Here is a 287777-nt window from a genome sequence, read left to right on the forward strand (position 1 = left end):
CTTTTGCAGATTTCACCTCCAAGTCATCATTTATACATATCATCTCTGAGGCATCTCTGTCACATCTCTTGTAGATTTCACTTCTACATAATGTCTTATAGATTTCACCTCCGCAGCATCTCTTATAGATGTCCTATCTGCAGCATCTCTTGTAGATTTCACCTCTGAGGAATCTCTGTGGCACTTCTTGTAGATGTCACCTCCAAGGCATCTCTTATAGATGTCACCTCTGAGATAACTCATAAATTTCACCTTTGATCAATCTCTGTGGCATCTCTTGCAGATTTTACCTCTGATTCATCATTTATACATGTCATCTGTGAGGCATCTCTTGTCGATGTCTCATCTGAGGCATCTCCTGTAGATGTCACCTTTGAGGCATCTCTTGTAATGTTACCTCTATGGCATCTCTTGTAGATGTCACCTCTGAGGCATCTCTGTGACTTCACTTGTAGATTTCACCTCTATATCATCTCTTGTAGATGTCACCTCTGAGGCATCTCTGTGGCATCTCTTGTAGATGTCATCTATGAGGCATCTTTTGTAGATGTCACCTCTGAGGAATCTTTGTGGCATCTCTTATAGATTTCATCTCTGAGGCATCTCTATGGCATCTCTTGTAGATGTCACCTCCGAGGCATCTCATAGATTTCACCTCCAAGGCATCTTTTGTAGATGTCACCTCTGAGGAATCTTTGTGGCATCTCTTGTAGATTTCTCCTCAGCAGCATCTCTTATAGATTTCTCCTCAGTACATCTCTTGTAGATTTCTTCTCAGCAGCATCTCTTGTAGATGTAACTTTGAAGCATCTCTATAACATGCTTCTTCCCACCTCTGACTCTGTCATCCCCTAGTGAAGGCCTTCATCATCTAATGCCTGAACTAGTGACATAGCTGTTGGCACAGTACTTTTGTAACTCCTCGCTCCAATCCATTCTCCATCTAGGCACCAAAGAGATTTTTCTAAAGTACAAGTCTGATCAAGTTACCCCCCCCCAAAACCCAATAAACTCCAGTGACTCCCTATTACCTCCATGATCAAAATCCTCAGTTTGGCCTTCAAAGCACCTCATAATCTGGCCTCTTCCTACCATTCTTCTTCCACCTTCTTCACCAACACATACTCTTCAATGCAGGGCTATTGACTACAGGCTGTTCCATTAAACCAGAGCATCCATCTCTCAGTTCTGGATATTATCTTTGGTTATCTCCCATGTATGGAATGCTCTGCCTTCTCTGCTATTAATCTTCTTGATTTTCCAATCAAGATTCCAGTACTAATGAAAGCCTTGTCTCTTGATTCCAGTGCCTCTCTCTGTTAATTATTTCTTATTTCCTGTATATAGCCTGCTTTTCCTTTGTGTGTTTGCATGCTGTCTCTTCCATTAGATTGTAAACTTTTTGAGGATAGAAGCTGTCTTTTGCTTCTTTTTGTATCTCAATACTTAACATAGTTCTTGGCATATAATTGTTGCTTAATAAATATATCTTCAATTGAATATATGTAACCATGATTATTCTGGTCATCACTGCCTAAAGGCCAGAGTTGTTATATTTCAACTGTTCCCTAGGGTTCTCTGGTACCTTTTAGGGGAGTTTCAGGTTTCTAGGTTCCACCACTGATATTTTTCCAATTAGAGAAGTTCCACTGCACCTCATTTTTTTTTTGCTTCCCCCAGTAGTATATTCCTCTTCCCCTTTCTTTCCATTGTCCTTTTAAGATTATCAAGAAGATAGATTATCACTTTTAGACCTTCTAATTAGACTTCCTCTATGATCCCTGGTAATAATAATAAATGTCTTCTCCCCATATTAGAATGTAAACAATTTATCCTTGTTTAGACTGTTAAGAATTTTTATTCTTCTTTACTTTTTACTATTTCTTTTAGCCTCTGTGTTTGTACTTTAAAGTTTCTTTACAATTCATTTTTTTCTTCAGGAATATTTGTAAGTACTCTATTTCATTACTCATTTTTTTCTTCTGTATGATTACATTCAGTTTTCCTGGGTAAGTTATTCTTGGCTCTGAGACTTTTATCTTTTGCCTTCTAGTACAACGTACTGCAAGCTTTCTGCTCCTGTTTTTACAGGGTCTTGCTAAATTCATTAAGATGGAGGACTTTTAGTAACCAGGTAATGGAATGAGGAAGAAACCCTCTAAAGCCCTCCAAAATTCCTCTTCAAACAACTAAAAAACCACCTCAGAATTTGGGAACTAGGAAGACGCTAATCAGCCCAGAAGGAAAGATCTGTTTCACTGCGATGGGAGGGGAGTGAGGTCCAAGAGCAATGGCAGCCAAAACCTCACAACAGAGGGCCTTCAGTAGAGGTCCCAGCCTGGGACAATCTAACTGGGAGGATCCACCCTCCAACAAAACATCAGTCCCCTAGGCAAAGGAGCAGTCTGTTCACTGCAGGAAGGTTCCACCCCAAGGGTCCCACCTCAGTGACCCTACCCATAGCACAAGCCATCAGGGAGGACTTAACCTCATTGCTGATCCAGGGGCTGGCCAACAGTGAGACCCCACCCCTGGGGCCTACCTATTTCCATAGCAACCCAGGAGTAGGGCCCCATCCTTGAGGCAGACCAGCAACAAGATCTCTCCTTTTGGGTCAGCCGCCAGGAACTCTGTTACCATGACAACCCAGTAGCAAGGCCCCACCCCTGGAGTAGGCCAACAGCTAAATTCCACACCCTAGGGAGGCAAACAGGGAGGCCCCACCCTCCAATACAAGTCAGAAGGGAAATCTGCCCTCCAGACACAACAAGTATATAAATCCGGATACCTAGTGGAAGCCAGCAGAAAGAGCCAGAGACCAACTTTGACATTAAAAAACCAAGTCACAACAGGAAAAATAATGATTAAAAAGCAAAACACAAAAAAAGCTTGATTATGGAAAGTTACTATGGTGATAGAAGGATCAAGGCACACACTTACAAAAACACAATAGTGTCAAAATGTTTACATGTGAACTGTCAAAGAATTTGGTCTCAGGACCAAAAGAATTCCTGGAAGAGCTTTAAAATAATGTTAAAAAGCAATTTAGAAAAGTAGAAGAAAAATCAGGAAATGAAATCATGAGAATCATGAAAAAGAGTCAATATCATGGGAAAAGATAAAAAATTTACTGAGGAAGATAACTCCCTAAAAAATAGAATTGGACAAATGGAAAAGGAAGTACAAAAGCTCACTGAAGAAAATAATTCCTTAAAAATTAGAATTGAGTAAATGGAAGCTAATGACTCTATAAGACATCAAGATATGATCAAATAAAATGAAAAGAGTAGAAAAATAGAAGAAAATGTGAAATTTCTCTTTGGAAAAACAACTGACATAGTAAATAAACCAAGAGAGATAATAAAAAATGTATGGGACTACCTGAAAGCCATGATTTAAAAAAAAAAATGCTGGGTAGCATCTTTCAAGGAATTATTAAAGAAAATTGACCTGATGCATTAGAACCAGAGGTCAAAATGGAAACTAGAAGGATCCTCCAATCACCACCACCTGAAAGAGATCCCCAAATGAAAACTTCTCATAGCCAAATTCCAGAACTCACTGATCAGGCAGTAAGTATTGCGAGTAACTAAAAAGAAACTATTCAAATATTGTAGAGCAACAGTTGGGATTACACAGGATTTGCTAGCTTCCACATGAAAGAACAGGAAGGCTTTAAAAATGATAAGCTGAAAGGAAAAGGAGTTAAGATTATAACGAAGAATCATCTACCTGTCGAAATTGAATATAATCATTTGGGGGAAATGGAAATTTAATTAGAGGACTTTCAAGCATTTCTAATTAAAGGACCAGAGCTGAATTTTTTTAAATTACCTCTAAATACAAGACTCAAAGGAAAATTAAAAGACAAAAAAAGAAACAATGATAAAACATAAGAAATTCATTTAAGGTTAAACTGTTTATATTTCTACATGGCAAGCAACTATGTATAACTTAACAACTTTATCAGTATCAGAGCAAACAGAAAGAGTATATCTAGACAGAGATTGTGGATATAAAATGACTTTGATAGGATGATAATCCTCCCTCACTCACCGGAAAAAAAGGGGTGAGAAAAAAAATTATATCAGAAGGAGGAGAGGGAAAATTGAATGGCAGAAAGTTTTTTTTTATTATAATAACTTTTTATTGACAGAACCCATGCCAGGGTAATTTTTTTACAACATTATCCCTTACACTCACTTCTGTTCCAATTTTTCCCTCCCACCTTCCACCCCCTCCCCTAGATGGCAAGCAGTCCTATATATGTTGAATATGTCATAATATATCCTAGATACAATGCATATATGCAGAACCAAACAGTTTTCTTGTTGCACAGGGAGAACTGGATTCAGAAGGTAAAAATAACCCCGGAAGAAAAATCAAAATGCAAACAGTTTACATTCATTTCCCAGTGTTCTTTCTTTGGTTGTAGCTGCTTCTGTCCATCATTGATCAATTGAAACTGAATTAGGTCTCTGTCAAAGAAATCCACTTCCATCAGATTACATCTTCATACAGTATCGTTATTGACGTATATAATGATCTCTTGGTTCTGCTCTGAATGGCAGAAAGTTAACCACATAAAAGAGGCATGAAAGCTATTAAAATGGAAGGGAAGATAGGGGAAGGAGTGGAGGGCAAACTTAACTTTTATCAAAATGAATTCAAAGAGGAAATAACATACACACTCAGAGATCAGAAAAAGGGATAGGAATAATAAAAGGGAAGAAGGGACTGATAAAAGGGAGACAGCATAGAGGAAGGAAGAGGGAAATGATGAAGGGTGAGAAAAAGAGAAAATAGCATGGAGATAACTAAAAAATTAATTATCATAATTATAAATATAAATGGGATGGACTTCCATAAAATGGAAGTGGATTAAAAACCAGAATGCTACAATATAACAAGAATCACTGTGATACCCACAGAAGCAGAGAAATACACATAGGACAAAGGTAAAAGGCTGGAGCAGAATCTATTATGCTTTAACTAAAGTAAAGAAAAGAGGGGTAGCAATCATAATTTCGGACAAAGCAAAAGAAAAAATGTATCTAATTTTTTTGAATTCTTTGTGATTCTGATTGTGGCTTCTTGATACTTAAATTCTTTATGACTGCTTACAGCATTTTTTCCCTTTGACCTAGAAGCTCTGGATTCTAACTAGAATTTTCCTAGGTGTTTTTATTTTGGGACTTCTTTCAGGAGGTGACCCTTGGATTCTTTCTATTTCTAGTTCTACTAGAGCTAGGCAGTTTTGTTTTATGATTTTTTGTAATATAATGCCTAGATTCTTCTTCTTTGTCATGACTTTCCAGGTAGTCCAATGATTCTTAATTTTTTCCCTCAATATTATTTTTGCAAGGAGATATTTTACATTTTTTTCTATTTTTTCAATCATTTCACTTTATTGTCTCATGGAAACATTGGCTTCTATTTGACCAATTCCAATTTTCAAGGTATTTGTTCTTTGGCAAGGTTTTGTACCTCTTGTGCCAAGCTGCTAATTCCCTGTAGACTTCTTTCTTCCAAAGCTTTCATTTCTTTTACATTTTTCCCCTCTAGTGACAGGTCAGCAAACTATGGCTCATGAGGCAATCTTTCTTGTGTCAAAATAGGTGGCTGATAGATTTGACCCTTAGACTAAAAAGTCTAGAGGTCTCATTTCACTTATAAAAACATTAAAAAAAATTTTTTTTTCAACTCTTGCTTCATCTCTTTCAGGAATTTTATTTAAATTTTTCTTTCAATCTTTGCTTGTATATGTTTGGGAGTCATTCTCTTCTAGCATTGTGTTTTTTGTGCTCCTGTCACCATAACAGCTTTTCCCCCCGAGGCAATTGGTAAGTGACTTGCCCAAGGTCACATAACTAGGAAGTGTTATTTGTCTGAGAACAGATTTGAACTCAGGTCCTCCTGACTTAAGGGCTGGTGCTCTATCCACTGCTCCACCTAGCTACCCCTACCATAATAATTCTTTATGGTAGATTTTTTTACACCATACTTCCAGCCCATTTTCTGATTTTGAACTTTAGGATAGAATCAGGATCTGTGTGCTTCTAGAGGAATGTCTGCCCTGTCCTGATGTGACATTGAAATATAGAATGCACAAAAAGGGCTGCTGTATTTTGGTATATATGGGGATTTTCTTCCTATCCGCAACATCATTGGGATATAAACTAAACAGTGATTTAAAAAAATTTTTTTAAAGAGGGTATGAATATTTTAGTCACTTTATGAAAATTTAGTCATATTACAGAATTCTAAATCACTTTCCAAAATGACAGCTAAATGACTCAGTAGGTAGAATGCTAGATCTAGAGTCAGGAGGACCTGAATTCAAATCCCTCCCAGAAACACTTGCTAACTTTATAATCTTGGGCAAAACACTTGATCTCTGTCTCCCTCATTTTCCTTAGCTGTAAAATAGAAATAAAAATAGTCCCTGATTCATGCTTCTTATAAAAATAAAATGAAGTATTTGTAAGACACTTTTCAAATCTTAAAGTGCTTTAGAGATATGAACTATTATTATTAAAAATAGTTTACTGGTTCATAGCTACTAGTGTGCCTGTCCTCCAACAAATTTTTCAATATTGGTTATTTTCATATTTTATTCATCTTTGACAATTTGCTAGATGAAATCTCAAGATTGTTTTGCTTTGCATTTATCTTATTATTTATTGTTTGGAAAATTCTTATGGTTATTAACAATTTGAAATTCTTCCTTTAAGAAGTTATTCATATATTTTGACCACTTATCTATTGGGGAATAGCTTTCTACCTTTTATCTATTGGGGAATAGCTTTCTACCTTTTATCTATTGGGGAATAGCTTTTTACCTTTTGTATCTTGTTTATAGAACTGAGACACTCAACTCTGATCTCAGAAAGAGAAAGAACTCTATATCCAAAGATTGACTTCCTTTCCACTAAGAACCAGTTCCACAATGAAATCACATGGCAAATAGCAAACAAAACAATTTATTCAAATTGATAGCGAAACAGAAGGTAAAGAAAATATACATAGCATAACACAGTGTGAAAGAGCTCTTCCATTGGGGAGTGAAGTTATGCAGCTCAACCTAATGAGATCCCAGATTTCCCCCAAAGGGAAATTCCCAGAAGTCTCTGGTTTAGCAAGGTGAAAATAAGGGCATGATGCAAGTTCTACGTGTTTTGACTGTCACAGAGTCTCTTTCTGCCTTCAGTTAGCTGAAGAGAGATTCATATCACTCATCTCTCTTGAATCTATATGTCAGAAAAACTACTGGACACTAAAAGAATCCGGAGAGACAGGAGCGATGTGTTCTCTTCTCTCCTGCTCTCTCAACAACTCTGCCCACCCCTGATGCAGGCACAAGCCATTGATCTCTGCCAGTGAGCTCTGCTGCTCAGGTTTTACGGGGAAACAGCTAAGGTGAAATAATGCATAGAAAGCATAACTTGGAAGTGATCCACCAAGGGAAGGAAGCCACCAGAGAGGTTTCCTGTAAAAGGTGGGATTTTGGCTGGGACTTGAAGGAAGTCATGGAAGGCAGCAGTCAGAGATAAGGGAAGAGATAACTTCAGTCATGGGAAAGCTAGTCAAAATGCCCAGACTGGGGAGACAGAGCATTTTGCAGAAGGAACAGCAAAAAGCCCAGGGTCACTGGGTACTTGGGTAAGGCACAAGGTGTAAGAAGAATGGAAAGGGGGTGGGAAAGAGCAGATTTGGAAGGGCTTTGAGTGTCAACTGGTCTTATAATGGGTCCTGGGATAGGGAGCCACACACAGATGTGTGCCGTAGGAAGAGCAGCTGGACAAGTGAGTGGATGCACTGGAGTGAGAAGCTTGAGCCAGGCAGACCCCGAGGGGAGCTAAAGCAATACTCCAGAGGTGAGGGGATGAGAGCCTGCACCAAGGTGGTGTCCTGGTCAGAGGAAAGAAGGGGACATAAACAGATGTTAGGAAGGTAAAATTGGCAGGACTAGATGAACTAATTTTCTTTGCATAGAAGCTTCTCAGGTTCATGGAATCAAAGTTATCCATTTTATCTTCTGTATTGCCTCTAATCTTTGTTTAGTTAAGAATACATCTACCCTGGGGCAGCTAGATAGAGCAAGGGATAGAGCACCAGCCCTGAAGTCAGGAGGACCTGAGTTCAAATCTGATCCCAGACACTTAACACTTCCTAGCTGTGTGACCCTGTCACTTAACCCCAATTGCCTCAGCAAATATATATATATTCTCATATGATTCACAGCAGATTGTTCCAAAATCAAACTTGGTGCTCTTAAGTCCACCCATGGCTGCCAAACCCAACATTAAGTTTCCCTATTTCCTGCTTCACCTTCTCCTCCACATTTCCAAATTCTCTATAGTTTTTTAAACTGTCTCATGTCTTCATGTCCCTTCCTAGGCTTTTTATCTCCATTTGACATTTCATTAATTGTCTCAATTCTAATCAGCTCTGTCTCATGAGGCACCTGTATTCCCCAATACCAACTATTTTCTTCTTGCAGCTCCTGATATCTTATTTCCACCCTTGGAGATTGATATGTTGGGGTTTTTTTTTTCCCCCATGAAGATATAAATACCTTTAATTGTTATAGAACAAAGAATACCAGATCTGAAGTCAGAACCTGGGGTTATATACTAGGTAAGCTGCTTAAAAGCTATCTGACTGTAGGTAATTTGCTCAGTCTCTCTGAATTTCAGCTTACTCATCTGAAAAATGGGAATAATAATATTAGTATGAATCTACTTCACAGGATTGTTGTAAAGAAAGTACTTTGTAAGCCATGCCAGAAAAATGTGAATTAAAAGTAGTAATAAGATCTATCAGCCATTGATTCTTTAGTATGAATATGTTTCTTAGATACTGAGAATTAGAAGTAAGGCATTAAGCAGGGAGGAGGGAGTGCAATAATTCAGGATCTCAAGGAATTTTCCAGGATAGTGGTTTGGGTAGGGTTTAAAGTAGAGTACATAAATACAACTATCAACTAAAGTAGGGGAATGTGAGAGGAAAGACTGAGCCATTGACTAAAGGTGGGGGAAAAGGTGAGAGGCTGAATAAGGCTAAAAAAGAAAAATCATTTTGTGTAGAGTAGATTCTGTTTTATTCCCAAGTCTACAGGTCTAAATAGCTTCTGAATTAAAGCTTAGCATCTCTAAACTAAAATTTCTCTTTGGGGAGGTGGAGGAGGGAATGGGGCTTTGAATTATTTTTCTTTTTTAATTTCAAACATTTGTTATTTTTATCGCTCCCTACCCTCTAATAACCAATAAATAGAAAATTCTTATAATAAATATTCATAGTCCAACAAAAGAAATGCCCACATTGGCCATCTCCAAAAATGTATGACTTCTTTTGTATTTTCAGTTCATCACTTCTCTGGTAGGAGGAGGGTAGAGTGCTTCATCTTTGTGGACTAAGGTTCGTTAATAAAATGTGGGCAATCTGAGAGACTAGATTACATTTTTCATCAGACGGTATCCCTCACAATACCTAAATATGAAGAATAATCACTTATTTTGAGAAGTCCCCATGACTCCATTTCCCATGAGATATTGCGCCTCTGATACTTGGTGATTGAATTAGGAGGAGAAACCTATTAATGGAGTCAGCAGGAATGATTGCATCAGGAAGGTAATGGGGACTTCTGGGAGGGAGGAGAAAGGTTTCTGCACAAAAGCGGTGGTGATAGAAACACAAGCTGCTGAAAGAAAGCTAAGGAGAAATGATGAGAGAGATCTTTTGCTATGACTTTGCTATAGACTTGGGAGTCTATATTCCAAGGAAATAATAAAAATGGAAAAAGGACCCACATGTGCAAAAAGGTTTTTGTGGTGGCAAAGAATTGGAAAATGAGAAGATGTCATCAATTGGGGAATGGCTGAACAAGTTGTGGTACATGAAGGTAATGGAATATTACTGTTCTATAAAAAATGATGAATAAGCTGATTTTAGAAAGGCCTGGACAGATTTACATGAACTGATGCTTAGCGAAACAAGCAGAAACAGGAATGCATTGTACACAATAACAGCAAGAATGTGTGACGATCAGCTATGAAAGACTTGGTTCTTCTCAGTGGTTCAGTGATCCAAAGCAATCCCAATAGACCTTGGACAGAAAATGCCATCTGCATCTGGAGAGAAAACTGGAGATTGAATGTAAATCAGCATGTGCTATGTTCACTTTTTTCCCCTCTCCAATAGTTTTTCCCTTTTGTTTTGATTTTTCTCTCCCAACATGATGCATTAAAGAAATGTGTATTTAAAAAACTAATATGCATATACAAGCAGAAAAAATAAAAGAATAGAGATTTTAAAAATTATGTCAATCTGATTCCTTAAATATACATGCAACTTCTCTCTCAAAACTAGAAGTCAGAACAACTGCTCTTTCTTCCTCTCTCCAACTTCTCCACTTTCCCTTCTCCATCATGCAGACACACAGCAATGAATAATGCATCTCTAACAATAAGAGAGGCTCATACAATTGGCCTTCTGAGTCAAGGATTATAGACTAATAAACAGAAGCTGGGAAAAGTTAACTGATTTGCTAAGCACCACATAGCTGTCAGGGGGGGATTCAAAGTTCTACCTTTCTGATTCCAATACATTCTGCCTTATACCATATTATCTTTTTAAGTGTTTATATGTCTGAATTTCTGAGTACTGATCTCAGTTCTAGCATTAGCTTATTCCTGAAGGCAAGTCATTTCGCATGGCCTTACCTTGTAGCAAATAAGAATGTTAATAACTAGGAAGATTAACTAGAAAGTAATGGGAGAATCATCTGCTAATGAAAGGTGATGGAAATTCTGGCTAATTAACACTATCAATATAATTGCTGGTCTATAAATAGCTTTGTATCACTTCAGCAAAAGCCCTTGTGCTGTACTTTGGATTTCACTTGTCATTCTGGCTGAGTTTTATTACTTCCCATAACCTGTAATTAGCACAACAGCTTGGAAAAGTAATGTAGTCTGGTAAGTTAAATGAAAAAAACTTCAAAAAAGAGAGATTGGAAACATTCTCGACAACTAATGGCTGAACAAAATGTGGTATATGACTGTGATGGAATATTACTTTTGTATCATAAAAAATGGTGAATATGATGAACACCAAGAAAGACAGGAAGACATATGAAATAATGCAGGAGAAAAGAATTATTGAAGAACAATACAAGCATTGATTATAAGTGTGTAAATAATAGTAATAGCATTATAGATATTCTTGTTAGCAATAATAGTAATTAAAATAATAATAAAACTTGGGGAAATATGTAAAACAAAAACTCAGAATGGGACACAGAGACAAATAGAATGTCTGATCATGAGTAAAAAAGAGATCTTAGAGATCATTTGATTGTATTGCCTTTATTTTAATGATGAGGAAATGGAACATGAGAAGAGAAATGACTTTCCCTGAGTGTAAAGCATAGAAGGGAAGGAGAAAGGAATAAGCAAGTATTAAAGCATCTATTATATATCAGGTCACTGGATGGTTTGGTGGATAGAGTGCTGGATCTGGAATTCGTTTGAACTCAAGTTCAAATCCAGCCTCAGACATTAGTTGTGTGACTCTCAACAAGTCATTTACGCTCTGTTTGGCTTAATCTACTGGAGAAAGAAATGGCAAACCATTTCAGTTTCTTTGCCAAGAAAACCCCATGAACAGTATGGTCCATGAGGTCATCAAGAGTCGGACACAATTGAATATGTGTCAGGCACCGTGTTAAGTGATTTACAAATATTACTTCATTTGATCCTCATGTGATTTGTTCCCCAATCCCCTACTGAATTAATGCAGACACAGATAATGAGGTTTTAATGTGGTAACAAGGTATTGAACAAACAGTAAAATTGCAGCCATATTTTTTTAAATTTAACTTTTTTTAGGTTATGTGTATACATTTTTAAACATATTTCCATATGAGCCACATCAGAGAAAAAAAATCAGAACAAAAGGGAAAAAACACAAGGGGAAAAAAGAAAAGTGAAAATCATGTTTCAATCTGTATTCAGACTCCATAGTTCTCTTTCTGGATGGGGATGGAATGGTCATCCAAAGGTTTTTGTAATTGTCTTGGATCACTGGATTGCTGAGAAGAGCTAACTCTGTTATAGTTGATCATTATGCAATCTTGCTGTTGCTGGATACATTGTTTTCCTGGTTCTGCTTGCTTTATTCAGCGTCAGTTCATTTAAGTCTTTCCAGACTTTTCTGAAATCAGCCTGTTCATCATTTTTATAGAATAATAGAATTTTGTTACATTCGTATATGGTAACTCAATCATTTTTTTTTATCTCTTTAGGATACAGACTCAGTAGTGACACTGCTAAATCAAAGGGTATGCTCAGTTTTTTTAGCCCTTTGGGCACAGTTCCAAATTTCAGTCATATTTTTATGAATTGATTCTTTGAGGGATTCAGAAGGAGCAACATGATTGGCTGACAAGGTCCCAGGCTGCAAAGAACTCATTCCAGCTGCTTGACTGCGCAGGTAGTTTGGATGAATTAAAGGCACCAATTTTTATTCTTCCAAGAAAATGAAGGACCTTATCATCTGCCCGCTATCATGTCTCACTATCTGACTTGTTCCTATTACTTCTAGTCCTCTGACAATAGCCTAACCCAAGAACTCTTAGGCCTCTCTATCTGCTCTGCTATTCCCTTGCATTTTCCAGGATTTTTCTTGTTCCAGCAACTGAACTTTATTTCTGTGTTATCTTATTTCTGTGTTATCTTCTGGAATTAAATTGGGACATCCTAGAGAACAGGAGACTGAATCCGTTTCTTCTTTTTCCATCTGTAGTGCTTCACACAAATTTGGAATAGAGTAAATGCTTTTTCATTCATTTCCTGCCTTTGTTGATGGGTATTGAGTTTATGCAGAATGAGAATGAAATACCCATCAACAAAGAGAGAATGATTGCTGGGCTCTCACCCAATCCCATCTCTATTTGCCTTGGATGGCAGCTCCAGGAATTATATTAGAGCATCTGAGATCTAGAGGTAGAAGAGACCTTTGAGACATCTGAGTACCACACCCTCACTTTACAAGTAAAGAAAAGTCATTTGAATAAATCTACCTACTCTTTGGGACAGGAGGCCCTGAGGAGTCTCTGATAGGATAAATGGGGAGGAAAGTGGGACTCTGGAAGTAAATGGTCCAGGAGAGGAAAGAACACCAGACTAAGGAAATACTGGAAATGGAGAACTCTTAAGAAGTTGCTCAGGATGGGAATGCTGTATTCCTAATCCCTAGGAGAACTGTGGGAAGACAAGAGCTTGTTGGAATTGTAACAAAAGGAAGATTCAGAAAACAGAGCCCTAGTCTTACATCTGCCATAACAAGAACTCCCAAGTGCCCCTTCCTGTTGGGCTGTGAGCTCTTCAACAATGGGGACCTTAGCCCTTAGCACAGTGCCTGGCACATAGCAGGCACTTAATAAGTGTTCATTGATTAATATATCCTTCCCCTATGGAGCTCCCCATAGAAATCTGATTTCCGGAAAAGGGGACAATGGCCTTCATTGTCAGCAGAACTACAGACTGGGTGCCACAGGCAAAGAGGCCAGGAGCAGCAGTCCTGTGGTCTTCTGGGAGCTACAGAAGGTATAGATTGAAGCTCAGATCAGGAACAGAGTGGTCTGGAGGGTTCTCAGAGGCAGCATTGCCAAGAGTAACTTGGAAAATGGCTAGCAACTAGGGTTTCAAAGGCCATTCCTTGGGAGCACTGAGGTTGCGAGCTCTGTCAGGTCTGGAAGATCTTGAGCTCAAATCCCACCTCAGATGCTTGCTTAGCCAAGGATCCTGGGCAAGACACAACCACCCAACTTCTGTTTCTGTCTCTGCAAAATGGGGACACTGAGGATCAAATGTGACAACAGAAGGGCTGCCTTATTGTCCTTAGGTCTCATCTGCTCTGCATAAGCTTCAACTGTTCTCTTTGACTTGTAAGCCTTTATTTTCTTCTAACCTTAGGAATATCTATCAATAATAGAAATTAGAGGCAGTCCTCTGGGTGATGTCAGATAGTGGAATTCTCAAGTTATCTGGGCAGGATCAACATGGCAGAAAAGTGAGAAGTTATGTGAAAACAGGTGATACAAAGGTGTATACATACACACACAGATGATGTAAAGGTGAACACACACAGGTATCATAATATATATATATATATATATATACACACAGATGATATAAAGGTGTATATATATACACACAGGTGATATAAAGGTGTATATATATATATATATATACACACACACACACACACACACACACACACACAGGTAATATAAAGGTGTACACACAAGTGATATAAAGGTGTATATACACACAGGTGATATAAAGGTGCATACACAGATGATATAAAGGTGTATATACATACAGATGATATAAAGATGTATATATACACACACACAGGTGATAAAAGGAGATATAAAGATGTATATGCACACAAGTGATATAAAGGTTTATACACAGGTGATATAAAAATGTATACACACGGCTGATATAAAGGTGTATATACACACAAGTGATATAAACATATATACATATAGATATGCAGTGTTAGAATTAAATTGAATGCCAGAAATTTCAGTCCTAGAAGTTTCATGGAAAGAGTTTGAGAGAAAAAAAAAAAACTTTAAAAACTTCTGTTTCAATTAAAAACAGATTATCTGACTTCTCCCCCCCACCCCCCACCCCCCAGCAACTGAACTGCCACACTGACATGGTAAGGTAATTTCCCATCAATTACAGAGAGGGAAAGAGAATTGCCAGCTATTTCTGCCCTGGGATACACACACATGGGCCTTTAAGGTGGCAGAATGTGTTAGTAATGCATTGAATTAGCCGATTTACCAAGACTTTAGACATTTCATTTGCTTCTCACCACTACCTCATAAAACAGGCAGTATATGAATTATTATCTCCATTTAACAAGTGAGGACGTGAAAGTTTAAGGATCCCCAGGCAATGGCAGAGGGAGTAGTCTGATTGTAAGTACAGTTACCTGGCCATACCAATGTACTTGGAATTCTGATCAGAAATAAATAAGTCTCTTTTTGTAAAATAAATAAATAAACAAACAAAAACCACTTTGTTCTTATGAAATAACTCCGGCTTTCTTTTCCCATCGATGTCTCAAGGATTTACCCATTTGATCTAAAATTATCTGTAAATACATATTAGTTGAGCTGTTGTAACGCTTTTTACAGATTATCATTATTTGTCCAGAACTACTGATTTCTTTTATCTAAACTTGATGTCTTTTGTTACTCTAAGCTTGGAAGGGACCTTGAAAGTCCAAATTCTGCCTTCTAAACAGAATAAACTTGGATTTCACCAAACAGATGTAAAGATTTTAATGCAGGCAGAATATTTTCAAAATCCAAGGCAGAGCTTTCGTTAGTGCTTATCCTAAAGTGGGAAGACATGTAGCAAATAGATTACTCCATTTTTTTTTTTTTTAAAGTGAAACCAAATGAAAGAATTACTTTTCCTAGGAGAAGTCTCAAATTTAATTCTAAACAACTGAAAGGGGAGCCAGTTCTCTTGGTCCAAGTCTAGTAATTTAACTACAAAACTGCAATGCCTCCTTCTAGAGCAGCAGAAACCCCACCTTGTGCTCACTTACTTCACTGTGCATAACATGGAAAAGAGGCAGCTTAGAGATCAACACCCGCATAGAGGCAGAGTAAGCTTGAAATCAGGAAGAATTGGGTTCAGATTCTGTCTCAGACACTAGTGGGGTGACAGTAACATCTCTGCACCTCAGTTTCCCCATCTATAAAAAGTAGAAGAGGTTGGACTAGATAGTCTCCAAGGTCCTTTCCAGCTCTAAATCTAGGATCAGAGAGACTTTGTGGGAAGCATTTACAAATATTGATCCAATTTCTTTGAGCTTTACTTTATCAGCAAAGAAGAGTTCATATTTGCACAAATTCACAGTTATGAAGAAAGTACTTTGTCAATCTTAAGGTATTAATAATAACAACATTGATGGTTCTCATTTATAGAGCCTTTAAGGGTTACTAAGTGTTTTATATGCATGATCTCATTTGATCCTCAGAGCATCCCTGAGCCGTCTGTATTATTAGCCAGTTCCAACATTTCCCACTAGACTCTGTGGTTTTGTTATGTTAAATAGATTCAAGATATTATTATGATTAATCAGTTTTTTACAGCTAACAACCTCCTTCTACAGTCACTCTCCAAATTCCTAGCCCCAGGTTCCATCTAAGAAAAGCATGTTATTACTCAGGTTGTTGAACCAGGAACAAATCTCACTGTGAGTTTGCCCCACGGTCACACAAATAAATAAGTGGTATCCAAATGTGAGGTGGAACATCTTTGTGTAGGTGACACGCGATTCAAGTAAAACCCAGGAGCAGTCTTGAAGGTGAAAAGAAGTGATAAAAGGACAGGCTATAGGGGAGGTGTGCTAGGGGGAGAAGGGGAAGGAGGAGGGAGTCTGACCTTTTCTAGATCCAGCCATCAGAACCCAAACCTTGGAATACTATGAAAACTGTTCACTCTGAGCTTGACCACAGTGTTTAATCATTTACTATTATAATTTCATTAACTCAGTTACCTTTGCTGCCTTTGGATACATTCAGAGAATATCATGGATTGTGTAAAGGACTAACTCTGAATCCATGTGCATAAATACAGCAACGTCCCTGGATAGTTGCCATTTGAATGATAAATGATAAATATTAGTACCCTACCTTTACCCTTTACCCTTCATTGACATAACCACATTGTATGACATTGAAAATGAAAAATGAAAGAGACATTGAAAATCTGAATAATGTGTATATCCCTAAATGATCATAATGTATGTCTCACTAAAGTGATAATCTACTGAGTTGGTTTTCCATGAAATTCTACATAACATAAATCAAACAAAATCATGTTTGTAAAACACTAAGCATAGTGCCTGACATAGAGTAAGCACTACAAAAATGCTTATTCTTATTATCATTAGGACTCCCAACGTATCTCTCCCCTGCTTTTTTCCCTTAGGGTACTTTTTTTTCACTTCTGGAACATGCACAAATTTTGCTTTCTAGTAACCCCTGAACTCTGTCCCCTGAGTTAGGAGGGCATTACATACTGCTGCCATGAGGTGATAAGATCCTGAACTAGGATATTGGAAGAAGGGACTGACAGGAGAAAGGCCATGGAAGACTCTATGGCCTTCCAGGTCCCTTCCACTTAGAATATTTTGTGATTCTACTATTGTCTATATTCTCTGACAGCAGCTCAACTTTCCCTCTAACTCCTGCTACTATCATGCTACCTGATGGATCAACATACTCTTAGCACTGCTCCCTGCCAACCTATCTGCCCTCCTAAATGCACAGTGGTAGCTGACTCTGCAATCAGCTACAAAAGATAGCTGCCGCTTCTCTCTAGGCCCCAGTTTCTTTTTCTTTTCTTAAAAAAATGAAAAAAAATTCTAAAATGAAACTTCATTAGGAGTGTGAACTCAAGCTTTTCTCTTGTTCCTCCCTGCCCCCCATCTCCCCAAGATAACTTGTGTTTTGGGGGGTGGGTCAGCAGCCACATACTTCAGAGATATTTTGAAAGATACTTGGCGGTAGAGATTTGCCACTGGAGATAAAGGTGACTCCTATACACAGAATTCCCAAAGGACAAACTATGGAACATTTAGGTCTATTAAGAGCTACCAGGTTCCTTTGTTGTAAAATCATCTCAAAGACCCTTTAAGCTCCAGGGTCCGGTATTATTTCTATATGATGCATTCCAGTAGGGGGAAAGATGAATTGCTTTGAAAGTACCAGAAGGGCTACTCATCTTAGAGAAGAGAATATGAAGCTATCGGACTTTTCAAAAATATAACAAATACCAAAAAGACAGACGTAGGACCATAGGGTAAAATAAAGGCACGTTTCTGTCCAGTACAAGGGAAAACATCCTTAAAATTAAAATTAGCCCAAAGTGGAGTAGGTGCCCACTTTATGAGGCAACAAGTTTCCTGTCCCTGGAAATATTTAAAGAGAAGCTAGATGCTGTTAATAAAAGGCTGTTATATATGCAGACCTCAAAGAGCTGGCAGACAAAGGTTTTTAAAATGGGGCAGGTGTTGGGTACACAGTTACAGATACTGTAAATCAAGTATGTATTAGGAAGGTAGGAGAGTGATCTGTAGGGTCATAACAAGGATTTGAACTAGATAAAATGGAAGGGAAAAGATGCTGGATGAATGACTCCAAAGGGAACAGTGGGGAGCAGATGGTTCCTCCTGAAACTAGATCCTAAGGGACAAGGGTAAGGCATCAAGCCTTGGGAAGGATGCCAAGAGAGATAATGTCTGTAGGAGAAAAATTGACTTCAATTAACACCAAAAGATAGAAAGTCAGAGGAAGAGATCTAAGATGAAGGGGAGTTTGTTAATAGTAGAAGAGAAATCCAGAGGGTGAAGGTCCTGAAGAAAGCTAGGGCTCAGCTGGATAAAGATAAGAAACTGAGGAAAGATAATGGGAGATAGGGTCTGCAAAGATAAGAAGGCGGATGTTGGTCCTTGGAAAAGACAACTTTGGCAATCTGGGAAGGAGGATAGGACAGCTTATCGCCTCCCTTTCTGGCTTTAACTTTGCTTACTTTTCCCTGGAACTACCCTTTTCTCCCTGGTATCTTCCAACCTTAGCAGGGGGGTGGGGGGGAGAGAATGAGCAATGGTGGGGTGGAGGGTCTAGCAGGAGGCTGCCAAACATCAAGTGTGGGGAGGGTGGTCTTTCTAGATTAGGGCTCCTTAAACTTTTCCCATTCTTGACCCCTTTCCCTTAGAAAAAAATTTTATGTGATGCTGTATATGTAGGTATACAAATCAAACATTTGCTGATAAAACATCACGATTCCAAACCCCCCACATTCAGTTATAAGAGCCCACATGGAATCTCAGAGCACAGTTGGGGTCTAGATCATAATCTATGCGTCAGCTCCTGAAGCCAAGTCCCAGATGTTGTCCTTGGTTGTGGCTCTGCATGTAGATTAGACTAGATGACCAGATGACCAGATTCCTTTCTGACTTTAAGATTCTATGGTTCTGTGAAAGAATGTGATTTTTCTTAGTATCTAGAATAAGAGAGATGTCAATTACCTATAATTTCTTCAATTTTCATAATTTTCTGTAGAGTTCACTAGAATTTTAAAATAGAAATAGAAATTAGGAGTATTGATACTCCCCAAACTCCAGTGTTTTCACCTAGATCCCAATTTATTAGGCTCTGAAATGTTTCTCTGCTTTCTCAAACAAGCACAAAAACCTACTCCCACCCCTTGCATCCTCAAACAAGTGCTTCTGACTCTTTAGTCACTTGAGCGTCCGGTTCAAAAATGGCCTTCCTTGTGTTTTTGCAGTCCCTCCTGGCTTTACTCCAAGCTCTCTCACAGACTACTTTTCTCTGCTCCTTTCTTTTGCTTCCTCTTCTCAGCTGGGCATAGCTTCCTCTCCAATCTTACAAATTCACAACTGTTGAGTCTTCTGGGTTTTCTGAATTGATCTGCTGTACCTCTGCAACAACAACCATCCCAACTCATTTCAAAAGTTGGTTGAAAACACATTAGTACTCCTTTTTTTGTTAACTTATTTCCGTCATTAATTTCTTAATTAACAAACAGTTTGTTAATATCACATAATGCTTGAGGTAATTTCTATGAAAAATACAGTGTAGCATAATACTGAATACAATTATCTTTGTTATAACTTTCTTCTGGGAGGGGTTGTGTAGTAGAAAATTCCTGGAACACAGAGGTAAAATGAGGAAGTTGAAACTCACAGAGGCTGAGTTACTTGGCCACAGCCATGTTGTCAACAGGGTACAGAGTAGCAGAGCTTAGATCTGAAATTCAGATTTCTTGCTGTTCAGGTCCTCAGGTCCTTGCTCCATTCTGCTTAGGTCCTCGCCTCTCATTTTCCTCATAATATAATGGCAGGATTGGATTAGAGATGACCTCTAAGATCCTTTCTAGCCCTAAATCTGTGACCCAATGGTTGATAGATATGGAGTGTCCTCAAATTATACAGCTTCCATTTCGATTTAGAAAAACACTTGCTCCTTTGTTCTCAGAGCTTACAATGATGTATATTCAGTTAAGCACCTTTTCATTGAGAACCCAGAAAGTTGGATGCTTTATATAGCAATGTAAAAAGTGTTACATAACCCCATGTCATTAATTCAGATAGAGCTCAGACAAATCTTTTTGTCACCCCTTGCTGAAGAATATCTGAAAATAGATGAGTGATTTGGGTGTTTGCTTTCCCATAACTAAGTCATAGTATTACTTTTAGTCCAGAGTTTTTGGCCTGATACCATTCTAGCTCCTTTACCTGTACTTACTTCACAGATGACAATCACCTTCATTTGCCTATGTAGGGCAGCCTTGTAGAGTTTTATAGCCCAGTTGGTAAATTAGAAAATAGACATTGATAATATTAGATAGCAGTGACTTGCAAATGAAAGTAGTACATTACTTGGGGCAGATAGGCAGCCCTGGACTTAGAGTCTGGAAGGAATTGAATTCAAATGCTACCTCAGCTGGGCAGCTGGATGACTTTGGACTATCACTTAATGTCCCTCACTCTCATTTTCCTCTTGGGTAAAACAGGGTTATTATGAGGATCAAATGAGAATGTGAAGATGCTATATAAATGCTAGCTATAATGATGACAATAATCAATAACAAGTTGGATTTCTAAAGGGACACTAGGATCCTTGGGCCTGTCAGAAGTAGAAAAAAAAATTGCTGATGGAAGCAAAGACTTCTTAGAGATTGATCAAAATAGGGGCAACAGAAAGACACACAGTAGGTATAAATAGAGTTCAAATAAATAGGTTTAGGAGATGACATGAGTGGACAATAATTTAATGAGCTGAGGATGAGTTAAGATTTGCACTGGGGAAAGTGCAAATGGACACCATTAACCTCTTAAAAGAATGAAGAGAGTTTTAGAATGGTAGCAATAGGAAGCTGATGGAAGACTAGGACTAAGTTTGTGTGTAAGATAAAAAAAAAAGAAGGGAAAACTGACTATATCAAAAGCAGGAATTAATTAATTCATTCTGCAGGAATCTATAACTAGCCAAAAAAAAAAAAAAGTAGAAAAAGAAAGTTCTTTAAAAGTTTGTCCTTAAACTAGTAAAAAATAATTGAGATGAGCAAAAAGGGGGATCTGGCTTTTTTAGAGCCAGATTCAATCAGGACTGGTTGGAGGGAAGGAAAGGATTTCAGATACTGTTTGGAGAATAGTCAGAACTGGAGGATTTTAAGCAAATTGGGTCGGATTTATCTGTGACTGACAATCCTTGAAGTTACTGGTCTTATTTGTCTAGAAGTGAGATTCCTGTTAAACTATTTAGGAACTCACTTTAGAGACAGGGGTGCAGTCCAGACTGCCTTCTTTCTCAGCAAATGCTGTTGCACTCTCTGGCTATTGTATTTCTCTCTCTCATTCTATCATCTATGTACATATTTATTTCTCTTTATCATATTTTTCTGTTTCTATCACCTATGTACATATTCACTTCTCTCTTTATATTTTTGTCTCTATGCATCTATCATTCTGTAACCTTTGTATATATTTATCATATTTTTCTATCATTCTTTTATGTGTATATTTCTCTATTATTTTTTCTATGTATCTATCACCGATGTATATATTTATTTCTATCATTTTTTCTGTCAATGTATCTATCACCCATGTATGTTTATTTCTCTTTATATTTGGTCTCTACAGAGCTAAATTGTATCACTTATGTATATATTTTTCTATCACATTTTGTCTCTATCATTATATCACCGATGTATACATTTATTTCTATCATTTTTTTCTGTCAATGTATCTATCACCCATGTATGTTTATTTCTCTTTATATTTGGTCTCTACAGATCTAAATTGTATCACTTATGTATATATTTTTCTAGCACGTTTTGTCTCTATCATTATATCACCGATGTATACATTTATTTCTACATTTTTCTGTCAATGTATCTATCAATGTATGTTTATTTCTCTTTATATTTGGTCTCTACAGATCTAAATTGTATATTATTATATTTTTTCTATCACATTTGTCTCTATCATTATATACCCGATGTATTTTTATTTCTATATTTTTCTGTCAATGTATCTACCCCATGTATTTTATTTTCTTTATTTTGGCTCTACAGAATAAATTTCCTTATGTATATATTTTCCACTTTTTTTGTCTCTATCATTATATCACCGATGAAATTTATTTCTATCATTTTTTCTGTCAATGTATCTATCACATGTATGTTTATTTCTTATATTTTCCTAAAAATAAATTGTATCACTTATGTATATATTTTTCTATCACACTTTGTCTCTATCATTGTATCACCGATGTATACATTTATTTCTCCATCATATTTTCTTTCTCTCTCACTTGTGCACATGTTTATTTCTACATTTTTCTCTGTATCTATGACCCACGCATATATTTGATTCTCTCTGTCCCACTCTCTGTCACCCACGTATATATTTATTTCCCTGCATTACATTTCTCTTTCTCTCACCTACGTACGCAGTTATTTACCTTTTACCATATTTTCTCTCTCTCACGCAGCATGTCTTTGCACCCTCCCCCCGGGAGCGCCCCGACCCCGAACCCCCGTCGTCTCCGCGAACTGAGCTTCCCGGACCGGCGCGACGCCGGGGGCGCCAGAGGCGCGCCGTAACTGCGGGCCGATTTTTAGGGAGGACCGGCCGGGGGAGGAACCTCGGGGCCGACTCCGCCCCCGGGGGGGGCTTCCCGGAGTGGAGGGCTTCCTTCGCTTTGAGCAAAGTTTAGGCGGCGTGGGGGGAGTCCGTCCAGGCTGGAGCTTTTCCATTTGAGCAGGGACAGGCCATCGGAAGCTCCCCGGGTCTCCGGAGAGCCCCGCCGAGGCCGCGGAGATGCCGAGAATCGCAGCCGACCCGCGAGGCCCCCTTCGCCGCCAGGCCCGCCTCCCGGGTCCGTGGAAGCGCTCTGCGGCGGCTCCCACGTCTCCTCCCCGCCCTCCCCAAGGGCCCTTCCGGGAGCGGCCGGGCGAGGGAAGCCGCCCGCCGCCCCGAGCCCCAGCCCCGGAGCCCGCCGCGCCGGCCCGACCGTCAGCCTCGTTGGCCCGCGGCGGCGGCGGGAGCGTCGGTCGGGCGCGCTCGGGCGCGGGGGCGCGCGGCCCCGGGAGCAGGCGGCGGCGGCTGGAGCCGGCGGCGGCGGCGGGGGCCGGAAGGCGGCCCCGGCCCGGCCCGGCCATGGAGACGGAGGAGGAACAGCACATGACGACGCTGCTGTGCATGGAGCTTCTGGAGCCCAGCGCCATCCGCCGGGCCCTGCACCTGGCCAAGAACGACATTAACGAGGCCGTGGCGCTGCTCACCCACGAGCGCCCGGGCCTCGACTACGGCTCCTACGAGTCCATGGACAGCGGGGCCTGGGGCCCCGGCCGGGGGTCCCGGCGGGGCGGCCCTGGAGGGCTCGGGCCCGGCCGGCGGCGGCCCGCGAGGGGATGGCGGCGGCGACGGCCACGACCCGGCCCGCAGCGGGCCCGCGGGCGGCGGCGGCGGCGGCGGCGGCGGCGGCGGCTTCGACCCTCCGCCCGCTTACCACGAGGTCGTGGAGACGGAGGTGAGGCCGCCAGGACCGGGCACGTGGGGAAGGGGCGGGGGCCGCAGGGGGCGCGAGCTCCGGGCGTGATCGAGGACTCTGGTCCGGGAGACCCGGAGGGGAGCGGAGGGGAGGGGCGCCTGGGGCCGCCGAGGGGACAGGCCTGGGGCTGGTCAAGGACTCTGGTCACCTCCGGAGTGGGGGAGGGGCAGCGAGGGGACTGAGTCCTGGCCCCGGCCCCCGGGCACCCTCAGGAGGGAGGGTCCAAGACGGGTGGGCTCGGGATGCGGAGTTTGGGTGGTCAAGGTTTGTGGCATGAACCTAGAGAAAAGATGGAGGCGGCCGGCCCGCCGGCGGGAGCAAAAACCCCTGGCCTGTGCTTGGTCACTTTTCCCGAGTGATGGAGGGAGCAGGGGCCTGGCTCTGTCCTGCAGAGGGGGTCAGCCTGGCCGTGATCGCGGCGGGAATCGGAAGACCTTTAGTGCCCCCTTTCTTTCTGCTATGTTGGTGACCTTGGGCAGGACACCCAAACTTCTGGACCGGACTGCTCCTCTCCGGGTTCCCCTGGGCGCAGCCCAGCTCGGGGCTGCCAGGCCAACAGATCGGGCCTGGAGGCCCGTTGGGTCTCAGAGGGCCGCTTTGCAGGCCAGCGTCAGTGTCAGAGTCAGAGGTCAGTCAGGGGCCCTGGGTCAGCTCTGAGACAGCCTCCTAGGCCTCCCTGAGGTTGGGCAGCTGGAACCTGTTGGAGCCGCTGTCGGTTCTGTCCAGTCCGGGCAGCTGAATCTGACTCGGGTAAAGAGCACTGGATCAGGTCAGAAAAGTCTTAGTTCAGGGTCCCCCTTACTTTCATTGCCTCTCCTGACCTTGGAGGAATCACTTTGGGGAATGTTGGGGGGACCTGACACCCCACTGATGCCCCACTGACTGATGTTGGACATGGGAGACAAGCTGCTTGGGACATGGCCTTACCATGACCCTCATTTTACAGGGAGGGTCTGGAGGCACAAGTCTTGTGGCTTACCCAGCTAGGAGGGTCTGGACTGAAGCCTTCCAGACTCCAGGCCCCCCACTCCCTGGGGTGCTTCTCTGAGGGTCTCTTCTAGCTTTACATACCATGATCTTCTCTGCTCCCAAGGATTGGGGTCTGCTTAAGAAAGGTCTGAGAATCACCAAGGCCCAGGGGTCTGGGAGTAAGACTGGGACTGGACTGGTCAATAGTTAGAGATTGATGGAGAGTTTGAGTCCAGTTATAGGACTCAAGACCTATAGGACTACAGGTGGGGAAAGGGATGCCTGACAACCAAAAAGCCATAGAAGAGACAGAGTCTGACTTTGAGTTCAGTCAAGAAAGGGGGGAGATCACGTATCATACCCAGCACCTTCTGATTCAGGGGTAAGAGGTCTCTGCTACTGTGGGCAAAATTGGGGTTCTGGGCAAGTCGGACCAGACTGTCTGGGTAGTAGGACAATAAGTTGGGACTTTGCTTCATCACAGAGGAGAGATGGGTAATCTGAAGAGAAAGTTTGGTTCTTATCAATGAATGCTTCAAACTCTCTCCAGACAAGCTTGTTAGGATAGCCCTGACTTCCAGGCTAAGCTCTGGACTTTTTTTTTTGACATGGAGCAGAGAGAGGTAGTGAGAAGTTTAATTTGTAATGATGCTCATTTTGAAGGATTGGGGTCTGTAAAAAACGGAGCTCACCTTAAAGGATTCGTTGTTAGACAGTTAATGCTGTCATAGTTGTTTTTTGGAGAGAGAATCTAGAAGGGTTGTGGCAGTTCAATTAACTGTTCATTATCTTTGGCAAAAAATTTTCTTAATTCCAGATTTTGTGACACCATAGGTAGAGAGCGCTGGGCCTGGAGTCAGGAAGGCCTGAATTCAAAACTAGTTTTGGATTCTTCTTAGAAGTATGACCCTGGACAAATCACTTAATCTCTTTCTCCCTCAGTTTCTTCAGCAATAGTGTGGTTCATGATAGTATTCACTTTAAAAGATTGTAATATTCATAAAGCACTTAGCACAGTGCCTGGCACTTAATAATTGTTTATTTTCTTCCCCTTCCAACATATTGCCCTGTTGTACATTTTTACTTTAGTATAACAACTCTTTGACAAGCATAAGAAATTAATTACATAGATTAATGCCTATGCAGTCAGATTGTTGAGGTTTTTAATTTGGGGATTTTTACGTTTCCACTATACCTTTAACAACTGAAACAGTCGTCAACCTGAATAGTAATTATTCTCTTCTCTGATTTCTTCAGAATTGAAATTTCAAAACCAGGTGGTTTTTTTTTTTCCTTAGGAATGTGCTCATGGAGCTCCAATAAATATGCTAAAATGAGAAATTCTTTTGCCACAGGACCACCTTTCCTTTTTCCACATCCTTTAACTCCCAGCGTTTCAGTACCTCAAGGATCGCTGATTTTTTCATTGTGTAGGTGTTCTTCTAACCATAGACTGCAGGCTTTTCATGGTTTAATTGGTTGCTGTGGTTAAAAAAAATTCACTCCCTGATGCCTGACATGATGCTTACATCAGTTGCTTAGAAGGGCAGTTTGAGAGCTTGTCCCCAGGGTCATCCTTCTGAAGCCTTTAATGTGCTTCACCTCCACTGGTAATTTGGTGGTGTTTTGTTCTTTAATTTTGTTCTTTTTTTTTTTTTTTTCTTTTTAATTATGGACATAAACCTCAACAGAATGTACATTTCAGTATCAGAAAACAGAAAAAGAAGACTATATGTGAATCTGCTAATTTGCATTCATAGTTTGGTTGTTTTTTAAAAGTTGTATATTTAATTTGCCACAATAATAAACAAGCCTATTCTTCCTTGTTTGTATTCCATGTTGAATTTTCTGCTTCTCTTTTCTGTGTATTTGTAATTATTACATTGATGTTTCTTCATTGATATGTTTAAGATTCCAATGCCTTCTCAGTCTGTGGTGGGACATACAAGCAAGGCTTTAATACAGGTTCATTTTTCTTCAATTTTAAAAACTCAGTTACAGTTTTCTGTGATGAACTTGAGCCTGTTGCTCTGAGAGAGAGAGAGAGAGAGAGAGAGAATGCGCACGCGCACATACATGTACAGCCTTGAATGCCAGGCTGATGAGTTTGGACTTGAAACTTGGGGAAGCTGAGTGTTAAGGTGTTGGTATTTGCCTCCCTGTGGGTAGAGAAAAAGGGCTGGGCTAGGACAGTCGCAGTTCTTCCCTGGGAGTAGGAGCTAGAATCTGAGGAACCAGAGAGCCTGACATTCAGTTCAGTTGCTGGCCTGAGGCTAAGTCCAGGTGAATCTCTGGGAAGTAATAGTGACCTCTAGGTCTTAGGAAGGTCATCTTACAGGCTGTGCAGTGTGAAAATGGAGGCAGGTCAGGCCAGTTCCGGTGTAAGGTGCTGAGCTCCTAGAGTTAAAATAGTTCCAGGAGAGAGGGGCTGGATGCTAGAGATGTACACTTCAAGGGGATTGTATATATAGTCACGATTAGCAAGTCACATTTATGACACCCTTCTCACCACACTCCTGTGACAGAGGTAGTTTATTGTCCCGTTTTACAGGTGAGGAAACAGGCCTAGAGACAGACCCACAGCCATTGCTGGTAGTAGGGAATAGAGCTAAGAGTTGATCTTAGTTCTTCTGATGCCAAATCTAATGCTCTTTGCTAAGATGGGATGCCTACCCACCTGCTACCACTTTCTGAGGGACTCCCATATGAAAAAGAGGTTAGGGACATAGCCAAAATGACTGGAAGGAAGGGAAGGAACAAGCATTTAGATAGTTCCTACCATAGTGCCAGGCACTAGACTAAGCACTTTTTAAGTGATGTTCTCTGATCTTCACAATAACCCTGGGAGGTAGGTGCTTTTATTTTCCTCATTTTACAGATGAGGAAACTGAGGCAGATAGATTGTGACTTACCTAAGGATCTGAGGTTAGATTTGAACTCAGATGATTCAGACTCTAGCTTCAGTGTTCTTACTGTGCTTAGGATAGACTTGACAAATGCACAGTATTTTATTTAAAACCACTTATACTGTACACTTCCAAATGTGAACCCTAAGTAAAGAGTGATTACGTAGAAGCAGAATTAATATAATTTTTGGGGGAGAGAGAGTGCAAAGGGATCTTGAGAATGATCAAATCCAACTTCATTTTATAGTTAAGAAGATTGAGGACTAAAGAGGGAAAGTTAAGTCAAGTACAGTTAGTGCTTTATGTGTCAGGAACTGCTACAAATTCAAGCAAATAGAAAGGCAGTTCTGAGCCTTTCGAGGAACATAGCACATGAAAAAGAGCCCAGAAAGAGGGGTTTTGGAGCATATGTGAGAGTATGAGGGAGAGCATCAGCAGTGAAGACATTGCAGGTCATGAGGAGATCCTCTTCTTACTCTCTAAGACCTCAGGCTTCTGATAGCTTCTTATTCCCTCAGTGTCCTTACCACAAAATGCTTCTCTCGTTTCTCCAAGCAGCCAATTAATTAGCTGATTGAGTAAGTCGGTCTGGTTTGATTTGAGACTTTATTTTAAACAACTATCTGAAAATTATTCTTCACTTTATTGAGGCCAGCTGCATACAATTTGGCAGTCACAATTCTGTGTCCTAGGTTGTCATAGCTATGATTTCTCTGATCTGTGCTTTCCAGTGAAGATCTTGTCTCAACTCAATGAGCCTTTGCAAGCTTGTTATATCTAGAATGCCAGGCAAACACTCTTTACCCTTGATGTCATTCTTCCATTTCTTTTTCAAGGTTCTTTATTTGTTACATTGGGCAGCTTACTTTCTCCATTGCTCTCTGTGTGTGATACGAATGTTTAATTCTTTGGAGATGATTGTGTTCCATGTTTTGATACATTGTGTGATAGACTAGACGAATATCCTAAACTTTAGTGATTAAGATGAAGGTTTTGGTGAAAGTGTTGCAAGTTTCAGAAAGGAAATGCTGCAATGAGAATATTGACAAGATACATTTTTGCTACATTTTCCTATATTCTGTTGTGTTTGTAATTTTTATATGTATAATGACAGTAATCATCCACATTCTTAAGTGAGTTACTGGTGATGTGAGCTATATCTTATTTATTAAAATTCTTTGTCACAAGCTATTTTTTTAATTGATGTTTTGTTTTTAAATTACAAACATTTACAATTTACTCCCACTTTGTAAGAGGTTTCCTGTGACTAAGTAAAATAGTTAAACAAAACTATCAAGAGTGAAATTTTCTGAAAGTTTATGTAACATTTCATATCTGGAATACCCTTTCCCATCTCACTGTTTTAGAAAAGTTAACAGAAATCTATTTTTCCCCCACCCAACAGTGAACAACAAAAGGAGAAAAAATTACCAAATACGTATAGTCAAGCAGAACAAAATGTAGCTGCACATGGGCTGTACATGGTAATGGAAATGGCAATAGCTCTTTTCATGACCTGAAGCAATCATGTCTAGGTCATGGGTGGCTTGTGGCACATGCTTAGCTCCCTGGAATTATAAATGATTACTATGTTGACCAAACCTCTTAGAGTTTTCAAAGTGGTTGGTTGGCGGTGGTTGGTTTTTTTAAACAATGTTAATAAATTTATCTGGTTTTGCTCATTTCATTCTTTATGAGTTTATAAAAGTTCTTAAAATTGTTTATTTTCTAATACTGGTGCTTTATTATAAATTGCTCTGTTTCTGCTCATTTCACTCTTGCATCAATCATAGAAGGCTTTCCATTTCTTTTTGAAATCATCTAATTTCCCAGTTCCTATATCATAGTAGTAAGCAAGCACAAAAGTATCCCACACAATTATATACCACAGTTTACTCTGCTGTTCCTTAATTGTTGGATAGCCACACAAGCTTATTTCTTTAACTTCGCCCTTAATACTTTTTTAATTCATTACTTTAAAGTGTTCGTTTGGTATTTTGAGAATTTTTACTTTGGCCTGTTACTTTGCAGTGATTTTCTGATATTTATAACTATATTTTTCCCCAGCTCACACAATTTTGGAAATCAGGGCTTCAATTTCTTTTTTTTTTTATTTGCCCCCATTTACAATTAATTACATGATAAAAGCTTGATATCCATGTAAAGTCAGAAGCAAACTTTAGCACAATATGTTTTAGAGGATAGGGAACAACCACCACTGAGTACTGGGCACTATGCTAAGCTTTTTACTTTGTGTCTTCTTCACAACTTTGGGAGGTATGTACTATTATTCTCTCCTTTTACAATTGAGGAAACTGATACAAGAAGAAGTAGAACAATTTGCTCAGGTCACTCTCTAGGTCTAGTGCTCTGTCCACTGTACCATCAGTCACCTCAAATGAAATGAACTACTTGAAGGTAATGGGGTTCTTGTCAGGGGAAGGATGGGCAGTCATTTAAAAATGTGGAGACTTTTTTGTTATTTGCAGTGTTGTAGAATGAGAATCCCAGAATTGAAGAATTTAAGATGTGGAAGTGCCTGGGGAAACAAAAATGGTCTCCCCACCATAGCTGAGTTTCTCCCTGGGAGACCATGGGCAGATCATTTACTCCCTCCCCTAGAGGGAATGGGACTCCTTGGCTTCCATGTCCCAACCTCAGATCCTGTGAGTCTGCAACCCTCCAGTGTTCTTCCAAGACCTGTTTACTTTTTGCATACTTCTGAAGTCTAATCCTCTTACATGTAACACACCACTATCATATCTTTTGTATCCTCTACCCCATCCATGCAATATGCATTGCAGATATAACTGAAGGAAATTGAACCTTCTCTGTTTGCCCAGGTACTGCAGTGGACAAGAAAACAGCACGCTGTTGGTACTCCTATATTTCAACAATGAGTTTGTGGGGTGTTTCCTTCACTATTGGAACCTTAACACTTCCATGGGCTTGGGCAGTTGCTGCTGCTCTCCAGATTTGGCAGCTAGGCAATAGACATCTTGTTTATAAGACGTAAGAGAGTCTAAACCCCACTGCTCAGTGTTGGAATACCTCAGGGTCTTTTCTCTACCATGGAGAGGACATGAGCAGAGAGTGAGAATGCTTTCTAGGAGAGAGACAGGGACAGAGAGACAGAGAAAGAGGGAGAGGGAGAAAGAGAGGCAGAGAGAGAGAGATGCATGTATATGTGTGCACTTGTGCGCTAAGCTTTATACAGGCAAGTTCCTTTACAAAATGAATGCAAATGAAATTAGTGGTTATATAGCAAGTGTTTTGTTTGCTATGTTGTGATTTTTGCTCATTCTTAAGACATTGTAGATGAGGGTCTCATCTCTCTGCTCCCCAATTTCATTCAACCCAATAAGACTCACTTCTGTGAAGAGTGATTCCCACAGAGATCTTACTGCTTCTCCACTCTAGTGTTTAGTTAGTGCCTTTCATCACTATAATAGCTCTCTTTAGGTCAGTCCCTCTTGTTGCACCTTAAGCCCTTTCATTTCTTAGTATCATCAGAGATGGATTTGAGCTCTTGAAAACCTAGTGGATGTAATAGTTTATAACAATAATAACTGCTGGCATTTATGTAGGTTAAAGATTTGCAAAGCATTTTACATTTATTATCTCATTTGGTCATAGAGTGCTTCATGAAAAGCTTAGAAAGTGACTGTCGAGGGACCTTATTGCAAAGTTCATTTTTTTCTTAGTTTGTTGTAATACAGGTATATCTAGATAGCTTTTAAATAGATTTTGTGAAACAGGGTTTCATATAAACAAAAGAAAAGAAATATTTAATGATCTAGACTTATCAATAGCAAAATTTGTTAGAAAAAGGACTTTAGTATTATGACTTTAGGCTTTTAGGCAAGCTCATAGGCAGTAAAAATTAAGTAGTAAACCCTTCCAATGTGCCAGGCAGTGTACTGAGTATAAGGATACGATGCATGCAGTATGGTTTGGGTCAAATCTCAAGAGGGCTGACCAGAGTCTATATTGAACCCAGAGGCCTCAGAACTATCAGTTGTGGGGATGGAAAAAGAGGGCCGAAGCTAGGCTTCTATGCTGAGGAGGACAGGTTGGTGGGTCAGCTTTGATCCTGGGGACCTGAGAAGGGTAGGTTTGGGATTGAAGAGGCTCTGGGAAATGGGGTGGAGGGGGCATGTATTCTCAGCTTAGGTGGAGAGTGGAAATTCCTTGTGAATAGCAGAGGCTGTTTTTGATTTTCTCTATTTATCCAGTGCCCACACAAGATGGTGCTTAATGAGGACTTGTTGGATTAGATTGGAAGGCTGGGCAAATCTCTTCACCCCTCAAGGTTCTCCCTGATCCAGAAAGTGGCTCCTCCTTCTGTGGCTGTACACCAGAATATTAGCTAACTGGCTGCTTTGAGAAAATAGTGAAAACAAATTTAAGTTACATCTGAAAGAAATGATTTCCTTTGCATGTTTATGTATACTGTAAGGGTTAATTGTTTCTGGATAATGTTTTGTTAGCACAATCCTTCTTTACAGCTCAGTTTCCTTTTTTGTAAAATGAGGGGGTTGGAATGGATGTTTAAAAAGCCCTTCTAGGTATGAACCCTGTGAGCCTTGAACTCAGAGGAAAAGTGAAAGTTTTATACGATAATATACGATAATAGTGCTAATGATTACAACCAAACATTTAAGGGCTTATCAGATACCAGACACTAGGCTAACCCTTTAGAATAGAAAGGCAAGAATGAAAAGTCCCCCTTAAGGAGCTGGCATTGTACATTTATGGTATGTGCAAAATATATGTAAGGGAAAGCCACTGGGATTGGGGGGGGGGGGGGGGGGAGAGTAAGAAAGGAGAGCTTGGGCTGGACTGGAAGAAACTTGAGATTCTAGAAGTCAGGAAAGAGCTGGTTCCATGCCCAGGAACATATGTCAAGGTGTGGAGGCCCCAAACTTGAGCAAGCAGGATCTGATGTGCTTAGAGCAGCTGTGAAGGAAGGGCAAGTGACCTCAGGCTCAGCTGTGTTTAGTGTCTCAGTATTTATTCCTTCTCTGGGGAGTTACCAGGTGCAAAGATTGTGCTACAATGATGTACTGATTGACTGGTCAGATTTCAATTATCTAGCTTGTTGGGCTGAGAACCTGGAAGTAAGAAGGGTTGGGGACAGAACAGGTTTCTAAACAAAGGAATGGTCACAAAATCCAGGCTCAAGCAGAGACTGCCTTTTTTGTGTCCTGGATTTCTTTGGCTACCACCTATTGTGCCCTCATCAGAATAATACTTTAAATAAATAAAATAAAATAGGTTACAAAGAAAACTAGTTATATGGTTATCAAAATATCTAAAAAACAAATTTACAAACTCTAAAAGTTGGACTGCTTTCTTCTCATAGGAAAAAATACTTGTCAACCTTCTTATCTATTTGCCTCACCTATTGTAGATAAGATTCCGCAAACAGACCGAAGGCTGCAGATAATACTTGTGACACGTGTTTAAATTATAGTAACAATTCTTCTAAAACATGAGCAATGTACATTTAGAAAAGTAGGGATTAATAGTCCAGAAAGGGAATTACTACTTGGCAGTCTCAGAAGAGACCAATCACCCCTACCACCCCAACCATGAAAAAGCTTAAGCTGGAGCACAAAGAGCATAGCAGATGCCATCCAGTGATGCTGCTGCAGGCTCTCAACATATAATGCAAGAAAGAGGCTGCCTGGATTAATAAAGTACATAAGCGTTGAAAAGTTACTAAATTCCTCATAACTTATTTTCATTATGTATTTTCTCACAACACAAGTAAGAGCCTTCTACTCAAAGGTTTGGAGCCATAGGTGAATAATAGTGTTTCATGAACTTAAGTTGTACTTAGAGAATAGAAATTCCATGAGATAATTGTGGTGCTAAGATGACTATGAAATTATTTTTTTAAAATGGGAATTAGATAAAATAAGATTAACTTCTTTTCATTCTCATGTTGAAGATTTCTTCTTTATCCTAGGGACATTTCATATCCATACTTCTACTTTTCCTGACCCATGTCTAGCTCCCAAGTAGTGTTTATGGGAGTTCATTGAAAATTCAAAATGTTCCATGACTGAATTTATTTGGGAAAACTTCTTTAGAAGTGAGATCCAAAGCTATCATTGTATGATAAAGCTCAGTACGATAACAAATAGTGGCAAGTATAGCTGGGTCACTAGGAAAAGGTATGCTTTATAAGAAAGCATAATCCTTTCCACAAATAGACCTAATCATAGGGAACACAATCCTGATTTGGTCAGTCCTGAAAATATTTTATCTTCTGTGTTTTGCTTTCCCCATAGCCCCTTCCTTCAGGAGAGGGTCCTCTACAAACTTGTGTGATCATTGCAGTAGTCAAAATGCTTAAGTCTTTCATAGTGTTGTTATTGTAGAAATTATTTTCAAGGTCTGTTCAGTTCACTCTGCATCACTCTGGGCAAGTCTTTCCCAAAGATTTTCTACATTTCAACCATTCTCTTATGGATGGGGTAACCTTATTAGATAATTAGAGAAATAATAATAGTTAATTTACATATTATTTGTGCCAGGCAACTGTGCTAAACACTTTACAGTTATCATCTCATTGGATCTTTACAACAACTTTGGGATGTGGATGCTGCTGTTATCACTATTTTCCAGCTGAGGAAACTGAGACAAAAAGAGATTTAAATGACTTACCCAGAGTTACACAGCTAGGGTATATCTGAGATTGGATTTGAACTCAGGTCTTTGTGCCTGTAGCTGATATTTAATCAACTGTGTGCCCAAGTTTCCAATTCTTAGCATTACTAAAAGAACTTTTTCTTTATTTTAAACATCCTTTTTGATGACAGGCCTTTTAATATTGTTGGATCAAAGGGTATGCACAATGTAATGACTGTTGAGACATATTTCTAAAATGCTTTCCCCAATAGCTGGACCACTTCATCTGTTCCACTGACAATGCACAAATGGCCCTTTTTTTTTTTTAAACAGCCTCCCCAATCTTTGTCATTTTTTGTTAATCTTATGGGTATGAAGAGTTGCATTTACCCAATTATTAATCTCTGGGAGCTTTTTTCCATAAGGCTGTTAATAGCTTAGATTTCTTTCTTTGAAAACTACTTATTCAGGGGCAGCTAGATGGCGCAGTGGATATCGCACCAGTCCTGAAGTCAGGAGGACCTGAGTTCAAATTTGATTTTAGATACTTAACACTTCCTAGCTGTGTGACCCTGGGCAAGTCACTTAATCCCAGTTGCCTCAGCAAAAAAACCAAAACAAAACAAAAATTATTCATATCCTTTGACCATTTGTCATTTTGAAACTTGCTCTTATTCTTGCACATTTGAATCAATTCCTTATTAATCTTGGGAATGAGATGTTTACCAGAGAAACTTGCTGCAAAAATTGCTTTTTCAGTTACCTGTTTCCCTCTAATTTTAGATGCATTTAATACATTTTAGAAATTTGAGTCATCAAGTATTTATTAAGTGCCTACTTTGTACCCATGCTCAGCACTAGGAACACAAAGAAAGGCAAAAGACAGTTCTTGTCATTAAGAGTTGCAAGTCTAAAGAGGAAAATCACACACAGACAAATCTGTACTTTTATTTCCATAATCTTAATGGCTTTAGTTCATACTGTTTTTTCCTGTGGCTTTGTGTGACTGTTTAGAATTGTCATTGAAATTCTAAATAGAATTTGTCACGGACAGATAATATGAAGAAAAAAATTAAGCCTCTTGATGAAGGTGAAAGAGGAGGGAGGAAAAGCTGGCTTATTGTTTAACAAAAAACCCCAAGATCTTGGCAACTGGTCCCATCACTTCTTGAGAAATGAAGAAGAAATGGAAGTAGTGTCAGGTTTTATGTTTTGGGACTCAAAGATCACTGCAAACAGCAACTGTAGCCATAAAATTAAAAAAAAAAAAAAAAAAGTTCCTTGAAAGGAAAACTGTGATAAAACTGGACAACAAACTAAAAAGCAGAGACCATCACCTGATGACAAAGATCTGTATAGCCAAAACCATCAATTGTATAGATATGAAAGGAGGACTTTAAGAAAAGCTAAATATCAGAGAATGGACACTTTTCGATTGTGGTGGTAGAGAAGAATTTTGAGGGTCTCTTGAACAACAGAGAGATCAAATGAGTCAATCAATACATAAAGAAATTGATTCAATCATTTACTAGAAGGCCAGATACTGAATCTGAAGCTTAAATACTTTGGCCAGACAAGGATAAGACAGGACTTATTGGGAAAGGCTTTGATGTTGAGAAGGATTGAAGGCAAAAGGAGAAAGGGATAACAGAGGATGACATGAAAAGATAGTATCATGAAAACTACAAATATGAGCATAGGCAGACTGCAAGAGTGTACTGGGGTTACAAGAGCATGGCATGCTGCGGTTCATGGGATCACAAAATAACAGATAATGAACAAACTGATGGGATGTTCTAAAAAGTTATCAAACTGTACATACCCTTTGATAAGTAATGTTTCTGCTTGGCTTATATCCCAAAGAAATGTACAAAAATATTTGTGATAGCCCTGCTCGTAGTGGCAAGAAACTGGAAACTTGAGTGGATGCCCATCAGTTGGAGAATGGCTAAATAAGTTATGATATATGAATGTGATGGGATATTATTACTCTATAAGAAATGATCAGCAGGATGATTTCAGAGAATCCTGGGGAGACTTACATGAAATGATGCTCTGTGAAGTGAGTAGAACCAGGAGAATGTTATATGTGGCAGCAGCAAGATTATATGATGATCAATTCTGATGGACATGGCTCTCTTCAACAATGAGATGATTCAAACCAGTTCCAATTGTTCAGTAATGAAGAGAGCCATCTACACCCAGAGAGAGAACTGTGGGAATTGAATGTGATTCACAACATAGCATTTTCACTCTTTTTCTTGTCGTTTGTTTGCATTTTATTTTCTTTCTCGTTTTTTTTCTGGTTTGATTTGATTTTTCTTGTGCAGCATGATCATTGTATAAATGTGTATGCATATATTGGATTTAACATATTTCTACCATGTTTAACATGTATTGGACTACTTAGATCTAGGGGAGGGCATCGGGGAGGGCAGGGATTGGAACATAAGATTTTGTAAGGCCTAATGATGAATTGTTCATGCATGTTTTGAAAAATAAAAAAGCTTTACTAAAGGGAAAAAAAGGACAAACTGGGTGTTCTAAGGAAAGCGAGGCTATTTTCTGTAAGGAATGTAAGTTACATTACTGTAAGTAAGGTACATAATTACTGGCCAATGACTTGACCACAGTTTGCTTTAGATCTATAAGCTAACTTCCAAGAAGAAAATACTTTTTCAAGAAGCAAATTTAAGTCATGAAAGATCCATAAAATACTTAGAGGGAGTTGGGCCTACCTTGCTGCTTACTTTTGGGGCTTTGTGGGTCTGGTGAAAGCTTTTATGACCAGAAACTGTTGCCCACATTGCTCAGGTTTCAGAGCCCAAGCTTGAATTGGAACAGGGATGATGCTGGCTGAGAATCCTACAGTTCTCCCACTGCTACCTCTTGTTCAGTTATTGCAACAGGCAGAGAAAACATGCATGATCAGCACAGGGACACTATGATAATTTTGATTCAGATGGCGCTTTCCGTCGGTCTATAATGAAAGTGGTCAGGTGCCTGGTACTCCTTTGCAGCCTTTGTCAAGCTCTTGGCCAAGGTAAAATCCTTGCCTTGAGATTAATAAACTACTGCTAGGAAATGTGTTATTCTTTGGAAAAGTTACTGTAACTTCCTAAATGTTGTTCATTGTAAGAGAACTCTGCAATTAAAAGTCTGTAATTTTTCATGTTACTAAGTTACTATTTTGGAGAGGATAAGATACATTAATTTTCGATGAGTCCATTATTGTAGGCCATCATCTATGTCTGGGAATTGTTTGTAATTCAATGAAAGTCAAATTTTTAAGACAAGCTTTTAGTTCATTCATCTTTTCAGGGAGAAAGTGGGTTACACTAGAGAGAGCATGGCCTTTGGAGTACCTGCCTTGTGCCCCAGGAAAAAGTCACCGAACCTCAGTGCTTCAGGCAGCTCTGAAACTGGACTATGGAGACTGAAGAGCTAGAACACTGGCCTAGAGATTCTTCACTAGAAGTTTCCCATACACATGAAATCAGAGGTCTGGACCAAAAAAACCCTTCAGAAATTGGGCAGTTTTCACTAGTTCTCACGTGTTGAATCTGATATTAGAGGTGGACTGCTGTGTATTATGGCTATTGGTGCAGCTTACTCTTTTAGAGACTCTTTCATAGGGTTTCTTAAACTTCATGAAGTTTTCCCTTTGTTTTCTGAATTCTAGTAGCACAATACCATTCCACTGCATTTGACTCTTTTGTATTTGTTCAGACATTCCCCAATTAATGAGTTGTCATTTGGTTTTTAGTTTCTTGCTATCTCAAAAAGCATTGCTATTTTATTATATAGAGAATTATTCATTCTGTCATTGATGTCTCTCTTTGCCCAGTAGTACTGTTACTTGGATAAAGAGAATGCAGCTTGATGCCTTTTCTTACATGATTGTGAATTGACTTTGGATTGGACCAATTCACAGCTCTACCAGCAGTGTATTAGCGTGCCTGCCTTCCCATCTGTAGAGACCTCCCAACGTTGACTGCATCCATTTTTCATTAGCTTTGTCAGTTTGGTGGGCCTTTTATGTTTTTAGCAATTTGAAACAATCCTTTATGCAATTATTGATCATTTCCATGTCATCTTCTAGGGAAAGAGTATAATTAACTGTTTTTGTGTTGGAGAATGATTGGTTCTTGACCTTATATTTATGTGGATTCTCTATATATTTTAGATGTCAGGGAGAGACAGGCGGTAACATGTGCCAGGCAGATCAAACCACCCCCATCTCTCCTCCAAACAGCTCAGGACTCTCAATCCAAGAGCCATGGCAATAAGCCACGCTTTCCAGCCCCAAGCACCTACTGTGTGTCAGGCTCTGCTAAGAACTGAGGAAAAACAGGCCGGTCACTGTTCTCAGGGAGCTCCCAGTCTAATGTCAGACAGTTTGGCGTCATCAGCATAGTTTTATTAGGGGAAATGACAGCACAGAAGAAGCGTTAGCCCTGCTCAGCCACTGTGTCCACTGTGGCCTTTCTGTCAGTCAGACTTGGTGCTAAATCACTATTCCTTGTCTTTCCCATTAGACTATGAGCTTCAAGAGCAAGAATGGTATCACCTTCCTGTTTGTGTCCCCTGTGCTTTGTATGGATTAGGTGCTGCTTTTTATTCATTCATTCATTCATCCTTTCAACTTAGCAGATATTTAATGTAAGCATTTTTCTTATGTGACAATTTTTTATTTTAGCTGCATGGGACTTTTGTAATTGAAATTTTCTATTTTATGGTTAGCCTTATCTTTTGTTTTGTTGAAAATATTCCCCCTAGTCATATTTGAATATATAATACAGATAACAATGTTATATTTTCTTTTGTTTTCCTGTATTTAAAAAAAATGTATTCAGTTCACATCCATTTTTGAGCTATTTTGGTGTCATGTACAAAATGCTGATTTTTCTGGGAATTCTTTATAGAGGCTGTCCCTCAGTTTGTTTATGTTCTTAGGTTTTTCAAACACTAGGTTGTTGTGTTGTTTACTGCTTGGTTTTGCTTGTCTAATCTGTTCCAATGCTCTTTTTAATTTAACCAGTATTGATAGTTTTGACACATGTTATTGATATCTGATTACGATAGATTTCTTTCATTCCATTCATGCTTTTTTATTCCCCTCAAAGTTGTTGAATTTTTGTTCCTCTTATTGAATCTTCTTTTTTCTTCTATAACGCAGCTCCTTGGTAGTAAAAACCTTCAGTGTTTTAGCACTAAATCTGCAAGTGTATTTAGGTGTGGTATGCTCATTTTCTATTATATTGGTGTAGCCTTCCCATAAATAATGCATCTCTCAGTCAGTAAGCATTTATTAAGTACTTGCTGTATTCCAGGCATTGCCAACATACTTGTAATACAGATAGAGGCAAAAAAAAAAAAAAAAAAAAAAAATCCTTGCCCTTAAGAAGCTCCTGTTTCAAAGAGAGCAATTAGATACATAAAAATCTGTATACAGATTAGGTGGAAGAGAATCTCAGAGAAGGGAGGACTTGAAGCTGTGGCCCCTGAAAAAGTGCATTCTGGGACACAGAGCAAAGGTACAGACTCAACTGGGACTGTGATGGACTATGCAGAAGGAACTGCAAATAGATCTTATTGTAAATTGGGTATTGTAGATTGTGTAGATGGGAGTAAAGTGGGAAACAAAATGTAGCATGGGTCCAGTTTATGAAGAATTTTCTATTTGGTCCTGAGGGATGAGCAATAGGCAGGCCCTCCAGTTGATTCAGTAAGGAGGTGATGAGTTCAGAACTCTACGGAGAAAAAAATTACTCTGCTAGCTGAGTGACATGGAGAGAAGGATTTCTGTATTTGAGATTCTGTGCAGGATGCTGACCTGGGGGGCAGGAAGGCTGGTGGTGCCTCCCAAGTGGTCAGAAAGTGAGAGGGAGGGTTATGTGCTGTGTGAGCTGAGGAAAGAGGTTAGATCTGGGAGTCCTGGGCATAGATGTGCTAATTGGGCTCCCTGGAGCTGATGAGAACCCCAGGTGAGATAGAACAAAAGTATTAAGCCTTTTGGATACCGTGAACCCCCTGTGGCAGTCTGGTGGAAACCCATGGATGCCTTGGAATACAGGATAACAGGAAACCTTTTAAAAAAACTTATTAAAAAAAGTTCAAAGATTGTACAAAGTTAAGGACTCTTGGTGTAGAAGGAAAGGAGAAAGGGTCCTGGGCCGAGGCTTGGAGGTACCCTGGTGATTACTTGGCCTGGGGCAGGGTATCAGAAAGAGAACCAACAAAAAACAGCCTCAAACCCACTGAGCAGACTGTCAGGAGAAAGTATTGCCATATTCAAGGCTGGGGAGAGGTAAGAAGACTGAAGGTTGAGAAAAGGATGGAAAGAAGGGGAGAGAGATCAGCAAGTGGTCCCTTAAAAGTGGCAAATAGCTTGGGCTGGGCCACGAGGGCTGGGCAACGTTCCCTAGTCACCATGGCTCACCTTTCTATAAATAACTCCCACTTGCAGAGTTTTTCCTCTCAGCAGCTCTGGGGGCTAGCCCAGTTGATGAAGGAGGCAATGTTGTGGGGTGGTTTGCCCTCTGTATCTCAGCATTCAGTTTTTGCCTGGTCTAAGGTCATTTATCATAGATGATTTCAGGATTCCTTCCCTGGAGTCTCTTGTGGGTTACCCTCTCCTGTGGCGAAGGCAGTGTCTGTTCTGAGAGGTATTTCCCACCTCCAATGCATGTATTCCTGGCCTCCTGTACACAAGCACACTCTATCACCCCCTCTACCTCTAAGCCTTAGAGTCTAAGGGAATATTTTCTGTTGACACCCAGGAGACCCACCTCCAAGTCATTTTCCTCCCTGCTTTTACCTAAACTTTTCATTTCCTTTTTCCTCTCAAAATTAGAATTAGTTTCTTTATGTCGCTTCCTCCATGACTGTCTTTGGAGGTCTCCTTCTCCTTTCTGATAATTCTCTTAACAGAGTAAACTGAGTTTTATTTTCTGGTATTAATTTTTTTTATTATAGCTTTTTATTTACAAGACATATACATGGTAATTTTACAGCATTGACAATTGCCAAACCTTTTGTTCCAACTTTTCCCCTCCTTCTCTCCCCCTCCCTCAGATGGCAGGTTGACCAATACATGTTAAATATGTTAAAGTATAAATTAAATACAATATATGTATACCTGTCCTAACAGTTATTTTGCTGCACAAAAAGTATCAGACTCTGAAATAGTGTACAATTGGCCTGTGAAGGAAATCCAAAATGCAGGCGGACAAAAATAGAGGGATTGGGAATTCTATGTAGTGGTTCATAGTCATCTCCCAGAGTTCTTTCCTTGGGTGTAGCTGGTTCAGTTCATTCCTGCTCTATTGGAACTGATTTGGTTCATCTCATTGCTGAAGATGGCCACTTCCATCAGAATTGATCATCATATAATATTGTTGTTGAAGTGTATAATGATCTAGCCCTGCTTGTTTCACTCAGCATCAGTTCGTGTAAGTCTCTCCAGACTTTTCTGAAATCATCCTGCTGGTCATTTCTTTTTTTTTTTTTTTTTTTTTTTTTTTTAAATTTAATAGCCTTTTATTTACAGGTTATATGCATGGCTAACTTTACAGCATTAACAATTGCTAAACCTCTTGTTCCAATTTTTTACCTCTTACCCCCCCCCACCCCCCTCCCCTAGATGGCAGGATGACTAGTAGATGTTAAATACATTAAAATATAAATTAGATACACAATAAGTATACATGACCAAAACGTTATTTTGCTGTACAAAAAGAATCAGACTTTGAAATATTGTACAATTAGCTTGTGAAGGAAATCAAAAATGCAGGTGGGCATAAATAGAGGGATTGGGAATTCAATGTAATGGTTTTTAGTCATCTCCCAGAGTTCTTTCTCTGGCCGTAGCCGGTTCAGTTCATTACTGCTCCATTGGAAATGATTTGGTTGATCTCCTTGCTGAGGATGGGCCAGGGCCATCAGAACCGGTCATCATATAGTATTGTTGTTGAAGTATATAATGATCTCCTGGTCCTGCTCATTTCACTCCTGCTGGTCATTTCTTACCAAACAATAATATTCCATAATATTCATCTGGTATTAATTTTTAAAAGAAATAATAACTTTTTATTTTTCCAAATGCATGCAAAGGTAGTTTTCAATATTCAGTTTTGCAAAAACCTAAGCGTTGTCTCAGTTTGATCCTTCCCAACACCTCTGAGAGGTAGGTGCTGTTGTTATTCCCATTTTACAGATGGGAAATTGAGTCAGGCTGAGTTTAAATTATTAACCCAGTATCATACAATGAGTATGGACAGGATTTGAACTCAAAGTCTTTTTGACTCTAAATCCAGCACTTTGTAAACTGTGATGCGCCAGCAGCCAAACTAACATGCAATATTTATTTAAAATTCCCATAAGCTCAAAACTATTATAAATTTCTTTTTATTATTGAGGACAAAATGAGTAAATAAACAGCATATTTGCTCTTTTTCCCCCTTAACTTTTAACTGCTATAATTTTCTCATCTAACTGAAAATAGAAAAAAACATATGTCCAGTGCTTGTTCATCCAAGGAAGGCTTTGAAATTTTTTTTTAACTCGAGAATTCACATTTTCCTGCCCCTTTACTGTGTTAGATGAGGAATACAGATTAACTTAAGACATACTTATAAGCTCATGATTTTCAGACACATTTTTCAATACAAAACTGTCCCTGTGAACTTATGCATCTTCTTTTGTTTGATGCCAAAAATCTTAAAATAATCAAAAGTTTGTGGCATTTTGCTCTCAGCAAATAATTGTAGTTTTAACTGTGTTTTTAGGATTCTTAACATAGAATACACCTTGAGGAAAGTGTTCTGTGAGGATCCTGTGGTAGTTTTGTTTTGTTTTTTAAATCTACATTTTGTATGACTTAAAATTTGGACAGACCCATAGACCAATTGAAAGATTCTTTGAGTCTGTATGTAATACAAAAAAAAAAAAAATCACTTTAATTAATCTTTAAGTGAAAACAATGTCCTAGACATTGATTTTTTTCCCTTAAACAAATGACAAAGGCCTAGTTTCTTACTGAATACATATTCAACACTGTCAAAATTTGTTAAGTTGTCAACATTTATGCTCAACCTAAAAGCATCCTTAACTTCAAATCAAAAATATATTATCATTAATTTGTTAATGCCTTTTATTATTAAATATTTTTAAATGAAAACCAAAAATACAATTTGTCCCTGCCTTGTTAATTTTATAACAAACTTAAAACTAAAGTACTTTGGTTCACATCTCAAATAAACAAAATAAAGTAAGATTCAGTAAAGATTTATGCTATTGTTTGTGTACATTATACGCTGTCACTTCTAAAGGGTCACTGTTCACCATGAGTTTTTTTTTTAACAGTTTATTTAAAACTTTTTCTCAGTAGTATTTTATTTTCTAATTATATGTAAAGATAGTTTGAAACATTAATTTTTGTAAGATTTTGAATTCCAAATTTTTTCTCTATTTTTTCTTAGCTCCTTCCCCCAAAAGCAAGCAGTCTGATATAGGTTATATATGACATACAATCTTAAAGGGGAAAAAACAATACTATTAATGTGGTCTCCACAACAAACCCAAAAGTCTTCAATAAATAGTAATAATTTGCAAATATTTAAGGTTCAGAGGGATAATTTACTTATCATCTTTGGAGGAGGGAGGAATTTCTAACCAAAGAAGCACTAGAGAACATTATGAAAGGCAAAATGGACAATTTTGATTTCATTAAATTAAAAAGGTTTTGCACAAACAAAACCAACAGAAGCAAGATTAAAAGGAAAGTATGAATCTGGGGAAAAAATCTTTACAACCAGTATTTCTGTTAAAGGTCTCATTTCTAAAATATAGAAAGAATTATGTCAAATTTAAAAGAATATATATCATTCCCCAAGTAATAAATGGTCAGAGGATGTGGACAATTTTCAGATGATGAAATTAAAGCTATTTATAGTTATATGAAAAAAATGCTCTAAAACACTATTGATTAGAGAAATACAAATTAAAACAACTCTGAGGTACCACCTCACACCTCTCATATTGGCTAAGATGACAGGAAAGGATAATGATAAATGTTGGAGGTAATGTGGGAAAAGGGAGACACTAATGCATTGATGGTGGAGTTATGAAATGATCCAACTATTCTGAAGAGCAATCTAGAACTATGCCCAAAGGGCTATCAAACTGTGCATACCCTATGATCCATCAGAGCCATTACTGGGTCTGTATCCCAAGGAAATAAAGGAGGGAGAAGGACCCACATGGGCAAAAATGTTTGTAGCAACTCTTTTTGTGGTGGCAAAGAATTGGAAAATGAGAAGATGTCATCAGTTAGGGAAAGACTGAACAAGTTGTGGTACATGAAGGTAATGGAATATTATTGTTTTTTGCAAAATGATGAACAAGCTGGTTATAGAAAGACCTGGAAAGATTTACATAAGCTGATGCTGAGCAAAATAAGCAGAACCAGGAATACATTGTACACAATAACAGCAAGATTGTACCATGATCAGCTGAGAAAGGCTTAGTTCTTAGTGGTTCAGGGATCCAAAGTATCCCAATAGACTCTGGACAGAAAATGATATCTGCAGCCAGAGAGAACTAAAGAAACTGAATGTAAATCAACACAAGCTATGTTCACTTCTCTCTCTTTTTTTTTAAATCTCAACCATGGTTTTTCCTGTTTGCTCTGATTTTTTTCTCCCAACATAAAACATAATAAATACTTAAGGTTCTGTTATACTGTAAGAATTTTTTTTTGAAATCTTTAAAAAACATTTCAGTTAAGACTTTCAGTAGCACTTATTATAGCTTAATAATTTCATTTAACTTGTATGTTTAGTTATATTCCTAAATGTAGGAATAGCAGCAGCTCTTTATCATTAGTTCTTAAGGATTTTTTAACCAGTTGTCTCCTTCAATTTTCATTCTTTCTTGATAGTTTTTAGTAGTTCACTTTATAGTGGTTTTTCTTTCATTTTCTTCATTCTCCATATTTAAGAATTTGAAGTTATCTATCTCCCGACTATCAAATTATGGATTGAACAGAATTAATATATCTATACCAAATGAAAAAAATATACTCCCCCCAGACCTGGAAATCCACTAAAAGCAAAGAAAATAGTGCCCTATGTTTTTCCTTCTGTTTCACCAAGTTCCTCTTCAACTTCCAAAACAAACGAACAAAGAAAAAAAAAAATCCTCAAATGGGCCTTCAAAGAAAACAAATGAAAATGGGTCTCCTCCACCAAAAAATTCCCTTGAAGACATCAACTTAGTTCTAGAATGTGAGTTATTATTCAAATAGATTGTCAAAATGACTTCCAACACCCACCATTTAATCCTTTTTTTTCAATTTGTAGGTTTCCTGAGTTTTTTTGGTGGGGGTGGGGGGGAATATCTGATAACATCTATACCTCAGCTATTTAAGTGAATGTCCTCTTGGCTTCTTTATTTCCAGGATTTTTATCCATATCCCACATAAGTATCAGTTTGTGAAAACAAATAAGTGGCTTCCAATCCCATCCAACAAACATTTGTTAAAGCATCTGTTATTTTTTAAAAAGTACTTATTACTTTATTGTTGGGGACATTCTGTTGTACTTTGTCAAAAAAGAATGTGTGAAAAGAATGTAAAGCCCGCATCATTTTGTAATACTTTAATGAGGCATAATCATTGTCAAAATAAGTTAAGAATTTATGTTTGAGAAAAAGCCGACTAAAGTTTTGGCAATAAACATGTTCATCAGCTTGTATTTTGTATACTGATATGAACAAAGAATTAAGTTGGTTTTCATTACCTGCCACATAATTTAGCTTTAGCTATTTCCATTTGAAGGATAGTGCCTGAGCTAAAAGTATTCCAAGTATGCATAAAAAGAGATCACTGTGTAAATCTTGAATTACAAATGTAACAAAGTTACATTACAGTACATAGGGACTAGAATACCAGAGGTATGTTTAAAATTTCTTTCCTAGGAAAACTTAGTAGGGATTTAAAATTTTATTTTGTATTATTAAAAATATTTTTTCTTTTCTGAGGTAGCAGTATAGTAAATGTTCATAAATAGTTAAAGATACTTCAGGGATTCTATGTAACTAAGTCCTTGAGGAGAGAAAGAAAAAGTAAAAAGTCTTTGTCCTCAAAGAGTTCCCATTCTAAAGGAAAAGACAATAAAAATCAGAACATAGAGTATGTACATGGGGAGGAAGTGCCTCCCTTTGAGAGTCTAGCACTGGGGAGAAGGAAGGTCCTGTGGAAGAGGAAGCCTGGGCCTTCTTAGAATGGGGACTTGGGAGAGAATAGCAGAGGCCACAGACAGAGTGGGATCCAGTGTAGACAATACTGAGAGTGCATAGAGGGGATTAGAATGTAAGAAGATTGAAGAGGGAAGGAAGGGATTGGATTGTAAAGAGCTTTACACGCCAAAAGGCTTCATGTTTGCCTCTGGGCTGTATTCAGGAATTTTTGGAGCTTACTAAGATTGATGAAATATTGGTGTCCGACTTTGACAGCTGTGAGGAGGAAGGCAAAGAGACCCTGTTAGAAAGCTTCGTTCAGAGAGCAAGTAAGTATCTGGACCAGGGGAGTGGCTTGTAGAGACTTGTAGAGAAAGACTTCCACATTGCACCTTTCCCTATAGTCACTTTGATATTTTGCTGACTGGCGTAAGTTATTAAATGGGAATCTTTTAAGAATTCTGCAGTTGCTGCACATGACACACTAAGGCTTGCAGATAACCCAGAGCTTATGACCTAAATTTTATAATATAATACGTAAGAAAAAAAAAATTCAGACTTCTTTGGTATGGAGGGAGGGTCAGAACTTAAACTTCCAAGTTGCGGGGACATCACATCCTACCCCTGCTGATGTAGAAGAGACAGCTGTAAAAGATTTGGAAACAGTGAATCCAATATGACAGCAAACAAATGATGCACATTCTCACTTGCCTTCCACTAACTCCTTTCCTCAGCTGAGATGACAGCAAACAAAATCGGGTGCACACAGGAAAGATGATAATGAAATTCAGAAAAGGGAATGGGTTTGAGGATTAATTTTGTTTTGGATACTTTGATTTTGAAATGCCTATTGGACATCATTTCAGAATGTCTTTACTGACAGTTTGTGATGCAAAGGTATAGCTCAGGAGGGATGCTAGGGTTGGATAAATAGATCTGGGAATCATCTGTGTAGAGATAATTGAACAGATAGGAGTTTTTATACCAAGAGAATGAACAGAAAATAGGGAAGAGAGCCTTGGGGGGGGACAGCAATGGTTAATAGGCCTGATGGGGTTGAAAATCCAGCAAAGGAGGCTGAAGAGTGATCAGAGACGAAGAGAATTGAAATAGATGTAGCAAGGTGATGTAAACTAATGGAGAGAAGAGGACCCAGAAAGAGAAAGTGATCAAAATGGTCAAATGATGCAAAGAGGTCAAGAAAGTTGAGGATTATCAAGTGGCTATTCAATTTGACAGGAGATATCAGTAATTTTGGTGGACTGATAAAGTCGGAAGCCATGGAGAATAAGAGGGCAGGAAGTGTAGATGACTACTTTGCATGTGGCACAAGCTGAGAATAGCATATGGAAGCCAAATCTAGATGAGTTATGGTGGGTATTAGGCAGCAAATAGGGAAACATTGAAAATTACTTGGGGAAGGGGACAGTGTGTTAGAGAAGATGGGATTACAGTTGGCTTTGGCTACCTGGTCCTCAAGCTGAGGAAAGGAGTTAGTGGAAGACAAGTGAGAAGAAAAGGAAGAAAAGAGGGAGCTCTTGTCAAATGGCCTCAATTTGGAGAGATGAATTACAGAGTGAGATCCTGAGCAGAGAAGTTGGAGTTAGGAGGAAGGAGTGATGTGAGAGACAATGGAGAGAAGAAAAGATTTGGAATATTTACTTGGAATATTTGGAATATTATTGGAATATTTACTTGGAATATTTGCTTTAAGTATGAGAGGCAACAACATTAGGGAGGAGGAGCAGTAATGGAGAGCTGAGCGGAAATTAGTCATTCTGTTTGTAGTGGACCTAGTCCACTACAAGTGCTTTGGGGTTTCCTTTAGTTCTCTTTAGGATCCACGTGTGTAGGAGCAAAGGAGGCTTTTGGGGAAGTAATCCAGAATTGGTGAATAAGAGATTCAAGAGTGGAGAATAAGCCAGATTTTAATGAACTGGCTTACCAAGGAGTCAGAAGTGATAATGAAGGAGAGTGTGATCAGACAGTAGTGATGGCTTGGGACCATACTAAAATCTGGAAGAACTGGAAATCACAGAGAGCAAAGAGTAGATCTGGGAAGAATGAAATCCATAGGGAGGAAGAGATGGGAAGATATAACATGATGATCAGCCTGTATGAAAGCTCAGGGAGAGGGGAATTTGAGGTCTCAGTGAGGCTATTAGGAAGCTAGGTGGAAGTGCAGCTTAGGGAGAGATGAAAAGTAAAAAAGATGATTGGATTACAAAAAACCAGAGAGTTCTTGAACCCTGAAGACTTCAGATAATGAATGGCAGAATCAACTGTGTGATTATCACTAGGTGGAGATGAAGTATCCTGGAGGTCTAGGTTTTGGGAGTAGATTGAGGAACTGGGAAGTTGAGTATTTGTAAGAAAATTATTTTGAGCTTCTTACCTGATGAGTTCTCCTTCTTAATGAGTTTAGGGGCCTGGGATTTGGTAGAGGAAAAACTATCTGAAATTTCCTTGGGTCGTGAATTTTGACTATAAATTTCCTAAGAGGAAAGATTGCTGAAAAATACTGGTAGGGACAATTACTAAGTGGCCACAAATTGGACCTGGGTAAGGGTTACATTTGAGCTTCAGGGTCTGGGAGCATGGTGGCACCCCTTGGGAGTAACAGGGATGTTAAGAAGAGAAATGGCCTTGAGGAGAAAGAGGACTTCAGTTTGGGGTGTGTTGAGTTTGATATTTACAGGGCATCCAGTTGTAAGCAATTGGAGATAGACTGAAGCTTAGCAAAGAGGTTTAGACTTGGTAATTAAATTGAAGAATTTTTGATATAAATATAAGTAGAACATTTATTTATCGCTCCCTGTGGGTCAGAAGGAGGAGGAGGAGAAATTCTCCTTGAACTGGAGGTGGGGAGTTACAAAAAGAAGCAAAAAAGGTGGTCCTCTGCCTTCACAGCTGGATGGTCAAACAACTGTGGAAAAACAAGCTGTAGACTGACTGTGTTGAAAATAAGCAGGACAAGTCTCAACTAAAACCCCTCCTCCTACAGACTTGTTCAAGAGATGAGGAAGGGGAGGATCTCAAGAAGGAAAGAGAGCCAGTGAAAATGCCCTGGCTCCAATCCTTGTTATAATGAGAGGAAAAGCATGGGGTGGGTAGCATTGAGTTGTAGAGTGCCTGGTGGAGGTGGGAGTGGGAAATGTAAGGAAGAATTTTGTATTTGATCTTCCAGATGATAGGGAACCACTGGAGTTTGCTAAATAGAGGTGGAGGGGTGATGTCCAGCTTGGCTGGCCAGTAGACAGTACTAGAGAAGGTCAACAGAGAGGTTAGGGTAGGATCAGTGGTTTTGGGATCATCAGCACAGAAATGATTATTGTGGTGAGATTATCAAATAAAATTGTATAGAGGGAGAAGAGCGGCCAAGGTTTAAAGAGTGTGACCTGGATGAAGATCTAGCTGAGGAGAGTGAGCAGAGCAATGGGATAGGTGGTCGAGAGAAGGGCATCCTGACAGGGGTAGGAGAAAAGCCTTCTAAACCTGGCGACCAAGAAAAATGGTACACAGAAAGATCCTAAGCTGTTATGTATGTATATTTGCCAAAGGAATGATAGTCCTCTGGCAGTGACTAAGAACACTAGATTAGCCTAATGGGTATGAAAAATAACGGCTAGAATTTATATAGCATTGTAAGTTTTGCAAAGTGCTTTACAAATACTATTTATTCCCTTTGATTTTTTTTTTTTTTTTTTTAATCCTAGAAGACAGTTGCTATTATGGGTTCTACTTTAGGGGGCAGGGACAGGTTACTCTTTTGATTTTTGCCCTTTAGCCCTTCCTTTTATGACATTTTCCCACTGTGGATTGCATTCCCCCCCCCCCCCCCCCCCCCGATCCTACAATCTTAAAACCATTCCTCAAGAAGCCATCAACCTTCTTGAAATGGAATGCCCACTGTCAGGTTTTACATGGAATTAAGAGATAGATTGATTTGCTTTTCTGTATGTCTTATGCCAATGAACATTAATTAGTGGAATCGTCATGTTGGGTTTGGAGTCAGGATATCTGAGTCTTACACATTCAGTTTAGGAAATCCTTTGGCTGATTGGGGAACATACTAAATTAGGAGTTGGCTTGAATCCTGACTACTACTCAGTTTGTGTCAGCTTAGTAGAGTCCTTTCCTCCTTTGCAAAATGAGATGACCTGGCTCCCTCTATGACCATGGCATATCTCTTTTATTTTTCTGGCTTCAGATGCCTCATTTGTAGAAAAGTAAATTCAGACTGGATGATTTCTAAGTTCACTTTCAGTTTGTTTCTATGATTTGATGTTATCTTATTTCATAAGCACTTTTCAAAAATGATCTAATAGGTGAAATTTCAAATTATTACCCCTGTGCCTTCATTCATTGTGATTGGGAATTTAGAAGTTGTTTTGCATGTTGTGCATAATCAGAAAACTACATTTTCTACCATGTTCCTAATTGGGTTTTATTACAACTTTGGAATAAAATACTATTCTTTAATAATGAAGTGTGAGATTTTTTTAATATAATATTTTATTTTCCCCCCAAGTTACAATTTCCCAAATAAAGACAATTTCTACCATTCATTTTTTCTTAAAAATGAGTTCCAAATTTTGCCCCTCCCTTCTTTTCCTTATCTGTCCTTGAGATAGTAAGCTATTTGATATAGGTTGTATATGTGCAGTCCTGTGGTATGATTTTAGTGTTTCTTACTAGGAAACTTTTCCAAATTAAATTTGCAACTATTTTTATTTATATTTGTAGTCTTGAGGCACTCAAATTAAGGCACTACAAGTCTTCCTTAAGTATCACCTTGGAATTTAATGAAATCTCAGAATTGGAACTCTACCTAGCCTTGCTTGAAAGAATCCTTTCCACAGCATTGTCAGCTTAACTACCTTGAGTCCGGCAGACTTTGCTTGATCTCCTCCAGGGAGGAGAGGAATCCACCTTATCAAACTAGTAGTCCACTTTTGAAGTATTTTTGGACTATTCCTATGGTTAAGAGATTGTCATATTCTCAAGCTTAAATCACCACTCTTCGATTTTCTCCCATTGGTCCATGTTCTCCCTGTAGGGCCAAAAAACAGGACAAATCCTTCTTCCAGCTGATATCCCTTAAAATAAGCAGTTATCTAACCCAACTTTTCACACTTAGTTCATGTTCTTTATATTTTGATTAACTTTAGAGAAGTTTATCACCAGAAAAGAGTCACTATCAGTGACTCTTTTTGGTTTCAACAACTGAACTAAGCTTGACTGCAGTTGGTGCCCACACCCAGAGCTTCTGATACTGTTCCCTTGTCTTTTAAAGTATTGAAATGCCTTTAAATCAGAGGGGAATATGGACTAATGATGTTTATACTTTTAAGCTAGTTTTGTAAGAGACAGATGTCCTACCAAGAATTTTACAGACCCTCTGATGAAGTCAGGAAAAGATTTTAGTTTTTGCAGGAACTGGTCTAAGCTAGTAGTCTTGCTCTTGAAGCTTGCAAGAACCATCTTTGATTCCTAGTAGTCTTGCTCTTGAAGCTTGCAAGAACCATCTTTGATTCCTTGTCCCAAACTCAAGTCCCTCCCTTAATCTCCCATTGACTGAGGACTGCAGAGGTGACAGCCCCTTTGATTACAATTCCCAGCCAGTTTCTTAATCTAATTTTCAGCTTCCCTCTGTGGGTTTCACTTCTTTGCCTTTCTCTGACTGTGGAAACTAACCGCATTCAGTTCTTACCCTTCCTTGTGGTGCTTAATGACTAGAAGGAAGTCAAACATTCCAAGGTGTGGGGGTAAGCAGGTCTCCTTTATCTGGGTGTGCCCAGGGTCCGGCTCTTTCCAAAAGGACGTTTCTTGGCTAATTCATTGTGGACAAAATACCACAGCCTGATTAGGCTAACCATGTGACTTAAAAATTGGTGTTGCCTGCAGAGAGAACATTACACTGGGAGAACAGAGTTTGGAGTTCTGGCTCGGCGGTCACTCCCTGTGTGGTTTCAGGGTTTTTTGTGGTAGTGTTTTTGACACAGTTTTCTCTTGGTCTCTTGTTATCTGACTGCTTTTTCTCAGTTCAGTTTCTTCAAACATCATCCACATCCTGCTTCCTAGCTGGGGCTTCTTTATTTCTCTTTCTTCATTGGGAGACCTCGGCACCACTGAACTTTTACAAGCCAGTTTAGGCCTTATCTTGTTTGGCTGTACTTTGTCTTTAAGCTTTTAATTTAACAGACCATTTACTCCCTACTCAGGTAGATACTTACTCTATTTTCCCTTTAAAATGGGTTGTCTTCAGTCATTAGTATGTAATTAATCTGAGTGAAGAGAATCTGTCTTCATGCTTGCTTTGATTTTTCTCCCTATTGCTTTAGCTCATTGTCTAGTACACTCAATAGGCACTAACTTAATTCATAATAACAGCAACATTTACATAACACTGTGTGTCGGACACTATATAAAGCACTTAACAATTACAATCTCATTTGATTTTCTTAACCTTTTGAACTAGGTGCTGTTATTGCCTCCATTTTACAGATGAGAACACAGAGGTAAACAGAGTAAAGGATTTGTCCCAGGTCACAGAGTTTCTAAGCGTCAGAACTTATATTTGAAGTCTGGTCTTCCTGGTTCCAGGCCTGGAACTCTCTTACTTATTGTCTGACTAGTTATCTAATCGTCAGCTCCCTTGGGTCTAATTATGTTCACTCTACTGAAGACTCTCAGATCTCTATCCAGCTGTAGCCTTTCTCCTGAGCTCCTGGCCTGCACCACAAACCACCTATTGGACTTTTTAATGTGCTTGTGCTACGAATGGGGTGAATAGACTCCAGTCAGAGGCCGTGTCCCTGGTAAGGGATATTACGTTATCTTGTCCCTAAGTGGTTTCTTGTTTAATTTCTTGCCTTGACATGTTTATCTTGTTACAAAGAGAGCTGCTGCTGACCACAGTTACTGTAAATACAAGTGATAGATGTCAATCTTGAGATTACTTTGTATAAGTATTCCTTTATGACCAGTTAACTTTCTGAGGCAAGCAGCTGCCACAGTAATCCTTTCCTATAAAGGTTCCTTTCTAGGGAACGACATTATAAAATCTTTGCCTTTAGATTTGGAGATAGTCTAAGTCTACAAGTACTTTTGAGACACCTCTAATGCTAACCAGTTTGAGGGTCCCCTTGAGCATGAAACTACAAGCATCTCAAACTCATTATGCTGAAGTTGAATTCATTATCTTATCTCCTAAATTCCAGCTTGGCTATTTCTGTCAGAGGCACCACCATCCTGGCCCAGTTTCCTAGCTTCCTCATCCCCTCACATATTCAGTCAATTACAACTCCTGTGATGTTGAACTACTCGGTCAAGTTCTTATTGACTCCTGATTGATTTCTCTACCTCAGCCTAAGTCATTCCACAAGACTTTGTTGAGCACCTATTATGTGTCAGTAATTGTGCTAGGCTTTTCATTATTCCTAATCTCTTCACTTCACACAATCTCACATAAAGAAATAGCCCTTCTCTTTGTAAAAAAACAACCCCCTTCCCCCCATATGCAGCCTGATTGCAATCTAATTTGTCTTTTCCAGTAAATTGCCTACTCTGTAATTCCCATGTCTTTAATCTTCTATCTCTAGGCTTCTTTTTTGCCTCTGCGTAAATGTCCCTTGTCTTCTCTGTGTTGAAGAAATTTTCACTTATCTGATATCCCCATCAACTATTTCTTTCTCTTTTCCCTTTCATGGTTGAGCTCTTTGAGAAAGCCATCTTCTTCCTCTTCTCATTTTCTTCTAAGCCCCCTGCCAGCTGGCTTCTGAACTCTGTCACCCATTTGAAACTCTTTTCAAAATTACCCAGGATCTCTTAATGGCCATCTTTTATGATCTTTTCTCATCCTCATCCTCCTCCTGCGAAACATGACACCGTTGGACTGCCCTGTTAGGAATCTCCTGAGGTTAGGTCCTTGTCCTTTTTCCTTCTTCATCCACATTATCTCACTGGTGATGACTCAGCTTCCATGGAGCCAATTATCCTCTACTTGCAGAAGATTCTCAGTTCTTTTTATCTAGTTCTCACCTCTTTCCTGACCTCCAGCCTCTCCTCACTTCTTGGCTTGGGGAATGTCAACCTCAAGTTCAAAACAGAAGTTAGTTTGACCCCTAAGCCCTCCCTTTTTCCTAATTTTGCTGTTACTGTAGAGAGACCCTCCCCTCTCCCCCCCTTCCCCCCCTTCCTAGTCACCCAGGCTTGGGACTCTATTCTCGTCCTTGATTCCTCACTTGTACTCACTGCACATATTCATCTGTGGCCAGTACTTTTCATTTTTCCTTCCATGATGTCTTTCATTTACCTTGGTCACCTTTCTCCTCAAACAACTGCCACCTTGATGCAATTCCTCACCACTGCACTGACCTCTCTGTTTTAAATCTCTCCCCACTTAATCTGCCCATTAGTTGACGAAGTGACCTTCATAAAGCGCAAGGCACCAAGCTGATTGCTCAGTAGATTTCAGTGGCTTCCAAAAATCTTGTGGCTTTTAAAGCCCTTCATAACCTCGCCTTCCCAATCTTGTTACAGCTAACAACTCCACTTCATGTAATACTTTAGAATACAACAATGTGTGCATCCTATCATCTTGCTCAAACTCCATCTTCCAACAACATGCTTTGCATGCTCTCATCCTCCACTCTTTGGCTGTGCTTCTATCTTCCAGATGCCTTCAAGACTTCCCCTTTCAGAAGGCCATTCCCAGGCCTCCACTGCCAATCTGAGATTAGATTATTTCTATTGTACTAATGTAGTCTCTCCCATCAGAATATGAAATTCTTGAGGGCAGAGATTGTTTTTGTATTTCTTTGTAGAGGAAATGCTCAATCAGTGCTTGTTGACTGACTTATTAATAATATTACAAAGTTCTGAGTATGTATTTTTGAAATGTATGCTGAAGATTGTAAAATGCAGAGATATTTCCTTTGTGAAGTTCTCCATATGGAGACCATCTATCTAGGAATTTTGGAACAAAATTTAAAATTTTAATACAGATAATCACAATATTCTTAAGAACAAAAAAAAAAATTCTAGCTACTTTTTTAAGACTTCCAAAATACCTATTGACTTCATAAATGAATGACAGCTATGTACCCAAATTAAAGAAAAAAGCAAAAAAGGATTTACTATAGGAGAGTAAAGCAAGGATTTACTATTCGGGAGAAAGGGCAGTTCCTAACAGAGAGGAGTGCAAAGCACAAACTGCAAAACCCGAGATTAGATAGACCCTAACACAGAAGCCCCGATACCATTCTGATTTTTTTTCCCATTAGCTAGGGGAGTCCAGGCTTATATCCTGATATGGAAATCTATCCCAGAGACAAAAAATACTAGTCAATAACAGTATTAGGCACTTAAATGCTAAGAAAAGGGGGTGACATGACAGGAGAGAAATGTAAATTTTTCCAAGATAATTGAACAGTTGAACAAAAGGTGGCTTTTGGCTGTAGCACAACTTGTTATTGCAAAATCTCAAGTCACAATTAGGATATAGGTCAAGGTCACATCCTTATGAGAGGTCTTCCCTTGGTTTATCCCATTCAGATACATTGTACCAACTCTGGAAAATGCCAATTTTAAAAGGCCATCTAAAGTTTGACCCTGCCATTGCCTATATCTTATAAAAAAAGGACTGTCATAATTTGGTCATTTGGGTCTACTTTAAGAAGACTTCAGTTTAAAGTACTTTGCAGTGGCTGATGGAAAATCAGATAGTTTTTTAAAATCCTTCAGAGAATTCCATTAAAGTTATCTCTCTTTTATGTATTTGTATATTTGTTTACAGCTAATGTACTATTTTTAGATTTCAGTAGATTTTATCCATCTTGACTTAATATAGATTCAAAGAGGTCCAGATTTCTAAGAAACAAAAAAGACATTATCATCTGGGTTTATCTAAACTATTTTTTATAAAAAAGGCTTACATTGCTTGATGAAATAATTCATCTTAAATTACTAAAAAGGCACAGTATTTTCACTCTGTGAAACTGGCACAGCAAATAGTACAGGACCTAGAATCAGGAAGATGGAGTGAGAACTTCTACCTTAGTCTTTTACTAGCTGTGTGACCATAATGTGACCATAATAGCACCTTCCTTCTAGAGCTGTTGTGAAGATCAATCAATATGAAATAATATTCAGAAAGCATTTTCCCCAATGACTGATACGAGGTGCTATATAAATGTTAGCTATTATTTTTGTTGTGGCCATATATGTGCTATTATTATTGTTGTTGTTGTCTTACAAAAATATTTAATTCACTGAGAAAATATTGTTAACAAAATCTTTTGGAAAGCTAGTGTAGTGTAATGGATAGAGAGCTGGCATTGAATACAGGAAGAACCAGGTTTAGATCCCATTACTGATACATACTGTATAAGTTCGAGGGTTACTGTCCTTATGCTTTTGGCAAATAAATTTCTGAAAATGTAAATAATTTTAGTTCTTTTAATTGAAGCTTGATTCCCTTGATGAACAGAATTATTCTGGAGATATTTAACCTTATTTCCTTAATTTATAGTCATTCCTATCACTTTAGCTTTACCATTTCAAAGCCAATCTTCCTATCCTCTTCACCTTGCTCAGTAGCCAGTTTACCTAACAACTAATTAGAAAGCATCTTGAATAGAGTTATAGACCTGGAATCAAAAGGTCCTGTGTACAGATTCATTATGAGGCATAAAACCTGAGCTTCATTAAGAGAGACCAAACTTTCAGGTATTAGAAGGAAGTAGTCCTACTGTATTCTTGTTGTGCTTAGTCCATAATTGGAATACCAAATGTTGTTCTGGGCATCAGAGTTCAGAAAGAGCGTTCTGAATAAGGAAAGCCTTCTCAGAAAAATCAGTGTGGCCAAGGCCTCGAGGCTATGCCATGTGAAAATTGTTTAGAGGAACTGCAGCTATTGAGCCTGGAGAAGAAAGGCTCTAGAAGATCGGGGATGTAGAAGAAAGATTTTTTTAGATTCTATTTGGCCCCATAGAGCAGGACCAGGAAATTACCAAGAGACAAATTTTGGCTGACCCTTTTTTAAAGAGGAGTAGGCCAGGTCAGGAGTCAGGAGGTTCCACTTAATTGAAAGTCTCGGCAGAGACTGAACAGCCACCACTAGTCAGGCTCCAGTGGGTATTTCTCTCAGCACAGGTTGAATTAGGCAGCCTCTTTCTTATGTTCTGTCCAATGCCGAGATTTGTGAGTCATAATGAAACTGGAAATCATTGCTTAGGTTTTCAAAGGAACTGACTAGGGTATTGAAAGAAATTTTACATGTTTACAACCAGCATAATAGAGAATTGTTTCAAAAAACAGTGACCTTAACTGAATTAATGGTAATGGAAACCATAGTGATTGCTTTCATGAATAATGAAATTTGGAAAAATCACAGGTACCGCTATCATTTTTATCTCATTTAGTTTGAAAATTAAATATTTTATAAAGTATAGTAAAAATTTAAATTTTTTATTTGATTTAATATAACTTTTTTCTTTAAACTTTTTTTTTCTCAGAAGAATGATGAAAATGGCAACTGTTCTGGGGACAATATTGAATTTCCTACAACCAACTTATATGAACTGGAAAGCCGCGTTTTGACTGATCATTGGTCCATACCTTACAAACGGGAAGAATCATTGGGAAAATGCCTGATAGCTTCTGCCCGCCTTGCAAGGCTGGGTGAGTTTCTCCTATGTGGGGTGTGGGGTGGAGGGTGAAGCGTGGGACATATCTTATGATGTACAAATTCTAACAGAAAAGCAGGAGAGACAAGACCCTGAGGTCCTTGGAAATTGGCCCCAAGGCAGCTGGTCATATATTTTGTGAAAATATTTACATTGATAAGACTATATCTTATCTGGTGATCAGGGGCCTTTAGTGGCTATTGAGGAAGCTGAACTGTAGCCCTGGTAGAGGCAGGTGCCAGGTAATGCTCCCTTGAATGATGGTTCCAAGGACTGAACTGGAATCAGGGCTGATGCTCTCTCCATGACCCTTGGGGCAGCATCCTTAGTATTGCTCTCTGTGAGGCTTTTGGACCATCTCAGCCAGGTCCTCTCAAACCACCTGAGAGGGAGTGGTGGTGGGACTGACAGGCCTCGTGCCCCTCCTCTCTCTTCCTCAGGGTGCCAGGGCGGAAAGGGAAGGGGAGGGAACAGAACAAACATTTCTATAGCACCAGCTTTGAGCCAGGCACTGTGCTAAGCAACCTACAAATATTATCTCAGTTAATCCTCACAACCACCTTGCAGGGCGTGAGTGCTGCACTGATTTCCATTTGACAGTTGAGAAAACTGAAGCAGACAGGGTTATATGACTTACTTAAGGTCATATGGCTAGTGAGTGTCTGAATTGGAACGCGGGTCTCCCTGTGCCCAACTCAGTGCTCTACCTGCTGCACTACTATGATTGGATTCACTTTCCAGTGCTGCCAACAGCCGCTTCTCCCCTGCCTTCCCCTGTAGTATTTTATTTTTCCAATTACATAAAAGATGCTTTTCTTTTTTTTTTTTTAAGCTTTTTATTTTCAAAATATATGCAAACATAATTTTCAACATTCACCCTTGCATAACCTTGTGTTCCAAATTTTTTCTTCCTCCTTTCCCCTAACCCCTTTCCCTAGACAACAAATAAATCCAGTATATGTTAAACATGTGCAGTTCTTAAACATTTCCATAATTAAAAAGATACTTTTCAACATTCATTCATTTGCATTCCACTTTTTTTCTGCCTCCCTTTCTTTCTTCCCTCCCTTTCCCCCAAGACAGTAAGCAATCTGACACAGAGTACAAATATACAATCATGTCAAATATATTTCCATATTAATCGTGTTGTGAAAGAAAGATCAGAACAAAAGGGAAAAACTAGGAGAAAGAAAAAACAAAGAACAATAAAAATACTGTGGTTTGATCCATATTCAGTTGCCAGAGTTCTCTCTCTGGATGTGGATGGCTGTCTCCATCACAAGTCTATTGGAATTGCTTTGAATTAATTACCCCTCTTGCTGAAAAGAGCCAAATCCATCAGAGTTGATCATCACATAATCTTGTTGTTATACAATGATCTCCTGATTCTATTCACTTTACTTAGAATCATTTCATATAAGTCTCTCCAGGCCTCTCTGTATTCATCCTGCTGGTCATTTCTTACAGAACAATCATATTCCATAACATTCATATACCATAACTAATTCAGCCATTCTCCAGCTGAAGGGCATCCACTCAGTTTCCAATTCCTTGTCACTACAACAAGGGCTGCCACAAACAAATTCTGCACATGTGGGTCTCTTTCCCTTCTTTTAAGATCTCTTTGGGATATAAGCCCAGTAGAGGCGCTGCTGGATCAAAGGATTTGCACAGCTTGATAGCCCTTTGGCCATAGTTACAAATTGCTCTCCAGAATGGTTGGATATGTTCACAATTAGACCAACAATGCATTAGTGTCCCAATTTTCCCTCATCCTCCTCAATATTTATCATTATCTTTTCCTGTCCTTTTTACCAATCTGAGAGGTGTGAGGTGGCACTTCAAAGTTGTCTTAATTTGCATTTCTGTGATCAATAATGATTTTTTTTAAACCGCTTTTTATTTTCAAAGCATATGCATGGATAATTTTTCAACACTGACCCTTGCAAAACCTTATGCTTCAAATTTTCCCTCTTTCCCCTCACCCTCTTCCCTGAATGGCAAGTAATCCAATATGTGTTAAACATGTTAAAATATATGTTAAATCCAATATGTATGCATATTTTTAAAATTATCTTGCTGCACAAGAAAAATCAGATCAGAAAGGGAAAAAAAGAGAAAGAAAACAAAATGCAAGCAAACAACAACAAAAAGAGTGAAAATGCTATGTTATGAACCACATTCAATTCCCACAGTCCTCTCTCTGGTTGTAGATGGTTCTTTTCATCACAAGATCATTGAAACTGGCCTCAATCATCTCTCAGTAATGATTTAGAACATTTTCCCATATGACTAGAAATGGTTTTAATTTCTTTGTCTGAAAACTGCCTGCTCATATCCTTTGATCACTTATCAATTGGAGAATGAAGAGCAATTCTGCTGAATCTCATTCATTTCTGGGCCACGGTTATCTTTGTCAGAATCCCTTTGTACACACACAACTTGAAACTACATGAGATGATGATCTAAAAATATGTTTTTTGGTTATTTTGGGGACCTGCTGAAAGCAATCCCTCTAAGTGCCTTCCCAGAGGAAACTAGAAGTTGTAGAGAATTTGGATGCAGCTTTTTTCAGTTTTCCATCTTCATTCATTAGGATGTCTTTGGCATTCTGTTCATTTTCTCCTACAGTGTGTCCCTTCTTTTGTTGTTGGACAAAGATCAATGTGAAGATTGCCAGAATTGGAATAAAGATTAAGAATTCTTTGATTCTCAGCATTTTCTCTTCCCTTTCTACTGTTCTCTTTTACTCTGCAAGTGTAGGTGTACGTAGTTCTGCAAGTGTAGAAGGCGTACATAGTGTCAACACTCTTGTAGCTTTGTTTTTTCCGTGGAGCCAGGGAATCCTATTCCAGAATCTTACAGTATGGAAATAGCCCTGTGTTGGAACCTGCCATTGTAGTCGCAGCTTCTATAATTCTTCTTTTTTTGCTGAGGCAGTGCTGAGAGGTTAAGTGACTTGCCCAGGGTCACACAGCTAGAAAGGGTTAAGTGTCTGAGGCAGATTTGAACCCAGGTCCTCCTGACTTCAGGGCTGGTGCTCTATCCCTTGCGCCACCTAGCTGCCCCACTTCTATAATTTTTCTTGGGAGCCCAGAAATGGCCTGGATGCCTGTGCTTTGAGAAGCACCTGAGCTAAGATGTGGAAAGTCCATCACCAGTTGGGCCATAGAAGGACAAGAGTTATGTTTTTTTAACCAGTGTCCTTCAGTAAACATTTAAGTAGCTGTTATGGGCCAAGCACAGGGGATATGAAGGGTAGGAAGGGGGCCCAACTACAGATGTCCCAGTGGGGAGCACAGGAGAGAAACCAGAAGGCCGAAGTAGTGAACGAGGTCCCTCATGGAGGGACAGGACGTAGTAGTGAAGTCAGGGCTCCTAGGCCAATTTGATCTTGGGCTAAATATCACAGTAGCATCGCAGACTGCTCTGCAGGGCCCCCCCTGAGAGGTTCCCTCTGACAAGGTCATGCTTCCTTGCTTTATTAAGGTTTGGCTTGTCATGGAGCCCCTCGTGGATGCCCTGGTGCCAGCCCTCTCAGGCCAGCCTAGCTAAGTCTGAGACAGACAGTTTGGACCTACTTGAATTCGACTAGACGTTGGGCCCTGGCTTTGGAGGCAGCCCATTCTGCTGAGCAGAGCTCTCGTTCTTTGGATGCTGTTGTTGCTCAGTCACGGCCCCCAAAGTCGCTGGGAGGGTTTGTTTTTTTTTTTTTGCCTCTTGGCCCTTCCTGTATCCCTGTACCTCCCAGACAGCTCCGATAAGTGGTCCCCACATGGCCCAGACTTGGGACCCCAGCCACCCTGATTGCCCCCCTGGAAGCTTCCCCACTCTCCGTGTGCTCCGGCAGCTTTCATTCGGACTCCTTGTGTGAGTGTGTGCAGAGTTTACACAAAATGTATCAAATGAGGGAGCCCTTCAGGGGGTTCTCACGGGAGAAGAGGGACTCCAGAATGCTGAGACCCCAAAAGGCGTCACTGCAGCTTCAGGGAGGCAGAAGTCAGGATGAACATGAGGGGAAGACAGCCGGGCTATGCATGCCTTCTCCTCTTGGCTGGGTTGTCCCCTCCCTAGGCTGACTTCTGCCTGTTACCCCTCATAGGCCCATGAAGGCCTCTTATCACCATCTTCTTACCATCTTTGTTTACCTTTTTGGCAAATTCATGGGTTTTTAAAAAGGGTCATTTGTCTGGCCAATTCTCTGGGTGAGCACATTGCCTTCTTCAGAACAACTCCTGTTTTTCCTGCTTCAGAACTGTTTCCCTCTTGGAGACCCACTTCCCCTCAATAAGAGATATCCCTCACATTTCCCATGAAATCCCAACTGTCTTTCTATCTCTGCTCTTCCCAAAGCTGTGTTCCATATTTGACTAGTTCCAAATTTCCTCTTGTATAAATTCTAAGATCATTTTTCCTTCAAAGCACCCATTATTTCTAGTCAGCAGTCAGTGAAAATCAGATCCTGAATAGAATTTCTTGATTCTATCACCATTTGAAAGATAAAAGTTCCCATCAAGGTGGAATAAGAAGTTATTAGATTTTTTTGGAAGAAAGAGGACTTTATTAGATGTCTGCATAATTGAAAATTTCATCGTGTTCTCTTTGCTGGAATTATGATAACATTTCTTTTTTTTCAATCCATTATAATTAAAAAATATATATGTCCAGAGATTATAAAGGATAAAGTTCAAACCTTGGAGTTACACAAAATATTGTTTCAAAGGTACAGGATGATGATACGTTTCTTGAACCTATTTTTCTTTGCACAGGTGGTCTGTAGTATGTATATTAAATAGGTGCTCATTGTATGTTAGATTACAATCAATTCTTGATAATTATATTAAATTAATTTAATTTTTGGTTATACATCTTTTGTTCTACCATCTAAATATTTGCGATTCATGGCTAGTTAGTTCTGAAAGCATAATGAATAATGTTAGATAAATAGTACTACATGAGAAGTTTCAGGTAATTTTCTTTTACTGACTCCTAAAGTTTGGAGCGTCTCTTGAAGTTGTGAACTTGTAAATTGATGCTTTTTTTTTTTTTTTTTTTTTTAACTTTTCACTGAGCAAGAAGAGTTTGCAGTTTTGAGTGCTTTGAGGAGAAAGGAGAGTTTAAATTTTTCTGAACAAGGTTTTTAGCTAATAAAGATGTAAACAGATTCATTTAAAAGGAAGATTTTAGCTTCTTGTTCTGGTTTTTCAACTGTGAATGACTGTTGAATTTGGAGGCAGGAAGTTAGATTCTAATTCCATCTCTGTTGCCAACTAGCTGCTTCTCTTGGGGTAGCTTTGAAGCCTTATCTTTCTGAAGTCCCTTGCCTTACATAAAATGAGGAGATTGGGTGAGATATCTCTGAGATATCTTCCAATGATAAGACTGATACAATTCTCCTAAGTTTATCTTTGTGAAAGGAAAAATTTGTAAAATTTGTATTAAAGTGTGAATTAAATTTGAAATCGTTCTTATAAATGCCATAGTTGTAAATGTGAATATATTTTGATCTTTTCATAGCCTGTTTATAGATTGTTAGTTAGCCATAGTAAGCTTAAATCCAATGAAACTTTTGCCCCACACCTTTGATTATGCATACATTTAAAATTTGTTTTTATCATGTTCTAAGCATCTCTTTCTGCTATTTAACATCTAAATTGAATGTAGGATAATTCTCTCTTGTTTTCACTAAGGTCTTTCTGAATCTGATGAAAATTGTAAAAGATTTGTGGATCGGTGTATGCCGGAAGCATTTAAAAAGGTAAGTAAATACTGTAATTGAGTTCTGGTTCTGTTGTTATAAAAATCATTTCATGAGAGTTTTCCACTCCACTTAACTAATAACACCTCTTATATGAAAAAAGTGAATTTCTGGCTCTTAATGTGATATATTTCCCTTGATATCTCTCTATTAGCATGCTAACTTGCTAATTTTAACACAACTTGAATCTCCTCCCACTGGCTTTTAAAGAAGAGAACAAAGCTAAGAATACTGGACAGCTCTCATATTACAGCATTTTGAAAGTAATTATTCATAAAAATAGATTTATGTTGATCTCTCTTTTACTGAGAGAGAAAAAAAATCTGGTGAAGCCCTTGAAAATAGGATTAAATCAAGTCTCTTCAGCTTTCAAAGTTATGTATCTGTAATAAAGCACTCACTTAAGAGCCAGAAGCCATAGTTCCCAGTCTTTGCTTTACTTACTCTCTGTGTAACCTTGGACAAGCCACTGCTTCTCTGGTCTTACTTGGTTATAAAAAGAACAGGTTGGAATCTGATCATCTCCAACCCTTGATATTATCTGAGACAGAAGTGTCAAACATGTGGACTGTTTATGACTCCTAATAGTCTCAAGTGCAGCAAGAATCAGGTTAAGTGTAATTGGGAAATACTTGACAAAGTAAGTATATTAGCAAAAAAGAAATCTATAAACATGTAGTTTTCCAAGTCTGTATGGGGCCCTCAGGAATCCTTGTAAGTGGCTTAGTTGCCCCCATTTCTGTTTGAGTTTGACACCTCTGATTTGGGACTTGTGCAAATCTGATTTTGACTGTTTCCCATCTGTTAACAAGAGTTCTTGACTCTCAGCCATTCAGTCCCTTTTAACTTTTTTTTTTTTTGCCAAAATTTATCTGATTGTGGCTTCCTGTATGGTGAATCTTTGTACTCCTTAAGTGCATTATACATACATAAGCTTTCTTTCTTTTCCCAGTTGGGCTATGTTGTTTAGTTCCACAAACAAATATTCCTACCTCTGTTGTAGGCTTCCCTCTAGGAACACAAAGATTAAAAAAAGAGATAGTCATTGTCTTCTTGGTGCTTGCATTCAGTTACCATTTCCTTTGTAAATAAATATGTTTGTCTTATATTCCAAGATAGCATCTCTTTCAGTTTAGGGCTTAAGAAATAATGAGGTTAATTTTAAAAGTGAATTGAATTTTAAATTGATGTTTGTGATTTAAAAAGTAGCTCTTCTGTTGTAGAAAAGCTTAGAAGTCAGGTTTTTCTCCCCTCTATTTGACAAGTGACGCCTATCTATCTAGTCTGGATTTTTTTCTTAATGAGCCAATTCTTTAATGTTTGGATTTATCACATCTAGATGTGTATGTAAGTGTCTCCATGTGAGTGAATGAGATTCACTAAATACAAGACATTAATAAGTATAATCTTTAAAGTACATTTTTAGAACCACGAACAAAAATGTTTTATTGTAGATATATTCAGTTGTAGTAATGAGGGACTGTAGTCATAAATATATTATCATTAATGTTAATGAAAAATAAAACTAGGGACTTGGAGGATTATAGGACTTAAAAGCAAGGAGAGTTTCACAGAATTTAAAACAGATGATGTAAAGCAGACACCTATTATAATACACTGGACAGGCCAGGACAATGGACCAACATGACTTTTTTCTCCTTTTTTTTTTTTTTTTTTTTTAAATTTGGACCTTTGATTGTTTTAACCTAGAAAACTGATGAGGAAATTCATTCTCCCAATGAGAACTGCCCCCCCCCCCAATGTTTTGATTTGTACAAAATCTAATATTTCTTACAGTCTTAAAATTAAATTTAACAGATATAAATGTTAAATCTTACTCTTAGCTTCTGGATAATAATTCTACAAATATAAAAAAGAGAATAATGGTCACAGAATGACTTGCCGGAAAAAGATCTTGGAGCTTTGGGAACAAGCACAGGTGGTATCTGCAAAAAGTCTGATTTGGCAGTCAAAATATCAGCTGAGATCTTGGATTTTATTAAGAAAGGCATAATGTCTAGGATAGTAGACAGAAATAACATTCCCTCTGTTTTCTGCCCTTTTCAGAAAACTATTAATAATCTTGCTGGCTTCCAGTTACAGAGTCTGCTCTAGCCCTGAATCTCCTGCGATTCAGTGATCCCTGGCATCTTTTGGCCTTGATCTAGGTGTCCTTGCCAACCAAATCCACAACCTGACTCTTCAGTGTCTTTGCCCTTAAGAGGAAAGAGAAGCTTTCCTTTGCTTTGAGAAGCAGCAATAGGAATGCTTGGCTCAGTAAGGAACATGTCAGCATAGTCCAAAGTTGTCTCCCACAGACCTTAGGGGAAATCCTTCGACTCATAGACATAGCTATCAATAATGTTTTGTGTCTAATGAAACTTGATTTCTGGATATAGTCCTTTACAAAGAAAGCCCAGTGCTTTGCACTGGGTGCATTGCAATGGGTAACAGTTGATCCTAAACCCAATGGGACATGCCTGGAATGAAGGTGAGTTCTTAACCCCTAGCCCAGGGAGAAGAACATTTCTCCGCTTCTGTTCTATGCTGGGTTCCATTCAGAGCCAGTTTGGCAGCAAAGTCCTGGAGAGAGTCTGAGCAGAGGCCCAGGATCGCTCCCTGTCTGTTGTCCCTCTGTCTTAGCCCCTCAGCTGTGGGGCCCCATGCTTGGTCCTCCGACCTTCCTCCTTTTCATCCCCCTGAAGGTCATATCATACCCATCATGTGGGAGACTTGCCAGGAGAGAGAAGTCAGGCTCATTCAAGGAATCTCACCCCCTTCAGCAAATGGGCTCAGCCCTCTTCTCAGGGCTGATCAGGCTGAATCTCTTGGACCTTGCCTCATTGGGAAATGTTCTTCCTGGCAGCTCGTCCAGGAAGGGGCAAAGCAGACTCTTGTGCTGCTTTCACCCTCTCCCATGTATTTGATGGCCTTGTTGATTTACTGTAATGTCGAGTTGCAGCAGGGTAGCTGGGGTGCAGGGGCGATGTTTCAAGTAGGCCATGGGCACACTGAGAGTGACCAGGGAAGGACCACCAGGAGAATGAAGGGCCTGAAGTTCTTGTCAATGTCCAGACTGGGGGGGGGGGGGTTGGGAGCCTCATCTACAGGTACTTCAAGGACTGTCAGGTAGAGGAAGGATTCTTCTTGGTGGAGAAAGATTGAAAACTAGGAATGAGGCCGAGTTGAGAAGCAGACTCCTTTCTCCATTAGATTATAAGCTCCACAAGGACAGCCACTCTCCTTTTTGTATTTGTATCCTTGTTGCTTAGCACAGAACCTGGCACTTTGTAGGTGCTTAAGAAATGCTCATTACCTCACTGAGAATAGTAGAACAGATCCTTTAAGATGCTTGGGGGATTCCCCTCTCAATTAAATTAGGTATGTTGTAGAGAGGGTCCTTTTTCAGATATTTGTTGGACCATGGGACTTTTGAGGTCAGTTGTTTAACAAGAATGATTAAGTGCATGTGGGAGCTCTGGAGAGATTATATTGTGTATATGGAAAGAACCCGTGCTTATCTATGTTTATCCAAAAGAAGAGAAAGGTAGTGGGGGGAGGGAATAGCTGTCAGAAGCTGAGCCAAAAAGAAGACTAGATTTTAGGAGGCAGGCCTGGGGGTGAGGAAGGGACATAGAAGGGGGGCTTTCCTGGGCGGCCGGCTTTGGGAATGACTGAAAGGCAGCCAGCTACTTCCCAACTCTGAACTCTGTGATGCTGGGACTTGTAGAAATCATCGACTCCAGCCTACTTGTTTTTACAGAAAAGGAAACTGAGGCCCCCAAAGGTTAAGGGATTTGTCCCAGGTCAGCCCAGGTAGTGAGTATCCAAGTGACAGGGATGGGGGCCAGGACCACGTGACTCATAAACCCACCTCCCATTCCCCCCACCCCCATGCTGCTCTAACAGACCACACTGTTGCTGGCTCCCGCTTGCATATCTCTCTGTCTGTCTGGGACTCCAGGGAAGGATGCTGTCCTTGCTGGCTGAAGGCAGAAGAGATGGCGTTTCTGCTCTGCTCTGTCATACCACGTCCATCTCCCAGTCTAGTCCAGGCTTACTCCGGGGCGACAAGGCCTCGGCAGCTCGGCAGTCCAACTCTTGTGCATGTGTGTGTGGATCTGTGTCTTCACGTGGCTGCATGCTTCCTGCTGGTCACCCCAGGTTCCCAGGCTTATCACTTGGATAAGCACGAACAAATGAAGCTTTGGGGCTTAAACTGGCAGGGGCTCACTGACTACGTTCATATGTCTGTCTATCAGCATGGTTTTTAAAAATACGTTACTTTCTCCACGTTCATAATTTTCAAGGAAAAATAAGCAACATGTCGGATACCAAAATTGCATATGCAGTCCCATTTTGATTCATATCAGATCTTTGTGTGTTAATGTTTTTTAGCCAAGCAATGTGGCTTAGGTTATAGCTGAAAAAATTGGAATTTTTTGCCTCTGAAAAAATGCACTTTTGATCATAGAAACTCTAATTATTTCTAATTATCCAGTAATTCATGGGTAAGTCCTGGTTGATGGTTTTCTTTCTGAAGAGAAATTGTGTAAAACATATTACTAAGACCAGCAGTGTTTCTGAAGTGAAATCCTCTTAACAAAACAAAATACAAATAGCTAAATTGCTTCTTATTTCCTTATTTAAGAGCTGCCAGAGAAAAGTAGAAGAGCAGCCTTCTTTGACAAAGGGCAATATATTTCCTTTCTCTACTTTGCAAAAATCTCTTTCCTTTCTCTCCTGGCTCCCATGCCCCTGTGGGGGTTTTGCAGTTAAATTTTCCCCTTGGCTTTTATGAGCTTTAAGACTATAAATTGCTTTGCAAACCTTCATGTGCTATATACAAGTTAGTGTTATTACAGGAGAAATGTACACAGTTAAAATGTATCCAAGGAGTCAGTATCACACACACAGTCCCATCGTGTCACTCCACGTGAACCCTGGTTTGGTGAACCCTGCAAGTAGAAAGCATGGCCTTTCTCGGCGAGCTCAGCTCTAAAATAAGTTCTTTTCCTCAGTTATTGACCTCCAGCGCCGTTCACAAGTGGGGCACGGAAATCCACGAGGGAATCTACAACATGCTGATGTTGTTGGTCGATCTAGCTGCAGAGCGAGTCAAGCAAGACCCCATCCCCATCGGTCTCCTGGGAGTGCTCACAATGGTATGTGGCTCAGTGTTCTTCCAGCTCTGACTCTCACACACCCACTGATTGGATCAAAAGCCAAGAGTGGAAGCTCTTTAGGTCTCTCTGCCAAGGCAGAGCTCAGAGGAGACCAGCTGTGATGGAAGTAAGAAAGGCCTTGGCCTGGAGCTTCCGGTGCCTACAGACAACTTCGCTGCAAAGGTGAATGAAAGCTCAGGACACACGGAGACAAAAAGGACTTTTTAGTTTAGTTATCCCTGAGACTTGGGGTCAGCCTCAGCGCTAAAGAATACAAAAGGAACAAGACAGCAGGCGGAGGGGGAGCTGTGGGCTACAATTGGGATAAGAGGCTGAGGGAAGTCCATGCAGACTGTGGGTCATTGAGTGTGTCTGCCCCGGGACAGCAAGGCCAGGGGAGCTGCTGCTCTGGGCCCATTTCTCCATAAGCAGAGAGAGCTGGCTCCCACTGTGGTCAATACAGCCTGCCTGGTAATGTGACCATCCTAGCTTAGAGCTTGTGGTGCAGGAGAGAGGGAGGGAAGGCAGGAAGGCAAGTATGGGAGGGAGGGAAGGCAGACAGGCAGGCCAGAGTTGGGCTCTCATCAGGGGTTTCTGAGAGCTTATGTCATCGGGCTTGGAAAAATCAAAGAGAGGATTCCATGACGACCCCAAATTCTGCAAGGGGAGAAAGAGTAAAGTGGAAAGTTAGTCACAGGGAAAGGAGCCTCAGATGAAGCTGTCAAGGAATAATGAGAACTATATACTGTGGGTCATTTTGGAAATCACCGCACAGTGAGGGGTCAGTGGAGGAACAAAGGGCTGGCTGTACCTGGGCCACCATGTCTGAAGGGCTCAAGCCACTGGCCCTGCCCGTGTCCACCTTTCCCTTTTAACCCTGTTGGGGCAGGCTGGTGCACCCTAATGGCACCCTGCACTCAGAGCCTCTCCAGAGTGGTAGGGGCCAAACTCAGAGTACCTGGAGGCAGTCCCAGGCCCGAGATGAGAGGAGTCAGGGAGACCATGAGTGGGAGGGTCTCAGGCATTGAACAGCTCATCAATAAAGTGGGGAGGTGTGTGTGTGTGTGTGTGTGTGTGTGTGTAGTTGTGTCTGTAGTATATGTCTCTGTGTTTAGTGTGTGTGTGTAGTGTGCATGCCTGTGTGTGTAGTTGTGTATGTATAGTTTGTGTGCCTGTGTGTATCTAGTGTGTGTGTGTGGTGTGTCTGTAATGTGTATCTCTGTATGTGTGTATATGTACATACGTACGTATGTATAGATGTGGACAACAATGAGGGAGGGCAGCTCCAGTCTTTTCCTTCTACTTTCAGTCCACATTTCCCACAAGGACTCTGACTTCCTCATGATCTGTTTTTCACAATATTAGAAACCAAATCAGACTTTGGACCTGGCTTCTGCTTTTTCTACCTAGGCAAGAAAGAAAAGATTAAAAGACATTTATAAGAGTTTATATTCCTCATATTCTTGTAGTCCCCTGGGAATACATGTCATATCTTTTGTTGCAATAATTAATGCAGGCCTTCCAAGCAAACATGATCATCTTCTTCACCAAATCTAACGTGCTATCATAGAAATAAATAACATGTTTTCTTTACATCCAGGCTTTTAATCCCGATAATGAATACCATTTTAAAAACCGGATGAAAGTATCTCAAAGAAATTGGGCTGAGATTTTTGGAGAAGGAAATATGTTTGCCATCTCTCCTGTATCTGCTTTCCAGAAGGTAAGCTAAGATCTCTTTCGTCTCATTATAGACAATTGCAGTGGAACTTAGAAAATTTTGTATAACTCAGAGAGGACTGTGGGAACTGGGTGGGGAGCACAGCATACCATCTTTACTTTTTCTGTTGATGTTTGCTTGCATTTTGTTTTCTTAGGTTTTTTTCCTTCTTTATCTGATTTTTCTTGTGCAGCAAGATAACTGTATAAATGTCTATATTGGATTTAACATATATCTTAACATATTTAACATCTGTTAGACTACCTGACATCTAAGTGGGGGGAAAAGGAGGGAAAAATTTGGAGCAGAAAGTTTTGCAAAGGTCAGTGCTGAAAAATTATCCATCCATGTTTTGTAAAATAAAAAGCTTTAATTTAAAAAACGGAAGAAAATTTTATATATTGTAAACATTTATTAAAATAGAAGAATTAAATTTTTCTTCCCCTAGTTCTAAAGTAGAATTGTACAAAGTCTGAAATCTTGCCTGATAACTTGATTGCCAGATAGGAAGCCGGTGGTATTTGGATTGAATCCCATTCAGTTTAACTTGTGGAATCAGAGAAGTAGAAAAGAGCTTTAATAGGCACCTAAGTCTGTGGCTAGAGGTTAAATCCCTCCTGACTCTAATCCATCCTCTATTCAGCCACTAAAGTGATTTTCCTAAAATGCAGTGTCCTAAAATCCTGTGTCACTCCTGTTTCTCCCCTTCCCTCCCAATTCAGTTCATTATTTTGTCCTGTTGGTGTGCCTCTAGGATCAAATTCAAAAACTGCTTTTAATATCAAGCAGTTGATATTAAAAGCCCATTACAACCTAACCCTCTCCCACCTTTCCAATCTTCATATACCTTATTCCCCAATATATACTTCGATCCAGTGACCTTGGTCTTCTGGCTGTTCGACAAAAAGACTCTTTATCTCGCAACTCCAGGAATTTCTCAACTCTTCTCCATGCTTGAAGCACTTTGTCTCTTTTTTTCTCTACTTTAGCTACTGACTTCTCTGCTTTCCTCTTATGTCTCAACTAAAATCCCTTCTTCTATAGGAAGCCTTTCTTATAATCCCTTTTAATTTAATGTTTTGTTTTTGAAAATTATTTCCTTTTTATCCTGTACAGAGAGCTTGTTTTATATGTTTGTTTGCATGTTGTCTACACGGTTAGATGATATGCTCCTTGAGGGCACAGATTGCCTTTTGCCTCTTTGTATAATTGTTTTTATAATGACTCAGTCTACTCAAGAACTATTAATATTTCTCTAGTTGTTTAGATGTAGTCATTCATTCATTGATTTATGTGAGGAGTGTTTTGCAATTGCATTCATAGAGTTCCTGGCAGGTAGGAAAACTTCCAAAGATCTTATGCTGTCTAGTTATTTTAAAAAGGTGTTTCTCTTTTTATCTCTTTCTACTAGGTTTTCTTGGTAACATAGAAATGCCTTTTCTGTATCTATTGAAATAATGATGTGATTTTTGTTGTTTTTACTATTGACATGGTCAGTTAGGCTTATAGTGTTCCTAAAGTTGAATCACCCCCGTATTACTGGTATAAATCCAGCTTGTTCATCGTTTATGATCTTTGTGATTTATTGTTATAATTTTTGTTAGTGTGTTATTTAAATTTTTTGCATCAATACTCATCTATAGTTTTTTTTCTGTTTTGGCATTTCCTGGTTTATACCACATTTATGTCATAGAACAAATTTGATAGAATTTCTTTTTATCTTTTTCCCCTCAAAAAAGTCTTTGTTCATTAAATGTTTGGTAGAATTCTCATTAAGTTCTCCTAATCTTGAGGCATTTTTTTTTCTTTAAATTAGGCAGCTCCTTTATGATTTATTCAGTTTTATTTTCTAAGATTAGGTCATTTAAGTATTCTATTTCCAATTTTGTTAGTCTTTTAAGCAAATTTATATTTTTGTGAGTATTAATTTTGCTTAGTGTGTCAGTTTATTGGCATATATTTGGGGAAAATCACTCCAAATATCAGTTTTATTTCCTCTTTTTTTGTGAATTTTTTTTCATTTTTAATACTGATTTGGTTTTATTTTTTAAAATGAAATTAACCAATGATTTGTCCATTTGGTTTTTTAAATGGCCTTTACTTTTATTTGTTGAATTTTTTCTTAACTTTAAATCTCATTAATCCTGATTTGATTTTCAAGATTTCTGTTTTTGTGTTTAATTAGGGGTTTAAATTTCCCCCCATAGGTCTTTTTAGGTACATGTCCAGTTCCTTCATCTGTTCTTTCTCTTTTGATGTAAGCATTTCAAGATATAAATTTTTCCTTAAAGTACTTTTGTTTGAATTTTGGTGTGTTCAGCCAGTTTTATTATCTTCAGTGAAATTGTTTTTATGAATTATTCTTTGACTTACTCATTTTTTAGAAATAGATTATTAGTTTCTATAATTTTTAATCTGTACGTAAGGGCCTTTTATTGAATGTAATTTTTTTTATTGAATTATATCCTGAGAAGAATGCACTTAATATTTCTTCTTTTATGTATTTGTGAGGTTTTTGTACTCTGATACATGGCTATTTTTGTGAAGGTTCCCTGTATATTTCTTTTAGGAGTATATGCTTTTTAGTCTTCATACAGTATTCTCTCTCTTTTTTTTTTTTTAATTTAATAGCCTTTTATTTACAGGATATATACATGGGTAACTTTACAGCATTAACAATAGCCAAACCTCTTGTTCCAATTTTTCACCTCTTACCCCCCCCCCCCAACCCCTCCCCTAGATGGCAGGATGACCAGTAGATGTTAAATATATTAAAATATAAATTAGATACAAATAAGTATACATGACCAAAACGTTATTTTGCTGTACAAAAAGAATCAGACTCTGAAATATTGTACAATTAGCTTGTGAAGGAAATCAAAAATGCAGGTGTGCATAAATATAGGGATTGGGAATTCAATGTAATGGTTTTTAGTCATCTCCCAGAGTTCTTTTTCTGGGCATAGCTAGTTCAGTTCATTACTGCTCCATTGGAAATGATTTGGTTGATCTCGTTGCTGAGGATGGCCTGGTCCATCAGAACTGGTCATCATATAGTATTGTTGTTGAAGTATATAATGATCTCCTGGTCCTGCTCATTTCACTCAGCATCAGTTCGTGTAAGTCTCTCCAGGCCTTTCTGAAATCATCCTGTTGGTCATTTCTTACAGAACAGTAATATTCCATAATATTCATATACCACAATTTATTCAGCCATTCTCCAACTGATGGACATCCATTCAGTTTCCAGTTTTTAGCCACTACCCTCATACAGTATTCTCTAGAGAGCTAACACCCAACTTAAGAAGAAAAAAAAAAACTATTATTTTTTTTTTCTTTTTGCTTTTATGATTAGATTTATTTTGATTTTAAAGGGGGTCAATTAAGGTTCCAAACTAGTACAGTTTTGTCTCTGTTTTGTCTTGTAACTCATTTAACTTTGAGTGCTATGTATGTATGGATTTAAATTCATTGTCTATGGTACCTTAGTTTTACAAAAACTTTAGTTATTCTATTTATCTCTTTTAATTAGGTATGGTTTTGCTTTTACTGTGCCTGAAATCATGATTGTTATACCTGCCTTTTTTTTCTTTTAACTTCATTTGAAAATAATAGGTTCTGCTCCTCCCCTTATTTAACTTTGTTGTATGTCTTTCTGTTTCAAATATGTCTCTTGTAAACACATTATTGGATTCTGGGTTCTTATCCTTTCTCCTGTCCTTTTTCAGTCAGCCTCTCAAAGTTCTACACATGAAAGGATTTTCAGCACAGTTATTTAAACATGGTATTTACTTAATAAATTGTTTGTTGGATTCATTTTGCTCTTGGAAGAATACTAAATTAAAATAGGATCAAAGAACTTATAGTGTTATAAATTTAGAGGCTTATACATCCTTTTTATTCCCTGTCTTTAGTTGAATAATTTTATCCTCATCTAAAGAGATCATTTTTTTAATTTTTGAAATGGAAAAATGAATGGAATACAACTATAGAAGGGTACTTTTTTGGGAGGATGGGGAGATACATTAATCATTTAATCCAGTAGAAAATAAGTGGTAGATCTGAATGAGAATTTACATTGGTATATTTAGATGAAAAGTCATTTTCTAAAAAAACCTTAATCTGCAGCTCTATATATCATATAGCTAGAAAAATTAGATCCCCCCCCCCCAGAAAAAAAAAAAAAAACAACCAAAACAAAAAATTCATGAATACCATTTCCTGAACTATAGGTGTGTGATAACTGGAACCCACAGAAAATTCATAGAAATCAGAAGATTCAGAGTTATAATGGACCAAATGATCTAAGTCCCTGTTATTAATGGGGTGATTGATATGCCTGTGTCACTTGCCATGTATATGGCTTTTGTCATTATAGCTGAACCACTGGTACACATTCAGTGAAAGGATTTTGAAAATCAAGATAATTTTTGTTGTTGCTAATTTTGCATCTCCTTTTCTTATAGGAACCTCATGGATGGCTTGTGGATTTGGTTAATAGGGTAAATAATTTTTCCTGTGACTTTTTTTTTGGTGGGGGGGAGGCTTGAAGTAGAGCAGGCCATAATTTTTATTTTTAGAATGCAGTGGTCTTTGTTCTCAAAAGATAGTAGACTTATAGGGAAATCTTGATTTGGGCATATGAAACAATATAAGATAAGGTGTTTTGCCCTCTGTTTTTTGTGGTCCTCTTTTTATTAATGCTTTAAATTTCCTTTCCATTTGCATCTGAACAGTTGTAGTGTGAATGAATTTGAAAATTAGAATCATATCTTATGTTCAAAACTCTCAGGCCAGATTACTAATGAACATATTAATGAACTGTTTGCTGAAAGTTCTTAATTCCCATTGTAGTATACTAATAATTCATTTTTGTTTTGTTGTTAGTTTGGTGAATTAGGTGGATTTGCAGCAATTCAATCTAAACTTCATTCAGAAGATGTAGAACTTGGGGTAAGTTAAACCATTGTATACAATCATTTAGAGAACCTCCCTGTAGGACTCTATGAAAAACATTTCCCAGGAGATTAGGTTTGGCAAAAGTTGTTGATGTGTAAACTATTGCCACAGGGTAATCCGAACTAGTGTGTAGAGTATGTTCAGCTCTGTTTGAAATAGGTGATCTGGTGGCTTTTAGTTGCTTCCTGCTGAGTGACTAATGATTACTTTAGAATCAGTTCTCTCATTTGTTCAGTAACCACCAGCGTAGTAAAGGGTAGAGACTGACCCAGACTCAGGCCCAAAGAGGTAGAGATGAGACACCAGCAGGCACATATAATACACACCAATAATCACACATATTAACAGTCAGCACCATCTCAACAGCCACATGGGCTGCCTGCCGGGATTCTGGTTCTTCCTTCCCAGAGGTCTACAGTTGGGGCAAACTGCCCATCTTTCAGACAGGGTTGTAGAAATCTTCTGTTCCTCTAGGGATTATGTGGTTATCCTTTGAGAGAGTGCACACACACAGATGTGCATGTACAGGTATCTCCACACAGCTCTCTCGGGTCATGGGACATATTAGAAGGTCCTCAAAAGTTGGAGGTTAGGGATGTGCTTGCAGGGTAAGATAGGAACCATTTCCTGGCTGCAAACAGCTCCTAACAAGAGTAGAAAGGCCCTTGACCTTAGGTACCACTCTAAAAGGAAGGCTCTTTGTTCTTCAGTATAAGGCTACAGATTTTCTTCCCCTTTGAATCTAAACAGTTGTTTATTTTTCAAATTACTGTTAACTCTAGTTCCTTGAGTGAGTGGGATGGCCCTAGGTTGTTACATCTATGCTGAAAGAATTTCTAAAAGACAGGGTTTAGGTTTACTTTCCCTGCTCAAGTAGTTCATCCTATCTTACAAGTCACCTCAGAGTTGAAGTAGTGCCACCCATAACTATCAAGAAGCAAAGAACACATAGTGGGAAGTTTTATTGCCTGCCATCATTTCTATTGACATTTTAGAATTGTTAGTGTCAGATCCAATTCTAATTATCCTTTAAACAGCTGTCTGGAAGTTGTCAATCAGATTTTTTAAAAGCAGCAGTCGAGATGAGATGATCTTCAAGGTCCCTTTCTTATTCCACAATTCTGCCCTCTAATGATTTTATGGAATTACTTTGATTTAACAAAGATAACACAAATAAATATATATATACATGCCTAGTATAGCTAGGCCACATTGCTTTACTTTTTTTATTAATTACCTTTATATTCTTGAGCTTTTGTACTTCCAGGTGAATTTTGTTATTTTTTTTGGTATGGCACTGAATGTTAATTATTATTATAAGTAGAACATTAATTTTATGGGTAGAAATTAATAGGTATAATTGTCTGTTATATTGGCTTAGCCTACCTGGGAGCAATTAATCTTCTCTAATTGTTTAGCTCTGACTCTGTGTGAAAAGTGATTTGTAATTGTGTTCATGTAGTTCCTGAGTTTGTCTTGGCAGGTAGACTCTCAAGTATTTTATATAGTCTCCAGTTATTTTAAATAAAGTTTTGCTTTCTGACTATTGGTGCTGGCTTTTGTTGGTAATATATAGAAATGCTGATGATGTATGTGGGTTTAATTTTAATCTTGCAACTTTACTAAAGTTGTTAATTATTTCAACTAGTTTTTAAGTTGATTCTCTAAGTAAACTATTACATCATTTGCATAAATTGCAAATTTTGTTGCCTCATTGCCTATTCCAATTCTTTGAGTTTCCTTTTTTCTTATTACTATATTTCTATATAATATTGAATAATAGTGGTGATGATAGGCTTCCTTGCTTCATTCCAGTCTTATTGGAAAAGCTTCTAGCTTATCCCCATTATAAATAATACTTGCTGATAGTTTTAGATAGATACTACAAGGAAAGCTCCATTTATTTCTATGCTGTCTGGCGGTAATAGGAATGGGTGTTATATTTTGTCTGAAGCCTTTTCTGCCTCTCTTAAGATAATTTCTGTTGGTTTTGTTATTGATATATGGTTGATTCTGCCAATAAATTTCTTATTATTGAACCAGTCCTGTATTTCTGCTATAAATCTGGTCATAAATGTATGTTCTTTGTGATAATATTGCTGTAATTGCCTTGTCTAGTATTTTATTTAAAATTTTCACATCAGTATTCATTAAGGAAATTGGTCTATAGTTTTCTTTGTATTCAGTTGACCTGATTTGAGTATCAGTACCATATTTACGTCATAAAACAAATTTGGGTAGGACTCCTTTGCTTATTTTTCCAAACGTATTTATATATTTCCAAATAAATTTATCTGTATATTATAGTGTTGGACTTAATTGTGGGTTTTCTCCCCCACATATTTGATAGAATTCACTTATGAATCCATCTGGTTCTGGGGATTTTTTTCCTTAGGGAATTTATTGATGACTTATTCAATTTCTTTGTTTTAAAATAGCGTTACTATTTCTTTGTTCTAAAATAGCATTACTCAGGTATCCGATTCGTCTATTAATCTAGGCAATTTATATATTTGTAAATATTCATATTATTTCACTTAGATTGTCAGATTTTTTGACATGTATATCCTTATAATTGCTTTAGTTTCTTCATTCATGAATTCACCCTTTTAATTTTTATACTGGTAATCTGCTTTTCTTTTCTTTTTATTAAATCAAATTAATAATTTATCTTATTTTATTTATTTTTTTCATAAAACCAGCTCCTTGTTTTATTAGGTCAATGGTTTTCTTGCTTTCAGTTTTATTAATATCACTTGATTTTCAGGATTTCTAATTTGGTGTTTAATTGGGAGCTTTTATTTTGTTCTTTTATAGTTGCTTCCTCAATTCATTGATCTCTTCTTTATTATTGATGTATGTATTTAGAGATGCAAATTTCCCCCTAAATAAAGCTTTGGCTGCACCCCATAAATTTTGGTATGTTGTCTCATTATTGTCATTCTCTTTGTCTTGACTTGTTTGATTTGAATTTGACTTGTTTGGGGGCCTCCAGCTGGCATTTGATGGTGTGGGGCTAAAGCTCAGAACAAGGACCAGGGCTTCCTATCTTTAGTCTAGGAATTACTGTAGAGAGATGTTGATGAGACACATGGCAGAGGAGGAGGGCATTGTATGAGAGTGCAAGAATGTATGGGCCTGTAAGCTTGTCTTTTATCTGATCAATTAATAAAATTATTGTTTCTGATTGGTTCTTTGATCCACTTCTTTAGGATTAGATTTTTAATACAGTATGATCTGAAAAGGATATATTTAATATTTCTTTTTTTCTGCCTATAAGATTCTGTGAGGTTTTCATGCCCTAGTACAAGTCAGTTTTTTTGTGTCGGTTATATTCCTTTCTATTCTCTCCCATTCAGTTTTTCTCTAAAGGTCTGTCATCTAACTTTTCTTCTTCTTCTTCTTCTTCTTTTTTTTTTTGTCATCTAACTTTTCTAAAATTCTGTTCACCTTCTTAACTTCTTTCTTGTTTGGATTTTTGTTTTGTTTTTTGTGTTTAAATTCATTTAGTTCTGAGAGAGGAAAATTGAAATCCTCACTGAGCTTAGTTTTACGTCTGTTTCCTCCTGTAGTTCATTTAATTTCCCCTTTAAAAATTTGGACATTATACTGTGTGTGTGTGTGTGTGTGTGTGTGTGTGTGTGTGTGTGTGTGTGTTTCAGGTTGATATTACTTCATTGTCTATGGTTCCTTTACTCTTTGTGGGTGTCTGCTTCAGATGTGTTTCTTGTGAAAAACATAGTAGGATTGTGATTTTTAATGCCCTGTGCTATTTGATTATATTTTATGGGTAAGTTCCTCCTAGTGACATTAACAATTATGATTACTAACTGTATTTTTCTCTATCCTATTTTCACCCATTTATCTCTCCCCATTCTTTCTCCTTTTCCCCTCCCTTTACTACTCCCTTCATTGATTTGCTTCTGAACACTGCGTCCCCCAGTTTCCTGTCTCTTCTATTAGTCCCTACCCCCCTCCCCCCCCCCCCCCCCCCCCCCCCGTTAACTTCCTTTCCGTCTACTTCCCTGTATAGTAAGGTATATGCTTTATTCCAACTGAGCATGTATGTTGTTGTTAGCTCTTTGAGCCATTTCCAATGAGAGAAAATTCAAGCATTCTCATCCAGCCCAAACTTTCTCTTCTTTGTAGTAGCTCTTTTGCACCTCTTTTAAATGGGAGATAATTTATCCCATTCTATCTCTTCTCCCAGTGCTGTTCTCTTTCTCACCCTTTAATTTTTTTTCATCCTATCTTAGTCGCCTTATGTGCTCTTTTTTTTTTTTATGTACTTGTTCTTATCACTGCCCCAATAATGATTAAGTTCTCAAGAGTTATAACTTTATTAGGAATATAAACTATTTGATTAACTTTATTGAATCCCTTATGTTTTCTCTTTCCTGTTTACCCTTTTCTGCTTCTCTTCAGTTTTATATTTGAATGTCAATGTTTCTGCTCAGCTCTATTCCATTGAAGGCTTTGTTTTCCTCCTGGAGGATTCTACTCAGTTTTGCTGGATAGGTGATTCTTAGTTGTAATTCTAGCTTCTTTCTTTCAGATGTATTTCTGGAGTAACATATATGCCAAGCCTTCTAACCCTTTAATGTAGAAACTTTTAAATCTTGTGTAATCCTGATTATGGCTCCATGATACTAGAATTGTTTTTGGGTTTTTTTGGGTTTTTTTTTTTGTTTGTTTTTGTTTTTTTGTTTTTTTTTGACTGCTTTCAATATTTTCTCCTTAACCTGGGAACTCTGGTATTTGGCTCTGATATTCCTGGGAAATGTTACATGGGGATCTCTTTCAGGCGGTAATTGATAGGTTCTTTTGTTTTCTATTTTACCCTCTGGTTCTAGATTATAAGGGGATTTTTCCTTGATCATTTCTTGAATATCTGTGATATACAGCTTCTTTTTGATCATGACTTTCCAATAGTCCAGTGATTCTTAAATTATCTCTCCATTTTATTTTCCAGTATTTCACGTTTTCTGTTTTTTTATTATTTTGATATTTTTTTGTTTGTTTATTTCTTGAGATTTTATGGAGTTTTTTCCTTCCACTTTCCTAATTCTGATTTTTAAAGAATTATTTTCTTTCAGTGACCTTTTATGCCTCTTTTTCCATTTGTTCAATTTGACATTTTAAGGAGGTGTTTTCTTTGATGGATTTTTGTGCTTCTTTTATCAAGCTGTTGACTCTGTTTTCATGATTCTCTTGCATCACTCTTGTTTCTTTTTCTAATTTTTCTTTTGTCCTTATTTGAGTTTTAAAATCTTTTTTTTTTTTTTTTTTTTTTTTTTTTTTTTTTTTTTTTTTTTTTTTGAGCTTTCTAGGAGTTCTTTTTGGGCTTAAGACCAATTTACAATTTTCTTTGAGGCATTGCTTGTAGACAATTTGACATTGTTGTTCTCTTCTGAGTTTGTTTTGCTCTTCCTTGTTACTATAGTAACTTTCTGTGATTAAGTTATCTTTTTTGATTTGTCTTTTGCTCATTTTTTCTGGTTTATTTTGTGACTTTTTATGTTAAAATGGGGCTTTACTTAGTCATGTTGGAGGGGGGAGGCGTTGCCCCAAATTTCTTGTTTGGTGCTACAGGGCCTCACCTTCCCTAGGGACAGCTTAGGGCCTGTCTGCTGGCTTGATGAACACTGCTTCTACTGGACTGCATCCCCCTTTTTACCTCAGTGAGATAGACCTTTCCTGGTTATCCTTCTAAATTGTCTTGGACTGGAAAATTATTTCAACCTGTGCTTTCGGTGGTTCAGCCATTCCAGAATTTGTTTTGAGATGTTACTTGATAGTTTAGAGCTGAATTTTGGAGTGTTTTAAGTGATTTCCTTCCATACTCTGCCATTTTGGCTCTACTCCCAGTTTTTTGATTTTTTTTTTTTTTAAATCATAGTAATCAATGTCTGCCATAGATAAATGAAACTTGAAATCTGGATATTGTAATATTTTTACCAGCTCGGAAATGAATTGAAGGAAAACCATTTTGGTAGCTGTGGGTGAGATGAGGCTGGGGTAGGCTGCTGTGGTGGGGACAGAGGATGCTGAGAAGTAAAAAAAAAATGGTGAATATGTGGAGAATAATGCCAAGGTTATAAGTCTTGAATATTGGAAAGACAGAAATAGCCAAATGCAGCCAAAGAGTGAGGAGAATAGCAGACTCTGCTTTAGGGATGTTGAATTTTACTTATTTGGGGGCCTCCAGCTGGCATTTGATGGTGGGCTAGAGCACAAAACAAGGACCAGGGCTTCCTATCTCTAGTCTAGGAGTTACTATAGAGAGATGCTGATGAGACACACGACAAAGGAGGAGGGCAGTGTATGAGAGTGCAGCAATGTACTGCACTTGCAAGCTTGCCTTTTATCTGAGCTCTTCCATAAGGGGATGGTTTGTCAGCCTAATATAAATAAAGCCATTACCACAAACAGCCTGCGCAATTGGATTATGATTCGGTCCCTGTTCCAGTTCCTGTGCAATTAGATCCTTGTCCTCAAGAAGCTTAAATTCTAATGAATGAGACAATCTGTAAATTAGATCATACCCCAAAAATGCAGAGCAGATGGAAGGTTGCCTCAGATTCCTTTCTATTCCCATTCAGTTTTTCTCTGTTCTCAGCTGGGAGAGGAGAGAAAGCTTCATGCAGGAGGTGACAATGAAACATCAGGAATCCATTTCTCTGCACACACTTTAGTTCTTCACACACTCGTTCTACTCATGAACTTATGTAGTAGAGGTTCCTCTCGAGTTTTTGGATGTTCTAAGAAGCTTCCCAACCTCTGGGTTCCTTTCAAAAGAACAGATACAGGGCTCATTGTCCTGCTCCATGCATGACTGACAGCTGTTGACAAGGTTTTGTCCTTGTTTTTAATAAGAAGGGAAAGGGAAGTGCTGTTTGGGGAGTGACTGACAAGTTTGTTTCTGTGTCTTAATTAGAATCATGTAAAATAAAATGAGAAACACAGAGTGTCTCTTCTGGATGGAGAATTCTGCCTCATCTTGAAAGGGGAAGGAAGCAGCTTTGGACTCATCTCACTGTCTTCTGTCTTTTTTTTCCAGGCTGTCTCTGCGCTAGTCCAGCCACTGGGGGTTTGTGCGGAATACCTCAACTCCTCAGTTGTGCAGGTAAAACCAAAGCATCAACACCCAAATGAGCCAAGAAATTACACTACGTTTAGAATGAGGTGATGCTAATTGTAAGAGTAATACACAGCTTCTTGCAGTTTTCTTAGAAGATTGCTTAATTCAAAGGGAAACCGTACCCAAAATTCTATTTCTTAATTTGAAAACTGGATTGTTTGAATGTAGTTGATTTGAAGAACTTTTCTCCCCTTTTCCCCTTGCGTTTAAGTTAATAGACATTAATAGTGCATGGTACTTTATTTGCCCATAGCTTATATTCTTTTTCTGATAAAGAAATCATTTTAGGTGATACCAAAAATATTATGAAATGAACAGATGATTTTAAGAATACAAATTTTTTTGCTCTTAGCTCATCGTGGGTTCAGTTCTCCTCTAGAAAAAGTACTAAAGTATCTGTAAGGCTACAGCGTGAAGGTTCTGTTTCTTTCCCCATTTTGGCCTGATAAACTTTTATAATATCCAGTTGATTTTTCAGTAGTCTTCAGCACATAAATGGGAAACATTCTGGTTGGTTTACTGAGCTGTTGGGCTCCAAGAGAAGCTGGGCAGATAGATCCCTACCAGATTGATTCCTTATAAGTAGCAAAGCTCAGTGTGGATAGCCAGGGTTCTGAAATTAGATCTCACATCTTCAGAAATCTCTAGATTTCTGGGCCAGGATGTTTGGGGCCATCAGGGTCAAGAAAGCTGCAAGAACTAGTGTGAGTGTGTTGACTCTAGCTTCCTTCTAAAAAGAGAGAAAGCCAAGCAGTCCATATAAAGTTCCATTTTTATGTAGTTTTGGGGATGCTTACAAAATACTTTGCAGGTTGTCTCATTTGACATAACCCTGTAAATAGTTAGTGTAATTATAATTGTCTTCATTTTTACATGAGAAAATGTAAAGCCTTCCAGGGTTACATTAAATTGTGGAGGTAAATGTATTTAGTACAGAATTAAACTCCCTTTCCTGCAACTAAGGAAGTATTTCTAGGGTATTCTTTGCTAGGTCAAGGGTAGACCTCTTTTCTCACTGACTCTATGAGGCAGGAAGTAGAGGCATTAGCTATTCCCATTTAGCAAATCTCTTAAGCTTGGAGATTCAGTTCTGGATCTCTAGGATCCTTTTCCAGCATTCAAGTACCATGCTGTGGTTTTTTGCTATGAACAAATAAGCCTGCAAGAAAAATCATAGTCCTAATGAATAATGTGCTCTATTTTTTTATGCTGGGGCTAATGTGTTTATTAGTAACTTATCTGCCAAATATTTTTTAGCAGCTAATCACTTTACTTCATTGACAGATTTAGATCCAATTGTCTCTGGATCTCTTAATATTTTAACTAATTCTCTCATACTAGAAATATACTCCAATTAAAATCTGTTTTAGAGTTTAAATGACTTGACCAAAGTCACAAATCTAAACAGTGGATCTGGGACTTAGATCCACTTCTCTGGCTGTTCCTATGGCATCTCTTCTGTCAAAGGCAACCAACAAGTTAGATCTGTGTCCTCATTAAATTTTCATTCCTGCTCTAAAGCATGTGTCTATCACACTATGGTGTTCTCTTTACACAGCCAATGCTTGATCCGGTCATTCACAAAATGATTAAATACGTGCAGAGTGTGGAAGAGAAGGATCTGAAGGACAAGGTAAATTGTGAGAGCCCCTCAGTCTTCCCCTAAGACAAGGGGGTACACACAAGCCGGTGGATTAAAAAGGAATATTTAAATTTGCTTCACAACATTTTTATTTTTGAAATGTCGTTTCTGTGTTCCCTCTGCTCATGAGAATGAACATAGAAATTCTGTTGGTGTCTCTTTTCTGTTTTAAAAAGAGCACGTTGATTTTTTACTCCTGGTGTTACAGGTCTAGGCCTGTGGGAAGTCTTGATGCCTCCCTTTTTAAGCCTTCTTTACTTAACCAGTGTAACATTCCCTAAAGACACTGGAGGACCTCGAGCTCTTCAGTCATTTTCCACCAGCACAGGTTCTTGTGGCATGGAACCACAGGCAGAATCCCAGAGTCTGTTGGTTTGAGGAGCAAATGGTTGCTATTGGACAGGACTCCTTTTCGCCCTCTCCTTGCCTGGGCCCTGATCATCACCTAGCTGGACAGGGGTGTGGCCCGTCCTGCCATCCTTCCCTTTATAACCTGCTGTTTTTTCCTCCTCCATTTGGGCCCTCAGCCCCTCGCCTGGGGCCCTGGCTCCAGCCTCCACCCATTTCAGGGGACAGCCCCTCGGCCTCTACCTTCAGGAACCTACCTCCAGCACCACCAGAACATCTTTTCCACAGCCCTTTCCTCCTTGGGATCCTCTCCTACTAGTCTCCCCTTCCCACGCTTGTGATTCGGCGGCCCAGCTCTTTGTTGCCTGACCCCAGCTTGCTGCTCTTTCCCCCTTGTTTCTCTGGCTGAAATGCCTCCTTCCCGGTCCTTTCTAGCACCTTCCTTCTGAGGCCATCTCCACTCGTTATGATCTGAGCTGGACAAATAGGTACATTCTCTCCTCTCCTCCCCCCACCAGGTGTTTTCGGTGCCTAATTGGCACAGTGCCTGGCATGTAGTAGATGCTCAATTAATGCTTTTTAACTCCCTCCCTTTTCAGTCTTCTCTCAATCCTCTTGCCCTTTTTATACAATTGTCAAACTAGATTATTTGCTTCCCTCCAGAGATGTGCTGAGTTTTGCCACCACCTTGTCTACGCTAAAGTTTTTGTTTTGAATAGAATTCTCTCTCTTCCTGTGCTGCTTCCATCAACCCTTGGAAATCTCCCTCATCCTCATGTCCTGCCCTGCTCCATGAATCCCTCCCTAACATCCCCAGCAGCCTTTGGTAGTTCTTGCTTGAGCCCCTCTCTCCCACTCCGCTGTGGGGGGCAGGCTGTATTCACCCCCGACTTCTCTCCAGTAGGGGCAAGGACCATGATTCAGTTAGTTAATCTTGGCATTTTCTCTCTTTGCAGTAGGTGTTTAGTGAATGTTTGTTGGAATTCCAGCTTCTTTTTCAACTTTTCCAAGAAATGTTTGTGATTCTTGTCTAGAGGCTGGTGAGCATCCCTGAGCTCCTGTCGGCTATTAAACTGCTCTGTATGCGCTTCCAACCTGACTTGGTGATGGTGGTGGATGACCTGCGGCTGGACATCCTGCTCCGCATGCTGAAGTCGCCCCATTTCAGTGCCAAAATGAATTCCCTCAAAGAGGTGAGCATCGGCATCGCTTTAGTTGCAAAAATTCCCATGTTATAGCAGTATTTCCAGAAGAAACTTTAAGCAGAGTTGGAAAGCATATACCAAGAGCCAGAGTATATTGATTGTTAACCTGGAGGATGTGCATGTGATCTAGGCTTGGTGTTGTAAATAAGATGTTTGTTTTCTTTTTAAATGCCCTCCATTGATGGTCTTTTATTGGTCTGTTACTGTCATTTCCAGATATTGACCCTCCCCTCATTTTATAATTTTTTCCTTGTGACTTAGAAAACTGGTTTGGCCAAACTGCCTATTCCAGTGACTCCTTTTCATTGTGTATACCGCCCTGGCTCCCCACAGAGGAGGGCAAGGAGGATAGAGGAAGGCTTTGCTACTCGTGGCTACTCTCAGTTACTCATAGTCCAGCTTCCTGGTTGTGATCCTTACTTTGTCATTGAGCCTATTGTTCTCCTGCTCATCTCCCTAGATTCTCTTCTAATTCCTCATATTCATCATCCGCATAGCTTGTTTGACAATTAGCATCTCTAAATGGGGGAGGTGGAGGTGGGAAATGAAAAGATCATCATTATTCTTCCAAACCCAAAGCCTTTCAGTCCTATGGAAATGTGTGGAGGGGGGAGAGGGGACAGGTAAGGAATTCTACTAAGAAGTCAAAAGGGGCTTGGTCTCCAGACTGGCTTGGGAGCTTGCTTGTCACATCATCTTTCTGGATTTAGTTTCTCCCCTAAAATGAAGGTATAAGCTCCCTTCCATCCAAATCATGTGATCTACTCTTTTATTCGGAGAAAATTTAGTTATCCAGGTATTTACATAATTAGTAAAAGTAGTTATTTCCATGTAGCCTTTGAAAGAGGGAGCACATATTTACAAAGAAGAAACTGAAGCTCCCAAAAGTTGTGCTTTATTCAGCATCACCCAGCTGTGCAGTGACGGATCAGTTTCTTCTTCCTCCAGTTCTCCAGAAAGAAACCAAAAACATTTAAGCTGATTAGCTCTGGGCCAGCTACCATTGTAAGGGTTGAGAAGATGAAGAGAAAATTGAGTAAGTTTTTCAGAGAGCAGGGGAGACAGCACACAGAGAGAGCTGCCCGCTTGGGTGCCAAAGGGCCATCATTCAGGCCATTTCTATTTTGGGTAGAACTGCACAAACTTGAGTCAGCGTGACAGGCTGGTTGGCTGTCCACCTAAGGAGGAGAGTTTTTTGTCTCGGTAGAGGGCAGAGAAGCCCTTTAAAAGTCCGTGGCTTTGGGAATCAGGTCTCCCAAGATCACCTTTCTGTGACTTAGATTTTCTCATCTGAAAAAATGAGGAGGTTGAACAAGTTCTGGGTCCTGTTGTCAACTGATGGATTTTTCTCACCTCAGATATTTGGGATAAAAGCAAAATGTTTGAAATCTTGGTCTAATAAAAATGTCAAAAGGACATGTTGTTTTCACCACATGCCATTCTTGCTGTCCCATACACATCCTCTTATCTTTAAGCCTACTTTCTACAGGATTATAATAGTTTTATTTTTAACAGTCAAAATATTAGAAACATTCTCACATTTTTAGCTATTTCATTCTAATGGAGAAGGAAATTCAAAGTTTGGAGAAAGTATACAAGTTAGCATCTTGGCCAAAACTTCTCAATAAGTAGGGAAAGAAAGAACGTTTTAAAAGAAGTGTTTAAATTTTCAAAGACAATCTTTTATTAAAATTGGAAATTTTGGAAAGATACATATGCTAAAAGTAAATTTCTCATTGCTTGTCATCAAATTAGACAGGAAATCCCATTCTGTGTTTAAAATGACTCTTCTTCTGCAAGTCGTCTTCATTTTTAGTAACTGGCTATCAGTGCTTTGTGAGATGCTTTTACTAATGCTGGTCCATGTTCCATTTTGCTGGCTTTGTACAAGTCACAGGTTATGCCACTTGAACACACTTGGTTTGTTTGGAGGGATTTTTAAAATATTCATAACAGCATTTAGATTTCAGCCACAATACTCTCTTATTAGGTAACCAAACTAATAGAAGACAGCACTTTATCCAAATCTGTGAAGAATGCAATAGATACAGACCGATTATTAGATTGGCTAGTTGAGAACTCTGTTCTGTCAATCGCATTGGAAGGTAAGCGTTTTCATAAAATGTAAACGGCTACTTTGAATGTCTTAGGCTTTAAAAAATGAAATGGCAAGTTGGTATTGGCTTGTTTAATTAAAGTTGCATTTAGAGAGTTGGTGTTGAACATATCTTCTGTGCTGTTTCTTCTGTTAGGTAATATTGATCAAGCACAATATTGTGATCGCATAAAAGGAATTATTGAACTACTGGGCAGTAAATTATCTTTAGATGAGCTCACAAAAATTTGGAGAATACAGGTAAGTGCTGTTTTTATTCTCTTCTAGTCTAATGTTGAAACTTTTGAATTTCACTCCTTTCTATCTCAGGCTTCAGTAATATATTAAATGTGTATGGTGTATAGCTAAAGGCATGATTTATTATGAAGTAGATGCTATAGGGAATAGTGCTCTCAGTGCTGCTATATCAGCTGTGAATACTGTATAATTTTACCACATCCTACAAAGATATAAGCATGTTCCATCAACTTCATTATAAAACATTCATTTGGATTTGATTTTTAAGTAAATTCAGTTGCTAAAATGGCCTTAAATTTCTGTGCTAGACTGTGGTGTTCTCTTCTTTTGTATAATATATGATGGTTCTCTGGGAGCAGGTTTCTTGGGGAGGTTTTCTGGAGGCAGCCTTAGTTTCAGTTCCAAGTAATAATCACCCCAAATACAGCCAGGAGTTAAAATCCAATCTTTTATTGTCTCTTCTAAAATAGCCCAGTTAGCTTTCTTTGGTTCCAAGAGCTCTCGTTGCTAGTCTTTTGCCTCTGCCACCTTCTGCCTCTAGCTCAACTCCGACTCCTGGCAATCTTCCGAACTGACTGACTCCACTGACTCAGCTCCTTTTTATCCTCTTTTAGAGGTGTAAACTCAAAGGTTGAGTCCTCCTCCGAGAGTGGGATTATGGGAGGTGTGAATCTCATACTGAATTCTGACTTGTGAATCTCCCAAACTTGTGAACTAATGTGTGTGAGCTAATGTGCGAACTCTCAAAGGTGCAAACCCAAGCACATAAGCATTGCTTCCATAAATTCCAGTTGAGTCAACACCTTGTTTCAAGTTCTGGCCCATAACACTAGACTAAAATATATTTGAACCCTGTGATTGTGGCCAGATGTATGCTGTCTGTTTTTGTAGACCCTTGAGAGTTGGAAAACCGAGAACTCCTAGACCTTCAGGATTTCTATGACTTGGCTTTAAGTTCTGAAGAGGGTCAAGTTTTGTTACCATATTCCTCTGACTTATTGTCATAGTTTCACTTCATTGCTCTTTCATAGAAATAGTAGAGATTATCTTGATACATGGAAGAATAAGGGAGAGGATTTTTGACCCAAGCTGAGAAGTTGAGAAACTGCTTGGGTTTTTGGATCAGTTTGATCAATTTTAAGCCACTTTTATTTTTTCCGGTTACTAGCTCTCCCTCTCCAATACCATCAATCTTTCTCCGCCCCTGCCAAAGCACAAAGCTCGAGTTGTATTTAATTTGAAGTTTCATGGGCTGCACTGTTGACCTTTGTCTGAAATTAAACTTTTGCAGGGAATAAATGGGGATTTGATTTGGATTCGATAGTATTTACATTTTAAAATTAATCTTGGGAAAAGTTGAGATAGATTTTATATAAGTAGTACTCAACATTAATTTTCCAAGTCACTAATATGTATTTGAAGTTACATCTCTTCTTTCCTTCTACCTCACCAGTATTTGGAGAAACAACTAGTAGCTCAGCAAGAAAATGTGATTCAGCATATGCCCTCAGTGGTATTTCTTTTCTTGTCTCTCATTCCTGTCCCTTTTTAATTAAGGCAGAAGTCATTCAGCCAGTAACTTGACTCAACATCTAATAATAGTAGTTACTGCTGGAGATTTTTAGGTTGATACAGTTGACACTGATTGTGAGAATGTATCTATGTCTAAAGTACTATAGAAGTCATTCCGTGTTGTCAAAGGGTATGGAGTATGTCCATGGTCTGGCACTAATAGCAACCGTTTTTTCTTGTGTGTGTGCCTATTAACACAAATCTATGGTTTTATTGATGGGACCACTCCCTCCAAGAGGCAGGTCTCAGCCCTGCCACATTCGGTGGGGTGAGAGGGGGACACTGATATTCTTGACTCTGTTCATAGTAAGCACTTTTCTATTCCTTCGCTTTCTTTCCTTCCTCCCTTAACTCAGTCACTTAGGCTCATTGGGGTCAACAGAGGGCCTACCAGACCAGTGCACAGATAAGTCAAGGGAGGACTGGCTTCCCAGACAAGGAGATACTTGTTGTCAGAGTGACTTAGAGCGTGGAGAGCTAAAGGGACTCACCTGGGCCATGTTGTAAGTGTGTTTAGAGGCAGGACCTGAACCTGGGTTTTGTTCAGTTAAATCCAGTTAAAATCATGGCTTTATATGTAGAAGCAGAGGAGTCCTTAATGTAGTTTGCAAGCTCTGTCTAAAACTGAGCAGTGATGTGATCTGTCATAGAAGGACCAGAAAGCCAGGGGAAGCAGGAGGAAAAAGAACTTCCTTATCACCACCGTTACTGGCTGTAGTTTTAGGAATGTTGTTGCGATGGGACAAGAAAGAGAGATGAAGGGAATAATCATGGGCCAGGAAAAAAAGATAAAAGATAACATATTTTTTAGAGGTGAGACAGTGATTTACTTTAAACCTCTAAGGAATTAGTGGGGGGGGGGGGGGGGAATAACTTGAAAGGAGCAACCAGTAAAATAATAGGAATAAAAAGGGATATTGGGTTATCCCAATAAATAGGGATAGAAAAGGAACTTGTGAAAATCATCTTTTTTCAATATTGCAAATAAAATTCAATAAGAGAAAAAGAAATTCCATTTTAAATAGCTACAATAACTATAAAATTTCACAGTTAACATTTCAAGACACAATTGGGTTTTATAGGAATATAGGACTGAGAAACCTTCCTACCTGACTCAGTTCTCTGTTCTTTATTCTGATAATACATGTATCATCTAATCTTAACTGGTATAAAGATTAAATGGAATGAGGACTTTAGAGCTACAAATGACATTGAAGCTAGGCCTTGAAAAATAGTGAGTTTAATAGTAGTATTTCAGAAAGTGGAGCTCAGCGTATTACCTAGGTTTTAAATGCTTATTGATTAGAGTTGCTAAATATAAAGGCTATTCAAGATACAAGTAAGGTAATGTGCAAAGGCACCAAGAGACTGGAAATGACTGAGACTAGATTTGAAACAAAAGTGTTGAGCTGCTCATAGAATCGACAGTTTTTGATAACTAATTTGATACTTTTAGTAAGAAAAGAGAAAGAATAATTTCTCATTGATCTAAACATTCTTCATCATTTTTCAAAAATTGTTTTATAATAACTTGAATGTTGGCATAAACAGAAACAAATGAATATGTAAAATAAAGAATAAAACCTTAATATTTAATACAGTAAAAACCAAACACCTTAACATATAACCACAAACAGTCATACACACCTGTGTTGATAGTGTTCTGGTTGTTGGACTGTATTGTCTTTTTATATTGACACCAATGTCATTTCATATAGACCTTTTCTGTAGACATCATAGTTGTGGACTTCTTTATTACATTGCCATAATATTCTATTATAGCAGCACGTCACAATTTAATTCAGCTGTTCTCTAGTTATTGGATATGTAATTGATTTCCCTTTTTTTTTCTGTTACAAATAAAAGTATTTGTGAATATTTTTGTATAGCTCTGTCCTTTTTTAGATTTTTTTTTTTTTTTTTTTTGAGGTGATAGCCCTAATAATGGAAGTCCTGGGTCAAAGAATATGGTCAGAGAATATGAGATTTGGTGGGGGCTTCATTAACCAGGAAATTGACCCATACCTGAAGGAAATCCCCATCATGACAAAAGGGTCATGATTAGAAAGGGTCAGATTGAAAACTTCACCACTTCCTAAGGAAGTCCATTTTGCTTTGGGGCAGCTTTCCTTCTGATCTATTGTATTGTTGCTGATTCTCTGGCAGGCAGTGCCTGTGATGAAGATCAGCTTTATCAAGTCAGAATATTTGGTTCTGGTCTCTGTGAAATGCGTACATTTTCCAAATTAGTCAAACCAGAATTCATGAGTTTTACTGTAAAAAGACAGTGTTTGTCTTCAAGGAACATAATCTTTGTGATTTTTTTCCATTAGAGCTTGGATGTTGAAGGAGTGGGCTTTAGGAGCTGCTTCATTCAGCGTGCCTTACAGAACCCCAATCACATGTTATTAAGCCCTAGAAGGCACTTTGGGTTTGAATTCCACTGGAAGGTCCCAAGTCATCTTCATCCTAGAACAAGCTTGGTCCCAAGTACTCCAGCATTCAGCTGTTTGAGGTGCAGGTCCCTTGTCATATTCAGGTTTTGTGACCCCATTTGGGGTTTGTTAGCAAAGATGTAGGAGGGTTTGCTCATTTCCTTCTCCAGCTCCTTTTATAGATGAGGAAATGATGCAGAAGGCTTCAGTGACTTGCATGGGGTCAGAGAACTAGGCTGGATTTGAACTAGGAATAGTAGTGCTTGGGGCTCTGTGTGAGGTGGTGCCCTTTGACTGCTCCTAGGTCCCTTTGGGTTTGATGGGTCTCCTCTCCCATCTCTGCTCCCTTTACCTTCTGCTCTGTTGGTGTGTGAGGGCCTCAGCCTAGTCAAGTGCTTGTGTCATCACTAATGTGGAACCGTCGCCCGAGCAGCTCACCTCCACTCTTAAACCTCAACTTATTCATGAATGTGTGTTTATTCCCACACGCCTGCTCATGCTTATGCTCTGTTTCTCTTGCTCCTTTAACCTGCCTTTCATTTGAGCTGCTTCCTCAAATTGTGGCTGTTTCCTCACTAGCCACTCTTTCTGTGGCCCCTTACAATACAATCTTAGCTCCTTAATAAAACTTTCTCGGGGTACTTGAGTGTTTCCTCGTCAAGGCATTTGCCGTGTTTTCTCGTGATCCTTGAAAATGTCATTTATTATTGGCCTCGTTCACCACTTCTTGGCAGTTCTCCCTTGAGTGCTGCCCTTCCTGGAGCTCTTGGGGCTCCTGTCGGTCTTGGGCCAGCTCTGCCAGGTTCTAAGAGAAAGTGGGGGTAGGTGCTGGAATGACTTACTCCACCTCCTGGTTCCCTTTGGGCTTTTGGCTGCTTTAGCAAGGCGAACTATTGACTGACTTGCCAGAATGCTCCAAACCAAGGAAACCCCAGCTTTTAGTGTGACGTCAGCCTCATGATCTTCCCTCTCATAAAGGGGGAAGGAAGTGCACGACTCCTGAATTTCCTTAATCCAGTTAGACTTGGATTCAGGACATCTATTCTCTCCTCTGTTAAATAGGGATAACTATCCTAACAAGGACATTATTATTATTGAGAACACGTGAAATAATTTCTGTAAACCAGTTTTTGGAATTTTCAAGTATCATATAAATGTTTTTGATTAAGAATTGTGACCCCCATGGTATTCTTCTCCTCATATAGTATTCGGGTCTTTTTTGGAAAGATATACATAGTTATTTTAGTATTTGCTTTCATCCTGTATTCTTAAATCTAAAATGTAAAATTATTTAAATTTATTTATTTATAAATTTATTCTTTACTCTAAAATGAAAGATTAACATTTATTGATGATTACTAACTGTACCTCTTTTGTTAATTGTAATCATGTCAGTTGATCTTTCCACTATACATGTATTTCACTACTGTTAAAGACAGGATTAGGAAAACTCCAGTATCTTTTTCCCTTCCTCTTTCAGGCAGGACAGTCATCCACTGTCATTGAGAACATCCACACTATTATTGCTGCAGCCGCTGTGAAGTTCAGCTCAGATCAGCTGAATCATCTCTTTGTCCTCATCCAGAAGGTATGTGCATGGTAACATTTATTTATATGTCCTCAAATAAACATTTTTTATTTTAGCTTTCATTTTCTAGAGGGCTTTTTTTTAGAGGCCCATGGGTGAGGGAAAAATAGGACTATGTGACAAATTATTCCTTTATTTGTGATCATTTGATGTAATTTTGTGTATCAAACAGAAAAATTGCATGTCAAATACAAACATTTGATACAATCCAGATCCAAGAACCCTAAAGTCTTAGACGTAGATCTGGAATAGATGTAGAAGCTGGTTAGTCCCATCTCTTCATTTGATGGAGGAGGAAACTGAGGGCTAAACAGGGTCATTTTTCCCCCCATATTATCCGAGGAGAATTGGAGGTGAGGATTGCCGCCACTGACCCCAGAGCTGATGTCTGCACCCGGGCTACCCCAGCTCCCAGCTGAGAACCATCTACTCTTGACTCTGACTTTCTCAGGGGAGAAGAAGTTCTTGGGGTCAGTAGGCAGTGGTTATGCAATCACTGGCTGCCAAGGCCCAGATGGACGTTCTTTTTAGGCTGGACTGGGAGGTGGGTGGAGGCCTACAAGAGAAATGACCTCTTCTTCCTCTTTCTGTCTCATGGCTGTTCTGCCAAATGGGTACCACCCTCAGTCCTCAGCAACTTGACTTCATTCTGTCCTTTTATGTTTACGCTGCAGAGCTGGGAGACAGAAAACGACCGAGTCAGACAGAAGTTGTTGAGCCTGATTGGGCGCATTGGCCGTGAAGCTCGCTTCGAGACCACCTCTGGAAAGGCAGGATACCAGACAGATGTTTCAATTGCGATGTAGTCTTTGACACCTTCTGTCTCCCCAGGGGCTCACGTGCCTTCTGTCCTTGCAGGTCCTTGAAGTCCTCTGGGATTTGGCCCATCTGCCCACCTTGCCCAGCAGCCTCATTCAGCAAGCTTTGGAGGAGCACTTGACCATCCTTAGCGACGCCTATGCGGTGAAGGAAGCTATCAAGAGAAGCTACATCATTAAGTGCATTGAAGACATTAAACGGGTATAAAACCTGGCTGGGTGCAGCACGGTCATTCTCTAATCATCAGCGAGATGCCCCCGTGGGACATTCTTCCTATCCTGGAGCCTGGGCTTAGGAGAGTGGGTAGCCACTGGTTTTATTGAGATACTTATATTTCTTTTAAAATACATTTTCAGCCTGGAGAGTGGTCAGGTTTGGAAAAAAACAAGAAGGATGGATTCAAGGTAAGAATTTGCTGATTGAACCTACTTGAAAGTACACTAGTGGTAGGGGGATTGTAACCCTTTTAACAATCCCCTTTTAATATTTCCTCTCTTTAAAATAGTTACGTATGGTGTTCAAAGACAGACTGTATATTTCAAGACTGATTTTTTTATGATTTAGATTTCAGACTTTATTATTTCAGTTAGTGGTGATTGGTTTTCTATCATTCATCATGAAAAACTATTTAGTGACCCAGGGGAAGAGAAAAAACACTTGTCAGAGATCATGGTTTTTAAAAATTCAATTTAGTTTTTTCCTTAAAAAGAAATATGAAGCATTTAATTTAGATTCTGTTGGCAGTTCCCAATTCTTTTTACTTTGGCTCTTCCCACCCATTGAGAAAGCAAGAAAAACATAACTTATTACAAGTATGTGGGCAAGCAGAGCAAGTTGCGCATTAGCCATTTCTAAAAATTGAATTTCCTTTTTCCATCTGTTCCGATCCCTGTCTGGAGCCTGAGAGCAGGTTTCATTCCGAGTCCTAGGCCTGTTGAGTCCATCAGAACTCCTCAGTCTTTCCAAGTTGTCCTTAATATACTACTAGTTAGCTATACAAATTGTTCTCCAGATTCTTAAAGCATTTCTTTCAGGAATAAGAAAAATGAATGAAAAAAGTTTATTTAGAGCTTAGCCATCACCTATATACTGACCTGGGTTTAAAACACAATTAAAAGCCCTCCCTGCCCTGCAAGGGAGCTAATATTCTAACACATTTCCAAATGGTGGCAAGGAAGGATTGTTCTGGTCTGGGTATTGACAAGGTAGCTTTCTTAAAAAGTCATTTGGGTTAGTTTTCCTCTGCCTTTCCTATTCACAAGCCCCACACTCTAGAAGGAGGATACTTAGTTCTGTAGTGAGGCTAATTGAGGGGGTAGAGAAAGAAAAACATCCAGTGGAAGAAAGAATGGTTCAGAATTGATTGTCTGTAGTATTGATGCTTCATGGTTCTCTGACTGAGAGAAAGAAGGTGGAGAAGAGAGAAAACCGGAAAGGAAAGACCTTGGAGTAACTCCTTGACCTGTCGAGTAGTGGGTAGGCTTTTGATGGCCCCACTCGGAATGGACAAGGCCGATATCACCAGCAGACACCTCCCTCTATGAGCCATCACCAGGGGCTGGGGGCTGGATGTGGGGACTCTGCACTCCCAGCTTGATGAGGAGGCATTCCATCCTCCCTTTTAAAAGCACAGAGAGCATTGTTGGTATATTCAGAAATTTCCTCTGAAGCTCAGTCTGCCATCAGGAGTCCATTGTTGTGTAATTTGCAAGGGCCACTTATGTGTGTTCTGTTTCACTTTTCAGTGATTTTTACAAGGACTAGGTAGTTTGATTTCTTAGGTTTTAATAATTTGTAAAGGGAAGGGGTGTATGATTTTCTTGTTTATGGAAAAAATTATTTGTTCAGATTATGGTATAGGCCTTTTGTCAGGTGGAATGTTTCTGAATATTCCCGGGGAGGGTTGTTGTTGTTTTCAGTGTCTCAGTTAATGTGGGTGCCTTTTTCTTTGGCTTTGAATCTCATCCAGAATTATTAAAGTGGTTCCAATCTTAAGTAAGAACAGAGACCCGTCTTCATTCCCAGCATCACTCACCTTTTCTTTATAGTTAATGAAAGATAAAGCAGGAAGTGCCCAGGAAGTGACTTCTGAAACTGAGTATTCTATTCCTTCCTTTCTGAGTGCCATTAGCTCTTTGGCTCTTCTTGGGGGTGGGCCTACCGCTCCCTTGCTGCCTTTTTCTCTTTACTTCATTCACATTTTAATTCTTAAAGAAATTTCTTTAGAGTCTTTTTTTAAGGATCCAAAGGCAAAATCCTTTTTACACCCCTTCCCCAGCCCAGTGAATTCAGTGCCCCATAATTTTGTTGCTATCCCATTGGCCCTTAGTCCTGTATTGCTGCTAAAGGTGATTTTCTGTGCTGTGCCCTTTCCTGCCAGGCAGCAAGGTGGGCTGACTGGGGATTGTCTCCCTGTCCGGCTTCACAGGAACTAAGAAGAGGGTAAGAGGAGATCCCCCTCCCCTCCTCAGCTCCCTGTCTCCTCTTCCAACTCACTCCCTTCTCACAACTGTAGGCTAATAGCTGCCACACTCCCCTGTTGTTTGTTCAGAAATCCTGACTTGCACCACTGTAGCTTCTGCCAGGATATTTTGGGCTTCCTGGGGCTTTTCTCCTCCCTACTCCCTATATCAACCTCCCTTTTTCCTGTTCTCCTTTTTCTTCTTTTTAAAAAATGTTTAAGTTTAAATGTTCTAACACAACACATTTAGCTAAATACAATAGACCCAATTTAATAAATCAAAATACCTTTATACTTTCAATCTATTATCTCAAGTCTTCCATTCCCTTTTTTAACAAAGAAGCTGAGATGTCACGTTTCTCTCTGTTGTCTATCCTCTGTTATTGTTCCTAATACAGTTACAACACAGATAATGGGTAGTTTGGCAAAGAGAATGATATCCTGCTCTCTTCCCTTTTATTTAAAAAAAAAAAAACTCTGAATTGACTTAGGTTAAATTAGTTTTACCCTTTAAGTTATATTTGAGATAATCAGTTTTAACTTATAAAGCTATCAAGTCTTTTTTTTTTTTAATTGTTAAAAGACACTTGGTTGAATTGGTACCTACCTTTTTTAATCTCCTTTGAATACCATCTTCCCATCTTATAGTAAGAATTAGTCAAGTCAGGTTGTATCAAGTTGTGTTTTGTCAGAAGTTACTCCTGTAACCAATCCCCCCATGTTAGTGGAGGTGGTGCATTAAAAGAGTCACGTGATCTGCAAATAACATTTTTTCAGTATCTTAACATTGGAGAAGCTATGTGGGCAGAATAAAAAAAGACCAGTCTTGGAAGTATCTAAGTCCCAGGTTTTATGTTGACTTTTTTTTTTTTATTTATTGAGAGAATCGATTAAAAATTGGAAAATTTTTGGAAAACTCAAAAATCTGGTAATCCAACCCTAACTTCTTTAACTGGCCATAATAACACTGATTGCTAAAGTCATGGTGGTTTTAATGTTTTATGTTTTTAAAAGTACCAGTCAGGACTTGAAGAGACATTTTCACTTTTAGGCATTTCCATTGGAACAGGAATTTTTCTTTGGCCCTTCAGAGTGTCTTCCACAAAGTACAAACTTGACTGATACTTAATGCTTTTCCTTGTTTTCCCTCTCTTAAGTTCATGTAGGCACGGGGTCCTTATATTGATGCATTTTTTCCAGAGCTTTGTACTTATTTTTCACTTTGTTTTTCTAAATGCTGTGAAATTTTAATTAAAGAGACAACAGAGAAAATTAGGGATTGGGGGGAGTATTCTTGTGAATAAGGAATTGAGCTTTTTATTATTAGTTCTCAGTATTTTGATTCTAGATGCTAAAATTGCTATAATCATATATATGCCACTCGAATTTCTGTGTCTTAGAATGTAAAATAATATAATCCCATTGTTTAAAAGGAATTATTTTTGGAAAGTAATTCTTTAAAGTCAAGAAAACCGATTTATAAGAGTATTAGAAACATGATATTAGCGAAAAAAATGTACATCTGATTGGCACTAATGAAACTTCAAAGTCCAAATTTTATGAGTACATTGAATATTCTCTTGGATCTTTGAATTTTGTGTTGGTCCAGAATTCTCATATGAGGTTTAAAATTGTGTATGTATGTGTGTTTGAAAAATACTATGGAGAGACAGCTTGTTAAAGGGGAAGGGATAATTGGATTAAGTCAGGTGACAGGTTCCGATGTTAGCTCTGGAGCTCTTTAGCTTTCTGTTAGTGAGTAGTTTGTGGAATTGTGGTTTCCTTCTTTATAAAATGAGTAATCCTGTGGCCCACCTCACAGGGTTGTTGTGAGGCCTGAGCTTTGTTAATCTCAGCATTCTCTGGAAATGGGGCTTATTGTTAATGATGGGGACAAAAACGGCGGAGGTCAGGAAGGATCATCTCTTTAACAGAGTCCTGCCTTGGGATCCCGAGTCCCTGATACTTGAGCTCTGCTGGATTTGGCTCCAGTCACTTTCATTGGAATCTGAATAGTATCACACAAAGCCAGCTTTTAATTTCCTTTTATTATTAGATGAAGAAAGATTGATTACTTGCCAGCCCTTTCATTGAAATATGGGCATTAGGTCTTTGCCAGCAGCTTCTGACTTCTGTCAATGCCCTGGCAGGATGGACTTGCTAAGAGTCTATCTCTGGAGTTGCTACTTCCCTGATGTCCAGGGAGGGCCTCATGTATTTGCCACCCCTTCATATCTCTTCCTGTATGGAATACTTAGTCCTAGGAAGCTGCATGCAGGATAAGGAGACTCGTCCTGGGGGTGACAGGAAGCCAGGTGGCCCCTGAACCCTGGGAGAGAAGGGCAGGAATGGGTGCTGGAGAAGCAAGACGAAACCGCTGGTTCTGTCTTTTCTTTCATTAGTGGGAAGGCTCGGCACATGCTGTGTGTCTCTTCATTTGATTGTCATTCATTTTTTGTTCTAGTCATCCCAGCATAACAACCCCCAGTTTGTTTGGGTGGTCCCCGCTTTACGGCAGCTCCACGAGATCACCCGATCATTTATAAAACAAACCTATCAAAAGCAAGACAAGGTAAGAGTGCTTGCTAGTATCTAGTTGTGTCACAAGCACAAAGGCAAGAGGTGGGTTTTTTGTACGTGTAAAGCAGCAAAAGGAAATCCTGGGCTTTTATAGCGAGCAGCTTGTGGGTGGATCCTGGGCTTTCTCTCCTTTTCTTGAATCAAAATAAATGTTTGCCTTTTTATTTCCTTAAACCCTTTGAAGTATGTACCTGAAGGGAGACAAAGTTATAATATTCTTCTAGTGTTTTCTGAAGGAGGAAAAAAAAACAATAGCTTAAGGTACTTTGTAAGAAATAGCTGCCTCAGGTCAAAGCATTTACTCCAAACTTGATTTGAGAAAATAAATAGAGAGAAATGATTCTGATAAAAAAAAACATTTTTCATAGTAGAAAAAACACATTGCATGTGGCAGCTCTCCTCAACAATGAGAGGATTCAAATCAGTTCCACTTGTTCAGTGAAGAGAGCCATCTACACCCAGAGAGAGAAACATGGAAACAGAGTGTGGAACACAACATACCATTCTCACTGTCTCTGTTTTATTTGCTTGAATTTTGTTTTCTTTCTCAGTTTTTTTTCCCTTCCTTATTGATAGAATTTTTCTGGTGCAGCAAGATAACTATATAAATATGTATACATATATTGAATTTAACATATATTTCAACATATTTAACATGTACTGGACAACCTGCCAGCTAGGGGAGGGAGTGGGGGGAAGATGGGGAAACTTTGGTTTTGCAAGGGTCAATGCTGAAAAAATTACCCATGCATATACCTTGCAAATAAATAAAAAAAGGAATGAACTAATTAATTTAATTTAAAAAAAAGAAAGAAAGAAAAGCACACCATTGGGTTTTCCTTGTTGTTTTAGAGAAACAAAATGGGGGTAGCTAGGTGGTGCACCAGCCCTGAAGTCAGGAGGACCTGAGTTCAAATATGGTCTCAAACACTTAACACTTCCTGGCTATGTGACCCTGGGCAAGTCACTTAACCCCAATTGCCCCACCAAAAAAATAAAATAAAATAAAATAAAGAAGCAAAATGTGTCATGGGTAGGATGAGGAAAAGGCTTTCCACATAAAGGTAGGATTGGGTTCCTCTTGTTCCACATGGAAACTAAAAAAAATCCTCAAGCCTTCTAAGCCACCAATATGAAATCTAAACATAAGTTTGTATGAATATGGCACAAGAATTATGTAGACTCGTAAACTTTACTTTTCATTGTTTTCCCCAAGAGCATCATTCAGGACTTGAAAAAAAATTTTGAAATAGTCAAACTGGTAACGGGAAGTTTGATAGCATGTCACCGACTTGCAGCATCTGTATCAGCACCTGGGGGCTTAACTGGTTCAACACTGGTGGATGGCCGATACACTTATCGGGAGGTAAATTGTGCATTATGCTTTCATAATACGTAAAAATATTAAAAATGCCAGTTGTATTTCACTGGCCAGAAGTATTGAAAATTAATCTTGATTTGGGATTCATCAGTATGTTAAATATTTATTTGGAAGCTTTCATAATTAACTTTTATTGGCAGCTAAAAGTCAGATATAATTGCCACATAGCTAAATTTGTCATAATTTAATCCTCTTAAAACAATGAAATATAAATGGCATTAGTATGTAATCCTTAAATTTCCTTTCTTATAAATTATATCCAAAATCAAATTATATATTTTGTTTAATTTATACATGACTAGAATGAGCTAAGTACAATTATCTCTCTTTCAGTATTTAGAGGCGCACTTAAAATTTCTGGCATTTTTCTTGCAAGAAGCCACTCTGTATCTGGGTTGGAATCGAGCTAAGGAAATCTGGGAATGTCTTGTGACGGGACAAGATGTTTGTGAATTGGATAGAGAGGTAAGAAACTGTTTATATGTGGGAATGTGTGAGGCTTCATTATGTTTCAAATAATGTTCACCTCTTTCTCACTCATTCTGTTTTTAAGTACTTTCAATAGAAATATCTTTTATGAGTGATGGGTCATTTTAAAAGTACATATATGATACGTAGACATATGTTACATTCTAGTCCACATTAAATTCAAAATGTATGTCACTTAAATGTCAACAATAAATACCACAAGAAAATTAGAAGAAAAACATCATGAACTAGTCACAGCTGTGATAGAAGGAAACTTCTTTAAAAGGGGACAAAGGCAATTACAAAATAAAAATTAAAAATGATTCAGCATAAACAAAAATTAATGCATCTAAAATAAGAAGAGAAATGGTTGAGTGGGAGAATAGCTTTGTATCAAGTTTTTCTGGAAAGGGTTGGTGTTCAAGGTCTAGAAAGATTAACAGAAACATACACATGACCACAAGTCCTTCCCCAAGAGATAAGTGGCCCAAGGACATGAACAGTCAGTTCATTTCAGGGAATTGCAAACTGTGAACAATCCTCTGAGGGAAGGTTTCAGTTCACTAACACCATGAGAAATACAAATCTAAATAGTGCTGACATTTTACCTCAAATTCGGCAAAAGGCAAAGATGAAAATAATGACTTTGGAACTCAGATAACACAAGTACAGGATGAAATTCTTTGTGAATGATAAAACATTTTAATTGATTTGGAAACTAGTTTTCAAGGCTGGTAAATTATTGGTTAAAAAATTGTTTTAAAACAGGCTGACGTTTGGGATCATTAAAAGCAAATCAGAATATTCTCCTTCCATTTAATTCTGAATCAAACCTGTTATCACTAAGGAATTTTAATGCAAATTTTTGAATATTAACAAATAGACAGCAGTATGTACAAAAATTATTCTTTATTACTTAATTATATGGTTCACCATTAACATAATTTATCCCATAAAAAACAATCAGTGTCAGGTTAAATAAAAATCATCTAGAAACATAAGCATGAAAGAATTACACACACACACACACACACACACACACACACACAACCGTAGTGATAGAGTACTAAATTTGGAATGGGGGCAGGGGGCAGGGGGAACGGGACTCATGTTCCTAAGTTCAAGTCTAACCTCAGACACTTAGCTAGGTGAGTCTGGACAAGTTACTTCATCCTGTTTGCCTCAGTTTCCTCATCTGTAAAATGAGCTAGGGAAGGAAATGGCCAACCAGCTCAGTATCTCTGACAAGAGAACCCTAAATAGGATCATGAGGTCTCAGACAAGAGTGAAATAGCAGCTCAACAGCCACAACAAGGTGCAAAGCAAGGAACTCTTACCTGCCTATGTAATACTGAGAACTGTCACGATAAAGACCCATAGTTATAAATCAGAAAAGTGGGAGCAAATGGTGGAGAAACTCATTAGAGAAACTAAAACCAATAAATCAATCATTAAACATTCATTACGTGCCTCCTATGTGACAGACACTGTGCTAACAGTTGCAGATATAAACACACACAAAAAAATGTCAGCCTCTGCTCTCAAGGAGTTTCAGATCTAAAGATGAAAAACAAAACATACCACAAAATTCCTAAGAGGATGAGTGTTGGAGAAGGTCCTGGGTCCAAGTCAGGGTGGAAAAGTGAGAGGGGCTGGTGAAGAATGAGGAGAGGGTTTGAGCTGCACAGCAAACACTCCACCTCCTATCCTCGTCAGAGGGGCAGAGTAGGCCCTGGCGGGGACTGAGAACTAAGGCTGATGGGATCTTGATTTTCCCAAGAATGAGTTTCCCGAGTCATGAGGAAGAAGTCTCAGAATGCAGAGTCATGAGAAAAGAAATGAAAGATAAGTTTAGTAAAATGGCAAAATACGAAACATTCACCAAAAAAAGTATTTCTAAACCAAGAGAAAATAATAGGAAAAATCCATTCCAAATTACATCTTAAGGGGGATAAAAAACATTCTTTACAGAAGTGAAAGAAGGTTGAAAAAATGGAATAGTTTGGTTACTGATGAGTAAACTGCCATAGAAAATAAAAATTCCTGTGGTGTGTAAACAAACACCCACAGCTATCCCATGTTACATGGTCACTGCATTAGAGGGGGCTGAGTCAAGTCCTTGAGCTAGGACAGGTAGAATTAGGCTTCTGCCCACACACCCAGGGCCAGACTACTGAAGGAGGCATCACTGGTCTCTCTTCATTCACAAGTGGTAACTGAGTGGACCAAAGGCTCAGGACAATGTGGCCTGTGTCCAGGGTATAAAGGATAAACCAGAGGGCCCAGGTGGCCAGCTTGGGAAGGGAACACCCCTCCAGGTTGGGAAGGGCCACAGGTTTGAGTGTGTTGGGCAGGTTCACACACGAGTACATTGGAAGGAGAGGGGAGATACATGCAGACAATGGCATGTTGTTCAGTCTTGTCTGATTCTGTGGCCTCATGTGGGGTTTTCTTGGCAGAGCTAGCTTAGTTTACAGAGGAGGAAACTGAGGAACACAGGGTAAAGGGACTTGCCCAGAGTCACAGCCAGTGAAAGTCTAGGGCCACAATTGAAAAATGACTTCAGGCCTGGTGCTCTCTCTGTTGCACCACCTAGTTGAGGGCTCTGTATAGATGGGGACACTTCTGTGTGGAGCCGTTGTAGGGCTGTAGGGGACTTTTCACAAGGGGGATGGGTTTTTTAGGGGGTTTTGTTTGCTTGTTATTGCTGAGGCCATTGGAGTTAAGTGGCTTGCACAGGGTCACACAGCTAGAAAGTGTTAAGTGTCTGAGGCCAGGTTCAAACTCATGTCCTCCTGACTTCAGGGCTGGTGCTCTATCCACTGCACCCCCTAGCTGCCCTCGGGGATAGTTTTTTTAAGCTATAGAGTTTGTATTTGTTCAAAACTGCTATTTGAATGAAACTAATATTCTGCTTCCCAGATGTGTTTTGAGTGGTTTACAAAAGGACAGCATGATCTTGAAAGTGACGTTCAGCAGCAGCTCTTCAAGGAGAAAATTCTCAAACTGGAATCGTATGAAATTACTATGAATGGTAGGAAGGCATTTATTATCTTTTATATTGTAAGTTCTGATTGAAAAAAAGAACTAAAACGAATCACTCTATGAAATAAAATTGTAGATAAAACTGTTGAGAAAACTTTTAGAATCTGACTCTAAAATTCTCTTCATCACCAACTGGGACAGGTGACCGAGGGTTTCTGGGGCTAGGTCTACAGCCAGGTCTGGGAAGGGCTTCAGTGGGTCGGGGCACAGACCTTAGGGGTGACCCAGTCCCTGAGAAAGCCCAGTTTTTAAGCCAAAGCTTCGGGTGACAACTAAGGAAGGCATGAGGGGCAGATAATTTGTCCAAGTAGAAGGGAACTCACACTGGTAAAATCATACAACTTTTTAATTACTTAAAATATATCTGAAAATTAAGTATAGATTTATACATTCTTTATTTTTTTGTTCATTTTGACTTGAATGATCTATATTTAACATGAACTGATTTATCCTATTGTGTCCGTTGGCTTACAGGTTTTGCCCTATTTAAGACCTTCTTTGAAAATGTGAATCTCTGTGATCATCGATTAAAGCGACAGGGTGCTCAGCTGGTAAGGAGCCGATTTTCTTCGCAGACACAAATGGTAGAGCGAAGGCTGAAGAAACATGGCATGGGCAAGGGCCAGCTGTGCTGGAAACTACTGCTCAAACCAAATTCATGTTCCACTTTTATTTTTCCAAGCAAACTTCAGCCCCATGTCACCGTGCACAGAACAATCTCTGAACAAATGGAATCCAGATCCGGCCCGAGCCATGCTGTGGTGATGCTGGCCTTGGTTTACACACTCATTGTCTACTTTTGTCTTCAAAAAGTCAGTGGAGTGTTGGCCGAGCATTGTAACATTTGATATTTGGGACTTTTGACTATTCAAACTTGTTAAGAAAAAGTTTAGAAGAGAGATCTATTTCTTCTAAATCTATTCTTTTAAGTGAACCAATTCATTAAAATAGAAAATCTGGGGGGGAGAGGGGGTGTACACAAATACACATACACACACCAGATATTTAAATCTATATATATAAACATATTTTATTATACATATGTCCTGTATATTGTACAATAATTTCATAATTGTACCTGTGTATTTTAAATGAATTTTCAGACTGTCAAAGAAAAGATTAATATTACACTCTAATTTTAAGCACAAGTTTGCAAAATTACCATTATTGTGTGTCTTAGCCATTGCTTGCTTAGAGCAAGATGTGCAGATAAACACAGTTCCCCCACCCAGTACTCAAGGACACAAACCTCTACCCCTGGATGATTTGAGGTGCCATTTACGGGGATCTTGTACAATGGAAATATCACCAAAAGGTTCAGATACATTTTTGGGTTAACCTCCCACTTCTATGAGATATCTAGAAGGGTGAGTCACAGTCCCAGGGGAAAGAGGGTGGCAGATTGGGGGTCTTCTCTAGGAAAGCAAGCTTGCTTCTCATTCTGCCTCCCTCTCCTGGAACTGCAAACTTTGCTCAAGGGCAACTCTAGGAAGATATTCTCACTTGGAGAGAATGTTTTATGCCTTACAATTCCTAGACTGACTTAAAGTGAGATTTTTCCATAAACATGCACAGGGCCACCAGCAGACCCAGGCTGGATTACACGCTCTCTTCGAGGAGAGCAGAGTTAGCTAGCAAGTCGTGACTGAATGGTGAAGTTTTTTTTCTTGACATGCAATGAAGAAATTAACCACTTTATCTGTGGTGAGTTAATTTAATACCTTAACATTTACAACTTAATAACATATGGCTTAAATTTTGTCTTTTAAACAGTACGTAGAGAAGTTGGAATTGGTTGGGATGGATTTTATTTGGAAAATTGCGATGGAGTCACCTGATGAAGAAATAGCTAATGAGGCCATTCAGCTGATCATAAACTACAGTTATATTAACTTAAATCCAAGATTGAAGAAGGTGGGTGTTGTGAGTGGGCAATTATGGGTAGGCATCGTTTCTCCATTTCCACATTCGTGGAGATTGGCTTGCTTTGTTTTGGGATTTGGTTCTCAAGTTTTCTCCCTTTGACATATTGCCAAAGCACTAATTTCCATTTAACTGGCCCTCCTAGGATTCCGTGTCTCTGCACAGGAAGTTCATCGCTGATTGCTATGCCCGCCTAGAAGTGAGTATCCAGGAGCCCTTGATCCCTTGGGTCAGTTACTGTCTGAAGTGGTAGGAGAGCTCCCCGCCCCAAGGACTGGACTTGTCCATCTCCCGGGCCATCGCACCCATTTCTCTCCCACTGTGAATGTCATACTCGTGGCAGTCACTCACATTCTAGCATGATATAGCTTGCACCGTGCTTTCAGTGACCATTTAACAGACAAGGAGTTAGGCTCAGAGAGACAGTGGCTGCTCCAAGCCTGGTGCCTCTCCCGGCGTCATCAGGTCACACAAGGAGTTGTGGCAGAGGGCTCTTGGCCCATGGTCATCTACCAACAGGTCCTGACCCTTCCTTCAGCTGTCAAGAACCCCTTCCCCGGTCAGTGACATGCCTGTGGGGTGCTCTGCCACGGAGACAGTGGCTAGAAAGTCCAGGGCGCGCTGGCAGGAAGCCCGTCTCTTCCTCTTGTGTCATGGTCGAGGGAATAAGTGTTTGGTGTGTGCTCAGGCTCAGCACTACTCTAGGGAGAAGAGAAGGGAGTTCTCTTCAAATCACCCTTGCCTTGGTAATTTGATTTAATTTTTTAATGGAGTTTTATTTTCAGATTCAAATGACCTCCCTCCCACCTTCCTTTCTACCTCACTGAGAAAGCAAAAGAACTCAACACTCATTACGTGCACATGTAGTCTGGCGGAAGAGGGGCTTCCTAGGAATAGAGTCTTTTCTTCCCTAGGTCATTAACCCCTCTCCCCCAGATCTTTTGCAAACCTCAGTCTAGTCCCCTCTTCCCCATCTTGTACTTTTTTTGTACCTAAATTAAGTTTTCATTTTTTTCGTATTTAAATTTCTCTTATTTTCTGCATCTTGTTAATTTATCTCTTATCTTCAGTGAATATTTGCCATCTGAAATGGATATATTGATCATTGGGAGATGGCTCAAAAAGGTACTTTGGTCCTAAATTAGGAAGAGTCTTAGAAAAGCACTGGATAGCCTAACTGAAGGAGCACCAAGCCTGGAGTCAGGAAAACCTGAGTTAAAATGTGGCCCTGGCACTTCCAGGCTCTTCAGTTCTTGGATCACTTCCCCTTTCCCTGTCTTAGCTTCCTCTGCTAGAAAAGAGGATAGTACCACCACCCACCTCCTGGGACCGTTGTAAGGATCTAGGGAGACAATACTTGTAAGTGCTCTGTCCAGTGCCTGGCACATAGAAGGCATATGGATTCTCACTTTTTTCCTGGATCAGTTGATTGATGGGTCTGTTTGTGTGGTAGCCACTTAACAAATACTTTTTTCTTTCCTTGGGAAGAATGTACATGCCCGCGCGCGCACACACTCACACTCATACTCATACACACACACACACACACGGTATATTTGTTTATTTGTTTTTTAAGCATTGCATGGCCTTATCCATATCCCTAAGGTACTTTATTGAAGACTTTTTAAATTGAGTTTTAGTTATTAATAACTTTGTGCCCAACTGTTCAACCAGTTCTGAAGCTGTGAGGCAGGAAGCATTTACTAAGCACATACACCATACTAAGAAGGGTACAGAAAGACTGTGTCTGCCCTCAAGGAGGTTCCATTCTAAGGGACAACAACAGACAAACAAATAACGTGGTATATGCAGGAAAAATAGAAGCTAATTAAGAGAAGAAAGGCATCAGAAGTCAGAGTTATTGGAGGTTTCCTATGAAGATGGGATTTTAGTTGGGCTAGAAGGACACCAGATGGTGGAGATGAGGAGCAAGAGCTGAGAGAGTGACCAGAACCATGAGAAGGGGCATGTAGTTCCTGGAATATCCAGGAGGTCAGTGTCACTGGATCTAAGAGGATTGAGTGGGAAAACTAGAAAGGGTTGGTGGGTGTGTGGGTGTGTGCACAGGTGGGGATAGGGGACTGGGAGATATGAAGGGCTTTAAAGGAAAAATTCTGCTTATCCTTAGGCTGTAGGGAGCCACTGGAGTTTATTGAGTAAGGATAGAGCTTTGCTTTAAGGAAATAATTTTTGTCGCTGATGGAGGACAGGCAGGGGAGTGGAGAGAGAGGCTCTGGGGCAGGCAGACCCACCAGTGCTGTTTGAATGTCTGGCCCTGAGGTGATGAGGGCCTGCACCAGGATGGGGAGGGTCACAGCAGCAGCTCGGATTTGGTCAGACTGAGAAATAGGGAGACATCCAGGCTGAATTGTACGAGTCTGGTGACTGGGAGTGATGAGGGAATTTGAGGGAGATACAGGGAGTTCTGTTTTTGAAAGGTTTCCATTGGGGAACTGGTTGAAAATGTCTGAGGGGCAGTTGGAGATAAGTGGCCAGTCCAGAGCTTAGCGAGGTCAGAGCTACAGGGGATCACTTCACCTTGAGCATAAAAATGGTCACTTAATCCAGGGAGTGATGAGATCCAGATCTCCAGGTGGAGGGGCTCAGAACCAAGACTTGAGGAACACTCTATTAGAAGTCACGATCCAGAGGGGGATCCAGCAGAGGAGTGGACACTCAGATGGCAGGAAAGGCCCCAAAACCTAGGGAGAAGTGAGTGATCAGCAGGGTCTGAGGCTGTGAGAAGACTGAGAAGAGATACTTGAATGATTGTTGGTTGCTTTGGAAAGAGTAATTTCATTGGAGTGAGAAGTTGGAAGGGGAATGGTGAGAGACTAAGAAGAGAGAGCGAGAAAGTGGAAGAATCTGCTCCCACTTACCTTCCCCCCGCTCCCCCTCCCATCAGCTCTGCTGTGTAGACTAGAGCCAGGTCGATAGTCAGTGGGGCTGGAAGGGCTAGGATGAGAGAGACATGGGCACCTTGTGGGCTCAGGGAAGGAGCCACAGGTGGGAGAGGGAGAGAGCAGTGGCAGGAGCGGGCACCATAACCAGCCAAGCTCTTCTTTGGTGTCTCCCCACCCTCTTCAGAAAAACATGAGAGGTGTCGATGAGAGGCTCTGCTAGAGTCTGGATAAGCTCCTTCGCATTCCCCAAGCTCAGCTCTTGGGTTGGGCCGGCAGGAGCCATGTGGGCCACAACTGCACCCCCTCGTGGCAGTCGCTGGGCTCTGTAATGCCATTGCCCTGTCATCGGGCATCCTGGGGCTTTTCCTGGGATTGCTGCCAACCTCCCTGGTTGATCATGAGCAGATTCTGTTCTCTTCCTCACTTTTGTCCTTCTCTGGGTCTGAGGTACCTTTGAATAGTGATCAGTTTTTCAGGGACCCCAGTGATGAGCTGACGGGCGTGTCTCCCAGCTCTCTGAGCAGGGCGGGATTAAGGAACGAGGCAGGCAGTGAGACCTGGAGATCGGAAGCAGCAGAGCTGATTGGGATCCGGGGCCCAGGTCCCACTCCCTGGGTCTAGGCAGTCTCCACCTTTCTGATCCCTGGTTTTCTCCTGGGGGAGCCGAGCCAAAGACTGGCTGTCCTGCTTCCACCTCCATGCAGGCCCCATGGCTGTGGCCCAGCCAGTGTCTGGTTAGATGTGGCAGCCAGGCCAGAGGAAAGGGGGCTCGTCCGGGGCCAGAGCCGGCCTGGTGTTGGGTCCCTGTTTAGTATGCCCGCTCTCTTACAGGCAGCCAGCTCGGCACTTGGCGGCCCAACCCTGACTCATGCTGTGACCAGAGCAACCAAAATGCTCACAGCGACCGCCATGCCCACCGTGGCGACATCTGTACAGTCTCCATACAGGTAAGCTCAGACTTCCTTACCCATTGGTCCCTCTCATTTCTAAATGGGACTAGCAGTTAAAAGGTTTTTTAATCATGGAAAGGGGGAGAAGGGAGGACAAGCAGCATTTATAGAGCACCTGCTGTGTGCCAAGAACTGTGCTAAGTACTTTTTGTAAATATTCTCTTATTTGATCCTCACAACCCTGCGAGGTGCTTGAGTTATCCCCCATTTGCATATGGGGTCACTGAGCCAGACTGGTGAAGTGAGATGAGGTCACCCCGCTAGTGTCTGGCAGAATTTAATTTCAGCTTATTGGTCCCCAGGCTCAGAACTCTCCCTACTCTGGCTTCTAGTTGCCTCTGAAGAAACTCCTGGGTAATGATTTCTGATAGGAAAACCTTCACCTTTTGATAGGAACCCAAGAGATAGCAGCATGTTTCATGCCTCCAACCTGTTGCCAAAGGCCCACAGGCTTAGGCCTGCTCACAGTTCCCACTGCCTCATGAGCAGGGATACCCCTGAGCCCTCAGTGGCTGAGCTGGGTTGGGTTGCTTCGCGCCCTTTGTTCTCCCTGCTTCTGCCCCAAGCCCCCACTTTAGCACAGAAGCGAGCGTGCCCGCAAGCATGGCTCTGCTGGGCTCTGGAGGCCCGCCTTCTCCACAGCTGACCAGGGCACCTGCTGGGCTTGTCCGGCCCTTCCTCAGTGTTCCTCGAAAGGAGCAGATCAACAGCAGTCTCAGATCTGCTTTGTGCTTGGAAAGCACAGCGTCTTTCCCTGGGAGCGTTCCCAGTGGCATGCCCCGACCCTCGGCTTGCCACGTGTTCTCCAGTCCTGACCAAGTCATCAGACTCTGCCATTAGACTGGCCGTGGGCATGGAGAGGAGAGCTGACCTTGGCAGAGGGAGGCGGAGCGGGAGTTAACTCCAGAAGTGCCCATTTAGAAGCCAGATGCTTGTTCTTTGCTATCCACTTTGCCCTCTGGGACTTGACTTCAGATTTCTCATGACTCTGTCAGCTTTAAAGTGCTAAGAACCAGTCTAACAGATGATGAAAGACAAAGCCCCTGCCCTGCCCATATCCCACCCAGGGCCTGTTTTCCTACCCTGGCTATATCACCAGGGGTCTTTGGCTGGTTTTGATGGTCAGAGGGCTTTCGTTTCTTTGGATGGGGTTTGGGTGAAGTGCCTTAATTTACTTGATGTCGACAGTCATTAACACTCCAAAAAACACCTTTTCCCTCCTAAAAATCTATAGGTCTACTAAGCTAGTCATCATTGAGAGGCTACTCCTGCTGGCCGAGCGCTACGTAATCACCATTGAGGTCAGTGGCCTTGGGCAGAGGGGGTTCTACAGGGAAGGGTGTCCTTAGTCTGACTGCTCATTTGGCTAAGAGTCTTCTCCCTTGGGCCTTTTTCAGGACCTTTATTCTGTTCCTCGCACTATTCTACCTCATGGCGCTTCATTCCATGGACATATTTTGACTCTCAGTGTGACGTGCGAATCTACCAAAGATACCTTCACTGTAGAGGTGCGCTTGTTACCTGCTGGAAACGTGCTTTGGTCATCTTGGTGATAGGGTGATGGTTTCAACTTATCAGGGAGAGGGTGATTGGGACATCACCGACTAAAAGGTAGGATTCCCTAAGCAGGACCCAAAAAGGAAGGAACCCAGTAGGACCCTCAGAGTTCCTCTAAAACGGTCCAGAAAGCACTGTTGATTTTAAAGAAGTCAGTGAAATCTTGGTGTTGGACTCTGCTTCATTCTCTTCACCTCTCTTTCCCTCTGTCTGTTGTTCTATCTCTCTCTCCTGTCTTTCTTCCCCTTCCCCCCCCCCCCTTCCCCCAGACCTTCTGTCTGTCTGTCTCTCTGTTTCTGTCTGTCTCTGCTTCTCCCCCTCCTTCTGTCCCTTCCCCTCCTCCCCCCATCTTGTGCAGATGGTGTCCAGCTTTCCATATCCAAGCCCCAGTCCCTCCCCAGACTCCCTCCTGAGTGGCCGTCAGTGCCCATTTCACCTTGCTTGTGTTGGAGGTGTGTGCTCCTGACTGCTCTCCTCACCTCCATCCTGCCCCACTGAGATTCTCTATTTCATTAGCTCCAGAGCAGGGACTTCCTTCTCTTGATAGCTTTTACAGCCCTGGGCCACCTGCTCCCCAATCCCCTCTGTGACAGCCGGTCTCCCTGGCTTCCGGCTTCTCCCACAAAACTCTCCCCTGCCTTCTCACATCTCATCCCTCCGCACACCTACATTGCTTTAAGGGGGACAATTCAAGCATTGTGGGAAATTTACTGTTAGTGCCCTTTCTCCCAAACAGCCCCTTCTCGGTTTTCTGTACAGATTTTAGTTTAGTCACTTTATAGTTACACCATTCTGTGTTTCCATTGGATAGGGATTCTTTATACTTATATCGCTGTCTCCTAACATGGAGCCTGATTTATTGTAAGCTGAATGCTTGGTTTGTTTTTGATTGAGTTTGAATTAGACTTCTTGACTTTGTTATTCTTTATATCCCTAGCACTTAATCTCAATATTGGCACTTAGTAAATGTTTAAGAAGTATTTATCGACTAACTATAATCACCAACAAAGAGATACATTCCACTGCCTCAAGTGTGTTTTCTTAATATCATACTTTTTTTTCCTATCATTTAATGCCAAATGAAGATGGCTGCAAATTGATGTGAAACTATATGTATGCTATATTATATATATATTATGATGATAGAAACTTTGGCCTGTTCTCACCTCAGTATATTTAATTATTTCTTTCAGGCTCATAGTAACGAAACCATAGGGAGCGTCAGGTGGAAGATAGCAAAGCAGTTGAATTCCCCCGTGGATAACATACAGATATTTGCAAATGATAGTCTGGTAGGTTGAAAGTGTTTCTGGTCCTTTCATGTTGGATTTCTATACTGTGTTTTCCCCAGTTAATAACAGCTTCGTGTCTCGTAGCTCACAGTGAACAAGGATCAGAAGCTGCTCCATCAGCTGGGCTTTTCCGAGGAGCAGGCCCTCACAGTCAAGACGTCTGGTAGTGGCACCCCTTCGGGGGGCTCTGCAGACTCCTCCACCAGCTCCAGCAGCAGCGGCGGCGTCTTCAGCTCCTCTTATGTCATGGAACAGGTGAAGGGCCTCCTATTTCTTCTCTCGTGCTACTCCTAGGGCAGGATCCAGACTTGGGAGGAGTAAAGAGGCTCAGTTCCCACTTCCTTTATTGTGCTGAATCCATGAGGGCTCCCGAGGCCTCTGTACACTGTCACAGAGGCGTTTCTGAGACTTTAGTCACCTGGCCGGAGTGGCAAGGCTGGTCAGAGAGATCCCACGGACCCCCAGGAGGCCTCCGCCTATTCTGAGGAGCCAGCCAAGCTTCTGCCCCACTGAGGGAGACTTCACCCTCTCATCCTCTCACTTTGGGGGTCCGGGGGGGGGGCATCCGCGTAACTTCCACTGTTACCCTTGATCAAACACACTGCCCCAGCGGGCAGTTGTGTCTCAGGCAAGTTGAAGCCCAAAGTTCCTCAGCATCCCGGCCGATTGAACAGACCCCCCTCTGGAGTTCTTGGTCTCGTCCTAGCTGCTGTTATCACTCCACAGGATTGGGGTGACAGTCTCTGGAAGATCAGCTGTCCAGGGTCACCCTTGTGCTTGGTACCCCTGCAGCTGCCTGCTTTCCTATACTTTGACTCTTCTTTCATTCTTTATTGATGCTGTGGAGGAGAAGGGGACACTTTATCAGTTGTTTGGTCCTGCCCTGGTCCCTAAGGCAGCTCAGCCTTGGCTCCCCACCCCCCAGTGCTACCCACTGGATGACCTGGGAGTGGGGGAAGTGTGGTGGTCTGTCCACTGGGTGATGCGCGCTGGTTTTTGGCTGAGCCTCATCTCTGAAATGGAGGCAGTGCTACCCAGATGTCTGACACTGTAAGGGACGGTGGGGGACACTTGACCGAGGCTCCAGAACAGCCAAGGCCATCTCTGAATCTGCCATCTGGGACCCACTCCGGGGGGGCTGCCGGCGCTCAGAGTGGATCACCTGTGCTCAGGATGGGTGTACCGGTGTTGGGGGTTCTCCTCTTCTGTTTTCTTTAAGGCTCAGGAGTGTTGAATTTGTCAAAGTTGGTGTTTTTTGTTTGGAGGAAAAGAGAAATCTTTTATTCAATATCTATGGTTATGTCTTTTGCTTTCTCCTCAGGAGAAGTCCCTCCCAGGTGTTGTCATGGCACTTGTATGCAACGTATTTGACATGCTTTACCAGCTCGCCAACCTGGAGGAGCCCAGGTAAATACACATTTTCATAAAAGGGTCAGGGTTCGGAAACTCGGGAACCAGGCATAAAATGAAGGACTCTGGCTGCTCTTTGGGGTCAGGAAAGTTGGAGGTCGGTCTCTCTCCAGTTCCCATGTCCCTTTTAATCCTGATCAGCTTTTTCCTCTGCCAAGGGCCAGACAACATTGCAATTGGCCATGTCTCTATCCCTCATCTTCACCACATATGCCTGCTTGATTTGCTGTTCACAACACGCACTCAGCTTCTCCTTATGTTTTTTCATGGTAATAGGATGTCTACTAGTGGTGGTGGATCAAACCCAAGTAGAAATGCATCTCGACAGACTGCATGTTGACCTGGAAAACCACAAATTGACATGTCTCATATTTTAATTTTTAATAAACATTTCACAGTCACATTTTAATCTGGTTCAGTGCCTCTGATGTGCACTGTTCCCTCTCCCTTGATTTTTGGGTGATGTTCCATTGTTTATTTTTTTAGAGTATCAGCTTGGAGCTCAGACATGGCTAAAGACTATCTTACACATTTACTGGTAGTGATTCTGGGCACAGGATCTCTATTTTTCTCTCAATAATCTCTTATTTTTCCCATTACATTTTTAAGAATAGTTTTAACATTCATTTTTCTAAGGTTTATGAATTCCAAATTTTTTCTCCCTCTTCCCTTCACCTCCCCACTTCCCAAGACAGCAAGCAATCTAATATAAATAATGCATGTGCAATCATTTTAAGCAAATTTCCATACTAGTCATGATGTGAAAGAAAAATCGGAACAAAAGGGAAAAAAATCACAAGAAAGAAAAATCAAAGCAGAAAAAAGGTGAAAATTATATGCTTCAATCTGTATTTAGTCTCCCCAGTTCTCTCTTTGGAAGCAGATGGCATTTTCTATCCCAAATCTGTTGAAGCTGTCTTGGGTCACTGTATTGGTTAGAAGAGCCAAATCGATCACAGTTGATCACTTAATCTTATTGTTACTGGGTTCTCTTGGTTATGCTCACTTTACTCGACATCAGTTCATATAAATTTTTCCAGGCTTTTCTGAAATCATCCTGCTTATCATTTCTTATAGAGCAATAATATCCCATTACATTTCAGTTACCGTAATTTACTCGGCCATTCCCCAATTGAGGCAGCCACTCAATCTCCATTTCCTTGCTACCGCATATAATTTACTTAACATTCTCAACTGTGTAAATTACTTGGAGCATTAAACTGTAGCCAACATAACAGACTTTTATTTGTAACTTTGCAGGATAACACTACGAGTGCGAAAGCTGCTATTGTTGATACCTACTGACCCAGCTATTCAGGAAGCCCTTGATCAGCTCGACTCTTTAGGACGAAAGGTATGTTTTGGGAAGTTAGCAGAAGATCTCTAATTGAGCTGCTTTAGAATATTTTATAATTGTCAAGGAACTATTAAACTACTTCTAATAGAATTATTATGGAGGGGGTCATACTTAGCTCATGTAAGAGTAACTGTTTTTTTTTTCCTTCATAAATTACCCTTACCTTAAAGAGTTATGAGAGTTGTTTTCCCATGACATTTTCTAGAAAAGAATTTCACTTTCAACATGAGTATCTTTTGTGACCACAAAGGGATTTTCAACCCAATTGTTCCTCAGACTTTAATATTTACTTACAGTTTAATATATTAAATATACTTCTTTGTGCCATCAGGAATGCTATATATTTGGCTTAATCTTGATTTGTACTCATACAGAATAATTGATACCATTAAAAAGTCAATTTCTAATTTATAGTTGTTAGTTTCAGACACTAACTTTCTTTTAAGTTATATCTTAGAACTCTTACTGTATTTGTGTGCATGAAGTCTTCATCTCAAGTAACTTATAGGATATGGAAATTTGCTAAGTATCTTCCCATGGAGCATCAATAGCCATTTCATCTCTTTTTTTCTCCCTTAGTTTGTTGAAGTGTGAAATCTATTTTATTCAACTCAAATTTCACGTAGGATGATTTATGCTTTGTCTTATATATTATTACTTGTCACAGAATACAGGTAGGCCCGAGTTTTAAATATGAAGCATTACAATGAGTTCCTGTCACGATCAGATATGAGCATTTCCAGCAAAAGGGATAGGAATGTTTGAATACTGTCAAGCATTCACAGTCTTTAGTAGGACACATTGGAATAGAGCTAAGACTTTCTTCCAGATTGTCTTCTGCCTTACAGATTTTATTGGCCTTAAAAATAACTGACTTATGTTCCTTATGTTTAAAAAAGTGTAATGAAACTCTATTTTTTCTGTTTGTAACTATAATTTTTCCTCAGAAAACACTGCTGTCTGAAACAAGTTCTCAGTCTTCAAAATCTCCGTCCTTGTCTTCAAAGCAACAGCATCAGCCCAGTGCCAGCTCCATTTTGGAAAGTCTTTTTCGATCTTTTGCCCCCGGAATGTCAACTTTCAGAGTACTGTACAACCTAGAGGTAAGAAGTATCTCTTTTCTCCTGACTACAGTAGCCTGAGATAGGAGTTAGCTCATTGGAATCCAGGTTCCCACCATTGGAATGACTTGTCCGTAAAGTGACTCTAGAGACTTTAGAGTAAGAGGGGAACCTCCATTCCTTGTGACTTCCCCCCTGCTATTTAATTCACTGCTCCCAAGGGACTGTTGAGTGACTTGGTTGAATATATCTAGGAATGTTGTTGCTTATATAAAATAGCTTTGCAGTTTGGAAATCCTCCTATAAATTGTGATTTTTGTGTTCTTCCGCTTTAGAAGCTGATTAATTTGAGCATTTAATTACTTTAGTTGTTTTCATTGCTACTTTTAAGTGTGTCCTCATGAAAAGGAGCACAAGCTGTTTGAAATGTCTGACACAAAGCCTGGTAACAAATGAGATAATCTCGGGAAAGATTTTGCACAGAAGAATAGCCTGGAGTGCTGAATCCCACCCTCTGAAAGGAGAGCTAGAGCCACTTCCCGCACTCTAGAGCTCACAAAAGGCACCCTCAGGGAGTGGGAAGAGGAGAAGGCAAAGGGAGCTGTCCTGCCTTGTCCAGAGCAGCTTGTGCTAGATGGACCCCATTCCTTTGTGGATGAGGTTATTCAACAACAGAGGAGAAAGAGACAGTTTACTGGGATTTTGAAAATGCACAGTTCTTCATGCTGTTATTATGATCAAGAAGGAACAAGGTGGGCTCGATACTGGTAAACAGTCCTGACTGCCAAGAGGCTGAGCCCAACGAGGGCCAGTCTGCAGTAGCTGGGTGTTAACTTGGAAGATTCCCAGGGGAGAGCTTCCTTCACCCTCCGGGCCCCCTAGCCCCACCGTGACCACTTTGTTTCTTGCTCCAGTGACTTGGGTCCTCGGAAAACGCCAGGCCAGGAGGAGAGGTAAAAGTCCCAGATGGCTAAAATGGAAAGATCAATGGAAACTCTCATTCAGGGGTTTTATAGACCAGCTTTACAGACAGAACATGGGCCGGACCATGGGCTGGCTGAGAAACCCACCCAGGCAGCGCTTCTGCCCCACGGGCTCCTAGGGAGCAGTCAGCAAGGGAGTGGGGGTGGGTAGCCCAGTGAGTGCACCGAGAGCCTATTTCAGGATCCTCAGAACAGCCCTGCACCCTCTTTTATAAAGAAGCTAAAGCAGGCCAGAGTTAAGTTATCCACCCAGGGTTACACACAAGCAGGATTTGAACTCAAGTTTCCTGCCTCCAGGCTGGGCCCTCTATCCACTGCTCCACCCAGCTCCTTTTCTAGGAGATGGAGCTGATGAGAGGGAGAAAATTCCAAGTGAACAACAGCCAGAGAAAGGGCTTGAAATTTGGAGGGAAGAGCTGTGTGTCCGGAACATGCAGAGGCCAGTGTCCCTGACAAGCTGCGTGCTATGCGAGGGCTGATGGGTCCAGGTTAGGAAAGGCTTCAGGAGCTGGCAGCAGTCTCTGATCCCAGAGCTGAGAGGGGCCACTGGGGCTGGTCGAATAGCCGGGGTGAAATTCTGGCCCCTAAATGCAGGCCGCAGGAGGCCCCTCTGGCAGCTGGAGGAGGGAGGTGACGAGGGTCTGCCCCAAGGCTGGCAGCAGAAGAGGAGTCGGAGGAGCTGCGGGTGAGGTGGACGGCTTATAGCCGCAGATTTGAAGAGCCTCTCATCAGTGGGGGCCAGATAATGAAACATGGGCAGGCTGGGTTTGAGATGTCTATGAGACCTCCAGTAGAATTTGTCTGTCTTCACATCTGTTGAAATTGTGAGTCTGAAGGTCATCTGTGAGCTGGATACATAGAATCAGTTAGCTTACTGATGATGATTGAATCTGTGAGATGAGATAACTTAGAAAAATATTACAGAGGCAGAAGAGGGATACCTTTGTTCAGAGAGCACGATCTGAAGAAGGCGGAGACTGAGCCGTCAGAGAGGAAGGTGGAGAACCAAGAATAGTGTCCTGAGAGTGAGGTGCAGAGAGGTCAAGGAGGATGGAGAAAAGATCACGGCAAAAAAATCCCGCGAAACTTCGGAGAGATGAGTTCTGGTGGAATGAGGCAGTCCCAGACCCGATTGTAGAGTTTAAAAAGAGAAGAGGTGGGAGCACCCATTATAGACGGCTTCCTCCAGGCCCAGTGGGATGGATCGATGGAGTGAGGGTTTTTTCCAAGTAGCTTTTAAGTAGTGGATTAGTAGCTATTAGATGGGGGGTGATGGATGAGGGTCACTTATGCCTCGGCAAGCACAGGGGGCCCCTCTTTTTTGGGGATGGGCATGAAGGAAAGCGACATCTGAAGAGGATGTAAAGAGGGAGTCAAATAGGTGAGATTTTCTGCTGAGACATTTGGGGTAAGAAGCTGCTCCTCTGCCCCTGGGCCTTTTTGGTCACTTCCTCCAGTTCTGGAGCTTAAGGATCTTCTCTGTCCCAATTATGTAACTGAGCAACCTGTGTGTCTTGCTGACACTCCAGGCTTGCACAAACATTGCCCGTTGGATGTTTCATACTGGATGTTTCCGAGAGGTCTTTAAGTCTTCCTGTCTAAACTCATACTCATCTTTATCTCTGTGCTGTCCCTTTGCCAAACTTAGCATCCTTCTAGTTTCCAAGGTTGGTAAATTGTGAATTATCCTAGATTCTTCCTATCTCCCTCACCCCACAGAGCCCATCATTTCTTGCATCTCTCACCTCTGGTTCCTTCTCTCCACTCTCAGGGCCCTTATCCATCACCTCTCACTTCCCTGATTGTCCCTGCTCACATCCCTCTTTGGCTGCTGGAGTGGTCATCGTTAAAAGCAGATCTGACCCCAGGACTCCCTCACACTGTCAGTTCTAGGATGGCTTCCTATTGCTTTTAGACGCAAATAAATTCTCTTGCTCAACCTTTAAATTAAAGCCTTTTCCACTTGGCGATGTTGACAGAAATGGGTATGTGGGCCAGCTCTGCCACCCTTGCCACCCTGTGGCACAGGCTGCTCCTGGATGCTCAGAGCTGCTTTCAGCATGAGGTCTTTGCCTTCCTAAGCATTGTTGAGAAGGTTTCTCCCCAGAGTGGATCCTTCAGTGAGGTGATCTCTCCGGCAGAATCCTTTTCTGTGCTCGTCACGTTTCTAGGGTTCCCCTGATGGATTTTATGGTGTGTACAAAAACTTGTCATCTAGAGCCTCGTAGACATCGCTCCCCCCTGCACCTTGCAGTCCAAAGGCCCTAATCCCCTCCCCTGTTCTTCAAACAGGACGTTCCGTCTCTCTGCCTCTGCACTGGTCAGTCAGTCAATAAACATTTACCAGGCCTTGGGGTGTGGATACAAAAAAGAAAGACAGTCCCTGCCTTCATGGAGCTTACACTCAAGTACCAAGACAGCTGCATAGTGGGTGGCAACTCAAAGAAACCTTTCTCTTCTGCCTCCCCTTTGAGATGCAGCTCAGCCGCCTTCATCCTTCCCGGACACTTCCTTTTTTACTTTCTCTGTATTTGATGCTGGGTTTATTTACACACATGCCTGTGGTCTCCCCGATGTCAGTGTCAGTGCTAGCACCTTGTTCCCTAGGGAATGGCACCAGATGTGGAGGGACTGAAGAGGTTCTTCATCACTGATTTTTCACAAAACAAGACAACTCAGAAAAAGCATTAAAAAAAAAAAATCATTCACGGTTTTTTAAATTTAGGTTCATTTAATTGGGCCTCTGAGAATCCAAGGTCACCACAGCATGGCTGACCCCTCCATCCACCCTTGGAGAAAAGTGCCAGGGAGGACACTCGTTCCTGGCAGCATCAGGGACAAGCTTGGGCACAAGCACTGGGGTTCTATCTATGGCACCAAACAGAGACTGCGGCTTTCCTGTTTCCTCGTCCACCTTCTGCTAGAGCCGTTACCGGTGCCCATTTCCTGCTGGTGGCTCAGCAGGTGTTCACTCCCCCAGCATCCCTCATTAGGAGCGTGTCTCCTCAGTTTGTGACCAGGCACCCGCGACGTCTGAGAGTCAGGCCTACTCTCAGCAGGCAGCGACGTTTCTGGGGCTTTTTTGCTGATAGAAGACAAGGGCTGTCCTTTTCTTCTCTGGGTCCCCTGCCCAGCACTCAGTGGGAGCCTAAATCAGTGTTTGTTGACTGCCTAAATGCCGCACAGCGTTGTCGCTCTCACTTTGTTTTGTCTGTGAGGTAGCCGCCTCTTTTCCTCCAGACCAGAAGAAGGTGCCATTGGGGGCATCAGGCTGTTGGATTGGTCTCCCTCCGGTCCAGGCCCATGTTCTCTCTGTCCCCATCCTAGAGAGCGGGTGACTTGGGGAGTTCGGGGCCCCTGGGGTTACTTTCCCTGGGCTGCATTCCATCCCCAGCAGGTCTGAATGGAGGGCTCCTTAATCTTCATGTAGAAATGCTGTTTCTGTGAGATCGCTGGAAAGACTAATACGCTGTGCCCATCCTAGGTCCTGAGCTCCAAACTCATGCCAACAGCTGATGATGAAATGGCCAGGAACTGTGCAAAATCCTTCTGCGAGAACTTCCTCAGGGCAGGCGGCTTGAGGTGGGTTTGGGCACAGCTAAGTTAGGGTTCTGGGTGAACCTGGGGCCTTTGGGACACATCTCCTCCCTGTGGAGAATGGGCCAGTTCACGATTTCTTGGTTCCATGAACCCCTAGAAAAAAGTCACATCACCTCATGGCCAGCAAGCTGGTCCTAGACATGACCCATTGCTGGGTCTGCAGTTTGGGAGAACCTGTGTGGTCCCTGTGACTGAGCCTCAAACCCAGAATCACCAGAACATCCCCCACCCACCCCCAGCAACAGAGGCAGATGTGACCAGTTGGCTTTGAATGAAAATTGTCAGCTGAGTGGCTGAGCAGCTGCTCTCCCTGGGAGTAAGCTGGGGCTGGGCCGGGGGGTAACCTGTCCCAAGGTCTGCAGACCCCAGCTAGGAGAAGGAGAGAGGTGCACAGAATGGACCACCAGCCACCACTTTGTAGCAGTTGTCTGCCAAACCCTAGGAAACCAGCAGGAATGGCTGACCAACAGTTTCTTCTGACAGAGTCATTGGAAGGAGGGGCGTTCTCTGGGCAGGGAGTCCCCCTGCTTCTGGCTTCTTCTGGCTAAACTCCAAGGGGCCAATAGGAATGGTGGAGCTTGCTCCCTAGAGCAATCCTGGGCCGGTGGGGAGACGGGAGTCACACTATAGATAGGGTATAACTGCTTAGTCGTTACATGTATCTAGAGGGGTCCAGCCCTGGTAGTAGCCCACGTTCATAGGGCCCAATGCGTGGGGGGGGGGGGGGGGGGGGGGGGGGAGGATGGAGTATGTTAATTAAATAGATTATTAAATATATTAAGCAGGTCTTCAGCAAACTGAAGTACTTAGCATTCTGTTAGTCCACTGTCCCTCCCTCCCTCCCCCCCAATCCTAGGAATTTGTTGAAATAATAATTCAGAGTATTTACAGAGCAACCCGATAGCAAAGCATGATGATGGGGGCGTAGATCTGCGGGCTGCCTGCACAAATTAGTGGGGTCAAGAGGATGGTTATAGGTGGGGAATTCTGGAGAGTTTCTCAAAAACTACTCAGGCACTTAGAAGAATTACCCTAAAATGTGGATAGAAATCTAGTGATTTTCTCTCTTTTTCAAATAAAAGCTTGGTGGTCAATGTCATGCAGAGAGACTCTATACCTTCGGAAGTGGACTATGAAACAAGGCAGGGAGTTTATTCCATCTGTCTGCAGCTTGCAAGGTATGTCAGCTGAGCGTGTTAGTGCACTGGCCATGGGTGACCACCTTCTGCCACATCCATGCTCCCTTGCTCCCAGCTCACACACCCCGTTAACTTCATTTTCGAAGACTTACTCTAAATATTCATGGCTCCTTTGTAAGCCATCCCCCAGTAATCCTTGGTTTTCCTGCCTTTCTTGGAAGATTCTTACTTGTCGGGCAGACCATGCCCACGTTCTTGGATGAAGATCTCACCAAAGATGGCATTGAGGCGCTCGCTTCCCGTCCCTTCCGCAACATAAGCCGTCAGTCCAGCCGGCAGATGTCCCTGTGCGGGACTCCAGAGAAGGCCTCCTACAGACAGCTCTCGGTCTCTGACAGGTCCTCCATCCGGGTGGAGGAAATCATCCCTGCTGCCAGAGTCGCCATACAAGTAAGCGTGTCCGCCATCGTGCCCAGGCCATTCCTCCAGCCCTTTGAGGTGGGCAGGTTCTGTTAGGCATTTTCTTACCTGGCTCATGACCACACCGGCAGCCAGGCACAGCGGGGATTTTGTCCCTGATTTTACAAGTGAAGCAGCTGAGGTCAGGGAAGTGTGTTCCAGGATACACAATATTATTTGCAGCTATTTTTCCATTAGAGACCACTTCCCAGCCCCTTTCTCGCCACACTACCCAGGAATTTGTGGGCAAGACTCTGCATAATGCCTGTCTCCGGGCTGTTTTGAGGCCAGTCCTGCTGATTATCCCCACCTCACCTTCAGCCTTATCCATTTGCCTTTTGTTGCCAAAGCTACTCTAGGCTTGTTGGCGTAAGAACGATGTGTGCGGCATCGATTAGGCTCAGAACTGGTTTACTAGGAGCGAGTCATCAGGCATTGTGCTATGTGTCTGTTACCTCCCGAGAGCCTCGGCACAGCGGGGAGATGGGATTCCCCGTGCTCATTCCATGCTAGACATGCCCAGTCTGGGGCGCTGGGAGATGAGCTGCCTTGCTCTAGGGAACATGGCCACCCAAGGAGCGGGGCTGACCCACAAGCCTGGGCTGAGAGAAGCCCCCAGAGCCCCATTGGGGGGGGGTGCAGGGCCCCTGGCCTGGATTCCACCCTCACCCTTTGCTTGGGAGCTCCCTGAGGCAGAGGCGGTCTCGGCCGGGCTCCTGCTGTGCTCCGCCGGGCTCCTGCTGTGCTCCGCTGGGCTGTGAGCCTGACACCCCTTCCACCCCCAAGCAGACGTAGGGAGCGCCTTCTCCTTCCTCCTCCCCTACTAACTCTTTTCTCCGTACTCCTTTAGACAATGGATGTAAATGATTTCACTTCTACTGTGGCTTGTTTCATGAGGCTGTCCTGGGCAGCGGCTGCAGGACGTCTTGACCTTGTTGGGAGCAGCCAGCCGATAAAAGAAAGCAACACTTTGTTTCCTATTGGGATTCGAAACAGACTCAGCAGCTCAGGTATTGATTTCAAGGAAGACGCCCTCACCCCGCAGGGAGGTTGGAAGTCCTTCTGTCAGGTCAGCGCCGCCACCACGCAAAGCCCGAGCATAGCAAAGCCCCCGGGCCCCTGTGGCAGAGGGTTCTCTTCTGGGTGGGGCCATCTGGCTTTCCTTAGAAAGGCTCTTTGGAAATTAATGTTCTAAGTAGCTGTTTACCAGCTTCATTTGGTTTCCCCCTTCAAGGAAACCAAGGGGGTTGGTTTTGGGGTCGTAAAATGACCCTTCGTGACCAAAACAGTCACAGTACAAAGCCTGGAGACTCGGGGGGCTGCGGTGGGGCGTGCCCTCGGCAGCGGCCATTCTGACCTCGGGCTTTGTCTGCCTGGCTCAGGAAGCAACTGCAGCTCTGGGAGCGAAGGCGAGCCGGTCGCCCTGCACGCGGGGATCTGCGTGCGGCAGCAGTCCGTGTCCACCAAAGATGCGCTCATCGCCGGCGAGGCCCTCTCGCTGCTGGTCACCTGCCTTCAGCTCCGCAGTCAGCAGCTGGGTAAGGGACTGCCTGGGGGCCGCCGTGGGGCCAACTCCAAAGACTGATTTGGGCTCAGGTCCTCGGCTCAATTTCTTGGGCTGCCGATCCTTACTCAGGTCAAGGGCCGGGCAGAGACAAGGAAAGAGGATCCGCTGTGGGTGGGTAAGCCCTGGCCGGCACAGCCGACTTGGGAGGAGCCGAGGCTCAGCGTGCACTCGCTCGATTGTAGCAGGAGCCTCGCCAGAAATGTTGGTTGGTTTAAGGAAGGAGAAGGCATCCGGAAGTGTCCCTTGGACAGAAGGGGAACGTGGGTGCAGGCTCTGCACAGGAACAGGGTGGGAGAGGACAGAGCCTGTCCGGTCCAGGTGGAAGGCACCAGCCAAGTTTTACTAAACGCCGTGTCCCAGGGGGCCTGGTCGCGGGCCCAGGATGGGTGCCTTTCTGCCTTTGCGCTGCCTAATTCTGATTCTGTTCCCAGCGTCCTTCTATAACTTGCCGTGTGTGGCCGATTTCATCATTGACATTCTGCTCGGATCTCCGAGTGCCGAGGTGAGGATCTTCCAGATGTTTCAGTGCATTAATCGTGTTTCGTTGTGGGATCTCTCTGGTGTAGCACCCTCCATGTACAGGCCCGGTGCACTCTGGGAGCCGCGGGCTCTCGGGCGTCCTGCAGCCCCAGTCGGTCACTCGTTAAAGCGGCAGCCGCTCGTGCTCAGCCCCCATCATCTGGGGCCCCCGGAAAACATCAAAGACACATGGGCGGCTGGGGATTTGGGTGGCTTCTCTTGCCTGAGCTGCTAGTTCATCTTCACAACTTAACAGGAAATTTCTGGCATTTTATATTGAATTATGCTGATTCCAATCAGAAGTTGTGAGTCTTATTACAAAGAAATTACATAAAGCTCCATTTCACCCAGGATTGTTCCCTAGATTGTTGGAATTCGCTGTCTCCTGGTAGGTCCCTGCTCATTAGCTAAAACAAGTCAACGCCAGTAATCCAGATCAGCCCAGAACCACCCAGAACATTCCACGGCTTAGAAAGTCCTCCAAACGTTAGGGGGTGCTGGTGAGGCAAAGATCAAAATGATGCTCAGTAGCCAGGGGGCACCTTGTCAGGCTTCAGGGAGACCCGAGTTCAAGTGCAGCCTCAGGCACATCCTATCAGGATGGCCCTGGAACCTCGGACTGCCTCGGTTTCCTCAGCTGTGAAATGGGAAGAATAACAGCAATGAACAAACACCTGTCTCCTGGGCTGTTGCAAGTGTCATGGGAGAGAATGATTGTAAAGCACTTAGTGCAGTGCATATAGTAGGCACTGTGCTGTTGTGCTGCTGTTCGTGTTATTGTCATTGTTATTTTACCCTGAGCATGACACTGATCTTCTGTGCCTCACGTCTAAGTTCTAGTGTGTGAGTGTGTCTGTGTGTGTGTGAGAGAGTGTGTCTTTGTGTGTGAGTGTGTCCGTGTGTGTGTGTGTCTGTATGTGTCTGTGTGAGTCTGTGTGTGTGAGTGTGTCTGTGAGTGTCTGTGTGTGTCTGTGTGTGTGTGAGTATGTCTGTGAATCTGTGTGTGAGAGAGTGTATGTGAGTCTGTGTGTGAGTGTGTCTGTGTGTGTGTGAGTATGTGTCTGTGAATCTGTGTGTGAGAGAGTGTATGTCTGTGAGTGTGTGTGTGAGTGTGTGTCTGAGTGTGAGTCTGTGTGTGAGTGAGTGTGTCTGTGTGAGTGAGTGTATGAGAGTGTGTATCTGTGTGTGAGTGTGTGAGTCTGTGTGTGTGTGTGAGTGTGAGTCTGTGTGGGTGTGCGTGGAGGATAATGGACAGTGCTCACTGGTTGGAAACGGAGGGAGGAAGGGAGGTGGCTCAGTCCTGTAAGGGAGAGATGCTCTGTGTGAGCAGTAAGAGGAGAGCGAGGGAGGCAGGAGGTCTGCCCCCCCCCCCCACCCATCCCTACTGCCCCGGCCCCCCAGTTTCCAACCTTCAGGGTTTGGAGGGAACGGTCCTTATGTCCGCGGAGCCATATTTTGCTTTGATTGTGACCATTTGGAAGGGCTTCCTAGAAGAGGAATCTTGCCATGGTAACTTGATCAAGTCTTAAAAATGTAGAATCACTATCATGGGGTTCTAGAATCGGAGCAGGAGGGAACTTCAGGAGCCTCTGGTCCTCTCCCCTCGTCTTAGAGATGAGGAAACCAAGGGCCTGGGAGAGGGTGAGTTTTCTTATTGACACTTGTTGTTGAGTCATTTAAATCACATCCAACTCTTCATGACCCCACTTGGGGTTTTCTTGGCAGAGACACTGAAGATGTTTGCCATTTTCTTCTGCGGCTTGTTTTACAGATGGGAAACTGAGACACACAGGGGGAAGTGACTGTCCAGGGTCACGCAGCTAGGAAGTGTCTCAGGCTGGATTTGAACTCGGGTCCTCCTGATTCTGGGTACACTAAGTCACAGCTTCAGCCCCCATTTGCATGTAGATTTATGTGAATAGTTAAGAGTAAATCATTCTTTGATAAGCTTCTGGCACTTGGAGTCAGGAAGCTCTAAATTAAAATCTGGTCCCGGTAATAAGCTCTCTCCCAGGGTTGTTATGAGGATCAAGTTGGGGAATATTTGTGAAGTGCTCTGTGAAATGGTTGCGGTCATTCTCATCGTGCCCCGCACCACTGATGATGCTGTTATTTCAGATCCGTCATGTGGCCTGTGACCAGCTGTATACTCTCAGCCAGACGGACACGTCTGCTCACCCAGAAGTGCAGAAGCCAAATCAGTTTCTCCTCGGGGTCATTCTTACTGCTCAGCTGCCGCTCTGGTCTCCCACGAGTATCATGAGAGGCGTCAACCAGAGGTAACGAGGATCGGGGAGGCTTGCAGGGGACTCGGTCTGCCGCTGCGTCCCCACACCAAATGGGAAACCTACCCCTTGTCTGGTTTTCATTTTTCTTGTCTCCTTTCATACTCCTAAAGTCCCAGGATGTAGGAGACGCAGAAAAGCAGCACTGAGAGACAGGCTGGGGGTGGGCTGTGTTTGGGAGTATTCTCAGAGTGTCTTATAGCAAGCCCAGGTTCCAGGCCCTGTTCAGGCCCAGTAGGTGTCCTTGAGGAGCAGGGGTCTTTTTCCTTCTTGTGGCTCCGGCTGACCACGGTCTTCTCTGGCTGTCCTGTGGGCCTCTCCTACTCAGCTTGCTCCGACTGAACTCCTTGTCTTGCCTTCCAGGCTTCCCCATGATGATCAGGGGCACCACCCTCCTCCCAGACCCCCACACTCCCAAGTGCCAGATTCACTTCTTCCCCTGCCCCCTCGCCCCCCCACCCATGTCTAAGCTACTACCAAACCCTTCTCCCTTGTGACCCAGCCCTATCCTGATGTAGGCCCCCCTCGTTTAAGGCCTGGGTCACTGCAGTTGCTGCCACAGGTCTGCCTGCCTCCAGGGCGTGCCCAGTCCTTCTGTCCTAAGGGTGAGCCTGACCAGTCTGCCGGGCAGTTCTGACTGAGCGCCTGCCACGTGCAGGCACTGCTGGCCATACGCGGCAAGAGACAGGCCCTTGCCTCCAGGAGCTATAGTCCAGAAGCTGGGAGGGACCTTTGGGACCAATGTAGGGACGCCCTCGGTGGCTGTGGAGGTGTTTCTGGAGACCCTGTCATCCCCACCTCTCGGCAAACTCTAATGACTCCCACTTATCTCCAGGGTGGAACATAATGGAGCACTCAGGGAGGTGGAGATCTTGTGCCCTTTGCCCCTAATGATCTTCTCTTAACATCTACAAGGTGTCTTCAGGATTCTGCTCCCTCTCCTGCATTTGGGCCAAGTATAGGGTTTTTCCTCTTCCTTCTAATAATAATAGACCAGGGACTTCATCATTTAACGCAGGATTTGTGTTTGAGGAAAAGGAATCCCGGTGTGCTCCTTGGCGACCTCTGTGGGTTAGAGATAGTCCCTGTCGTTCTGTTGTACTCCATCAAGGTTCTCATCAGCTCGTGAATCTGAAAACTGAAAAGACAGATTTCCTTTAAGAGCCAGTCCTTGGGCTGACAGCGACCTCTCTCTTTCCAGGCTCTTGTCCCAGTGCATGGAATACTTTGATCTGAGGTGTCAGTTACTTGACGACCTGACAAGTAAGTGCGGTTCAACTCTGCGAGCGTCCTGCTAGGGCAGGCCCATCTCCTCTTATACCCACCCCGACCCCTCCCGACTGTTGTTCTGGGCCTGGGTGGCTTGGAAATGGGCAGTGGATAACCCTGGGGTCGTCACAGAAGACCTAAAATCACTGCTATCCCTCCTGGTCCTGTGGGGGACATTCTGTTTCCTTCTCATCTTCTCAGTCCTCCAACAGATGGGGGGGAGGTCATGGCAAGAAGCAGCTTCCAAAAACACTAATGGGGGACTTGTGGCGGTGGCAGCTACCGGCTGACATGGATTTGGGGGCTCTGGTTTGTCTCGCCATCACCCCTGGTTTTCCCTGACTTTAGTCATCTGTTACAAAGGGTTCAGTGGGATAAGACAGAGAAGAGGCCATGAGCTATAGCTGTCCGGTTAGGGCTTTGGTCACTTTGGTGAGAGCAGTTTTAGTTGAACAAGAAGTTTGAAAGTCAAGCTACAGATGATTTATTGAGTATGTGGTGATACTAAGTGTAGACAGAGAGAAGGGGAAGAGAAATCAAGAGCAATAGCAAGGCCATCTGATGAAGGAAGGCTTTTTTTAGGATGGGAAGATATGAGTTTGTTCAGGAATGAAGGAAGCAGATGGAAAGGGATTGGAGATTGGTCAGAGTTGATTGTTGGTAGGGACAGTCTGCAGAAGTGAGAGAAGGTGAGATGGAGGACACATAGAGGGATTGGCCCTCATCATTGGACATAGTGGAGGAGCGGATGATTGGACATAAGGGGGATCACCATAATGAGACTGGATTTCTCAGTGAATGATCTTGGTGTTTAAAGTGAGGTCCTCAGCAGAGGGAAACAGGAAAAGAGATGAAGGAGATAGGCAATGAGGGAGAAATAGAGCAAAATTAACTTGCTACAGGGAATCTCTGGTACAAACTGGGTACAAACATTGATTCCTCTTGGACCCCGATCTATGTTGTTTGTGGCTTCCACATGAGCATGAGTGAAGGAACAGAGTGGGAGGGATCCAGGTGTTGGTGAGGCAGGAACCATGTAGAATTGAATGGATTCCCTAAGCAGTCAAGACTAGGGAGAAAGCGGTGGCCACAGCAGAGGGACTCAGGTGATAGAAGGAGTGGAGATCACCCGAAGGCAGACAACAGGTGTGCATTGCAGCACAGTCAGGGATGAAGAGAGGAAAGCTTCATCCCAGGTCTGTGGACCTTAGGTAGAGGTGAGGAGGAGGCTGTGGGAACAAAGCCAGATTGAAGACCTGGGGCTTTTGTGTGTTGAGAACGAAAGTCGATGTTAGGCTGCGAAGTGATCTCTGCAGGGAGAAGGAAAAGAACTGAGGGCTGGTAGTAGTTAAGGGCTCCCAAAATCTGGATCACGTGATAAATCAGGTAGCCCGGATTGCTGCAGATGGAAGGTTGTTAATACAGGACCAAACTTTTCAGGGCAGACATAAGGAAGAGCAGGAAGATACAGAGTGCGATAGAGGTGGATGGGAAGGAAGATGCAGAGAGCTGTGAAGGGAGACGGTTGTTCTTTGGCATCCTGAGGAATAGTGGGAACCTTTCCTCCAGAAAGGTGGAGTAAGACCTGATTTAGAGAGGGCCTTGAATAACAATCCAAGGAAGTAGTGGTATGTATTGGATCATCATAAATAATGAGCCATAAAGAAGACATTGCCGTGGCACTATAAAGTCTCTAAAGGGTTTTCCATGGAGGACTGCCCTCTTTGTTTCTTAAAACCCCAACCAGGTATTGACCACATTTTGTAAAGGAGAAAAGGAAGCATCAGAGGGATCTAGGGAATGAGTAACAGAACCTGGATATAAGACCAGCTTTTTCCCACTTTCAGTTCATCTTCTCCCCACCATTGAAAGGTTTCAAGCAGGATTTATGATTCAAGTCAGCTTTTGTGTATAAGAAGTATTAATGGGATAGCAATATAAAAAGGCATTGTGAATTTATCATGAATGGAATGGGGGCAGATATACCCAGTTCTCTGTGTACCTGCTGGGAAAGTGGGACTGCAATCACAGCGGGTAGAGGAGCAAATAAAGTCCAGAGAAAAGTGATGAAAATGGTACAGAGGGAGATGATGGAGGAAGGCAAGCAGAGTGAGGACGCACATGGGAAGGTAGAGTGGCACTACCAGAACTATGGATCAGAACTGGGAGTCCTTGATGATATAGACCCGGTAGAGATGGGAAAGGGGTAAGGGGACTGACAGGGTTTTATAGCGTTTTGGGGAGAGAGAAAACTAACTCTTTGTGCCACCTTAGGGGTGAGTTTGTTAATGTCTCCAAATTATCTCAGAGTTGTCTGTAAAATCTTGAAATTAATGTGTCCACAGCATCTCAAACTGTCAGTACCATTTGGGGTTCTGCTGGTTTCTCTGCAGAGGATTGGAACCTCTCTACGACCAAAAGACCCTGACAGCAAAGCACATATCCATTGATCAATATATTACCATATATTTTCAATTTGTGAATCATATCTTTAGGAAGGTTTATGGTGTGACTTATGAGTTCTCCCTTACAATCTTATTCCTGCTGTTGTTACTTTATTCTGTGCTACTGACCAGGAAGAGGGGAAAATGGTAGTCAAAGGGACCAGAATAAGATATGTTTTTAAAACACATTGGAAGGGAAAGAAGGACAAGGAAGACATAGATTATCATTACACTAATATTCAGGCTTGCAATAAGAAGGTTTTATTCTAAGGTGATGACATTAGGTATAGGAAGAAGGGCATAAATCAGAAGAGAGAATGCTAAAGAAATTATAGAAATTCACCACTGGCTAAATTTGGTGAGAAGAGGCCATTGGAAGACAACTCCAGATAGCAATGCCTCTGGCAGAGGTATTGCACCTGAAAAGAGGGGTGGTCTGTTGGAGAAGTTCTGCAAGTTCAAGGTGCCACCAGATCATGAGATCTTACTTTCTGCCTTTGTTTTCCCTTTCTAGCTTCAGAAATGGATCAGCTAAAGATCAGTCCGGCTGCCATGCTAGAGGATGAAATTACTTGGCTAGATAATTTTGAGCCTAATCGTACAGCTGAATGTGAAACCAGTGAAGCAGACAACATTCTGTTAGCTGGACATTTAAGACTCATCAAGACCCTCCTTTCACTCTGTGGAGCAGAGAAAGAAATGCTTGGTAATTATTACATTATCCTACTCTTCTTCAATTATTAATATAGGAAGGGTATTATTTTGGAAATATAAACCAAATTGGTGCTTTAAGCTGCAGGAAATCGGCTGGATCGTTTAGTGCAGATCAGTTTAAAATTTGATATATCGTATGTTCTTTGTGGTCGATTACTATAAAATGGCAGAAAAAAATAGAATCGGCTTTTCCTTTGGTATATTTACTAGACAACCAAACCGGGGCTAGTCAGCAGCTCAAAAGAATGGAATTAGGATGCCCAGGTACGCCTGCTGCCCCTTACCTGTGGCCACTTTGCTGGGCTTAATCTGGGAAATGGGAGAGTGGGAAGAGAGGAACTCCAGCTTCCTTTCAGATCTCATAGCCCATGACTGGGTTCACAAAGTACTGAAGGTGATATGTTTCTCTCTAGATAGAACCTGGCAATAGTATCTCATTCTTACTTAGCATCTCTGCTTTGAGGAATGTGAGGGAGAAGTTTGAGAGTCTTTCTTTCTTTCTTCCTTTTTTTTTTAAACTAATTTCAAAGGCCTTTCTTTGGTCATCAATTGCAAATAATGTCCTCTCTTCCAGGGTCGTCACTTATCAAACCATTGTTGGATGACTTCCTTTTCCGGGCTTCCAGGATTATTTTAAACAGTCATTCTCCAGTTGGCAGTGCTGCCATCAGTCAACAGGATTTTCATCCAAAGTATGGAAAGTGCACGTTGTGTTCAGTTGGTAAAAATTCTAACTTGGAACTTTTGTCCCCAGTGTGATAAACTTTTGGGTAGAACTGTTTGCACATGTAAATGCATGGTGTCTTTGTCTGTGCGGTCCCATGATCCATTGAGTAGGAAGCCAAAGAAATCACAACTTAAACTTATTTGTTATTTATGCCTCAAGAGGTCCTTCGCTACCTATCAAAAAATAAAATGTTTAATAGGGGTGTCAGGCAGCAATTAGCTTTTTTTAAAATTAAAGGCCATCTCTTTTAGGTATACAGCTAGATCCTGATTTAGTTTTAATAATGAATCCCTTGAAGTAGTCACATTATTCATATTAGTACCATATATTTCCATTGGGCTGGAACGTGTTAATATTTCAAGTAATGTAAATTCAAATAATACATGTGATTATTTCAGTGGTTCCCTTTTAAAAGCACTAATCATGTGTCATTTATCCATTATCACTGAAAAGTGAGATTTTCCCAAAAGTTTATTTTGCTCATAAGTGCAAATTAGCTCTTTCACCTTAAAATCTTTTTATCATATCTATTTTGGTGACTCTAGGATATTGTATATTTCCTTGCATCTTAATCAGAGGGTTCAGTAATGCAAAAATTATATTTCCTTTTTTCATGTGAGAAAATGAAAAATACTGTAGGGAGGCAAATATTTCGATTTTGACTTAAAAATTGGTCTCTTGGAGCCTAAACCACAAGATTCAGAAGGTAAAAGTCTTCCTTTCATAGGGTAGTTAAACAGATAAAATGCTGGAGGACCACTTATCACTAATATGGCAGGGGGGCTCTTGGTTAGGAAGTTAGATTAGATGCATCCTCTGAAGCACCCTCTGTCACCGTGTCTGAGTAATTAAATAGCATATTAAAGAATCAGGGAAAATTCACTCCTAAGCTGTTTTAGCACATTTTCCTTTATTGATCTTATATTTTGATTAAGTCCGGACTTTGATTTTACAAAGGTAACGCGTCTACCATGGACTGGTGAAATATGTAGACAGTAACCTTTTGTATGTTAGCCACATTGAGCAGTTAAGGAAGTCTTTTATCTGCTCACCAGCTACAAATCATTATGATATAGATCTCAGAGAAAAGCTAAAATAGAATAGGTCATGTTTATCTTTGAGGAGCACTGGAGCACATCTGCAACAATCAGTGATTCTGTGAAGTAGCATGGCACAGTAGATGGATTCAAATCCCACCTTGGGAGCTTGCTGGCCATGTGTCTCCAGGCCACCTTTCTCAGGCTGAAGTTTCCTACTCTGTAAAAATGGGTATAATAAGGGTCCTTTTCTCTCAGAATTGTTTTGTACATCAGAGGGGATAAATTAGGTAAACCTTTTTTAGATCTTAAAGCCCTCCTGAAATATGAGCTGTTATTGTTATCAGTGTGGTACAAGGATTGTTCCAGTGACCTGTCTATAAGTCATTCTCTCCTCAGTCATAGTAACCTCCCTGTCTAATTCCATATCCTCCCTAGACCTAGCCACAAGGTTTAGAAGGTTATACTAGTCTGTGAACACAACCATAGCAAATAGTAAGATCAAAAAGAAAGAAGAAACTCAAATTGCTCGCTCACCCAAAGAGTAGAATTCCCAGTGAATAGTGAAGAAATAAAGAATAGATTAAAATTCAGCATTTGAGAGTAGATTTTTATCTCCATGACCTTGGACAACAAATGTAATTTTTCTAAACTCATTTTCCTCAATTAAAAAAATAACCTCTTAGACCCCTTCCCCTCCAAATCTAGGAACTTCTGAGCCTGCAGGTGAGTTGTGTGCACCCTGGATTGAATAACTCTGCTGTCCAGTTAGACATTCTGTCTTTTAGCTCAGTTTCCCTTTGAGGCCACAGCTCCTGTGAATAAATGGAGGTTTTTCTGTTGTCGTCATCATTGTCATTTTTTTTTTTTTTTTTTTTTTTTTTTTTTTTTTTTTGGTAACATTCAGAAAATGAATTAATGATCCTGCGCTTCGAATTGAATGAACTATCTGAAGTATTAAGAAAATGTGTCATCTCATTTCTAAATTTGCTTCTTCTACTTATTTTGTAGGGTTAAAGTATCAGAGCACTGGTGGCTAGCTGGAACTAATGACTACCTTGCTTTTAACAGCACAGGATTTGTTCACTTAATACACTTTTCGAGACTTAGAAGGTTCCCTCAGTTTTCCTTCATCCCTCATTGACCTTTTCTCTTATAAAGCAAGTACAGGCTAATCCTGTCAGTTATAAACTATTATAATCTTGTTGAGTGACTTGAGAAATCTTCACAATTTCTTGTGATATGACAACTTTGCAAAGAGGCTTTTTTATGGACGTTCCAAAATTAGATTGTTAATCAGGATGTTACTGTTTACCCTTGGGATCCCATGCATTCAATTCTATAACCATTTCTCATGTGCCCACTGCCTACTTTGATTTCAGTAGTTTGGAAGATATGAAGATAATACAATCCTTGCTGTCTTAAAGTTTATTACTAACATTCACAAATGTCATATTTTCTTGAAAATTGTAACTGCTATGCTTTATGTTTCAAAAGTCCCTTTGATTTTTAAAAGACTATTTAGCTGATCCTGGGGATGGTCAGGCTAATTAATCTGAGTTTCTTGAGCTCAGGAGTTCTGAGTTGTAGTAGGCCCAGCTGATGAGGGGACTACACTCAGTTGGACATTAATATGTTGGGTTCCCTTAGATCTAGAATCCACCAGGCTGCATCGGGAGAGTCAAACTAGCCCAGGTCAGAAACAGCAAGTCACAAGCTTCCATGGAAGCTTCCAGCCTGGGAAAAATAAGGGGATTCAGGGTTTTTTTTAATATTTAAAAAATAAGTAGATCATTTGTTCTTGAAAGAGACCACTAGTCATTTTTTTTTTCTTTTTTTAAGATGTAGTACTGTGAACAGTCGGTTGGCAGCCTATGAAGTTCTGGTGATGTTGGCTGATAGCTCACCCTCCAATCTTCAAATTATTACAAAAGAGCTGCTTTCTATGCACCATCAACCTGATCCTGCTCTCACCAAGGAATTTGATGTGAGTATCTGTGTGGTGCATTTCATGCTCATTTGCCATGAAATGTGGGTCTTTAAATACGAAATGCTGCTGCTGTTGCAAGGTAGCTGGGTGGCCACAGAGTGGACAGCAGAGCCCTGGCCTGAAGTCAGGAAGACCCATGTTCTATCTTTGATATTAATTAATTATGTGATGTTAGGCAAGTCATCTAACTTCTGTCTCCCCAACTATGAAATAGGAATAATAATAATACTTCCCTTGCAGGATTATTACAAGATTCAAATGAGGTAAAACTTGTAAAGCACTTAGTGTTAGATAAATGATTGTTCCCTCTCATCTCCCTAGCCATCCACCCCATATTAAAGCAGACATTTAAAATGAGAATCCAGTGTATTTGTAAATTTAGCTTTGTCCTTGCTGGAAGACTTCTCCTCTAGCAGTTGTTGTAATAGTTGTCTGTAATGGTCCTTTTAGAGAAATGCAAAAGTAGAAGAAATTCTGTTTAAGTGATGTTTTGGGTTTATCATTCTGGAGTTGGGGAAACAACAGTGATTCATATTTCCTGAATACTTGACAGTTTTCAAGGCTCTTTACTCGTAACAGACGATGGACGTGGGCAAGTTAAGGATTGTCCCTCCCATTTCCTAGGCAACAAGCTCTGAAATGGATTTTTAGGTGCTATTAAAAAGCGGCTGACGTCCTCTGTGTGCGCTCTCTCTCTCTCCCCCCAGTATCTTCCCCCAGTGGACAGCCGCTCCCTCTCAGGATTCGTGGGGCTCAAGAATGGGGGTGCCACCTGCTACATGAATGCAGTTTTCCAGCAGCTCTATATGCAGCCCGGCCTCCCTGAGGTAATCCCCCTCTCTCCCCATTCATTTTTGCTCTTGACATGTTGACTGAAAACAATTCTGTATGTGAAGAGAGGAGAGTAGCCACAGCTAATAAATGATTTGGGTCTTGCTCAGACAGGAGTTCAGAATTGTAGCATTTTTGCCCATTTGTATAAATCTGGTTCCGTTTTCTGTTGCCGAATGTACTGCCTAAACGGCAGATGCTCCGTGCAACCATCCCTTAATTCCAAAGGGAATATTGAGATCTGCTCTTGCATCCCATGCCCACAAACCTGAAAAAAGTCTTGTCTGGTAATCGTAAGTCTCTGGAATTCTCACTGATAGAATTGTTCCATTTTAAAAGCGCTTAAACAGATGTGGAGCTGGAAAGGTGCTTAGGGGTCAGCAAGAACCCAAACCTCAGAGTAGCAAATGTCAGAGCTGGCGTTGTAGCTCGGGGCCCATTCCATTGCCCACTCCCAGACCGAGATGCCGGTGTGGTATGGGCCGGTCCTGTTCTTAGTATTATCCATTAATCTTCATTACAACCCCCCTAATTACCACTTTCCATCCTGCTTATGTCTGTTACCTTAACTTTTATTCACTGAGAGATGCATAAAACCAGCCATGTCCATTTGGCAGATCAGGGAAGCAAGGCCCAGAGGGACTAAAGACTAAGTGGGTGGAGCCCGCCCCGGCTCCAGGGGCAGGGAGGCTTTGTTCTGACCAGGTGTGGGCATAGAGAGGCAGACCTTAGCCTACGGTGCCCCCAGAGGAATCAGTGCTGGCCCTGGGGACCTACTGAGAGTCCTGGTGAACGCTCGCGGGTCACCTCCCAGAGAGTGGGCCAGGAGAGGCCTGGCTAAATGCCGGGATGGAGTCAGGAGCCGATGGAGGCCTTCACAGACTACATAACAGCATCATCTGAATCTGATAACAAAGTCTTGCATTTGGGCACAAAATAAAAATACTAAGCTCCGCAAACCTAAGCTGGGGGAGCCATCGAGAGACAGCAATCGTCCTGAAAAAGACCCGGGGGTTTTAATGCACTGTTAACATGAGTTAACTCCGTAAGTTAACAGTGTGATGTGGGAGCCCCAAAATGGGACGCTTTTGGGCTGTATCAGGAGAGACAGAACTTTCAGGAACAATGTGGAGTTGATCCCCTGCCTCTGCCATTGTGAGGCAGTCTGGAGCGTCAGGTGCACCAAGGGGTTCTTGCAGGAGTGAGGGAAGGCCCCAAAAGCCTATGACCCAGAAGTCATTTGAAGGACCTGTATACTTAGCTGTGAAACAAAGTGGCAATCAGGGAGAATGGGCGTGACCATGGTCTTCAAGCATTTGAGGAAGGAGAGAGACTCAGCCTCTTGTTGGCTGTAGGTGAGAGAACCAGGGACTCTTAGTACAAGCTGCAGGGTCAGTTGAAGGACAGATGCCAGAAAAAGCTGGAAGCTGATGAGAGGGGACTTGGCTCCTTTGGAGTGGAAATCCCCAAGCACAGGTCCCAGAAGTAAACTACAGTACGAGCACATTTTTTAAAGATGCTCTTTTTAAGTCATAAGAGATCCAAAATTAGGGGCAACCAAGGATCAGTGTTACCACCCACAATTCCCAGGGGACTCATGGGGAAAGAGGCAGCTCCCAACCTCCTAGTGGAAGTAAAGGGCTTGGGGTGTTCAGGAAGGAGCTGGCTTTGACCCTGTGTGTTTGCCATAGGGGTTTAAGGGTGGAAGGTAGGAGAGAGGGAAAAAGAGGTGGGTTTTTGAATATTGAAGAAACAGTTTTTTAAAAGATCAATATTTTTAACTTAATATTTTCCTTGTTAAGTCTTTACTTTCCGTTGATGACGATATGGACAATCCAGATGATAGCGTGTTCTATCAAGTCCAGTCCCTCTTTGGGCATTTGATGGAAAGCAAGCTGCAATACTATGTGCCTGAGAATTTTTGGAAGGTATTTCTCTGAAATTATTTATTTTTCTTCCTAAATGTGCAGTGGGGGTGGCCTTTAATCACGCTAGATCATACTCTCAGCCAGCACGCTTACCAGAACTAGACTGGCTGCTCCTAAAACGATTGACTTGAGCGATTGGATCCACTGTTGGGCACTTTTTCCCTTCTAGAAATCAGTGTGTGGAAAGGAACATTTCATATTAATTCATATGGGCCTCATAGTCCCTGGGCTATTTTACTTTGCACCATGGATTGTGCTCCTCACTTTTACCTTGTTGTAGTTCTCTTTCCCCTAAATGGCTCCAGTTTTTCTAGATACTTAGAATACAACTTTCTGTTCATTAAGAAGGTTCAGGTCCTGTGTAATTGTATGAAACCCCTGTTTCTTCCTTTGTGGTGAGTGCAGCTGATGAACAATGCAGGACTGCAGATTTGGGCCTTTGCCTTCACAGAGACATCCGTGTCTATAGTTGAATGTTTCACCCCTTGGCCAGCCATCCCACCATTCTGCTGGTCCCTCTCATGAGGAGCCTGGCAGCATGTACCAGTGGGCAGTGGAGAGCTGGAGCTTGGCACTGCAGTGGGCTCTTTTCAGAAGGGTCTCCTTGCTGCTGTTCAATCATCTTATGATCACTTGAGATGGCTTGATCCTATTCTGCAGGATTCATTCATTCATAGTCATTTGCTTATTTTATGTTTATAAACCAAAAGATAGATATACAGAAAACTAAATTTCTAAGCAATCTTTTTTTTCCTTAACATGTCTAATGTTTTAAAATAGATTTTCAAGATGTGGAACAAAGAGCTTTATGTTCGAGAGCAACAAGATGCGTATGAATTCTTTACTAGCCTCATCGATCAGATGGATGAATACCTCAAGGTAATAAAAGCTTTCAAAGAACTTACTCCAAGTACTATGTGAACCTAAATTGGGAGAGTAAATAGAGTGCTTTCAGAAAAGGACTAGACTTAGGGGAGGTTATCATCTATGTCCCACTTCGGACCCTTGCTATCTCTGGGGCTAGGAGTCTGTCAGTACCTGTTCTGAATCTTGGCTTCCTCATCTATAAAATGGGTGATGCTGGACTCTTTAGGTTACAGGCTGTACCTTAGATTGAGTGGATATGTCTGATAGGTGATATGTGCTGGTTCAGCTGCTTTTAGTACTGACACATCTCAACAAATGTAGTGCTCAAAGAGGTCTTGGAGAGGTCTCTACTTCCACCTCAAATGAGCTCGCTCGCGCGCTCTCTCTCTCTCTCTTGTTGAATTTTCCCCTTTCAACTGATTTTATCATATTGATCCAAATGGAAGATGGACCCCTAAAATGTGTTTTTGTTTTTAAGAAAAAAATGAGTAATTATAAACTGAAGAATACCACCTGCTATGTGTTGGTACTAAAATTACATATACTCAGACCAAAAGAGTATTAATTCAAGATCATGCATTCATAATTTCTCTCCCCCCTGCTTAACAATATGAATTGGACAGAAGCATAGACATTATTTAATCCACTTCCCTTCCTAATTCAGTAATCCCCTCCCTAACATCTTTGAGAAGCCGCCCCCCCCCCCCCCCCTTTGAGTACTTTCTGTGACAAGGAAATAATTCTGTTATGAGATACCTAGAAATTTTGCACAAAAGTATAAAAAATTCTGACTCAAAAGAATATGGCCCAGGTCTTCATCTCTGGTAATCTGGTGATAGCCAGAGCATCAGAGGAGGTTGGCGGTGTGTGTATGGGGGGGGGGGGGGGAAGTCCAGCTCCATCTCCATTTCCTTTCAGCTCCAAACTTCTATAGTGTAGGCTAACTGCTTTGTAGTCATAACACAGGGTTTGTACATGGAAAGTTATTTGATAATGCAAGGACATGTTTTGTTTTAGCAGAGCCAAGTTTAAGTTCAGAGAACATAAGTACTCTTTTAACTTTTAATATTTTTAACAGAAAATTGGTCGAGATCAGATATTTAAGAATACTTTCCAGGGAATCTACTCTGATCAGAAGATATGTAAGGACTGTCCTCACAGGTTAGTGGAATTCATAACTTATCCCGTACTCCCAAGATTTCACTGCATTGACACATTTCTAATGATGCTTTTAGAATTCTTTCTCTTTCTCTTTTTTTTTCAAGATTTTAATTATAATAGTTTTAAGAATACGGACTTACCAAGAAATTGTGGTGCTATTTGTCAAGTCATTTAGACTTTGTCTACCTCCATTTCCCTAACTCTGAAATTGAGATAATACTAGCACCTCCTTCCAAGGGTTGTTGTACAGAACAAATGACATGATACTTATGAAGTGGTTGGTGTATGATAGGTATTTAATAAAGATTTGTTCCTTGTCCCTATTCCTGTATTACAGTATATTTTAAAACAATGCGTTTTCTCATCTTTTTATTTAGCACCAGCAGTTTGGAATAAATTGGAAAGGGATAAGAAATACTTCTTAAAATTATTTTCCCACACTTTATACTATAGGAAAATGTAGTTGTGTGATCAGATCTAGGAATTATGACTTTTCATGATTGACTTCTTGATGCAGTATCTGAGTTAGAGAAGACCGCCAAGGCTGCTTTGTTGTACCCCACTAGTAGTCAACCCAGTATTCTGTTGCTGGAGAGCTGTTCATGTTCAAATAGTTTCTCCGACAGCCAGTCCAAGCCTGTGCCTTGCAGCTTCCTTCTCTTGCTCTTGTCTCTGCCTCTGGGGCCAGAGAGAACACATCTGAGCCTTTTACATGACAGTGTTCCAGAAAAATAGATGCTGTTGCCATGTTGTCCCTTGGCCTTCTCCTTTCCAAGAGAAAAATTTCCTTTTCCACCAGACTCCTTCTAGGTGACTTGACTTAAGGGCCCTCTTCACCTTAGCAGTGTCTTCCCTAAAATGTGGTTCCCGGCCTGGACACAATCTCAAATTTAGACCAAGGGAGAGATCAGGTGGTTCTGAGCATTGTCTCATGGGGCATTTTAGCTTTGGGCACTTGTGGTAACACACTGTTGACTCAGAGTCAAGATGGGCCCTTTCTCAGGTGACCTCCTGAGGGGGTCAAGCCTCCCTCAGCTTGTGTTTTTGGAATTGCTTTTATTTACTTTCTTCCTCTGTAATTTCTAATCCAATAAAGATCCAATAAAATGTTCTTGCCCAGGGGATGGGCTGGGGAGGCCGTGTTTTCTGTCTTCCAGTGTTTGAGGAGCCATTGGAAGACGAGATGGAGAGTATTTAGTAGGCCCCAGAGGAGCAGAGGGGCCAGAATGTCAGAGGTGCCAGTAGAGGGTTGATGAGTGTCTGCTGTGGGAATTGGTGGTTTCCTCCTTGTCTCAGAGGTCTCCAAGAGGCCAGACGACCACTTATCAGTCTTACTGTAAAGGAGTGATTCCTGTTCATTACAAGCATAGATTTGAGGAGAAGGCCTCTCTAGTCCTTTCCCACAGGGATCTTCTTCCACTCATGGCCTATCTCTGCTGCTCTTGGGCGTCTGCAGAGTTGGTAGGTATTCTGTCCATGATTTGATCCAAGTCACAGCTAGAAGTTGAGGAGCACAGGACCAGACTGGGGATCCCTGGCCCCAGGGGCTATTCTTTGGGTGGGTCATTCTCCCACTCCTGAGCCTGGCCCAGAGTTTGCACTGAGACTGGATCCTGAACTGGGAGGGGTCCCAGGGCCCTGCTGTCCAAGCCCTTTGTTTTTATATGACAAGGAGAGGCTCAGGAGGTCCAGGGTCACCCAGCTGTGACATCAGCGGTAGGATTTGATTCCAGGTCCTTTCTCAGATCTTGTCCATTTCTGTTATTTGGAGTCTTCGATTTTTTGAAAGTTGAAATTAGCCAAGTAGTACCACTCTTGATGAAACCTCAGGGACTCAATGAGAAGCTGATCGACAGTCCTTTTCTGATCACTGACCATCTTTTTGATAAAACATTCTAGAACTTGCAGGAGTCAGAGTCCAGAAGACTGAGACCATCCTCACCCTCTGCTAAAGCTGCCACCATCCCCAGCCGCACACCACTTTTGGGGGGTCACTGCCAGGGCCTCAGCAGCTACGTTTCCAGAGGTTTCAGGGACCTAGCTCTAGTTTTTCTCATACAAGTCTGTGCTCCCTTAGGGTTTCCATAATAACTGAGGGTTTTGGTTCCCTGTCAGCCCGGTCTGCTCTGCCCCTTCTGGCCTCTGAGCCACCCCAGCCCACCGAGAGGCCCCCTGGCAGTCTCCTTTTCCCCAGAGGAGCTTGCGAAGCTTCCCCTCCCTCTCTGTTCCAGGTATGAGCGAGAAGAAGCTTTCATGGCGCTCAATCTCGGTGTTACTTCTTGTCAGAGTCTGGAGATTTCTTTGGACCAGTTTGTTAGAGGTGAAGTTCTAGAGGGGAGTAATGCCTATTACTGTGAAAAGTGTAAAGAAAAGGTATTGTATTTATGAACCCTCCGTGTCTGTGTGGTGTTAGCAAATGGGCTCCCCGCTAATCTTGACTTGGCTTCTGGTCACCTTAATTCCTCCCCTTCCCCTTCCCCCACAAAATTGGTGAGGGGGCATAGCACATCTCCCTCCCTCTGTCAGGTAGAGAGCCGCAGCTCTTCCAGAGGGGGTGGTCTCTAGGGTCTCAGATTTAGGGTCAGAAGGGAGCTCTTCAGAGCTGCCTTCTTAAGTTCCAGAGAAAAGGGACTGCAGTGAGTGGCAGGATCCAGGCTCAGAACCCCATGTAGTGCGCTTTCTATACTCTGCTTAGAGATGTGTGGATTTGGGTTAATCTACATAATTATTCCTAAAGTTTCCTTAGTAAAGGTAACTGGTTTTTACCTTTCTTGCAGAGAACGACAGTGAAAAGGACATGCATTAAGTCTTTGCCCAGCGTCTTAGTGATTCACCTGATGAGATTTGGATTTGATTGGGAGAGTGGACGCTCTATTAAATATGATGAACAAATAAGGGTAACCAGATTACTGTTGCTTAGATTTCCCTTTTGAATTTTTTTTATTACTCCCTTCAAGAGCTCTGCTTTGCTACATTCGCAAAGAGCCTGTAGTCCTTAGAAAGGCATAGAAAGAAGTTCTGTTGAGCCAGTTGCATTATATGCTAACAGACTCCAAATTCAGGCTCTTGGGAATGCTTTTACAAACTTTTTAAGTGGCTGGAATTTTGTGTGGCAAGATACCTTGCCCTGCAATCCTCTGGTGCCTTGTGGAACCTGGGCTGTGTGTGGGGGGCAGCAGCAGACCGTGTGCTCGGCCTCGGGCCTGTGGCTTTGTCAGTCCTGGCAGCTCCTGAAGTCGGGGAGTTGTTGGCAGTATTGGCAATGGGCAGGGGAGGGGATTGCAGCTTAATGCCCACCATTTTACCCAGGAGAACACAGGATGAGAGGGGACGAAGTGGCAGATGTGGGCTTGGAGAGCTCCAGACTTCTGTCTTCTAGAATCTGCTGGTTCTCATACCCACTATGTGGGGTTTTTTTCTTTTTAAGCTTTTTATTTTAAAAACATACACACAGAAATTTTTTAACATTGACTCTTGCATAACCTTATGTTTCAGATTTCCACCCACCCACCCTGATGGCAAGCAATCCAATATATGTTATGCGTGTAAAATATATGTTAAATCCAATATGTGTAAACACATTTATACAATTCTCTTATTGCACAAGAAAAATCAGATCAAAAAGGAAAGAAAATGAGTAAGAAAACAAACTTCTGCATTACTTTTTCAATGTGAATCTGGTCTCTTTTGCTTTTGGATAGTTCCCCTGGATGTTAAACATGGAGCCTTACACGGTTTCAGGAATGGCTCGCCAGGACTCATCTTGTGATGTTGGTGAAAATGGTCGGCATGTGGACCAGGGCTCTGGAGGATCCCCACGGAAGAAAGTGGCCCCCACTGAAAACTACGAGCTCGTCGGTGTGATTGTGCACAGCGGCCAGGCCCATGCAGGCCACTATTATTCCTTTATCAAGGACCGGAGGTAAAGAAAGAGCCAGGACTCACCTAGGCTGCCTCTTCATCCATCTGCTCTCTGTTGTCATTTCCTTCGCACCATGACACTTCTATCAGATGATGGGCTTTTCTAGCTTTTAAAAAGGGCTTTACAATTTGCGCAGATTTTCTGATAACACTATCAAGATAGTTTAAGTCAGTTTTGTTAATTCTTTTTACCATAAGTTGTCTTGTTCTTCAGCTGCTTTGCACATATATGTCTTATTTGTCACCTTGCTGAAAATGGTATATATAATGCTCACTTCTTGTCTTTGGACTTTAGGGGATGTGGAAAAGGAAAATGGTATAAGTTTAATGACACTGTGGTGGAAGAGTTTGATTTAAATGATGAAACCTTGGAGTATGAATGTTTTGGTGGCGAGTACAGGCCAAAAGTCTACGATCAGTGTAAGTATTTGCAAACATTTCATCTTCAGCGGTCATTACTCATAGGTCCATAAAGCCACACTACATTTCTTTCTCCCGACAGTTTGTACACGATGCCAGCTTCAGTGCTGGGACTGATCAAAGTGAGTTTGGGGAGAGCTCTGTGCACTGTGCAAGGCACTTGTACGTACGTTTTGGTGTTTAACAGAAAGCTGTCAGTATCCTCAATCACGGGCAAAGGGCTAACTGCCCACCCAGACTGAAACTGCTTCCCCCTTGTTTCCCTGCTATTTTGTAGCCCGGAGAGCCTTTTTTCTAGCTTTTACTGCTCTGTCACTGTTCAGCTGATGGTCAAAGACACAGCTTCCTTACAACAGGACTGGGGATTCTGTGGGCCTCCAGAGAGGTGGCCGGGCAGCCAGGTTTCTGTGGGAAGACCTGCCCACCTGCTCTGCAGAGTTGCCTCTCCTGAGTCTCAGAGCCACCCAGAAAAGTGGGCCTATGTTCACAGAGGGAAACTAAGCAGGAGTGTGGAGCCTCGCTGCCCATGAAATGGGGCCTTTTCCCTCCTCTTCCTCATATCTGGTGACCAGTGACATTACTGCTCCTCCCCATCCCCCCATATTACAGTTGGTATGTTAAAATAGCAACTTGGATTTTCCAATGATTTTTTTTTTCTTAATTCTTTGTCCCAAAGCAAATCCATACCCTGATGTACGCCGGCGATACTGGAATGCTTATATGCTCTTCTACCAGAGGGTGTCTGACCAGAACTCCCCGGTGCTGCCAAAGAAAAGCCGAGTCAGCGTGGTGCGCCAGGAGGCCGAAGACCTCTCCCTGTAAGCGCGTGCCCTGGGTGATTCCCTCCTGTCGGTATGCCTCGCAAGGCTCCAATAGTCACACTCTGTATCCAAGACCACGAGGAGAGTAAGGGCAGGCTTCTCATTGGTTGATCCAGTTAAGGTTTGCTGTAAAGTTCCATCAGGACTTTTTAACAGAAAAAGAATATGTCCAATTTTAACGTTGCTCGTTTCTGCTCCATATTCCTGCTACTGAACTATTTGGTGATTTGGAGACCTGACCTTTGTATGTGAATGAGCTCCCGCATGTGGCTGGTGGCCCAGAGTCTGGAAACACACGTTAGATCTGCCACAGCTGTGCTTTCAGCAAGGCCATCCTGTCTGCCGTCCAGGTCGTGCTCACTGCTGTGACAGCTGGCCTGTTGAACTGCGCCTCTGCCCCCTGGAGCTCGGGCTCAGAACTTGATGTAGGCCCTGCCAAAGCTTGCCCTGTTCTGCACATGTCCATAGTCCCCCCGGCCCCTCCCGGTAAGGGGAAGGCTTTGGGAGAGAAAGTTCCGGGAGACTGGTGGGAGCTTCCATCCTGAGAGGTGACAGACAGTCAGAAAAGAGCCTTCCTGAGAAATCCACTCAGTGTCCCAAGGACGGGGCTTGTATGATGTGGAGAGCAGTCGCTCTCATGGGCATCCAGTCTGGTTCTCCTTGTTACAGGCCACGGGAGAAGCTGGAGACAAAGGTCCCGCTCCCAGAAGGGTGTCATGTATGGACATAGGGAGAGAAGGAACTCGGGAGTTATCGTGATAGACCTTTCTAGCACAGAGACCACACGTAGGGCCCTGCTGGAGACTCCATTGCCATGGCGTTCTCTCTCTCTCTCTTTTAGATCAGCTCCGTCTTCACCAGAGATTTCACCACAGTCATCTCCTCGGCCCCACAGACCTAACAATGACCGTCTCTCTATTTTAACCAAGCTGGTTAGAAAAGGGGAGAAAAAAGGACTCTTTGTGGAAAAAATGCCTGTGAGGATATACCAGGTGAGTATGTAACACCTGACCTAAGAATGAAAGTCTCCCACAGCCGTGTAAAGTTTCAGTATGGAGCTAGGGTTCAAATCTTGCTTCTGACACTTTAAATCAATGAGCCCTTGTTAAGTGCCAACTGTCTCATTTCCTGTGGGATGGTGGGTGGCCCCATACTAGTCTGATCTGGTCACTTCATCTGAGTAAAATGGCAGTCCTTGTACTCGAGGTCCAACACTCTTAAAACTGTCTGTGAGCTGCTCTTAGATCCATCCATTCTGACAAAATTCTAGGATTTGAGCCTCTGGTTTATTGTTCTTTTATACTGGACATAGGTCACGAATTTATGGACAGGATGCCCATACCTTATATCTTGCGTGTGATTATTTGTGACAAGTGGGAAAAAAAGGAGAAATAGATGTCCCAAAGAGTCCCATGCATGCTCTCCCCTTTTCAAGCTTTAATCCAAAAGAGTTTGACCCAAGATTTCATTTCATATCATGAATCATTTCGGCACCTTTCTTTTCTCAGAACCACTTCTTGAGAAGGCCTCGATTTGTAACCTTGTTTATTAAAAAAATTAAAATTTTCTCTTTGTAGATGGTGAGAGACGAGAACTTGAAGTTCATGAAGAATAGAGATGTCTATAGTAGTGACTATTTCAGTTTTGTCCTGTCTTTAGCCTCACTAAATGCTGTAAGTAGCTGCACAGGGGATTGTTGGGATGATGTGAGGAGAAAGCCGAGGAGAGAGTGGGAGCCCATGCACGGCGCCCCATCCATGTGCCCAGCTTAAATGCGTGCTTGCTCTGATTGCCCCCGTGGTGTGGGGCAGAGCCCAGCCCAGGACAGCTGTGCATGTGAGAGAAGCCAACCAGATTCTGACTTTAAAACCCCTCAGAGAAAGGATTCTTTGGTTTTGTCCCTGCTGTGGAGGTTTTGGCTTTTTTAGCTGTTTCTTAATCTCTGTGACCCCTTTGGGACTTTCTTGGCAGAGACACTGGCAGGGATGGCCATTTCCTTCACCCCAGCTCATTTGACAGATGAGGAAACTGAGGCACACAGGGTTAAAAGAGCTTGTCCAGGGTCACACAGCTAGTAAGTGTCTGAGGCCTGTGAAAGATAAAAGAGGAAACGATTGAAAAAAAAAACAAAGGTTTGATCTTTTGAGCACATCAGTTTATTAAGCAGTGCGTGCCAACCTGGCAAGCTGGGACTGGAGTTTCTCGTCTTAGGTCTGGGCTCTCAATACAGAAGGAGACAAACTTTTATATCTTATAAACGAGTAATCAAATAAGGCCAGTGTGAATTAAAAGGAAACAATACAGCAATGAGTAATCTGGCTTTTGATTGGATGAAAGATGAGGGACTTTCTAAGTTGGAAAGGAAAGAGCTAACAGGTGTAGTTTCCTGATTCAGAAAAGAAGGGTTGGGGGAGTTGGGGGAAAAATATGGGAACATGCAAAGCGTGATCAGTCAGGATGAGGCCAGTTCTCAGATAAGGGTGGCTTAAGATGTCTGACTGTGAGAAAACTCCTTCTTCCATCTTTGGATCTGAGTTTCTGTTCAGCAGAACCCCAGCCTGAGGTGAGGGGTCTCTGAGCACCGGGAAGAGCTGGCCAAGTTTCCCAGCCTTTCAGGGCTAGATTCAAACAATATAGTAAGTTTTCCTTTCAATTCCTACAATGGAATAAAGTTTTCTCATGAGACACAATTTGGCCTAGACCCATAATTGGGTAGAAAGGAAGTTTGGATTGAGTCATGAGGTAGAGTCAGTGGGTTCACCATGAGCCACAATGAGCATTGGAACTCGGGTCTTACTGATTCAGTTAACTTTTATCTAGCCTCTTCTTGACTGTCCCTTTATACCTTCTAAGGAACTCTTTTTTTACTGAACATTTTCACTGTTATTTTTGAACAAAATACCCATTATATAGATTCTTCTTCCTGCTGCTTCTCTCCCATCCCTCTGATGGTCCGGACTGACAGCTCTTTTTAGAAAAGATAAAGAATTTTTCTTTAATCTCAGTTTAATTTTAACATTGATCTCCATCAAGAGCCACTCCTTTCTAAATCATATTTCATATTAAAAAGTATCAAATGATAAATGTTACTATTTCAAATTATGGAATAATTTGCCAAACTACAGGAGGAAACAAACACTAATACAAGTCCTTGTTTCTTTTTTTTTTTCTCCTCAGACTAAATTAAAACACCCCTACTATCCTTGCATGGCAAAGGTGAGCTTACAGTTAGCAATCCAGTTTCTCTTCCAAACCTATTTACGGACAAAGAAAAAACTCAGGTGAGAATTTTAAGAAATGCTAATAATTAATATGTTAAGCCAGAAGGTAAAAATGAGGCAATTGACTAAAGTTTTAAACTGGATTGCAATGGTTAGTGTGGCCTTGGATTACTCACTACTATAGGCTATTGTAAATAGTGGGAGTTTAAGAAGTTTTTGGGTGAAAGGAACTTAGGAGAAGAAAGCTAAAGCATGACTGCAGTTTTATGTAAAACACACTGATTGTTAGCCATTTACTATACACAACTGCAATAGAATATGTAAAGATGAATACATTTTGTTCCCAGCCCTCAGGTAGTTCATAGTCTAGTGAGGGAAATAAACTGGTGGACAGAATTGTAATCGAGCTTCTGACTGGGGCTTCGGTGGCTACTGTCCCAGGTCATCCCAAAGTCCTTTGCTTCCCGTCACCCATTCCTCAGCTCCCCTGTCCAGCAGAAGCATATCAGGCAGTGATCATGGCCATCACCCTAAGTTTTGGCCCAAACTGTGCCCTGCCTTCCCATGAGACTGCTCCCTCTGCCTCTGTACTGCTTCCTCCTCTGGCCAGAGCTCAGGGACGGTGCCCTCTTGCAAGGCCCTGGTGCCCTCACCAGCTCTCTTCTGTTCAGTCATCGTCTCTATGCAAGTGATTCTCAAATGGACTTCTCTGGCCCTCTCTGCTGCTGCCCTCCATTGTCATGTCCCCAGCTGCTGCTGGGGCACGTTAAAGTGGACATGCTGCATTATTTGAGACCACCTTCATCTTCCCTCCTCCCCCACAATCCTGTCAGACACTCCTCCTCCTGCATCTCAGGGCTGGCCTTCTCCATTGCCATAGACTTTGGTGGGTCTCCCAAGCTCAGGGCTCTCCACTCCAGTCCACCCTCCCCTGGAGGTCCAAAAGACAGAGTAGAAGTTATCATCCCCCTGTTCATCAAACCCCTGGCTCCCCAGGGTCTCTGAGACAAACATGAGCTGTTCTCTTTAGCTCCCACCCACCCCCCTTCCACAAGGTGCACATGCATACTCACATACACATTGGACCCTTCAAACCAGTGACCCCGGCCTCCGGCTCCTCCATGTGCAGGACCCCCCATTTCTCAGCTCTGGACATGTGCTCCCTCCTCCTCCCTTCTGGCTTCTCATACTACATTCTCCCCTTGTATAACAGGCCTTCCCTCAGGGGGAACTTCCTGTCATCTCTCTGGGCGGTTGTTGGTGACTGGGAGCTTGAGGAGGACGGGGATGTTGTGCCTTCTTTGTACTCCTCCTGTTCAGCACAGGACATGGCACCCCGGGCAGCTCATGGCTCTGTCACTCTCCCCACCCTCACTTACCTCTGCTTTCTTCAGGCACTACTCTATCTTTCCCCTCGTTTTCCCAAACCTTTCAGTGGCAGCTTGTTAGCTCGGGAGCGTACCCTGGATTCCAACCAACCCTCTGTCTCACGACCATGCCCTAGGCTCTGCCCTTCCTCCGTGCTCATCCCTTCTGCCCTGTTCCTGTTTCGCCTCCATCAGACTCACGTTTGCCCTGTCCACAAGCACTGTCTCCAGCCTTTCTTACCTTACGTGATACATTTTCACATTATGCCTTTTGTTATACGGTTGTCTCCATGGTTTATCTTTTTTACTAAACTAGAGAACAGAGATCTCGGCATAATCCATGGGTCCTCCATAGTGTCTTGTACGTAACAGGTGCTCAGTGAATGGATTGCCAGAGATGTTTTCTGTAGAAGTGTTTTTACTCCTTATATACTTCTTCATATGTTTTAATGGTTATTGAAAAAAAAATTGCTCCTCAAAGTAGAGCTTTATGTAAAAATCAGTTGATTAAATTTGAAGCCTATTGTGGCATTTGGGGGGGGGGGGGGGGGGGGGGGGGGAGTAGAATTTTAAAGGCTAAGCATGAGGTTTTTCATTACCAGTCAAGAAGTGCAGACTCTGAAGTCTTGCGTACCTGTGGTCAGTTTATTTTCTGTCTCTTTGATACATTTAACTCCAAAGAAAAGCCCCTTTCAGTGGTAGACATCATATTTCCCAGTGCTCTGCTCATAATGACAATGATGTTTCTTTATTAAAGGGTTGACACAGAAGAATGGGTGGCCACGATTGAAGCCTTGCTCTCCAAAAGTTTTGATGCTTGTCAGTGGCTTGTTGAATATTTCGTTGGTTCTGAAGGTCGAGAGTTGGTAAAGTAAGTATCTGGCTTCTAAATGGTTCTTAGGGCATTTATGTCTGGGCACATGGCCTGTCTGCCTGAGACCTGAGTTGCAGGGAAAGAGGAGGTGGCTGTGGCCAGGCAGGAGCAAATGTTACAGTGGCATTTACAGATAACAGAAATGTCATTATGGAAACATTTTGTGCAATAAGAATACCATCAAACTGTTCTAAATTTAGATTGTGGTTTTCCTTTTAATTTAACTAGTAAACAGGTTCTGAAAAAGAGAGAACTCAGACCTGCCAATAAGCTAACTTTGTTTACCAGCTACCAATCATATTTGTGAAGAGAGACAATCTCACAATTGAGATGGATTTCTTTTATCTAAGACAATCAGATCTTTGGAAATGGTTCAAAAAATTTGACCCTAGAAGTATTTTTCCAATGGAAAGTTGTGTTGTCTTACTGGAGAAATGAATTTCATTGAATCATCCAGTCAGAATGGATTTTGGGGAGTTATTTAATGCGTATTTTTACAGTCATGTAAACTCTGCTTTTTAAGGCTAGCTTTTAAAAATTAGAGCTTTCTTTCATACATTCCAGTTAACCCAAATCCTTCCATTTGAGTATGGACTTCTTTCAATATGCATTTATGGGTAGCGATTGTTCCTCCTCCTAGACGAATGTTATAACTGCACTTGAGCTTTTCCAATAACCCATATTTCTCCTTTTTAAAGTTTACAAAGCCTTTTCTTGCAACTCCCCAGCCCTGTAGTCCAGATATTGCTTTACCAGCTTTACAGATGATGACTCTGAGTTTTAAGGAGCCACACTAGGCAGTGGGTGCGCACCAGAGGCAGGAGTCGCTGACCATCAGCACCCATACTGAACAATTGATTCATCCTCAGGCTGCCTCCTTCTGCTATAGTACTTCTGTTGCACCATACTCTCTCCCCAGTCACATATTTCTCTGGACCTTCTAAGATCTGTGTCACCAATTATGCATCTCAAAAATAAGTAGACACCATATTTCTGTTCTATAATTGTTCAACCTCACTGATATTTTCTTTATATTAAGGATTCCTAATCTTTTTTGTATAATGAATCTCTTGGAAAGTCAGTCTGTTGAAGCCTCTGAACTCCTTCTCGGAATCACATTTTAAAATGTATAAAATAAAGCATGTGGCATTACACACAAAAACAATTATATTAAAATATGGTTACAGAAATATTTTTAGGATCTAGTTCACAGACTCCAACTATTGCTCCCTTTTTAAAATAATGTGATGTTGCAAAAACAACCTGTCATAAAAGTTTTATACAGATTGGCCAGGCCAAAGTTGTTTCTAGCATTTAACTAAATGGTTTCACTTTTGCCTATGATTTCCACTTGGAATACCAGAGCTCTCTCTTAATTATTGCAAATTGAAATTGTTTATTGCCCCATCCTCGAGGTGTAATGTCACTGCTATCATAACATTGTTGTAATATGATCTATGAGTCTAAATCATTGGAGGAAGCAAGTACAAAACAAGAAACCTCCCGAACCTTCAGCATGCAACATAATTGCATCTTAAAAGAAACCTGGAATGAGAAGAAACTAGAAGCTGAGATCACAGTTGACCATCCAACCTCTTTGAGGGGGGCACCACCTCAGTCTCTCCACAATGTAGAGAAGGTCTCCTCAGCTTCCCTTAATGTAGGAGCTTTGGGAAGAACAAAACCCCGTCATTTGGCGGCAAGTATTCTCTAAGTGGGTGGTGCTTATAGTATACCATTGGCCAAAGCCAGGCCACGTCAGGGCTTGCACGTCCCGGCCAGATGGCCCGGTGGGTTGAGAGCCAGTCTTGGTCTTGACGACCTCAATCCTAGTCTGGCTTCCGGCACCGCTCTTGACTCCTTGCCCCTGAGCTAGAGCCTTAGCTTTCCAAAGGGAGCACCCAAGTCTCTGAGATGGTCGGAGTGGGAGCCATTGGGAGAGGGAGAACTGCCCTGTCCCTCGAGGAAACCCTGAGTCGAAAGAGGTGTAGGCCTTTTTCCTGGCTTCTCTTAGAAGGCCCTGCTCACTTCTTGTCTCTGGGTTGTAATAGTTAATCAGAGGTAGCAGCAAGAGCAAAATTGGCTTCCCATTCATAGCTAGGACAGGACCTCCCTCTCACATGTGTCAGGGATGTTTTATTCCCCAGGGATTCCAGGGCAATAATTGGTGAGAAAATAACTTCACATCGATACCCTAGTAAACTTTGAGCCTTATACTCACTACCCAGTTGAAAAGGGTGAAAAAAGGAAAGGGAGAAGGGGTGACTTATCCCATCACTGTCTTTGCATATAAATTGTTTGCTGTCATAGCAGCTCCTGGGTTCTGCAGGTGGCCAGCTGCACAACTCTGGCTCATTAGACGTTTGGGTGAGAGGCATGAAGGTTTACAAATAGCCAAAATGAAACTATCATAAGTTTTGTTGTTAGCCTACATTGTGGGCTAGGTGTTTTTTGTTTTGTTTTGTTTTTGTTTTTATTTGAAAAAACACTAAGAAAAAAGAAACAAAAGGAATACAAAACAAAAATAAAGCAAAACAGAACATTGTCATGTTAGCAGCAGAATATCAAAGATTCAAAATATATAATAACAAATAAGCAGATCAAGAAAGTATACATATTGGTTAAAAAAAAAATCATATTCATGGATGTCCATTCCTTTTACTTCCTCGTAAATTGTTCTCTGGTTTTCTGTTGTGCACCTTATTTACTTTATTCCTTTTTCTGCTCGCATTCCCCTCACCCGCCTCACTACTCCCAAGCAAGCTACTGTTAAGAAAAAACACATTTATAAATACATTTGTAGATACATACACTCACTCCATATAAATATACATGTCTTTCCTGTCCCTGCTGCTTCTTTCATTAAATTCTGCTCTATAACTTGGCTTACTGTTACTTAACTTTCTCCCACCCACGGATCCCTTCCTTGTCTTCTTCCCTCATCCTTTGCTTCCCCATCTGCCTATCCGTCCTGCATTATTTCTTTATAGATTTTGGAGGGTGCTGTATCTTCCATGATGTATATGTAATGTTACCTATTGAACCCATTCCCAATGTGAATAGTTTTCAGAACTATGAGCCCTCCTCTCCTCTAATACCACTGTGTCTGTTCTTCCTCTATACCTCATTTGTATAACATGATTGCTGTTTTTACCTTAACTCTGCCAGTCTTTCTTTTGAGCTTACCCTGTTGTTGATCTGAATCTTCGACATAAAGTATGCACTTTTCATGTTTAAAAAAAAAATAAGCAATTTGTCCATGTTTAAACAGTTTGTTTATGTTGAATTTTTTAAAACTGATCTTTGATATTGGCTCTTCCATGTTAAATTTCTGTTAAGTTCAGATTTGGTTGATTAGAAAGTCCTAAAAATTTACAAGTTCATTGAATGTCCATTTTTTCCTCATCAAAATTATAGATAATTTCACTGGGTAAGGTATTTTTGGCCACAAAACTAGTTCTTTTGGCTATTGGTAGATATAATTCCAGGAGCTGCTGTCTTTTATTGTAGCTGCTACTAAGTCTTGTACAATTCTAATTGTAGCTCCAGCATATTTGAGGTTTTGTGTTTGGTTTTTTCTTGTTTTGTGCAAAGTTTTCTCTGATCTGGGATTTCCAAATTTTGGCAATAATATTCCTGTGTGTTTTCCACAAAGGACCTCTTTAAAGTGGTCATCAGTGGTCATCTTTTTCTTCTTTCCCCTCATATTCTATCACTTCAGGACAATTTTCTTGGATTGTTTCCTACACTGTTGTGACAAGGTTCTCTTTTTGATCAGAACTTTCTGGCAGTCCAATTTTTATATTTTCTCTTCTTGATTTGTTCTCCAGATCTGTCATTTTTTTAATGAGATGGTTCACACTCTGTTCTACTTTCTCATTCTTTATTATCTTTTTTGTTATAGCTTCACTTGCTTCCCCTTGCCCAATTCTAATTTTTAAAAAAATTATTTTCTTCTTTGAGACTCTGTACTTCCTTTTTTAGTTGGTTAATTTTTTTTTTCATCATATTGTTTTTCTTAAGTGGTTTTTACTTTTATTTTTAAATTTTTTTCCTCATTGTGTCTCATTTGATTTTTAAGTTCTTTTTTGAGTTCTATAAATTCTCTTTAAGCAGGGAGCCATTTCACATTAAAACTCTTTGGGGTAGAAGATTTTTATTTATTTTTTTTTAATTTAGTTTCCTCTGAAGATAAAATCTTGTCTTCCCTGTTCCCTTAATATGTTTCAATGATGGAGTTCTTTTTTCTTTGCAGGGTCATTTTTTTTTTTAATATTAGTATAAGCACCTCTAATTGTGGGGTGGGGGGATGGTACCTCAAGCTTCCCTTCAGCTCTACCCTCTGACCAGGAACCCCAAATCAAGAGCTCCCCCCCTCCTACAAGTACCCACAGCCAGCAGTGCTGCTGCCTCTGAACTCACCTGGTGCTGGTTCCTTCTTCCCCAGAGCTGCATCTCAGCAGCACAGCAGGTATTCCCACCTCAGTCCTCTGAACCTTCAGGACTCAAACCCACGAACAGTCCAGGAGGTGAAAGTCTCTATGGTTCCTGCTAAGGCTCCAGCCACCCCGAGCTGGGCCAAGAGCTCCCCACTTGGTATTTCTGTGGAGCTGTCCTGGAGGAGTTTGCACTTCAGACAGGTTAATCCTCAGCCAAGAGTCTGTCTTCAGATCTTGTCAGTTTGTATCCTGTTTTGCCCCAAGTCTTCTCAGTTTTTCACTAACCCATATTCTCATGAGATGCAAATTTGTTCTATTTGTGGGGAAAATTGGGAGAGCTTGAAATTACTATCCTACTCCACCATCTTCCCAGAATCCATCTCTGTGGGTTCAATTTTTAAAATTCTGTTTGCCTGTCTCCAGATTTTTAAAATGTGCTATTTCTAGATAAATCAAGCAAGCAAGCACTTATTAAGTACTTGCTACATATTGGGGCCTAGGCTCAGTGCTGGAAGTAAAGAGAAAATAAACATGCCCGGCCCTTGGAGGTATCTACTCACAGCTTTTCTTCAGGATCTCACATACTGAGGTATCGTCATCAAAGACAGACTGGCAGCTAGAATGCACGGTGGCCCTTGTTGCCCTCAGGAGGAATGAATATTAATAAGCCAAAGAATAGGAAAAAAGAACAAATGCCATAAACATATATTTTTTAAGAGAAGTAGGTAGGTTTTCATCCTTCAGTTGCCACTCTAAACTTGGAAATACTGCAGAAGTGAGGACAGTCCCTCCCTGCTTAGGGACTGCCAGAGAATTGGGTCAGAAAGGGGATTACCTTCTGTTAGTCAATTAATAGCCATTTATTAATCATTGACTGTGTGTTAGACTGAGGTTACAAAGAAAGACAAAAAGGTGGTCCTTAGTTCTAATGGTGGAAGCAGCATGTAAACATTTCTGTAGCTGGAAGAATATATTAGAAGAGGGGCTTCTGTAGAAGGTGCAGGGGGACCTCCAAATGGGGAATTTCGGAGGAGTTGGGGAGGACACAGCCTCTGGGCCAAGGCTTGAATGGTCAGAGAATTGGAAAGGGAGAACTGGGCCAGGTGGTAAGGGACTTTCAAAGCTCCCCAGAAGATTCTGGGTCTGTGGACGATGGGGAGCTGCAGGAGTTGATTGAGTGGGGATGACATGGTCATCCTCAGGAAAGACACAGGAATGTGAAGGGATACCTGATGAGACTTGGCAACAAGTAGAGCCTGGGATGGGGAGGGAGGTGAATACAGATGAGGCATTGAGGATGTCAACTAGGTAAGCATTGGTACCCTGGGTACTACTAAGGAAGATAGGAAGAAGGGGAAGAATTAGTAAGTTCTGTTTTAGAAACAGGTGCTTCCACTATGTCCAAAAAGCAGTTGTTAGTGCAAGACTGACACTCCTGGGAACCGTTTCTGTGGCAATAGTCATGGAACCCATGGATCATTAGGTCACAGAGGAGGGCTTGCCTGGGCACAGAGCAGTGCCCCACAATACTAGGGGAGAGGGCAGGGGTCCACACCATCAGGCTAGAGAGGACCCAGATAAGGCCCTGAGGTTTGGAATCCAGAGGTCCTCAGGACCTTGGGAGAGAGTGGCTTTTCAGGTGGTGCCAACGGATGTAGAAATGAGAGGAGAGGAAATGGACGTACCTGGTGGAGATAACTTTTCTACAAGAGGTGAAGGCAGAGGTGAGAGCTGGTAGAGCCCCAGGTATGGACCAGGATCCACAGATGGAGAGCTCCGGCTGGAGAGTCATGCTCGTCCCTTCTTGGGCTGATCCCACCAGCCCAGTGCCTTCAGCTAACATTACTTCATTGTTTAAACCAGAAGCCAAATTTCAGGCAAACAGGAAGCATCCTTGGGAATGATTGCTCTCCCTGTATGCTGCCATGCAATTACTAAGTAACTTAGCTATTCCTTCTCCCAAGCAAGGAAAGACAAGATATCATTTTTCCAGAAAGTGCTGACAGGCATAGTACCAAAGGGATCAAGCTAGATCTTGAGCAGAAAACCAGAGAGGGAAAGGCATCTAGTCCAGTCCCCTTGTTTTACAGATAAGGAAACTGAGGTCCAGAGAAAATCAGTAATTTGGCCAGGGTCACAGGATCTTAATGTCAAACCCCACTTCAAGCTCCAAAGCCAGGCAACAGAACACTGCAAACTCTGGGGGGAGGGACGGGAAAAGTAAGAGTTTCTTTTCTTTTTTTCTTCAGTTATATTTATTTTCAATTCAAAACTCCCACTACAATCCATTGAGTAAAGGGGGGAAAAAACATTTTAACCATGCATAATCATACATAACAAATGGTCTTATTAGCTCTGTCTTCTTTCTGCTTTTCTTCCCTCAATCCCAAAAATGAATAGAAGAAATAGAAAATATACTTTAATCCATACTTTGAGTCCTTTCTTCAGGAAATGGACAGCATATTCATTACAATTCCTCTGGAATTGTGGTTTGCTTATATGTGTCGATCAGATTTCCTAAGCCTTTTGAATTAATTGTCCTTGTGTACATTCTGGTTCTGCTCACTTCTCTCTGCTTCAATTCATATAAATCTTCCTAGATGTCTCTGAAATCACCCCATCATTCCTAAATTGTCCCATCACATAATCCAGAATTTTTCTCAATAGACATTAGTTTTCAGTTCTTTATTGCCACAAAAAGATGCTGTAAATAATTTTGGGAAGACAGGTCCACTTGGATCTTGTTAAGGTATAGAGTTAGGAGTGATATCTCTGGCTCAGAAGGTGTAAACAGTTGAATAACTATTGGGGATAGTTTCAACATGTCTTCCAGAATGGCTGGACCAGTTCACAATTCTAGCAGTGTACTTTCTTTCCCCAGTCCCTCTACCATTTGTTTTCTTTTTTTTGCTAAGTTACCCACTATGATGGTTGATGAGGTAGCACTTCATCCTGCTAATTTGTGTTTCTCTATTAATGATATAGAGCATTTTTCCATATGACTGTTGATAGCTTATCTTATAAATTAGATTTGGTTTCCTATCCATTTTAGAAATAACGTTTTAATGCTTTACCCAGTTTCCCAGCTTTTCCCATTTTAGCTGCATTGATTTTGTTTATGCAAAAATTGTTTAATTTTCTGTCATCAGAGTTGTCTATTTTACTTCCTGTAACCCTTTCTGTCTCTTGTTTGGTCATTCACTCTTCCCCTTTCCGTAGTACTGATAGGCAGTTCTTCCATGTTGCTTTAATTTGGCTTTCCTAACAGGTTTTTTTGTGTGTGTGTGTGTGTGTGTGTGTGTGTGTGTGTGATTATCCCAATAACTGTCATCTTTTTGTTTGTTAAACAATAGGTGACTTGCCCCTCATTTACTTATATATATTGTGTACCTCATCTATTCCAGTGATCAACCCTTCTATTTCTTATCTACCAGCAAATTGTTTTGACAATTATGACTTTATAGTACTGTTCAAAGATCTGGCACTGTTGGACTCCTGTCCATCCTCCTTTTTCTTTCATTGATTCCTTATTATTGACCTTTTGTTCCTCCAGGGGGAATTTGTTACTATTTTTTCTAGTTCTAAAAAGTATTCCTTGGGTAGTTTAATTGACTCGAGTCTACCCATGAACAATAAATATTTCTCCAGTTATTTAGGCCAAAGCTTCCTCAACTGTGGTTCATGATCCCTATGTGGGATCATGTAGGGATTGCAAAATTGTGATTTATTATCAGTTAATGTTTGGTTTGTATACCTATTTTATATACCTACATACCCAGGGTTGCATAAAAATTTCTTGGGTGAAAAGAAGTCATTAAGGGGGAAAGTTTTAAGAAGCCCTAATTTAGATCTGCTTTCATATAAGTAGTGTTTTGTAATTGTATTCAGAAAATTCCTTGTAAGTAATTTGGCAGGTAGATTCCTAAGTATTTTATAATGTCCATTGTTGGTAGAATTTTGCTTTGTCTCTTTCTGCTGGGTTTTGTTGGTAATAAACAGAAATGCCGATGGAATTTGTGGATTTATTTTGCTTTTTTATTTGATTCCCTAGGGTTCTCTAAGTAAGCCATCATATTGTCTACAAAAAGTAATAGTTTTGTTTCTTTTTTGCCTACACTCATTTCATTTCTTTTTCTTATTGACAGCGGCCATCATCATGATGGTGATAAAAGAAATCCCTGCTTCACCTCTGATCTTAGTGAAAGATTTCTAGCTTATCCCTATTACAGCTTCTGTTTAGTAATGAGATTATCCCAACTACTGTGATGTTGTTTGTTGAATAATAAGTAACTGTACTCAATTGCTTCTTTATGTTATGTACCTGATCTATTCCACAGCTCAACCCTTTTATTTTTTATCTACCAGCAAATTGTTTTGACAGACTGTGGCTTTATCGTACTGTTCAAAGATATGTTCAAATAATGCTTGCTCTTAGTTTTAGAGAGATTGCTTTCTCATTTTAAAGAACACTCCATTTATTCCTGTGTTTCCTAGGATTTTTAATAGGAATTGGAGATTTTTATTTTGTTAAAAGCTTTTTGTGCACCTATTAAAATATTCTTCTGTTTTCTTAATGTTGACTTCCTGGATGATGTCCCTCCGCCTTTCAGTAATGACCCACGCACCGGCCTGGAGTCCAAAATCTCTGCAGCTGGTGAGCCCCCTCCAGCACCTTCCAGCCTTCCCTTCCTCATCTGTTAAATAGGAGCCGCTGGATCAGATGGCACTGATTAATCCAACCCTTCTGCAGGATTCCCAACAAGCGGGCACCTCCCTCTGTTTGAATCCGTTCTGTGTAGGTCTTGAAGCCTTAAGGAAGAGTGACCTTTGAGGAGCTGAGCTGGGCTCGCGGGTCGGCCCCCACATTTGTTCTTTTAGCTCACTTTTGGACGCCTTTATCTGCTTCCCCCTCAGGATCTTCCTCCTGGAGTGCAGCGTGAGAGAAGTGCGAGTGGCTGTTGCCACAATTCTGGAGAAGACGCTCGACAGTGCCTTGTTCTACCAGGACAAGGTCAGTCTCATTTTATTTTGCTGCCTGCTTGGATGGAGCATTTTAGCCTGCTCATGTTCTGGGTGAGAAAGAGCTTACGGGGAGAGGCCACTTACTGCAACATCATCTCTCCTTGTGTGACCTGACTGGGTTGAAATTGCTGAGAGTGGAAGGCACCCAACCCATTCTCCCCGTTCCTTGAAAGCAGAGTCCGGCAGAGCTGGGGACTCCAGCCCTTTGACCTTGTGGTGGCCCTGATCGTTCCAAGCCTCCTAGTAGTTCTGCACTTTCTCTGAGCCTGAATCAGGGAGCTTAGGCCCCCTGCCTTCTCATTCCTTTCCTACCAATCCTCTTTCTGCCGGCTTCGAAAAGGGGAATGAACCCTTCTATTTACCCAGTACAAGTGACTCAAAACTTATTTTTCTATCCTGAATTTCCTTTTTACCTTATTCTCAACAGTGTCAAGTCTCAGGGAAATAAATTAGACTAATTTTAACTTGGAAAGTTCAAGTTCATTCAAAACATACATTCCTAGCAAATAGAGCACCTTCCCAGGTTTGCTCTCTCAAATAACAGCTGACAGCACGTGGAAAACTTTGAAAATGCTTTCAGAAATAATTAACTTCTGTGAATGTGTACCTGAAGACCATGTGGCTCAGTGAGCATAGCTGGGCAACTTGGCTCCTGGGGTTTAGGAGAATGAGAGAGGCAGCAGCCATTAAATTCTCACTTGGGGTCAGGCATCTGGGGGCTTGCGTTCTGATGGTGGCTCGTATGCGGCTCTTGCAAACTATGGGCAGGTCATTCACCGGGCTTGGCCGCTCTGCAGAGAGACTGGATTATGGCAACTCCTAAGGCTCCTGAGCAAGACCCTCCAGGTGAATCCCAAGTCCTGAGTTACTGCTCCAGAATTTCCTCAGTCTCTTGAGGTCTTTAAATGTAGTGATGACCTCAGTCATGCCAGAGCAGATGTCAACATCCCTGTGGACCTCAATAGGGCTATCAAGTAACCTAAGGCTGGGGGGAAGGACGAGGAAGGGCCTGAGCAAAAAGCCATTTGTCCTGTTAAACTCTTTTGTGTTAGTCTTTTTACGTGTCTTTCTTCACCTCAGTGGAAAGGGTTCCTCTTACGCCCACCTCGTCGTTTCTAATAGATATTCACAGAGGGCTTTGAAAATGAAGGACTGTGCCAAATTTAAGTTAGTCCTGCTTGAAGGAATGGGTGGGACAGTTACAGAAATCTGTTTTAAAATCTCTGGGTAGAGTCCCGATTCTGAGATCCTTCCCGGTGGCCACAGAGAAAGTGTGGCATCCGATGGACCCGTCCAGGGTGACCATCCCCTCAGTTCATTTGTCACGGACCAATGTAGACAGAAGCTGGGGGGAGGGGCAGGAGAGGCAATGTGATAACCCAAATGGTCTCTAAACAAATAAAATATCTCTCAAAGCTTTCCATGAGGCGTCAGCGAGCTTTCAAGTAAGTTACAGTCGAGTCAACATTCCCGTTGTCATTCTGTCAGGCTGTTACGCTCCATTCGCTCCATTGGCTTGGTTTCCAGCCCCTCTGCCTGTGTCTGTGTTTTGATTCTCTGCATCTGTGACTATGTGAAGAGCAGACTAGTGGAGGGAGGGGTTCAGACCAATATCCCCTGAAGGCTCTGAAAAAGAAAGGGGATCGAGAGAAAAATTCATCATGGAGGCCATTGTGGCAGCTCACACAAAGAGTATCATTCTTGACCTTGAACTCTCAGAAGCAAAACCGGACTTTGCCTTTTAAAATTCCTCAGTAATGACACATTGCCTCAGAGGGTCAACTGGCAGTTTTGTATTTATACTATTAAAAACATTTCCATCTGAATCTGAACCCAAATTAAATTAACCAGATCCCTTGCTCTCATGTTGGTTTTTTTTTTTTAATTAACTTTATTGCAAATATCTTTGCTGTTTTTGTCTCCTGCCTTAATGTAATTCTGTCTTTATGCTGACCAGCTCAAAAGTCTTCACCAGTTGTTGGAAGTGCTGCTTGCCCTGTTGGATAAAGATGTCCCAGAGAACTGTAAAAACTGTGCTCAGTACTTTTTCCTGTTCAACACCTTTGTACAGAAGGTAAAGGAGCTTACTACTTCTCATTTGCAGTTGAGTAGTCCTGATGTTAGGAGATCTCGCTGTACTGAAAAAAACATGATGCCCAGGACATCAGCATTTGTCCTAAAAATGATCACTTAGAGAATATGGGGCTTCGAAAGATTTCAGTACAGGAGAAAGATAAAATAGTAGTCATCTGAATAATGAGAATCTGTATGCTGTTCATTCGCTAATTGTGTCTTGGGAGCAGCTGTCAGACTAATCAAAACATTTTCTGGAAAAGATTGAACAAATATTCCGTAGAAAGGATTTGTTCATTTGAACCCGTGTCTTTTAAAACTGATAATTTGTTAGAAAAGGAATATTAATTTGGCATTCTCCATCTCTTTTTCTTAGCAAGGAATAAGGGCTAGCGATCTTCTTTTGAGACATTCTGCTCTACGTCACATGATCAACTTTCTCCTGGGACCCAATCGGCAAAGCAATCAGGTAACTAACACCTCTGCCTCTCTTCCTAGTGCAAGCCCTAAAGGGCTTATTGGACCAATGCTCAGGTGGATTTGGGGTCCAGCTGCTCTAACTGATGGAGTAGATCCAATAAGAAGGAGCCTCTGCTAGAACATCCCTGAGGAGAGGGAGGGAACATGCCCCTCCACTTCTGCGTACTAGGCTCTTCCTGGGTGTTCATCCTCAGTGAGCTTCTCAGTGTAGACCCACTGCCCCAGTTCTGCTTTGGGGGCTCAAGCAGAATGGAGTTGATCCCTCCTCCACATGCCCACTTCTGTGTGATCTCAGCTCTAGGCCCTTCACTGTCTCTGATCATTCTCCTTTGGACATTTTCCACCTGAGCAGGGACCTGACCTGAGCTGAACCCCATTTTTACAGTAGGTCTGCCACATACAGAGTAAAGAGGGACTGTACTCCTCCTTCCTGTTCCTGTAAAATTGCAGCCCCTGATGTCTTTGGCTTTCATGGCCACTTGGACTTCCTGCCCACTAAATCCCCTGATACTTTAAAACTGTTGTGACCATGTTTCCTCATCTTGTGAAGTTGTCTCCAAAAGCAGGATTTTTTTATTGATACTAGTTGAAGTGCACTTAATTAAATCAGCTTGAGGCTTTTGCCTTTCTGATCTTTTTGAGTTTTATATGGGGGGGGGGGGGGGGGTCAGTTCTCATAGTTTGGTGTCATCTGCAAATGTGGTGATATCCAAGGCAGTAATTTAAAAAAAAGAATTTCCATAGACAGATGACTGGGGTTCTCCACTGCAAACCTCCTACCAAGATGATATTGGAGTTGTAATAACTCTTGGATCTGACCAGTTCTATTTCCATCAGGCTAGTTTTAAGAATATTTAGAATGAATATATATTGGATTATTTGCCATCTAGGAAAGAAGAGGATGGGGGAAAGGGGGAAAATAGGAACACAAGGTTTTGCAACGGTCAGTGGTGGAAAATTGCCCTTGCATATGTTTTGAAAATAAAAAGCTTCAATTTAAAAAATACTTAGAATTACTTTATATCAGAAACTTTTATTATCTTGGCGGTATTGTTAAATAATTTGTCAAAAAAAGGTAACAACTGATTCAGAGAAATGACTGTTTCAAGTATGGTATGGCCTTTTAAGGCTTCTTCACGTGCAATACTGTCCCATTCACACCCTTGTTCACTTTCAAGAGCCATAGTTGTCTTGTGGATGACATTGCAAGGAGTCTTTGGGAACTTGTGTTGTGTAAGCACATTTGTGGGGGGGCTTTTGAAGCCAGAGCTGTGAGCTGCCTGCAGATGCCACTTCCAGCCCTCTTCCTTAACTTAGCTCTGTTGCATCTAAATTTGGGTCCCGACTTCCTTGGTGGTAATGGTTTAAAGTTCTCGATTAGAGTTAGGAGGTGCTAGCAAATACCATTTTAGGAACATTTGTTCCTCTGGGTCCCAGGTGAGCCCCACGTCCTTCCCTGAACCGTCCCATTGCTCCTTTGGAGGGTCCAGTCCTGCTTCCTGGAGCCCCCCTCCCCCCCCACCCCCTCTTCTCCAGTGACACTCCTACCCAGTCCCCATTCTACCATCTCCTAGCACCAAGGACCTTTACCCGTCTGGGCCTGCCTTGGCTTTTCACTGGGAAGCTTTTTGTGCTATTTGGCATCCCAGTGGTCTGTGTGTCCTGCCTGTCACCCCCATGGGGTGAGGAGCCCAGCAGAGGCCTCTGCAAATAGTGGTGGGGCCAGAAAGAGGCTCCCACAACCCTGATTCAGGGAGCTCCTGGCCGAGAGCCAGCAGTTCAAGGGTGCCATTGACCAAACCGAGCTGCTGACCGCTACTCCTTCTGTGGTAACTGACCCGTCGCCTTCCTCTTATCAGCAGATTCGCCGATGGAGCTCGGCCCAGGCCCGGGAGTTTGGCTTCCTCCACAACACGGTGGCGCTGCTGGTTTTACACTCAGATGTCTCGTCACAGAGGAACGTCGGTAAGAGCCGGAGGCGCCGAGCGAGTTCTCTGGACTCCAGTGCTAGAACCCCGAGTTGCGTCCTAGGAGGTTTCAGGGTCTTGAGCATTTGTGAAGTGCCTTGAGGACTGTTGTCCCTGTGAAAGGTTCTGGGTTTGGGAGGAGCCAGGCTTGGAGCTTGTGGCCCGACGTGCCCAGAGAACCCCGGGCACTGGCCTCATGGAGCCTTTCTCCTCCTCTTCCCAACGGAGAACGCGGGCCGGACAAGCCCTGCGCTGGTTCCTGGGCCCTTTTCCTGCCCCCTCCCAAGTCTCCTCATGCATTGTTGCCAGACTGGGCTTGTCCTCCCTCCTGTCTGAGTCCCCCGGGCTGAGCTGCCCGAGTACTCTCGCGTCCTTATTCTCGTGTCCTGTGCCTCGGCCTCTCGTCCCGGCTCTCCCCTGCCCTGAATCCACGCTAGCTTATGTACATGTTATTTCTCCCTCCCCCCTCGCCGTCCTACGAAGATCCCAAGCTGGTGGAGGCCAGAGCCTGTGTTGTTTGTCATCTTTGTGTGTGCTCAGCTCTGCGCTTGGTGCCCTGTACATAATAGGCTCTTAGTAAATGTGTGTTAAATTGAACAACCATTTATGAAGTGCCTATTATGTGCAAGTAACCTTTTAATCATGTGGCTGGGTAAGATTAAACAATTTCTCATATCACAAGGTTAGTTCATATCCATTTTATGAAATTTATTCCATGAAACAACACAAAAATCATCTGTTTTATTTTTTCCCCTCTTACAGCCCCTGGCATCTATAAACAGCGGCCTCCCATGAGCATCGTGTCTTCTGGCCCACTTCTGGCCCTCCATGAGGAAGTGGAGTCCTTGCTCTTCCTGTCTGAAGGGAAGCCATACTTGCTTGAGGTGACCCCCTTTCTCCATCATTCCTAAAAATCTCTTCATTTGTACATTGCATCCTCATAGCCTACCATCTGTGGCAAGAGAAGAGGGGGGGCAGGCAGAGGGGCCTTCATGTGAATTTTTTGCTTTTTACCATTTGGAAAGAAAGCCTTTACTAGTGGTAGGGCAACTTGAATTAAGAGTTCTGCACATTTGGTCTTGGATCCCCCATGACTGTAACTGATACTTCTCATGGAGGGTTGCCTCATCTGTCCCATTCAGAAAAGAGAACCCTAATCACCCAGTAAGTTTTCGATTTGGATCTGGAGTTTTCAAGCTTATTGATCCTATGCACCTTTATTCGTTTGTTTTTTAAGATAGAAAACATTGAATGAGCAGTGAAGTTTTTCAGGGAATATTGAGGGGGATGTTCCACATGGTAGACAATAAAATGCACCAGTGGAAGGGGAACGTTGGGAAGGTACCTTTGGGAGGCATCCCTTGTACAGTTTGTTCCCTGGCTTGGTCTCTGATTTCCCCTTCAGAAGAAATTCTCTGCAAAAATTAGGAGAGTGAAACTGGATTCAGAGTGAGTCAGCCCCAACAAACATAAATTACAGTGTTTGCTAGCTTCCTAATGAATCAAGCGTGTTGTCCCATTGGAGAAGTGCTAAAATAGGACCCTATTTGTTCTGTAGAATTTCAGGATTCCCAGGGAAATTATTTGGAAGATCTTGGGGCGAGCCACTTTGTTCTGAGGCTAATTGGTTCTTGGGCCATAGATGCAGAAATTTGCATATTGTCACATGATCAGACCCAGTCACCAAGCTGAGCTCTGGGATTACAGATACAAGTAGAAAAAAGACTGACCCTTCTTGTATAATGGAGCTCATTTCTAACAAGGGATAGCAGCATGTGTAGGGTAGCAGAAAAGGGGGGTGATAAAGGGTACCCAGCTCCATGGCTTTGTGGAGAGAGTCTAGAAGAGCAGCCCTAAGGAGGGAGGCAGGACCGGCCTGTTGCCCAGAAACTCAAGACCTTGACCAGTTGAGCCAGCTGTGGTGCTTGCGGCTGCTGCTCCTTGGCAGGGTTCCTCCACCAGCCTTTTCTCTTTGTAAAAAGAGGAAAGTCCTAGCTTCCTTATTTGGGGCCTAGGGTGGCAAGGGAAGCGCTGGGGCTGTGGACCTGAGAGTTGGGGCAGGCACCTTTCAGTGGGTTGACTTAGCATTGATCGTTCTTTGGAGATTCATGACCTGGAGATTAGGTGCACCTTTCTTCACTGATTCACTTTCTGTAATGGGATGCACACATTCTCTAGCTTGAGCCTCCCAGCAGCGTTAGGAGGTAGGGGTCACTGAGAGGATTCTCGGGTGAAGGGGGACAGGCAGGACCTTCCGTGGGCGCCCACCTGCTTCTTGTCCCAAAAATGTACATTGTCTTTGGCCCCAGACCGCTATTCTTTTGCTTTCAGGTGTTAGGTTGCATCTCCTTGGTAAATTGCTTAAATTAAATAGCAATTAAATAGTGCCATTTTAGAAAAAGAAGTAGAACAAGCTATTAATCAACTTCCTAAGAAAAAATCCCCAGGACCAGATGGATTTACATGTGAATTCTACCAAACATTTAAAGAACAATGAACTCCAATACTATATAAACTATTTGAAAAAATGAAAGAGTCCTGCCTAATTCCTTTTATGACACAGACATGGTACTGATGCCTAAACCAGGTAGGACAAAAACAGAGAAAAAAAAATTATAGACCAATCTCCCTGATGAATATCAATGATAAAATCTCAAATAAAATATTAGCAAAAAGATTATAGAAAATCATCCCCAGGATAATACACTATGACCAAATAGGATTTATACCAGGAATGCCAGGCTGGTTCAATATTAGGAAAACTATTAGCATAATTGACTATATCAATAACCAAATTAACAAAAACCATATGATCATCTCAATAGATGCAGGAAAATATATTGACAAAATCCAACATCCATTCCTATTAAAAACACTTGAGAGTATAGGAATAAATGGGCTTTTCCTTAAAATAATCATTAGCATCTATTTAAAACCATCAGTAAGCATCATATGTAATAGGGATAAACTGGAACCAATAAGATCAGGAGTGAAACAAGTTGTATTAGAAATGCTAGCCTTGGCAATAAGAGTTGAGAAAGAGATTAAAGGAATTAGAGTAGGCAATGAGGAAACCAAATTATCAGCTTTGCAGATGATATGATGGTATATTTAGAGAACCCTAGAGAATCAACTTAAAAACTATTAGAAATAATCCACAACTTAAGCAAAGTTGCAAGATACAAAATAAACCCACATAAATCCTCAGCATTCTTATATATCACTAATAAAATCCAACAGTTAGCGTTACAAAGAGAAATTCCATTTAAACTAACTGCTGATAGTATAAAATATTTGGGAATCTATCTGCCAAGGGAAAATCAGGAACTATATGAGCAAAACTACAAAACACTTTCCATACAAATAGTCAGATCTAAGCAATTGGAAAAATATTAAGTGCTCTTGGCTATGGCGAGCGAATATAATAAAGGTTGTGTCTCTTTCCTTTTTATTTCTCATTTCTTACTCTGACAAAATACTGGTTATTAGCTGTTATTACACGTTGAGGCACAGAAACGAGGGGCAGGTTGAGCCAAGTCCTGGGAGGAAGCCAGCCCCTCTCCTGGCCTTGGCCTGAGATAACCAGCCAGCTTCTGGAGTGTTGACCACTGAACTTCTGTGACAGGCAGCGAGATGCAGGCACCACTCACCCCATCATGGGAAATAATCACTCCCTCTCTTCCCCACTTTTGCACCCCCACCCCCACCCCCCCCCAGGTCATCTTTGCCTTGCGGGAGCTGACCGGTTCACTTCTGGCTCTCATGGAGATGGTGGTCTACTGCTGTTTCTGCAACGAGCACTTCTCCTTCACCATGTTGCATTTCATCAAGGTGAGAGAGCTCCTTGAACTGAGGAAGAATCTGCAGGACATCCTGCAGCTCCCTGCAGTATTTTTGGTGGGAAAGGTGATCTTCGTGCCTTCCCAAGGGTGGCTACCCCAACTGCCTGTGTGAAGGCACAGAATTGCCACCCAGCTTCCCACCTCCGTCCAAGCCAGAACAGGGTTCTCTCCCCATGTGGGAGGACACAGTCACTAAAATGCACGCGTGCCCTCAGAACTCTGCTGGTGGCCTCATGACAGGGGTGGTAACTTCTCTCTTTTTGTTTGCCCACAGAGCCAACTAGAGACCGCTCCTCCCCACGAATTAAAAAACACATTCCAGCTGCTCCACGAGATCCTGGTACGTGAGGGCTTTTCCATCTGCTCAGGGTTCTTTGTTCAGTGACGGCCTGGCAGACCCCAGGCTCTTTGAAGGAGACCTGTGAGAGGGACAGAACACGTGGGCCAACCCCCAGTCACCAGCTTGTGAGCACGTGGGTGAAAGTCCCAACAGCTCCGGGCCTTATCCCTCTGCCACGCCACTGCCACCTCCCTGTTGTGCACTGCCTTTTTTCTCCTTCCGGTTTGGGGTCCCCATTTGTTGTCTCATTTCATAGAGTCCATGTCTCAGTTTTCTGAAATCATGTCTCAGAAATCTCTATGCCAGCTTGCCTGCTGAGTGACGGCAGGAGGGGAGGCGTTCTCTCCATCTTGTCCAGAGAAATCCCCAGGCTGTTTTAGGGGGCAGGAACACTCATCATTTGTTTGCCCTGGTCTTGAATGTCTAGGGTTTCTGCCCCTGCACATCAGAAGGGCAAGGAAGACATCAAGTAATCCATGACTCTTTCCCTGCCACTGCCTAGGGTGCTGTGTAATAGAAGCTTGGCTTGCAGCAGTGGGAGGACAGCCCCTGCTTCTAGGCTTGAGGGCTCTCAATAACAAGTGTCCTAGAACTATGGGCTCCACAAAGTACTGACGGGGTTCCCAGGTGGGGAGTGAGGCTCAGTGGGCACCACAGCAGTCTTCAGGCACATCACTGGAAGGGCCCAAGGGGGGAGGTGGCACTGGGGGCGCCCACACCCAGCAAGGCCCATAAAATAGACAAGAGCGGGCCAAGAAGCAGGTATTGGCTCAGAATACCAGAGGCCATCCTCCGTCCTGAGAAGGCTGACTCAAGACCACATGTTGACTTCTGCTGAAAGGGCCCTTGACCACAATGAATGAATAGCTTCTAGCTCAACACTGCTGGGACTGTCCTCATCCTCAGGTTGACTTTAGAGGGGTCATAGCCCAAGAAAGGGAGCCAGCTTGTCAAGGCCTGTTAGCCTAGCTGGGTGATCCAGGAACCTGCCCCCTCTGACTTGGAGCATCCCAAAGGGCAGAGCACAGACCAGTGAGGAGGTCCAAGTGCAAGGAACAGGCAGTGCCATGAAGGAGGAACTATTAAATTAGCTCTGAGAGCAATCTTTGAATGTGGTTTAGGAAGTTTCTTTCATTTGACATTTAAAGTGCATGATGTGGTACATAGCTAGCAATGCAGTAAATTGTAGCCAACTACTTTCCCTTTCCATGTCTGTTTCTTATGCCAAATGAAGAAGTTGCCCTGTGTGATCTCTAAGGTTCCTTCCAGTTCTGATGGTCTATAATGCCTTCATTTTTTGTGATTTAGTTGTTTCAGAAACCAAAAGGAATTGTTAGCCCTGTGCCAAACGGACGGGACATGGATTTTCTCTTCCAGGATCTTTTCCCGAGCCCCATCCTATGTTCCTTTCTCTTCCCAGGTCATTGAGGACCCTCTTCAAGTAGAACGGGTCAAGTTTGCTTTCGAGACAGAAAATGGATTAGTAGGCAAGTGGGCCTAGCTCTGTGAAGGGAGGGTGCTTTTGACGGTCACACTGGTGGTGCAGAAGATGTCACACACTGAGTCTTTTTTTCCCCCTTTTCTCATTGATCCCAAGAAGTGAGTTCCTTCCAGCCAGTGAAGGCTTGAAAAACTTTCAGACAAGGCCATTAAGAACATGCCTGAAAGTTTTTCAAGTACATTACCATCCACAAGATAATCCAGATAAACGCAAAGTCATGCCCACAGCTTTATGATGCCTGGAGAAATGGTCTCTGAGCCCTCTCAACCACCAACTCGGTGAGTTGGAGACCCCGGGCCACAGGAAGAGCCATTCTTTTGAGATAGCACCAGGCTACGTTGCCAGAGGGCATTTTCACATCAGTGGAATTACAGGCCCGATAAACTTTTTAGAGCTTGTTTTTAAAATATTCAAAAATTGTCCAAATAATGGTGATATTCTGTGTGTGCCCATTTACATCCTCACTCTTTTACGCCCTCCAAATTTGCTTTTTTTTATGTCACTACATACAATTGTAAATCTGCTTCCCCTTTTCTGTATGTATTTGGAAAGTTTTGCAAGCCTCAGAGCTATTTATAAATGTCAGTCGTCCTCATCACCTCTCACATTATCAGCACATTGAGGGTAGGGGATTATACTGAGGTGAGACGGGAGCCCTCCTGCAGTGTTTTCCCTTCTAAATTAAAGCTTTCTCTTTAGACAGAGCTTAACAGAAAACCCAATTTTAAAATGTGTAGGACAAGTTTTCAGGTCCCCCCTCTCCCTTCCCTGCTTCTGTCTGTCCATCTCACATGCACTGCCTGGATCTAGGCTGTAAGTTCGCTGAGCTTCAGAACCCTCTGCTGAGGGCCTCCAGCCCTCCTGTGTCCCCAGCCCTCATGGGCCAGTCCTGCCCCCAGCATTAGGACCTGGCAGGGAAGTTGGGGGCAGGAACGCCAGCCCTATCAGTGCTGTTCAGTTTTGTAAACAAAATGTTTCTTGAATTTCTCATTCAGTGAACACAGAGCTTTGAGGAACAGGGTCAGGGAAAGCCTGAGACCCCAGGGCTGGGGATGTGGTCCTTGGGCCGGCAGCTTGTGTTCAGGGGCCTGGGTGTCCATGTGATGTTAACAGCCACGTTTTCCTCCCCAGCCTTGATGCACCACAGCAATCACGTGGATAGCAGTCGCTGCTATCAGTGTGTCAAGTTCCTCGTGACCCTGGCACAAAAGTAAGTGTGGGCCGCGGCCCGGCTCGCTCTGTGTCCCGGGGACTCGGGCCTCGCTTTGGCTTTGGCAGCTGTGTCTGGAGCATCCATCGAGGCTGAAGGGGGCTGTCCGTGGCTCCCGTTTAGTGTCTCCTCCCCCCAGGGCAGCTCGCTCTGCTCCTCAGGGGGGCTCCGTCAGGCTCGTTCTCTGCCCGCCCTTCTTCCTTTTCATCCTCGCCCTCCCATTCGAGGGGCAAGACCCTGCCAGGATGGGCAGACATGGGAAAGCAGAGTGAGTGAAGGAATGGAGGACACATGGACCTCCGGCTGAACTTGGAGAAGCCCAAGGGCTGCGCTGAAGAGTGGCCAGGGACTCCCGAAAAGACCCAGGGCCTTCCCCTTAGAAATCCAGGGGCTGTAAAAGGGCCCACAGAGCTGGGACAGCAGCTTCCTTCGGGGCACCCCACGTGACAGGAGGATTGTCCTGAGCTTCCCCCAGACATCGCCAGGGAGAGTTGCGGCACGGTCTCAGGAGTGGAAGACCTTAGGCAGGAGGTCGCCTGCCCGGGTGCCTCTGGGGGACCCTGGGCAGTGGTGGCGATGGCAGAGCAAGGGGGATGTGCTGGGGGAGGGGCCATCAGCAGGTTGCTCGCCGACTTGGAAAAACCATGTTGGGATCTGGTTCGGGGCAGACCTGGTGGTGGGTCTTAGTCCCCACTCCCTGCGCCCCCTCCTTGACTGAGGGCAAAGCATTGCAGGGAGGCAGGTGGCTGCAAACTGCTTACAGGGCTTTGGGGGGGAGAGGGGGCTGTTAAAGAGGTCTCTGGGAAGGGATGAGAAGAGGCAGACAGTTGGGGTATAAAGGCCAAGTATCAGTTAAAATCCCAAAAGAGTCATTAAACGTGCTGGTGATTGTTGTGTTAATTGGCCAAAACTGGCGGCCAGTGCGGTTTTTCCCATTTGGGTGGGAAGAGACCTTGGGAGACTAGTGTGGTGGGGAGGCCGCCTCTCCAGTGGGATGAGGGTCGGCCAGGGTGACCACGGTCTCTCTCTTCCCCAGGTGTCCTGCTGCTAAAGAATACTTCAAGGAGAATTCCCACCATTGGAGCTGGGCGGTGCAGTGGCTACAGAAGAAGGTAGCCGGACTTGGAAGCCCCTCCCAGTCCTTGGGGGCTTCACTGCATGGGGGGCCTGAACCCTGGGCTTTCCCCTTCATTTCCATCTGCCTGCGAGGGCAGACATGTCCCTTTGTGGGGAGGGGTACAGGGACTTGGGCTCTTGCTCCCAGAGCCTGAGGATGTTTCCTGGGCTTCCCGCCCAGCTCTGCCTGGGGGCAGAGGAAGGAGGGGGCTGGGAGGTCCTGTGCAGTCTGTAAGCTTGATTTGATTTTTCTAGATGTCTGAACATTATTGGGTCCCACAAAGTAATATATCTAACGAAACGTCAACTGGAAAAACCTTTCAACGCACGATTTCCGCTCAGGTGGGTTGGTTCTCTGCCCTCTTCGGAAGCGGGGAGCCACCTCTCCTTTGCTCTGGCGCCCTCCCTGCGGGGACTCTCTCCTCTCTGAGAAGAGAGTTTGGGGGTCCTGGTTGGGGCAGCTCCAGAGCTCAGCTATGGGGGCCCCCTTAACCCCCTCCCCGGGAGGGCGTGGCTCTGGCCCTTTAGGTTCTCTCAGACTAGTGGTGGCAGCTCCCCGTGCCCCCCTCTTCCTTCAGGGCCCCCCTTTTCTCTGATCCCTACAGCCCCAAAGGGCTTTCTCCTCCTACTTCTCAGAGAACTTCTCGGCTCCTCCTTGGCCCCGCCGTCCCCTGCCTCCTTCCCCATTGCTCTGTCTGTGTCCAGGAGCAGGATGGGGGTGGGGCTGAGGGAGGGGGCGGGGCTGCCCCTGGAACCCAACTTGGGGAAGAGTGGTCAGTGTGAACTGTCTGAAGTGGAAGCGGCCCCCGGTGGTGCGGGAGACACGGCGCAGCTGAGCCCACAGTTCCTGCCAGCAGGTGCTCAATGTGTCATCCTCGTGTTTAAATGCCCCTTTAGGACACCTTGGCGTACGCCACGGCCCTGCTGAACGAGAAGGATCAGTCCGGGAGCAGCAACGGGTCCGAGAGCAGCCCTGCCAACGAGAACGGGGAGAGACACCTGCAGCAGGTAGCGGGGGGCCCGGGCGCCGGAGTGGGGGGGCAGCGGTGATGGGGGGAAGCAGCTGTTCCCTGAAGAGGAGCGCTGTTGGTCACTGTCTGTGGGCCAGGCCGGGCGCTGGGTGCTGGGAATGCAGACGCTGCCCAGCTTGTGCCCCGCTTGCTTTCGCCCTCGGAGAGCCCGCGTTTTTTTTGGGGGGGAGGGGGCTGCCCTTCACAGCCCAGGGGCTGGGGCCGGGTTCCGAGTGGCCTGAGGAGGACGCCTGGGAAACAGCTTGTCAGAAGCCACAGGCAGAGCCCTCAGTGCGCAGGAGCCGGGGCGCGAGGGCTGGAGACCGGGCCTGTCTGTCCCAAAAGGCCTTTCTCTGGGGCCACAGACTTTTCTTCTCTGGGAGATGAGGGTGCTCAGGCCTCTGCGTCTGCCCCCTTGTGGCTCTGGCCAGTGCTAAGCCTACGTTGGGGGGTCAGAGTCTGCATGATTGACGGCGGGCCCAGTGTCTTCATCCGGCCAATCCTGACTGGGGCAGCCTTCCCAGAGGCCGGGGGTCACAGTGGGCTGGAAGCGCTTGTCAAGCAGCCACCTCACATGGAGCTCTGAGCCCCCCCCCCGCCCCAGAGAGAGGCAGCCCCCCCCTCTGGGATATGGGACGGGAAGTTCTCTTCCTAGTGAAAGCGGCTTGTGGGGCTCCCAGCTTGGCTTATTTTTCCATCGAAAGCAGGCACGACTTGCTTCTTTAGCCCCCGAATGCCCGGGGACTCCCCATGTTGCTGCAGCTTTAGAGCCCCAGCATGTTCTGTAGCCACGTGGCCCCAGGCTAGAACCCAGAGGTGGGAGCTGCCCCGAGCACCAGAGCTGCTGCCCGACGGCCGGAGCCAGGATGGCAGCAGCCAGGCTTTGTAGAGACTCGGGGGAAACTGGGCTCTGCGCCCCCCCCCCCCCCCCCCCCCCCCCCTCCCCCCCCGTCCCCTGTCCCCCGTCCCATGGCTTGGCTGGTGAGCCAAGGCCTGTTCTGAGCCAGGGCCCGCAGCCCTGGCCACACCACCTCTCTGAGTCGAGGGCTAGCCTAGTGGCCGGGGTGCTGGCCCCCCTTGTCCTGCGGAAGAGGGGGATGGAACAGATGGAGGAGCCTGGCACTGCATCCTAGCCGGCCCCCACGCTGGCTCTCTGAGGTGCGCCTTCTCACTGCCTTCTCTCCCTAAGGGCTCCGAGTCTCCCATGATGATTGGCGAGTCAAGAAGTGACCTGGATGATGTGGACCCTTAGAGGAATCCCCGCCTCACCGCAGAGTCAAGTCCGGACCTCCTCCTCGCCGCCTGGCACCTTTGTGAAACTAGAATCTCATCTTTTTAAAAGGCCTGGAAGTGGAACTTGGAAAAAGCTGAAGTGACTTTGGAGGATGGTGCACTCTGAATGGGAAGTCCCCTTCGGCTGAGAGAAGGAAGACTGGGTCACTCATCATGACCGGGGAGACCCCAGAGCCAGATTGAGCCACAGCTGCACCAAGGGCGGCCGGCCCAACGCAGAGAACAGTTCTTGTCAAGGTTTTATCAAATAAAGCTCATGGTCGAAATTTTTATTATGTGAACCTAAATGAGTGAATGTAGACATGTCTGTGACGCTGCCAGAGGAATTGCTCTGTCCCGGCTTTTAGACTGAAGAAGATCGGGCGGCCTTTGGGGAGGGGGCAGACGCTTCGTCCTTTCAGTGATCCATGTGTGACGCAGATGTGCTTTTGATTTGTAAAATAGTAGAGAGTCCAGTTTACAAGAACTCGCTATTGAATATGTCTCCCTAACTATCTGTACAGAACTCCCAAGGGCTCCGGGGTCGGCACCGATCCTCGGCAAGTGCCGCCTGGATCCACACTTTAGGAGTCAGTTGGCTCTTTATGGTAATTTTTAATATCATTAAGATTGTAAAGAGCAATAAACAAGACCCCATTCTCCAATTTATACAGGGCTGCGCTCATTTGATGCTGGGCACTGAAAAAGACGCGCTGAGTCATTTTTTAAAAGAAAAAAACCACCCCCCCTAAAAAGCACTTTAAGATTCAATTTTATTGACTCCATCAAATCATCTTTTTTTAACATATGGAGACATATTGAATAAACTGTAGTTAAAATCAAGTGATCTGCAATCATTTGCTTTGTCTTCAGAATCACTGAGAGTTGGAATCAGTTGTATCCAATGAGAAGCTTTTGAGTTGGGGGTGGGGGGAACCACATTGTGGGAGTTTATAGCAGTTTTACTCTAAGGGGAAGAAATGCGATGCTTTGTTGTGTGTGTGTTCACTTTTCATCTGAGCAGACAGACAAGCTACAAATGCAGCAGCCAGAGTGAGCTGCTTGCCGCTCACTGAAAGGCGGCCAGGCCACCCTGAAGGCCGTTCGAACGATGACCCTCTCCTGTCCTGTCCACCTTTGGTCACCTGTGCTTTCTGTCCGTTTGTTCCTTGATTTACACATTCTGCCTTACTTTAGACCGCGCAAGGCACCGTGCTAGGAGAAGCTGAGCTGGGGGTGGGCGAGGGCGCTGGAGGCACGAGTGGCCCCTGAGGGCCTTGCCCTTTCTTCTGTGTGGTGGGCAGGCAGCCGGGCAGCACCATCTCGCCGCCGGGGCCGGCGTTTCCTGGGGTCTTACTGCTGGGGCCGTGTTGCTCCCTGTGGGCGACACGCTGACTGTGGCTCCTTGGAAGGGAAGGCTCCGTCCCCCAAACCACTGCAGGGCCAAGGAAGCAGCACTGGCTGTCAGCACGTTCTAGCAGCTTTCCAGCGTTCTCCCGATTCCCAGGGAATGTTGAGAACTTAATTTTGAATGACGTTGTCAACGTGTCTTCCTTTGCCCTCAGTCCCCCGGTTGCCCCCTCGTTGCTTCTTGTTGCCGTGGTGACGCCTGCTGGGCTGGACGGCCTCGCTTTCTCAGGAGTGGAAGGGTCACTGTCGCTGCTCCCATTATTTCCTATGGAAACAACGCCTTCCTCGCACAGCCCACGGGCTGCTCTCGCCATCCCCGGAGACAGGATCGATCGACTCCGGTTTGCGGCGTGGTCGAGGAGGGTCGTTTTCACTCAGACGAGTAAAGACTCGATTTCCGGCTGCTGTAGCCACAAAACCTGCTGATGACTTTTTTTTTAATGTAACTCAACAAAAGTAGCTGTGACAGGCTTAGGTCGAAAGAGTTGTCATTTCTACTGCCAATTTTGTGGATGAAAACGTTTTTATAAATCTTTCAAAGCGGTCTGCCGTCAAGCGGGAATTGCACAACTCGCTCTGCTGTGTGCTCGAGGCTCCGGATGAAGACAGAGCTTCAAGGATGTCAATCCCGCGTGCCGACCCCATGCCGGCGGTGACAAGCTTCCTGGAGCGTCGTCCCCTCGCCCTGCCCCCCGACATCCAGACCCTCGGACCCCCTGAGGCACACACAGGTCCCAGCGGGAGGGAGTCTTCCACTGCTACCTCGAGAGTCCAGCAAAGGGAGGGAGGATTTGCTAGGGGGGGAATCTGAATTCACTGTTGCTTTTACGACTGGCAGAGTTCTCATGGCTTTTTGGAGCATAAAATAAAAGTTTTTCAAAAAAGTAGAGTCGGGTCTGGCCAATGTTTATTTTTAATGGGAAACAGGACTGGGTCCTGTGGGCCGGCTGGACTCTCGGGCCCCGAGTGTCCCCACAGACTCACCAGAGAGCCTCGTCATTGCGCTTGTGCATCATGCAAAGGCTTGTGCTTTTTCTCTGCACCGCTCCATGATTCACAAGCAAAGTGTGGAGCGGGAGCCAAGGCTGGGCAAGTCTGACCTGCAGCCCCTGGGCCCTCTGTTTCTGGTGAATCCCATAGGATCCCTCCTCAGGATCAGGTTTTAGATGCATGAAACGCAGTTAGGGACACAGACCCCCACCAGAGAGGCCCTAATGAGACGCTCCGAGCTAGAAGCAATCCTGCCCCATCAGATTTCTGTCCCAAGAGACCCTGGGGCCTGGGAGGGAAAGACCATCTGTCCTATCCGAGCTGGGAGCAAACTCTGCTTTCAAAGAGGTATTTGCCCAAGTCAGGCCGTTCTCTTCGTCTCTCTGTATGATCCTCATTTTGAGCTCCTTTGCCCTCCAAGGGCAAACCTCTTGTTCGCCAGCCCCAGCTAGGACACTTCTCCCATGGGGTGTCAGTAGGGATCCAGCCCCAGGGAAAGGTCTCCCTCCCTCGCTTCCTCAGGCCACGCCATCTTCCCTCTGGACCATAGCTTGCTCGAGCGAGGTACTGGGCTATGCTGGAACGCTGAGTCCAGAAGCGGGATCTGTCATTAGCAGAAATTTGGCTGGGGCCCATCCATCCGCCCCCACCACATGCCTCCACTACAAGTGCTAGACGGCTCTGCTAAAAAAGGAAAGGAAAGGACTCACATTCTGATGGGGTCACAAAAGACCAAATAGACCCAAGCTGCACTGGTTGGAAAGGAGCTGAAGGGGAGGATGACCAGGTGAGCAACCTCATCTAGAAGTGGAAAAATCATACTGGAGGAGATGGGGGTTACATATGCATATGTGGGCCCAGTTTACCTACTCTATGGTCTTGAATAGGGTGAATATCTCATTTTAGAGAGGAGAAAAATGAGGTCTGGAAAGACTCCTCCAGCCGATGACTGTACAGCTATTAGGTGGCAGAGGCTACTCCATCTGGCAGGGTCACAGGAGACAGCTGGTCGTTCTAATGGCTAATCTTCCCCGGGAGACTTTGCAGGCACTTTACGTGAGCTCGTGTAAGCTCTTGAGACATCCCTGCAAGAGGTTTTGCATGTTTGCTGTTTGCATTTTATGGATGAGGAAACTGAGGGACCAAGCTCTTAAGCAGTGGGCCTAGTGTCCAAGACAGGATCCAAAGTCAGCTTTCGCTCCAGTCCCAGTGCTCTTGCCAACCTTCGGGACTTTCATCGGCTCCTGTGGGCTGGTCACCTGTGGAGAGGAGCCGCTGGTCTAGAGGCCCAGCCCTTGGCTCCTATGTCTTCCATCAGTGAGTGCCTTCCAGGCATCTGGAGTTGGCTCTTTCACCCTAGAAGGCCCCTTCTCTCAGCACTCAGTGTGAGTGGTCCTCCCTGCCCCTCATCCTCATCCCCTAGCCTGTCATCCACCCCCAGCCTTAATCCAGACTCATCCCCCATCCTGGATCTTGGCCCTTACTTGGTCCCCTTTCTACCTATTAAGGCTTCTTACGCTCCCCCTCCACCCAGGCTGTGAAGACTGAGCCTGAGGGCCCTGCCCCTTTACCTCCACCTCCTCTCACTGGCTTCCTTCATCTTCTGTGCAGGAGACAGCCAGGAGTGCCTCCCCCCATGGATCTCTGTGCCTAGTTCTGTGTTGCCTCCTCTGTATCCTCAGGCACTTGGCACAGTCCCTGTGTTTTGACTGATGGAGAATGTAAATTCTCACAGGAATCTTGCCTTTTGTGGAATCTTATTATCCTGCAATGCCCGAGCTGGGAGGCAGTGCAGAGCTCATGGGCTCCACTCCCCTCATTTTCCCTATTTAAGAAAGAACCTTCTGGCCAACGTTAAGACCCAGGGCTTCTTCAGTCCATTACTCTAATGTCCCATCATGGCTTTCTGGGCTGGATAAAGACCAGGGCCCATCCAGCTGGCCCGAAACTCAAAGGCATACCCAGTGTTTCTGGATAGTCCTGATGTCCCTCAGTCCAGTGGAATCAGTATTCCATATTTTTGTTGTACACAGATCTCAAAAGTCTACTCAGTACTTCCTTCCTCAGCACTTTTCCTTTTCCAGATGAGATCCAACAAATTTCTATATGTAAAAAGCTTATAGGAAGGGACAAGAAGAGGGGGGGGGAGAGAGAGAGAGAGAGAGAGAGAGAGAGAGAGAGGGAGAGAGAGAGAGAGAGAGAGAGAGAGAGAGAGAGAAAGAAAATACTAGAATAGGTCATTTAAGATCTAAACAGTTAAATAATGCTAGGACAACGGGAAAATAAAAGCAATTGGTGTGAAACCCAGCACTTGGATTAAGAAGCTTTCATTCTAATGGGAATATCCATGAGACAGGTAAATCATATGCTTGATCATTTGAAGAGGTCTGGTAATAATAGATATATAGATTTCCCATAAACTGGCATAAGAAGTAAGCCTTGAGTAAATTCATGGGGAAGGGGATGTATAAAGTCCCAGCAGAGAAGGCAGTGTAGGCGATCTCCCTCCAACCTCTGACAGAAAGATCAGGAATTCCATTCCTCTGAACACCATGTTGTCAGGGAAAATGAAGACCTTTGAAAGGAAATAGCTGAAATGGGGAAAGGGGGACCTAAGTGGAGGAGGTGAAATATAACCCCTGTGTTAGGGTGACTGAACATGGAAATCTGTCTGCCTCAGTGGTCATCATCCATAAAATGGGGATATCACTTACCTCTCAGCATGGTGAGGATAAAATGAGAGGGTATTTGTAAAGCACATGACACACCTTAAAATGCTATGTAAATACTGGCTTTTAAAAAAAAATAATTTGAGACTTCTCAAAGAGGAGAGAGTTTGATATTCTTTGACGAATTAAGAAGTTGCTTATCCTCACCAAAATGATATTAAAAAAAAAAAAATCCCACAGCATTTATCCAGTGAGAGATCATCGAAAGAAAAGTGGAAAGAGGAAAAAGAAAAAGAGCAGCAGTTGGTTCAGTGAGCATTAATATAATTAGCACTGTTCAGTAATTTTTTAAACTGTATTCTCTTTTATTAACAGCATCCCTGATGTTACTCAGCCAAGACACTCCATGCTTTTTCATTAGGTGTCCTCTATGCCCAGAATTCACTCCCTCATCTTCACCTCTTGACTTCCCTGGTTTCCTTCAAGTCTTAATTAAGTCTCATCTTCTTCAAGAAACCTGCCCATCTTCCTTAATGCTATAGCCTTCCCTTTAAGATATTCTCTCTCTTCCTTCCTCTCTTCCTCCCTTTCTTTTTTCCTTTCCTCTCCCTCTCTCCCTCTTCTTCTTCTTCCTCCTCTTCCCCCTCCTCTTCCCCCTCCTCTTCCTCCTCTCTCTTCACTTTCATCTCCTCACTCCCCGCTTCACTCTGACTTTTTTTTTATTTTGAGAAATGACTTTATGTAAAGATAAAAGGCATCAATAAAACATTTCTTAAAATTATACTAAATCTTCTTGCCCTCTGTCTTTAAATAGCTATACCACCAGAAGCATCTTGCTTAATTGTATATGATTTAGCTTTGCTGAGTTATATTTGATTTAATTCATGAGCTGTTTCATGTTGATACACGGCAGCCTTAGTGACTGTGATAAATGTCTCTCATGTGAGTTCTTCACATTGCAACCCGCTCTCCCACCTAGCACCTGAGTATTTCATATCCCCGATGCTTCTTCAATACCACCTCGATTCTGATGCTGAGCCACTTGGCAGAGGCAAAGATTTTGATGGCAAGAACTTTCCTTTCTAGGTCTTCAGTAGTTGTGACTGTAGCCCTGCAGGAGCTGTGGCCAAGCTGCTCCTCCCCAGGGGTGGCTCCCCAGAGTAATGGCTGGGGACTTTGTGCAAGATGCATGGCTGTTCCCAAGGCTCTCGAGGTCAGCTTCCTGGGCTGCTTGAAGGGAGATGGGGGTCAAAGGGATGATGGATAGGCTTGTGCCATTTCCTGTCTCTGCTTTAGAGGGTCTTGCTGCTTCCGCGAGGCTGTTTTGTCTATCCTTTTATCTACATAGTTGCACGATATCTCAACCATAAGATTTTGACCTCCTTGAGGGCAGATGCTCTGTTTTTCCTCTTTGTATCCAAAACACCTTGTAAATAAGAAGTGCTTAATAATATTTATTGGTTTATAATCACAACCAAAAGTGAATTCAAGCCTTGTCAGAGCAGGTTTACAAGACAGTTAATAAAGCATTTTTATTTCACCTCAGCACTTTTGTTTCAATTTCTTCACAACTGGAGAAAGCCCACGTCTTCCAGTAGATTGATCTGTCATCCTCATTTTCTTTTTCTTATTCACAGGGTGCTTCCTTCCTGCCCACAAAACCTCCCATGTCTCCCTCACCCTCCAAAAAACCCTCAGTTCATACTTCCCTTTAATTTTTGCTTCATACCTCTCCTTTCTTTCAGAAGGCTGTGTGCAAGAGGCAAATCCATTTACTTTATTTTTTTTTATTGTTATAGCTTTTTATTGACAGAACCCATGCCTGGATAATTTTTTTACAACATTATTCCTTGCACTCACTTCTGTTCCTACTTTTCCCCTCCCTCCCTCCATCCCCTCTCCCAGATGGCAAGCATGGGTAATTTTTCAACATTGTCCCTTGCAATCACTTTTGTTCCAACTTTTCCCCTCCTTCCTTTCACCCTCAACCTTATATGGCAAGCAGTCACATATATGTAAAACATGTTAAAGTATATCTTAAATACAATATATGTGTACATATTACAGTTCTCTTGTTGCACAAGAAAAATCAGATTTAGAAAGAAGATAAAAATAACCTGGGAAGAAAAACAAAAATGCAAGTAGTCCACATTCATTTCCCAGTGTTCCTTCTCTGGGTGTAGCTGATTCTGTCCATCATTGATCAATTGGAACCAGATTAGATCTTCTCATTGCCAAAGATACCCACTTGCATCAAAATACATCCTCACACAGTATTGCTGTTGAAGTGTATAATGATCTCCTTGTTCTGCTCACTTCCCTCAGCATCAGTTCCTGTCAGTCTCTCCAGGACTCTCTGAAATCATCCTGCTGGTCATTTCTTACAGAACGATAATATTCCATAATATCCATATACCACAATTTACTCAGCCATTCTTCAATTGATGGGCATCCATTCAATTTCCAGTTTCTAGCCACTACACAAAGGGCTGCCACAAACATTTTGGCACATGTGGGTCCCTTTCCCTCCTTTGTGACCTCTTTGGAATATAGGCCCAGTAAAAACACTGCTGGGTCAAAGGGTATGCACAGTTTGACAACTTTTTGAGCATAGTTCCAAATTGCTCTCCAGAAAGGTTGGATCACAACTCCACCAACAATGCATCAGTATCCCAGTTTTCCCTCATCCCCTCCAACATTTGTCATTATCTTTTTCTGTCATCTTAGTCAATCTGACAGGTGTGTAGTGGTATCTCAGAATTGTCTTAATTTCCATCTCTGATCAATAGTTATTTGGAACACCCTTTCATATGAGTAGAAACAACTTCAATTTGTTCATCTGAAAATTGGCTGTTCATATCCTTTGACCACTTAGCAATTGGAGAATGGCTTGCAAATCCATTACTTTCTTCTCATTCTCTTACTTCCAACAAACCCACTTCTGGCATCATCATTCAACCAAAGCCGTTCTTTTCAAAATTACCAGTGATCTCTTACTGGTCACATTCTATAGCCTATTCTTAATCTTTCTCCTTCTTGACCTTGCATGCTCTTGAACACTTTTTTCTATTTGATAGTTTCTTTCCTCTTGGTTTTTTGGGGGGCCCTCTCTCCTGATTCTCTTACCTATCTGACCCTTATCAATCTCCTTTGCTGGATTTTCAAACATATCATGCCCACTCATAATAGGAGTCTCCTATGATGGCTTCGTCCCAGGCTCTCTTACTTGGCGATCCTATCTAAGGACTTAGTGGAGTTTTAATCTATTAAAATGTAAAACTCCACTAAGACTTCCCAGACTGTTCCTCTGCCCTTTGGACCAGGCTAGCTCCCATTTCTGGGATGGGAAGAGAAACTCCTCAGTATCTCTCACAAGAGCATGTTGTAAAGTAAAAACTCTATAAAACACAAAATGTTACAGATGGAATAAAAGCTCCTTGAGGGCAAGGATAATAACAATGATGATCATTTGTATTTGGAACTGGAGCACTGAGCACTTAAATGCTTAATTGGCTGCTCCATTGATGGAAATCAGAGCTTTGATTATAGTTCCACAGGTTCAGCCTTATCTCAACCCCTCCCTCCCCATTCCTATACCCAACCCTCCTCTTAACTGATGCATGGTCCACATCATCCACAGGCTATTTGTCATTAAAAGTTTTTATTTTTTTTTAAAGTCACTCTATAATAAAACAGACTACAAAATCCAGAATAAATACTTTCAAAATACAAAAGTCAAATGCTAAATCTAGAAAAGTTTAATCTTTATGTTAAAAAAAAAAAAAAAAACTCTCCCCGAAAAGCCCTAGGAGAGCTGTTTCTGGAAATACCCATTAGAGAGAGAGGGAACCGAGGATCAGGGTCATACTTTGGGAATCAGCAATGGCAGCCTCCAGTATGACTTGCTGTGATAGGGTGAGAGCCTGGGGTTCTTTGGAACAAAGGTAGTGTGGGTAAGGAAGGAATTGGGGGAATTGGGAGTCTACCACTGTCAGATTTAGGAAGAGCTGTTCTTTTTACCAAAAAGAAGTGTCATTTTCAACCTTCCCAAACCAGTCATAGCCAAGTCACAAACCTGCTCTCTGTTAGGTTCTAGTTTTTAGAGAAAGCAAGATGACAGGATGAGTCCTTCACTGTGTGGACCACGCAGACACAGGCCTCTTGTGGATAGAGCAGTTAAATTGGGGTGGAGTATGGCCACAGGACTGACGCTGTCCAGGGTGCTGGAAGCTGCTGCAGGGGGAGGACTCTCTTGGAGGAGGAGGGGTAAGAGAAACTTGGCCAAGCTTGTCATTATGAGGTCCAAGACCAGACCCAAGTCCCTGCACCTTCCTCATTTCTGCCTTCAAGAGGGATGATTCAGAAAACTAAGTGAAACAGTGAGATGTGCCCTCAACTCCCCCCGGGGACTGTTCTGTCTGAGCCATCTTGTTTTGTTATTCAGTCATGTCTGACTCTCCTCGTTGCCCAAGAGAGGAAAGGCTGGCCTCCCTTAGAGAAGTTTCATTAGAAAGGCTCCGTTACTCATGTCCTGGATCTCACTGGGTGGCGGAGCCCATCTCCCACCCCCTGGTGCATCTCATCACCTCGCACTTAGACTGTCTAATAGCTCTTGGTACCTGCCTGCCTCCTCTCCCCCCAACTCCAGTCCATTCTCCATTCAAAGCCTTCTGTTTAAATTCCAGGGGCTCCCATTCACCTCCACGCTCAGACACAAAACCCTCTGACTTTTAAAGGCCTTTTGACCTGGCCCCTCCTTCCCTTTTCAAACTTCTCCCTTACTTGTTCTCTACATAACCCTGATTCAAAGACCCTGGCTTGCCCCTTGTCGCTTCTCCAAAGAGATCCCTAGCTCTGTCACTGGCTGTCCACCATGCTGGAAACTCCCCCTCCGAATCCTTCCCAGATTCTTTAGTGCCTTCAAATGAGCCTTCAGGGGAAGGCTCGACTTCTGCAAGAAGCTTCTTCTGGTCTCTTCCCTCTGCTGATCACTTCTGATCTAATCAGTTGATAGCTTGTTCGTACACAGCTAATGACGTGCTGTCCCCCCCCCCCACTTGTCTGGGAGCTCCCTGAGTGTGGGGATTACTTTTTGCCTTACTGTGTATAGTATAACACATAGTAGGCCCTCAACAAATGCTTTTTGCCTAACTTTCCAGAATAACGTTTTTAAATGTATAAAAATACACAGGATAACAAAGGAAACCAAATGTTAGTGAAAATGATTGATTTCTCTCCCCCCCCCCCAGTCCACAGACCCTTTGAAATCCATCCATGTTGAAAGATGGTAAATCGAAAAGGGGGAAGGGCCACCTACATCTGGCCCAACACAGTCTTTTAACAGAAGCTGGGCCTTAGGGACAGCAAGGGATTTACTGAAAGGTGCCCAGGTTGTAGGGGGCAGAGTGAAGTTTGGACCCAGGCCCTGGCTCCCGATTGTCTGTGTTCTGTTCACTCTGGTTCACTGCCGTGCACAAAGAAGATGTGGTGGGAAAATGGGGAAGCCCCTAAAACCAAAGGTCCTTAGGGCCAAACAAAAGACAGCAACAGCTAAAAACAATAATAATAATAATAATAATAAGTGCTTGGATTCCCTTCCATCTCTACAGTTCATCTCTACAGACAGTTGGGCAGGGCCTAAAAATCTGGATTTGGCCCCGGTCTGGGAGTCAACTGGGAACGAAAAAGTGAGGAGATATTTGTTCCGCTGGCTGGCTGGTAAATACACCTTTGGCAGGATGTCCGAGAAGCACCCGAGGGTCTAGGAGAAGCCACCCAGCTGGGACCACCACACAGGGATCCAGAGAGCTGGTGCCAAGCCAGGAGGGAAAGGGAGCAGCCTCTGAGAGGCCAGGCTGCTTCCCTCCCATACTGCCCTGGGATCTCCTGCTCCCAAAGGGGTGTCATATAGGAATGGAACTCTGACTCCCGCAGAGAACCCCCTTCCCCGGTTTTATAGGCCAAAAGAGGGCATTCACGGGCACTTTATGTTCTGGCATTCCTCATTCTAAGCCCCCAACCCCCACGCTGATTTTGGTATTCCCAGCTCAGCTCCCTCCAAGCCCTAGCATTCACTGTTCTTGGTTCCTTCCCAACTTTGATATTCCCAATTCTAAGTTCTCACCCAACTCTGGCATTCCCTGTTCTTAGATTCTCCCAGCTCTGACATTCCCGGTTTGTTTCCTTCCCAATTTTGACATTCCCTGTTCTAGGCTCCCTCCCAGTTCTAACATTCCCTGTTCTAGGTTCCCTCCCAGTTCTGACACGCTTTGATTCCTTGGTGAGGTGAGTTTTTGCTGTCTCCCTTTTGTTCGCCCCCTTTATGATCTAGCACTTTCCTTTTAACTTGTGTCCTGACTGGGCGGAAAAGGTCCATGGTCAGCTCCTGAAGCTGGTCTGTAGGAGGGGTTTGAGGAGTCCCTACCACCTTGGAGAGATTTCCATTTGAAGAGGAGGGCCATGTGCAAGCATAGAAACTAGTTGCTAATGAGGGAAAGAGAAGGAGGAGGGGATAGGGGACAAGTGCCAGGGGGCTTCCCCATAGCCTCAAATCCCCAAAATCCAGGTCCTCATCACAGGGAGAGGCAGGGGTGGATCCCCCTCCTCTGAGGAGGGAAGAGAGAGCCTTTTCAGACAGTCCAAGCCCGGCTGAGCAGTGGCCAGCACTGAGGCACCTATGGGAGAAGCGTGAGGGAATTGGGTGGAAATTGAGAAGTGGGAAACGTGGATGCCCCAAGAATCTTGGTGATATCCTACGACTGAGGGCCAACACGGAAGGTCCTTCTTCCCTCCCCCCACCACAAATCCTGCCGGGAAGCATCACGGGGAAGTCTGCTGGTCTCTGGGCAGCTGTCGGTTCCTACAGCAGATGGCCATGGCGGCTGCTTGGCGGCCCCCTCTGCTGCCGGCATGGCTCTTGACCAGGCAGGTGTTGTCCACGGGGTAGGCGCCCAGGGTGCTCGGGCCGGGGGAGTAGGCGTTGCATCCGGTCAGCGTCCAGCCTTCTTCACAAGCCACTGTCACCTGTCAGGGAGAGCAGCAAGCACTGTGGGAAATGCAGGTAGTGTCTGCTGACCCCTTGGCCCCTTGGCCCCAGCCTGTGTCCAACCCAGCATGGGGAGCCACAGCTGGGGAGTCATTGCGTTGTGAGAGATTAAATGAAGTCAGCAATAGAGTGGGGGGGGAGGAAAGGGAAAGATAGAAGGGGAGAGGGAGAAGAGAGAAGAGGGAGGAAAGGAGTGAAGGAGAAAGAAGGAAAGAGTGAGAGAAGAGAAGGAAAAGGGGAGTAGAAAGGGGGAAAGTGGCTGAAGAAAAAGGGGGAGATGGGAGAAGAAGGAAAGAGAGAAAAAAAGATCGGAGGGACAGAGGGAGAGAGGGAGGGGGCATAAAGGAGAGGGAAGAAGGGGATGAGGGAGTGGGGAGAGCTACAAAGAATGGGAGGTGAGAGGATGAGAGAAGTAGACCAAAGAAGGATGAAGTGTGATAGAGAAAGAAGGAAGAGAGAGGAAAAAGAGAAGGATGGAGTAAGATGAAGGTAGAAGAGACAGAGAGAATATGAGAAAAGTGAGAAAAAGAAAAGAAAACAGGAGAAAAGAATAAAAGAGAGAAACGTTAAAAGGAGAGATCCAGAAGCAAGAGACAGGTAAAGAAAATCCATTCAAAAGAACTACAAAATGCATCAAGTATTAGAGAGTCCATCTACCAAGGTGACAAATGTAAAAGAAACTTATATGAATACAGCCACAAAAGCCTTTTTGAGGAATAAAAGATTTAAATAGAGAGCTATTAACAAACCATGTTTGGGTTGAGACAATACAATAAAAATGACAATACTACCTAAATTTATTTACAAATTTAGTAGCACATCAAACGATCAGAGATGTTTTATAGAGCTAGAAAAAATAACAACATTCATTTAAAGGAGCTCAAAAGTTTAAGAGTCTCAAGGGAAAAAATGGGAAAAAAATATTTTAAAAGAGGGGTCTTGCTAGTCGCAGATGTCAAACTCTGTCACAAAGTAAGTTGTTTCATACTGATTATTAAAAAATTCAGAAAATTTGATAAATGGAACAGATTAGATAAATGCGACAAAGAAGTAACTGAATGCAGTAGAATAAAATTTGGTAAAGGCAAAGACGCCTACTATGAGGATAAGAATTCTCTATTTAACAAAAGCTGCAGAGAAAATAATAGAAACTAGGTTTAGATCAATATTCACACATAGACAATAATGTATTATAAAACTATGTATTAAATGTATTATAAAACTAAACGAAAACTTTTAGTTTTTCTTTTTAATTCTAACTGAATTAACTTTTGTTTATTCAGAAGCTTAACAAACGAAAACTAAACGAAAAAGGCCATATCATAAGGAATTATAGGAATAATACAATAATATGATAAAATATAGGATATTTTACAAGTATGAATGTGGGAAGAGTTTTTTGGGGGGAAGGAATAAAAACAATTTTAAAAAGTGAAATGGAAATTGTGATCACATAAAACTGAAAAGCTTTTGAACAAACAAAAGCTAATTCAGTTAGAATTAAAAAGAAAAAGCTAACTAGGAAAAATCTTTCAGCGAATTTTTCTTGATCGACGTTTGATATCCAAGATATCCAGGAAACTGATACAAAGACATAAGAATAAAGGCCATTCCCCCAAAAGATAAATGGACAAAGAATTATAAAAAGGAAGTTCTCAAGGAGAATTGTAAGCTCTTGAAAACCATATGGAAAAATTGCTCTAGATCAAAAATAATAAGATAAATGCTGATTGATTAAAATAATTAAGAGGTTCTATCTCATATCCAGCAGGTTAAAAAAGATGACAAGAGGAAAATAGCGATTGTTGGGGGGTCTAGACAGAATGGCTAAACATGAAAAAACAAAGCAAACAAGGAAGATTTCACCAACGGAACCTCCAAATTACACAGAAGTGACCAAAGGAAGCTGAGAAGGCGGCACGGACAAGCAGGGGAATTCTGAACCTGTTGGGATAATTTTTATCTGTGCTGATTAAGAAGTTTTATAGAACAGAAGTGCGGAGCTCCATAGGCAATCTCCTCTTTCAGGTTTTCTTTGTATGTTGAAGTGTTCATATTAAGTTCATAATGAAAGGGATTTTTAAAATCGAAAATCAAAAGAGAAAAAGAGCTGGAAAAAGTAAAATTGAGAGAGGGGAGTCGGGAGTCGGGAGGCGCAGAGAGAAAGAGAAAGGGAGTCCAAGAAGAAGAGAGAGGGAGAGGAGGTGGAGGGAGGGGAAGAAAGGCAGGAAAAAACAGGAGAAAGATAGAAAGAGGAAGAACAAGGGAAGAGAGAATGATGAAGGGAGGGAGGAGAGGCTGAAGGGAGGCAATGAATGAGGGGAGGTCAGAAAGAGGGGAGGAGAGTGAAAGAAATGCACAGAGAAGGGTGGGAAGGAAAAAGAGGCAGAAGGTCAAGGTGGAGAGGGAGGAGAGGCTGTGTCCGCACCTTCTCCGTGAGGCCCTCGGGGGCATGCTCCTTCACCCGGCACTCCAGTCCTGGGGCATGGCAGCAGGAGGCATGGAGGCTGGACTGGCCTCGGCTCACACAATGGCTGTGGCCCTGCTTGCTCTTCATGACGGGCTTCACCTGGTCCTCAAGATCCTCCCGATGGGAGTGGGAGGCGCAGCCTGCAGAAGGGAGGGGCGTGGGGGATTGGGCCCATCTCCCCGTCTCGGGCAGGCCTCCCACCCTGCCCAGGGCCCCTGCTTTCTGTTGGGGTGGGACACGCCTTCCTTTGTCTCCATCCAGTCATCAACCCTGGAGGGTCTTTGGACAGTTAAAGTCCCTGGGGAAAGGGGACAGTCCCAAGGGAGAAAGCTGCCCTGCTCTGGCTCCCAGTTTCTTCTGTGAAATGGGGGGGGAGGGGCTGGGGCTGGATCCACGGTTATCAAAATGGGGCCCAGGGACTGATGGGTCCCTAAGCTCCCTAAAGGGTTTCTAGGGGCTCAAAACTATTTTCCTATAATACGAAGACAGTTTCCTTTCTCATGTGATGGACATCGGCAGAAATCTCCCACGTAAGCATTTGTACAAAGGGATCCTGAGACCCAAATGTGAGAACTGCTTCTCTCCGACCCCTCCCAGCTCTGACATCCCCTGTTCTAAGCTCTCTCCCAGCCCTGACACCCCCTGTTCTAAGTTCCCCAACAAATCTGACATTCCCTGTTCTAAGGTCTCTTCCAACTCTAACGTTCCATGTTCTAGGTTCTTCCCAGATTTGACACCCCCTGCTCTAAGGCCCTTCCCAGCTCCAAGTTCCCCCAGTTCTCATAGTCCAAGATTCCATCAACTCCATTCCCCATATCATTTTGTCTCCTCCATGGTTCCCTGCGGGACCTCTTACCTGTAACCACGTGACTCTCCTCATCACAGCGGGCACGGACCTCCCCGCCATCCTCTCCTTGGTGCGAGGCCCGGACGTGACACTGGGCTCTGGGCAGCAGGCAGCACCTGGCGATGGCGTAGACGCCCTGTCCCCCAAATGCGTTGTAGGCCAGGCATTCCTTCCTGCCCTCGTGCACCTGAGATGTACAAATCACATTCCCAACAATGTCTCTCTCTCTCTCTCTGTCTCTGTCTGTCTCTCTCTGTGTGTGTCTCTCTCTCTCTGTCTCTCTGTCTCTGTCTGTCTCTCTCCCTCTGTCTCTCTGACACACACGCACTCACACCATGGCCTTTCAAGCCCAGGATCACAAAGACATTTGCTCATTCCCTTTTGTATCCCAGCAGCCTCTAGGCGCCCTGCACTTCTGCTCTGGGACTCCCCCTCCCAACAATCTCCATTCTGATTCTAAGCTGCTGCTCGAGTATCCTCCTAGAACATGTGGTGACCTCTTTCTTCAGAGATGTTCTAGCCAGAAGCTTCTCTTGGGCCACCAGCACGGCAAGGCCAGATTGCTTTTCCCTGTATCATTGTTGTTTATTGGCTATACTTTATTTATTATTATTATTATTATTGGGATTAAGTGACTTGCCCAGGGTCTCTGCTATACTTTAAAAAGGCCAGTCGGGTTACTGGACCTCGCATTCTGACCCACGCCAGCCTTCATGGTTGGAAATGTGTGTTTTCCCCACACGTGGAGTGCAATATTTCATTACTTCCTTCTTCCATGTCTAGCTTGGGAAATAATGGGTGGGGAGGGGGGAGATTCCATTTTACAGGGCAGGAAACTGAGGCCTAAGGAAAGAAAGGGTGACATTCAGAATCATCTCCTGGGGCTGAGCCTGGGGCTCCAGTGCACTGAATCAGGCTGCCAACAGATGGACTCCCCAGGACCGATTGCTCCCAAGGTGGCAGGGAAAGCGCTCCTCCTGGTCCTGCCTCCTTAGCAAAATGACCAGTTCTAGGCCTGAGCCAAAAGAGAAATGCCTCGGGATGTCCCCGGAAGGCCACCTTGACTCCTGGGTCCCCAATCAGGCTTTGTGGGGGAGGGGGGGTGGAGGAGGAAGGGAATGAATCAGGATGGCTGGGGCAGGAGAAGGGCCCCGGGGGAAGAGAGGGCTGGCCCGAGCTGAGTAATAGCCGTAGGGCCCTGGGCAGGTCATTTTCAGCTTCTTTGCCTGTAACAAGGAGATAACAGCACTAATCCAATTCATCCCAAACATTTCCTTCCAGCCCTCGCCACACAGGCTCGGGGCACCAGACAGGAAGCAGCTGGGTGGTGGCCACGGCCTTAACAGAAGCCTCATGTGGAAACCCCAAGCCCATGCAGAGCCCCCCAGGCCCCAAGGTGCCCACCCAGTGTTAGCTCTTAAGTCAGAGAACCCCGGTTCAAATCCCCTCTGAGGCTCATGGTCTATAAGCTCACCAGAAAATCCCTCCCAGCTCCTTCGGCCCGTTTCCCCAATTGTACAGTGAGAGGGGTGGACTGGGCCTCTGAGCTTCCCTCCAACTCTGTCCTGGATCCCCTGGACATGGGTACACATGCAGAAACATCACCTCCATCCGCTCTCCTCTCCTCTTCCCGCTCTTAGAGAAACTGGAGCAACTCAGCATCTCCTCGCCCAGGCCGCAGCGGGCCACCGCAATGGCCTTCCGGGTCGGGCCCGAGTTGGGGGACCACACTGTCCGGCAGAACAGCTGCTCTTCTGAAAGAGTCACAAGCCCGTCCGCCCGAGGACCGGACGTAAGGGGAGAGGGACCCGGCACAAGGGCTTCCACCATCACACAGCACCCCACCCCAGGGGGTCCAGGGAAGGAGGCAGGATGGGGAGCTCTTGTAGAGGACAGGCAGACATTCCCTGATCCATCTGGACCAAGGCTGAGTTTCAAAAGGTCAGGAGTCTGAGCCACTGGGAGCAGAGTCAAGCTAGCACCGAAGCCCCGAGACGGGGAAACGCCCTTTGGCCTCCAACCCGGTAGTAGCCGAGCCACGGATTCGCAGGGACCATGCCACCCTCGGACATGAACGTGTTAGGTCAACGGTACCTCGAGATTATCTGAGCCTGCTGTCCCGGGGCTGAGGGTCGGGGAGTCTGCCTCCCAGAGGGATTGCAGCGGGGCTGGACCTGCCCAGAGCCCTATGACTATTACTCAGCTCAGGGGGGCCCACCCCCAGGGCCCTTCTCCTGCCCCTGTGCTGCTGATGTATTTCAATATCCTTTTGTAAAGATTAGTGGGAGTTCGTTGGAAGGGAAACTGGAGCCTCATTCACTGGTAGCTGAGAGTGAGGGAACCACCCCAAAAGGGAGCTCGAGTTATCAGCTTTAGAGAAAGACATTCCCAAGCACCTAGAACTTTGAGGGGGAGGTACAGCTGGCTTTGCTCTGGAACAGTTTGCCAGAGTGTACTTAATAGAGGGAAGTTTAGAATATAGAAGACCAGTGTTTAAAGGGACCTTAAAACACAGCATCTTAGACCTGGAAGGTATCTTCTAGAACAGAGAAAGTCAGATCTAGCAAGGACCTTATCTATCCCATGGAAAGCAGAAGTTGCAAGGACCCTTAGAACACAGAACGTTAGAACTGAAAGGGACGCAGCAAGACGGCCTTTGCCCCCTGAAGGGGCCTTAGAAGAAGGAACATCAGAGCTGGAGGTGTCTGAGAACAAGGGATGTCAAGTGCCAGCATGTTTGTGGAAGCTCTTTCTGGTGGCGAGGAGCTGGACACTGAGTGGCTGCCCATCAGTGGGGGAACGGCTGAATGGGTTCTGGTCTATGAATGTGATGGAATATTATTGTTCTATAAGAAACGCTGAGTAGGATGATTTCAGAAAAGCCTGGAAAGAGTTACAGGAACTGATGCAAAATGAAATGAGCAGAACCAGGAAATCATTGTACAAAAGCCGTCCACATGCACAGAAACAACTACAGAGACTTCATGTGAATCAGAGCAGAGCATTTTCACCGTTTTGTCTGTTTGCTTTTGCTTTCTCGTGGTTTTCCCCCTTCTGTTCTGATCTTTCTTTCACAACATGACGACTATGGGAATGTTTCGTATGATCGTACATGTGTTACCTGTCTCACGCTGCTCGGGAGGGATGAGGTGAGGGGGGAGGAAGAAAAAATCTGGAACTCAAAAAATCTTACAAAAATGAATGCTGAAAACGAGCTTTTCATGTCATTGGAAAACTAAATTACTATGGAGGGAAAAAAAGAACGGGGGATATCCGAAGTGGAAAAGAATTTAGAATCTAGAATGGTTTAACATGGCATAAGCTACACCAAAGATAGTTTGCTGTAGTAGAGAGTTGGTCTTAAAATCAGAAGATCTGAGTTCAAATCCTGCCATTGAAATAATCCCTTGTCTGTTCTCTCCAGGCAACCCAACGAGACAACAAACGACTACATCTTTGTAGCTGGAGGGGGCTCCATAGGGAGAGCTCCCCACCCCTTGGAAATCCCATCCAGATGCCCCCAAATTAATATCCTCATAATAACAGCTCATATTTTCTGGGTGCCTGAGGCTCACAACTCTGTGACAAAGTAGATGTCATTACTGTTATTGCTATTCCCATTTTAGAGGGGAGAAAACAATCAATGCAGCAGTAACTGCAAAATGCTGAACTCATTCCAAGACCCCGAGGAAGACGCACTTTCCCCCAAATGGAGGCACACAGAAGGGCCCAAGAGGCTCAGGTTCAGAAGGAAGGGGGGCTCACCTGCTCCAAGGCTGGACGGCAGCCCGGCCACCAAATTGGGGGTCAGCAGCCTCTGGTCTTCAGGAAACCAAGCCTCGTTGATCACATTCTTGATGGAGAAATGTATGAGTCTCTGCCTCAGCTCTGACATGGTCAGGCTAGGCTCGGCATTGAGGAGCATGGCGGCGATGCCTAAGGGAAAAACTGCACTGACTGCTTTGGCCCCAGCCATCCCTTCCTCTTCTTCTTCCTTCCCTTCATCCTCCTCTTCCTCCTTCCCTTTCTCCTCCTCCTCCTCTTCTCCTATTCTTCCCCTTCCTCTTCTTCCTCCCCTTCTTCCTCCTCTTCTTTCTCTTTCCATTCCTTCTCTTCTTCCTTTTCCTCCCTTTCTTCTTCTCTTCCTCCTCCTCCTCTTCCTCCTCCTCCTACATGTGCACAGGTTTCCTCCCAGACACCCCACCCCCAAGGAGCTTCAGGGGCTCTCCCTTGGCCTGAAGAAGAGCTTCTCACATCCAACTCCAGCCTTTCTAGCCTATTCAACCCTGATTCTCCTCCCTCCCCCCAACATATCAGCCTAACAATTCCTGCAGGACTTTCCATCTCCAGCCTCCCTGCCTTTGTCCTGGCAGTCTTTTCTCACCTTCTCCTCTGGGACCCTTTGTGCCCTGACACTTCCCTTGTTAGGATTCTTACCGTCCAGCCCTTTGTGGTCCTGTGGGCCAGAGCCCATTGGATTTTCTTGGCCAAGACACTGGAGTGACCCGCCATTTCCTTCTCCAGTAGACTAAATGACTTGCTGAGGGTCACACAGCTAGTAAGGGTCTGAGGCTGGATTTGAACTCGGGTCTAAGGCCAGTGCTCTGTCCACTGAACCACTGCCTCCCTCTCTCCAACCACATGTGGGTTCTCATTCCGCATATTTCCTTGCCTTACTTAACTGGAGAAAATGGAAGCATCTCGAAGGAAGAGACAGTTTTGTTTTTATTGCTGTATCTCTATACCAAGCAATGTACTTGGCCTATCATGGGCAGTTAATAAGTGCCTCCTGAGTTCCCTTCTTGTCCTGCTATAAGCTCTTGATGCCAGTGGACTATCGTTCTCCTCAGCATCTTAGCACAGGGATGGGCTTACAGTTGGTGCTCAATAAATGTTGATGGGTAAAGCTCTGGGATGCCCCACGGGAGGGGAGGAACTACAAACCTGCCACATGGGCGGCAGCCTGAGATGTTCCACTTTGAGAGGTAAAACAGGTGCTACAGTCGCTGGAGGCACCGATGATGTCTTCCCCAGGGGCAAAAAGGTCTACGCAGCGGCCAAAGTTGGTCCCTCCGGTTCCCATGGTGACTGGCTGATCATGGGAATTTGTGGCGCCCACGGTGATGACCTGGAGGGAAGAGAGTAACAAGGTTCCAAGCAGGGAGAACAGGGGAGAGGCTCAGACCAAGGAGCTCCCGATCCAGTGGCCTGGAGCAGCTCAGGAAAGGGCAGCAGCCCCAGGCCTCCTGTGGCCTCCATAGGGAGAGGCAGCATGAGGCTTGGGTCAGAAAAGCTGGTGGAGAGAAGCGTCCGGATGTGGCTGGGGCAGGAGGACGCAGCCGGGCTGGCTGCGTCACAGATGGCAAGGGAGGGGAGACCCTGGAGACCCCTGACTCCAACGGGCTCGTTACAGAGGAAGGAACTGAGACAGAGCAATGAAGGGACTTCCCCAGGACCCCCAGGCCATCTTCCTGCCAGTGTCCTACACGTGGCCCAGCAGGGACCACAGCCCCGCCTGCCCGAGCGCATTAGAACTCGAGGTTGGGGGCGTGCCCTGCCCTTTCTCCCTCCCTTCCCCCAGTCCCTAGCTCCCAGCTCCCCCCCACCCAAGGCCCCAGCCTGCCTTACCTCGGGTTCGGAAGCCGGCGAGTATAAGCAAGCGTCATCTCTGTAGTTGCCGGCGGCCGCGATCATCGCCACCCCGGTGCGCACCATGAGCCGGCAGGCGGCATTCAGTGTGGGGCTGTGGCCCCCGGCGAAGGGCAGCAGCACTACCAGGGGGCTGTAAGGCTGGGCTTTCTGGGTCGTGCGGATGAACTCCAGGCCTGTTTGCCACAGAGAAGACAGAAGGCTCTGGGGACTTGTCGGGCCAGGGAGGACAGCCCTTACTTAGTGGGGAATCGCAGGCTCACGGGATGCGGACCTGGGAGAAAACTGCGGTCTGGCCCAGCCTCCTCCCTTACAGATCACAGCATTTGCAGGATTAGAAGGGACCTCAGCAGCTGTCTAGTCCAAGGCAGAGATGAATAAGGGACATCCAGCTCCCTCTTGCAGATGCCCAGTGATGGGACGCTCACTACCTCTTATGGCAGCCCGTCTTAATCTGGGATAGGCCTGATTTGGGGGGAAGCTTTTCTGACCATCAAGTCTAAATCACCCTCCCTGCATGACCCATGGTACTGTCCCTGGGACCAAGCTGGACAAAGCTAATCCAGCTTCCACCCGATAGCCCTCCCTCCAGACAGCTGAAGGCATAGTAAGGAGCAGAGCCATGTTTAGCAGAACCTGAGGGCTCCATCTCCAAACCCAGGGTCTTGTGACTGAGCTTCTCCATGAGTAAGACCCGGGCTAGGGCATGGGAGGAATATGGAAGGGGATAAGAAATGAGCCTTGCCAGGAGGAGAGGGTGTGGAGACGGGCAGAGTGACTGGGGAACGGCCTTGAAGCTGACGTAGGTGAACTCTGTAAAATTATGTCAAATCCCAGAAGCCGTGTCCCCTTTGATCTATAGCTCCAAATGGTCTCACATCCTCTCAGAGTGCAATAAGTGTTGCCATTCAAGAGCAAACCAGACTCCTACTGATCTTGTTGGAAAGTCACAATCCCAGGAAAGATTTCATGTTCAATGGAGAATTATCCAACTTCCCCTAGACTTACACATAAAAAAGGGCTTCTGGAGAATGATTCTTTGCAGATCCTTCTCCACTGAGAGAAATATGCCCGCTAAGAGAATGCCTCTTGATGTTTTTCTTTAAACAATAAAGCCTCTTCTTTTGCCATAACCTCTGGGGTTTCGCTTCCGAACTCGTGTCTCTGAGCGGAAGGTACCTCATTCAGCACCATCATCGCTAGAGACTGGGGCTGAGTCCTGTCTCTGGCTGGGTAACCCAGGCAGAATCCTTCCCCTCTCCCTTCCCAGGCAACTCAGATCACAAAGAATATGTCAACTTGGATTGGTAGAAAGGAGCTTCCTGGGAATTTCCTAGGAAATAATAAAGTCATCGGTCCACTCCTGGGCCTTTCCTCTATCCCTTATTAGGACGCAAGGTAATAGAAAACTTTTATTCTAGAATTTTCCTAAAGCACGGTTCCAACATCATCTCTCCCGTGCTTAAAATCCCCAGCTAGTTCTTATTGCCTACATGCTAATATCCAGATTCCCGAGCCTGGCATTCAAGGCTCTCTTCCATCTGGCTCTGATCTGCTTTCCCAGGCTGCGATTCTATTTTTTACATCTACTAAATGGTACATGCTCTAGCCTGAATTTTCCCTTAATACATTTTATAATTTTCTAGCTTTTCATCTTCTTTCCCCCCTATCTATTCTGTTCTCCCCATCTCTCCTACCATTCATGGCCTTCCTAGAAGGTCGCTTCCTCCAAGAAGCCTTCTAAGGTGTCCCCAGCTATAGAGCTTTCTTCTTCCAATGACCATCTATGATACTGGAATTTAATCATCTCTCCTGATACTCCTGTGGTTTGATTTGGTGGAAAGAGACGGGCATTTGAAGTCAGAGGACCTGGGTTCAAATCTTGGCCATTACTTTGCCCTTTCACCCTAGGCTAGTCACACTTCCCTCTCTGAGCCTCAGTTTCCTTAGTCATAGTAGAAGGAGGGGGTTAGACTAGATCATCCCTAGAGTCCTTTTCAGTTCTGATGCTCCGTTCATGTCGACTCTTCCAATTCTAAATCTGCAGACATTCATTTGGCAAACACACCCTGTAAGTATGGCTGCCCTCCTCTCGGATAGCAGAAAGAGCCCTGCAATCTAATCTTCCTTCCCTCAGCGTTACAGAATCAGCCTTTTCAAAGTTGGAAGGGACCCCGGCCGCCGTCTTGTCCAACCCAGAGCTGATCGGGCTTCCACCTGTGATGGGGAACTCACAAACTCCTAAGGCACTTACTAGCTGTGTGGCCCTGGCCAAGTGACAATCTCTGTCTGTCTCAGTTTCCTCAGCTCTAAAACAAGGAGAATAACAGCCCTATCTTGGAAGATAATTGTGAAGATCAAATGAGACATATTTATTAAGTAGCTATCAGGGTACCTGGCACGTAGCAGATGCTATAAAACACTCATCCTCTTGTCTTCCCTTTATATCTCTCACATCAGGGCAGGGCTGGGGCACCCCTGCACTTCCCAAAGTGCCAAACACAGGAACCACTCCTTTCATTCAAACCTACTCCCATCAGGCCAAAAGGGAAGCTTATTGGATCAGAACTCACCAATGAGCGTCCCACTGACGGTTCCCTTCCCTTGACAGTTCAGGACTCGGAGGCTCCGGACACTGGCCCCTTTGGCAACTCCAGCATCCCTGCCACTCACCACTCCGGCCATGTGGGTCCCGTGACTGTCACATTTACTGGCCTGTGGAGAAGGGAGACAGCGTGACTATATCTCTCTGCTTACAATGCCTCAAAGTATACCTGGAGACTCTTCATGACCCTCAGCACAGACGCTAGGTCACGGGGCTAGAGGATGATGCTTCTCACACCTTGGCTGGGGGTGCCATGGAGGCAACAGCACAAGTTTGGTGGCTACAGCTGAAACTCATGGCTGTCACACAAAGGGGATGGCAGCTCTGCTGGGGGTTTGGGGCAATAATGGAGGGGGGAGGTCTCACCTGTCTGTGGAAGCGGGTGCCATCCTCCTCTGGGACATTCTCAAAGTCAGTGATGGTGACCTTCCCCTCAATCTCCCGATGTCCACTCTGGATGCTGGTGTCCAGCAGGTATACTTCCACCTGGTCGCCTTTATCTTTTTTAATAGAAAACATCGGAGGGAGAGGAAATAAACAACAATATCATTAGTGGCAACAATGAGCCAACTGTGTTCATAAGTCCTTTCTGCAGAAGGCATCACACTCTTGTGGAAGTGAGAGCCCCTGTCCTTGGAGATAGTGTAGGAGGAGCGCAGAAGGGGAAATTCCAGGCCAAGAGGTAAAATCTAAAAACTTTAAGCCTTCAACTCTAAGATTTTGTGTTTAAGAAGAACCCGGCCATTTTATCTTTTTTATTTGTGTTCAGGTTGTGTCTTTGCTGTGAAAGGTAAATTCTTTGGGTCCCAGAAGACTTGAAGAAGTGCCTTTCTCAGAGGTCAACTAGACTAACTATCTAAATAAAAAGAGCATGGTTATCTCTGGCTAGTTGACATCCATGACCCTGATTACTAGAGTAAATATCTAATCAGTTAGAAGTAGCCTCCTTCCTCCCCAACTTCCCATCACCTTGTATCTCTTTCATGTATATATGTGCGCACACACAGTCTCTACATATATGTAATATTATATATAGGTATGCGTATATATTTATGTGTGTATACATACATATGTATGTATGTATAGATAGATATATACATCTAGTATATATCTATCTGTATATTTATTTATTGTGTTTGTGTGCCTGTGGACTACATGTTGTTTTCCCAGAGAGATTTCTTTCTGAGGGAAGGAGCTTTCTTCCTTTATTTTTTGCATTTCTAGCACCTCGGACAGCACCTGACACTAAGGCTAGGGAACTCTCAAGTGAAGCACTTCTCCAATGCTCATGGGCACCTTCTCTGCAGCTTACACTCTTAGAGAGTGTCCTGGGCACTGAAATGTTGCATGATTTACCCAGTGACACAGCTTCCTAGCATCGGGAAAAGTCCTTATCCACGATGGCCCTCTGCCTTAAAAGATGATTAATAAATTGATTGACTGAGGGTAGATACTGGCTTATTTTTGCCTATTTTCTGGGCCCCACTAGAGCGACAGGTTGGTACATGTTAAGTGCTTAATAAATGCTTGCCAAACAAACGGAGCTGTATCTAGCAGGAATTCTCTCAACAACGTCTCTGAAAAGTGGTTATCCAACATCCACTTGACCTCCAGCGACAAGGAATTCACTGGCTCCATTTCTAACAAGCTTAAATGTTCATAAACTTTCTCACTCACTCTCTAATTCTTCCCCTGAGGAATCTGGCCATTTAGGCCGACTAACTTGAAGTAGGATTTCAGGATTTCCAAGGGACCTGAAGCCACTGAGTCTATTTGAACTATATCTCACAGAAGTGAAAACTGAAACCCAGAAATGTCCAGTTTTTCTGACTGTATTCCACACTTTCTCTTTCCTTAGCTATTTTTGCTTTGACAAAGGAGAGCTCAACTCTTTTAGGGGGATGGAAATAGGAAAGACAATAACTAATAGCTAGTAGTAACTGTGAAGTAAAGCAAAATGCTAATTTACAATTTAATTTAAAAAAAAGAATAGGGGCTGGTTAAGAAATGAGGAATCACAGCTAGATGGCCCCAACACTCAGCCAGTGTCCAAGGAATAGCTTAATAACCAAAAAAAGATCTCTCGTGTGTTGGGGTTGGTGATGGTGGCGAATCCTCCACCGAAGAGGTTCTTAATCCCAGGTCAAGTCACCAAGCATTTATTAAGTACCCACTGTGTGCCAGATCCAGGAGACATAAAGAAGGACAAAAACTGTCCTTTCTCTTAAGGAGCTCACAATCAAACAGATGGGTAGAGATGAATTCAATATAGACAGGGTAAGTTTGAGATAATCAACAGGACAAAGACCCAAGCATTAAGGTAGATGGGGAAAGGCTTCTTGGAGAAGGAAGGATTTTAGCCAGGACTTGAAGGAAGCCAGGGAATGAGGAGGCAGAAATGGGGAACCTTTCAAGAATGGTGGACATCCAGAGAGAATGTTCAAAGTTGAGAGATGGAGCAGAAAAGAGGCTGGTGCCACTAGACTGAATCGTTCTTCCAAAAAGGTCTATGATACAAAAAAAGGTAAAGAACATCTTCTGTGTGACAAGGTTGTGGGACGGTATGGACATATGTTCCTCATGAGACTGGGAGCTTCTTGAAGGTCCTTTGCCTTTCTTCATATTCCCAGCATGTAGCATAGTGCCCGGCACATAGTAGGTGCTTAATAAAAACACTTACCGATTGAATGAATGAGAGGAGGTTGGATTTTTACACTTGTGGAGAGACAGCCCATATAAATAAACCACAGAAAAAGGAATTTCAGAGAAAGACATTAACCTGGGAGGACACACGAAGAAGATACTTTGATAAATCCTGGAGCCTCTATGTAGATGGGAACCATCGCCAGCATTACTAGGGCCTCTGCCTCAGGGCCAGCCTCTTTCCCGGTCTAGGACAATGAGACAGCTCATGGATGGTTGGAGTATCAGATCAACAAGATTGGCCAGGGTTCAGGTGAGACAAGGGACTGACTGCTGAGCCAAGATGAGATTTCCAGCCACAGAGGCGAGAACAGGTCTGCCTCCTCCCCAACAGCACAGACCAGGCTCTCTGCCGCTCCTCAACCCACCCTCTGCTGTCCCTGGCCCCCTCCTCCAGCTATCTACTCATTAACAGAAGTAGCCACGAATTTTCAAGAATGTTGGCTGGGGGTGTAGAACACTAGGATCCTTGGTGTTTTCACTGCTCTCCATATGTGTTCCCTCTATTAAATGTTCCCCCAGTCCTACCCTGCCCGCCAGAAGGCCTGAAATCAGAGCCAGTTTCTGCCTTGGGCGGCCCTCGGGAGGAGGGAATGATCCAAAGCCCATCGGACTTTCTCAAAACTCTCTAGGATTCACTTCTGGCCAGTGTTGACAGCAAAGGTTCCTGCCTTTCTGGAGAGACTACTACCCAGAAGCCCATTCTCCTCAAGCATTTCAAAAATAAACACTTCTCTGGCCCTCAATTTCTTCTTCTGTCCAAAAAAGGGATTGGCTGAGATGTTTTGTGAGAGCCCTTTGGGTTTATGAGCTACCAGTTCTCTTAGCCTGTCTGTGGCTGACATCTGGGGGTACCACAGGGTACCCCTTCTCCTAGAGTTGTGCATCTGACTGAAACAAATCATACAAAGGCTGGCACTGGAGCTAACAAGAGAAAGGAGCTTGTATAGTTACAGCTTGGGAGAGGAAAGGGGGAAAGCTGGCATTGCCCAGGACCTCCCAGTCAAGGGTCTCGAGGCACTTCATCTGAGAGGCGTCTGAGTCACTGGTGCTCGGTCAATGCTGTCAGGACTCCCCATCAATGAATGTGGTTGGAAATGTTTGGCCGGCGAGAACTCAGCAGTCCTGCCGTCACGGTGCTCCATTAATGGACACTAAGTCAGTGATGTCAGTGATGCTCAGTGGCTGCTCAGTCCATGTTGTCAGAGGGGTTCAGTCCACGGGCTCAGGGATTAGTCAAGCATCCATGCTCGATGGATGCGACTGCGAGTACCGAGACCAGAGGCATGGTCTTGGCTGATCAGTTAATGTTCTTCAACTACTTTAGAAAAGAGCAGAACAACAAAACTTCGGATAAACCCAAGAAACGGGATGTTTTCTACCTGATCCTGACAGCCCACTTCTGAAATAACTCAGTCTAATATCACTTTTTGTAAATTCTATTTTTTATGTGATCTCAGAGCCAAAAGACACTTTGGAGACCATTGCCCTCAGCCCTGGGGTGAATAATAATCTCTATCACGACTCAAGGGGTTGCCCATGATAGCACTGACTGAGGAAGCACTGAGCTGCTGCTGCCGCTGCTAATACTAGCAGTATTAGCTTCCTTCTCCTCTTCCTCCTCTTTCTCCTCTTCTTCTTCTTCTTTCTGCTTCTGCTTCTGCTACTGTTGTGGCTGCTTTTACTGCTGCTGTTATTACTACTGTTGCTGTTACTACTACTATGATTACTACTGTTGCTGCTGTTTCTACTATTACTGCTGCTGCTGTTACTACTTTTACTACTGTTGCTGCCACTATTACTATTGTTGCTGATTGCTGCAGCTATTACTAGGACTGAGACTATTATTACTATCACTACTGTTGCTGCTGCTGACTGTTACTTCTATAAAGCTATTGCTGCTGTAGCTACTATTACTATTGCTGTTATTACTGTTATTACTACTGCTGCTGCTTCTACTATCATTAATACTCTGCTACTATTGTTGCTACTACTACTACTACTACTACTACTACTAGGGCTGCTGCTACTGTTACTATTGCTGCTACTACTGTTGCTACTACTACTAGGGCTGCTGCTGCTGTTACTATTATTACTGCTGCTGCTACTGTTGCTGCTACTACTATTAGGACTGCTGCTGCTGCTACTGTTATTACTGCTGCTACTACTGTTGCTGCTACTACTATTAGGACTGCTGCTGCTGCTACTGTTATTACTGCTGCTACTACTGTTGCTGCTACTACTATTAGGACTGCTGCTGCTGCTATTATTATTACTGCTGCAACTACTGTTGTTGCTACTACCATCACTACTGCAGCTCCTGCTCCTGCTGCTACTATTACTACTGTTGCTGCTGACTGCTGCTGGGCAGTTCAGGATTAGGACTACTATTACTGTCACCATCACTGCTGCTGCTGACTGTTATTGCTGCTGTTACTCCCATTTCCACTACTACTTGTTACTGTTCAGGTATTCAACTGTTCCCCCTTCTGTTCCCCCCTCTATGTGATCTTAGGGTTTTCTTAACAAAAGGACTGGAAGAACTTGGCATTTCCTTCTCCTCAGTGTCCCCATTTTGCAGAGCAGGAACCGAGGCAAATAGAAGCTAAGTGACCCACTACAGCTAGTAAGTATCTGGATTTGAACTCAGTTGTTCCATGTTCCAAGTGCTGCCCCACCACTACTACTAGCTAAGATTTATACAGCACTACCAGGCTCCATGTGCCAGGCACTGTGCTAGTTACTTTACAGTCTATGCCATCTGATCCTCACCACAGCCCTGAGAAGTCAGCCCTGATATCCTCCCCATTGGACGGCACAGAGTCGAGTGAATTCTGCACACCTGCTTGGAATCCCTCTGAACTTGCCCATTACAGGAAAATGAAACCGTGTGTGAGACTGAGCAGAGCCGAGGTCAGAAACCCTGTCACAAGGTGCCCAGGAACCCTGCCAAGGAAGACCAGTGCCGGCCAAGGTTTAGATTTCAAATCTCAGGCCCTTGTGACACAAGCTCTTATGTTAACTTAGGCTTCCCCAAACCTGCTTTTTTATTTTATTTTGGCAAATTGTACTTACCAGGGGATGTCAGGGCTGGGAGGGGCCTTAGAACAGGGGATGTCAGAGCTATTAGCACTGGAAGGACCTTTAAAACCCACAAGGTTAGAGCTAGAAGGGCCTTTAGAACAGAATGTCAGAACATAGAATGTTATAACTAAAAGGAATCTCAGAACTTCAGATGTTGGAACGGGAATAGACTTTAGAACATGAAATGTTAGAACCAGGCACCTTAGACCATATAAAGTATTATTATATTATATTATTATTAATATATTATATTAGCATTAATTAAGACCATCTTAAGAGTGTTTTGGGACATAGATCGTTAAGATTAGAAAAGATCTTCTAAGGCAGAAAGGAGATCTGCACACATGGAAAGTCAGTGCAAAGGGCATCCTATGTCAGAACCGAAGGGGCTCTTAAGCCACAGAAGCTTAAAGCGGAAAGGGCATTAGAACCGAGAGCGTCAGAGTGGACAGGCCGAGAGAAGAGAGGCTCCTTCCAAAAGATGGAGCAGAAGGGTTAAGTGAAGCCGGAAGGGCTCTTACTGGGCGGGCTGTATTCCTCTGCTCCATGAGGTGCCAGGACAATCCTGTCCAGGTTCCAGGGAACGCTCTGCGCAAAGACAAAGGCGTCTTCTTCAATGTAGTCGACGTGAGGTAACCTTAGTGCCTGCCGAGAAGCCCAAGGAACTGATAAGCTTTTGGAGAAAACATTTGTTTTGGCCCAAACTCTCAGAAAGCACAGCTCTTCATTGGACTTCCTCTTGGCCCAATGGCACAGTCTCAGATCCCGTGTGAGCCCACTGTCTGATCAGCTTCCAGAAGTTTCTCTCAGCACATTTCCTGCTTATTCTCTGGAAAATGACTGAAAGGGCATTATTGTAGGAAAGAGTAAAATCGCAGACCATGGATACTGTGGGAGGTCTTAGAAGAGGGAATGTCAGAGCTGGTAGGGGGCTTAGAAAAGGGAAAGTCAGAGGTGAGAGGGAGCTTAGAACAGGGGATGTCATTGCTGGGAGGGAGCTTAGAACAGGGAATGTCAGAAGTGAGAGGGGGCTTAGAACAGGGGGTGTCAGGGCTGGGAGGGGACTTGGAACAGGGAAGGTCAGAGCTTAGAGGGGGTTTAAAAAGCTTCTGGGACTGAAGCACAGAGCATGAGCTAGGGCTCCATGATGTAAGATGGCACGTGTGTAGAGAGAGTGTAGTATGCTGGGAAGTGCCTGGGGCTCTCTGGCTTTTGAACTTCAGCTTCCACATCTGGAAAATAACTGTAATAATACCTGGCTCCATCTCTCCCAATGATCTTGTGAAGAAAACACTATTAATTTTAGGGCATTAAAGATGTGTGATTTCTTTTAATTATGAATGTCCCCCAGATGAGGTAGAAAGAAGCTGAAATTTGCCTCTCTGAGTCTCAGGGGGATTGACTGGTAAAATCCTTTTTTATTCTCTCATCTCTTGTTCTAAGCCCCTTCCCCTCCAGCTCTGATACCCCCTGTTCTAAGCTCCCTCCCAGCTCTGATATTTTCAGTCCTAACTCTAGAAGTCTAAGAACCTTGGGAGAAAAAACCCTTTATGTGCAAAAACATTAGGCCACCTTCTCCTGATGGGGAAGGGATGGGCCTCCCATGTGCATTGGCAGGCCGGGGTGTGGGATCGGTGCTCCAGTGCTCCCAGCACGCCCCCTTTGGGGGAGGCCCCCAGGATCTTAGACCTGAAAAGCGGAATCTCTGCCAAGCCCTGGCTCAGTAGAGCAGTTCCCAGAGAAGAAACTCTATCCTGTGTTACATCATCTTTGAGGAAGCTGTCCAGCGATCAGGGAAGCTGAGGGCCTCACGTCCCACTGTTAATAACAGCTCCAGTATCTCTAGTGCTTAATAGCTGAAAACAACCGTCCAATCCAACAAACACTTATTAAGTGTCTACTGTATGCCAAGTGGGGGACAGAGACAGAAAGCCGGAGTAAAGGAGGACGAAGAGGAACGCTGAATGATCTGAGGAGAGGTGGGGCAGCAGGACATCCTGGCAGAAAAGGCAGCACCCAGGCTCGGCCCTCAAGTCTCCTAGAAATTCTGGGTAGCGAAGGGGAGGAGGGGGTGTTCCAGGCCAGGGCCAAGACTCTTCTGAAGTCCTTGGCAGGGGGTAGGATGTCAATGCTGGGAAACAGGAGACCCATTCAGCAGGAATGGAAAGGCTGGGAGGGAAGTAGAAAGCACATCTGGTACAGCCAAGGCACTTGAGTTTTTATAGACTGATTATTTCTATGTGGGCAGGGGTTATTTCTGGGCATAGAATGGAAGTTCTCTGAAGGCAGCCACGGTTCCCTTTCTGTCTGAATCCTAGCACCTGGAGCAGTATCTGGCACACAGCAGGTGCCTAATGAATGCTGGCTGAAAATGGAGGAATGGAGATGCTGACGATTCAAAGCATCGGGACCAGGAATGGGAGGAGGCAGAGCGGGACCAACGTCTGTCTCCAAGATTGGGAAGAGGAAAGAAAGAGCTATTGCTTTGTGTGCTCCACCATGTGTGGATCATGGGGTCCCAGCTCTCCAGGTAGAGGTGACATCCAGCCTACGCCTCTGTTTTACAGATGGGGAAACTGAGGCTCAGAGAAATTAACTGACTGAGCCAAATTCACACAGGTAGAGAGATGATGGAGAGATAGGTGGGTGGGGAGAGGGAGAGAAAGACAAAGGCAGAGGGAGATGGAGAGAGATTGAAAAACAGAGAGACAGAGACACCGAGACAGAAAGACAGAGAGACAGAGAGAGAGAGAGAATAGGGGAGGCAGAGAGAGAGGGAGGAGGGAGAGCTCTCGGGCCAGTGCCCAGGCAGCTTCTCTGCTGAGAGCTGCAGATAAAAACTAGAAGGGTTTCGCTGCCTTTGAAGAGATCACATTCCAACAGGGGAAGACAACACGTAATACGAGCTGGAATAAGCAGCAGGATTTGAATCCACGCCCTTAGGCTCCAAAGTGCGAGCTCTCCTCACTCTCCGGTATCGCTTTCTGCCCAGGATGAGGCAGTACGAGGCTTACTGTCCCCATTTAAGAGATAAGGAAACTGAGGCCGAGGGGGTAACAGCCTTCCCTGCTCGGGGGGCTGGGCCACTTCTTTCTGGCTTCCTCACGGCCATCACAGCGTAACTGCTCCCTCCCCGCGGGCTCCCTCCCTCGGAGGGCTGGGGGGGCGGGGGCGCCTGCGCGCGGGCTCACCATATCCAGCACGTCGCTGCTCATCTTCACCAGGAAGCCGGGAAGGAGGTCGTGGAAGACGTGCAGGACCTTGGTGAGGTAGCCGTGCTTGGCGGCCCGGGCCTGGAGGCGGCGGACCGTGCGCTCCGTCTGCGACTTGTGCGTCTCCTCCTTCAGCACCACCAGGTAGTGGCCCGGATGCCGCCAGGCGTGCTAGACCGCAACACACAAGGGCGCCGGCGGCGCTTCACCATGGCGGGCTCGGCCTCCAGGGTCCGGAGGCGCGCTCTCCCCCCCCCCCCCCCCCCCCCCAGGAGCCTACGGGACTTCCAAGGCTCACACCAGTGAAGGCTCGGGGACCGAATTCGAACTCAGATCCCCTGCCTCCCTGCAGAGTGCGCAGAACATTCACCACCGGGGGGAGGCCAAAGGCCGCCTTCGAGGAGCTGACACTCTGAGGAGGAAGAGAGGGGACGCCTCCCCACCCCGCCCCCGGCACGTGCTCCTCCGTGTGACCCTTCTGCAGCGAGGACCCAGCAGACCAGGCGCCTCCCAGACCCTCCCGGGGCTGGCCTGGGGACGCTCCCATCATTCGCGGGTCTGCAGTCCCCCGCTTTAAGGCGGCCACGTGGCCCTCTGGCCCCTCAGCCTAGCTGACTGCGGAACACCCCACGCGTGCACGTGCCCACGCGTGTAAGCCTCACGTGTGTGAGTGCCCACGCTTCTCACAGGAATCGATCACCAAGCATTTGCCAAGTGTCTCCTCGTCCGGGGCTTTGCGCCAAGTGCTGGAGACACAGGCGAAGGTGAAACAGTCCCTGCCTTCCAGGGACTTCCACTCCGGGGGCAAAGAGCGGGTCTGTCTACAGGTGCACGGGACACACATACATGTACACGTGAACACACGTGTGCGTGCACAGACATACATGCAGCTAGGGGACGTCATAGAGCACAGAGTGCTGTTCAGGAGTAAGGGAGACTCATCTTCCTAAATTCAAATCCGGCCCTAGATACTTACAAGCTATGTAAACCGGGGCAAGGCCCCCGCCTGCCTCAGTTTCCCCATGTGTAAAATGAGTTAGAGAAGAAAATGGCAACCTCTCCAATCAATATCTTTGCAAAGAAAACCCCAAATGGGATCACAAAGCGTCAGACATGACTGAATCACAACATATGGATAGATATACATACATACGCATACATGAACATAGATACAACATGTTTCAATATGACTATATATAAGCATGTACATACATAGTAATTACTAGGCAATGGGGGGACACTAGCTACAAGGGAAGGCCCTCAATCCCTTCCTGAAACTCCATCCTCCTTCCACCTCCGGGGACTTTCAGACCCAAACAAAGCCCAAGTGAGGAGTTAGCAATGTGGGCACAGAGTGTACCAAAGGAAGGAGAAATGTCCCCAAAGAGGGACTTTTTTTGTTTCCTATTTGTCATTATTAAATCCAATGAAAAAGATCTTTTCATTTAAATATGAAACTCAAAATATAATTCCATTATATCCATATAGCAAACAAAGGATGATTTCTGACTCTAAAAAACCTGACCATGTTTCAGTCTCTTTGGGAAACCATTTATTTGAGTAGCTGCAGCGGCTAATTAAAGACTATCACAGACACCACGACTCACATCTGCTCTAAAGCTGACCTGAACTGGATGCCTTTTCATGTTATTTTCACAAATAACAAAACTTCTCTAAAAACCACCGCCCATCCTACAATCAGATAGAAAGAACCCTTACCCTCTCTACTTAATAACCACTGCTAAGGAAACCACTTTCTTGGCATCCATGCCCTCCAGAATGCAGTACATGTCTTCCTTAAACTTCCAAAATATGAAATGAGAGGAGAAAGCCCAAGATATGGAAATAAAACCATGTTTGATTTCCACATCCTCACTCTGCCTTTCCCTTCCCTGGACAGAGGACAAAGAAGCTGTTCGCTTGCTCCATCTCCTGAAAGAAAGATTCTGTTTTATTGGACTCAGGAACCGTATTAACAAGTTGACTGAAGTTTATTGTTCGGGACTTTGAGTTTATATCAGGTTGAATATTGCTCCTGGGAAAGAAGCAAATCCCTGCTTGAATGTAGGCTGTGATTCATTAGGCAGGGAGTATATTGTAGACCTGGCGGCAATTAAATTAGATTTCCATCTCCAGCCCTGTTACCTATTGTCTGCAGCAGCTTCTTAGTGATGCTGACGCTTTCAGGTTTTCATTGCCTTCATTTTTTGGAAGCCAAAAAAGAAAAAAAGTCAATGGAACTAGAATCTTTCTTCAAGTAGATGGATTTAAAATGCTTTGGGAGAAAATGAAGACTATTTTCTTTTTTTGTTTGTTTTTTTGCTGAGGCAATCAGGGTTAAGTCACTTGCCCAGGGTCACACAGCTAGGAAGTGTTAAGTGTCCGAGGCCACATTTGAACTCAGGTCCTCCTGACTTCAGGGCTGGGAGTCTATCCACTGCACTACCTAGCTGCCCCATGAAGAATATTTTCTAAAGGGTTGAAGGTAGAAGGACAAAACACAGTCCAATGAACAGAAGTGGGTGGCTGCAGAAATGTTTCAAAAAATATACACGGGACAGAGAGTTTTAAACTGCATAACTAAAACTCTGGAAAACAACAGATTCTGAGGAAGTCTTGATAGTGAACAGAATTTTCCTCCCCTGCTTTGCAAGACATTTTTGCAAAGAAAAAAGGAATCAAAATGGACAAACACTATTTTGTTGCTGATATTCTTGGTGCACAGTGGGACTTCTCTCTTTGAAGGCTCTTAGTTGGTTACTTTGGAGCTGAATAGATGGTGATTAATGAGCAAAACCACATGAAGTCTGGAGACATTCTTTCCCCATAAAAATCTTTCCCAAAAAAACGCCATCAAAAGGCGGTGATTCTGAAATGCTGGCAGAAGCCACTAAGGACATTAACTTTTTTCCCCCCCACTTAATAGTATCTTATTTTTTCCAATTCCATGCAAAGGTAGTTGATTTTTAGAGGATTTCGAGTTCCAATTTTGTTTGGCCCTCCCTCTGACAACAAGGAATCTGATATCGGCCCTACCCGTACAGTCGTGTTAAACATAACTTCCCATAGATGAACATATTTCCCCATTAGTCAGAGGGGGATTCTTACATAGGATTCTTTATGTTCACAAGCCAAAAAGTCTCTCTTCCCAGCGGGAAGTTTTTCTTTTAAATCAAGCCACATGTCTTCCAGCAGAGGCTCAAAGCTTCCAGTGGACGGGAAGTTATTTTTCAATTTTCCAAGGAAAGAAGGGGGGGAGAGGGAGGGGGGGCAACCTTCAGATCAGTATATCCAGATGTTCGTTCCCTGTGGTAAGCACTGGCTTTCACCCCTCCCCCTGTTTTACAGATGAGATTATTGAGGAGAAAAGGGGCCAAGCCTGAGGTACCCTCACTCTCCAGTTGCTGGAATTACAGTATGTAGGGAGAATTTGGGGGAGACCCTGCGGGTCACACAGTCCCACCCATAGGCCAGGGGAACCCCCGCTCTCCGATCACCCCAAGCTGCTTCTCCCCTCTGGGACACACTGCCTGAGGCCGAGGCTGAAGCCAGGGGGCGGGACAAGGAGGTGAGGGCCGGGGTGCTGGGAAGAAAGGAGCCCTGCCGAGATGATACCACTTAGTCCCTGGGAAACGTCTTTTTTCCTCAGTGGCCTCATCCTGCTAAAAGAGGCTTCGGGATGATCTTATGAAACACCTTCCCGCTCCAGGTCTGGGGCCCTTGCAGCTCTAACCTCAATGGGCTCCCCACTAGCTAGGATTGATTTGAGATCTGAAAAAGACCTTAAAAGGTGTGGAGTCCAACCCTTCACTTTACAGATGAGGAAACTGAGGTGGAACGTATAGCTTGTGGAGGGGGACTAACTTTTAGACACTGCTCGGGTCACTTGCTGGCTGTGTAGACATCTCTGCCTCAGTTTTCCCATTTGTAACTAGTAATACTATTAGTATCCATCTCCCAGCGCTGCTACAAAGGCAAATGTCTGGATAAAGTGCCAGGTAAGAGCTATTATTATGAAGTGATTATTAAGGGCTGGGCTTTCTGAGCCCAAGCCCGGGGCCCTTTCACTTATAAAAGTCTGTGTTCTATAGCGTAAGGTTTGATGTGCTGAGATCCCCCCACCTCCGACATCTCGGTTCTAAGCCCCTTGCCCCCCTCCCTCCCTCCCTCGACAGCTAGGGCATCCTCCGCTCGATTGGAGCCCTCGGGCCGCGGCATCCCAAGGGGCCCCGGGCTGCAGCTCCGGCAATCCGCCGGCTGTCGGTGACCGGGATGGGGGGGAGGGGAGGAATGGGGGGTCCCGCCGTCCCGCCGGGCTCCGGCCCCGCTCCCGGGCTCCTCCGGCTGCCCCGCGCCCACCTTGTTGCTGCGGTAGAAGGCTGCCGACGCCACCTGCTTGCCGAAGTCGGTCTGATTGTCCTCCTCGGAGGGGAAGGCGAGCGCTAGGAGATCGTAGTCCCCTTCGTCGTCCTCCTGCGCGCAGGCCGGGCCGGGCCCCAGGAGCAGCAGCAGCCCCAGCGGCAGCAGGAGCCGGGGGCCGCGCCGAGCCGGGGCGCCCATGCTGCTAGCGGCGTCTGGGGGCCGCGGGCGGGGAGCTCGGGAGGGGAGCGCCCCGGGAAGGGGGGGGGCGCTCCGGCCCGACTGCGCCTCGGGGAGGCGAAGGCTGCGGCTCGGAGCCCAGGGGCGCACGCGGCTCAGCCCCGACCCTGGGTCCGAGGCTCCGAAGCCGGGGCTGGCGCTGCGGGGCCGGAGCTGCGGGGCTGGGCCCGGGCGCGAGTTCGGAGTGGCCCTCGCCAGCGAGGAGGGGCCCGGGGAGCTAGGATGGCTGCAGGAGAGGTCTCGCCGCAGCCGAGCGCAGAACGCGCGGGGGGGGGGGGGGGGAGGGGGCCCTTCCACTAGGAACCTCCCTCCTTTCCCGCCCCGCCCCTCCCCCACGCCAGCCCCGAGGGTGCGGGTGCGGAGGGGCCCGGGCCGGGGAGCCGAGGGCGCTGCTGCGGACGGGCAGGGGCCGGGCTGGGACCCTCCGGATCCCGGGGCGAGACGGCCGCGCTCCCGGCTTGCGCTCCAGTCCGCCTGGCCCGCGCTGCTGGCTTTCCCTAAATCCTGCGGGGCGTGGATGTGTGACGCCCAGGGAGCGGGAGATCACGCCACCCAGATCCCATCGGACGATCTTTTCGGATTAAACATTAACGGGGCGGGGGAGGGGGGGTCCCCGTGCATTAGGGGAGGTCCCTGTCTCTTTTCCCCCTGTCGGGTCACATTGCCGCACCGGGAAGAGAAGGGGGGAAGGGGGAGAGCGGCTAGAAGGGTGGTACCCCTCCCACTCCCTCGGCAGGGAGGGGCGCGTCGGCCCCTGGGTGCTGATGGACGGCCGGCGAAGCGGAAGATGAAGGCAGAGAAAGAGGGGAAGGAGGGAGGAGAGGAGAGGAGGGGGGGGGGGTCATAGAGGGGGATGGGGTGGGGGCAGGTGTCGGATGGAACCTGGGGCTCAGCCTGGGAATTAAGCACAGCCCGGCTTCCGGTCCCAAGTGGGCTCGGGCGGGAGGAGGGAGAGTGGGAGGGGATGGAGAGGCGGTTGGTGTCAACGGGGGCGGGGGGCGGACCTCCGGTGCTTGGAGCGAAACTGAAAGGGCCCTGGCCACCCAGGCTAGGGCTGAAGATTCTATCGGGCACCCACTCTGCCCCCCCCCCTCACAACTACTTTGGAAATTCACTTGCAGGGCAGCAAGTGGATGCTACAAGCATTAATAATCATAATCATAATAATCAACATCTACAGAGCCCTATTATGTGCCAGGCATTGTGCCAAGAGCTTTACAAATATCGATTTGATTCTCAGCAATCCTGGGAGGGAGGTGCTATACAGGTGAGGAAACTGAGGCAGACAGAGTTAAACTACACGTCGGGAGTCACAGAGTTATCTCTGAGGCAAGATTTGAAGTCGGTCTTCCTAATTCTAGTTCTAGGTCCACAACTTTGAGTACTTGGCCACCTAACCTAAAGTCTCCTACTGGGGGAGGTTCTTTGTTCCAACACTGTGTTCTAAGGGCCCTCCCAGCCCCGACATTTCATGTCCAGAATCTCTGAAATGGGAAGAGCGCTCACCCAACTCAACTTCTGAGAGATATACATCAAGATGGAGGCCAGAGATGGTCTGGGGGCCTCCAAGGCCTCTTACAACCCGTAATTATTCTGTGATTACCAGTCCGTAATAAGCGGTTACCTTGTGGTGAGCTGGGGTGTTACAGGGGTGGCGAGAGCACGGGATCCGTAGTCATGGGATTTGGCTTCAAATCCCAGCTCCTCCCGGGGACCTTGGACAAGTGACCTTGGTCCCATGGCCCCTCAGGGCTTCAAGGCCCTTTCTGGAAAGTGAGGAGGGCCTAGTTCAGGGATTCTTCCCGGAGGTCCCCGGCCCCTGGAAGAGATGGAACCCGTCCAACCCAACAAGGCCATCAAGAGATTTCAGGGACATTTGCAGCTCGGATGGGGGGACAATGACATGCTTATCTTTGCTAAGTTCTGACTGAAATGTAACATTGCCTCCAATTATGACTTTTAAATGAGCAAACTCATTTTCATACTTGGCTGAACCTAGATGTGGACGTCAGCCAAGCCGGCAGCAAACGTTTTAAGCACCTACCGGGAACCCAACTCTCTGCCTGGGGGTGCCACGAAGGCTTGCTCGTGGTCCCGCTCTCGAGGGCCTGACGGGGAGACAGAGGCAAAGCTCTGTATGCTGACCAGACGGAGACAAGGTGGAGGGAAGGGGCTGAAGGCCTTAGCAGCCTGGCCTAGGGGGGGGTGGGGACTGAGAAAGCCTCCTTGCCAAGGGAGGATTGAAGCTGAGACTTGAAGAAAGACAGGTGGGAGGAGAAGGGGGAGAGGGGACGTCCCAGGGAGGAGGAAATGAAACCACCCCAGTTGGGAAGATGTGGGGCCTTGTTTGGGGATTAGCAAGGAGGCTAGTGTCATATGGATGGGAGTAAAATGGAGAAAGACTGGAAAGGAGGAATGGCCTGGCTAGGCGAGACTTTAAAAGCCAAACAGGTTGGCTCAGAAGGTAGTAGGGAGCCATTGAGGTTTGTTGAATCAGGGAGTGACATGCTCTGATCTTTGATTTAGGAAGATCATTTTGACAGCTGAGGGAAGATGGACGGAAGTGAGATGAGACCAGGCAGAGAGACTCACCAGCTGCCTTCTGCAATAGTCTAAGTGTTTGGGGTAGGGTGGAAGAGTCTGAAGATAATCAAGAGAGAGTGCAAAGATAGAACAGACAGGAAATGGAAGGAGGAGAGAATGAGGAGCTCAGGATGCCTGGGTGTAGAAAAGGTGGTGGTGCTTTTGACCTAATTGGGAAATAAAGAAAGGGAGAGATAAGAAGTTCAGTTTTCATGGAATTAACAGGGTTGGCTCTCTCCTCTGAGCTATCGTAACACTTGTTACTCTTTTTATTATATCAGTAGCTTATAATTACACAGAACCCGATTATGACTATTACTGTGAAGTATGTAGAGTAAGTATTATTATGGCCAGTTTACAGAGAAGGAAACTGAGGCATGCAAGGGAAGGGACTTGCCCAGTTATAGATCTAGAAAACTATGGAGTCAGAAGTTCGAAGCTCCCCTCCATCACACCGGCTCTCTTTGAGCCTTGGGTCCTGCCTCCTGTTGTAGCTCCCAGAATACAGAGCCTTCCCTCTATTTGGAGCCAGAGGTCACAGACTGAGATCCTGGAGCATCTTCAAGCTCCCTCTCTCCGTGTGCTTGAGTCAGTGACTTCCATGGATCTTGTTCAGTTCCCTCCTTTGCACAATGAGAGGAATGGACTTGCTGACCTCTGAGGTCTTTTCCAGCTTAAATCAATGATCCATTTACCAACCTGGCCTTCAGTTTCCTCATCTGTGAGATGCTGGGGCCCCTTCCAGCTCATTCCGTGTTCCCGTGACTTCTCCCCAACAGAGTTCTCGGTAACGTGGACAAGGGCTCGTCCATGGAATAGAATCACAGATTATTTTTGCTACAAGGAACCTTAGAAATGGTTTAATCTAGAGAGTCCTAACCCACAGTCCCGGACCTCAGAGAACTCCACAGATAGATTGGATGCAATCCATGAACTCAAAGCAGGGAAAGGTGTTTTTTTTTTTTTCCTACTTACTTTGAACTGAAATGTGTAGAATTTCCTTTAGTTACTTTACTTATAACCCCTCCTCTATCCTCAGTTTCTGAGAAGGGGCATCCATTAGCTTCAGCTAAAGGACATACAAATAACCCTGGATTCACTCCAGCCCTTGTACACCCTTGCATTTTACAAATGAGAAAGTGGGATGGGGGAGGTTTGTGACCTGCCCAAGATCACACAGCCAGGAATAATGATGGCAATTATAAGTGTGGGCCTCCTTCCCATCACTGAAGACCGGAGCTTCGGGCCAGGTGGGTTAGTGTATTGGAAAGAATTCTGGGAGGGAAATTACAGGCTGTGGCTCCCTTCCCATAGCTGCTGTTTTCTCTAGCCATGAGACCTTCACCATCTCCTTCTCTGGGCCAATCTCCTCAGCTGGGAATTGTGGGATTAGTTGATGAGAAGTCCATTCCAGAGCTTAAATTCTGCTATCATCCATCCCTTCCAACTCTCACTGAAGACTTGTTCAAGGACCGAGGTTCCAGTCACATCTTGTACACACACTAACCTATTTGAACTTGGGTATATCTCTGCATCTCAGTTTCCTCTTCTGTAAGATTGAGGGGGATTGAATTAGATAGACCTTTGTGATACTGGCTAAGTCACAACTTCCCTGAGCTGTCGTTCATCTATAACATAAGAGAATTGGACCAGGTGATCTGAACAGTTCCTTCTAGGTCTACATCAGTGATCCCATGAAATTCAGATTCTAGCTCTGTTAAGTTTATCTTTCATTGCTACCAAGGTGGTAGATAGCAGGATAAATGTGGCCTAAAACCTGGGTCATCCCATTATGTGTCCTCAAATCTCGGATTTCAGTTTTATTTCTTGAGGTTTGATTCTTTCCTTTTTTTCTTTTCTGTTTATTTTTTAAAAAGAATAGAAAAAAGAAAGACAAAAAAGGAAAATAAAACAAAACAAAACAAAATAGAACATTGTCATGTGCTCAGGAGAACATCAGGGAGGACTCAAAATATGAAACAATAAGTTTCCAGTTCAGGAAAGGATATATAATAATAGAAAAAATTATATTCATGTGTCACTTTTTGCTTTCTTGTAGATTGTTCTTTTGTTTGGTGTTGTGTATTTTTTTAAACTTTATTCTTCCCCCCTTTCATTCCTCCACAAAGCAGGTTATAGTTAAGTACAGATATATTTATGTATACATAATAGATAAATATATACACACACATACACACATATATATAAAATATACATTCACATCCACCAATAGACCCACACACACACATATATATCTATGTACTCTTCTACCAAACTGGCTATAGTTAAGTAGAAATATATTTATATATACATACATAGATTATATACATACACACACACACATATGTAAAATATATGTTCACATCCACCAAGAGACCCACATATATATACATATATCTATGTACACACATTCAAAAAGCAACATGCATCTAAGACAATATTAGTGTGGCTAACATATAAAGTAGATTTTCTTCTTGATCGAATCATTAAGTTTGACTTTGTTCAAGATCAATGATTATTAGTGGTACTTTTTTATTCCTGATAAATTCCATTCTTGATCTTTGTTGCAGCTTTGTTTGTGTATAGCTCTTCTTTCCTAATCCTGCCAACTTTTATTTTAATTCTGCTCCTTAACTTGCCTTGCTATTACTTAGCACCACACTATCACCACCCATGGATCCTTCCCTTGTCTTCTCCTATTCTTTGCTTCCTCTTCTAGACCATTCTTTTCCCTTTATTTCTTTATAGATTTTGGAGGGTACTATACCCTTCATGATATTTATATAGAGTTGCCTATTTAACCCATTTCTGATGTGACGGGTTTTCAGAACAATGAGCCCTCCTGCCCCCTCTAATGCTTCTGTGTCTATTCTTCCTCTGCACCTCATTGGCATAACTTATTTTTACCTTTTCCTAGGTGGTTTACTTTTAGATCATATTCAATTGTGTCCCAATCTTTCTTTTGAGCTACCCAATTGCTAATGTCAATCTTAAATTTATGCTAAAAACATAACAATTTGTCCATGTTAAGTTCCTTGAAATTGATCTTTGATATTGGCTCTTACATGATAAAATTTCTATTGAATTCAGGTTTGGTTGAAAGAAAGTTCTGAAAATCTGCAAGTTCATTGAATGAATATTTTTTTCCATTCAGTATTATGGATAATTTTTCGGGATATGATATTTTTGGCTACAGGCTGAGTTTTTTTTTTTTTTTGATTGTTAGTAGATGTGATTCCAGTACCTGTGGTGTTTTATTATGACTGTTGATAAATCCTGTACAAGTCTAATTATAGTTCTAACATAATTAATTTGTTTTTTTCCTTGGTTCTTGCAAAATTTTCTCTTAGATCTGGAGCTTTCAAAATTTGGCAATAATATTTCTATGTGTTTTCCCCAAAGGATCTCGTTGAGATGGTGATCAATGGATTTTTTCTATTTCTACTTTCCCTTCACTCCAGGACAATTTTCTTGAATTATTTCTTTCATTATTGTATTAAGGTTCTATTTTTGATCACAGCTTTTGGGTAGTCCAATTATCCTTATATTTTCTCTTCTTAATCTATTTTCCAGATCTGTTGTTTTTCTTATAAGATGTTTCACATTCTGTTCTATTTTTTCATTCTTTATATTGTTTTGTTATTTCTTGTTCTCTTATAGCTTTACTGACTTCCCCTTGCCCAAATCTATTTTTCAGAGTTATTTTCATCTTCAGACTCTAATTCTCCTTTTCTAGTTGGTTGACTTTTTTTCATAATTTTCTTGTTTTTCTTGAATGGTTTTTATTTTTATTTTTTATTCAATGTCTCTCTTTGATTTTTTTTTAATTTTTTAGTTCTTTTAGAAATTCTCTTTGGGCAGGAAGCCATTTTATATTACTCTTTGGGGTAAAAGAAGGTTTTTTTTTTGTTTTTTGTTTTTTTATTTCTCTTGTGGGTTTTTTGGTGCATTTTTTTTTACTCCAGTGTTCTCCTCTGAAGATGAACCTAGCTCTTCCCTATTTCCATACTAAGTTTCTATGATTGAATTCTGTTTATAGAGGAATTTGTTCTGTGAGCCTTACATTTACCCAATAAAATCACCAAAATCACTCAGAAGACTTCATAGAGTAGGAGAGAGAAGGGGAGACAAGGAATGGAGAAAAGTTCAGCTTGAGCTGAAGCAATCACAATCAGGTAGGTTTTGAGATGGACTTGGAAAATAAGTACAATTTGGACGGGGAGAATGGCCTACTCCATTCTGACCAATAGCCTATTGAAGTCCCTTAAAATGTTATTTATTTTAAGCATTTTTTAAAAGTTTGAGTTCTAAATTCTCTCTTCCTACTGAGAAGACAAGCAAAATATTAATTATTCATGTGAAAGTGTTAAACATTTTATATTAGCCATATTTCCCCTAAAAAGCAAAAATAAAAAATAAAAAGAGAAGATTATGCTTCAATTTATGTTTAGTCCCTGATTTTGATATCCCCTAGTTGAGTGATCCTGAGCAAGTCATTTAACTGTTACCACTGGCATTTTGACTCTAGAATATAGAATTATTTTGGCTTTTTCCTGGGGAATCTGATAAACTTATCGTTCTTCAATTCTCTCTGTTGAGGTGGAAGCATTTTTTCATCATGAGTCCTTTGAAATTGTCTTGGATCATTGTATTGATCAAAATAATGAAATCTCTCACAGTTGATCATCATTTCAACATGGCTACTATCATGTACAATAATCTCTCAGTTCTTTTCACTTTATTTTGCATCAGTTCATATATTCTTGCCTCAGTTCATGGTTTTCTGAAATTGCCTCCTCATCATTTTTGATGGTCCAACGGTATTCTCGTATTTGATCATTCCCCAATTGACAGGCTTTCCCTTAATTTCCAATTATTTGCCATCAGAAAAAAAGAGCTGCTAGTAATATTTTTGTACATGTAGCTCCTTTCCTTTTTGATCTCTTCAGGATATAGACCTAATAGTGGTAATGCTGGGTCAAAGTGTATATGCACAGTTTTATAGTCCTCTGGGCATAGTTCCAAATTCTTTTTTAGAATAATTAGCTACAGACAGTTGGTGGTGCAGTGGATAGAGCACCAGCCCTGAAATCAGAAGGACCTGAGTTCAAATTTGACCTCAGATACTTAACACCTCCTAGCCCTGTGATGCTGGGCAAGTCACTTAACCCCAATTGCCTCAGGAAAAAAAAAAGAAAGAAAGAAAGAAAGAAAATTAACTAAATAGTGATGTAGAGCACTTTTTTATGACTATAGACAACTTGGATTTCTTCTTAAAACTGCTTGTTTATATTCTTTGATCACTTATCAAGTGGGAAATAGGTCTTATTTTCCTCAGTTCTATACTCAGTTTATATTTGAGAAATGAGGCCTTTATCAGAGAAATTGGCTGTTAAAATTTTAACTTTTAGCAAAATGTAGTTTCCCTAATTAGGCCTACTTTTGTTTGAGAACATAATTGCTCTCCTTGCCTTTTTTTTTTTTTTAAGTTCAGCTGAAGCATTTAGATTTTGCTCCAGCCCATTATTTAACTAAGCGTGTGCCTTTCTGTGGGTCCCTTTTTGGTTTCTAATCCATTCTGCTCTCTGCTTCTGTTTTATGAGTGAGCTCATCTCATTCACATTAACAGTTAGGATTACTAACTATGTCTTTCCCTCCATCCTATTTCCTTGTATTACCAAAAGATGTAGGTGGATAGCAACTGCAGGGATTGCTGGTGGCTGATGATCTGTGAAAGACCTGATGATAAAGTAGCTGTGATTGACAAACATTACCCTTAGTCAATCATGGAAGCTCCCCTGGTTTCTGAAGGTTAGTCAATCATAGAAGTTTCTTTGTTTCTGAAGGAACTTCCCACTTTAGTCCCAAGGACTAAAGAAACTTCCAGGGAATCCCCAAGGCCTTTAAAATCAACGCTGAGTAGTGGGGTCCCAAATAAATTGATTGATCATATCCAGAGCTCTGCCTCAGTTGCTTTTTGGTAGATTGAAATTTTGTGGTGCTCACATTTCTATACCCAATTGATATATTTCTATCTGTCAATGTATATGTATACATTTATATATATATATATATGTATGTGTATATGTTTATTCTTTCCTCTTTAAATCAATTCCAATGAGTAAGGTTCAAGCATTGTCCCATCTCCACACCAAAAGCTTTTCTTTATCTGGCTCTTTTTTGTAAGAAAAATGTCCCCATTCTACTTCTCTTTTCCCCCTTCTCCCAGTGCATACCTCTTTCTCCCCACCTTTATTTTTTTTTGAGATTATTCCAACATAATCAATTCACACTCATGCTGTCGATCTACATAAACCCCTCTTTAATTACTATAATAATGATAAAAATTCTTAGAAGTTACATTATCATCTTCCCATATGGGAATCTAAATAATTGAACATTATTGGGACTCTGATGTTTACTCTTTCATGTTTGCCTTTTATGTTTCTCTTAAGTCTTGCGTCTGAAGGTCAATTTTCTTTTCAGCTCTGATCTTTTCATTAGGAATGCTTGAAAATCTTCTATTTCATTAGATATCCATTTCCCCCTCTAAAGGATTATACTCAGTTCTTCTGAGTAGGTTATTCTTGGTTGTAATCCTAACTCATTTGCCTTCTGGAATATCATATTCTAAATTTCTCCTCCCCCGCTTCTCACTCTTTAACTTGGTAGCTGCTAAATCTTGTGTGATCCTGATTGTGACTTCATATTTGAATTGTTCCTTTCTGGCTGCTTGCAATATTTTCTCCTTGACCTGAGAGCTCTGGAATTTGCCTGTCCTAGACACATTTCATTTTTCATTCTTTAGGAGGTGATAAATTTCTATTTTACCATCTGGACCTAAGATAGCAGGGCAGTTTTCCTGGATAATTTCTCAAAATGTGCTATCCAGGCCATTTCTTATTTTTCAGGTCAATTGTTTTTCTAATGAGGTAGTTATATATTTTTTTCTATTTTTCATTCTTTTGCCTTTGTTTTTGTTACTTCATTATATCTCTGTGGAGTCATTAGCTTTCACTTGCCCAGTTCTAATTTTTAAGGAATTATTTTTCTCAGTGGGTTTTGTACCTCTTTTTCCATTTGGTCAATTCTGTTTTTTTTTTTATTAAAGCTTTTTATTTTTCAAAAAAATATGCATGGATAATTCTTCAGTATTAGCTCTTGCAAAACCTTATGTTCGGATTTCCTCCTCCCCTTCCCTCACTCCGTGCCCTAGATGGCAAGTAGTCGAATATATGTTAAACATGGTAGAAATATATGTTAAATCCAATATATGAATACATATTTATACAGTTATTGTGCTGCACAAGAAAAATCAAATCAAACTAGTAAAAAAAAAAAAAAAAAAGAAGCAAAATAAAATGCAAGCATATTGCAAACAACAAAAAGAGTAAAAATGCTATGTTGTGGTCCACACTCAGTTCCCACTGTCCTCTCTCTGGATGGAGATGGCTCTCTTCATCACTGAACAATTAAAACTGGTTTGAATTATCTCATTGTTGAAGAGAGCCACATCCATCAGAATGGCCAATTCTGTTTTTTAAGGAGTTCTTTTCTCCAGTGAATTCTTACCATTTGTGCTTCTTACCATTTGGCCAATTCTGTTTTTTAAGATGCTGTTTTTATTCGGTACCTTTCTAATCTTTTATCAAACTGTTAATTTTCCTTTCATAATTTTCTTGCACCATTCTTATTTTTCCTAATTTTTCCTGAATCATTTTTATGTCTTTATTTAATTCTTCAGGGAATTCTTATTGAGCTTGAGTCCAATTAGCATTTTTCTCTTTTGTAGCCATTTTCACACTGCTGTCTTCTGAATCTATATCTTGAACTTCCCAGCCACCATGGCAGCTTCTTGTGGTGATGTTCTTTTTTGTTATTTGGTTATTTTTTCTAGACTATTTCTTGACTTTGAATTTTATATGAAAGTTGGGCTCTAGTCACCTGGGGGGGAGAAGGCACTGTCCCAAGTCCTTTCATGCTGCTGTCTTCAGAACTAGTTCTGGGGAGCTGCAAGATTTTGCTGTTTTCAAGGTGAGGTAACCCAGGGAATGGTGTGGTCACTGCTCTCCTGTCTGTGCTTTGGTCTTTTTCCAAACAGGGCCCTCATCCCCTGCACCTAAGGCTAGTGTTCTCCCTTGCCTTATAACTGTGACCAGGGCTCCTGATTCCTTGTGACTGACTCCCAGAGCAGCTCTCCACCCTGGAACTGTGACCAGAGCTCCATATTGTGAGGGATAGAAAATCCTATCCAAAAATGACTACTCAGAGACTTCTCAAAGTAAAAAGCAGAAAAGTTGTTTATTTAATTAATTCTCATGAGAATGAGCAATTCCACCGCGAGGAGGGAAAGAGAGAGAGCTCACGGTAGAAGGGTTAAAGAAGTGGATAAGGTATATAGATTTTATAGGTTTTAGTTACAAAGGATTACATCATGAGTTGGAGAACATTAAGAGATAGGTTCCTCCCCCCCCGCCCCCTTAATTGGATGTTATTCGTGCCAAAAACAGCAGATTCCCTAGTTCCATCAGGCAACTAGTTGTCTAAACATTGATAACTTGAACAGCGATAAATGTCATCATTCTAGATTAAATACATATATCTAAAATCTAAGTACATATTGGCTACTATTCAGCATACTTATGTAGGTCACAGAGACCTAGAGAAACTAAAATATAGAAGAGGAATTTAAACATTCTTGGAAGTTCTTCACTTTATCTCTACTACACACACACACACACACACAATATGGATAAGCAGTGCCAGCTGTGCCCAGTGTCAGCAAGGATTCCCTGCAATCTCTTCCTGACTGGTCATCTGGTCCCAGTCCCATCTCCGGACTAAGAACTCCTGAAGCTGCTGCTGCTGGGGCCATTGCTGCTGTGGCTTTGTGGATGGGCTCCAGACAGATTCTCTCTCCCCACACCCTCCCAAACTTCTCCTGCTATCCCTCTAAATTTTCTGAAGCTGTAAAAATGTTTCCCTCTGACCTTTTGTTGAATCTGCTGCTCCAAAATTCTATTCAAGGCATTCTTTTCAAGTTGCTTGCAGGGGATGATGTCAGCTGGATTCCTCTAATCCACCATCTTGGCTCCTCCAATTATCAGTCATTTTTATTGGAGTGTCTTTCAAGAATTTCTCCTGAACCTTGTTTTCCTTCCCCCCTCCCCTACCCAGAGTTCACAGCTGGTTTCTTCCCGAATTCCACTGGGCTTTGACTCAGTTGGGGAGAGGGGTCGCAGTATGTGGAGCTCATGCCTGATTATAGAAATTTAGAGTAGCCAGAGACTTCAGACACCAGCTAGGCCCATTTACAAATGAAGAACTGCTTTGTTTATCAATGAAGAAGCAATCTGGGAAAATGTAGGATCCGGTGACTAGTAAGTGTCTGAGGCTGGATTTGAACCCACATCTTCCTAATTACACTATTATAGGCTGCCTCTCTCTGAATACCTCTTCCTTCCTCTTTCCTCCTCTTCTTTCCTCTTTCCTCCTCTTCTTTCCTCTTTCCTCTTCTTCCTTCTTCTTTCTTCTTCTTCCTTCCTCTTTCCTCTTCTTCCTTCCTCTTTCCTCTTCTTCCTTCTTCTTTCTTCTTCTTCCTTCCTCTTTCTTCTTCTTCCTTCCTCTTTCTTCTTCTTCCTTCCTCTTTCCTCATCTTCCTTCCTCCCTCCCAATCACTTTCCTCCCCAAGATGGGTAAGAGAAATCTTTCCATCATAGGCCACTGGAGAGAAGAATTTCCTCTTTTTTCCATCCCAAGAAAATTCTAAAAGAAGAACTTCATTATTCTTGTGAACTTGAACCCATAAGAGGACAGAGTGAACAACACCTCTCCTTCTCCCCCCTCCCCCAAGCCCTAGGTAATGATTCAAATCGACTTGACCTTGAAGCCAATCCCTTCCTTCCTGACCCCGGCTCTAAGCTTGAGTTGCTCCTTGCCCTTTGTGTCCAACTGTCACTTTCTCAGCCCATTCACTCCTTCTGGAGTTGGGGTGTTTGCTGGTTTGTCTTCCCAAACTTTTCCCCATGACTTCCTCTCCGATCCATGAGCCCTTTCTTGGGGTCTCTCCTCTCCATCTCTTCCTCCTTCCTTTCCTCTCTTCTTTGACTCTGCTCTGCTGAGGAACCCAAAGTGTCGTTCCCAGAATGATGGCAGAACTGCAAGTCTGTTCTGAAGGGGTAAAGCTTGTGGGAATGAGGGAAAGAATGCTGGGCTAGTTACAGTGGGCAGGAGAGTGGGAATCGAAGTCAGGGGACAGGGTTCAAATCTCCCTCATGTTGCTACCAGGTTGGGTCTCAGTTTCCTCATCTGTAAAATGAAGGGGAGGGGAACTGGACTAGATGGCCTCTGAGGTTTCCTCTGGCTCTAGACTGCCCCCTCCCAGACTCTGGGTTCTAACCTTAGTTCTTCCACCAACTCTCTCCATAACCTTGGGTTACTTCATCTGGCTCTGTTTCCTTCTTTTCTTTTGTGCATTGTTGGGGAAGTCATTTCCCCTTCTGGGCCTCAGTTTACTTAGTAAATTGAGTGGGTTGGAATGATGACCATGGAATGATGACCATTAATTTCTCTCTTTCCAATTCTCTTCATCAGCCCAGTGCCTGGTTCATGGTACAAACTTAATAAACGTTTGTTGGTGGACCCTAAACATCCAGTGAGAGAATGGGAGAAAAGGATTATTCATGGCTCTCAAGCCATAGAAATGGAAGGTGTATTTACTATGATAACAAAAGGGGTTGGATTTCCTGGAGCCATTTCACAAGGGGAGTTAAGCATCAGATCTGTGAATTTGGGGGATTTTGTTTTCCTCTGTATGATATTGTTACTTCTCCCTGTATTTTCACCCTTGTGATTGCAATAGCCTCCTCACTTTTCCCCCTGTATTCCCTTAACTCCCTCCAATTCATCCAGCACACGCTGAGAACCCGAGCTTCCAGTCTGAGCTCATCCCCTTCCCTGCTCTGAGGTCCTCCCTGGCTTCCTCTGGCCTAGAGGAGGGTCAGTCCGGCATCCAAGGCCCTCTCCATCCCCTCCTAGCTACCTTTCCATCATTAGCTCCAGAGCAAGAATCCCAGAGCACAGGGTTGTCCCCTGCAGGACTCACTTCCAAGGCAGAAAAAGATCCGAGCTTCTTGGGACTGGAGCTGTTAGTCTGGGGTTGGTCCCTTTGGATAATTGTTTAATATTATATAATATATAAGAATATAATATAATAATATTATATAATAATAATATTATTGGTCCCTTCTGTAATATTCTGTTTTATTTTATGCATTTACATGATGTTTAGAAGGGGCTGTGGATGGACTGATTGTCCAAGGGAACCCTGCCCTTTGTGCCATTATTTCTACTTCAGTAGGGTTTTCAGGCTATAGACAATATTCATAAAAATAATAGTTCCCACATACTTATCGGTGTAACATATATGAAACACAAAATACTCCATTTTACATTTACACATTGTATATGTAAACATAATAAATATATATAAAATATAAATGTTGTGTATATGTGTGTGTATATTCACGTACTTTCTTTTTTTTAATTATAACTTTTTATTGACAGAACAGATACCTGGGGAATTTTTCAACATTGTCCCTTGCACTCACTTCCGTTCCCACTTTTCCCTTCCCTTCCTCCACCCCCTCCCCTGGATGGCAGGCAGTCCTATACATGTTAAACACCCACATATTTTCTCAATGAATTATTATGGGAGCCTTGTGACATAAGTACACAATAATCCCCATTTTACAGATATATATATATGGAAACTGAGGCTATATGTACATATATATATAATATGTATATTCTATAATATATACACACACACACACATATATATATACACGCACATATATATATATATATATATATATATGTTAGATAGAAAATTGGGCTATTATAGTCTCTATGTTTCAGATAAGAGAAAAGAGGCTGATGGGGATTAGTGGCTTGGGGGATTTGAACTCGATTTCTCCCTGGCTTAATGAGCAGTGTCCTGGCCACTGCCCTGGAGGGCCAGCAGAGGGGGTGTAAGTGCCTTTGTTTCCCAGAGGACGCCCGGGATCTCTCAGAGAGCTCCAAGTCCTGAGTCTGGCACCGGCCACTTTTCCAGGGCCAACATCACTCTTTGGACCCTTCACTTCTATTTAAAGTTCCCAAAGGGGCCAAGGTCAGAGGAAGGAGGCTCTGCCTCCTCCCCCTCCTGCCTCTGAGCATCCCTCACCCGAGCAGCTGCGATGCCCAGCTCGGCCAGGAGAGGTCGCCCCGTGACCAGCTAAGGGAAGGAGGCTGGTGGGCACGGCTACCTCCCAGTGGGGCTGCACGGGGCTGGCCCAGCTCCCAGGGGCTGCACAACACGGGCGCCTCCTTCAGCTTCCCCTGGAGCCAGGCTGAGCATCAGGGGCCTGGGGCCTCCCTGGCAGCTCGCAGCCCTGGGCAAGCCCCTTCTCTTGTGGCCCTGAGGTGTCACCGAGCTCTGACATCCTCAGTTCTAGTGTCCTCCCCAGCTCTGGCATCCTTTGTTCTAGGGTCCCTCCCAGCTCTGGCATCCTTTGTTCTAGGGTCCTCCCCAGCTCTGGCATCCTTTGTTCTAGGATCCCTCCCAGCTCTGGCATCCTTTGTTCTAGGGTCCTCCCCAGCTCTGGCATCCTTTGTTCTAGGATCCCTCCCAGCTCTGACATTCTGTGTTCTAGAGCTCCACATTCTGACATTCTACATTCTAGAGTCTCTACCAACTTTGACCATTCTGTGTTTTAACATCCTTCCCAACTCTGATGTTCCATGTTCTAACCCTAACGTTCTGAGGTCCCTCCCAGCTCTGACACTCAACATTTTTAGAGCACACAGAATCACGGAATTGCAGTTGGAAAGGACTGGAAAGGGTCACTATGGCCAATCCCTGTCTAGCAGCACGCTGTGCAAAAGAAGAAATGGTTAAAGGCTGGCTTTGGAGCCTAGAAGGCCTGACTTAGGATCCCGCCTCAGACTTCCTAGCCATGTAACTTTGATCATTACCTGCCTTAGTTTTCCCATCTGTAAAATGGGAATAATAGTAGCATCTGCTTCCCAGAGAGATCTGCAAACCTTAAGAAGACATGTGAAGGAGAACTAGGTGACTCAGTGGATGGGCCTGGCCCTGGCTTCAGGAAGACCTGACTTGGATTCCACCCTCTGACACTAGGGCTAAACACTTAACCTTTGTCTGCCTCAGTTTCCTCCACTGTAAAATCGGGATAATAGCAGCACCTAACTTGAAGGAAGTCAGATGAGATCATATTTGTAAAGCTCTTAGGATCATGCCAGGGGCATAGCAAGGGCCATGTAAAGAGCAGCTATTATTATTGTTGTTGTTGTTAATTACTCCAACCCCCTCGTTTTACACAGGGGCCCTTTGGGGGTGGGGAAGGAGCCAGAAAAACGGGGAGGGGGGGTCCAAAACTCCCCTCTGACCTTCCCTCCCTTGACTGACTTTGAACAACTCCCTGTTTCCATTTCCTCATCTATACCATGAGGTCAATGGCCTGCAGTGCCTTCTGGCTCCGTGGGAAAGCATCGTGACCTTCCTCTCTGGAAAAAGTCCGTCCTCTCCTTCCCCAAGTGAATGAGTAATTTTCCTCTGCCCACGCGCCCCTGCTGAGCCGGCCCATTCAAGGTGAGCGTTGCTGCTCTTGGCCCAGAGCGGCCACAGAGGATGCTGGGTAACTCGCCCATCAACCCTCGCAGGAATGCGGCTCTGGGAGCTGGCAATGTTTAAACCTGCCCTGGGCCCGGAGCCGGGATTTGGGAGCCCCGGGCACTGACCGTGCCTCCTGTGCACAAAGGGGATGGATGCTGGGGAAGGGACCGGGAGCTCAGCCGTGGCCTCCCAGCCTAGAGCAGGAGCCAGAGTCTGGCTCACCCTGAGTTTTTCCTGACAAGGACCGAACCCGGTGCATGGGAAGGGCCAAGGGCCAAGGAAGGAGCTCGGGGAGAGAAGGTGGATCGCTCCACAGGGACCCCCTCTAATCCCCCTCCCAGCTGTGACATCCCCTGTTCTAAGCCCCCTCCCAGCTCTGACACTCCAGAATATCCTAAATTGATTCAGAAACCATTCCCCTCAAACCTCACAGTCCAGGGATTGGTTTTGGTTTAATAACACTACAATTTGGCAGTTCTCAAAATATGGTCTTGGGGTCCTGAGACCCTTATGGTCTGTGGGGTCAAAACTAAGTTCATAAAATTACCAAGGCAATTTAATTTCTAATTGATAAATGTTAGTAGATAGAACCCACATAAACAAAAACTCTTTGGGAAGTCCTCCTCCACTTTAGGGGCCACTAGGTGGTGCAGTGCCCAGAATCAGAAACACTCATCTTCTTGAGTTCAAATCCAACTCCAGACGCTAACTCTACGACCCTTCTGTTTGCCTCAGTTTCCACATCTGTAAAGTGAGCGGGAGAAGGAAAGTTGGTCACAGAGAATCAGACCCACCGGAAAACACCTAAGCAGCAACAACAACAACTTAAAAAGAATCAATCAATTAACACACGTTTCTGAAGCACCTACTGTGTTCCAGGGCCTGTGCTAAGAGGCCTTAAAGGACAGTCCCTTCCCTCAAGGGGCTTAGGGTCTGATGCGACCCTCTAACGAGCAAACAAAGAGACAGACAAGAGACAGACTAGACAAATAGGAAATCATTAGGAGGGGAGGCCCTGAATGAGGACGCTTTGGGTCCCAAGAGGCCAGTGTTTAAGAACTACTGGGCTAATGGGATCATAGATTTGGAGCTGAAGAGCTGGTCCTTGAAGCCCAGAGGCTTTGCCCAAGGTCACTCAGGTCCCTGGAAAGTTGGGGCTTGGAGTGATGGAGGCCTTTGTTCACATACTCAGCATGTATGACTCTGGGCAGGTCACTGAAGTCCTGGGCCTTAGTTTCCTTATTTGTAAAATGAGGGGAGGGGAGAGAGGGGTCTGGCTCAGTAGACCCAGAATCTCCTGCCCCTCCAACCTCAGAAGCAGAAGTATCCGCCCGCTGCCCTGGCCACCTCACTTCACCCAGCCCATGTGTTGGCCCCATGACTCCCTTTGGGGCCCCTTGCACACACCTTAGCCCTCCCCAGCCTCCCCTTCTCGGGAGGCTTTTTCCTCTTTTCTTCAGCCACAAGAGTAGGGGAGAAGGTAACTAGAAGGAACCAAGGTCACCTTGGACAGAGATGGCCCTCAAAGCCTGATTGTGGTCAGAAAAGCCAGACTGAGACCTGGTGACCTCCGCATCCCGGAGGCAAGTGCAGGAGCCCCCTCATACTCATCAGCCAATCCACCCCCAAACTTCCAGGGAGCACCTACTGTGTGCCGGGAGCATCGCGTCAGATCTCACAGTCAGGAGGCACCTCGAGGCTCTCCAGTGTAGCCCGGGCACCCCTGGGAGGCTCATTATAAATACTTGTTGCATTGGAATGAATTAAATGACAGTGACTCGAATGGAGCCTTTTCCTCACAAGTTCTTAGAGTTCACAAGCACAAGGTCTTAAATGTGCTCAGAACTTAATAAAAGTTTTACAGTGAAACTGATTTGAATGGTGAGAACTTAAAGCCACTAAGGCACCAGTGCAGATGACAGGGGAGATTTAGGGGAAGGGAGAAGGGGACGAGGTGAGCTAGAGGACTCAGGGTGTCTCTGAGCATCGGGGTTGGGATTCTAGCTCTGTTCTCAGTCTTCCCAGCCAGCTCCCCATTTATCCCTCTGAAACCAGGCTTCCTGTTCCTTTGCCTGTCATTTGTTCCTCTTGAAGGTTCTTCACTGACCTGATGGAAAGTTTCCTGCATTACTCATTTCTCTATGTCAGGATTTTTTCCTCAGAATTTCTGTCTCTGTCTCTCTTGTGTTCTCTCTCTCTCTCTCTCTCTCTCTCTCTCTTCTGTTCTCTCTCTCTCTCTTCTGTTCTCTCTCTCTTCTGTTCTCTCTCTCTCTCTTCTGTTCTCTCTCTCTTCTGTTCTCTCTCTCTCTCTCTTCTGTTCTCTCTCTCTCTCTCTCTCTTCTGTTCTCTCTCTCTCCTGTTCTCTCTCTCTCTCTCTTCTGTTCTCTCTCTTTCTTCTGTTCTCTCTTTTTCTCCCTCCCTCCTCTCTCTCTCTCTCTTTTAGCTTAACTTTGAATTTTTTTTCACCTCTTATTTTTAATTCACTTATTTTGACTAACTTTTTATTTATTTTATTTTATAAATTTTTATATGTTTACAGTATTTTATTATATCCAGGATGTGGTTTAAACTATATAAATGTGTATCTATACATCTGTTAGATATATAATATGTATTGTACATAACACACACACACACACACACACATATATACATATATATAAAATATTTCTCCCCAATTACATGTTAAAATAGGAAAATATATATTTGGGTTTTTTTTTTAAGTTTTGAGTTCCAAATTCTATCCCTTTCTCCTTCCTTCCCTACTCTTCTCCCTTAGAGGATCAGATATATTTATCTCATATAGATTTAACATGTGCTATTATGTAAAACATTTCCATATTAGTCATTATGTACAGAAAAATTCAAATAAAAGAAAATTTTAAAAAGAAAGCCCAAAATAGCATGCTTCAGTCTATATTCAAAAAGTATCAAATCTTTCTGTGGAGGCAGATATAGGTTATGCATGAACAATTATGTAAAACATTTCCATATTAGTCATTGTGTATAGGAAGATTCAAATAAAAGAAAATGAAAAAAAGAAAGTGGAAAAATAGCCTGTTTCAGTCTATATTCAAACTATATCAAATCAAAAGGCAGATAGTATTGTTCATCATTAGTCCTTTAGGATTTTCGTGGATCATTGTATTGCTGAGAATTAGAGTCATTCACCGTTTTTGATCAAACAATATTGCTGTTACTATGTACAGTTTTCTCCTAGTTCTGTTCCTTTCACTATGCATCAGTTCTTAATCAGTGTTTTCAAGTTTTTCTCAAATCATCCTGTTTATCATTTCTTATAGCACAATAATATACTACAGTTTCTTTAGCCATTCCTCAATCGATAGGCATCCTTTTGATTTTTAATTCTTAGCCCCCCAAAATACTGCTATAAATATTTTTGTGACTGGTGTGAAGTGGTATCTCAAAGTTGTCTTAATTTGCATTTCTTTAATTGCTAGTGATTTAGTGCATTTTTCATGTGTCAACAGAGAGTTTTGATTTCTTGGTCTGAAAATGACCTATCCTTTGACCATTTATCCATTGGGGAATGACTTGTATTTTTAGAAATTTGATTCAGTTCTCTCTATATTTAAGAAATTAGGCCTTTATCAAAGATACTTGTTGCAAATTCTTTGCCACTCCTGTTGTCTGTTTTTCTTATAATTTTAGTTGCATTGGTTTTAAATTGTCAAATTTATTGGCATATAATTAAGGCCAAAAGTAAGACCAAATGTCTTACTTTCCTCTTCACTGGGGTGATCTCACTTCTTTTATTTTTGATAAATGTAATCTTGTTTTCTTCTTTCCCTTTTTAAATCAAATTAACCAATGTTTGCCCATTTTATTAGTTTTTCATAAAACTATCTTCTTATCTATTAATTCAATGTTTTCTTCCAATTTTATTAATCTCTTCTTTGATTTTCAGAAATTTAACTGGGGATTTTTAATTTGTTCTTTTTCTAGTTTTTTTTTTCAGTTGCACGCATTTGTTGATCGGATAGCTCTCTATTTTATTGATGTAATCAGTTAAAACCATGAAATTCTCCTAAATACTGCTTTGACTGCATTTAGTTTTGGTCTCATTGTTGTTATTTTATTTAATAAAGTTATCTATTGTTTTTATGATTTGTTCTTTGATCCACTCATTTTTTAGGATTAGATTATTTAATTTCCAATTAATTTTTAATCTATTTTTCCACTATTGAATATAATTTTTATTGCATTATGATATGGAAAGCATTCATTGACTATTTTTGCTTTCTTGAATTTGGTTATGAGGGTTTTTTTTAAATTTCCTAATACATGGTCACTTTTTGTGTAGGTGCCATGCACTATTGAGAAAAAGGTATATTTCTTTCTGTTCCTATTCAATTTTCCCCCAAAATATATAATATCTAACTTTTCCAGCACTTTACTTAGCTCCTTCACTTCTTTCTTGTTTATTTTTAGTTAGATTTATTTAGTTCTGAGAGGGAAAAGTTGAAGTCCTCCACTAGTATAGTTTTATTGTCTACTACTCCTGTAGCTTATTCAACTTCTTCAAAAATTTAGATAGCATATCACTTAGTTTATATATGTTTAGGATTGATATTATTGCATTGTCTATAGTACCTTTCAACAAGATATAGTTTCCTTTCTTATCTCTTTTAATTAATTAATTAATTGTTTTTGCTTTCTTTGAAAATGCACATGTGACTTTGCTTGCAAGCTGTTTCCCTCATTTTGAAATTAATTAAAGTTGTGTTTGTGTCTTAACTCTCCTGTCTCTAGCATGGTCTGTGATCTCTGGCTACCCACAGATACTTTTTGGATTTTGTTTTATCATATTTTGATGTCCCCTTGAATTGTTAAATTCCACTTGCTCAATTCCAACTTTAAAGGAATTATTTTTTCAGTGAGATTTTGTACTTTTTTTTATTTGTCCAAATCTATTTTATTTTTATTTATTTATTATTTTTTTTAATTAAATAACTTTTTATTGACAGAACCTATGCCAGGGTAATTTTTTACAACATTATCCCTTGCACTCACTTCTGTTCCAATTTTTCCCCTCCCTCCCTCCGCCCTCTCCCCAATGATGGCAAGCAGTCCTATACATGTTAAATAGATTACAGTAGATCTTGGATACAATATATGTGTGCAGAACCGAACAGTTTTCTTGTTGCTCAGGGAGAATTGGATTTAGAAGTTATAAATAACCTGGGAAGAAGAACAAAAATGCAAGCAGTTTACATTCATTTCCTAGTGTTCTTTCTTTGGGTGTAGCTGCTTCTGTCCATCCTTGATCAATTGAAACTAAGTTAGATCTTGTCTTTGTTGAAGAAATCCACTTCCATCAGAATACATCCTCATACAGTATCGCTGTTGAGGTATATAATGATTTCCTGGTTCTGTTCACCAAATCTATTTTATAGTGTTTTTTCTTTCAGTGAATTTTTGTATATCTTATTCCATGTCATTAGCTCCTTTTTCACGATTCTTTTGGATTGTTCTCACTTCTTTTTCCAACTTTTCCTACTTCTCTAGTTTTCTTTTAAAGACCCTTTAAGAAAAGGAATTCCTAGTTGTTTTTGGTTCTGGACTAAATTATGTTTTTCTTTGAGGCTTTACATATAACCATTTTCATGCTATTGTTCTCTTCTAAGTTTGTGCTCTGTCATCATAGTAACTTTCTATAATCAAGTTTTTTTTCCTTTGTTTTTTGCTCATTTTTGTGTGTTTTAGTGACTTGGGGTTTTTAGTGAGAGTTGGGCTCTGGTCATGTGTTGTCCCAAGCTTTTTGTGCTTGGGACAGGTCTTCATTCTGCCTTTCACTGGGATTCGGGAACTAGCCGCTTACTTGTATTGGAGAATAAACTTCTCTTCTGGCTCGTAGTTTGCCTTGGGGCTCCCTGTTGGCCTTCTCAGATATGGGATTTCTCCCCCACGTGTAGTTTTTCACTGTTGGGTTGCTACGCAATAGTCTTTCTGCTGGTTATCCCTGGGAGAGGATGCTTGTTGCTGGTCTTCCCCAGGGACAAGGCCCTGCCACAGGGTTACTATGGAAGCAGGGTCTCTTGGGGGAGGGGATAGGGTTTTGTGTTGGCCAGCCCTGGAGTAGAACCTCACTACTGGTCAGCAAAGGGTTCAAAGTCGACTAGTGGCTTATGCTGGGAGTGGGGCCTTGCTGTGCTGCAGAGACAGCTTGCCCAGGGGGCTGGTTTACAGGAGGCTGGAGCCTCAATGGTGGCTTGCCCCATGCTTGGACCCCTGCTACAGGACCCCTGTTGTGAGGCTGGTTGCTGCTGCTTTTGGACCTAGCTCCCCACTCAGTGAGACAGACCTCTCCTGCCAGATTAGTCAACTGCTGCCCTGCTCCTAGATTTCTGAGGCAGTTTCCCCATTATTGGGAGGGCTTCGGAGAGTTCCTCCCTCACTCTACCACCTTGGCGTGGAGGTCTTTAGAAGGTCATTTTAATAGATGAACTGAGATTTCTTTTTTAAAATTCAGTGGATGATTTTTATTTGATTTTATTTAAAATTTAGAAAGCTCTTTACCCCCTTTTAAAATTCTGAAACTGGTCCAAGTAGCAGTTGTTCTCTCTCTACTTAGAAATATCAGTATTCTTCCCTTCTGGTGCCTGGTCTCATCACTATTTAAACTGTATCTGGTTTCATAATTAGAACAATTTTCTTCCTTCTTAATTTCAATTTTATTTAGTGTACGTTGTTTTTTAGGATCATAGCTTAAACCCAAGATGAATGATTTCTTTTTTTTTTTTTTTTGTGAATTAGACAAAGTACTTCTAGTTTGGGTATAGAAAAGGAAAAGTTAGGTTATTTGCTCAGAATTGTACAAATAGTAAAAGTCTGAGGCAAGATTTGAACTTAGGTAATTGTGACTGGAAAACCAGCCCTTACACAACCCCCAGTAGGCTTTACAGCAAATATTTCCCCTAACCAGTCCAACCCTTGACCATGATGTTTGGGAAACATTTCTCTGATCCTCATTCCAACATGATATTCAGCCCTGATCTGGCCCAGCCCAGGCTTCTGGGAAGCTGGGACTCAGGACTTGATTTCACTGGGTGAGTTACTCAGGAGAATCACTGGGGCCACAGAACACTCCCACTAACACCAAACCCACTCACCAAATTCTGGGAGACTCTGAGTAGGGTTTAGAAGATCAACACTGATCAGGGCAAACAAGGCAACTGTTTGGCCCTTTGTGAAACTGAGAAAATGACAATGGTGTGATCTTGGGCAAGCTATTATCCACCTTCTAAGGACCTTTCCACGTCTAAAGTTCTAGGTTCTATGTGGTGACATTCTATGTTCTAAGAATTCTTCTAGTTTTGCATCCTCTGCTTTATGTTCTAAAATTCTTGATTTTAAGCTCCTTTCTAACAATGGCGTTCTTCGTCCCAAGTTCTAAAACCTGTATTCTAGCATTCTGTTTGTCTGGGCAGTGGCTCTTTCTGACTTCCTCTTGTTTCCCTCTCGCTCTCCCTTCTTGTTGTTGGCCACCTGGCTCACGTCTCAGACTCACCTTCCTTGGACAGTCCAACCTGACCCCTCTTGTGGGTATGGGTGCCCTGGTTCTTGGGGCTGAGCTGGAGAGAGCACGGCACGGGGAGCCAGGACACGACCTACAGGTCTGGGCTCTTCCACAGGAACTCGATGTGTTTTTGCTCCCATCTCTGTATACCCCCAATACAGCCCAGCTCAGGCCTCCAGTAGGCGCTTAATAAGTGCTGAGTTGGATTGAATGTGGGTCTTAGGCAGTTCATAAAAACACATAATATCACATCTGGAACTGACTTAGTTCATTTTTCAGATGGGGAACCAGGTCCAGAGAGAGTCAGTGGCTTATTAGTGTCCTCCTTACTCAGCACTAGAAATCTTGGAAGAATGAGATCTCAGATACCTCTCCTAACTCTCAGATTATTACCATTTTTTAGCCAGGCCATCAGGGCAAAGCGTCTTACCCAGGATCCCACAGCAATAGGTCAGATTTGAACTCAGGAAGATAAATCTTACTGATTCCGGGCCCAGAGTTCTGTGTGCCCGTTTAATTGCCCATGTGTAATCCCAAGTACCCCAGCTTTGGGACTTAATTGTGTGATCTTGGGTAAGTTATTTAACTCCTCTGGGCCTCAGTTTTCCCATCTGTAAAATGAAGGTGCTGGATTCAATGTTTTCTCAGGTCTTTCTTTGTCCTAAGTATTTCCTTCCAGGACAATATAAATTCTCCAAGGGTAGAGATTATTTCATTTTCCCTTTATATCCCCGGTTCATAGCTCAGTGCTTAGCTTGCTTAATAAATGCCAGTTGAGCTAAATTGCTCTTGATCAGATTCGGAATTGTCTCCAAGTGGAATAATCTGAGGGAATGAGTTTCTGGTCTCTGGAGGTGTTCAACCTGGAAGTGTGGGAGAATTTGGGGGTGGATATTGAGGAGATTCCCGCTCATGTGCCGGTTGGAGCAGATGGCTGCCAAGCTCCCTTCCAACTTTCCGTCCGTATGGCATTTTCTCATCGCTATCGTTCTGTGAGACGGATAGAGTGGGGATAGCACGGAAGGAGAGATCCCAGCCAGGAGGCCGTTGCGGAATTCCCCCAGTTTGGGGTTTTTCCCAACCTGACAGGAGCTGGGAGCTGCTAGGATGTTTCCAGGTCAGGGATGAAGGCTTCCCAGATGTGTTCTCCATCACTAACCATGGGGCACCGGGACAGCCATTGGCCTTTCATCAGTCAGGGCCTCAGCCTGGGGCTTGCAGGGCTCAATGCACTGGGACAATCATTTCTGCAAATGCCCCACAAGAAGGGCACACCACCAGCCCAAGGTCATGGTGCTGTCTGGGTAACACAGAGCTAAAAAGGACCGGGCGGTCCGGGAGCCAGTCACAGCCTGGTAGGAAGAACCCCAGGTTGGCGGCCTGAGGATTCACTCCGCCATATCACCTCCCTCCTCCAAATGCTAATTTCTTCCCCTATGGGATGACAGGGTTGAACAAGATGATCTCCCCTTTTCAGATCCAGATTCTACGTCTACCCTTTTGGATTTGTGATTGGTCACTGCATGGACAGAAGTCCTGATGAACTTCACCCACCATCTTGTTTTACTTTTATTTCTTTTTTTATTATAGCTTTTTATTTACAAGTTATATGCATGGGTAATTTTACAGCATTGACAATTGCCAAACCTTTTGTTCCAATTTTTCCCCTCCTTCCCCCCATCCCCTCCCCCAGATGGCAGGTTGGCCAACGCATGTTAAATATGTTAAAGTATAAGTTAAATACAAAATAAGTATACATGTCCTAATAGTTGTACAAAAAGAATCGGACTCTGAAATAGTGTACAATTAGCCTGGGAAAGAAATCAAAAATATCTTGCTTTACTTTTAAAGGAAATTGGACTCATCATATACAGTGTCCCAGTGACTTTTTTAACCCTTAAAGTAAAATTTAAGATTTTGGCTTTTTGGTATAGTAATGCATCTTTTCTATAGGGCTCATTGTCTTAGAATGTCCTGCCTATTCCTGTTAGCAATCAAAGCTGAAACCCACATTAAGGCTCCCCCTGCAAATTGATTTTCTGATTTGGTCCTAATCCTTGGCTCACAAAATCCTCCCCAATTTTCGTAGAATGCTTGACATTTGTTTTTTTTTTTTCTTTCAGCACAATAATATCCCATCATATTAATTAATTCCATCCATGACAGAGTATGTTTAGCCATTCCCCGCTGGCCACCTACCACATTTCTAGCTTTGGTTTGGTTTGGTTTGCTTTACAACCACATAAAGAGCTGCTGCGAGCATTTTTGTGCACAGGTGACCCTTCCCTGGCTTTGACCTTGAGGTATAATATCCCCAGGAGTGAAATTCCCAGGTTGTGGAGTACGAGCAGTGGGATGGTTCATCTGGTAGAGTTTTGAAGTGTTTTTGTGGCTCTCAGACCGATCCCCTGATCCACCAGGACCGCCTCAGTGTGACTGTCTTGCCACAGGACCTCCGGCATCCACTAGTTTTGCATTTGTTATCTTTGCCAGTCGGTTGGATTTTCAGTGAAAAATTAGAGTTGATTTAACTTGTATTTCTTTGCTGTAATTTGGAGAATTCTTTCACATGGTTGTTGATAGTATTTTCTTTTCTTTCTTTCTTTTTTTCCCTTTTTTCTGAGGCAATGGGGTTACATGACCTGCCCAGGGTCACACAGCTAGGAAATATTAAGTGTCTGAGGCCAGATTTGAACTCAGGTCCTGCTGACTTCAGGGCTGGTGCTCTACCCACTGAGCCACCTAGCTGCCCCTGTATTTTCTTTTAAAAAGGACCTGTCCATATCCTTTGACTACTGGTCTATTGGGGAATGGCTCCTGGTATCTTATTAATTTCTTATGTATCTGGGATAGGAGATCTCCATCAGAGACAGTTGATGCAAAGGGATTTTTGTCCCGATCAGCAGCTTCTCTTCGAGTTGCTTGGATTTTGTTCCTGTAAAAACTGTTGTTTCCCCTTCAGATCACCTTCGTCAGGAAGGGTTTTTTCCCTCAACATTATAAGTCTGTGTTATGTTGGCCTGGGTTGTTAATCGGGTTGGTTTTAGGCAAGCGGGTGAAGGCCTGGCCAGGTGAGCAAGCAGGGTTCCCCATCGCTAATCACAGGACACAAAAGCAGCAATAAGGCATGGACCCGGGGACCACTCCTGCTTCCTGCTCCTTTCATCCCTGAGGACCTCAGCCTGGGGCCAACGGGGCTCACTGCCTTGGGATACCCATTTCACAGATGGCTGACTAGAAAACCAAGTGACCAGCCCCGGAGGGCAAAGATCAAATAACAAATTAAAAACATCTAAGCATAACCAAGATTTGGAACCACCGGGCAGCCATATTGGGGGAGAAGGAACCGGGAAAGGAAATCAGAGTGAGTCACTTAATTTCTGGGGATCCCAGTTTTCCTCATCAATGAGATGGAGAAGATGGAGCTGAAAGAGAAGAAGCCCAAAGTCTCTGCCAGCTCTTCCATTCGACAATGTGATCGCATTTTATGGCTGCAGAGGGAGAACCGCTAAGGCCGGCTTCTGGGATCGACTCAGAGCAGTTCTTGGGCTCAGGGCAATGGTCGGATTTCCTAATGAACTTTCCAAGTCAAAATAAGGCGTCTGACCAGCCACAAAGCTCAGAGGATGGAGGATTCAGTTTAATCTTTGTCTCTGTGTGCAAGATCCCTTGCTAGATGCTGGTCTCACACACACACACACACACACACACACACATAAACACACACACACACACACACACACTCACACAATCTCTTTCTCTCTCACACACACACTTTTCCTTCATCCCATTCTCCCTTTGCCCTTCCTCTCTGTCTCTTTCTCTTTCTGTCTCTCTGTCTCTGTATCTGTCTCTCTGTCTCTGTCTCTCTCTCTCTCTCTCTCTCTCTCTCTCTCACACACACACACACACACACACACACACACACACACACACACATACACACCAAGAGTCCCTGTTCTTTCTTCTATTGAGAAAGCCGAAGACAATGGACTAGCAGACTTAGCGGGACAATAAGGAATCTGGCCCCCATCCTCCTCCTTCCTAAGTAATGAACTTTGCTGCTATCAGCACCAGTGAGTAGCCTTTTGTTGCCCATGGGAGGCAGGCTGACTGAACTGAGGCATTGGGTCCCTCTGGGGAAAAGGCAGGAGGCGCTGTGATCCTCTATCCTGACCCTGGGGTCCCCTTGGACTTTACAGGGACAAGCCTTAAACCAGAGCCTTCAGAGGAGCAGAGTCCTCAGCTGCTAGATCTGCTTCCTTCCCCTCCCCTACAGCCATCACTGAGGGGAGAAGGCATTGTTGGGGGTCCCATCTTCCTCATCACCTGCTGACCAAGAGTCCCCAACAGGCAGGTGGCCCGGGGGCTAAGGGAGGGACAGCCCCTCCATGAGCCCCACTGCCGCTACCAGGGCAGCCCTCGGCCCCCAGATGTTTCCCATCTCTCCCTTGGGCGCCCTGCATGTGGGCGTCGGTCAGCAGCTGGCAGGGATGTCTGGTCCTGCTCTGCAGAAGCTTCTCCCTGGGTGATGGCGTCAGTAGCCGCCCCTTGTTGATGCACCTGGATTCCAGGCTTTTATTCCGTTTGGGGTAGAAGGCGGTGGGGAAGGGCAATGGGGAGCCCCCACTCTAGTCTGAGACTCTGTGTTCTGGGGCCCCCTTAATCTAGACTTCAGGGGATCCGCCATTGTTGGCTTGGGGTGCTTCTGTTGAAGCAGCTGCCCAGAAGCTCCCCGACCCACGGCCTCTTCTGGACCAGGAAAACTCCTAGCCCCAACCACACTTCTCTGAGCCTCCTCAGGGCCTCCAAGGTCATGGGTTGCAACTGCCTCCTTTCATAGACCAAGGGGAGGTTGTGGGGCAGATCCCAGGCTGGGCTGCCTCTGAACCCGGGGGCTGCCCTGGGGCCTCCTGGGGAGGGAGAAGGAAGGGCCTCCACCTGTATTGGCTGTAAACACAGGCCTGCACCTGGCCAATGTTGACATCTGTCCTGAACACAAACTTAGGGTGACGTCTCTGAAAGTGACCCTCGGGAAACAACAGGTGTCCAAAAGGAGAGAAAGTTCGGATAAACAGGACTCTCCCTAAGTGGCGTCAATACCCCTTCCCTTCCAGGAAGCCCACCCTGCCCACCCCAGCCCACAGGGACCTCCCTGCCTGTGCCATTCCCTTGGAAGTCAGGCACATGCGGCCTTGACATATCGTAGGAGTTTTCATATGTATTCTTACTTATCTTTATTTGTAATTAAAATTTCTTGTTTATTACCATTTACCTGTATTTATGTTCCTGCCATGGCAAGCCTTTGAGGCACAGGGCAGTACCCCCACAATACCTGGCACTGGGTCCCTCACATGGCACCTAGAATATAAAATGCCAGAACACAAAACACTGGCGCTGGGAAGGTCCCGGGAGATGAGAGTGTCCAAGCTGGGAGAGACCTTACAACGGAGAATGTTAGAGCTCGGATGAAGCTTAAAATCAATTATTGGAGCCCCTTTGTTTTACAAAAAGGAATAATCCAGTTTAGGGAAGGAAAGTGACTGGCCAAGGTTTGTCATTAAGTTATTTTTCAATCATGGCCCCATTTAGGGTTTTCTCGGCAGAGATACTGGCGTGGTTTTGCCGTTTCCTTCTCCAGTTCATTTTCCAAGTGGGGAAACTGAGGCAAACAGGGGTAAGTGACTTGCCCAGGATCCCACAGCTAGGAAGTGTCCAAGACTGGATTTGAACTCACGGCTTCAGCCTGGTGCTCTGTGCCGACTGGGTGGCCCAGTGCCACGTGGTAATTGGGGGTAGAACCAGAATGAAGATTCGGGGCTCTTGGCTCTCTGCTTTACATCCTGGATTCCGTAGGATTCACCAGAGCCTTTGGAGCAAACTGGTCTGGGACAGCCCCCATGACCTCCATGCTCAGTGCCCAACCCCCCAGTGGCCAATAGCAATGAGTGATAGATCTTTCCTAACCATAGAAAACCCAACCTTCACAGTGGAAACTTCCCAGTCTTCCTAGGGGCGTGCTCCCTCAGTGGAGGTCTTCCATCGGAGGATGGAAGACTCAATCACTTGTCAAGGATCCAATAGAGCAGTTTCCTTGTCCCAAACCCATATTGGGTTTCATATTGTACGTGAGGGTCATGAAATTGTGACTTATTATCAGTGAGTGATTTATATACCTATTTTATGTAGCTATTTACCCATGTATATAAAATATTTCTTGGGCAGACAGGTGCCCCCCCAGTCCTGGGTCTTTCACATGGCACTTAGACTATAAAATGCCAGAACACAAAATACTGGATCTGGGAAAGTCCCCGGAGAAGAGAACACTCAAACTGGGAGAGATTTAAAACAGAGAATGTTACAGCTTGGATAAAGCTTAAAAACCATTTATTGTAGCCCCTTTATTTTACAAAGAGGAATAATCCAATTTAGGGAATCCATTTTAGGGAAGGAAAGTCACAATTAGAAGAGTGACTGGGAAGGGGAGAAGTGCTTGTTGTACATGGAGAATACTCGGAGTGGTTCGTGTTAGCTGCCTCTCAGTACAAGGCGTCCCCAGAACTTTAGGGCAGCTGCCTGATCTTCTAAGTTTAAAACTAAGAATTTGGGGATGGCCAGTACTTGAAGAGCTGCCACCAGAAAGTCTAGACTTGCTCTGCTTGGTCTTGGAGGATGGAAGTGACCTACTTTGTACAGCACTTTACCATTTACAAACTCATTCACAGCCTCCATTTGGAGTTTCACAGGGCAAACTTTGTTATCCCATTTTACAGATGAAGAAACAAATTCAGGACACAGAAGAAATTTGAGCAGGATTAAGTAATGGGTTCAATTCAACAAAAATTTTATTAATAGCTTACTAGGTGTGGGTCCCTTTGTACATATAAAGGAGACACCAAAAAACAAAAATAAAAATAAACAGTTCCTGTCCTCAGTGAGCTTCCACTCTAGTGGGGGACGTGACATGAACTCAGGTAACTGACATGCATCACAATAAGGTGAGTGTGGCAGAGGACAGTTAATGTCGGTCCTGAGCATCAAACAATGTCCTCTTAGTGCCCATCCCAAAGTTTATTCATTTGGCTCTTATTTATTGCTTCTTCGTTTATCCCTAGTAACTTGTAGAACTCACAATTCTCAGGGGAAACTTGTGGAATCCCCATCAGTGAAGTTTACACATTAAAAAAGAAGGAAAAAAAGAAGTGGTCCCTGCCCTCCAAGGGCTTCCATTCTAGAAGGAGAAAACAACCTGTATATGGATAAATAAATACAAGATGATTTGAGAAGAGTGAGGGTGCAAAAACTGGGCAATGGGGAAAGACTTGGGATAGGAGATGGCACTTCTCCTGAGATAACATTTCCCAGTCTTCTTAAGTTGTGTTGGGTTTGTTTTTTTGGTTTTTTTTTGGTTTTGTTTTTTCACAGAAATAGTGCAATTATTTATTTGTTTTTATTAAAGCTTGTTAGTTTTCAGAAGATATGCATGGATAATTTTTCAACATTAACCCTTGCAAAACCTTGTATTCCAATTTTCCCCTCCTTCCCTAGATAGCAAGAAATTCAATATATGTTAAATATGGTAAAAATATATGTTAAATCCTATATATGCATACAAATTTATACAATTATCTTGCTGCACAAGAAAAATGAAATCAAAAAGGAAAATGATGAGGAAGAAAACAAAATACAAGCAAACAACAAAAAAATATTAAAAATGCTATGTTGTGATCCATACTCATTTCCCACAATCCTCTCTCTGGGTGCAGATGGCTCTCTCCATCACAAGACCATTGGAACTAGCCTCAGTCATCTCGTTGTTGAAGAGAGCCATGTCCATCAGAATTGATCATCATATAGTCTTGTGGTTGCCATGTGTAATGATCTCCCGGTTCTGTTTACATCCCTCAGCATCAGTTCCTATAAGTCTCCCCAGGCCTCTGGAATCCTCCTGCTGGTCATTTCTTACAAAACAATAATATTCCATCACATTCATATACCACAATTTATTCAGCCATTCTCCAATTGATGGGCATCCACTCAGTTTCCAGTTTCTAGCCACTACAAAAAGGGCTGCCACAAACATTTTGGCAGATGTGGGTCCCTTTCCCTTCTTTTAAGATCTCTTTGGGATCCAGACCCAGAAGAGACACTGCTGGATCAAAGGGTATGTACATTTTATAATCATTTGAGCATAGTTCCAAATTGCTCTCCAGAATGGTTGAATCAGTTCACAACTCCACCAACAATGTGTCAGTGTCCCAGTTTTCCCACATTCCCTCCAATATTCATCACTGTCTTTTCCTGTCATCTTAACCAATCTGAAAGGTATGTAGTGGTCCCTCAGAGTTGTCTTAATTTGCATTTCTCTGATCAATACTGATTTAGAGCATCTTTTCATATGACTAGAAATGGTTTTAATTTCTTCATCTGAAAATTGTCTGTTCATATCCTTTGACCATTTATCATTCAGAGAATGGCTTGAATTCTTATAAATTTGAATCATTTCTCTATATATTTTAGAAATGAGGCTTTTATCAGAACCTTTGACTGTAAAAATGTTTTCCCACTTTATTGCTTCCCTTCTAATCTTGTCTGCACTAATTTTGTTTGTACAAAAACCTTTAAACTTAATATAATCAAAATTATCTATTTTTTGTTCAATAATGATCTCCAGTTCTTCTTTGGCCACAAATTCCTTCTCTCTCCACAGATCTGAGAGGTAAACTATCCTTTGTTCTTCTAATTTACTTATAATATCACTCTTAATGTCTAAATCATGAACCCATTTTGATCTTATCTTGGTATAAGACTTAAGTTGTGTTTTTGACAATAGTTTTCTTCCTGTGATGGCATTTGACCACAATGCATGGAATATTACCATTTACATTGAAGGTCTGAACCTCAGTTTCCTCATCAGCAAAATGAGGTAGTTGAGGTAGATGGTCCTTAAGTCACTCTCTGCTTTAGTTTGGGAATTCTGTACTTGTGAAGAAGTGGCATGAAAGTGCCTGAAAAGATTTCAGGAAGGAAGGTGGATCAGTCACACCTTGAGAACCAGGAAACACTAGTAAATAGCTTCCATGGACACGTAGAGAAGATCCAAAAATCGAGAGGAAGGACCCTGGCAAATTGGATGGAGCAGGGGGCCAGAATTTGCAGGAGAGTAAAAACAGAAGTTGCATAAGGGGAGAAGGTAGGGAACGAATGGCTCTCTGCCCCATTGGAGAGATTTAACACTTCCAGGATATTCATCAAATTATATTAAAAATAATACTTATTTATAATATTACATTAGAAATAATACTTACATCAAATAATGGATCATAGAATGTTTAAGCTGGAAGAGACTGCCAAGATCAGCTAATTCTTCCATTTTACAAAGAGGAAAGACAGATAAAAACGATAAATGACAAAATTAGAAAGAGGCCCCCAGAGACCATTGCCGTGGGTCATGCAGCTGAGATACCACAGAATCAAGACCTAGTTCCTCTTCTTCAAGTTCCAGCCCTTTTCTCTCTGCACCACGTTCCCTTTTCTTTGATAACTCAGTTCACTATTGTGAACATCTAAGATCATAAGGTGAATTCATTAACAATCAGTCAATCAATCAATCAGCAAAACTGGATTAAGATGTAGAACAGATAATACCATAGTTCCTTGCCAGAAGCTCACTTCCCAGAGGTAGAATAATTTAGGAGACAGAGGGATACAGGCAGGAAGCACGTTCTCTTGCCCGGCATGCCCTCTCTCCCCTGAAAGCTGCAGGGTCTCAGATCTAGACAGAGCAGGTTGCCCCTCACCCCTCATTTTATAGATGCGGGAACTGACGGAAGGAGACTAGGTGGCCCAAGGTTGGCAGGCAGTGCACGGCGTCTGCCACTCCCCAAGTGGGGGTGTCCCCCTTTCTCTGGGGACAGATCCTGAGCAGTGCTATCCGGGCATCCTGGGTGCACCTTCCTATGTTCCACTCCTCAGTGCCTCAGTTTCCTTATTTGTGAAATAAAGATGATGCATAATTAGGACACTCGAGCAGAGGAGTGTGACCTTGCCGGCCTGCCTACAGGGGATGTGGTCGGTGACCCAGTGTAAGGATACCAGAGCATTCTCAACATTTAAAAAAATTATACCCATAGCATCTTGTCTATCATAAGGGGTTGGGTGGATAGAGCACTGGATCGGAGTTAGGAAGGCCTGAGTTCAAATCCAGCTATGTGGCTCTGGAAAAGTGACAACTTCTGTTTGCCTCACTTTCCTTGGCTATAAAATGGGAATAATTACAGTTTCTACCTCCCAGGGTTATTGTGAGGATCAAATGAGATAGCATTTGTAAGTAGCTCAGTGCCTGGCATACAGTGGGTGCTTAATAAATGTATATTCCTTTCCTCTTTACCCAGAGCTTCCTCTACAACATTTCCAACAAATGGTCATCCACTTCTATCTAAGCACTTCCAGGATTGGGGAAACCAGTTCAGGTTTCAGAGGGGCCCATTCCCCTCGGACTGGTTAGGAAGTTTTCCTTACACTGGACTGAAATAAACCTCCACGGACTTTTCCCTGGGGGGGGGGGGGCTCTCTGGGCTGGGAGAAGGCTGTGAGTCAGACCGAGGGTGGATGAGAAAGTGCTCCCCAAAGTCTCCTCCGGGCCCTTTTGGCCCTATGGAGGCAATGTAGGAATGGACGTCTTTATTTTTGAAGATGATATCTTATAAGTTGTCAGAGAGGGCCCCTGGTTTGAATCCTGCCTGAGATGCTTAGTATCCTTAGTACTGTGACACCGGCAAGTCACTTAGTCCCTTCACCTCAGTTTCTTTATCAGTAAAATGGAATAATAATAGCACCTACTCACAAGGTTGTTGTGAGATCAAATGAAGTTATGTGTAAAATGCCTTGCAAACTTTAAAAAGCACTATATAAATGCTATGTATCTGTATAAATAAATTGCTGTATATATAAAGCACTAAATAAATGCTGTATATCTATAAATAAGTCACTAAATAAATGCTGTGTATCTAGATAAATTGCTGTATATATAAAGCATTATATAAATGCTGTATATATATAAAGCACTATATAAATTCTGAATGTATGTAGCACTATTCAAATGTTGTATGCATATATAAAGCACTATATAAATGCTGTGTATCTCTATAAGTTACTAAATAAATACTGTGTATCTATATAAATTGCTGTATATATAAATAAACATTATATAAATGCTGTATATATAAAGCACTAAATAAATGCTGTATATATAAAGCACTAAATAAATGCTGTATATATAAAGCACTATATAAATGCTGTGTATATCCTCTCTCAGCTACTCACTAACTCTGTGACCCTGGGTCAGTCCCTTAATGATCCCTTCCAAGCCAAGTCACAGACAAGGACACGCTGAGAGGGCATGGATGCGTTGCAATCAGCGTTAGTGGATGGACTGCCCACATAGAAGAGTTCCTGTATCAGCAGAAGCATCATAATCCCCCACATTCACATAACCCCTCAATAAAGAACTCTCCTACCGGCAGTTTCAGGGGATTCTCACAGACCCCTGTGAAGCAGGAGTATCCCCATTTCACAGATGGGGAGCCCTGAGCAGGGAGCTGGGGCCGGGCCAGCTCTGGGAACCCCTGAAGGCCCTTGGCCCCCATCCCTTCTCTAGCCCTAGGAGTCCGGCTCAAAGTCGAACAGTTCCTCATCTTCCAGGGCCGCCCCTGGCCCATCCTTCAGTCCATAGTACAGATCCTCCTCTTCTTCCTCGGGCTCCTCTGGGGCCGGTTCAGTCGCCTCCCCGGAGTCAGGAGCGTCTCCTTCAGAAGCCTCGTCCTTGGGCCCGGCCGCGGGCCTGGGCCAGAATCTCCCAGGAGTCCCCTGGCTGGGCCCGTGGCCCAGGCCGGCCTCCTCGTCGGCGCCAGCAGCATCGATCAGAGCGAGGTCTGGGTAGCAGTCGGGCTGAGCATCCGTGCGCCTGGCCCAGGGCTCTTCCTCCTCCGGAGGGGACGGGTCCCGGCTGCTGCCACCACAGCTGGAATCCAGGTCATCCTGGAAGGAGGCCAGGGGCGCGGCGGGGACCTGGCTACAGGGACAAAGCCACAGGGCCCGAGGTTAGGGGAGAGGGCGGAGGAGCCGGACGTCCCTCAAACCCCAGATCTTCCACAGCCGCCGTCATGGGCTCCTGGAGCCCTGCCACCCCGCCGGCCCCAAACCCACCGGCCCCATACCTGCCGGCCCCAAACCCACCGGCCCCAAACCCGCCAGCCCCATACCCGTAGGGGGCACAGGGAGGACCAGGCCCTCCAAGGCTCTCCAGGGAGCCCAAGTTCCTGAGGGGGGCTTCCAGGAAAGTACTGTCCCTTGTGGGGTTTCCCTGGGGAGACTTGACCTTAGCAGGGTGGCCAACGAGGAGTAGCCTGTGTATGTGTGAGTGAGACTGTGTGTGTGTGAGAATGAGAGTCTGTGTGTCTGTGGGTAAGAGTGTGTCTGTGTCTGATCCTGGCCAAATCACTTGACCCAGCTTGCCTCAGTTTCCCCAACTGTAAAGGGGATATAATAACGTGTCTCGCGGGGTTGTAAGAAGCAGATGGAATCACAGCTGAGAAACGCTCAGCACGGGCCTGGAACCTCTGTAAATGCTACTTCTCTTCCCATCCCATCCCCCCAGTTGTGGGGGAGACTGTGATCAGTGGATCAATAGTGTGAGCTCCTGGAGCATCACGACAGAGGTCCCTGGCCCTGAGGACCTTCAGCTTAACCGCATCCCGGGCCCTCTGGCCGGGCTCTCCTCTCGAGGATCCCGACCTTCAGGCTTTGCCCTCTCATCTGTGGGCTCAGAGTCTCCACTGGCTCCCTCTGGCCTCCAGGTAACTGAGACTCTGTAGTCTGAGGCTGTCCCTCTCTGAGCCTCCTCAGCCTCCCCCAGAGGTCGGGCTCCCCTCGAGTCTGGGGGCAAACAACCCTGTGCCCGGGCCCCAGCCCCACCTCTCCCTCCATCTCCAGCCCCCTGGCCTCTGCCCAGGCCGTCCCTGCCCCCGGGGACGTCCTCCAAAGCCCCACTCACTGCCTAAAAAGGTCCTTCCTGGTCCGGGCGGGAGCTGCTGCCCCTGCCCCCCACGGTGACCTTGTCCCTGAGGTAATGTTTAACCCAGCCTGCCTGCGGAGGCCTGTGGAGGTGCTTCGTGCTGTTCCCGAAGGAACCCGAGCCGCAGAGCCCCAGCCTTTGTCCGCCCGATCCGGAACCTAGTCTCTTGGCGTGTCAGAAGGGAGTGGGGGGCAGCTTCCCACTCCCCGTGGCTTCTGCCCACTCTCCACCCCGTTCCTTCTTCCCTGTCACACTGCCCTCCCACCTTGTAACCTCTGACCCACGTCGAGACCCCCATCCTGTGCTCATTATTAACCTGGAAGCACTTCCCTCACTGCCAGACACGGCAGAGACCAGAGGATGCTCCTCCCGCCCCCTCCCATCTGCCTACGGGCAGGAGAAGAGCCTGGTCTGTGCCCACCTGTGCCAGCTTGCGCTGAAAAACCTTCCATGCTTGTCAGAGGGGGATCCCCGACCCCCCGTGTTCCCACACAACCTTGGAAGTTCCATGTGCTCCCTGCCTGAGTGCCTCAGTTTCTCCTGGAAGCCTAATACAAGGCAGCCATTCCCCACCAGAGGTTCTAAGGCCTCAATCCCCATCATGTTTGATCTGCTGGCTCTGGCTCCCCGGCCAGAGCCTTGGCGCTCTGAGGGCAGAAGCTGCCCTTTGCCCTCGTCTCTCCCTGGGCAGACCCAGAGCCGGTCACACGGCTGCCCGGGGTCCTGGGTTGGCCCAGGAGTCAGAGGGCTCGCTGACGGCTCCCATGGGGAACCTCAGAGCTGGGTGGCTCAGTGGTCGATGTGGCCGATCCCCCCCCCAGCAGCCTCCCCAAGGGGTCCTCGGCCTTCCTGAAGATTTCTAGCTGGGGCATTCACTGCCTCCAGACTCAGCCTGTTCCACTTTGGGGCAACCCTGATTACTCAAAGTTTTCCCTTCATTTAAGCCTAAATTTGTCTATTTACAGTTCCCTCTCTACCCCACCCCCCAATTGCTCTGGGTCCTGCCTTTTGGGACCAAGCCAAGTAAGGCCGACGCCATCCTGTGGGGCAGCCCTTCGGACACGGACAGCCCACTCCTGAGCCTCCCTGGGCCCTCTCTTGTCCCCCAGCTCCTTTAGCTGCTCTGACTGACCCACCTCAGAGTCTTTCACAAGTGTCCTCCCATAGACTGGCTCCTCCCTCCAGGACTCCCTTCGCCTCCCTCCATCCGCCCCATCTCCGTCCTCCTGCACTCTCCTCCCCTCCCAGGGCCCCTGGGGAATCCGGGCCGCTCACCTGGCCTCCGGCCGGCCTTGGTGACTCTCAGCCTCCACAGCATGGACAACGGCCGTCTCCACGAAGGCCTCCGAGTAGGGGCCCCTTCCTTCTCGTCCAGCTTGGAACTCGGGCTGGGGCGCACTCAGGACGCCCTGGTCTTCCCCAGACCCAAACACCTTCATCTGGATGTGGTGATAGTCAGGGGGGCTCTGCATGGAGGCCTCTTCTTCTTCCAGTCTAGAGTAAGGGGGTTGGGACCTGGGGGAGAGAGGAGAAAGGCTGAGTCAGGGGGTGGGGGGGCAGGATGGGGGCCCAGGAAGAAGGGACCACTCCCACCACTTCATCTGGCACTGTGATGGAGGCAGAGATTACAACAGCTGAGGAACCTCAGGAGGCCCAGAGATTTGTCCCATTCTTTGCGTTTATATGCCCAGTCTCTAGTCCAGGCTCTGGCACGCAGTAGGCACTTAATAAATGCTTGTTGCCCTACTGATTGAAGTGATTTCAGTTCACCCAGATAATGAGGATCAGAGACAAGTCTTAGACCCAGATTTATCCACTCCTGGTCTAGAGCTTTTGCCCGCCCCCCCCCCCAATTATCACCCTGACTCCTAGGATGAGGAGAGAGCCCTGTTGGGGCTTGGGATTCTGCTCCCGATCTTTTTGTCTTCCTCTACTGGGATTGCTCCGTGAGTCACGCCTCCCACCTCCTGCCTGGCCTGATGCTTCTTTCCTCCCTTGGGCCCCTGCTCTGCTCTGAGCCAGCCTGTTAGTCTCTCACTCACTGCTCGGGGGCTGCCGTACCCCTGCTTCTGTCTTAGGGCAAGGGGCCCTACAGACCTGGGGCTGAACCCACGGGCACTTAAGGCAGTTCCCGGCTCTGACATCCTACGTTCTGAAGCTTTTCCCAGCTCTGACCTTCCACGTGCTAAGATGTTTCCCAGTTCTGACCTTCCATGTTCTGAGGCTTTTCCCAGCTCTGACCTTCCTCGTTCTAAGGCTTTTCTGGCTCAGACATCCTATGTTCTAAGGCTTTTCCCGGTTCGGACCTTCCTCGTCCTAAGGCCCCTTCTAGCTCTAACAGTCCATGACTCGTCCCTGCCTGTCTTTTGTGTCTTTACATAAGAAGGCCGGGAGGATGAGCTGTAGCTTTGATCGCAGTGGCTGCCTACAGGATGAACGGCGGGGCCTCCGTGGGTCCAGCTGGGCCTCCAGCGGCGTCTATACCTGGCTGGCCTCCCGGCTGCCCCTCAAACAGGACTCTCCTCAACTGCAGGCGTTTCCCCATGCCTGGAATTCTCCCCCCCCCCCCATCTCTGCCTCCTGCCTCCCTGCCTTCCCAGGGGTCTCAGCCAAGATCCTTCCTCCTCCAAGCAACCTCTCCCCTCTCCCTGGAGCCCCCCCCTCGGATATTCCCCAGTTGTCCAGTCTGTGTCACCTGGGACTCTCGTGACGTTTTTTGCATTCCCAGTGCCTAGCACAGTGCTTGGCACACAGGAGGAGCTCAATAAGTGCTTATTGACTTGTTAATGGACTTCAGGCTGGTACTCTGCCCACTGCCCCACCCAGTTGCCCCAAATCAATCTCTTTACGCTCTGGCAGTCCTCTGAGCCGGCTGGGATGGAGGGTCTCTCCCACGGCCGAGCCACACTCAGACCTGGCTGCCTTTTATTTTGGGTCCTCATGGTGAATTTTGCCATTCAGCCCTTGCCAAGGGTTTCTCCCTTTAACCTTGGCTGGGGGCAGGGTTGAGTGTGGTTGGGAGCTCATTAAACACAGATTGGCAGCTGGTGAGAGGGAGGCCTGGCCCCGACCCCAGTCCCGGCACCTACCCCTTCTTCTCCGGACCGTCGCTCTCGCCAGCACCTCGGGCCTTGGGAGACAGGAAACTCTCAAAATCCGTGTCAGCCGGGACGAAGGCGATCTGGGGAGCAAAGGGGGAGACCTCCTAAGGCTGATGGAGGCTGGGCGACCCCAGCCCGATCCCCCTCCGCGCCCGCCATGTCTGTCCTTCCGTCCAGGAAGCGGGTTTTACAGCTTTGTGCCTCCGATCATTTTTTAAATAATTTTTTATTTACAAGTTGCATGCATGGGGAATTTTTCAGCATTGACAGTTGCCAAACCTTTTGTTTGGATTATTTCTGACCACATATATGCATGTGTGTCTATGTGTTTATATGTACATACATAAGGTGCGTACATAATTACGTTTATAAAGAATTGCACCTATAATCCTATCCACACAGAGCCATATCCATCCACAAACACAGATTGTCATCATCCCCCACGGCCCCACGTGGCTTTTCTTGGCAAAGAGCCTGAGTATTGGCCATTTCCTCATCTGGCTCGTTTACAGAGGAGGAAACTGAGGCAGGCAGGGGGACGTGACTTGCTCTTTCCATGGCACTGACTGAACCTGACAGACGCCCCCGCCTCGGAGCCCGGAATCTGCTTGAGGCCCCCGATTCGCTGGGATCGGGAGGACTGGAGTTCGAATCCAGCCTCAGACACCGGTGACCACAGGCAAGTCACGTGTTTGCCTCAGTTTCTTTAACAATAAGCCCAAGGATAATCTCAGCATTTACCTTGAGGAGGATCAGATGAGACAATATTTGTGAAGGGCTCAGCACAGGACCTGGCCCACTGTGTGACAGAAATGCTCCTCCTCACCCCCAGTTGATAGAGAAGGAGAAATGGAGGCTTAAAAGAGATCCCTGTTAACTGTCCAAGGTCTCCCAGGTAGGGAGGACTGGCTCTGTCCAGGTGAGAGTGAAGTGTCTGTAGGAGTACCTCCCTGCCCCCACTGCTGGCCCTCCCTGCCTGGGTGCCCTCCCTGCTCTCATCCCGCCACCCCTGCTGCAAACCTGGCTCGAGTCTCTCCTCCTGCAGGAAGCCTGCCTCCACTCACTAGTTCTTCCTGTCCTCCCTCCCCAAACAGTCCTCGGCACATAGTAGGTGCTTAATAAATGCTTTTTGATTGACAGAACCCCCTTGCCCCTTCTCTGAAGCCCCCCTCCCCAGCTTGCAGCCCAGCAAAGGGGCTCCTGTGGACCGGGCAGTAAACCCAGCTGCCCAGCCCGGGGAGGCTTTCCCACGGGTCCCCTTGCTCCCTGGGTGTGACCCCTGGGCTCAGCTTCCTGGGACAGGCGGAGTTGACTGTAAATAGCTGGACAAGCGACTCAAACCGGCCAGGACTGACGCTCCCCATGCTCAGCTCTGCAAGTACGCTGGTCAAGCCGGTGGCCATGGGGGGAAGGGCTGCTGGGCAGGGGGACTTTCTGTCTGCTTAGAACAGGGGATGTCAGGCCTGGGAAGGGGCTTAGAACACGGGAGGTCAGAGCTGGGAGGGGGCTTAGAACAGGGGATGTCAGAGCTGGGAGGGGGCTTAGAACAGGGAATATCTGAGTATAGGAGCCTTTGAACAGGGGATGTCAGGGCTAGGAGGAGGCTTAGAACAAAAGATGTCTGGGCTAAGAGGGGCCTTAGAACAGGAACAGGGAATATCAAGGCTGGGAGGGGGCTTAGAACAGGGAATGTCAGGGCTGGGAGGGGGCTTAGAACAGGGAATATCTAAGTATAGGGAGCTTTAACAGGGGATTCAGGCGGGAGGGCGAACAAAAGATGTCTGGGCAAGGGGCCAGAACAGGGAAATAGGGGCGGGAGGGGGTGTGGGGGATTGGAGTAGGAAAGGAAACCGGAACGGGGATCCAGCCTGGGGGGAGCCAACTTAGTGGGTCCGGATTTGGTCAGTCATGGTGAAGCCTTTATTCTGTCCCTTCCCTAAAAGGGCCCATTAACTGGTTGAGGCCGGGTTAAATAAGGCTGTAACTTCCCCGCACAAAGTGCACGGACCTCCTGTAATCGCTCCGCCAACACTCGGATCCCAGCGTGAGAGCCCCTCACTCCCATTTGACAAATAAGGAAACTGAGGCTCAGACCGAGGAGCCAGAGTTTCCCGCCTTTGCTCAGGGCAGCTGGCTGGAGCCACTACCCAGGAGGGGGCACCCGGCCCCAGCCTCACACAGAGCCTGCGGGTGTAGGGCTGCGAAATGTGACCTGACTGTGCCCCAAACCCCGCCTACCTTGGGGTGCCTGGCCTGTCCAGATGACCCCGGACACCAGCATGATGCCCCATGACGCAGAAGGTGATGTAGACCTGCGGCCGGTCCGCCGTCATGATGAACATGCCCACGGCCAGCAGGAACAGGCCCAGGAGTGAACCGTGGGGAAGGCTCCTCGGCCATGGCTGGGGATGGGGGGTCCGGGGGGGAGGCGCCCCCTGGGGGTGGGGGGGGGCTCCTGGGTGGGGGCCCTTCCGGCCGGAGAAGTCACGGGGCAGGGGCCCGGGCCGGGCCCATCCTGCACCGGCTGATTCCGCCTACGGCCCCCGAGTCGCACGCTCGGCTGGAGGCTCGCGGCCGCCCCGCATCCCGCCGGCTCTCACCTTCCCTCTGGGGCTGCGCCGGCCGGCCAGGTGAGGGACGCGCAGGGGGAGGGGGAGGGGCCGGGGAGGGGGGGGGCCCCGGGGGGCCGGGGCCAAAAGTGCCCCGGGAGCCCCGGGACCCCTTCCCCCCCCCGGCCCCCCCCCCCGCCCCGCCGCTCCTCCCCCCCCGAGCCCTTTTCCCCCTCCCCCTTTTCCTTGCCCCCCTTTCCTCCCTCCCCCCCTCTTGGTTTCGGGCCCAAACCCCCGGCCCCTATATGGCTACCTTTTGGTCTCCCCCCCCCCTCCCCTGGGCCCAAGGGCCCGGGACCCCCCGGCCTTTTCCCCCCCTCCCCTTCTTCCTGCTCCCCCCCCTTGGAGCCCCCTTTTGCCCACCCCCGGCCCCGGCCCGGCGGCCCCTTACCCCGGACAGGGGCCGGGGTCCCTTTCCCCTCTCTGGAGGCCCAGGGCCCGGGGCGCGGGACCCCCGGGGCCGTGGTCCCCGGGGGCCCAAACTTCCCTGGGCCCTTCCGTTTGTTTCCCCTCTTTGGGTTCGGGGGGAAGGCTTGGCCCTTCCCTCCCGCGGGCGTCTGAGGCGAGGGCGGCCCGCCGGTGGTGGGAGAAACCCAAAAAGGGGCCCCGGGGCCCGGGTGGGCACCCCCTGGCCCCCGAGGGAGGGCTGCCGGGGGGCCGCCCCCCAGGCGCCCGAGCCCCGTTTGAAGCACCGGGGAAGGAACGGGGCCCCGGGGTGGGGGCCCCTTCCGTTTGTTTCCCGGCCCCGGAAACCCCGAGGGCCAGGCTGCTCCCCCTTCCCCTCCCCTCCCAACCATTTCCCCAAAGTGAAAGGGGTGGCCCCCCCCGCCCCGCGTGTCAACCCATTGAATTTTAATTGTTTCCCCGGGAAGCGCCCCGCCCGTGGAATGCACTAAAGGCAACCCCTTTACAAAGGGGGGGGGGGAAAAAGAAAAGGGGGGGGGAAAGAGGGGCAGGGAGAAGGAAAGGAAGGGGGAGAAAAGGCGGGGGAGGAAGGGAAAACAAGGTGAACAGAAAGGGACGGAGGAGGGAAAGGGAAAACAGGGGAGGGGGGCCCCCCAAACAAAAAAGAAAGGGAGGGGAAGAAGGGGAAAGGAAAAAGAGGAAGGGAAAGGGGGGGAAGGAAAGAGAGAAGAAAAGAGAAGAGGGACAGAAAGAAAAGAAAAGAGAAGAAAAGAAAAAGAAAAAGGGGGGAGGAACAAGTTTGGAAGGACCAGGAAACCCAGGGATTTGCTCGGAAATAGACCTGTTTAAAACGGGGCTTTGAATCGGTCCTCTTGTTTTGAGAATTTTCCGAGCATCGAACTGGAACCACGAATCGATTTGGAGACTGGGAATTTAACTTTTATGTTGTTTTTGGTTTATTTTCTTCATCAGTTTTTATTTTGTTTGTCAGTCTGGGTCTGATCACTTGAGGTCTCTGGGTTGCTGTGCTGACTTCTGGGAACCTCTTGTAGCAAATCTTACAAGCTTATAATCCGGTCCAATCCAGTCAGCATTTATTAAGTGCCTACTGTATGCCAGGTGTTGTGTTTAGTGTTAGGGATACAATTAATAAAAAGGAAGAAAGTCTCTGACTTCGAGGAGCTTACAATCTAATAGCAGATGGAGATGAAACATGCTAATTGTAATGAGACAGTGTCTGTAAAGCAGGGAGCACAGTGACTGGCACTTGGCAGATGCTTAATAAATGTTGATTTGCTTTGGAATCACACTGGAGTAGAGTTGCACGCTGATGATATTACTCCTAAGTGTGATGACCTCGTATTTTAAAATAAGCTGGAGTCAAGAATTCAGGTTAAGGGAAAATCCTCGAGCTTTATTCCTTGCAGAGGAGAAGGAGGATGGTGATAGGAAGTGAGAGCAGTCACAACACGAACCCGAGCAGCAGTCTTTCTGCCTCTCTCTCCCCACCCACCAAAATCATCTCCATGTCATTTCCTGTACAACACATCAAAACTTGCACAGAGTGGGCGGGGCCATTCTTTCTCCAAGCACATATTAATAGAGTATCATCCAATTGCTATTTAGCCTCACATGCTTGGGACCTCAGTGCATCAACTCAAGCTTCAGCCCATTTTTGTTTTTTTGTTTTAAACCTGTCCCCATCCTGACTTCTCGGAAAGGGGTGAAAGCACCGAAAAGGTGATCATGACCCCTGACTTCCCAGGAGGAGGTAAAAAAGGAGATATCACCCCTTCCACATCTCAGGAAGGAGATGGCAAAAAGGGAAATGGGGTTGGTGCGGTTTCTGGGCTGAAGGCTCTTTGAAACAGGTATGCACAAATCCATCAGTATGGGAGGTATTACACAAGCACATAGCAATAACACACAGTCTGTTAGTGATGACTGTTCCCACAGCCAGTGCAGGCTCGATGTGGTGTAACAAACATGAATCGTACACGCAAATAGTGGTATAAAAAACAATATAAATCAACATGGTATTGTAAAAGATTTCCAGAAGTCCTGAAAGGAGGGTATGTAAACAACAACGAACCCTTCCCAGCCAAAGAATAGTCAAAACCAATTGTTGTCCATTGGCACATGTCAAATCAAGTCCCCAACTTTTGAAATCCTGCAATAGTCCTTTTTATTAGGGAATCCAATGATTCCACGTTTTGAATCCTGCAACAGTCTTACCATTTCACAAAAATAATGATTCCTGAGGGGTTTTCTCCCAAACAGTCTTATCATGTCTGAAAATCCAGTGATTCCTAGGGCTTTCAAGTCCTGCCAGCAATTCTCAGAGAATCCAATGATTCTTGAGGGTTTTCAAGTCCTACAACAATGTTATGTCTCAGAGAATCCAATGATATCCTGAGGGTTTTGAAGTCCAACAATTTTCCATGTCCATGAGTCAAGCGCCATAACTTCCATACTCTTTCAGTGGTGGGCACAGTCAGCAATGGAACCACCCAATATTTCTTGGGTCTTCTCCCCGCGGGTCTCTCCATCTGTTCTGGGGACAACTGCTCTTGGCACCCATCTTTCCTTCTCCACCGTGGAGATACAAACCCTTTCCCAAAGGGTAACCTATCTGGCCCCTTCCATTCACCACTTTCTGGGTCTCTCCCACATCACCTGGCGATTATCTAAAGATAGGGAGTTCGCCTGGACACTGCCCTTCCGGTGGGTTATAAAACCCTCGGAGCCAGTGAGTCTTCCCAAAAATCAAAAGTTAATAGTAAAAGGACTAATTTAAAGCCAGGGTTACCTGTGGCTCCCCCCTTTCTTTGTTTTTGGAGGACATCTTAATATCTCTGTTTCTCCTCTCCGCTTTGCCTGTCCTGGAGGATTAAAGGGTATGCCAGTAGTGTGTAAAACTTTACGTGCACAAAAGGTGTGCAAAATGTTTAAAAATTGGGACCATTGTCTGTTTTTTGCGTGGCCACCCATAAACGTATAAGGAATTCGGGTGACCATCAATGCCTTTTGGATAGAAAAGGAATCCTGAAAAGGTTACCCCGTGGATAAAAGAAGGCGACCAAAAAGATTTATAATGGGTCCATCCATTTGCCAGATTTCACTGGATCGCAAACCACATGGGTTCTTCCCTGGAGGCAGTGTAGGAGCGTGGAAAGGAAGGCAAGTTTTACAGGCTTTTACTATGCTCCTAGCACGAATTTAGGGTTAAGGTTAGGGTTAGGATTAGGGTTAGGTTCCTCTCTTGTTATTCCAAATTGTAAATGTAAAGCTCAAGCAGCCTGATGAATTAGAATGAGATTCCTGGGCTTCTTGGAATAAAGGAGTATTGACCAACATGGTTAGAAGCCTATCTGCCTTTGATTTTCCATCAAAAATAGGACCTGGGAAGTGCACTATGAGAGTGGACATGCAAGATATAAATCTTACCTGGATGCTTTTCATTGCTCTTGAAGTTTGAAGAGCTGATATATATTAGAGGCCAAATTTATTTGGGCTGTGGCAATTCTTTTTACCACCACCTACGAATAGGCCCAAAATTTTATATTTATGTCTCCTGGATAATAAGTAAACTAGAATGATTGCATACAATTCATTCTGCTGAGTGGACTGAAAAGGAATTCTGACTACTCTCTTTATAGTTAAGTCACAAGAGTATACAGCACAAATGGTATGTTTGGATGCATTTGTAAAGATAGTTGGTCCTCTAAGAGGAACTTTAGAAACTTTTTCTTCAAGAAATCGCCAATTATGTAATAGTCTGGTTTTATCTTTAATGGAGACCCGTGTGTAAAATTTGGGGGTGGCTAATAAAATTTCCACTCTGGGATGTCTCATAACACATTAATTTGTAGTAATAAAAGGGTATATCTTGTAAGGTCATTCAGATAATTGTACGCCTTTGGCCTTTAATAAAAATTCGGGGGAAGGCTTTGTTCTGGTTATGCTGGGAGGTTCACCCACTCACACACTGCCCTTGATGAAGGACTGCTGTGGGTCCTCTTGTGTACAAAAGCGTTCAAATTTTGGTAACTTTTCAAACCCTTGGATAAAGCCAGTTCAACTTCTCTCAAACCTCTTGCACTTTTTTAGTACAATGAGTTTAAAGCACTGTCTCCCCCTTAAAAAATATAATGGTTGCAATTGATAGGAGTCAACCTAACACGGTTGCATCATTGGATATCTCCCTATCAATTTCTGAAAGTTTTAAAGGTGTTGCCTCTGTTCTTAAGGACAATTTTTGACTGTAAGCACCTTAGGGTATACTTCATATCCAAATACTGAAAAGGGAAGCATGTCTTTGAATTTTTTTCTGGAGCTATGTACAATTTGTAATTCCTTAGCGTTTCTATGGTCTTTTGTAGACATGCTTCTAACATTTGTTCCTCAGGTACATCCATGTAATGTAATGACATAACTTTTGGAAATGCTTTTCTTACTGGACAAGAAACAGCAACATACATTTAACGTAGGGTGTTTTTCTTCCCTGTGGCAAAACTGTCCATTTATCTTTTATAAGGCTGCTAAAGGGCTGGGCACTGAAGGCAAACTTTTTGTTCCTCCTTATCCAGAGGGATAGAATAAAACAATTTAATGTCTTAAACCCGAGGCCATTCCTAAAATTTAGGAGATGGAGTCAGGCTGAAGAGTTCCCATGTTTCATTGTTCTTTACCTTTCTTAAATCATCAACATCCTCCATTTTAATTTTTTTTACCAAATACTAAAATTCCAAGGACTTAGAGAAGGTTGTGTGTCCTTTCAAGTTGCTCCTTATTATATCTAATAAGGCCTGAATTTTATCGCTACCTAAGGACCACTGTTCTACCCACACTGCTGTATCAGTTTTCCGTTGGATAAACAGGTGAGGTTGGCGGCTTCAACAGCACCCTGCCTAAAAACCGAAGTACTCATTTTTAATCCAATTGCTTAAACCTTTAAGATTGATGGGGTTTTTTCAACTATAAAAGGAGTAAAAACTCCTGTTTTGCTTTCAAGTCCATTTCATAGGGGCAGCACTAACTTCAGCTGCTATTGATGCCCCTACGTCAGACATGTAGGTGTTTGCCTTAATCTTTGGCCAGTGCCAGTGCCAGTTGGGACCTCTAATGACTGTACGAACTGCACCTGTGTCTACCAATTCTTCTAATAGTAGGCCATTTATATAGATCTGGATGGTCGGTCCTTCCAGCTGCTGTCTAGTATATTCCTGGATTTTTTGTGGCCTGGAGTCAGAATTTGGGTAAATCACCAGGTTGTATTAGGTCTGTATCGTAAACCCATGCTTTACTTTCCTGGGTGATAAGTCCACATTATCTACCTGTATTCGTGACTGGGATATTAAATTCCCCAGTTTCCCCATCAGTGTGTGGATGGACCTTTTTTGAGACAAAAGGAGGTGTGGTCAAGCCTACGCCTGGAGGCAGGGATCCAATAGGAACAACACCTCCGGGGAAATTCCCAGTTGTTCACTGCAAAACTATTCTTCCCAATAGTAATCCCTTTCTCCCATCAGGTTGCTTCCTGGCTGATTAGTCATGTCTGGGTACTGGACTTCTAGGCACTCTCTGGGTGTAGCATCGGCTGCCATCAGCCCCAAGTATTTTTTGCCTTGGACCCCTCATCCCTTTTCCCTGAATCAGTCTACACTCTGAGGCCCAATAGAAGCCTCTGTTGCATTTTGCACATGGGGTTTTGGGTCTTGTTCTCCCACCCTGTTTTCTCACTCTGTCTCTATGCCAACATTGAGCTTTCAGATGCCCTACTTTACCACACTGAAAGCATTGGCGAGTCTCTCTGGAAGTCCCTTGCCAGAAGGGACCCCGTCTTCCCATGTTGGGATCTTGGGAAGTCTGCATCACAGCCTGGCTATAAAAGGCATTTGTGCCCACTGTGGCACAGCATCTTTTGAGCTCCTCTAGAGGAGCATCCCTGTGCAGTCCTAGTATAATTCTTCTGCAAACCTCATTAGCACTTTCCTTTGCAAGTTGCCTTATCAAAATGTCTGTTACTGCATTTTCACCATTGGTTCTTGTGATAGCTGTCTGCAAATGTCCCATAAAGTCAGCAAAGGGTTCATTTGGCCCTTGTGTTATTTTTGCGAAGGCCTCACCCTTGTCGTCTTTATTGTGGAGAGAAGTCCACGCTTTGATAGCATTAGCAGCAATTTGCTCATATGCTGCTATGGAATAATTAATCTGTATTGCAACGTCTGCATAGGAATCTACACCTGTTAGTTGGTCATAGGTGATTGCAGCATGAACTGCACTTTGACTATTTTGTTGTGCTTGTATCCTACAGAGCTCACTATATTCAGAAAGCCACAACAAGTTTTGTCCAGGTTCTAGGCATACCCTCGCTATAGATTTCCAGTCATTAGGGGTCAAGATTTCAAAAGCCAAATTCTGTAATAACATCTTAACATAAGCCGATGTAGCCCCATAAAGAGTGCAAGCCTTTTTCAGGTCTTTGAGGATTTCTATATCAAAAGAAGCATATCTTCTACTTTCTTGATCTGAAGAGTTAAACTGTTAAATCACAGGAAAAATGTATGGTTGTAACTCATTTACATCTTTCCCTTCCTCAGTGGCTTTGAGTAGTACCTTTTGTAATCTTACTCATAGGAGCAGTTGGATGCTGGGGGGGGAGGGGAGAGGTGGCGGTGCTGGTGCTGTCACTGCCCTCCCCCCCACTACCCCTCCTCCTTCCATCCCAGAAGGTGGAGTTGATGGAGTAGAGTTGTAATGGGCTGAGGCTCGAGTTGATGCACTGAGGTCCCAAGTAGTAATTGGACTATACCTATTAATATACATGATTGGATAAAGAATGGCCCCGCCCACTCTCTGTGCAAGTCCTGATGTGTTGTAGAGGAAATGACGATTTTGATGGGTGGAGGCAGAGAGAGAGAGAGACAGGAAGAGAAGCTGGGAGAGATTGAGCCTGGGTTCCATACTCCTAGCTGCTTGTTGTGTGGCTGCTGGTCTAGCTAGCTTCTTGACTACACGCATAGCTATTGCCCATTCTCTTCCACTTCCGATCTTTCTTCACTGAGAATAAAGACTGACGATTTTCCCCTAACATGAATTCCTGACTCTGGCTGATTTTAAAATATGCGGTCTTCACATAGAGTCAATTCCTTAGGCGGGGTTGAAGCTGCTTCATGGGATGGAAAGTCACCACACTCTTGAACCTCACTTAAATCTCCATGCCCTGTGGGGATATCATTAATCTGGTCATTGTCTTCCTCCTTTTCCTCAGTCTTCCTCATCTGGCTATTCCTAGAATTTTTCTTTTTTCTGTAATTAATAGGATTTTTTTTTAAGGCCAACTGTATTATATTGTATACATAGAATGCTTCGATGGAAATTGAACGAGGACCTCTCTCATTGTAGTATGCACATAGCTGTTGCCCTATGTCCAATTATTTGGAGAGATTCGCTTTTCCTCTAAGAACCAAGGGGAGGTGCGTTTTAATGTACCCAGAAGTCTAGCTATCTGTTCCCAAGTTATGATTAACCCTTGTCCTTCAACCAATTTAAGCATGCTTTCTATAGCGCCACTTCAGGGCGGGGGCTGGGGTGGGGGTGGGGGTGGGGATGGAGGAGAATCTTTTCCTAACATCTATCCCATTTCAACCAGAAAATGTTACTAGTTTAGCCCTTAACAAAGTGAGTTCCCTATTTGTCTATTAAAATACTCACCTAATTTCCTGGTCATTGGCGACTTCTTCAGTGAAAGTCCTTGGTTTCCACATTGGGTGCCAAATATGATGACCGGGTATTTTAAAATCAGCTGGAATCAGGAATTCAGGTTAAGGGAAAATCCTCCATCTTTTTTCTTTGCGGAGGTGAAGGGGGATGGCAATAGGAAGTGAGAGCAGTTGCTACACAAACCAACATAAACCCGACCAGCAGTCTCTCTGCCTCTCTCCATCCATCAAAATCATTTCTATGTGTTTTCCTATACAACACATCAAAACTTGCAAGAGAGTGGGCAGGGCCATTCTTTCTCCAAGCATATATTAATAGAGTATCGTCCAATTGCTATTTAGCCTCACGTGCTTGGGACCTCAGTGCATCAACTCGAGCTTCAGCCCATTACACCTAAGGACCCTAGCCTGACAATCCTGAGAGGAGATGTAGCCATCCTTGATTTGGAAGAGGGAAGCCAGAGAGATACTCGCTTCACTGCAAATGTTTCCCTTTCCTCATCTCCGCCATCACACTCCGATTCCTGCATTTGTTTAGCCATCCCTTAATCAATTGATTAATTAATTCTCTTGAGTTTTTTGCTTCAACAAAAGTACTTCTATAAATATATTTGTTCATATGGTCCTTTTCATCTTAAAAGAAAAAAATCTCTTTGACAACATTGGTATCATGGGGTCAAAGAGTATACACACAATTCAGTGAGTTTTGGTCCACTTCCAAAAGCCTTTCCAGGATGTTTGGCACTTTGTGTACTTTCACTAAGAGTACATTTGTGCGCCTACCCAACAGCTCTTGCAACATTTGTCATCTTCCCTTTCTTGACCATCTTTGTTCATTTCATGAGTTTGAGGTAGAACCTCAGCTGTTGTAATTTGTGTTTCTCTCATCATGAGTGATTTGGAGTATTTTTTATAGGGTTAATGAACTTGATTTTTTTTTGGAGAGAATATGGCTTTTCTCATTCTTTGATCACTTATCTATTGAGGAATGACTCATTCTTATAAGTATATATAAATATTCTGAATTTAATTGTACAAAAACTTCGATTTTATGTAACCAAAGTGGCCCATCTTATCTCTCTCCTTTGGTCAAGAATTCTCTACTTATCATAGATGAAGAAAGTAGTTCCTTTCATTTGTTTATGACGTGCCCTTTGATATACAGAGATGGACACCATCTTTGCCCTTCATAGATGAAGAAAGTAATTCCTTTATGATATGCCCTTTGATATACAGGTATTATCCAGTGGGAACTCATTTGGGCACAAGGTGTGAGCTAATCTCCATTAGTTTTAATGCTTTACAGATTTCCCAGATGTTTTTGTCAAAGGGAGAATCCTTACTCCAGTAGTTAAAGCCCTGGGATTTATCAAACACCAGACTACAATGTTTGAATACTTCTAAATCTTGTTCATTGAATTTGTTTCATCAGTTGACTTCTTTTTTTAACCAGTACAAAATCATTTGGATCATCATAACTTTGAAGGAGAGTTTAAGATCTTTGCTCCCCACTTTCTTGTTTTTATTGTTGTTTTTGCTGAGGCAATTGGAGTTAAGTGACTTGCCCAGGGTCACACAACTAGGAAATGTTAAGTGTCTGAGGCCAGATTTGCACTCAGGTCCTCCTGACTTCAGGGCTTCCCCACTTTCTTTTACTTGACTTTTCATTCCTCCAGATAGATGAACTCTCTTCACTTTAAAAAAAAAAAAAAAAGTTTTTCCAGGTCTATAGAGTAACCCTTTAGTATTTCATGTCACTGTTCACAGTCTCCATCTTGAGGGACGGTCATCTTTGTGAAGGCTGAAGACAGGACATAAATAGGCTGTGCATGCTCTGGGCAGACATCAGCCCGGTTCAAGCCCCCATCAGTAAGACAGAGTGTTCTTCCCCAAGTGTTCAGCTCTCTTTCCCAGCCTCCTTGGCCACTCTCTCCTTCAGTCTAGGTGGTCTCTACCACACGCTGATAATCATAGTTACTATTTCCATTTCCTTTTATCCTTGTCCAAATACTCTCTATCCTGTTCCTCCCCTCCTGTTCTTGGATTTCTTCCCATGAATACAAATCTCTTAACAAACAATGTTTCCCAGCCCTGCTTTTATTTATTTTTCCATTTTAATAAGTTATAGTCTTTGAGTCAAATTCCAGGCTAAGCCTTTCATCCCACCAAGACTCTGGGGCATAATTGATGTTCGGTTTGCTGCTTTGTATTCTAGCATAAGTTTGGCCCGGTTTCTTGCTCCTCCTGAGGCTGAGCCGAATCGGGGGCTCTCTCTCTTCCTAGACTCTGTCTGCTGGGAGTTAGCGGTCCTCTCTGAAGCTCATCTTCCTTGGATTTTGGACACACTGCTTGTCGTCTCTGGGCAGGGGCAGCTTTTGCCACCCCGTCCTCTTTGTTTCACAGAATCTCTAAGTTGGAAGGAACCCCAACTTGGATCTAAGCCAGAATCTCCCCTGGCAAGTGGTCCTCCCACCTCTACCGGAAGCCCTTCGGTGACAGGGAGCTCATACCTTCCAAGGCAGACACTTTGGGCTGGCTCAAATCAAGAGAAAGATTTTCTATCAAAATTCAGTTTGTCTCTTTTTTCCCCTGCTCCTGGTTCCCTTCCTGGGGTCAAGCAGAATGAGTTGGAGCCCACTTCCTGTCTTCTCTGGGCCTTTTCTCTTTGGACTAAATGCTCCTGCTTCTTTTTCACAGCTCCATATTTTTAGAATAGATAAATTGGCTTTCCCCAGAATCACAGCCTTGGAGTTCAGTAATGTCGTTCGTGTTGTTTAAAAATATCGACACGTATATACTTACGTGTCTAACCCTCCCTTAGTAGGATGTAGGCTCCTGGAGGCATTCCTCAGTGCCAGGAATATAGAAAGGGCTTAATAAATGCTTGCGGACTGATTAATCATTTTGGAAATCATCTTGTTCAGCCTCCTTATTTAGAGCTGGAAAAAATGAAGCTCATCGGGCGGATTTCAGAAAGATTTACATGAACGAATAGTAAGTGAAATGAACTGAACCAGGGAAACATTGTATACAGTAGCAGCAACATTGTACAATGTTGCTTCTCAGCAAAGCAACGATCCAAGACAATCCTAAAAGATTGGACATGATGGAAAAAGCCATCCAAATGCAGAGAAAGAGCTAGGGAGTCTGATACAGACCAGAGCGCACTATGTTCACGTGTTAATTTTTGTCTTCCTTGTGGTTTTCTCCTTTTGTTCTGAAGCTTGTTCACGACATGATTAACGCGGAAACACAAATAATATGATTGTACATGCATGGCCCACAGCAGATTGCTCATCTTGAGGAATGGGAAGGAAAGGGAGGGATGGAGAAAAATCTGAAACTCAAGATCTTACAAAGATGGATGTTGATATACTTTAACAGATTTAACATGTATGGGACTGCCTGCCATCTGGGGGAGGGCGTGGATGGGGGAAGGAGGGAAAAGTGGGAACAGAAGGCTTTGCAAGGGTCAATGTTGAAAAATCACCCATGCATATGTTTTGTAAATAAAAAGGTTTAATAATAAAAAAAAAGAAGAAAAAAAGATGAATGTTGAAAACTATCTTTACATTTAATTTAGAAAAAATACTATTAACTAAAAACAAACAAAAAAATGAATCTCCAAAAAATGGCTTGTTCAAAATCAAACAGGTTGTCCAGAAGGGTGCCCAGTATGCAGTAGGCATCTGACCCATGTTTGTTGACTGATTAAACAGCAGATCAAATTGTGCTTCTCTGTATCAACTATGCTAATGCTGTGAGGGAAACCTTTCTGCTCTCCCTGTGGTGCTGCCCTTCCCCTTCTCCCTCCACATTCCCCGATCTCCTTCGCTTTCTCCCAGGAGCACCGCCTGCAACCATTCATAAGAAGCTGGGGCTGGAGAATGAGGCTCAAGCCTAATGAGAAAGATGCCAGCAGTGAAGCAGCATGAAGACCTGATTTGGTCTTTCTTGGGCATAGGCAGAGATGGTAGCTTGGACACACTCACACACACGTGCGCTCACATACACTCACACTCACACTCACACATACACATACTCACACTCACACTCACACACAGGGGAAGAGACCCCTCCATTTCTGTACATACCACTCTCTCTCCCTTCCCCTTCCCAGAAAACGCTGAGCCCAAACTCCCCTCCCGCATCATGAAGCCTTTTATGGAACTTTCCTGTTCCCTTCCTGCCTCCTCTCTTCCTTGCCAGTATAGGTCCTGCTTCCTCCACAAAGCTCTTGCTGATCATTCAGAGATGTCTCTCTCTCTCTCTCCTCTGAGACCCTGCCCCGCTCACATTGGCCAGTTGTCCCATCCTGCCTCGGGCACTTATTCTATGTATGTCTCAGATTGATGGACATTTGCCACCGATGTAGACTTGTATAACTCACCTGACTTCCCAGAGCTTTCCTTACCAAGTTTCCTTATTTATAAGATGAGGGGTCAGACTTGGCATTTCTGAGGCACTTTCCTTCCTCCCAGACTCCTCACGTTCTCATCCAACCCCTACCCGAGTCCTCCCCTCTGTGCCCCATTCCTGCCAACCAGCTCGCTGCAACTTAGCAGTCAAGGGCCCTTTGTGGGAAGGGCAGCCCAACAGGGAGTGTGGAGGTTTCCCTCACAGCCAAAGGGGTGATGGGAAGAACGGGACCTTGAGCATGAGCTCCTCTGCCCTATGACCATGGCTGAGCCATTCCTGTTTCTCCTTCCGTGAAACAAAGGGGCTGCTGTACCTCATGATCCCCAAGGTCTCTTCCAGGTCGGATTTGATGTTTTAAGGGCAGAGGTTGCAGAAGATGGAAGAGCTTTCATCAGGCACATGGGAGGCTGTGGTTAGACTGACCTGACCAGGAGTAATGAGGGCATCCAAGGTCAGAATGAGCTGCCCTGGGAGACGAGGGGGGGTCCCCTCCTTGGAAGTCTCGAGGCAAAGGAAGGGGCCCCTTGCCAGGTGTGTCGGGATGGGGCTTCTCTGTCAGGCCATCAGCCCCTTGTGACAGTCTCTGTAGCATCTATGGCCCAAGGGCAGAGTTAGGGACCAGGAATGGGCCCTGTATGTCTTCTGCATCAGACCTGGGGAACAGAAGCTACTCTGGTTTGGGTTTGGACAAGAACTTGAAAGTCATTTAGTCCAACTCTTCCCTTTGGAGATGAGGGAGCTGCAGCCTCAGCAGGGAGGGATGGGTGTGTGTCTGTGTACGTGTGTGTGCACCCGTGGGGTGCATGTATATATTTCACTGTGTGTACACGTGTGTCCAAGAATGACGACCCAGGTCTCAGGCTCTAAAACCGTTACCGCTCCCGCTGGGTCACACGGCCTCTTCAGGGCCTTCCAGGAAGCTGTCCTGGGCCTCTGCTGCAGACTCAGGGGGAGCGGCTTCCCTGTGACTCTGGGGTAACTGATACCCTCAGGATCAGACTAAAAACTGGGGAGGGGGGCTGGCTAAGGGGCCCATGGGAAAGATGGGGCTCCCAGAGCCCTGGTGGGGCTGATTCAGGGCATGGCAATAGTGACCAAGGCAAGGAGGGCACGGCCCCCATCTGCACTTGCAGGTGAGCAACAAAGGGAGAGACACAGGACTGCAACAGGATCTGGGAGTACATGTAAGCTGTCAGAGAGTACTGGGCTCAGAGTCCGGTCCTGAGTGCAGATCCAGTCGCAGACACACCCCAGCCGTGGGGTCCTGGGCAAGTCACTTCCCCCTTTTGCCTCGGCTGAGGCCAGATGAGCTGGAGGAGAAAATGGAAAAGCCATCCCATGTCTCTGGCAAGAACATCCTAAATGGGATCACAAAGAGTGAGGTACAGGAAGTCGGAGCTGGAAGAAGGGAAGTTACACCACGGGATGGCAGAGCTGGGAGAACATCAGAGGTGGGGGACGTTAGGACCTCCTTTTACAGGAGGGTAAACTGAGGTCCAAGGGAGGGAAGTGACTTGCTGAAGACCATGAAGCGAGTGCAGGAGCACGATTAAGTTCCAGCTTTCCAGCGTACTAGTTGCTCTTTCCCCAATGCCAAGTGCAGATGAAGACTAATGGGGGGGGGGGGGTCATGTGTTCTTTTGTTCTGCATGAGCAATCCATGGCCCTCGCCTCATTTCCATTCAAGAAGCATTTATTAATCAATTACTACATGCTCAGTGCTGGGGATTCATGGGGGAAAAGAGTCCTCAGTCTCAGGGAAAGCCCCTCTTATAAGGATCAGGGAACCCACCAGAAAAGGAAGGGAAATGATAGGAGGGCCCAAGGGTCAAAGGAACTGGGCTGTTTGCTAGTGGAATGCCCTTCATTTTTCTTTTTAGCTGAATAGGTCTCTCAGCTCTGACATCCTGTTCTAAGCTCCCTCCCAGCTCTGATATCCCCCGTTCTAGGCCCTTCCCAGTCCTGATATTCCTGTTCTCAGGCCTCTCCCAGCTCTTCCACACCAATCAGTTCCATCAGATTGTCAGCTCCATGATGGAGAGAACTCTGCCCTTCTCCATGCCCTCCCTCAGGCACACGTTGTTCCTCAGGCCTATCAGAAAGGAGTTACTCAGATAAAATCCAAGGCTCATTGCAGACAGCCCTGTGGGCCACCCTCTTCTTCTCAGTTCCTCCCTGGGCTCCCTCTGTGCCTTCCTCCCCTTTCCTTCCAACGTCACGGAGCCGGCTCTCTTCGGGTTTCCCCGGGGGAAGGATCCGCACCGGGTCAGCATCAGTGCCTGGCCCCCAGATCTCCCCTCATCTAACCACACCCCGGTTCAAACTAAAGTTCTGGGATCTGATAACTCCAACTGGCTGGTTCGACCTTTACAGTCGAGAGGGCAGAGACGATGCTCCCATCTTACAGAGAAGAAACCGAGGCTGAGAGAAGTGATTTGTTCTGGGTCCTTTTCTTCTCTCCGTTTTGTCTCTTGGGAGTTGGTGGGAGAAGAGCAATGAGATGTAGCACATGAGGGGTCACAGAGACACTGATCCACCCCCATCCTCAGCTGCTTCTCTGGAACAAACCCCTCCCATCTCTATCGTATTCTAGGTCACTAAATTATTTTCACTCATTTTTCTCACTGATGTTCCCAACATCCATCAGGGGTCTAGAGGACAGGGACTAAAATTCCCATTTTTCATCAAAGAAAAAATAAGGGAAGCGAAGCATTGGGCCAAGTCACACCCGAGTCAGTGGCCCAGCAAGGAGCTAAGCCCGAAGCTTTCTTGGACTCGAGCCCTTGACTCCCAGCTGTTCGCCGTTACCAGAGGTTGTCCCCGGGGAGGTACAGAGACCAGTCTGGGTTTGAACACCTCCCTGGGGGAGGTTCCTGGGCAGCCTCCGCCTGGCAGTGCCAGCAATCGAGCATCTGAAAAGAGAGCTTGGCTTGGGCTGGCTGTGGGTCACAGGCCGCGGGCGTCGAGGCTCTCGTAGCTGGGTGGGGGGCTGGCCCAGGCCGTCCCTTGGTTCCTCCATGTTTCTGGCTGGGGAGTCACAAGCAGCGCCCCGTCGGAGATGCTTCGCATCAGTCCTGCCGGTCTCAGGTCGTGAGCCCCGCTGTACGGGGGCGGTCCGTTCTCCTCCTCTTCTGGGACAGGGGGGCTATGTGTCACGGCCATCTCATAGGTGGGCACAGAGGTAGACGACCAACTGCTGAGAGAGGGGCAGAGTGAGAGGGGGTGAATGGGATATGGAGAAAATAGGGCGATGGAGGCTCCACATTTCTGTAGCCTTTTTATAGAGTCGGACAAATAACTAGTAGTCCTCGTTCTCTAGATTAGAACCTTAGTCTCAGAGAAAAGCGACTTGTCCACTAGCACACAGCTTCGTAAGACTGTCAAATACGGAGTCAGAAGGGACGGTGGATGTAACTGACTCCAACTCCTTCATTTTGCAAATGGGGAAACTGAGGCCGAGAGGCCAAGTGGTTTGCCCACCGTGGCACAGCCAAGAAGGTTGGAATCTTCCAAGGCTAGCTCTGTGTCCCCTCTGTGCCAACCTGACCCAAGCATTTCTACAGCACCCAAAGGCTAACAAAGTCCTTCACAAAGTGTCTGCGTCCATTCAGGAGAGGCCGTCGGGGAGTGGGCAGGGGGTTGCTATTGCCCTGCACTCCCCGGCCCTCCCTCCCCTTCTGTATAAATCCTGAGCCCAGAGTCCCGCAGGTAGGGAGCACCCGCCCTTCTTTCTATCTGGCTGCCTCTCTCTGGAGTCCCGCCTCCCTCAGGAACGCCAGGAAAGTGAGTGGCAAAGGGAGAGATCAAGTCCTGGCTCTCTCCCAACCATCTGGGGAAGTTCCTTCCCTTCTGAACCTCATTATCTTCCTCTATAAACAACAAGGGATGGGGGTGATGACACCCCTCTTTAGACTTCCCTCGTTCTGCCCCAAGAAACACCAGAACTTTACAATTTGTTCAACAAAAGAAGGCCCTGATCTGGGCCCCCGTGTACCTAGCATGAACCATCCCTACTGGATGGCAGGGCCGTGGCTCTTCTCTGCAAGTTCTATGGGGTTTCCATAGATCTGGGCACACAGGGGTCATGATAGCTTTCTGTTCTCCCCCGGTACCGCCCACTTTTAGAGCTGGAGTGATAGGAGGATGGTGGGGTCCTCATCAGTAACAGCTGCCCTTAAGTTCCAATTAAACTCCCTTCTTTTACTAGAAGCCGTCCCCAATCCATTTTAATACTAGTGTCTCCCCTGTTAATTTTTATTTATCCTGTATATAGCTTGGTTTGTGTATATTTATTTGCATGTTGTCTCTCCTTAAGACTGTAAGCTCCTTCTTTTGCCTCTTTTTGTGTCCCTAGCACTTAGCACAGTACCTGGCACATAGCAGGCACTTAATAAATGTTTATTGATTGAAGTTAGGAAGAGGGGAGGGCTTGGGGAGAAAGGTAATGAATTCAGTTGAGATGCTTGTGGGATATCCACTTTAAAAAATCCATCAGGCACTTTGTCACACAGAAATGGAGGTCGTCTCCATCGACTCATAGAAACATGACAGTATCCCGGTCCATAAAAAGTTCTCACAAGATTCTAGCCATCACCCGTTTCTCTCCTCCCCTCAGCTCAACTCTCTTCCCTCATCTTCATGGAAATCATTACTGAACCCATGGCAGCTGATGAGCTTGCTGTTAGAAGACACAGGAAGAAGAGAAAAGGGGTTGGGTAACTATTTCCATGAAGATGATTCTCCATATGGAGAAGGTAATTGGGCCTCGGGACAGACTGAAGAAAAAGAGAAACAGACATAGAGAAAGACAATGAGAGAGAATAATTCTAAACACGATATTCAGTACTACTGCAAGAGGAACTACAGACTACCTCTCAAAGGGCTGGTATATTTACTTAGGTGCTCATCTACCCCTTCCCCTCAAAAAATGTAAACTCCCCGAGAGCAGGTGTGTTTTTTTATTGTTATCTTTGTGTTTTCAGCATCTAATCCAGTACTCAGCATTCAGTAGGTACTTAATAAATGTCAGTCAATTGGTTAAAATATCCATTAGATAACTAGAAAAGGAAGCATCTTTTTTTCTACAGGTGGGGAGACTGAGTGAGCCTTGTAGGTGAAATAACCAAGGTCACAGTTAAGCCTTAGAGCCATCCAGCTTCGAAGTGCCGATCTCTTTCCAGTACTGCAGACCTTTCCTCCTTCCCCTTCCAGACCCACCTTTCTACTGCTCGGGAGGTAAATAAGAAGGATCCTGGCTACCCCTACGCCCATCAGCCAGCTGCCAGAGGAAGGTGACAGATGTCAGGTGAATCAGCCCAGACCAAGAAATTTGCTTTCTTGGTCAGAGGATCCTCACTGAGTTTGCTGTCAATTTGCCATCAAAGCCCTCCCCACAGCCCCCGGGTGTGTCCACACGTCTGGGGAAGAGGAAGCTGGCTTGCAGGGCTGGTTTTAGTTCCTTCTCTGAAATCTGATAGCAGTGACAATCTGAACCACCATTCCACACATACTAAGCCACAGAGTGTAAGGGGAAAACCACTGGATTCAGAAGCCAAGGACCTGCCTTTTCCTCGTCATTATGACCGTGGAAAAATCACCTCTCACTGCTGGGAACAATTTGTTCCTTTGTAAAATGCAGAGAGGGGGAATTGCTTTATACGTGAGATTTAGTATCTTTACAAGAACCTATGTTCTCGTGTACAGCGTACATGTGGCTTCTGGGTAATATCTCTACATCCCTCTTTAACAAATGAACTTGGACTAAATGTTCTCCACGAGCTCATCTAGATCCAAATCCTATGGCCTGGAGAGGTGGGGGGCTGCGGCTGTGGAATGAGGAATCCCTTGTCAGGGGGGTTGCTTCTGGGGTCGTGAGTCCTCTGTGTGGAGAACTGAATACAGAGAACGGCTGACATCGCTTTAGGTAGAGAAGGGAAGAGGGCCCAGGACAGAGACTCAGGGGAACCCCAGTTAGTGGACATGGATGGAGAGTCAGCAAAGGATGGGAAGTGCTTATGGGTGGAATCCCGAGGATACCAAAATGAGGGGATGGGGGAGTTGTCTGAATGGATGCTGAAAAAACTCTTCAACCAACTTAGATTATAAAAAGACATCTTTGATTTTTATATAGGTGAGGGCAAGTAACAGAGTATGGATGCCCAAGTGCAGGACGGTCCTGTCGGAAGTGTCTAGGTGCCAAAGCTCAGAATGGGCTGAGGCTGGCAAAGGATGCCAAGGACAATGACAAAAGCTCGGGTCTTTGTTGTTCAAACCATGGGGAGAAATGGAAGAAAGGACGGGCTCTTGGATGTAGGGATGGGATGGATAGAATGACAATTCTGAGAAGCACAGAAAAGACCGAGCTATTCCATTGAAATTTTTTTCTGTTTTCTTCGCCAAGGAAAATGATCTTTGGATTAGAAAGGGCAGAGCAAAAATGGCTATTAGGGAAATATACCATAAGTGTAGAGATGAGAAGAGTGTTAGCTTCTAGCTGCCCTCGATGAATTTAAATCACCGGGGCCCAGAGGAACAACAAGGCAAGGCCTATGGTGCGGTTTCTGAGCTACTCTCAGAAAGGTCTGAAAAGTCATGGAGAATGAGGAAGACGTTGCCAGATTGGCAACGTCAAAAGTTCGCCTGGTTTTCCACTGGAAAGAGAGTGTTGTCTACAAAGCGTAAACCAGAAAACTCAAATCCTGGCAAAAGTCCAGAACCTATTATTCAATGGCTGGTTGGTGACCAACTGGAGAAAGAAACACCCATCATGGAGAGTCCTCCAGGGCTTCCTCAAGATCAACGAGTCATGCTGGACTAGTCCCATTTCCTATTTTGATAAGGTTACTAGTCAGGGGGATGTGGCTGATGAGTTTATTTAGCAAAATCCACTTGGCCAAATCTCCCATAGTGCCACTGAAGTAGCAAAAACAGCCTTTGCTTGAAGCCCAACCATGATGGTGAACCCAGGTCCTTCCAAGGCAGCCCACTCCCTGGCAGGACTGCTCATCACGAAGCTTTTCCTCGTGCAGAACTTAGATTTGCCTCTTTTCCCCTTGTCCTTCCTTCAAGGGGCTGAGCAGAAATGGAGGACTGGAATGGCCATCTAATCTGGCCCATACCTGAAAAGGATGCCCATGCCAACATCCTAGCAGAGCCAGCGTGAATGGATGGAATACTGAACTTAGAGTCAGGGAGGCACAAATTCAAATCCTGCCCCAGTGATTGATTTGGTGCGATTCTAGGTAGGCCGCTTAAATTCTGCCTCAGTTTTTTCATCTGTAAAATGGGGAGAATAAGAGTATCTACCTCCCAAAGTTGTTGGGAGGATGTGCTGTGCAAACTCCAAAATGCGGTATAAATACTAGTTAATATTATTATTGCCATTCTGACAATTGGCCATCCAGCCTCAGCTTAAAGAGAAGCAGAAGAAATCTAATCCCCCATAAGCCTCTTGGAGACAGCTAGCCTGCCTCCCTATTGAATTCTTCTCTTCCTCACGATAAACAAACTCAGGCAGTCTTTGTACAGCATGATCTTAAAGCCCTTCCTCATCCTTCTCCCATAAGCCCAAGCCAGCTCAGTGACAGCCCTCCTAAATTCTGACCCTACACTACACTACACATCGGGTCTGGCCAGGATAAGGCACTGGGGGACCCCGGGTGTGGGTGTTCTAACTTTCCTTAACAGGGCCCGAGATGGCAGAGGTCCTTCAGAAAGCCCCGCTCAGATGCCTCCGGGCTTCTCCACACTATGGCAGCCCAGAGCGCAATCCCAAGCGGACTCTGCCGTGCAGAAAAGGCCTCAGTGTGGTCCTGGCAACCAACGGGGTCTGCTTCCTACCCACCAGAGGCTCTCACCAGTCTAGTGGGGGTTCGTTCTTTAGCCACGGCAATGCTTTTTGGACAGTCATGCAGGATTGGGGGTGTCTATAGAGCTGGCAGTCTACCAAAGACCCAGGCTATCTAAAGCTCCTCTACAGTCTAGTCACCCTTCTTGCAGCTTGTAATTGTGACATTGATTTTTGGGCCCAAGGCTAAAACTTTACATTTATCCCTATTTATTTTATGAGATTTAGCCCCTTACTGCCTGGGCGGTCAAGAAATATTGAGATCCTGTCATCCGGCGGATCTTCCCACTTTGTGTCGTCTGCTTTGGAGAATGAGTCCATGGACTTGACGTGATTGCCAAAGGGGTCTTCCATGGTACAGAATGTGAAAGAACCCTTGCTCCAAGATGATTTCCAAAGTCTCGTTCTACTTCTAATACAGGAAAATGGATTTAGAACTTGGGAAGGCCTTCGAGGTCATTGGATGCAATCCTCTCTTCTGGCACATAAAGAAAGTGAGACCCATAGAGGTGTGACTTGTCCCTCTCTCAGAGAGGTGATCAGCACAACACCTGCACATGTACTGTTGCTTTCAGTCCTGTCCGACCCTGCGGCTCCACTTTGGAGGGTTCTCTTGGCAGAATACTGGAGTGGTGGGCCACTCCTTCTCCAGCTCATTTTACAGATGAGGAAACTGAGGCAGATGGGGTTTAATAGGCAGAGGATCAGACAGCTGAGGCAAATGAGTCTTTCTGAGCCCAGGGCCTGTGCTCCATCCACTGGGTCACTGAGCCTCCCCTTCCAGCACATACTGAGTATTAATTTTTATTGACTGACTTCCCCAGGGTCTCTGTGTCTCTCAGTCTCTCTGTCTCTATCTATCTCTTTATCTCTCTGTGTGTCTCTTTCGTTTTGTCTCTGTCTTTCTTATTTGACAGAGAAGGGGAAAGAGGCTCAGGACAGGGTAGCCAAAGCAGCAAAGAGAAGCACAGAAGGAAGTTTTTGAAAATGAGCAAGAGGAAAATGAGCAAAAGAAGGAAAGCCAGAAGGAAAGAAACAAGTGGAGCAGCTCCAAAAGCTCCACAATGAGTTTATTGTATACAGAAAAAGAAAGGAAGGTCACCCCCAAAAGCCCCCTGGGACTGGGGAAGAAAACGCTAACTTGTGCCATGTGTATGTGCTGTTTTAGCCAAGTGCCTCCTCCGTGCTTCCATTCCATCCTCAACCCCCAGAGATCGGTCCCGTCTGTGTCTGTCCATTTTGCAATGAGGAAGCTGAGGCACTGAGAAGAGTGGCCTGGCCCGGTCCCCAGTTGCAGGTGCCTGATTCGAGAGCCCCGCCCAGGGGTCCCTGTCTGTCAGTCTAGCGCTCTGTCCAAGCTGGGACCATGGAGGGCTAGGGCGGAGAGGCTCCTCGAAGGGCCCCGCGGGCTTCTGGGTAAGTGAGGCTTTTATCCTGCCGGGGTCTTCTCAAAGTGGTCGGTTTGGGGACAAAAATATGAACCAGAGCCAGAACCACCTTATGCTCCCAAAGCATCAGGCACTGATGGGAATCTTTAAAGAAAATGGCCTGTCCAGGGGAGGGGCCTTTGTCGCTGGGGCTCTTAGTCCAGGCCCGGGCCTTCAAAGCCTTTTCAAGCTACTGGACTAATGTGTGTGTGTGTGTGTGTGTGTGTGTACATATGTATATATGTGTATGTGTGTGTGTACATGTGTGTGTGTATATATATATGTGTGTGTGTCTGTGTAGCGTTGCAGGAAGCGCCCCGTGCCCTAGAACGCAGCGGGCAGGATGGCCCTCGTCAGCGTTGTTCTAGGGCTCAGGGCTTCCAAAGAGCGAGACAAACAGCATCTCGCTTGATCCTAGAAATGGCCCTGGGAAGGAGGTGTTCTCCCTAGCTCCATTTTACAGATGAGGAAATCAAGGCAGATGAGATCTCTGCTCTAAGATCTCTTCCAGCTCCAAACACACCCTACACTCCCTCCTAGTCCTGGCACTTGGTGCTCTATGGTTCTTCCCAGATCCGACGTCCTGTCCCCAAGCACCTTCCTGCCCCCATCGTTCCAGGTCTTTCCCCTCGCGTTCTAGGTTTTCACGCTCCGGTGAGCACTTAGGTCTGGCCCAGCCTCACAGCCCCCGAGGCCCCCCGGGAGGAGGCTCCGAGCTGGCGTCGGTCGCCCCCAGAACTCACAGGGACCGTGTACCTGCATGGACAGGCTGTGCCTGGGCTGCGTTGGCTAAACACAGGCCTGTGTGCAGGGACAACAGCAAGCGGGAGGGTGCGGTCCAGCTGGGCCTGGGCTGTCCTCGGGCCCAGCTGGGAGAGGCCCGCAGAGACCTCTGGAGGCCGAGGCCGGGCACAGCCTGCCTTTGTTGCTCCGCTTCTGGTGACCCCATCTGGGGGAGGCTATGGGGGGTAGGAGCAGAAGATGAGGTGGGGAGGGGCTGAGGAGGCCCAGACCTCCAACTTCTGGTTTCTCTTGGGCTGGGGCTCAGGGTGAGACCTGGGGGCCATTGGGCCCACCCGCACTGGGGCCTTCCCTCCAGGGTACCGGGAGCCCCCGGGTGGCCTTGGGGCTCAGAGGTCTCAGCATGCTCCCTACTGATAGGCAGCTTCCCCTGCCTAGCTCCTCCCCTCCCCTCTCCTCTCCTCAGGCAATTGGGGTTAAGTGACTTGCCCAGGGTCAACAGCTAGGAAGTGTTAAGTGTCTGAGGCTGGATATGATCTCAGGTCCTCCTGACTTCAGGGCTGGGGCTCTACCCACTGCACCCCCTGCCTGGCTTCTGGTTCTCTAAATGTCGGCGGGTGGGCCGGTTAACTATTGAAGTCCCTTCCAACCTAAACCCCACAGCCTGGCCCCTCCAGGAGATCCGGACTAAACTTCGGCCGGCGGAGAACTGTCTGCTGTTGCAGTCACAGAATGATCTAGTTAGAGCTGGGAGCCGCTTCAAAGGCTATCCAGTTCATTTTAAAGATGAAGAAACTGAGACCCGGGTTGCAGAGGGATCCTACCTACATAAGCAGGAAAATTTGCCTTCTCAGCCTCTTGCCAGCTCATCGTCCCTATCGAGCTTCCTAAGGTTCAGATCCTTGCCTCGTGTGACCTCAAACAACTCATTTTCCAGGCTCATACCTCCGTTTTCTTCTCTGTAAAATGGGTTTGATTGTACACAAGCAGCAAGGAGCGGAGCGCACTCTGCAGCCAAGCAGACTGGCTCAGGCTGACTGTGAGACGCTGGCTAAGTCACCCACCTAGAAATGAGCATTTTCACCCCCAAGTCCCTTTCACTGTACACACTGTACGTCCGAACCTGAACCACAGCAGTGCCTGAGCCCCTAAGCTGTGAGGATCAAGTTAGGGGGACACCGAGATCTTAGCGATCGGTGAAGGGTCCCCCAATGTCAGCTCTCGTCTCAGCGCTGTGTGTGTGTGGGGGCGTGTGTTAATAACTGATGTTTATGAAGCTCTTTAGGTCGATCATCTCATGCAGCATTTTACAGAGAGAGAAACTGAGGCCCATGGTGTGACTCGGTGAGGGGATGTCAGAAAACGAGGAGCCAGGTGTCCCTGCCTCCGATCCAGGCCTGTCTCTTGTGTCATCCTGTCACACTGAACGCTCCGCCCCCCTCGCCTCCCGGCCCCCCCAGGGAGCCATGCATCCCTCCCCCTCCCAGCCCCCCCAGGGAGCCATGCACCCCTCCCCCTCCCGGCTCCCCCGCCCGAGCTGGGGGGCCCAGAGAGCCCCCGGACTGACCTGGAGCTCCACTTGTGGGCGGGCTCGGCTGCGAAGTAGCCCAGGTCGGCGGGGAGCCGGCCGCGGTAGAAGCGGGGAGCCGCGCGGACGTTGGCCTTGGCCGACCAGAGCAGGCCCCAGAGCAGGAGCATCCCCCCGACGCCGCAGCAGAAGAAGCTGACAGACCTCAGCAGCGCGCTCGGGGGGGCGCCCGGGGGGGCGCTTGGGGGGGGCGCGGTCCTCCCGGGGAGGGCAGCTCTGGCCCTGGGGCTCTCCACGTCCCCGTCGCTCCACCAGGCGAAGCAGAGCGTCCCGGTGACCAGGACCACCGCCCCCGTGATGGTCACGCCGTACCGGAAAGAGGAAGCCGCCCTTCGGTCGCAGGTCTGAGCACAGAGAGAGAGAGAAACATGAAGGGCGACCGCACGGGGAGGCCCCGGGACCCTCGGCCCAACACCCCCATTTGGAAATGAGGAGATTCACACAGGCAGTAAGTGGAGTGGGTGACATTCGAATCCAGGGCCTCTGACTCAATCGAAGGCAAGGCAGGACAGCCGGAAAGCCGCCCTCATGCGCCATTTTCTATGGGACACGGCCAGGTATCCACCCTTTCTTTGAGGAGGGAATGGGACATTGTAAAGTGTTTATAGGATTTCTAATCTATGCTATTTATAGAATATAGAATTATAAATATAGTAATTTATATACTTATGTTGATAAAGCCCAGAAGAATGGGAAGTGTGAGTGCGCAGAAAGAAATAATCGGAGGAAGATGGGGGAGGGAAGAGAGGACAGCCTGGCTCCCCAGAGGCCTTCGAGGCTGGGGACACCCTGGGCCTCTGCTTCCGGCCGGGGCCCCCTCCCCAGCCCCTACGCTTATAACGAATTGTCCCTTATATCGGCACCGGCGTCTACCGGGACAGAACGGAACCGGTCTTCCAGAATCCCTCAGCCCGCTGGGTCCCCAGAGATCCCAGCATCTCGCCAATGAAGAAACCGAGGTTCCGAGAGGTTGTGACCTCCAGTGATCCTCCTGAGGAGCAGACTCCGACCCGGAAGCCTCCCAACTCCAACCTGGAGCCCTCCCCCCCACCCTGACTCTGAGCGATCACAAGCGGCCCCTTGGGAGGGAGCAGAAGCGTCTGGAGACCGGAAGCGATCACTTTTGCCTGGCATGCAGTAAGTGCTTAATAAATGCTGGTTCATGGATGGAAAAGCAGTTGAATCAAGTTGAATCAAGATGGATAATGGGGAAGGCATATGTGTATATAAACATGTGTGTGTATGTATGTATGTGTCCCAACACACACACACACACATGCCACAGGGGAATTAGGAGAGGCTGTTTCCAGGTATAAGTCTCTAGAATTTAATTGAATTTATTTTAATTTAATTATATTTAATTTACTAAATGTTTGCTGACTACAGCTTTAGAAGACCTCTGGCCCCCGGCTTCTTCACTGCACCGTGTCCCCGGCCCATGACCGTAGTCCGAGAAGGCCTAGGGACCCTCGCCTGGGACGATGGTTTTATGCAAATTTAGGAAAAGCTAAATCTCAGCTCGAGTTTAGCAAGAAAAGAAAAAATGTGATTTTTCCCCCCATTTTTTCCAGGCCCCGGAGTCCTTGGCGGCTCAGACTGCTCACATTTCCCAGGATCCGGCTGCAGACGCAGATCCCAGGTTAAGAGTTCCTGATCTGGTCCAAGCCCTTTTTACAGATGGAAAAACGGGCCCAGAATTGTTAAGGAATTGGGCCTCTGCCCTCACCCAGAATCCTCTGCAGGCCGGCTCTGCCTGGCACTCAGCTTTCTGCCCATCCCCGAGCCCCTCCCACTTCATGACTCAGTTTCCCTCCCTGACCAGGGGCTCGCTCTCTTCTCTGGCAACGTCTAGAACTAAGGGGTAACAAGAAAGTGCCCAAAGAACAAAACAAAATCTAACTTTGTCGACGCGGCCCCCGACGCTGCCGGGCCCACACGGGTGGGACGATGGCCAGCTTCTGCCTGGGATTGTCACCTTTCTTTGCTCCGCCTGAGCCAAGGGCAGAAAACCCCGCTCACCCCGCAACCTCCGGGCCTGAATGAGAACCTCCCCCTCCCGGCGGCCCCGGCCATGCTCCCCACGCCCAAAACGGCCCAGCTCCGGCCCCAGAATCCTGCCCAGCTGCACCAAGTCCCTCGGGAGACTCTGGGCTGCAGGAATGTCTTTTAACAAAGTCCAAGAGGGGAAAAGCGATTAAGGGCGGCCGGTGCCCAGGCACGGGTGAGTCACGGGCAGCCCCGTTCCACATCCTCTCCCCAGAATGGGGCATTGTCCTGGGAGGGTCGGAGAAAGTCCCCCGTGGTCCCGGGGCTGAGCACAATGTGTGGACGTGCCTGGCGGGGGAGGGGAGAGCAGGGCATGCTGGGACACTGGGCACGTTGGGCCTGGGGGGGGGGGCAGCTCAAACTGAGCTCCCTTCTCCCCATAAAGGATCTGGGAGCAGAAGAAAGAGGCTTCTCCGCGGCCGTCCTGGGAAGGAGCAGTGTCGGGATGCAAAGGCTGGCGGCCTGCCTGCCCTCGGTCAGTTAGCAGCTCCCTCAGCCCGGACCGAGACCGAGAGTAATGGCAAGTGCCCTGTTTCCCAGAGATAACCTGGGCAAGGGGTCATCGGCCTAGATGCCTAGAAGGCTGGAGCCGGGCGGGACTTAGAACACAGAATGGGAGAGCTGGGGAGAACCCTGGGGCTGAGAGTCCTGGAGCTGGGAGGGGTTTGGGAAGTAGGAGAGAGCCGGAAGGAGGATTCAGTCCCGATCCTCTGCTATTCCCTTTGGACCAAAGCCTCGTGCTGCCCGGTGAGAATGGGCTCTCATGGGGGTTGTGAGCTCACCTCTGTCAAAGGCCAAGTGGAAGCAGGACAAGAGTGCCAGGAACTCTAGAGGGGACTCCTGTCTGGGGGCAGCAGGGGGGTGGGAGGGCTTTGGGGAGCCAGGAGGGCCTTGAGGAGCCGGGCGGGCCTTGGGGGGCCATGTGGGCCTCAGGGAGCCATGTGGGCTTCAGGGAGCCAGGCAGGCCTTGGGGAGCCGGGTGGGCCTCGGGGAGCTGGGCCAAAGCTCCTGCCTGATTCCATGACACCGGCCCCAATGACCAGGCTGACACAAAGCCCCGACCCCAGGGAAAATGACTTAGTCCAATCCGCAAAACCTCATCAGGTGCTGGGGAAAGAGGCCTGAGCTCAGAGGCGAAAGAGCCGGCCTCAGTCCCCAGTGCGGTCTTGCCCATCCCTGGCTGTGGGAGCTGCACAGTCAGCCCAGGTTTCGGAGCCTTTCCTGCTCCGTAAAATGGGACTGTGAGCTTCAACCCCTGACCTCCCTGGGTGTTATGAGAAGCCAATGGGAGTGCATACATAAGGGGTCTACTAGCTGCATGGTACAGATGTGAGCTGAGATTAGCATCATCGTCATGCAGGAGGAAGACGGTCCCTCCCCTCTGACTGGGAAGAGCGCCCCTCCCGGAACAGACAGACAGGGCGCTCAAAGACCCCTAAGGTAGATGGAGGCAGCGTTGCCTGGGCTGGGGCAGAGCTTAACCGCACCTGGGGGGGGGGGGACAAAGAAGAAGGGCCACAGGGGCGTCCGCCCCAGAGAAGGAAGCCGAGGCGCAGGTGGGAGCCATAACTGTCCCAGAGGTGCCGCGGGGCAGGGCGGGCGTGTAAACCCACGACCTGACTCTGGGGCTTCTCCCCGGAGGTGCTGCCTGTGTGGGAGGCCCGGCCTCCATCCCCCGGTGCAGAGGGAGGCCACGGGGCAGCGCCCAGAGTGAGTGACAGCAAGGAGGCGGCGGGACCAGACAGAGAGCGGGACGGGAGCGAAGCTTGGGAAGAATGGCAGAGGAGGAAGGAGCCAGACAGAGCGTTTGTGTTCCAGCTTCAAAGTAACTGGGCTACACCGGGAGTCTCTGTGTGTGTGTGAGTGGGAGAGAAAGAGAGACAGACAGACAGACAGAGACAGAGAGACTGACAGAGAGAGACAGAGACAGAGAGACTGACAGAGAGACAAAAAGAGACAGAGAGAGACAGAGACAGAGAGACAGAAGCAAAGAAAGATGGGCTACACCAGGAGTCTGTGTGTGTGTGAGTGGGAGAGAAAAGAGAGAGAGAGAGAGAGGGAGAGAAAGACAGAGACAGAGAGAGAGAGAGACAAAAAGAGAGAGAGAGACACAGAGACAGAAAGACAAGCAGAGAGACAGAGACGGAGATAGAGACAGAGGGAGGAAGAGAGAAAGACAGAGACACAGAAAAAGAGACAGAGAAGAGAAACAAAGAGAGAGACAGAGACAGAGGGAGAGAGAGGGAGAGTGTATATTGGAGGTGAGAGGAGACCTGGCTCAGCCTTGCTTTGGAGAGGCTGTCGGCGCGTGGAGGAGGATTTGAGGGAAGGAGGCACAAAGGTGCCTCATTGCAACAGTCCCGGTGAGAGCCGTGCCCTGGGGTGGTGGCCGGGCAGTGGGGAGAAGGGAGCGGGGAGGAGGGCCTGCAAAGGAGCCGGCGAGAGAGTCCGGGGCCTCCCGCTGCAACGTGGCTGGGCCTTGGGTGAGGGTCCTGCCCAGGAGATGAGGGAGCGGGGCTGGAGGGAAGGAGGAGGGGCAGGGCCAGCAAGAGGGAGAAGGCTTGGAGAGAGGAGGGAATGTGAAAGGGGGCCCTCGATGGCGTCCCCGGCTGGGAGAGGAGGGGGAGCCTGAAGAAGGGGAACTGTTGGATTTGGCCGCCAGAGACCATGGGTGGCGAAGCCAGCAACAGTTTGGTGGGGGAGGAGTGATGGGCAGGAGCCAAGGCTTCAGGGGCTTAATTGAACCAGAGGTGAGAAAGTGGGGCCTCGACTTCTGGGTCATGGGCCAATGCTCTTTCTCCTGTGCTGAAGTTCTCTCCCTCCCCAAGCCCTTTAGGTCCGAGATTCCGACTCACTCTTAAGGAGTGTCTAGGCAAGACAGGTAGCAAGGGCAGAGGGCACCCAGACTAAGGTAACCAGGACCCTGCCCTCCACCTTCCCCTGCCAGAGTCTCCCTGCCTCCACCTTCCCCTGCCAGAGCCTCCCTGCCTCCACCTTCCCCTGCCAGAGCCTTCCTGCCTCCACTTTCCCCTGCCGGATCCTCTCTGCCCTCTACCTTCCCCTGCCAGAGCCTCCCTGCCTCCACCTTCCCTGCCAGAGTCCCCCTGCCCTTCCACCTTCCCTGCTGGAGCCTCCCTACCCCTTCCCCTGCCGGAGCCTCCGTGACTCTCCTTTCTCCGCTGGCCTCCCTGTTGACTTCTCAGGCCCTGTTCTCTCTGTCCCCCCAACGCCAGCTTTCACCCCCCGGTAGGATTCTGGGGAACGGGTCCCCCCACTTCATACCCTGCCTCCACTGTCCCACTGCCCCTTGTCCCCCAAACCCCCAGCCTTCCTTTGCCCCGGGTAAAAGGATTCTGAGTGTAATTCTGCAGCTTTTCTGAGGATTAGAAAGGTGGGATTCCCCCTTTTTGCCCTTCCCCCTCAGTCCCCAGGTCCCTCAGAAACCCAGCCTGAACTTGGCAGGCCACAGGGGGTGGCGGAACGTCAGCTGCTCTATTCCTTTGTCGTGTGAGAAGAAAGCAAAAGGAAGCTCTGGAGCAGAAACTACCAAACAGGGAAACTGTTACCAGGGAATGAATGCCCCAGCCCCAAGCAGTCCCTGACTCATGCTGTGCCTGATTCACAAATAAGCCTTCCTCCAATTCTCTTCTGTATGTTTTGATGTTGGAGGTAAGGAGTGTCAAAATAATTACACGAAATACAAATTCATTAAAAAAAAAAAAAAGACTTGGACGTGACTCTTTCCTTTTTCTCTCCCTAGATCCAATTCCCCGAAGGCAGGAAAGAGCCCCCACTCTGGATTCAGAGGCTCTGGGTTCGAATTTTACCAGCAGCACTTATTAGCTGGCTAAGTCCCTGGATTTGGTGGGTTGAAGGACTGTGGTCAAGTCATTGAATTTCCCCGGCCCTCAGGGGGCTAAGTTAGACGGCCTCTAGGGTCTCTTCCATCTCTGGAGCAGCATCCTGGGGCTGTGAACAGCTTCATGTTTAATAATAATTTTAGTTTGTGGAAGGCAGGCAAAGTGAGGATCTTTATTTTCATCTGACATATGGAGGAAACTGAGGTGAGTAACTTAGACACTACTTTAGTGCAAGAAGAGATCTCAGTGGCCATCTGGCCTACTTACTTCGCTTTACAGAGGGGGAAACTGAGGCAGAGAAATTCAACAACTCGCCCAGGGTCACGCAATTAGTATCTGAGGCGGGATTCGAACCGGAACCTCTGGGCTTTCTGCCCTGCTGTTCCTCGCTTTTATAAAATTGTCAGTGTTTTGGATTCAAAGAGCTCCAAGGTTCTTTCCTCTAGCGGGCTGCCGGGACACAGGCCCGGGGAACATGAGTATTCCGGGAGCAATGACAAATCACCTCCCCAAGTTCTGCTTCCAAACCTTCCTTTAATTCCCAATCCGTCTCACCTCTCACCTCGCCTCTGCCTCCCGACTTGGGCTGGTTTTTAAAATTAGACAGGATCATGGGAAGGGTTCAAGAGCACAGGGGCGTTTATACTTATCAGGGGACTAACCATGGCCAGTCCGGGAGGCCGGGCCGGGGCACGAATTCCAAGGAGTCCTTCCCGGGTGGGAGGCAGGATCACATCTCTGTCAGAAGCGCCCAAAGAGGGGGATGATGCTCAAGCTGGACCAGGGCCTGTAACAGGAAACATGTGTTCGGGGGCTGCGGGGCAGGCTGCTTGCTTCCCACCGGTCCTCAGAGGAGAAGCCGGCACCCTGGGAGCTGGGGAGCTCAGTCTGGAAGGGGAGACAGACCGTGGGAACCTCCCCTTCTCCAGGTCACAGCCTCAAATGGTGAGGACGGGGACGGAGAGAGCAGCCCTGAGGGGAAGAACATCAGACCGGAGGGTGCTAGAGCTGGAAACTACCCCAGAACCCTGGAAGCCTGGAGAACGTCACAGCTGGGGGATGATAATGGCTAAAGCTTAGGAAGGGATGGAAAGAGCACAAAGCGGGTCCCGGGGGCTCGGAGCCAGACCAGTCACAGAAAGCCAGATCTAGGTCCGCAAAGGACCACAGCTTGGAGATCTGAATCCGGGACTCCCGACTCCCCAGCCAGGACGCTTCCCGTTGCCCCACCCCGCCTCTTTTGATAGAAAACGACTGAGGGAGAGGAAGAAAGTGTCAGCTGGGACGTGGGGGCCTTGAGACCTAGAAAGTCGGGGAGGTGTCTTAGACCCTGGAAAGTCAGCTCTGAGAAGGAGCTAGAGGTTTGGGGAGGGGGGTTCTCTAGAACCAGAAGCAGGGCATCCGGCTCCTCTCCGCCCCATTTTACAGGAGAGTAAACAGAGGCACGAAGCGGCGCCCCGGGCTCGGTAGGAGACAGCCCCGAGGGGCGGCTCGGAGTGAGCGCGGGATCCCCGCCCGCCAGCCAGAGGCAGGACGGGCTCCCGGAGTTGAGGCGGAGGTGGTGGGGGGGGGGGACCCCGGGGCCCAGCCCAAGCCAACCCCGCCCAAGCCGCAGCTGCTCCCGCCGACGGCAGAGAGCAAGGCTCGGGACGTGCCGCCCTGCCCAGGGGCTCCGGGGCCCCCGAGCCGCCGCCCCCCGCCCCGCCCCCAGCGGACTCACCGGGCTCCCGGAGCGGGTCCGCGTCCGTCCGTCCGTCCGTCCGTCGGGCCAGCTGCCTGTGGCCGGTGGCTCCCGAGCGCGTCCCGCCGTCCCTCGGCCTGAGAGTCCGCGGGGCTCCGCGAGGGCGGAGTGGGGCGGGGCAGTTTCTTAAAGGAGCAGCCCGGGCTGCCCCGACTCCTGAGGCTGCTGGGGCGGAACGAGCCGTGATTCACCGCCCCACCCCTTCTTCCCCCCGCCCCCCGCACGCTCCCAGGCGCGCACCCACACCCGCACCCCGCCCGGGCCAAGTGCCCGGGGACTGCCCGGAGCCGGTCCCGGAGCCGCCCGCGGGCCTACGGCGCCCCCCCCCCTCTCCCCGTCCTTCCCCCCGCCCAGTTCCCATCAGTCACCGCCGACGCCGCGGCGGCCGAAATCTGGGCTCCGAGGGACCGGAGACTCCTTCCCCTTCGCTCCGGCCCGCCCCGTCCCAGAGTCGGGAAGAGGGGCCTGGGATCCG

At 44.4% G+C, this 287777-nt stretch overlaps 3 protein-coding genes and 3 long non-coding RNA genes across 7 annotated transcripts in view; 2 read left to right on the plus strand and 4 right to left on the minus strand.

Moving 5' to 3' along the window:
* Window positions 1-19229: 19229 nt before the first annotated feature.
* On the minus strand, window positions 19230-22987 carry LOC116423746. The gene is made up of 2 exons (XR_004234267.1): window positions 22592-22987; window positions 19230-19545 (listed from the first exon to the last, which is right to left on the minus strand). It is a non-coding gene; the product is annotated as an uncharacterized LOC116423746 (long non-coding RNA).
* Window positions 22988-23250: 263 nt separating this feature from the next.
* Window positions 23251-177933, plus strand: USP24 (ubiquitin specific peptidase 24). Its single transcript, XM_031969046.1, is given in 69 exon segments — window positions 23251-23462; window positions 23464-23662; window positions 57957-58122; window positions 63818-63885; window positions 68907-69050; window positions 70651-70773; window positions 75237-75272; window positions 75658-75723; window positions 82790-82855; window positions 84429-84503; window positions 85895-86053; window positions 88056-88170; window positions 88318-88421; window positions 93906-94013; window positions 94688-94783; window positions 94872-95033; window positions 95189-95236; window positions 99758-99865; window positions 101090-101239; window positions 101588-101719; window positions 104645-104756; window positions 105242-105318; window positions 106541-106681; window positions 106836-106889; window positions 110425-110540; window positions 111778-111844; window positions 111941-112051; window positions 113294-113392; window positions 113477-113647; window positions 114714-114799; window positions 116063-116156; window positions 117107-117262; window positions 121688-121785; window positions 122886-122981; window positions 123164-123392; window positions 124252-124411; window positions 124784-124939; window positions 125400-125470; window positions 127606-127766; window positions 128974-129035; window positions 132000-132191; window positions 132774-132891; window positions 135806-135950; window positions 136661-136780; window positions 138587-138712; window positions 139493-139591; window positions 140658-140740; window positions 142972-143113; window positions 143518-143637; window positions 144442-144662; window positions 144957-145081; window positions 145758-145899; window positions 146744-146894; window positions 147480-147575; window positions 149080-149183; window positions 151248-151361; window positions 160718-160814; window positions 162783-162899; window positions 163275-163367; window positions 165241-165343; window positions 166108-166229; window positions 169063-169176; window positions 169462-169527; window positions 170948-171014; window positions 172160-172238; window positions 173275-173350; window positions 173610-173696; window positions 174252-174362; window positions 175554-177933. Coding segments are annotated over 69 exon segments (7908 nt in total). The 5' UTR covers window positions 23251-23289; the 3' UTR covers window positions 175617-177933.
* On the minus strand, window positions 114660-126999 carry LOC116423747. Its single transcript, XR_004234268.1, has 2 exons — window positions 126897-126999; window positions 114660-115143 (listed from the first exon to the last, which is right to left on the minus strand). It is a non-coding gene; the product is annotated as an uncharacterized LOC116423747 (long non-coding RNA).
* Window positions 177934-184347: 6414 nt separating the features above from the next.
* Window positions 184348-213668, minus strand: PCSK9 (proprotein convertase subtilisin/kexin type 9). Its single transcript, XM_031969048.1, has 12 exons — window positions 212680-213668; window positions 208300-208491; window positions 205630-205753; window positions 199688-199821; window positions 199290-199431; window positions 196696-196892; window positions 196012-196195; window positions 194833-195003; window positions 192673-192821; window positions 191077-191254; window positions 190179-190360; window positions 184348-187728 (listed from the first exon to the last, which is right to left on the minus strand). The coding sequence occupies exons 1-12, from the start codon at window positions 212878-212880 to the stop codon at window positions 187525-187527; spliced, it is 2058 nt and encodes a 685-aa protein (XP_031824908.1). The 5' UTR covers window positions 212881-213668; the 3' UTR covers window positions 184348-187524.
* A 56057-nt stretch (window positions 213669-269725) lies between these two features.
* TMEM61 (transmembrane protein 61) lies at window positions 269726-287432 on the minus strand. Of its 2 annotated transcripts, none has more exons than XM_031969050.1 (4): window positions 287282-287432; window positions 286224-286348; window positions 279635-279999; window positions 269726-271246 (listed from the first exon to the last, which is right to left on the minus strand). In XM_031969050.1, exons 2-4 carry the CDS (start codon window positions 286224-286226, stop codon window positions 271000-271002), a joined length of 615 nt encoding a protein of 204 aa, XP_031824910.1. In that variant the 5' UTR covers window positions 286227-286348; window positions 287282-287432; the 3' UTR covers window positions 269726-270999. The 2 variants fall into 2 exon arrangements, with proteins under 2 accessions (XP_031824910.1, XP_031824909.1); XM_031969049.1 differs by having other exon boundaries at window positions 269726-271249.
* Window positions 287433-287548: 116 nt separating this feature from the next.
* The window catches only part of LOC116423748, a 3325-nt gene continuing 3096 nt past the window's right edge, over window positions 287549-287777 (plus strand). The window contains exon 1 of the long non-coding RNA XR_004234269.1: window positions 287549-287777. This exon is cut by the window's right edge and continues 1202 nt beyond it. This is a non-coding gene — a long non-coding RNA (uncharacterized LOC116423748).

This window comes from Sarcophilus harrisii, chromosome 4 (assembly GCF_902635505.1).
Source record: "Sarcophilus harrisii chromosome 4, mSarHar1.11, whole genome shotgun sequence".
Taxonomy (NCBI): Eukaryota; Metazoa; Chordata; class Mammalia; order Dasyuromorphia; family Dasyuridae; genus Sarcophilus; species Sarcophilus harrisii.

Excerpts from the sequence above, each read along its gene's own strand:
- PCSK9 (XM_031969048.1), bottom strand. The coding sequence starts at position 212,880 with ATGGGCGCCCCGGCTCGGCGCGGCCCCCGGCTCCTGCTGCCGCTGGGG. Across the intron at positions 199,822-205,629 it reads AGAGGAATACAGCCCGCCCA|ATAAAGGCGACCAGGTGGAA; the intron begins GTAAGAGCCCTT and ends CTATTAAAAAAG. Across the intron at positions 196,893-199,289 it reads CGTCAGTGGGACGCTCATTG|GCCTGGAGTTCATCCGCACG; the intron begins GTGAGTTCTGAT and ends TGTGGCAAACAG.
- TMEM61 (XM_031969049.1), bottom strand. Across the intron at positions 271,250-279,634 it reads GCCCACAAGTGGAGCTCCAG|CAGTTGGTCGTCTACCTCTG; the intron begins GTCAGTCCGGGG and ends CCCCTCTCTCAG.